Source organism: Brienomyrus brachyistius, chromosome 9 (assembly GCF_023856365.1).
Source record: "Brienomyrus brachyistius isolate T26 chromosome 9, BBRACH_0.4, whole genome shotgun sequence".
Classification (NCBI taxonomy): domain Eukaryota; kingdom Metazoa; phylum Chordata; class Actinopteri; order Osteoglossiformes; family Mormyridae; genus Brienomyrus; species Brienomyrus brachyistius.
The window spans coordinates 21,467,901-21,711,476 of NC_064541.1; the positions used below are offsets into that span (position 1 = coordinate 21,467,901).

Genomic DNA, 243,576 nt, shown 5'->3' on the forward strand with positions numbered 1-243,576 from the left:
CTTTTCCCTTGTCACGGCCACGTTTACACGCCGCCACTTGTACAGATACACTCGGCGCCACGCGTTTACACACCAGATTATTGTCATTATGGATTTTTAAATAGAAAAATCCATACGTTAAACATTGCAGTCAATAGGAGAAGAATCGATTACGCTGAGTCGGGTTTCTCACTACCTTTACCTCGGGTGGATATGTTCTGCGTGACGTGGCGTTTTACAAAAATAAGGTTATAAATAGATATTTTCTTCTAACAATTTTAAATATTTCAATTAGCAATGTTAAAACATATATGCCAATAGTAAAGACATAACTGTAACTTTAATGTTATCAGTATTAGACTCTGCATTTTACAGATTTTAATTACGAACAGTGTTTTTTTCCTTTTTCTTCTCTCCAAAGATACCACAATTGTATCACACGGTTTATTGTCCCTCTCCCTCCCTCCGTTCTCCATTTGACAGATGACATCCGCAAGTCGAACGAGAAAGGGAAAAAAGAAAAAGCGACTAGTTGTCCTTCACGAACCCCCCTTACTGCGCCCCGCACCCCCTACCCCCCTCCACACATATACACACACTCACACTCACACACACACACACACACACACTCCTTCCAGACAAAAGCAATTATTTCTTGTAGAATATAGTGTGGTTGTGCGCGTCTGTAGGAGAGAGGGATAGAGGGAGGGTGTGAGAGATTGAAGGAGAGGAAAATAAGATGGTGTTGGAAAAGAGGGGAGGGGGGTCTCACACCTTGCCCCCCTTTTTTGTGTGTTATCTTAGAACATATATGATTACTCATAGCACACTTATGAAGTAGGGCATACAAATATGCCCACACACAAGTGTCCTATAAGCGTTTGGTTCTAATTGATACAGGTGTTTATTGAGTTGCACACGCCCTTCACACGACAGACATGCTCACACAGGAAAGCCTCATGTGAAACAGACATACCCACGAACACATACCCGCTAAGCACAAGCAAACACACCCTCCAGCAATGGGCATTCACAAGCCGTGGCCATGGCCAGACAGGTCCCCTTTCAGCTGGCAGACATCCTGTTACAGAACGATATCGTCCCGGCCCGGATCACAGAGGGTGCGGACTGCTCCCGCAGACGCTTCCCCGGGCCTAGCCGAGCGTTCAGGACGACACTCTCGCCTTTTCACGGCAGGGGCCCGGAGCTAAGGGCTCCCTCCATGCGAAACTGCTGTGTTTGTGTGGCTGTCTCAGTCTGGCTGTCGCAGCGAATTCTCAGAGTGTAATAGGAAATAAGCACGGACCCTCTTAGGTGGTGTTGCAAGTCCACCTAGATGTGGTGACACTATACTCTGAAATGTATATATGTATAGGTGTGTGTGTGTGTGAGAGAGAGAGAGAGAGAGAGTATATATATATATATATATATATATATGGAGTTTTTCTGTTTTGTCTTGCCTCTCCTGAAGGCTGAATCAAGCCTTGATGTGACTGCTTATGAAATTATGAAATATTTAAAGAGCTGAACACAGTAATTGTTCTTTCGGCTTTTCTTTTGACGAGTTTGCAGGTAAGTAAAAGTAAGCAAACACCACCAGAGGTCTGAAATAAATTTTGCATAAAACAACAAATGGTATTTCCATACAGGATAGACCCAGTATGAGAAACGTACCATCTAGGCTGGACGGGGGTGCTTCTGGCACTCTAGGTGAGATTCTGTTAACCCCACAGACTAGCAGAAAACAAATTTTTGTTAGTTCATTTATATAAAACATATTTCAGTAGGATGGGATCACTGGCTGCTAAGTAGCCAACCCACATCTGTATCACAAGAACAGTACAGAAATTTTATAAGTAGTGTAAACAGCTATAATGTCACAGAATGCCACCAGAGGTAAGTATTCTGATTTTTTTCACTCGTTCTTCTGCGCCCGAGGTGATCGCTAGTATCGCCACCCATGCATGCCACTATCTACATTTAATTATGTCAGTACTTTTCCCCTGCTTTGTGAATTAGCATAGTTGTAGCAAATGATTTAATAAATTTCCTGTTGGTTAGCAGTAGGTTACACTGGATGGCTAAATTGTGGCTAAACTGAAGATGTGTCCATCCTCCCATCCATCCATCCTTCCCCTTATTTCTTATCCTGTTCACGGTTGGGGGGCCGGGCATTGGCGGGCCTGGAGCCTATCCCAGACATCACAGTATACAACGCTGAGGTGCGCACTGGATGGGATGCCAGCTGAATACGTTGTGAAATTAATCTGTTTCTGTGTAAATGCTGCAGACTTAAAAGCAATTACATTTTAACTTTAAGCCATTCTTACTAAACAAGAAGGATTAAATTCAAAAGTCATACTCGTTAAACGTTTACGGCATAATTTCAGGGTATTTTTTAAACAAACATGAATGTCCACTCTTATCTGGCAAAACACCGTCATAATAACCACGAAGGTGTAAATATTAGGGTAAACAACAGGTTGGTGGGTCAACAAAATGTCGTCATAATCAAAACGATTACAATGCTATTGTTTAGAAAAAACTTCCTTTGGCTTTAACATATTACGATTGACTGGACGTCAAAAATACGCAACTTTAAAATGGATGGGAAGTGCTTGAAGACCATTTAATATGGTGGCCATTTTGAATGTAGATTCATACCAATAATATTTTGCCTGATATGTGCGCGCATAATATTTGTTCTGACTTATGTTTGATTCGCATAAGGAAGGTTATTAAAAAAAACCTAACAGTGTTTTATCCCGTTATTCTTTCAAAATTGAAAACATTGTTGTTGCTGTTCATTTTGCTACTGATGACTCACAATAAACTTCGCATAATTAACACGACTAGGGGGAAATAATAATAGTCTTTTTGCAGGCCAAGCTATATGCACGGTGCCATTGCCAAACGAGGATGCGAGTGTTTGTGTTGCAGTTGCTGTTAAATGGTGATGTCACATTGACAAACGATCTGGTTGAATTAAATTCTCTTACATCAATAACGCCGCACACCAATCAATAGCAGCAAACAATTATATTACTGCTTCCTTCGCTGCTGTAACAGGCACCTATTATCGCGGACGACACTCTCTCACTGTCACGGAACTCTGTGTTTGAACGCACACGCGCACCTTGTAACACATCCTCATTAAAACCGGTCTGATTCGTTAAGATAACTGGGGGAGGCCAGCCTTAGTAGAATCCTATCAGTCACTGTAACCAGTGCTCATTAACAGATAGTTTGAGACAGATGTGTGTGTGTGTGTGTGTGTGTGTGTGCGTGCGTGCACGTGTGTATTGATCTGGCCAATAGTAGTCTCTCAGCTCCAGGCAGACTGAACTACATTCATGGTGTCAAACCCAGGGAGTCCCAGGTACGCTCCTAGCCAGTCTGTGTTCCCATTAGTATATATAACAAACAGATCAGACCAAACGGTCCTTTCTGGCGCATAAACACACAGGCATACACACATATACACAATTACCGATCTGTGTATCTCTCTCTCTCTTTTGCTCATTCCCCCCCTCCCTTCTCCATGTGCCTCTCTCCTTCTTTCCAATACTGAATCACAGTGAATCCATCTAAAGCCCTTGTTCTTTCCCTATTGGTAGTCTTTTTTATTAGTTTTTATTAACTTTTCCTCTCTCTCGCTCTGTCAGTGGTCTCAATAATCAATGCTGATATATTGCCAATATCCAGCCGTGTCTCCTGTGCCATATTTCACTGCTGCTCCTTTATGGTGGAAGATTGGGCCAATAATAATGATATTTATTAGATATATTTATTATCTGTATTGTGACAAGGATGCCGCACCCTCCTGCTGCCTAACATGGACGTTCCTCGGAATTCTTTCCCTGGTTTTCCAAACCCCAAAGTTCAGTAACATATATAGTGGCAGCCATCTTATCCTTGGGGTGTTATTATCACTGATAATGTGTTATGGTTAATAATAGGATTATAACATGCTTGCTTGATAGCTGTAAGCGATAGCGTTATTCTGGGCGCCTTACGAAGCCTTCATCTCAGGCACCCCCTCCAGCTGGTTCACGGTAGAGGGTCAGGTAAAGCACCTTGCTCGAGGAAGGAGCCGCGCTTACACGTCCGGAGACGCGAAGCGGGATCAGCCCCTCCTACGAAGCGCACCACTTCATCCAAGGCGCCACCACACTGGGCCACCTGCGGACGCCCAAACAGCTCCATACCCCCAACGAAATTCAGGGTGAAAATACAGTAGGCGCAGTGTCTCTAATTGGCCTGTTCAGTAAATAATGAGCGCTTGGAATCGCATGATTTTGTTTCTAATAGAGATCAAGAGAGGAAGGTCTGGTGGGAATGTAGCGCCAGTGCGTGCGTGTGTGTGTGTGTGTGTGTGCCACGGTAAAAGACCCTGGGAATTACTCACTCACCAGAGAGACATTAATGCTGAAAGATGATCAATTAAGAGCGCAAAGGAAGGAAAATTATAATCTGATTGTATTTATTACTGCATGGGCTATACGGGCTTAAGATACATGCGTAACAATCTACCAGCGCAAGGAGCCAATCGGACAGCAAAAAGCAGCCAGTCCCAGGGAGCGAGCAGCGCTACGCGGCACGGCGCCCCGAGCCAGACCGCACATCCTCCGGCAAACCACTCACCTCATTCCGTAAAGCAATTAAAACGCATGACACCGCGCGGTTTGTGCTCCAAGCCACAACAATGACCGATTGCTCGAGTAATCAAATGAAAAAATAAATGACACAGTGAATAAAATTAGTTATAACAATAATGACAGCAAGTAAATAAGGTATTTGTAGCCGAAGGATTAAATACTGCAATTGAAGAAGTCAGAAGTGCATTAAAAAAACGAGAAATAGAGAAAAGTCTGAAAAAAATATGCGTATGAAACGTAATTGAGGATAAACATGATTTATTTGGGGGGAATTAAGTGCATTTTTCAGATTGTACGATACAACTCAGGTGTGTGTGAGTTTTATACACACATCCCTAAAGTCACATGCTTGCTGTTGTCAGTGTATTTTCTTGAAGTCCACATTTTATCAATATATATCCGCGGTTTTTATTAGTCTATACGCTGTCAGGTAGGCTGTTTCAACAAGCGGGCTTTTAAGAGCCAAGCGTTTTATGTTTTTATTTTGTCCAATTTCTGTATAGTTCTTTGTTATGGCTACCAAAATAGGAAAAACGCACATTTTAAATACGGAGTCTGACTGTTTTAATGTTCATTTCCCTAATTATGATTTACTGTAACATACTTAAACATATAATTTATACTGGAACGAACCTTCAGGGCCGGGGCAGCTATTTTGTTGCCGGAATAAAACACGTGAGAGTAGAGCACGTGAATTGCCTTGTCAAATAAGTCTCATATTCGGCACTGCTCTCCTGCAAATTAACATGAAACGGCGGAAAACGTGATTGGGACTGCGCCGACACACAATACAGCACGAAAACACTTTCCGACACAACAAGGTGAAGCAAAACATGGATGAAACGGGTTTTAGATCGGTCTGGACCCCCCACATCACCTCTTTTTTCGGAGCCTCCATAACTGAGGTCAGCTGCTCAACAAATGAGAGCGTCTCTCGGCCAGGACCAAGCGCACCGACCCGGCGGCCTCTCCAGCCACCGCCGCCCATTTGCCTTCTGTTTCTGTGCTAGCGGCGGTGAGCGTTAACCCCATTTCCCCCTCTGTGTCTGCGCACGGTTAATGTACTGTAGTGCCCGGAGCACCGAGTATTTACCTAACCCCTCTTCTTTTCCCTTCTTCGTCGCTCCCTCTCTTTTTCTCCCTATCTGTGTGCAGTGGGACTTCGTGTGGGGAGATTTAGAGCCGAGATCAATAAGAAATTTAAAAATCAATGCACTTAGCGCCAGGAAATCAATGGGCCCTAATCGGGATGCCAATCGCACAAGTCAAAACAATTAAGAGAGAAGAAAAATGTTTAACAACCTCCTCTCTCTTGCTTACATAGAGAGCGGTGGGGGCTAAACGGTGGGGGGGTAGGGGCAGGTTGAGGAAGAGGGAATATGAGAGTCTAGAGAGAGTGAGAGTTCGAAAGGTATGGATGTGTGGATTGAGAAGGAGGAGGAGGAAGGAGGCATGGAAGGAGAGCGATACAGAGGAAGGATACAGGTGGCTTTTGGGGAAGGCAAATGTCCTGGTGACTTGATTCGAGAGGAATAACATTCCACGCTTAAGTGTTTAGCCAGTTATCGGTGCTGCTGGTCACCTGTCTGCACATGTAGCTGTCAGCACGTCAGTCTTTCCATTTTCCCATCAGTCTGCTGAGAAGTCAAAACCCTTTCTCTGGCATTTAGAAGCTGTGCTAATGATTCCTTTAGCTTGAATTCCATCTGGCCGTAATAAATTAACTGTTTTGGGACAGAAACAACGATTTTGAATCAATGTTTCCAATTGGCTGTGATTTTTGTCAGCTCTCGACATGCAATGGATGGTGGGTATTGAGTGAAAAGAAGCGATTGGGGGGGGGGGCTAATTTGAGGTCAATCAATATCGTGCCCCTCCTTGTGCCTTTACTTGCTAACGGTGCTAAAATCAATAGGAAAGCCAATACTTCCCCCGTTGTGTGTGGATTAGTGAACATACAACTAATCGGGGAGTCGCTGAAAGTGACACTGCCACGATTAACCTATCGATACCGTCGACACACGTGAGCATGCACGCCGGCGCATACGTGTGCTCACACATGCACACACACACACACACACACACACACAAACGGGGCCTTATAGGAATTTCATCACCGGCCATTTCGGTTTTATGCTGACGTTCAAAGGAAATGGCAAGGATGTAGAGAAATTGGCTAAAGGCCATTGGTGATCTACCTTAGAGCAGAGCCCGTGTGGATTGGGCTGGCCGGGCTCACAGACACCCAGCGCCCTGCGGCCCTGCGTCAGCTCATTCAGAAGCCTTTGGTCCCTCCCCTTGCCAGGCCGGGCAGCCTCAGGCCCGTCCTGCTACGTACGTTACAGATCCCATGAAACCCAATGAAATCGCTGCCCGTGATTCAAATACATTTGATGCTCACGCAGATTTAAATGCAATTTGAAAATAAATTGCAATAATTGTATTTACAAATCATCGTTTACTGTTTAAAATAATGGAGGGAAAAAAAACGTTTTAAAATCTTTTTAAAATACCATTAACGTGTTTCTTGAGCTGAAATGAATTTAGTGGGTGTTAATTTATAGAAACTGAATATTTCTTACAGTCTGACTGCGATGAGGAGATGAATTCGACTTTTCATTTCACAAGGGCATACAGGTCCTGTACTGTTGTTTCGGTCTCCTTCCCATTCAGGCCCTGTTCAGCTACTGCGGCTGCCTGAATCCGCCACAGCCCCCCGTTTGTGCGACTTTCTTGGGCATTAAATCACCCCAAGGGGTAAATCGGCTAAACCGGCAAAGAGGAACCCCAACATCCTGTGTGGTGTCAGCCCCGCCCCTGTGCTGATGCTGGGGCAGCATGTTGGCGAGATGGCTGCCCTCAAAGCCGAAAGGAGTGTTAAGTGTTATGCCGTCCGTGGCCAGACGGATACAGAGCTGATACATCATCTCTTACGTTAATATACTACCTCATTCTTTTCAAAAATATATTTAAGAATTCTTTTTTTAGTTATGAGCTATCTGCTTACTCCAGATGGACCTAGATGTCTACGGAACGGCAGACTGACGAACCAATTTTTCATTTTTTAAGCTACACACGCCCATGACTCCAGAATTTGTGTATATAATGTACAGCAGTAAGCACAATAAAGACAGTGCTGTTGATTAACTGGCAGTTAGCTAAATGTGTCATGTTTCCCTCCAGTGCTATACAGTAAAATAAGTGACTCCCCACTTTTTGATTGTGTAAAAAAATTAAAAAACCACTAAATCAGATTTTTTTGTTCTCGAACACGGAATAATACTTAGAACTCATTCTAAAGTGAACAAACCCAGAGCCTCATCACCCATATAGCAATTTAACGTTAGTTTTAAATGGCTGATGTCTGTTTTTTTTTGGTTGGCAATATGTGACAACAAGATAAAAATGTCAGCATAAACAAATGATTCCAATTTACTGCTTATTTTTCTCTTTACTTTAAATTACTTTTGCATGCGTTCCTCTCTTTTCCATTCATCATTTTTTCCCCTCTTGCGTGCTGCTGTGTTTTAATATGTTCATTGTGTTATTGATTTTTGCTCCTGTATAAAGTGGCAAAGAATATTATGGTGTAGAAAATTCATAACCGTGGAGGACATCACAGAAGATTTTCTCAAGAGTACTCCCTGATATTACAATGCCGTGTTAAAAGGATATTGATTATATAAAAATATAAAGATGTAAAGCACAAGAATCCATTTTGAATTTCATTCTTTATCTCATGAATATCTTGTCTTTTACTTGCATTGCAAGATGGAGTAGTGTGAATTTTTCAAGATGAATTGTCTATGCATGTACGCTAAAATAATATTATACACATTGTACACATTACACACATTGCACTGACAGTTATTTAATTCTTATGTATAATTGCAAACATATCTAAAAAAGTGCAGTGAGTTCTCCTTGTAGCTAAACAGCTAAATACAATGTGCATGCATGTGTGTGTGTGTGTGTGTGTGTATGTGCTATATATGTATGTATGATAAGAAATTGCTAAGTACACAGGAATTAAAATATTTATTCTCTACAGAAGTATGACAATATGACAACAATCCTGCACACAGTGTCTTGTTAAACAAAGAAATATACTATTTATTTTATAACCTATTCTTACAGCACTAAGTAGATATTTTTTTTGAGACATTTTTGCTGACGCTAACGCCAACCACTTCAAATAATCAGCCTTGTGATGTAAGAAAAATGGTGAACATTTGAAGGAAATGTCAGCTTTGCTGCTGGGAATTACAGCTTCCGAGGCAAACGGAATAAATAAATGCCGCAGAGAATATATTGCTATGAAAGTACAGGCTGGATAATAACACATAGACTCAAAAAATACATTTAATTTTGTTTGAATTTGCTTCCAATTGTTTTAATAGAATGGATCCCTCTTTATGGGAGGTAAAACGGGGAGCGTCGCAGAAGAATGGAAGAAGTGATGGATATAGATGGAGAACGAAAACACTTCAAAAGGAACCCCAGTGAGTTACCAAGAATGGAAAGAACTGAAAGAGAGAAATTCCAGTAACGGGAAAAAAAAAAAAAAAAACGTGATCGAAGGCAGCAGAGGGAACCCCGGACTGCGAGAAGGGACAGGATGAGAACAACAGGGTGGTGAGAAGGAGTGAAAATTTATTTAAAGGATCAGAGTTGGAGAGGGATGCTGATAGACCAAAGGAGTGTGTGGAGGGTGAATTATGGGGACAAAGAGGAGGGATGGAGAGGGTGAGAGATATTTAGGATTAAGGAGCATGTGCAGGAAAAAAAAGAGATAGATTAGGACTTGGGGAAGAGGAGGATGAAGTGTAAGGGAGAGAAAGTGGGGGCCTTTAAAGGCAGAGGACAGACAGAAAAATAAGATGTATTTTTCTGTTTTTCTCTCCACCCTGCAGCTCCCTGCTGTTTTCTCTTGCTCCTTCTCCCCTGCACCGTTCAACACGTAAGATTGGTACAAAATTTAACCAAGCCAGACAGCTGCTCTCTGCTGCCACTGACTGGTCACGGTCAGGTGCTGCATTTTAACCCACACACCCCAATCCCCCTTGCCTCCACCCCCCTTCAGCTAGCAGCCGGTCAGCACTGGTCCAGGTTTGTGTCTGCCGTATGTAGTTATACGCTTTTTGGAGCGAGTCTGATTCGCCATGGAGCTGCACGTCTCTCGCATGCGGAAATATAGACGCTAGCAGCGTTGATGTGTGCACCTGCGCCGAATAGTGACCGAAAACACGCATGTGTGCTGCAGGCGTGTGATGCATGTGTTTCTGTGCTTCTGAGAGCAAGCGCACGATTTTAATCTGGCCGGGGCTGGGGGGATGGGTAGAGAGGGGGTCACTGGCCAGGGTCAGGTGTTAATTCAGCAGATGAAGGGAGAGCAAGCCGGAGAGGCAGAGTTCGAAGGCACAGCCGAGAAGAGCAGCGTAACACCACATGCATGGAAAAAGCCCACCAACCATGCCATGCAGGAAGTCAAATGAGATGACCGTTCCTGTCTCGTTCCTTCCAGTCTGCCCTCTCCCCACTTCCTCCCTCTGGCCCTAGCCTTCCCCCCCCCCCCCCACCCCACACACCCCAAGGCAGTTTGACCACAAAGGTCATCTAGTCGAATGAGGTCGTCTGTCTGGGATGAATTTGAACTCTGACCTCCAAGCTTGATCACACTCTAACCACAAGGACCATGGACACACACATATAAAATGTGTGTGTGTGCAGTGCCAGTGCGGGACAGGGTGTGTATCAGCTTGGTCATTGTTGATCAATTTATGATTTAATGACCTACCATTTACTGCCCACTGTTTCTGTTTATGAGCAGTTAAGTGCATAAAGGTAAGTCCTCTACAAAATACCCTGCAAAGGAGCACTACCTACAACTAACTATTATTGTTTTTTTTTTTGTTTTTATATATATATATAAAAAAACATTCGTAACACCCTCGATATTATTTCCAGAGTGTTACAAAATCATGCGACCACTACAAATTTTTACAGCTAACACTTAAAATATGAATACATATTTTTAAACTCAACTACAATTCCTATTAAAATCGGGGTTCTGTATTAATGAGTCAAATTCCGATAATACCCAAAATGGCCTTTGCCCCTCTCTGCTCGCCTAAAAAAACCTTTAAGTCTGAGGAGACACGGGTGGTCCGCACAGAAACAGCTTCAGCTTTTTTCACAAGCCTATCTGCTCCCATGTTCACGGCGTCCTCACACGCACGTGTACGTGCGCATGTGGCACTATGTTCATACACAAGCGATTAAAAACTTGGCCAGGATTCATTGACGAGCTGACGCAATTATCAAAATTTACTAGTCGGTTATTTCATTTGTGTGTTTAAGGGGTATAGCTTATATTTGCACATACAACATGTATATACTGTCGGTTATGAATAATATCAATTACATATAACATGTTTATATATACAGCATACACAAAACTATCATCGTAAATTCGTTCAAAAAGGGATGCGATTATGCTCGTCGTTTCAGAGCAGGGCTGCGCTCTGCCGTTACAATATGTCTATTCTAATTGCGATACTGGCCAACTGCCCTTTGACACTGGGTCGTTTTACTGCACATTGTGCTTTCTCCCCAGAAGGAAGGTAAATCATCGCGTAAAAACCGCATTGAGAGGGCGCCTATAGTTAAAGCTAAGAACTACGTTTATTATTGATGCATACATCTTTTTAAAGTTGCGTGCATATTTCTGTATTTCTTCGCAGCAATTTAATTTTTAACACAAAATATAATCCAGGTCGATAAAGATTTTACTCAGTTTAAACACAAAGGAGAATCTGAGGTGTCTGTGCTTTATTGATAAGATGGACACAATGGGGATTTGGTCCGGAGCAACATGCGTGATCTGTCACTTTGGGTTTCAAACGCGTTCGTTTTAACCTCTGAAAATAGCGCAAAGGATCACTTAAATTACTTGAAATGTTAAAGAGGTTTTTTGTTTTTTGTTGTTGTTCATATTAATTCTTCTGCAGAAACTCCATTGCCACCTCTGAAAATATTTAGTTATGTGTTTTTCCTCAGAAGCGAACGTACGAATCTACTATTCTCAGAAGTAGGCTACATTACCGTCGCAAGTTATGCAGCAAATGTTATGCAGAAAAAAAATGCACCAAAATTTTCAGTCGTCAGAATCTTGAAGTATTTAAGTATCATTAAGTATTTTTGTTTCCGATTGTCCATAACATGAGCTAATACTGAAGCCAAATTGCCAATGTAAAGAAAATGTAAGGTCGATACTGAAAGCAACGAGGAAATTATAATATTCCAATTTAAACTGACAGTGAATCTACTAATTGTATTTTTTGGAATATTTTAGTAATCAATTTATTGGTTTTGAAAGAAAGTAAAGGTTTTAAGAATAGATCTCATGAAGGTGGGCATATGACTTTAATACTTAAAATATTGAACCAACTTAAATGTAATATTTTAAAAACGGCGACGTTTTACCAGTATTGTCAGTACCCTGCCAGTAGTTTAATACGAATAATTTGCAGGTATTAGCCATGTGTACAATATATATACATGTAGTCCATTCGCGTTCTAATAATCTTTTTAACTAAGTTTTCGATTTCCTGTGGTGCCGGATATTATGCTGCCTTATTTTTTCTTTTAAATTTCCGACGAGGCTGCGAAAAATAAAAGATGAACTTTGTATGCACCGGGAAAAGTATTCTGTGTTAACTTTGGGAGTTGGGAATGATTTAACTTCAAACGAATGAAATGCAAATGTTTTTGAGTAATACATTTGGTCGAATTCTTATTTGAATAATTTTCATTGTTCTAATTTTAGCCTATTTTGGCGTTTATCCAATGGAAATCCATGAGATTTTTAAAGGGAAATTTAACATTTGACAAATTTTGACTATATTAATAAAGCCCCCTTTCCCTTTCTTGAATTCATTATTTCCAACAATCTCCAGTGCATTCTGGAGTTTTCTTTTCTATATAGTAGTTCAACACTGTCATCCTGTTCGTTCTCGCTGCAGTACAATGTTCGATTTTTTTTTTGGAAAATAATTTTCATACTTCACAGTATTTCCGTTATGCATTCATTCCATTTGACGTCCCGACTTCTACGAAACGCACATAAGCGCGGGTTTTTAAGAACTTCAGGAAATCGATGACAAGTTTAGAAATTGTAACGCGATTTAAAATGGTTTAGAATAAAAATCCTTACAGAGAGGATAATTTCCAATAAACAAATATTACTACACTTGAATGTTTGATAAAGCGATTAGTAAACGCGTATAACATCATGCGTACTTTTGCCTTACAGGTATATTCACCTCATATTTAAAAATGCGTATTATGTAATATGCAAATGGTAATTATTCGTGAATGATGTGTCTCAGTAATCGATATCTCCTTGTTAAATGTTCCTGACTTCTTTTAGGCATGTTCAATATTTGTTAAGGATACGTCTGTGGTTTTCCATCGTTGGCTTCTCCACATGTATATATGCCTGTTTTCCTTGTTGTCTGACTGTCATAATCACATAAATAACAAAAAGACTTTCCAGTTATAGTATATTTACTTTACCGTTTATTGATTACTTTATTTCCTTTAAAATGTTTTTATTCTGCGTAACGGCACCGTGCATTTACAAACACGTAGCACTGCATAAGTCACCGATGTAATTTTTTATTTGTTTATGCAAAATGAATGATGAATTAACATGTTTGAATTATGTGAATGTTAACGCATGCCTATGCATCTTTTTCCCTTGAATTTTTGTCCATATTCACAAAATGGAAATACTGCGTCACTTTATAATCGGGAAAATGCGCATGGACGGTGATAAGTTTAATTACAGCCAAGCAATACCCTGAAGCTGTTAGTGCTTCTTCTTGGCGGGAAAACAAAATAATAAAATTAATACTTAATTTACAAATTGAAATATTTAAATTCGTGTGAATATTGTAATAATTTTGTTCCCTTCAGGGTTTTGTTGTCGGCGATCCGGATCCGGACCTTAAGTACGCCATGCATACTTACACGTACGTAATTTCACACCATATATAAAGTCGTTATATGCATTCTAGTAATATAATTTACGACTAAAATACAATTATAATGTGAGTGTAGATGTGAATTTATATTTAAAATATTTAATAGTAAAAATAACACAGTTCTGCTATTTTATAAAAAAAACGGATTTATGTAATTGCAGGAGGTGACATCCATAGAAAACTACACACGAGCAATTGATTGCATATAAATTATTATTATTATTATTATTATAACTTTTAACGTTATTATTATGCAGACATATAGGTTCATTTAATTTTTAAAAAGGGACAGGCAGAAACCGAACATTAGCAGTTACATACATATTCAAAGATAGCAAAATCAATGGACTAACAAATTTAAGTCAATATGTACAGCACCGCTGGGATATATAGGTAAAGACTGAACAGATAAAACCTTCATCCTTTATATACGTTAAAAATCAATATAGATAGTCCAGCAACCTAACAGTCTCTGTTCAAGCTACGCAAAAGTGCTGCACGAATTCACCATTTGAATTTGTTTGCATCATATTTACGCACTGTAAAATTATCCATCTGCGAGAGTGGCCATCAGCTGCACGCGGTAATGCAAAAATGTCCGTTATACTCTTTAAAATATGATTCAGACGGTTTCGCTTTGGTGGACAGTGTTTTATATGTAGGCATAAGTCTACGTGTCCTACTGGTCACCTATGCAGTCAAATAATCATCCAGAAGTTTTCTGGGTATAAACCTTCTCATATTCCTTGGTTTTATAAAAACAATATAAGCCTTTAAGTGCAGTTGGATGACCACGTAATAGCGGGTTCCTTAAATACCATAGGAATACAGAGAGTAAATAATAAGTAGGCCTAATAGATGCATAATGTAGTGTTTTTAAAATACATGAATAGAACGAAACCACATATATTTTCACTATCCTAAATCACAATTGTGATTTCTTTTTTTTAGCTATATGGGGGTGGTGTACCTTACAAGATAAACTGAATTTAAACAAATCTTTTAAAAAGAAATAAAAGAAACCCTCAGGTTTAAATCCTCTGACACGGAGCCCCATTGCAAATGTAGTCAGAGAGCGCGAAGGAGCGACTTGCAGGCCAGGAGGGAAGCCGGAGAAAGCTCCGAAGTCCGCGCGCCGCTCCGCTCCTCCTCTGCCTGTCCGCCCTGCTACATTGGCTTTTATACTCTCAATCCCCTCCTCTTAATTGATTTTCTCATAATTAACTCAGTCTATCCATCGATTTCCCTTCGGCGACGTATCAGGGTTGATAGCCGCTAACACTCCTTCCTCCCGCACAGGGCCCTATTATTATAATATTAAGCCTAGATGCTGCCGAAATAATATCGATCCCATTGAATTACAATTACACCATAACACTAAATACATTTACTCACCCACAAGAGGGTACGGTATACATAAGACGTAAGAACCAAACGCTACTTATTTAGCTCATTATAAAGGTCCCTTCTACAAATATATCCGACATATCAAACAAGACATATATCAAAATTAAACTGAACCGGGACAAACTGACTCACTGCGTTACGTTGGGTTATTTTTAACTGAACCACGAGTTAGTATTAATATCGTCTGTTAAGATCATTGCCCAGTTTCCCTTCGATAGTATGCTAATCATTCAATAGTATTAATATTTTACAATGTCACCCGTTATACGTATAATATACGCCACCAAGACGCTGACCATGAAAAGCGCTATTGTTATATTTTTAGCATCTCTGTCTCGTCATTCCTTCTAGAAATATCTCTTAAGACAATTTGGGTACATATACATTACTCCGTGAATAAAACCATGCAGAAAAAAAATCAAATCTCATATCAGACCCATCAGAACTCATCAGTTATTTTAATATTGCTTACATAAACCGTAGCAAAAAAATGATACGACAACGACAATAAAAACGAGCATGAAATATCACAGTTTTGCAGACGCTGCGATGTTGTGTGTGAGGATCTGGTTATAACAGTGAGCGCACCTGGCTGTAATGCGCAGCGCATGCATATTACGAGGTTCTATCCCACATTGCAAATCAAATATTCCCGCGATCCTCAGCCCCTAATACAGCATGCAGAGTATGCGGGAGACACAGCGCGATTCGCAGACACAGAGTGAGAGAAGAAGAAAGAGGGAGGGAGGGCTGTACAGGGTGAAAAGAGAATGGGTTGTCCCTTGAATTAATTTCTTTTCTAATCAATAGAAATTGGAAGAAAAAAAATCCGTGCGCATGCAAGAAATCACTGAAGCTAATATTTCTCTTTCCACCTCCCGCTCCCCTTTTCTTTCTCTCGTTTTTACATTGACAAGAGTGAAATAATGTCCCTTGCCGAGGCTGCTAAGTCATTGGGATCGGCATTTCTTTAGCTAATCAAAAGATAAATGATTTAAGAATATCAGCAACTACCCAAGGAAAATATGCAGCGTAAAGAGTAACAGAGAGGGCAGAAGGGAGGAGGGGACAAGCGAAGAGGGGAGGGTAGCATATGCAGAGATAAGTTATCAATATGCAAAGTTGTACAGATTGTTTTTCTGGTTTTGTTTTGTTGGGGAAAATATTACCAGCGCTTCCATCGGTGAATGCCGCTATCTCCGCCATACGCGCAGGCTGCCGGACACGAGAGATGGAAAGAGCAAGATGGGGAAGAAGGAGAGATGGGATGTATGGGGGGGCAGATGTGTTTGTAGGGGGGTAGTGAAAGAGCGAGGATGGACAGAGGGAAAAGCAGGTGTTGTATGGGGGCGATGGCTGAAATTAGAGACAGCGGGTTGGAGGTGAAGGGGGTTTGGTTAGGTTAGGGGAATACGTGCGCAAGTATGGCAACACCCTAACCTTTCATCTCTCCGTGTCCCTCATTGTCCCTTTTCCATCTCTCTCACTCTCCATCTCTCTCACACGCACGCTACGTGTGTCTCCGCTGTTTCCATGACGACATGTCGACTGGGCTGCTGCTGAGGAGAAAGGAGGCGCGTGCACGGGAAACTGGACGCGGGTGTGCAAAGGTGATTTAGTGGGGGGCAGCAGTGGACATTGATTAAAACACCCACTGCTACCTCGACTCTGTGCTCCTGCAGCTAATATATTCTGCTCCTACCCGCTCTGCAACATTTCAGAACTTCACAAGTCTTATCAAAATGCTTATGAAGCGATTGCATATACATATATCATCTTAGGCAATAATTAGCCTATCTAAAAGACAGGCGCACCCGCTATAATAAATTAGTAATAAATAAATTGCAAGTCCTCTCACGTAATTCGAGTGTCATATGGAAGCTGAACTTCACAAAATCACTTCACATTTTGATAAGCATATTCATGTACAGGTTAAAAATTGATATTCTGGAAAAAGAAACTTAATATAAGCAGTTGCATGTATTGATCAAAATGGTAATTAAAATTGCTGAATGCCATCTTATTTGCATAATTATAATATTATAAATATCCACAAAAAGCTTTGGGTCGCTCTGTAGGTCGCCCAGAATGGCAATTTGAAGCATTTTGAATATTACCATGAACAACCTAGTAAAGCTACCTGTGTCAAAAACACTTATTGTTTTAAAACAAACCGCAGCTTTATGCATAGACCTTATAACGTCCATTTACGACTCTAGTGTTTTTCTAGCGGGAGGTAAAGACACATCAGAGCTTCGATCCGCTTTGTCACGATCCCTTTTTATCTTCCTCAGCCCTAGCCTGTCTCGTGGCTAGGGGCAGTTGCCCGCTCGTTTGCTCTCCTTTGTTGGCTGGTTTTGGACTTTTCATTATGGCTCCGCTGGTCCTCTGGCCAAAACGGGAACGGGGTGGCAGACATACAAAAATGCGCTGTCATAGTCCTCTTACGGGAGAAAAGTAGTTCAGGCTTTATATTATTCTCTATTCAGAAACATGGATACTATAGTGTTAGGTGGTCATTTACTATGTAACTATGTGTTTGTAACGTAATCCGTTTGCAGTTCACTTTTGTATTGGTTTATAAGTGCTCTGTTATGTCTTGTTTATTGCTACGTAATGTTCAAACTTTGGGCACCGTTAAAGGAGATCATTTTAGATAGATACTGAAATATGGGACGAAACCCTGTGTTCTTTTATTATACGATGGCTCATTTCTCTGGATGTAACATAATATGGTTTACAATTAAAATATCAATAAGTAAACCGAACACAATCCGAAATAAATAGGCCCTACATAGAAAGGATCACCGCGTTATCCTTCAGTATGTACTGCTTTCAATACGGACTTAAGGACATAAACACACCAGTTAAAAAGAGCACTCTCGTGGAAAATGGAAAATAACACTTATTATTGTCATCCTTAACTATCGGGTTTTGAATCCAAGAAAAACGAGATTCACAGATGCACTGTTTGCATGACAACAACAATAACAATACCACCTTTAAATGCTGTATTGGATTCTTAATGGGACTATTCCTCCAATGACTTTCTCCAGCCTGTTTTGCTGTGCTGTGTATGCCTATGTTAAGCGTAGTTCCTTGATAATTAAATATTGATTCAGATCTGTGGATATTTAATGTTTAATTAAGGAAAATCAAACTTTGACAAAATAAACATTAATGAATCAATGAATCTTTTGGCTGGCCGACTAAAATAAATGCCACACTAAGCAAATGAGGAGAGGGTTTGACATTAGCGGCGTGCGGTTCTGTATAATGAGTCACCAGGGCTGCATTTCGGGGATAGTCTGAAGATGGCGCCACTCATAGGTAAGGGTATAATTCCAGCATAACTTGGGGTCTCACAGAGCACATATCATGCAGAGACCAGCGAGTGTAAGAAAGCAAATCAGTCTACGGTGCAGGTAGGCAACCACAGATTCGATGGCCAGGACTTGGGTTAAGGCGCAGATTTCATGGCAGCAGGCTGAAAACTAAGAGTAACAGGGAAGATAATGGAGCAAGGGGGGCAAGTAGCAGGCTTGGGGCTATCAGTTAGAAGGCCAGTGACTTTGGTGGCAGGAACCAAGCTAATGGCCAAATGGAAGATACAGAGCTGATGGGGTGACGCATTGCAGACTGCAAGCGAAAGCTGGGTGACAGCCTGCCTTTTATCCTCTCAAAAAGTGCAGACCAGAAATTAGCTAAAGGGCTAGCAGCCTTCGAGATTTAAGGGCTCTGCATTTCCACCGGGCGCATGGCCACACAAGAGCAGTAAGCCTGGTGGCTAAGGCTCAATGCCGGAATATACGGGCTGTGGACTCAGATCGTACTAAATCCGTCCTGCACAAAACATTAGTGACAGACACCCATGAAAAAGAGATATCTTAACATTTTGGGTGTTTCATTGATGAAATCAAATTACAGGACTCTATGTTTTGCGGCGCTAAGGGGATGTATGCCAGGTAGCAAGCCTCGTGAAAACACGGGAAAGTTCCAGTTAAATGTCGCCCTTCAGTAGATCCAATGCTCGATGGGTTAAACCGGTGTGAAATTCATCAGGGCGTCGAACGAATTGACAACCAGAGAGAATCAAAAGCACCTCTTTATAAATACATGGTTCCATCAATTTTCAGTAACATAAAAACATTGGAAAACGTGGCTCCCCTGTACGAAAAAAATCGATAATTTGAAGAAAAACAGATTGACATTTATGAACGTTAACGTGATACGATTAGTTGTCTGCAATGACTACAAGTCCTAATACATTTTGAGGGAATTCAATCAAATTATATATTTTGAGGTATATTTTCCAATGGTTGATATGTTCTTGTTTAAACCAAATACAAATTCATACGATTTGATTAGTTTCATACTATGATAAAAGATCGAGAAGAAAAGTGGCAGAAAAAGTTTTGCGTTCTAAGTTGCAATTTTTTCCATAGCCCATGGTTTGCTATTATTATTGATTATAAGGCATGAATCTGTAGATTTTGCCTGCCAATTAAACACATTTTTTTGCTTCAGTAATCAAAGGATTAATTTTTTTTTTCTAACGGTAAGAGGTGCAATAAAAAAGAAACATTTATCATGAAGAAATCGAGTTTATTTCGAAGATGACAATCCGTAGCGGATTACTGAATGTTTGGGAATAAAAAAAATTCTAATCGCACGTCTGTAGAAAACACAGTGATAGATCTCTTGCGCCCAGTAAAGGTCCGAATAAACTGTTAAACCAGTGTCTTACAATAACTGATGCCATCACACAGAAATCGCAATGTTCTCGGTTTACTGATAACAGCAACGGATGCGTAACTGAAAAACAGCGGGACCTAAACCGGAGGATCTCTCCGGTTTTTTGCTTGAACGCACAGAACACTGTAGACCCAAAAAGTCCAAATCATAGGCCTATAAGTGATCATAATAACAACAACAATAATAATAATAATAAAAATAATGCAATAGATAATAAAGTAGCAAAAATAAGATTTCACAGGTGGAGCCTGCCACTCAGAAAATAATTTAACAGCGCCAGAATAAAAAGTCATATGTAATTTATGAGAATGACAGCGACACCGCGTGGTCTACATGGGAATAGGTCTACGCCAGGAAACAGCGCAGTTTTACGCAGGTGGAAATGATCTAAAAAAACATGTCGGGCGAGGGATATATATATATATAAATTAGATTGAATAAGTTGTCAACATTTTAATCTTGACACAGTTAAACATATGTAAGTGTATTGCAAATGTGATGTGTCTAGTTAAGAGTAATTGTGAGGTCCGAATCAGGTCTTCCTTGGCCAATACCAATAAATTCAGGATGAGGTAAAATTTTATTTTAGCAGCACTAGTAAGGGACACGTATGTCGCGCAGCATCCGCGTGGTTCAAACACGTGACTGCTTGTAATACAGCACAAAATTGATGAAGCTGCTTTCCAAAGTGACAGAGCCACTTAGTTTTGGAAAGTAGATTCCTTGGCAACGGTTATGTGCTCTGAGGAAAATTGCACAAAAATGTCAGTTGTGAGTTGAGCTTTCTTCCAAGTGTTTAAAATGACCTTTATTATTATTATTATTATTATTATGAAAACTTATGATGAAATAGTGACTCAGTTTTTTAGGAACGAAGTGGCTCATTCAGTGCCAGTAAAATTCAACCCGGGTGAGTAAGCTGGGGGTGTAGTTAGCATATATTTTTGTGCTACGTCTGAAAGTTAGTCTTTGCCTTCGTGGAGTTATATCAGATACAAGGCTGCTCATATATATTACATACATTTTTAAATAGCTGGTCATTCTTTACTTCCACATAGCTGAGCTAGTAATAAAAACCCAACACAGAGAATGCATATTTGACTATGTATTTTATTTAGAAATTATTCTTGCTTTCAAACACATTAAATTAACTTTTCATTAAAAAAAAAAAAAAACACAAACCAAGGTCACCGTTGCCATGCCCAAATCTGCTGGTTTTTAACAAATGCTCACCCGTAATATCCTAGATATTAAACTATCATTGGTTATTCTTAATCTTTCTCAAACTATGGTTCATAAGACATCAGAAATATTTACACATGTAATGTACATATGTCTGTCCTGCACCTCACGATTCCCTGGTCCCAGGTAAATCAGAGCTCTGATCCAAATGATAATACCAACCTGCCCCTAAAATTACCCTAATATGCCAGGACTCAGAAGGAGAGTATTGATCCAATGCAGGTCGTGCCCTACAGGTGACAGTGATCCAGGGCAGCCAACGACACTCTGCTCACGTAATCTGGAAACACAGCCATAATGATGGATTTACTGTCCCCTCACATGTGCACACGGAGTGGACACCACCTCTCACAGGCTCTGTATAATCTTGGGAGTAAGTTTAAACTGCTTGACTTATGCAAGAACATTGAGGCAGACAGATCCTTAGTTCACCTGGCTCGGCAGTACGCCTTTGCTTGCCCGTGTGCCCAACCCGGCTACCTCGGTGAGAGGCACAGAGAAGGGTGCCAGAAAATCAGACCGGCCCAAGATCCGATTATCATCTGAACAGAGCTCACAAAAAGTGCAGGTGGAAAAAATCCCATTCTTCTCTTTCTAGTATTTTGGGCCAGAGCCAACCCCTCTCTGCCCCTGCTAGCAACATCAAAATGTCTCCATTGCCTTCTGCAATATTTATTTCTAGATCAAAATACTGATCCATCACCTCATCCTTCCTACTAATCCATGACAGCTAAAGACAAATACATCCTCCAAAATTATGGTAATTCATAGCAATGCATGGCAGATCAGATCATAAGTGACACACATACTCACACTACTCAATGCTATTTTGACAGGTCATACACACGTGTATAATTTATGCTGATTCAAATCTGCACATGCTGTCTCTTTATACCAGAGCATCATGGGAAAATCTGGCAGTGCGTGAGAGACCGTGTTAGGGGCAGACAGCTGCCTTCCCACTGGTTTTCAGTGCAGTTCAGCCAAGAAGAGCAGGCTGGTCTTAAAGAGAGAGGCTGCACTCTCTCATTCCCTCAATTGCATCATCATTTCAAAAAAGTCGCCGTTTGTTGGCTTCGGGGCAGTTGCCATGACGGAGGCTGTGCCTTGGGGAGGGGGGGGGGAGGAAGGAGTGACAAGCAGGTATCTGCCTTCCTGCCCCATCGTTCTGCACCGACGACGGCTCATCAAGACCTGGAAAAAGTGATGGAGGAACCGCGTCAGGTGGCTCTGATAACCATCAATGACCAGCAAACTTATGAACATAAACCTAAAAACTTTTTTCATTTAACTTGAATCAAAGACAACAGAAAAAGTTTAGATGCCATCTTGTTGAGCAGCACTTCTCAAGCATATGCCTGCAGCAGACTAACTGAACAAGAATTCAGCCCTTTTGTTTCAGACTGAGTCCAACAGCAGAGCTCTTCTAGAACAGAATCAAGAAGATGATGAGTTCATACTGAAACTCAGCCCTAACTGGGGGGCGGGGGGGGGGGGGAATCAGTCAACACATGACGTACTTCTGGTGTAAATCAGTAACTAGTCAAATTGTAACTAGGACTGCAAGATTCCAAGACTGACACGTCCCCTCTACAGGATGGCAGACAGTCCAGCTATAAAAGCATTTTAAATACTGTGTATGTGTATGTGTATGTGTATGTGTATGTGTATGTGTAGGTGTATGTGTAGGTGTATGTGTATGTGTATGTGTAGGTGTATGTGTAGGTGTAGGTGTATGTGTAGGTGTATGTGTAAAGCTTGCCCTCAGGTCACTGATGGAATTTCTTTTCAATAATATGTAATGTGTACACAAGCAGGATGGGGGGGACAAAAGTGCTGTAAAAACACTAGAGGAAAGCAGAGGTCATTCCTTCTTCCACAAGTATGGATCGCAAGTAACGCAGATCTGATTATATGTATCAAGGAGTCAAACCTGACAGCACCTACAGTGCTTTCTGCGAATGTACGTAAGTGAAAAACACCATCTAGGTGAATTTTAGCCTCTGACTTTCTTCAGACCCTGACATCCCAAAACTTTTACCACTGCATAAAAATTCAGCAGCTGACTGGGTTAAAGGGAAGCACTTAATGGAGGCATTTATGCCTGTGTAAGATATTACGCATCATTTAACTTACCCACAAAACAGACAGAAGTTTCAAGGATTACGCACAAAATCCACACGGACAAAGATAGTGTGTTAACACTGGTCTTCTACAAATACCAGCACACACACACAGGCGCTCGCAGCCAATTACCTGGTCCCAGTCCAGGAGGCCATCCAGCCCTGGCTCTCTAGAAGGAGCCTTCGGCCCTCTTCGTAATCATCCTGGTCCACGCTGACCAGTAGCCGCACACCCTCGTGGCCTGCGGCTCTCTTCAGAGAATCGGTGATGAAGACACCCTTGAGCGCTTCCAGAAGCGCCCCGCTCAGGTAGTCGGCCCAGAAGGCGTCGAGGTTGGCCAGCTCCGAGAACTTGATGTCACAGATGATGGAGCCGAGGTCGCGGGCGCGCAGCACTGAACTGGCCCTGCTGAAGAGCTCGAACTGGCGTTCGAGGGGCTGCTGCTTGTCCGAGGACACGCCGCCTCGCAGTGCCGACTCGTGCTCCGAGTACTCGGCCCGCACGCGCAGCCGGATGTCTGTTCGGGCAGAGAGGGGCAGGAGGAGGAGCAGGAAATACAGGTGGGGGGGAGGAGGGACAGAGGCGGGAAGAAGGGTTAGGGTTGGTGGCAGCAGAAAAGGGGAGGGTGAAGCACAGTAGAGGGTTACAGTACAGGAGAGTCAGTTGGGGGTGAGAGTTAAGGAAAAGGAAGTGATGAGAGAACAAAAGGGGAACAAACAAAAACAAACGACATGAATACCTGTACATCAAGATGACACTGGCAAAGCCCATCTGCGGCACATTAAAAGTACAACTGTGGACAAACAGGCATAAAATGTTCTGGGGGAAATTGGGGGACGTGTGGTGGGTGATGGAAAAGAGAGGGTCTGAGGAACACATAGACCGGAGCAGATGCACTGTAACGGCAGCAGATAGTGCCCTTATACAAGCTAACATCCTCTGAAAAATGCGGGGGGGCATCATATGAGCACAAGCTGCGACCTCACCCAACGACACCAGTGCTTCGCAAGCAGCTAGGGTCCATGAGCCTACCACCTTCCTTAAAGACAGTAGACACAAACATGAACAGGCACTCGGAGCAGCTACACGCCCATATAGATCACATCCGAGTGGTTATGGACAGAGGGAGGGAGTTTACATTCAATGAAAGGTCCCCACTGACTACAATTATTAAAACACCACTCCTGAACTCCCCCCAGATGGACATCGAACATGGTGCGTCCCTTCAAACAGGATGCGAGCACTTCCCCACAGGTGGACCGCGGCACCTGTCTTCATCTACTCGTGAGTGTGGGATCTCGTGCATGAGACACAGAAGCCCTACCATGGCTGAGGCACAAGAACAAACGGTTGGACTGGGGAAGAAAAGAAAACAAAAGATGAGAGAAGACTGATCGGATACTAAGCTCTGTTCACACTGAGGGCCAAGTTTCACACAGTGTGGTGACTTTCCCAGTAAATTAGCAAATGACTAAAACTTCCGTAATGAAAACCCCATCTGTAAAGATGCACTGGATGAAACTGACAGCTACACTGTAGGTGCACTCTATTCCTCAAAGGGCCCTTATGAGTGTCTTATCCATGCATAGCAAGCGAGGGTTGACGTTTCTTGGAGGATACATACTGGAGAGTGGACAGCAGCGCTCATCTTGTCATGTGGATGGGGTCTCTTCAGACTTCACTGAAACAAAGGTTCCCCTACATGGCACAGAGGCGTGCGCAAGGGGTTAAAAATAAAATAGGCGGGTTGGAGAGAGGGGGTTCAGAGAGGGTAGGAGTGCAGGGGGCAGAATACTTTAGAGTGAGAGGAGGAGGGTGAGGATAGGCAGGAGGCAGAGAGTAATGAGGACGTGGAAAACAGGCCCAAAGCCATGAATCGCAATTTCAGAGCCTTCAGTTGGAAAAGAAAAGCCCAAATTTTCCATCTTTACAGCCAAAGGGAGAGTGGCACTTATTTTATTCAGAGACAAGTCACAGACACAGGCATAAGGTGATGAGCATTTGCCCTCGGACATGGTCACTTTTCGAATGATTTGCAACAGGAAGAATTTTAATTGCATTACACCTAGTTGTAAAAGGCCTGGGACAAATTATTTAAAATAATTAAGGGGAATACATATTAAATTATCCAGGACATGGCAGTTTAAGAAATTAAACATAAAAATCAGAACTGTCAAAAGAAAATTAAAAACAGAACAGGATATACATAATCTTTGTCTTTAAAAATTGGAAAAAAAAAACACAAAACCTTTAAAACACAATTGACTCAGAGTCTGATTTTAGTGAAAGAGTCAAGTTCTTTGCCCCTAATTAACAAAAAAAATTCTTATGGGCAGCATTTTGTCAACAGATTCCATGACTGATATCCTAGGAGAATTATTTGTGTGTTACAGCCAATCATAACATTTTGGGGGAAGGGTAGCAAAAACCCACTGGGAGCTACATACAAAATACTTCTGCTGTGGAAATGTAAATGTTATATTTATAATTCAATTTTTACTCCCTACCATTTGGGAATGAGTGAAAGCCAAACACTGCCACTGTTCGCAGCTTCCCTGGCTTGAGAATTTAATACCAGGAGGGCTTTTTTGGCCCTTCTAAACATTCAGATCTTGTTTGATTTGCTTCTCAAGGCCGTCAGCTGGAACTGTGAAAATGCCCTCATGTTTGCCCTATCTCCATGTCGGTTTGCAGTTTTGCCCAGAGAAACATTAGCAGTTTTTTTTTTCAGCATTCAAGCCACCGCAGTGAAAAACCTGCTCCATGACTGAAGGACATGGGCTCCCTGTTTGTTTCTTTTATTTCTGTGGTGGAGGGTTACTTTTCCCAATCCACCGACACAAAACCAGCTCTCTTAAAGACAAGGGTGGGAGCGGACTCTCTGCACGCTGGTCAAGACAGCAGAGACCAGAAACATGATGGTGGCCCTGGGCAACAGCATGAGGAATGGTACCGAGGTAAGTAGGAGATGGGCGACACACCCTGCTGATTAGAAATTTCTCACAAAAAAAACAAAATTTAGTCTTTGGCACCATCAGCTTTGAATGCAACATTTTTTTCTGGAGACAGGTATGAACAAAATCCCAAAGTACAACCCAAAAGGTAACAAATTGCCACTGAAGGCCTTTTGCATTTAAAGCAACAAAGCGAGGTAACAGGCTAGTAACAAAAAGTTTGTACATCCCATTTCTTGCACACTTACATTGTCAGGCTGTACAATATCATACACATTTCTGTCCTGTTACAGCACCCTGAGTGGTTTGTTTTTTTCCCCTCAGTGTAAAAAGCCTGTAATCACTCCAATCCACCACAGTTTTTAAAGGTATTACAAAAAGGCCCAGGTAGGTCTTAAAAAATATTTCCAGTTCTCTAGGCAGGTTTAAAAGCTTTTTTTCCCCTCACTATTTTTACACTGACTGCTTTTAGTATAGGAAGGGCTTGTTCAAAATAATCTCACAAGTAGTAATTTCCTTTAAAGGTCAATTGTTAGCTTGCACACAGAAAATGGATGCAATAGAAGATTTTTCGAGCTCCCCCCCCACCCACCCACCCAAGACTTGACAGAACCAATGTCATTGCCGTTACTGTTTCTCTGACTCTTTTTGCAACCTTTAACATTCTCAAAGAGATAAAATGCACTGAATAATACCATTTCATTCTGAAAGGGGAGAGCTCTGGCGATTCCATCCAGCTTTCTTTGCTGCCCCTTAAAGACCACGGCAGATTAGGCGGGGTCTGGCGGGCGGATGGATGGGGTAAAGAGAAAGAGGAACCTGCATTTTGCTCTCAAAGGGAGTGGTTCATCATTCAGAGTAAAATTTGCTTCAGTGCTGGATCACAGCATGAATGAAATCAGACTGTAGTCCTCTCATCCTGAATGCAGTCAGGCTACAGGAGCCCCACAGAGCCATACAGACAGAACTCTGCTTGTTCAGCAGGCTTGGAGTGACAGAAAAAAACATTCACATCCAGAACTGTACATTTAGGGCACTGGTTTAGTAGAGTAGCTCTGCCCGTTTTATCATGCATTGAACATTTTAGCTACTTGTGCACAGAAATATTAAATAAATCCTGGCTGATGTGAAAATGCTTGCCCATTCACCAAATGGCCCTTCTAGTCACATGAGATTGGAGGGGACAGAGACTTTAGGTTTCATCCTAAACAGGTGTTATACATGAAATTTGACCAAGCCCAATTAAGTCAAAGTTGAACATGAACTTTAGTTAAAGGTGATTCATACTCACTGAAACCCATACATTACAGCATATTATACTGATCTGCACATAGATAGATATTGATCACACACAGCCTTGCCACAGCAGTTCTGACTCCAAAGGTAAATCAGCCGATCACTAGTTGTCAATCAAGTGTCCATTAAGACCCCAGCGAGAGACATTTGTTTAGGTTTGGGCTTTGGAGCTGATCTTTAGTGTCAGCAGAACAATGTAGAACCAAGGAGCGTTTGAGAAACACTGAAAGACTGGATGAGACCATGTCATTGTGGTACAGCTTCATCAAACAAGGACAGTGAGATGCAATAGACATGTAAAAAGGAACAACTCATTTTTCCTTTTATAAAAACAAGACCCAGTTTAGTTACTCCATCTGGCTTGACAGAATGCCAACAAAAGTACCGTTTGAGACGTCAGTTGATGTGGAGAGCTTCGACTCTATCGATCCGCTTTTCTGCCGAGCAGCAGAACGAGAGACTGAAAGAGCGAGACGGGCAGACAGACAACGGCACGCTGTCTGTTTGTCCGTCTCTCACTTTGTTCGGTTTGTTTGCTCAATTGTTTTTGTGTTCGTTCTCTCGCTCTCATTGTGTCTGTGAGGACGACCAACTTGTGTTTCCCTGACATGAGTCAGTCTGTTTTGAACTGCGAACACAGAGAAAGGAGAGAAAAAGAGAAAGACAAGAGATTGGCTTTGGTTTTCACTCCGGTAGCGGTTTGTCAACACAAGCAGGCATGGTACAGACATATCTCCCCTTCCGGCCCCTTGCTTTGCACTGATTCGTTGGTTTTTTCTAGAATGACCAATTTCCTTGAAAGTTGGCACATGCCATGAGGCAACCAATGAAAACGTCACATTTAAAGTCTTCCAGTTAATCCCTTAATGTTCATTTACATATTGGTTATCACTAAGGTATCTGAAGCTCAGAGATTGGAATAGTTATGGTGAGGAGCTTAAAAATCTGCGTGGCATGCTGATCAGCATAGATTGTTACCAAAAGTTATAGCAGGCAAAGTGCATTCCTTCTAATTCCATAACAGTAAGAATATTAAACTGCATCAGCATTGGAGACTGGGCTTAATTAATCATTATCTCTTTCTTAAATAAACCGACCTACCGTTAGTTAGTTAGCAATAGAAATTCCTACCAATTAAGCTGACACCATCCCCATCACACATACCAACTCTGGAGAAATACCACTCACATTGAAAATAAGTTAAATATGCCAAAGCATAAAGACGACAACATGCTTGAATCTGTATTGCGTCATGCATGTACGACATAGCAAAGCACAGATAGATATGACTACCGCCATTTACAAAGGCTTTCAGCTTACATGTTACCGTAATAGGGAAGAGACATGTACCAACTTTCAAAAAAATACAAAAGGTCATATAAAATTTCATGACCGTGGAGCTGCCTGAAAATTGCAATTGCATATAGTAAAGAGGCCAAAGTTTGTTTTCCTAGACTCTTCCAGTCCAGTCCAGTCACTCAGACGAAGGGTCAAATGCCCACCACACCCTGCGATGCAATGCCCTCTCATAATGCTTTGGCATTTAGTGAGGAGACAATGCAACAGATTATACAACCCAAAAAAACTAAAGTAAAAAAAATCTCCTATACATAAACAATGCGCGCGCACATGCACGCGCACACACAGTTAATGCAAACTGTGGAAACCTGAAGCTTAGACTATCTTAAATAACCCTGTACACTATGTTGCATTTATAACTGCAGAAATGAAATTTCACTGGCATTCAGAAAAAGTACTTCAAACAATTTTAAGAGTGACGGCACAGACTAATACATGAGCCAAGCAGACCATCCTAGGTGGTATTTCAGATGATAAAAAAAAAAAAAAAAAAAACTATGGCCCCTTTACTGCTTGCAATTTAATCAGACTGCTTTTATGTCATAGTTCGCTTCCTTAAATGATCTGTAAAATAAGTCTGTTCAGTGAATAACAAAACGAATGTGTGACAATTCTTTGGGAAAGTTTAATTTAATTACTAATAATTTTAGAAAGATTACAGAACACACATAGCCTTCTAGTTAAAATTACACTAAAGTGTTATTACAAAAGAAAACATCTTTTATCTCTGATCTCACATACACAGCTCACTATGAGCACGGAGATCAGGTATGTGGGTTTAAGAATAATTTATTTTACTTTGTTGGGGCATTTTCCTCAGAACTGTTCAAGCAAAGGTTCCAGAAAAGTTTCAAAGAAGTTTTAGAACACCATCAGCATTTGGGTCATTTCAAAAATGAGAACTGGCAGAATAATGGATCCAGTGTTAGGGAGGGTTTCCACTTCTAATACAGGTTCCAGAAGGGTTTTAGAGGACATGAGACATGTGGCATATTCAAATGCAATGTTTAAATTGCTGATAGCTTGATTTTCATGTTTTGGGACAGCACCAGAACCACATAGGTCAATTAAAAAATGTTCGGCACAATTCTGAAAGCAGTTTGGCATATTTTTGGAATTGAGTCAGGTACTGATTCTGAATGGTTCCGGCTCACGCTTGAAGCCTCTTATAAAAATGTTCTGAGAGCTATCTGAGCACATTCCTAGAACAGCTCTGGGAGGACAAGGTTACAGTGGACTCTTTGGTCAATTCTGCAAAATGTAGAGGCCCACACCACTGAGAGAAACAGTGAGGATGGGCTGGGCTCTCTGAGGATCACTCTTAGCCAGAGAGAAACAGCACAGAGAACACTCGAGCACACTTGTAGAGCATTAGAGGGTAGGGGAGGTTTGTTGGAGCACAGGCATTGAACACAGAGCATGTGACAGCCCCCACACGGGACTTCTTTACCTTAGGCATCGGGCCGACCGTGAGAGAGTGCGAGTGAGCACACGCTGACCATACGGACAGAGAGACAGGACTGACTCACTGCAGTCTCTCTCTCTGTTTCCTACCCGATCTGAGTTTCAATCCTCAGTCAACCTGGTGGAATCAAATGCGGAGTCAAGACAGCACATTTTCATTGGACAAGAAACAACACTGCAGGTCACTTTTGGTCTGTTTGGTCTGCTCTGTACTGGAGGGCTTTCTCAGTCTAATTTGTAAAATTATGTTTTACTTTTGTACTACTAGGGAGGCCCTTCTGCATGAGACAACATTTGTTGCGTAAGGCTATAGGCAGATGTATGTCCTTAAAAGTTTAGAGGCTGCTTATAGCCTGATGAACACAGTAGGCTGAACACGATCTTCTACAAATTGTTGTATATTTTTCTTTAGAAGTGACATGTTGTAAACTCATAATATTTGGATGTAGGAGGAACATTCTCAGCTACTTATAAGATGGTTTACCATTACAGACGTCTAAACAGTGCTCAAGCAGGTACAATTTAAATGGGGGTCAACAGAATTCAGACTTACTTGTCCCAGAGTTCCACAACTTTTGCTGGACCTAACCACTATGGATTGAAAATTCAGGCAGAACAGAACATCAGCACAGTCATGCTTTGCTTTGTCTAAATCAGTGACAGAAGACCTACCCAAGGAGGCATTGTGGTAAAGTGGCTGAAGAAATAGAAATGGAGGGGAGGATTAAAGTGAAAAAGAATGACAGGACCAGCTGAGTTATTGCCATCGCAATACATCGATGAAGTGGTGAAGCACACTCAGCACGGGTACACACACTCGCATACAGAGAGAAAGACAGAGAATGCGATCACAGGGTTTGTATGACAAGGCCCCGCTACAGACAAGACCCTTCTTCTGCCTTGATCTAAAACTCATCCGAGTGGTCTGTGGATGTAGATGGCTCACACTTCATGCACTAATAATTCTCTCATCAATTAAGGGATTTCTGACAGTTTACAAATTGATAGATGTTTGTCTAGGGAAGGTCTCTCACTCTCTCTCTTATAATAAATCACAACCAGGGCAATGCATGGGACACAAGTGAAGTTCTAATGGAGATGCAGTAGTGACACTACACAGGGGCGGGGTTCATGTTTGCACAGCGGTCACTCTCACAACAGAGCATTCAGCAGGTTTCTGTTGTATGCTGCTTTAAGGACACTCATGGCATTCTTTACTGTTATATGATGTAGTGACTGTTGGGTGTATGGGTACTTCACAGATCTCATAGAATTAACTTCAAGATTTTGATTAAATATGCACACTGTCATGGTATCCAAAGACATCAAACACAGTACAGACAGAGATACTGCCGACTGACTAAGGCTTTTCTCTAAAGAAAAGTATTAGGATGCATTGCATCCAGGTTTCACTATCAGTTCTGTAGATACGTAATGCTACAACTGAGAACCACTCTGGAGAGAGGAGAAATAAATGTCAAACTGCCATGAAATATATAGGAATTTCCTTTACAAATCAGACTACATCAGAGGCCTGCTGTAAGCTGTGTGAGACACAGACTGAATCATACTGCTGTGCAGCAAATGTTGCTATTGTTCCTAAAATATTTTTGCCAAATTCAGAAACAATTAACATTAAATAACAGCTGTGGCTTCTGTTTGTTTGAGGGATCCCTTTCCTTGATCATAAAATTCCATAGATCGGGGTTGATTTAAAAACTCCGTTGACAACTGACCCATTTAGTCCACTGGCCCTTTTTCCTGATGAGAAAACGCCACTGCTGATTCCTGAAAGCTCCATGAATCCAAAGCTCTCAACAAAAAAGACGGCAAACTGCATGATTAATGTGACTCACTATTAGATCTTAACTAGGCTTTTCTGCAAATTCTCCATATCGTATACATTAACAAAATAAAAGATTCCATCCGATCCATATCTTAATTAAAACAAGCCACAAGCGAACTGCAGACTGTCTTGCTGGATTCCATTACCCCCCCCCCCAAATATTAAGCACAAGAGAATGCAGCTTGTGCTTCTAATGCTCTGTAGCCTTAGTGAGGTCTTGCATAGAGCCAAAGCTTCACAATTATCTGAGGAGTTTCAGCACAGTTCATGTTAATGGAATCAGCTCTTGAAATCAAAGAGGGACACGCACTAACAAGCCTTTCAATTTTTAGTAGAATCCCATTGGTCAGTGAAAATGGCTTCATTTTCCACCTCCTAAACAAGCACGGATAGATGTTAACAGGCAGTTTATAGTTCTTCCTTCTCAGGCTTCTCAGAGAAATTAGATGCACAAAAAAAACCACAACACCTCACAGGCATAAAGCAGCTGACACACACTTTAATAAGAACCCACTATATGCTAAAATTGTGGTGGTGGTTCTTAAAATGTCACGTTAAACACAGCCAAACTGACTTAATGGCGCATACTGAAACATGCCTCCCTCAGTCGTTAAAACATGCGGGGGTGCGGGTGGGGAAGACAAAAGAAAGGAAGTAGCTGTCGCTAAATAAAATGCGTAGCAAAATCAAAAAAGGAAAAAAAGAAAAAAGGTCATCCCAAAACACTTGGAGACCAGAAGGAACAAAACGACACGCGTCTGTCCAAACATATCAAACAGGTTCAAAGATGATGCATCAAACAATAACGAGATTATTTTCACCCCCATCCCAATGCAAGGGCCTTGGCAGAGGAGTCTGAAAGCTGGATGATTCAGAACAGTGGAAAAGCTATGCACCAGCAAGTAAGTGTTTAAAAAAAATCTGTGCTGTTGATAGAGTGGATGGCACTTATGTGATTCACGGCATGGGAAGACGGACAGAGTACAGGTAAGAGGACTTCAAAGTCACAAATGCCGGGAGAGAGACCCATACTCACTCAGAGAAATGAGCAGTAAGAGAGAGAGAAGAATGGGGCGCTCTTACCGCAGGTGATTTTCTCTTGTACAGGCTGTGGTACAGGGAGGGCTTCTGACAATTCTGCCACCCTCTGTCGGGGAGTCAGACTTGCACGCCGGGTACCACGGCCACGCTTCCGGCGAGCAGAGGAGCGTGTCTGTCTGGATGGATCGACACCTAATACACACAAAATCAGACAAATTGACATTTCAGAAGGTGGGGATGCAGCGTGCTTTAATCTAAACCGAAACAAGACGTTCAGCACATATACGTAGAGAATGGAAACAAGCAAATCCTAGTAGGGTGAAGATTCTCAGTCATCCAGGTCATGGTTATCCCAAGAAAGGTTATCCAGTGACAAATGGACTTTATTTCCTTGAAAATGGAATGAAGGGTGAAACGTTTTCAAGGAACTAAACAAGTCCAGTTGCCACTTAATTACCTTTCTTGGGAAATCCTGGCATGATTTCCACAAACCACACGTGTGCCCCACGATGCTGACCTGCCCTCCACTGCTGCGATGAGTAGTCTTGGGAATAGTTTGTCTGTCTGTAGCTGTTGATCAGTTCGACACAACTAACTTCCCTTTGGTCTTCAGCCAAGTACTCCACATTATAACGTTCAGGTGACACTGGAAAACAGAACAGAATACTGCTAAGTGGTTTAAAGACCATTCCAGCAAATCCTACATATGACCCACACTTTGCTTATTCTGATTTCTTTGAATGCCAAGGTACATATGCTTTATGCAACTGTACTAATACAAATAGCATCATCACCCTTTCAGTTAGACAGGAACTAGATCTAAGAGGTACTAGATTCAAGAATCACGCAAATAAATATTAAATGAACTCTTCATGACGAAATTCTTCTTTTGTTCACTCCAGATAGGGCTGGGAGATGTCATATCGCTCTTATATTGCTCATGAGCAATAATCACCAGGGCTTCAAATAACAGGTAGATGATTTGGCCAGGCACCAGCTTTTCAGTACTATACAGATGTTTATTTACACCCACAATTTGTTAACCAGGTTAGAAGTACGGGTAATATATTGAGATACGTTTTAAGGCGACCAAAAGTTAGTAATGTGTATAAACTTGGCGTATCTTTATGTTTATTAAATTCAGCTAGCAGAGCACACCACATAATACTGTTCTGGTATACTATGGTTTAGTATGTGGTGAAGAAAGGAACAGCTCAGCAGCCACAACATCTTTTAAAAGAGGAGATCATGTGTATAAACAAGGTAAAAGACACTGGTGGCGTGGCAGTACTTTTTACAGTTTAAATTGTGACATTTATTAAACATAAGGATATGTTGAATTTTACATTTACAGCATTTGCCAGATACCCTTAGCTAGAGCAACTTACATATGTGCTTAGAAGTATCATCAATGAATGCATTCCGATACTCGTTCAATAGAATTCAGCTAAGAACACTACCACTCTAAAAAACTCTGTTGGCAAGTAAGACAATTTCTTTTTAAAATAATAAAAGAGTATAATCCTGGAAGTACTAATCCAAGGATATACGAAAGACATAGGTTTTTAATCATTGTTTGAAGGCACCCAATGACTCAACTGTCTGGACATATAGGGGGGTTCATTCCACCACACAGGTGCCAAAGCAGAGTAGAGTCTAGGTGCATGTCTTCCTTGCGCCTTGAGAGATGGTGGGACCAGTCAAGCGGTGCTGGAGGATCAAAGAGTGCATGGTGCAGTGCTGGGTGAGATAAGCACTGGTCCATTTTTGGCTTTGTAGGTGAGCATCAATGTTTTGAATCTGATGCGGGCAGCTATAGGAAGCCCATGGAGGGAGCATAACAATGGCGTGGTGTGGGAGAAATTGGGAAGGTTGAAAACGAGTCAGGCAGTTGCATTCTGGATCAGCTGCAGAGGACGAATGGCACTCAGAGGCAGACCTGCTAGGAGTGAGTTACAGTAATCTATTCTGGAAATGACAAGAGACTGGACAAGTACCTGAGTGGCCTGCGTGGAAGGAAATGGACGAACCCTTCTGATGTTGAAAGGAAGAAATTGACATGAGCAGCAAAGATTAGCCGATTACTAATTTTCGGGCATCATAAAATGCCTCATTAATATCTTAGCTGTACTACTAATCTGCTTAACAAATTGCGGCCCTAAACAAACATCATCATAATACCGAAAAGCTGGTGTCTGGCCAAATGTTTCGCCTGTCATCATAAATCCAAGTAATTATCGCATTTGTGATATAATATCGATGTGATATCGCTCAGCCCTAACTCCAGATGCTGCAAAAACAAACAAAAACACACTAAACGCTGCAATATATAATCATGCATTTCTTAACACACACATGTTCAAGAAATGCTATGTTAGGTGATTTTGTCATAGTGCAAGGATCAGAAAATAGGGCTATTCTAATCATAGTCCTCAGGGGCAAAGCAGTGCTGATTTTCCAGCCTTACTTTACCTGTGAGCCCAGTGTGAAGCCAATCAGAGCCAGTAATTATAAAGCTAACTACCTGAGAGAACTGAAAACAAGGCCGTGTTTTGTAATTGAAGGCCAGATTTGATTGATGGGGTTATAAAGTCTACTTATACAAATCTAGTTGGTACAGCATAAATAATTAAATATATTGCGTGCCGATATTATGTACCATACATAATTGCATGTGGTATACTTTACTTTTATTGGAGTAGCACCACAGTCGGTTTGTTTACAGCATCACCACAACAAACGTTAGGCGATAGGAATTGTTCAGCTCCATTATAACCTTGTGGGACCACCGTCGTAAATGCGTTCTGCCGTGGACTGAAACGACGTTTTGCGGCGCATAACCGTATACTACATTTAATAAAGACATAGCATAGACATTTGCCACACACTAAAATTGTTTATCTGTAAGAGCTGTATTAAGGTACAATTCCTCATGATCGAGCCCTTTAAAACGCATCTCACCTGTCCTCCTTTTCTTGCGGGATACAAACGGAAGAAGGTCGTGCCGCGTCAGGATTCGAAGCAGCTGCAAAAGAGGCTCCAAGTTCTCTTCGCTCACATACCCACGCCTCTCCAGCTCCAGGAGCAGCTCTAAGCCGCTTTTGGGTCTGTGTCGCGATTCTGAAGGACACGGGGCCGAGCGAGGCTCTATCCGACGCCAGGCCTCCAGAAGCCTGTGACGGGGCGACACCTTATCACCTGTATGGACATCTTCACCGGAAACATCGGGGGTCCAGCCCGCCGGGTCTAGGGGATGCTTTCCAGGGTACGTTTCTTCCAGCAAGAAGGACAGCACTTCGACGTCAGTCTCCGTCAACTGGGAACCAACAACTTCGAAGATTTCGTGAAGTGACAGCATTCCGTAATAACTCAGGCACTCGGTCTCTTCCCAATACAAAGAGTACCTCTGTCTCCCAATTGCGGCCATATTTGACTTCTCCTGACAAGTTGGCGAAAAGTGTGGGTGCTTCTAAATGTAGACCGAAACAAAGCAAAATTAGTGCACTGCAGTGTAAACGTGTGGACAAGAGCCGCTACCCAATACGGAAAGACTAATTCACCGAGCTATTTATACGGGTTTGTGTCCGAAGTACGAAATGTAACTTTTAGCAGCTAAGTCGGCTATTGGCGACATTAAATCAGAAAACAGTACATTTGCACGCCCTCGCCGTTTTCTAACAGAGAAGCAGTTCGTAAACATCACGTGATTCCGTTACGTAATGCCATGTTTTTTCTTCCCCCCAGTAGTTCCGCTCAGACAGTTAACCAATAATATTCCGGTACCTCACTCTACTAAGCTAACCGTTTCATGCAAGTATAATTAGATAAATATTATAGTTAACAGCAAACGAAGTATGCCGATAGCCTCTACTCTATCCCTCTAGGCCTAAGGCTAACAGTTAGCCACGTCACCGCTCGTCGGCTACACGCCCCGCAATATTCTCGAACATACCACAGACCCAGGCCCAACGACACTAACTTTCCGGAGGTCGTATTTAAAAAAACAAAATTATATCAGAAATTACATTAGTTTAACTGTGCCTCATCCGAAAACAGAAATGTCATCCCTTAAAACGTCTGCTTACATTACATAAGGTTTATTTGCCAGGATAATTTGGTATATGTTAGCAGCTTTTATAATTGTATATAAAATAAACAATCCGCAATATCTTTTAAAGTAAACGTATTAATAAAAATAATACAGTGGTATTTAAAATGTTATTACCCTGCGACAACTGAACGATCTAGCTAGCCAGGATAGCTAGCCGTTAAAATGTAAAGCACAAGTGTTTCTTCAGCATACAAGTGTAAACGGTAAAAGTGTAACATTTTTTCCGCTACTTCTGGTAATAGTTGTATATTTGACACAACAACGTGTTTAATACCAACCTTAGTTATCTAAGATGAACAAACGAGTACGAGCTCTGCAGCTGTAATCCTCCCTCAAGCTCCCCAAACGCAGAGATACCGACGGTGGCGACGATCCACCAATCAGGAAGCTCCGCTCTGCTGTCTCGAGTGTCTCCAGAGCTATACTGCAAGTATACCGCATTGAAGCTCACGGAGAAGAATTGATTTGGATGCGTTTATCTTATAGGGAAAATAATAGCTTCAAAGTTGGATCATTTAGGAAAAGTGTCGTTAAATACATAGGGGCTTACCAACTAAGTATTTTGTCGCTAGAAGCAGGTAGCCCCGTTTGGAATTGGCAGCATTTTCTTTAAACTTATTTTACTCAATTTGTACAATCAGTGTATTTTTTATAATTATTTGTTATATGAAATCGTCTTTGCCTGTACCGTGTGTTTTAGTTATGTTTTGTACTGGGTTGAAACACTTGTAATCGATTTGGCAAAATGAGAATAATATTTTACCGTTGAAACAGCTGAAACTGGGCAATAAATAGTTTCACAAGTTAACTTCAGTGAGAATTGCATTCATTGTAAGATGCATTGCTATTGTATGAAACCTCACACGGGCTAAATGTCCTTTGGGGACATCCATCCATCTATCCATCTATCCATCTATCTATCTATCTATCTATCTATCTATCTATCTATCTATCTATCTATCTATCAGATGGATAGATCATCCATCTAATCATCTAGAATGAATAATTCTAGCAATCCATAGATATTCAGATATTCACACGTATATGTGGTTTGAAGTACTCTGCGCTCCAAAAGGTAACAAAACTGCAAAAGAATCCATTTTAAATTAATTAATTTCTTGCCATGATCATTAATGCAAATACATGGATTTTCGCAAAATGCTACCTTACATGTCACCACTAGATGGAGGTATAATTACAAAATTAGATGTTTATTCAAATCACTGACACTATTACAGAAAAAGCGGATTTCTGATGAAAAAAAAAACGATTATGCGATTAAATTGTTTTACAGGATATACTCTTTATTTTAAAATACAATTTCATTATTACACAGCTTGTAAATGAACGTAAGTTTTTCAGAAGAATCTTAATAATGCATTTTTAACATAGCTACTTTCCTGTTCGTTAGCATAATACCAGTTTGCACTTAGATCAAGATCTAGTTAGTCAATTACTAGAGCTCTAACAATTGTATTGAAAAGAATTGTCAATTACATATTTATGCCATATAACTGCTGTATAAATCAAGTAATACATAGTAACATGTACCACAGCATCCAGACTTCCATCTACCTCTGGACTGTAGCAGTCTTGGAGCCACCATTGGTCACAATTCAGAGGTACCAATCCAAATGCCTTTGGGGTGAGATCCACATTAATACAGGGAGATACTCCACACTGAAGTAGTAATTATACCCACAGCACTGCTGGTATGAAGCCGCACAGTGTCCTACTGAGCCACCATGCCACTTCATCTGATTGAGTACTTTATACGGGCTTCTGATTATAGCATTCTGTGTCGTCTTCTTCTTGTGGGACTTTCAGTATCCCCCACAGATATGGGACAGGGTGAGGTGTCCTAGCAGCAGAAAAATGTGAGGTAGACAGAAAATGTATGAGAGTGTCACATAACAAGCCTGCATTTTTGTATAAAAAAGGTTAATATTGAGTTTTGCACACTCCTAATCCAAACTCCTAATCAGCTGCATGCACACTAAACTCAGCATACATAGCGGTTGCGCAATGAAAGTGAAACGCTAGCCAATATTGTTTATCATTTCACACCTACGTACAATCAACTCCAGAATCATTGATGCCCTTCATGAAAATGAAAATTAAGATATAAAAAGAACTACACATGCAATAGGTGATTTGTTGGGGTTAAACGAGTGGGTTAGCCTTTTTCTTTTTTCAAACAAATATTTGGAATAAAATAACGTTAAACCCCAAGACTAATTTTTATTCAAAATGCTGATTCCAAAAATATTGGCACCCCGAATGTATTTGGTGGAGCCTCCCCTGGTGAGAATGACAGCACTCTACCTCTTTCTCCAGTGTTTAACAAGGTTGGAGAGCACATATGCAGGGATCTTGGATCACTCTTCCATGCAGAACATTTCCAACTCATTGAGATTCCTGGGTTTTCTCTTGTTAACTGTCTTCTAAAATTGAGACCACAGGTTTTCAGTTAGGTTCAGGTCTGGAGACTGAGAGGTCCATTACAAAACCTTGATTTTGTGCTGCTGCAACCATCCATCCATCCATCCATTTTCCAAACCGCTTATCCTACTGGGTCGCGGGGGCTCCGGAGCCTATCCCGGAAGCAATGGGCACGAGGCAGGGAACAACCCAGGATGGGGGGGCCAGCCCATCGCAGGGCACACTCACACACCAGTCATTCACACACACATTCCTATGAGCAATTTAGCAACTCCAATTAGCCTCAGCATGTTTTTGGACTGTGGGGGGAAACCGGAGTACCCGGAGGAAAACCCACGATGACATGGGGAGAACATGCAAACTCCACACACAATGTGACCCAGGACCTCAGTTTCTGTCTCATCTGATCAAACACACAATTCCAAGTATAACCCTAATGCTGCTAGGCAAAGCTCAGAAACTGGGACTGGTATCTTGGTCTCAGAAAGGGCATCTTCCATGGAACTCATTCAAAAAGCTTCTGGTTGTGCAGGTGGTGGATCAGTGTTGATTTCTAAACAGTGAAACCCCAAAATTCAGTTAAACACTGCAGTCGTGAATCTGATCTTTGGGCTCCTCTTTGCCTCTTCGGATCCTCCTCACTGTACTTGGGGGTAATATACAGATGCACCCCCTTCCTCACAAGTTTTCAACAGCTCCATGCTTTACAGACGTCTTTACTATGGCTCTGATTATACTTAATGGTAATTTCAACTGACTACCAGTTTCTTTGTAGCAATTGCCCAATATATGCTGTTCAACAGCGTTTTTCCTTATTTGAGTTGAGTTCTTTTTGATTTTACCCATGTTGATGTATGGCAAAAAGATTTCAGCTGTGTATAACCTCATAATAATACCCAAGTGAAAGAGGAAATGGTCATAGACAACAATAAAGTTACTAGACACTAAACGTAATATCAAGAAACATTTTTTCCCCGAAAGATGCAAATTCCTTTGGTTTTACTTATAGTTTTCTTCAAGGGTGCCAATAATTTTACCACATAAGTTTTTGACAGAATAAACTATTCCGAAGATAAAACAACACTTTGGCAGGAATCATTTTTAAAGATAGGGTGAGCAGCTCGGACATTCGGGAGGGTCTCACAGTAGAGCCGCTGCTCCTCCGGATCAAAAGGAGCCAGTTGTGGTGGTTTGGGCATCTATCTAGGCTGCCTCCTGGACGGCTCCCTAGGGAGGTGTTTCGGGCATGTCCAACCGGGAGGGGGCCCCAGGGCAGACCCAGAACTTGCTGGAGAGATTATATCTCTCGGCTGGCCTGGAAATGCCTTGGTACTCCCCTGGGGGAGGTGGCTGGTCAGAGGGAGGTCTGGGCATCCCTGCTTAGACTGCTGCCCCTGCAACCCGACCCCAGATAAGCAGTGGAAAATGGATGGATGGATGGATGGTTGGATGGATGGAAGGATGAATAGTTAACAATATCTCCAAACATTTTATGAAAATTTGAATCATTATATGTATTATCGATATTACGTTCGTGTTTTTGCTCACTTTCGTGAGGGGTGGCAATATTTCTGCAGTTAACTATATGCATGTGTGGCCTGGTGGCTAATCTTCATGGATTTCACATTCCTTCAGTAAGAGCAAAGTGTGAAGGCTGAATTAGCAGAGCAGTAGCGCGGTTGAACGTAAAATACTACAATCCACACAACATAATGGGAGATGTATCAAAGGTCAAAAGAGGACAAATTGTTGGTATGCATCCTACTGGTGCATCTCTGACCAGGACAGCAAGTCTTTGTGGTGTATTGAGAGTCACAGTTTCAAGAAAATGTCTGCATACCACCACGAAGGACGAACCACATCCAAGAGCAGTAACTGTGAATGCAAGAGGAAGCTGTCCGAAAGGGACGTCCAGGTCTTAACCCAGATTGTATCCAAACAACATAAAACCACAGCTGCCCAACTCACTGCGGAATTAAATGCACACCTCAGCTCTCCTGTTTCTGCCAAAACTGTTTATCTGGAGCTCAACAGGGTCAATATTCATGGTCAGGCTGCTAAAGCCAATCCTTTGGTCACTCGTGCCCATGCCAAACGTTGGTTTCAGTGGTGCCAGCAGCACACATCTTGGGCTGTAGACAAAGTAAAACATGTATTGTTCTCTGATGGTCCGCCTTCACTGCCTTTCCCACATCCAGGAGAGTTACAGCGTGAAGAAGCCCCAAAGAGGCCTCCCACCCACACCATTGTGTACCCAGAGTGTAGCAGGGGCATGGATCAGCACAGATCTGGATCAGCACAGATCTGGATCAGCACAGATCTGGATCAGCACAGATCTTTCTCACCTGCAATCCACCTACCTCTCCCGCTGCCAGATGAGGGCTGAGTTTATCATTAGGGACACCAGTCACCCAGCTCACTTTCTCTTCATTCTCCGCCCGTTGGGAAAGTGCTCCACTTTATCGACACAGTTACTTCCACTATGCTTATTTGTGTATCCTTCTCCGTTGTACCACCTATGTGTTGCATATTTATTGTCACTTCTTATATTGCCATGCCTTTGTCTTGTTTATCATTGCACTGCTGTTTGTCCTATTCTCCCCTCATGCACATGTCTCCAGCCCTGCAACTGTGGCATAAGAACTTTCTCAGAACACACATGACAATTAAACTTGAAAACAAAATACTTAAGACATATTAAAAATGAAGGAATATGATTGGTTGTCTGTTATAGGCTCATCCATTCATTATTCATAAAACTGCAGCGCAATATACAGTGAACCTATATCCTATGCCAGCAAGCACAGGGAACAGATAACCTCTGACGGTGTGCTAGTGCGGGAGCTTCTTTTAGACGGGAGGGATGCTCTATTCGTGAATATACGGTATTATTCTAAACTTCCGCTTCGTTCTCATCTCTTCCACATCATACATCCGCCACAATACCGGACATTTTCGGCGTTTGGTAGAAGTGTAAGTATTTATTACAATAAACTTGTTTGCCATATGATGTATTTTTACATGATTTAAATTCGAGATTTGTTTTATTGAGGTATGTTTATACCGTACGCGATTGAGTGGATTTCCCTAATTTAAAAAGATGTTAAAATACTTAGGAAAAGGGGCAAGCGAGAGGCGTTAATGTCCTAGTAATATTTTTGTTGATTGTCATCCAGGATATTTTCACGATTTATCTCACCCCAAATCACCAGTTTCGGTCGCAAATAAAATAAAACAGCCGAGTAAGTTAAATCGGGTAATTAAAAAAAAAAATCTGTTTGTAACCGTTTCTGTTTAATGTTATTTTCGGCATAAACAGCTGGTTGTGTTTGTTTCCTCCACATCTGTTTGTAATAGTAGCATCTGAAAAAATGAACCGGTTACGTGATGTGCTCCAGGCTTCACTATAGCAACCTATAATATTAGTTGTACAAGTTAATTGCTGCAAAACACTACAATAAAACTTATTGTACTACGATTCGTAGTAATGCATTCTATTCCATCCAGTGGAAACGGAGACGGAGAGCTGCGGGTGGAGATGGACACGAAGGCAGGGGTTCCCTTTAGCATGGAGCCCGGAGAGCCGTCTGCGGCGGGACTGTTCGGGAAGTCAGTGATTTAAATGAATAATATCCGATTTTGCACGTTTTGCATTTGAGATTGCGCTGCTAACGGTTTGTCCATGTGGAGCAGGCTGTGGTTCACCAGAGGCATCTCCGGCGGTGTCGCCAAGGAGTGGCTGGAGCGGCGGCGCCTGGCCATGAGGCCCTGGGTGTCCTTCGTCGACCAGCGGAAGTTCTCCAAGCCTCGCAACTTCGGGGAGCTGTGCCAGCGAGTGGTGCGAAATCTTGACACCTACCATAGCAACTACATTTTCATCTTCCTGGGCCTCATCCTCTACTGCATGTAAGCACCCCATACCTAAGTGACATGCATGTTAACTTAACTGAAGTGAAAGCAGGGAGTTGGGTGAAGGGAAACGTGTAAATTGTGAGCCAAAATAATTTGGCTTTTGATTTTCTTATTTTTATTACAAAATGCTTGCCATTAAAAAAAAACCCAACAATCTAACTAATAATAATCCCTGATGTCTTGCTCACACACCTTACAAAATGTGTAACTTTAGCCCAGTTTTGATTTCATGATACAATCAGACTGATGTCTACACTGATTTGAAAACTTCAAAAATTCAAAACTTGTCCCTACCATTTTGAGCATCACTGACACTAGTGTTGCAAAACTCATTTATTGTATTTGTTTATAACCCAGAAATGAATGCAAGAAGGATGAGGACGGCATATACACTATATAGATAAAAGTATTGGGACATACCTCTTAATCATTGAATTCAGGTGTTTCATTCAAACCCATTGCCACAGGTGTATAAAATCAAGCACCGAACCATGTAGTCAGGTTTACAAATTTTTATGAAGGAATGACTCGTTCTGAAGAGTTCAGTGTGGTACAATCATATCAGATGGCATTATCATAGGATGCCGCCTTTGCAATAAGTCAGGTAGTGAAATTTCTTCCCTGTTAGATATTCCATGGTCATTTGTAAGTGGTGTTATTGCAACGTGGAAGCATTTAGGAACAATAGAAACTCAGGCACGAAGTCGAAGACGTAAAATAACAGAGCGGGACACGTAAAATAACAGAGCGGGGTCACCGAGTGTTAAGGCACATAGTGTGTAAAAGCTGGTAAAGTTCTGTCGACTTAGTAACTGCAGAGTTCCAGATTTCCTCTGGCATTAACTCCAGCACAAAAACTGTGCACCGGGAGCTTCATGGAATGGGCTTCCATGGCTGAGAAGCTGCATGCAAGCCTCACATCACGCTGCCCCATAACTCTGGAGCAGTGGAAACGTGTTCTGTGGAGTGATGGATCACGCTTTTCTGTCTGGGATGAGTTTGGGTTTGGCGGATGCCAGGAGAACGTTACCAGCCTGACTGCATTGTGCATATTGTAAAGTTTGGTGGAGGAGGGATCATGCTGTGGGGGTGTTTTTCAGGGGTTGGGCTTGGCCTCTTAGTTCCAGTAATGGGATCTCGTAATGCTTCAGCATGCCAAGACATTTTGGACAATTCTGACTTTGTGGGAACAGTTTGGGGAAGACCCTTTTCTGTTCCAGCATAACTGTGCCCCAGTGCACAAAGCAAGGTCCATAAAGACATGGATGGGTGAGTTTGGTGTGGAAGCACTTCACTGACCCACACAGAACTCTGACCTTAACCTCTTTGACCAACTTTGGAATGAACTAGAATGGAGATTGTGAGCCAGGCCTTCATGTCCAACATCTGTGCCTGACTACCCAAATGTTCTTTCAGATGAATGGGCAAAAATTCCCACAGACACACTCCGAAGTCTTGCGGAAAGCCTCCCCATAAGGGTGGCAGCTGTTATAGCTGCAAACGGGGAACCAACTCCATATTGATGCCTATGGATTTCGAATGGGATGTCATAAAAGGCCATTTGGTGTAAACCTTCGCTGCAGGTCCTTACTGATGCTGAAGTCAACTTTTTTTTATTTTTTTGGTTTGGTTTGGTTTGGTTTAAGTGCATCACAACCATGAGATGGAAACGAAGACAAGATCCCTTGAGTCTCATGGGTAAAATGTGAGACTTGACACCTGTCAGGTCCATTTCCTGGTGTTACTCTGCTTGCTCTTCATGCCTGCACTGCATTCATTTTTCTCATCTGCTGCACCCTTTGACAGGAGCACCAGTGGATCAACAACCTGCTTTTCCAGTATCTCCGCTTTAGAACTCCCAGTAGCGCTTGGATTAATTAGTTTCTATTAAAATTTAACGTGTGCTTTTATAGCAGCCTGGGAGACGGATGGAAGAATTCTTAGAAACTTTTAATTTTTCCAGTCATGTTTTAGTTTTAATTTGATGCTTTAAATCCACTAGGAATGTTTGGCAGGATAAATGTCTGAGTGATCTCTGTTTTTTGTTGTCATTATTAATACCCTGTTCTTGTTTGTATAAATCTATATCTGATTGACCGACTAATTATTATAATTACAATTGAATTATAGTTTTTGCTCATTCAAACTCTTTTTTTTTTGGTTGAGTATACCATCAGATTATGGTCAGTGTCTAACATTTCAGTTGTATGTTGCCATATGCCTAGTAGTATGGATGAAAACCTGTGTGGCATTAGGAAAACAAGTATGCCAAGAGGATTCATTTTATTTATGACTGTTGGAACTGAAGTATATGGTATTTTCGGTTATGATATAGAGAATGTGCCTTTAATGAAAACATTCATTTCTTGCCTCACCATTTGCCAGTCGTTTGTTGCGTTTTGGTGAGTCTGGAAAGAGGGTAACTCTGTTCCGCTCCCTCTTTCAGAATCAGCTCTCCCATGCTGCTCATCGCCCTGGCTGTGTTTCTCGGTGCCTTCTACATCATCCACCTTAAGTCACTCGAATCCAAGTTGGTTGTGTTCGGTGAGTGGAAGCTCTTGCCGCGTTCTTCCAAAAACCACATCGGACAGTGTGCCTCTCTGGGTGAAACCGCACGACGTGTGTTCATGGAGCCGAATAGTGTCTCTCACCACTCGGCTACTTTTCAAGTTGAAGTCTCTTAAGAATAAGTGTGGCGGATGAGTATGAATGTTGGCACATGGGTATTTCTGGTTTCCATGGTGCTGGAGGCGGTACACCGGCCCATTTGGCAAGGTTGTCAACTTCTGATTGGGTAGTGAAATTCAGCGAGGAGGCGGAATATTTTGAACAGCTGTGTGAATTCTCAAGATTTTGAGGGAACTGATTTCAATAGGCTAAAGCTACATCCACCCTTCTACGTTTTCATTTAAAAACGCAGACCGTAGTATCTTGCTGCCTTTCATCCACACTTCCCCAGAGTATTCAGTCCCCAAAAATGAAGACTTTTGTAAATCCCCTCCCTGCCGTATACTTCTGAAAACTCCATTTTGGAGTCGCAGTGTGAATGAGTGTTACATAGTTTTGTAAATGAAGACCTGGGGTCTCCAACTCGGGTCCTGGAGATCAGCTATCCAGCAGGTTTTCTATTCTGCCTGGCATTTTATGAGCCACACCTATTCCTGGTATTTACCTGAGGACAGGTGTGGCTCATCAGAAACCAGGTAGGATAAAAACCCTATTGTACTGGGGACCTAAGTTGGCGATCACTGAGGTAGACTCTAAAAGCGTCCTAATTGGTCCTTACTCATGTCGTAGCTCACTCCTGATTTGACCCCACTAGTTATACCTTCTCATTGTCTGATTGGTCACCTGGTGACCCTACACAGAAGTAAGCAGTGTTCCAAGATGGTGGATATGGAAGAGCTGCATCCAGTGGCGATTTTTCCTGTTGCTGACTAGTATGCATCTAAATGGCGATATTTGCCCAAAAATAAACAATTTTCTTTTTCTCAATTTGTCTTAAAAATGTACAGAGAAAAAAAAACGTGCACAATTGCAAAATTCAGCTTTACAAATAAGTGTATATGAAGGATTAACAAAAAAGGGACAGAAACTAAACATGACGAGAAAATCATAAAATATAAATAAATACAGAGGGTGATTCAGTGTGAACCCTTTTCTCAGGACGGGAAATAACTGGAGCTCACCAGTTGAGCCTGGCAGGAGCCGTCAGCTTCCCCGTGTTCTGGTTGGCCGGAGCTGGGGCCGCAGTCTTCTGGGTGTTGGGTAAGTTTGATCATCATTTTCATTTTGCTCCAGTTTTTTTTTTTTTAAATGGAATTTTCTGTATGTATTATGCATTTGCCAAAATTGTCGTCTTGCAGTAAAATTTGCAAATTACCCTATTTTTATACTTATGGGGATTCCTTTGTCTTTGAGAGTTTGGAGCAGAAACCGGTACTTACCGGAATTCTTGTAGTGACATTTCTTTCAAATACTAATAATGATATTTGTAGGTAAAACTTTATTATTTAGTGTTCATTTTGTGTTAGGACATTGTGGCTCTCAGTATCCTGTCTGGGCTGTTTAATAAGCAAGCAGTTGTACCTGCGTTCCTATCCTGTAGGGGGCACTGTGCTCACATTCTTCTGTCACACAGGGGCAACGCTTGCTGTGATTGGGTCGCATGCAGCTTTTCGCGAGCTGGACGGTGCTGACATGGAGGAGCTCATCATGGAACCAGTTTAACCTCTGACATGTTACCTATATCTTTTCACATCCCAGAAATGTCTTTTTATTGTCAATGTGACGGTTTCTCTTAAAGATCTTTTATAACGAGGACTTCAGCAATTAGGCTTGGAGACTGATGCTTATGTCCCTATGAAAAGAATGATTGACGTGTACCAAGCTGAGTGTTTTGGGGGATATAAATATATGTACTTTGTGTAAATCTGTACTCATAATCTGAGAATGTTCTTTCATTTTTTAAAATTGGATTATACGTCACCATTTTATTACGACGGACAACATACTCGAATTTTGCCCTGCATGTGAAATGTAACCAAGTGGAGTGAAAATGCTATTGAGACAAAATGGCATCATGTTAGAACTTCTCTAATGTGCGAATGTCGCCCTCCACTGGCAGTCTCTGAACGCACTCGGGCTTCCCGCTCTATGCTGGCTTTTCTTCAAACCTCGTATTGTTCTGATTGATATGAAGTGACCGATGTGTTTCTCCTAACACATATTAGCTACAGATCCTATACAGAGTGTTATAGGTGTTGTGCAATTTAAAGTGACAATGTCAGTTTGTCAGTTTAACTCTACCTGTAATTAGTATTTAGCTTTATTTAACTATAGTAAATATTTTCACCTTTGGAATACAATGTACTTTTAAAGAACAAAAAGAAATGTTAAAGCACAAATAAAACCTAAGAATTCTAAAGTGGGCATATTTATCAGATTAAATAAGTCTCCAAGGCTGAAATGAAAATAAACCCCCACAGAGGAAATGAAAGACAAGGGATGTGTGTGATTGCTGAGAGCAGAAAGATCATCTTTATAGTCATATTATGAACAAAAGATGAGTTAACAGAAGCATGTCAGGTGATATTCGCTTCGCTGGCTTCTACTTTCTCCTAGTAGGATTTAAACCTATTAAGCTTTGTAATCTGTCCTTAGACATCAGTCGTATCTGGGCTATTAAACATGTACGTTTTATGTATCGACTGTTTAATCTATTAATCACCCCTTTCATATATTTGGCATAACATTTAGTAATGTTCAGGTGGATTTTGTTAATGTATTGTCACCTTATATCTGTGGGCTGTTTATATGTTTATTGCTTTGTATTTTTATTTACAGTTCGGAAGTGCAATAAAATTTTGCCTGTGCAGCATTTCTTTGTAGTGAGCTGTGTGTATTTGTGTACGATTGTGTGTCACCTTGCAAGGCTATGTATTTTTAATTCCCTCTATGTTCCCCTTCGGTGTCTCCTATTTCTGACTTCCTGATCCCCTTGTCCCTTTCTTCACATGCTCAAAGAAGCATCTCTGTCATTAGTTCTGACCCCGTTGACCTCAGCGCCATGACAACGGCCAATTCATCCCCTTTTTCTGTTGCCTAGGAGACAACCTTGGAGGATAGGCACTCACACACGCGCATTGCGCGCTCCGTGGCGAGCGATCGATATTCTGTTGTTCAGGGGTAATGGAATGAGAGAGATGGGTGCATTGCAGGGAGATGCCGGGGAGCCTTGTGGCTGAGCTAATGAGTAGCAGAGAGGGTAGGCGGGTTGTGCTGTGTCAGAGTAATTGTTCCTCGCCGTCATATGTAAGTGATGGTATAGATGGTCTCTTTTCTCTTCTGTACTTTATGTGTGTCCAGTAATGAGAACTTGGGGGCCACGGTATTGGCATCTATCCATGTCGTCTGTAAGCTTTTTACGACGTGACTGGGTCAGGTGTGAGGTGTGAGCAGTGAGCGATGACCCTCCAGGGGGGTGCACTGCAGATATTGTAACTGAACCGAACAAGAGCACGCCGTCTGTAACTGGTCTAACATAAGGTTTATGCTCAGTAACTACTGAGCAGTGGTCAGTTTTGGTTGGTTGTATTACTAATAGGGTATTTCCGAAGTATGAGCAAGTAGTATCCTGTTTTACTGTTAAACTGCATTGATACATATGATCATTTATCTTACCATCTGCTGTTTTTTTTTTTAGAACTTAGTCCCGTGGCAGTCTGGGAATTGTAGTCATCAGTCTCTCGGAACCTGCTTGCGTTTAGCGCTTGCATTTGAGGTTACAGAAATGCTGTGACCATGTTTAATGCAGATCAGCCCTGAAAGCCAATTTAAAAAGGCTGCTGACTTGTTCTTTTTCTTGAAAGGGAGCTTGAGATGTGTGTGTGTGTGTGCCACATGCGGGGCACCTTAAAATGGACTTACTGTAGTGCAAAAAGGTGGCGGGGGGGTGTGTGACCTAGGGCCCTGTGGCTGTGCCGGGCTCCCTGATGGAGGCTACGCTCAGAAAGGAGGCTATTAAACACACACACAGTGATAGGTTGTATTAAATGTTCTAAATGTTTTATTGGTGTTGGTTTCATTTACTTCTGGCATCTTTATGCTGTTGTCATCCATACCTTCCATGTCTCACTCAGATACACACGGCATTAATGCTGCGGCCCTGGCTTCAGTGGTCTGGATTGGATCACCGTCATCGTCGTCATCGCTGTCATCACCAATAGCAGCAGTAGTAACAGTAACAATATTATAGGTTTATTCATTAATATTTCTTTTTTTAGCATCCTTTTGTGGTGGCTCTCTGATACCCAGCTAAAAATATATTGCAACCAAATAGACCAAAGAAAGATCCTCTTTTATTTTTATGAATTTTTTCCCTTTTTTTGTTTCTTAATGTTGTCACTTGTCTTTTTACCTTTAAATTAGAGAAGTTTTTCATTTCCTAGAACACACAGAAAGATTGATTTTATTTTCAACAGGGGGAGGAAGAAGTTAACGAGGACAATGGTTCACACAGTGCACACAAAACAGACAGGGATGGAGAGGGGGGGTGAGGAGGGAAAGAGAGAAGGAGAGCGAGGGGGGGGGTGTGCTTTGTCAATGTCTATATGAAGAAAGCCGCTCTCAAACACCCCTCCCCATTAAGATAATACATATTAAAATCATTCAGCTCTCTGTTAAAAAAAACAACCTCACTATGGCTGAATCAGGTGGGGTGAAATGGCAGAGATATGAGGTGGGAGGAGCCTAATTCAGCTCCCCCTACAGTGGAGGAGGGCTAGCAGGTGGACAGGTGTCAGAGAAGGGCCAATCCTGTGACTGGTGGTTGGCATGTTGATGGAGGTGGGGCAGGAACAAGGGAGAGAGGCAAAGGATTGGACATGATGAGGAAAGTGGGCGGGGTCAGAAGGGGTCACTGGAAAAAAAATGACATCACGGCTCACTCGCAACATGACCGACACGCAGCTGCCGTCTGTAATGATATATCAGTTGGTGTTCACAGCAGTGTGCTGACATAAAAACAATGATTGGAACAGGTGTGTGTATCAACACCACAACAGTCCTTACAGAAGGTGCGTTGATGTAGTCTTTGGGTGTAAACGGACAGAGGAGGAATCAGCTCTTTCTGTCACCGGTCCTCTCTCCTCTGACTCAAGCGAGGAATCGGGGGTTAGCCATGGGGGGGGGGGGTGGTATTCGGGACATCTGCCTATGTCCTGTTTTTTTCCCAATGGGAAGCTTGCAATGAGGGGAGTTGAATAACTTGGGGTGCAGCTGGACAAAGAAATGTAATTGGGGTGGAGGGGGGGGACGGGTGGGGTTAAGAAGGATCTCATCAATCAATAGTATGTTTCCTTTTCCACCCAACCTGCAGAACGAGAAGAAGGAGAGAAAGATACAATCAGGATTGTACTGTACATTCACCCTCATTCTCAAGTACAGAAGCTCTATCTCATGCCCATTACACAGTTTGACACAGTCAGCAGCTTAAATAATTTAATAATAATACACCCAGAAATCAATACTGAGTACGTGCCTAGTAACCCCCTGCTATGAATCATTATGTCCAATCACTAATGAATATTTAATGTTTATGACCATGCAGTTAATCGTTAATCTAAAATGAATTTAAATATGGAATTTCCTTAATAAGTGTGAAAACAAGCTCCATTATGTTCAAGTGCCAGAAAAATGAAAGAAAGTATAAATATTGAGCCCCGCAAAGCAGAAGGTTTGGAAAATGGATGGATGGATGGATAAATATTGAGTTAATTAAGCAGGGAGGCCATGTTTTGATTGGCACTCTACACTGATCCAGATTCAGGACTTAAATAAACTCAGTGGCAAAATTAACTAAATTAATTAAGCAGGTCTGTTCGGTGCATTAAGACTGATCATGTCCCAGCCGCTGCAGCTAACACCACGGTGACATGCATAAATAAAGCGGGATGCCGCGGGCTGGGGGCCACTCACCGCCTGGGTTTCTGCGTATGAGCAGTTTTCGGATCTCATCGTATACGAAGATGAGGAAACTGTAGGGGAATGCGCAGAACCACCAGCTGGGCCTGACCGTGAGAAAGGGAAGGAGAGAAAGAAGGAAAGAAAACACATTATGGATACTGAACCGGAACACTGACCCGGATCTTCCCTGTACTATGAAAAGGTTACATTCCTGCTAACTGACGCCCATGGGTTGTGGGTGAAACTAGGATTTCGTCTGTTTTGCTGCGTATGCTCCTGCACTTCAGAGCATGTTTGCTGTTTGGTAGGTGTTGTGTAGCTCCTGTTCCAGTACTGCTTACACTTGTACCTGGGCATTTATTGGAAGCTCAGCCTAGCTGCACGTATGCATAGTTGACTCCTTGACAGTCATTTGTTTATAATCTGTATAATCGTATGTCGCTTTGGGGAAAAGTGTCTGCTAAATAAAATAAATGTAAGTGTGAATGCTGTGCTAAATTTTGCCACTTCTGGGTCCTGTTGTAATATGTCTTCTAGAATTCTGAAATCTATCTGTCCCTATAGGCGCACAGTAGGAGGTGAGAACCATACTCTAAACTCTTAGCTCTTAGCTTTTAGCCCTTAGCTCTTAGCTATCAGCCCTTATCTTTTAGCTCAGCACTATAAACCATTATGTTTTAGCTTTTAGCTTCTAGCCCTTAGCTTTTAGCCATTAGCCCTTACTTTTTGACTCTTCACTATCTACCATTAGTTTTTTGCCCTTAGCTCTTAGCCATTAGCCCTTAGCTTTTAACTCTTCGCTGTCAGCCATTAGGTTTTAGCTTTTAGCTCAATTTGTTTCCCTCGAGTGACTCACTTCAATGGATACATCCTGAGTGCCACGTCCATGCCCGGGCAGTAGGACAAGAAGGCAGCCAGGGCCGTCTCCTCAAACAGTCCAAAGATCAGGATTTTATTCCTGTGAGGAGAACAGAATGTCACACTTTAAGCATCCTGGGATACCAAACATTGAGGATAAGGTTTTGGGCAGAGAAACAGTGGGGTATTGATACAGAACGGCAGGCCGGGGCACTTACTTCATGCCCTGCTGGAACACAGAGTTGCGTCTTGTCTTGCAGATGATGAGATCAGCCCACTGTACAACTACAATACTGACGAAGAAGGAAGTGTGACAGGTGAACTCCACGATCTTCCTCTGCTCATAGGTCTGAGGGTGACAGAAACAGACGAGGAAGCTGGCGTTTAGAAAAGGCACCGAGGGAGGGAGGATGGCAGGGTGGAGAGGAATCACACTGACCCACTGCTGGCCGTAGCTGTCCTCCAGGTCATTTACGGAGCGGTCATCCCATTTGAGACGTATCCCCACCAGCTGCGAGGGCAGGAAGCCGTTTTCCGCCAAAATGACAAAGTAGGCGAAGAAGCCTCCCAGTGCCTGGATCATACCTACAGAGAGTGAGATATGAGATCAAAAACGAGGTCAAACATAAACAAAGGGAAGGCGACAGAATATTCTCAAGGTAATAATACTCCCTGACCTATATGCGTGCTCATGCTAATGACGAGTCATGATTTTTAGTTAACTGACTAAAATACTGCACAGCGAGGATTTGTGTTCTGTAGAAATTTGAACTTGGTGTCGCTTCCTTCAGCTCCATCTGTTTAGCATTTGTCTGTATGTCGATCATTTCTTTATTTTATGGCATTAATTGCTGTTCCTCCAAAGTGCTCAGGTGCTGAAATGACAGATGAACGTAGCGTAGAGGCTGCGAGGCCAGTGGTGTAAGACAAACTGACACACCGATCTGGCCGTAGGCGATGCTGATCAACCTCTCGTTCACCAGCTTGTCCACTCTGGGGTTCCTGGGCTGCCTCTTCATGATGTCGCTTTCGGCGGCTTCATAGGCCAGGGAGATGGCCGGCACCTGGAGGAGGTGAGACAGGGCCATTCATGTCAGCATTAGAAATAGAGGAGTAACCAAAATGTCTCAATTTTCGGGAATGATGGGAGAATAGAGAGCCTGAAAACCCATGGGGGATGGGATTATTGCACACCAATCTGAAATTCCCATTTAAACCAGGAACATGAGGTTTTAAGTTCTCTTTTCTCAACTTGTGCTTTTGTAAGGTCACTTGTGGTCAAAGGCAGCGAATATTATAGAGGTTATGGCATATACATAAAATGTACCCTTTGTTATTAAGGGACGCTCCATGAGCTGAGCACTGCACTCACCATGTCAGTGCCCAGATCGATACACAAGATGGTGATGGTGCCCAAGGGCAGCGGAATGCTGACAATGATGAACAGGAGGAAAGGCGTGATCTCAGGGATGTTGCTGGTCAAAGTGTAAGCGATGGACTTCTTCAGATTGTCGAAGATCAGGCGACCTGCAATAGTGGAACCCGAGTGACCTCCAACACTGATCCTACTGAAGTCTCGGGACACATATACTAGCTACTTGTGATCTGCCTGTTGAATATGCCACCGGCTGTCTCTTTAGCTCACCTTCCTCCACGCCAGTTACGATGGATGCGAAGTTGTCATCTAACAAGATCATGTCAGCGGCTTGTTTGGAGACGTCAGAGCCAGAGATTCCCATGGCCACGCCGATGTCAGCCTTCTTCAGGGCGGGAGAGTCGTTTACTCCATCTCCTGTCACGGCCACAATGGCACCCTGAAAGATAATATTTAAGACTTATGAAGGGGTCTGGCGACAGAGGACTTGAGTGATATGGGAGCGGGCAGAGGGCCCACCTGTCTCTGACAGCCTTCTACAATGATGAGCTTCTGTTGCGGGGAAGTCCTGGCAAAGACTATCTCAGTGTGGTTTCTCAGCACCTCATCCATCTGTTCCTGGGACAGGTCCTTCAGGTCTGTCCCATGGATCACACAGGCCTTTGCATCCCTGACACAAACACACGGGTATGGAGGTGAACATACTCAGATCTTCAAAAACATGGAGTACTAGGCTAAGAAGTATTCCCCAGTCTTGATATTGACCTGGTATCCATTCAATTTGAGAAGGTGTCTTCCTTACACCTATGCTAACCTTGGGTTGACTTGGCTGACGGGGATGTTGAGCCTGGCAGCGATGTCCTCCACAGTCTCATTACCCTCGGAGATGATGCCCACACCCTTAGCAATCGCCTTTGCGGTGATGGGGTGGTCGCCTGTGACCATGATGACTTTGATGCCAGCGGACCGGCACTTGCCCACAGCATCGGGGACAGCAGCTCGGGGTGGATCGATCATGGACATGAGACCGAGAAAGCACAGGTTGTCTGTCTGGAAGTTGACGTCATCGGTGTCAAAAGCGAAGCCCTTGGGATACTTGTCCTCTGGCATAAACAGGTGGCAGAAACCTGGGGATCGGGGAGAAAGTTACAAGTCAGTATCACAAAGAAACGGAGGCAGGCTGAATACGAAATGATCGCTTTTTAAATGTATTATTTATTCATTAATTTATTAATTATGAATGTCTTCTTTGACCTTAAAAATTTGAGCGAGATGTTAGATTAATAGCTATAGACTCAAGCACAATTTCATGTAGGATCATTATTAAATAGTATTAAGTAATTAACTTAACAATACAGTCTTTCCTAAGATTGAACAGGTCCATGTCTTAAACAAGTATGCTGTACAATAAGCTCTTTCTGTACAAAAGTTTTACAATTTTCCAATCAGAGTGATCTTGATGATTATTGATGATATTATCACTGGACCAATCATTACCTGCTGATCACCCCAATTTGGTCTCTTCCCTCGTATTACTCGGCCCCACTCACCTAGCACCCTCTCACCAAGACCACCCAACTCCAGGTAGGCATTCTGGAAGGCTTCCTTCAACTCCTCGTCCATGGGCTGTTCTTTGCCCTGCAGCATAATGTTGGAGCACCGGTCCAGGATACGTTCAGGGGCACCCTTCATCACCAGCAGGTAGCGGTTATCGTTGGGGTCATGATTTTCATGTACAGAGAGCTAGTTGGACAGGAATGAGAATTGGAAAAGGGTTTACATGTATTCCATAACATCACTGCATCAAAAAGTTATTAAAGTAAGCAAATAGAATAAAGACATTTATTACTAATGAGTACTAGGTTTACTTATATGTCGTTCAGCCATTGCATTACATTTCATTGTTTCTCTTGCAAGTGAATTTGGACAGTCTGCCTACGGGTGCATTTGAATATGGGCAGCTCACTTACCTGGTACTTATTAGTGGAATTGAAGGGGATCTCAGCCACCTTCTTGTACTTTTCCCTCATGGCCTTGACGGAGCCACAGGAGAGCTCGATGCACTTGAGCAGGGCGGACTCGGAGGCGTCACCGGCTACATCCCGCTTCAGAATGGCAATGGAATCCTGGCCAGCCTTGAATACGGCCCGGTTGCAGAGCGCTGCCACTCGCGCCAGCGCCACCCATGTGATGGAGCTCTTATCAAAGGAGGCACCTGGAGGGGGAGGCCAACCCACGGAAGGAGGGCATGAGGAAGAACATTCTAGAATCTGCTGGTTTCTACTAACTAATGAACAATGCAGCCCTAGTTACATACCAAAGCTTCCTGACTCATTCTCCACAGAGTACATTGTTGTAGGTATTTTTAATACTCTCTATTGTCTATTATCAAAATGTCCTCTTTATACTGTAGCCCTTGGCAGACCCAAGCATCGCAGCAGCAGGAATAAGGTTAAGCGAGACGGTTTCAAAAAAGGTGGTACCTTAATCGAAGCCCTTAAAAGGACCACACAGGCAGCAACAACCACACTGACACACACTGCCCACCGTGCTGTCCATCCCGACCACTCAGTCGGGATGGACGGTGTGAACACAGACATGCTATTTACAACAATTTATATGAACCCTACCCATGATATTACATACAGCATAATAACACCACAATACATGACAAATGCAGGATACTATTTACATTATTTACAGCACAGCCACGCTGCCCAACGGCTGCCTCCAGTGCTGCAATACTCTTGTCTTCATTTGGTTCTACTCGCTCTTACCAGACTGGTCCTCGGTGGTGTCAGCCTCATGGATCTGGTTGTCAAACCACATGTGGGCCACGGTCATGCGGTTCTGCGTCAGGGTTCCTGTCTTGTCTGAGCAGATGGTGGAGGTGGATCCCAGGGTCTCTACAGCCTCCAGGTTCTTCACTAGGCAGTTCTTGCGGGCCATCCTCTTAGCAGTAAGGGTCAGACACACCTGTGAAAGGGTTAGGGTTAGGGTTAGGGTCAGGGACAGCAGAGGCCATGGCTTCTAGGCCCCACATGGAGTATCTCCACATCTGTTTTATATAGAAACAAAACATCTGACAAGCTGATTAGAAGAGAGTTTTTCAGAGACGGAAAGAGAGAGAGGGAGAGAGAACCAGACAGCACAAGCGAGAGCTAAAGACACCGACACTCACAGTAACCGTGGCCAGGAGCCCCTCAGGCACGTTGGCCACAATGATCCCGATGAGGAAGATGACGGCCTCCAGCCAGGTGTAGCCGAGCACAATGGACAAGATGAAGAAGCTGATGCCAAGGAAGACAGCTACGCCTGTGATCAGGTGGATGAAGTGCTCAATCTCTTTGGCGATGGGGGTCTTGCCCGTCTCCAGACCTGAGGTCAGCGTAGCGATCCTGCCCATGACCGTGCGGTCGCCGGTGCAGACCACGATGCCACGTGCTGTTCCTTTGGGGTTGGCACAAAAAAATTCACAGCGACGGGAGACTAATTAACATGGTAACAGAAGGTCAGTTAAGTAAAAATAGCAACACTGATTAAGGGAACTAGGGAGCAACATTCATAAAAGTAGAGCAACCAAGCATATGTGCCTTTAGAAGTGCTGTTCCATTCAATGGGGTGTATTTTCCATTGGATACTGACAACCATAATGCAAAAATGCTACATTGTGTTTCTTCACATTGCAACCCCACAAAATTGCTGAGAAAGCACCAGACAGAATGTGTGAATATGCTGCCACCTGCTGGACATTGATGGGATTTATTTTTATTTTTTTTTAAACAGGATCCCAAAAATATTTACTTTTCGTACTGTATTATTGCTGTAGCAATAATAAGTACAAATGATTTTTAATGGATCTCCTGAGGATGCCCAAGTCACCTGGAGTGTAATTAAAAGCCTTGGATTGGGTTCAGTGCATCTAGTTATATGCATTTCCATTATGGAATTTAAAGCTACTGTCTAGAATTCTTTATATTCCCTAGAAGACAGAATGCATGACTGGAAGTGATGCCCAAGCCACACAGGTATTTGTTACATAGCATGACAGTGACATAACTAACATACAGTCAACTCCAGAAAAACTGGCACCCTTCAAAAAAGTGAGCAAAAACGTTTCATATGACATAGATAAAACATACGATGATTAGGATTTCCTGAAATTGCTCATTTAATAATAACAATTACAAGATATTGTTTCATGTTTGAAATAGCTTATCTTGTCAGAAATAGATGTGGCTAAATTATTGGCACCCTTGAAAAACGCTATAAATGAAACCAAAGGAATTTGTGTCTTTTTCTTGATACTGCTTTTGGTGTCTAAGAATTTTATTTTTTTGCCTGTGACCATTTCTTGTTTCACTGGGGTATAAATATAAGGTAACACACTGGTAAAATCCTTCTGTCGTCCATCATCATGAGGAAAAAAGCTACTGAAAGCTATTGACTGGCATACATTGAGGAATGGCTACAAGAAAATGGCATTCGGTTGAAACCAGCAGCAGTAAGTACAATCAGGGCCATAGTATAGAAGCTTGAAAGTGTAGAAAATTTGCTAGGAAGAGGATACATCTGCAAATTACCCCCGTGCACAGAGAGGAAGATCCTGAGAGGCAAAGAGGAGCCCAAAGATCACAGTTTCTGCAGTGTTTAACTGAATATTGGGGTTTTTCCATTTAAAAATGAACAATGAGATGCCATCTCTGTGACCAGAAGCTTTTTTGGACGGGTTCCATGGAAAAATCCCTCCCTGGGACCAAGGCCCAACATCGGAATTTTACTAAGCAGCGTTTCAGTTATACCTGGAATCATATGTTATGGTCAGATGCGACAAAAAATTGGGCTTTTAGGCCACACGAACCTTCATCATGTTTGGCGAACAAAGGGAACGGCATACAAAGCAGGCATCTTCATACCCACAATAAAATATGTTGCTGGCTCTTTGATGCTTTGGAGCTATTTTGCCGCCCGTGTTACAAGGGCTCTTGTTAATTTCAGTAACATAATGAATTCCATTTTAGCCCAAAATCTGGCTGCATCTGTCAGAAGGCGGAAGGTGGTTGGGTATTCCAGCAAAACAATGACCCAAAGCACACATCAAATTTACAAAGAAATGGTCGCAACAACACAAAATGAAGGTTGTGTCATGGCCCTCTCAGTCTCCAGACTTCAGCTCAACTGAAAACCTGCAGTCTCGATTTTAGAAGACAATTCACAAGAGAAAACCCAAGAATCTCAATGAGTTGGAAATGTTCTGCATGGAAGAGTGATCCAAGATCCCTGCACATGTGTCCTCCAACCTTGTTAAACACTGGAGAAAGAGGTAGAGTGCTGTCATTCTCACCAGGGGAGGCTCCACCAAATACCGCGGAGCCATTTTTTTGCAATCTGCATTATGAAAATTTGTATTACTACAGAAAAACGTTAAAATCAAAATAAAAGCTTGGGGCTTACTCATTTATTTAAGCCCAAAATATCACTCACTGCATTTGTGGTTCCTTTTATATGTACATTTTTTCATGAAGGGTGTCAATAATTCTGGACTCATCTGTACCTGTAATCAGATTTACTATAACATGCAAGAGTATGTGACCATTTGGATGGAGATACAGACTGCAGGGAAGTAGCACCTGTGACGCGGCGTAACGAAGTGCATGTGACGCCTGAGGGACGCCGTGGGACAGCCTGCGGGGACGGCCGAGGGGGGAGAGGCGAGCCAGTGACTGCCGTGGCTCTCTTACCTTCCACACAGTTGGTGGAGAAAAAAGCAATGTTACGGGTCTCCAGGGGGTTGTCATGTGTGCAGTCAGGTGACCGAGTCTGCGGTTCTGATTCGCCAGTCAGAGAGGAGTTGTCCACCTGTTAAGAAAATAACACACAGACATATAGTGGTGAGTACAGGGTGTATTAGTCTGGGATGAATCAATAGGAAATGTAGCGTTTATTCCTGTTTCAATAGGAAATAGATTAGTGTAATGTGGACTAGGATAGGGTGCATTAATAAGAAGTATAGTATGCATTACCATAGGGAGTGGATTGTGCAGGGATCATTAACAGGAGAATGAGGGTCTATTAGTACACAAGCTGTATGTGTGAGTGATGGTGGTCCAGGCAGTGTGGGTACCTTGCAGCCATGAGACGAAATAATGCGCAGGTCAGCGGGGATCCTGTCCCCACCTTTCACCTCCACCAGGTCTCCAGCCACCACCTCCTCTGCATTGATCTGCATCTTCTCACCCTCCCGGATCACCAGGGCTTGCTGTGCGGAGAGTGAGATCACAGCGGTCACACACAGACACACACACAGACACAGACACACAGACATACACACTGACACACACACTGACACACAGACACACACACAGACACACACACTGACACACAGACACACAGACATACACACACACTGACACACAGACACAGACAGATGTTCACAGACATACATAGACACACAGACACAGACCGACAGAGACAGACAGACACACAGACACAGACAGACACAGACAGAGAGACACACACACACACAGACAGATACACAGACACGCAGACACAGACACATAGATACACAGACACGGACAGACAGACTGACTGACAGACAGACAGACACACACACATACAGACATATTCACAGACACACACACACACACAGATGCACATACACACACTTGTATTCATATATTGTGGGGATCGTCCACTAAACCCTATGGGAAAAACTCTAATCCCAGCAACAACAACCTTAACCCCTATCCAGCTCTAACCTTAATCAAAAGGAACCAAACAAAATATGAGACTTTTGATTGTTTTAGTTTTTACAGTTGCTACAGTTTTTTTAATGAAACTGAGGTTTTCATTTTGGGGAAAAAAATGCCCCACAGGGTAAAAATAACAGGTTCTGCCCCCATGCACTGCTCCCCAGGTGCTAAATAATAGCTACCCACTGTTAAGTCACATATAGGTTAAATGCAGAGGACACATTTCATTGTTGTACTGTAGTGTTTGAACAATGAAAAATAATTACTTTTACACAATTAATTACTTTCAATCTGCGCAAATTTTCCACACAGACATTTTCATTTAAAATATTTTTGACTGACACATTCAGCTCTCTTCTTGCCATTTTGCTATTAATTTCACTTGTACTCATTGGCTCCCAAAGTGATACAATACACAAACGTTTGGTGTTCTATGCTATCGCAAAGGAGTTACTCATTAAAAAGCTTCCAATGAGACTGCTTGTCAAAGAAATTTTTAACTCGGAACAGCTCATTTAGAGCTATAATTTGGGTTTCAATTTATTACTACTTGAAAGGAATGTTTTACGTAAAACTCCTGGGTTTATCTTATGGAAAATATATATTTTGTAAAGAAATTAATACTGTAAGGATTTTTGTTATAAATCCAATTAATTTGTGGTATTTTTACTGAATAAAGAAAGTGTCCCGAGCCTATCCACTGGATACACACACACACACACACACAAACTTACCCAGGTCTGAATATCAATATTCATCCCAGGCCTGTAGTAGTGCCTGGATATAGCATCTTAGGTTATTTTCTTTGCCACAATGTCCATCTTTTTATCACAATGTCGGGAAATCTGATCCCTCCAATGTAATAATTACGAAAACAGAAACACACAGATGCAGATGCTCCCACACGGGCAGCGATGGGGAGTAAAGGTGTGAGGTAGTGCTTTGGAGCAGAGGCCCCCTCCCCCGTACCTGGGGCACCATGTTCTTGAAGGATTCCATGATTTTAGAGCTCTTGGCCTCTTGAAAGTAGGAGAAGCAGCCGGTGATGATGACGACAGCAGACAGCACGATTCCCAGATACAACTGTGGGCCGGAGAGGCAGACAGAAAGATCGACCTGCGCTTTCCAGTTCATAGGAATAAATTGCTTTCTCAAAACATCCTGAAGATAGTAAGCTTACATGAAAATATGTATTAAATAAAAATGACAAAAAAATCTGACCTTAGCCTTTTGATATTAACTATCCACCCCTCCATTTTCCAAACTGTTTATCCTACTGGGTTGCGGGGGGTCTGGAGCCTATCCCGGACGCAATGGGCACGAGGCAGGGAAAATCCCAGGATGGGGGGCCAGCCCATCGCAGGGCACACTCACACACCATTCACTCACACATGCACACCTATGGGCAATTTAAAATAACCTTAGCATGTTTTTGGACTGTGGGGGGAAACCAGAGTACCTGGAGGAAAACCCACGACAACATGGGGAGAACATGCAAACTCCACACACATGTGACCCAAGAGGAGACTCGAACCCAGGTCCCAGAGGTGTGAGGCAACAGTGCTAACCACTGCACCACCATGCCACCCCCGATAGTAATTGAAAAATGTAAATTATTTATGTATTAGTACCATATACCAAATCATTTACTCATGCTGCTATATTTATTTCCATTATAGTTGTTTATTATTATAGTAACAATATGTTCCATTGATTAATTTTGTCATCTTCGCCTGCCAGGAGCTGTAATGATGTAATGTAATGTAGTGAACTATGTCTGGATAATGCATGACTGTGCTGGTGAATCCAATCAACACCACACACAGCAGGTATAAAATGTGCCCAGGCTTCACCAACAGATGGGCTAGGTGCAGATGGTCTGCCAGCCCAGCAGGGGTCACTGCAGCTGTTGAGGGGGGCTGAGGCACTCACGTTGTCTCCAGCTGGCTCGTCCTCCGTGGCCGCCTGGATAGCATAGGCCAGAAAGCAGAGGATGGCACCGATCCACAGCAGGATGGAAAAGCCCCCAAACAGCTGCCGACAGAACTTGACCCATTCGGGGGTGGTGGGGGGCGGGGTAAGAGCGTTGGGCCCGTCGCGAATCAGGTATTCTGCTGCCTTGGCATTGGTCAGGCCCTGAGATGAGCAAGGGGAGACGAACACAATGAACAACCCCATGGAAACCGCTGCCAGACTGAGGGGGAGAAACAATCTCTTCAAAAGCAGCAGCTTTGGCTCTGATCTATGCCTGTATTTCTCACAGCGATCCTTGGGGACCCCAAGTCAGCCAACAGTTTTTGCTCCCTCCTAGCTCGCGGAAAGGAGCAAAAATGTGGACGGGAGCTGGGAGAGAGCAAAAACATGGACCGTCTGAGGGTTCCCCGAGGACCAGGTTGAGAAATGTCCCCCTGCTGGCTAGCAAACAGCAGTGCGAGTCAGATTCACCTGGACGATGTCGGTGTTAAACTTGCGGCAGACTTCTTCCACAGACATCTTGTGTTCCGTCTGGGTGGAAAACAGGAAGTTTCACATCAGTCTGGGGAGGTGTCTATTTTATGGCCCCTGTTCCTGTATTGCTTCCATTAGCTAAATTTCTGACCTTGCTCTGTACTGCTTTAGCTAAGCATACTTGGAACAAATTACTCAATGAGTCAGTGATGTATAGTGCGGTATAGTAATATATAGCTTAATGACATGTCTGCAGGCATGAAACACAGAGTGAGTAGCAAACGCTTGGCTATGGAATGCACTCTTTACAACCTAGAATGGATGTCTGTACCTTGCTCCACACAATAGAGAAAGCAGATTTGACACAGAAAAGCAACACGGTGTTCTGTTAAGCCCCAAGCATTTGTAAGCGAGCATTTGCATGTACATGCCCCCGGTCAGGGCTGTCCCGCGGAGATGAGACGAGGACAGGGGGGGCGCTCACCAACGGAACTTCCTTCTTCAGGTCATCCAGATCCTTTCCCTTCTTCTTCTTAGGGGAGTCTTTGTCATCCTTGTCCTGCGTGGTGGCCACGCGGTAGCTGTCTGACCGCCCGTACTGATAGGAGGGAGGGAGGAGAGAGACAGAATCAGTCATGCTCTCGCTTGCTGTGGCGTTGGCCGAACGGGCAGATTTCCTTCTGGTCGGTCCCCCTTTCGGCCACCGAGATTACGGCTTCCTTTCTGGAAACGTCCCAGATAGTAAAATGTCGGAAGAACGAAGAAAAATACGCGTCACAGCAATGCATGTACTAGCATGTAACAATGTGCCACGCAAAATCCGAGGTAGCAGATGCAACACCCTGCATTTAAGCTGCGAGGGAGCAGCAGTAGGAATGTTTCTCATGAACATCGACCGTCAATCAATACCATTATCCTACCTCCATTGTCCTGCCCACAGTAATCCAGCCAACCCCAAGCAATCCAGGCAGGGGTGGCTGTTCCTGCCTCTTTCTTTAGGCTTCTGACACTGCCCTGCCTTTCCGGGGCTCAACCTTTGCTCTTGTATGATTCTGGGCTCACTCACATTGAGCCCATAATACTGAAGTTTAACTCACAGACTTCCCAGGATACTGTGAGCAAACGCCTGAGTCCCTCCTAAGTCCCCTGTCACTCTTTGCTTCATCAATGGCCGAGATCTCTCCCCTGAATCCCCACCTGGCTAAACCACACTGCCACGGCCATCTCTCGAAAGCAAGAGTGGAGACCAGAGACCACAATATCGGTGGATTTCAGACGTCACCATCTGAATCAACACGGAGGCTGACGAAGGTCTTAGATGAAGCGTCTCCTTTAAGAAGCCCCCGTGGCAGGAGGATGCCGAGGTCACACTACCTGGGCACATGGCTCACGTTCAGATGGGCGTGTGAGATCTCAGATACAGAGCGACATCACCGGGAGCTCTGTGGGGGACTAAATGCTTCCCTCCCTGGATTATCCAGGCTTATCCGAGCAGCAAAGGCCAGGTGCTGAGAGCGAGGCGGGTCACGCCACGAGCTCCTGCCCATTTCCTGGCAGACAGGGAGGAAGCCATTTGGGGCCTGGCCCTTTGGATGCTGGGAACTGAGCTGGAGTCCCTGAGGTTACCATCTCTGCCAGATGCTACAGAGAGGCCCAGGACTCGAGTGTTGGTTGAGTATGTGCCTAAAACTCTACAGTCTACTGTACAGTGACGCAGGCACACACACCTCCTAGAAATGTGTATTCAGGGAGGGATTTCGAAACACTTTCAGTCAGGACTCTGAAACCTGCCAGGCAGGTAGGCGGGTGCTGACTTGCCTCCGCTAGTCACCTGGCGTCCGTGGCCAGTCAAAACTCCAGTCTGGTGACATCATGTGTTTATCTCACCGCTGCATCCATGCCAGGAAGCAGATGGTGGTGAGGCCTCGTGAAAGCGAGCGCAGGTGTGCAGCTGCTGTCACAAGTGAAACTCAAGCCGGCGCCTCGTTCGTCGCCACCTGCTCGGCCGGTCCCCTCTAATACCTCGCATGACCCTCTTCCCTGAGCCCAGCCAAAATCACGCATCGCACAAAACTAAATTACGTTGCACGCTGAAAGGTAAGAGAGTGAGTCAGACTTCTGCAGCTTTCTCAGGATGTGGTGGGCTGGTCGCGGTCACACTGATTCGCCATGTCCTCAGCGTCAGGTAGTTGTCATGGAAAAGCACCATGGCAACCAGACAGACAAAACAAACTTGAGGACCGCAAACAGAGAACCATCCGTGGTCAAAGGCACAGCCGGCGGTAACAGCGTACCTGCTGAATTCCTAACACAAATGCTAATTCTCAATGATATATTTATAGGCAGCTCCTTCACTAAGAATGTTCAGCTTACAGACAACATATAAAGAGACTGCATAAAGCCTATTATACTAAGAATTCGGTTTGAATACAATGGGTCATAATAAGAAATGCATGCACTATTTTGTGACACTCGTGAAAACATTTCACAGCTTCAGGAATGTGTCAGCTTGAGATGTCATGTGTAGTTACTTATTATTACTATTATTATTGTTATTATTATGTACTGTATTAGTATTTTTCGACATACAATTTCAACTCAAAGAGCTTAGGGAATGGATCTCGTTCGTGATCAGTGGGCCCGCCTGTAATTGTCATTAATGGCTTCTCGGGAATCAGAACTAAGGTACAGGAATAATGTTATATACCCATAAATCATAAAAACGCTCTGTTCAGCCGCGTTTGGCTTGTGGTGGGGAGCAAAAACCTTTGGGAGTCAAATTTAAAAAATGTCATGAGTGAGAAGCTTGACAGGATAAGCTCTGCCAGAGAGCAGGCGGTGATACACCGCTGTGGCCTCACCCAAGGGGAGGAGCGAAGGAGAGAGGACCGGGACATTTGATAAAGTCATTAAAAGACAAAGGATGTGGTGAAAGGGTAGAGAAGAGGAGCAAAAAAGCAGCAACCCATGGAACAAGAGATGCCTGGCAGGAGCTGAGAGAGGTCAGCCATCGGCGGGATCGCTCTCTGATAATGAGACATCGACTGTTCCTTCCTTTGCCACCCAGGGCTGCCTGATTAACAGGAATTTAATTCAGGGCCTTGCTCATACCTAACTCCATCCACAAGGCCCAACCCAGAATGTTCCTGGAACCCAGAATCAAGTCTTCTTCTGAAGGCATTCCAGGTGCTTCCACTTTGCCCAAAACCAGTACAGTTTTTGACCTACTGCACAGAAACCCAAAGAGTGAAGGTAAAATGGACCTACACTGCATGGATGGTCTACACTGCATGGATAGTGTACAGTGCCTGAAGCTATGGACTATATGTAATGCAGTTTAATTGTATTGGCTATAGATCTCTCTTAGTTTGGTATAAACCACATGGGTCCATGGACCTCTCGCAGTGTGGTCTATACAACATAGAGCTGTAGACCTCTCCAAATGTGACCTAAAGCAGGTGATCGGGAAGTCTGACAGCCCGTTTTCACCACACACAGGCAGAGGTCCCTCATATGGGCCGGCTGCCCCTCAATAAATGATGAGGCAGCAGGGGACAGTCACTGTAGTGTACGGTGACAGGCCACCTTATCAGATGATACGTGGCCATGCTGACCAGCGACCTGCTCATGTGTGCTCTCCTGCACCTGCCTCTGCAGGTCTTTCGCTGCTGCCGTATGTCCCATGACATCAGTCCATCTGGCTTAATCTCAGAACACAAGGTACTTCACGAAGTAACCTTAAGCTCCCACGCTGGTTCATTTAGCACGTCATGTTCCCATCGACAGGTTCACCTTTCCAGGGTAATTTCAGCTTCACTGGAGAGAAGCCTTGTTGAACACGTTCTTTTGTATTCCCCGGGATCACCCACAGTGTCTACAGGAATCTTGTCAGAAACTCCTTAAGCTCTGATGTACACTTTATCTAATGTCAATCAATGACTCACAACACCAGTGTGCTACTGGTCTGCAAATACAGTCTAGACCATGTAACATGTCAACAGTGTTGAGAACGCTGTCCTCCAGTAGGTGGCGATATCTGTGTCAGAGCATACACAGCTCTACAGCATCTCAAAGGAGCTACAATCATTGGGAATGGTTGTGTTTGAGCATCAGAAAGGGTATGTCTGTGGGTGAGAGGTGGGGTGTGAGTGAGGGGGGGTGTGAGAGAAGGCACCCTCTGCTCAGGACTATCCAACTCAAGGACTAACCAGGTTGCCATGAAGCAACAGAATTCATTAGTGTGCTGTGATTGTCCAAACAGAGGAGGATAATCAGATCAGGACTGAATATAGGGTATGTTATTTTCTGACTGTATGTCATTATTTGCATGTATTTCTCAGCAGTGCCCTGTAGTTGCGTGTATCTGCATGCTCTTTTTCGAGAAGGTCATGGCACTCCGCTGTCGATGCTACCGAGGAACTGGGACGCCAGGCTGAAATTACAGACGCCAGAGATACCTGACCAGGGAAGATGGCGAAATGTCTCCCTAAGGTGCCATATCTAGGGGCCCTTACGACACTGCTGGGAAGTGGGATTCCTCACCAGGCATCATTGACTGGGAATAGGCCACCCAGCAAGGCACCGGCCAGCAGCGTCAGGGCCATCGCATGGCGCGTCAGTGGAAGGTCTGCGTTGTGGGGGGGGTGGGGGGGTGTGGCTGGGGTGGCGAAGGGGCATCTTGGTAAAGCCTTGCGCGACAGGAAATGCTTCATCATTGTCCTTTAGCTTACAGGCGCCGCTCAGACGGCACCCTTTATTCAGCTCTCAGCACTCAGTCGCAAATAATTGATGCGGCAGTAACTGAATGCTGAACCCAAAGAGTGAGCGCGTGCCTTGGATGGACTGAAGCTGTAAACACGCCTGATATCAGAGAGGCCCGTGCCATTAACTAAGATGGCTGCAGTGGTGCCAGGGTTGGTACTGAGAGAGTAGCAGAGAGGGGAGGGGAGCACTGAGAGATCTTCTTCTGCAGGGCAGGCAGGCTGAAAATAAGACCCTGTGCTTGCACAAAAGCTTGGAGGATGGCAGGTACCTGTCTGCGATTCACTTCTCTGACTGGCAGGGGGTGCTCTTGTAATGGTGTGGGAACAGCCCCCATTCAAATCCTTCTCTTTATAATGTGAAAATGTGATTAGGAGACTACAATGTGTCACTTTCTTCGCAGGTTATCACTTCCGATAAGTATCGTTGATTAATTTTTTAGGGCTGCAAGGAACCATCAAAGGATATGTGTTATGACCTGTACTAAATCTCACCAGCACATGACAGACAGAACCCCAGCAGCCGCTTCTTACGCACACGCTACAGTCCGGAACAATGTGCGTGTTATGCTTGTGTTAATTATTAATAATGAAAACGAATTTACTGTCTTATAATTCAAAGAACCATGGACAGACGATTTGTTAACACAATGTATAGAAAATTGTGCTGATCAAGTAAATGAGCAAATTAAGTGTCATTAAGGGCTTTGAAGCCTCATTTTTATGATTGATTGAAACAATGGGAACCAGTTTGGGTGTGGTATAAATGATGGTGGAAAAGTCCTTTTGAAATCAGGGGTGGTGGTAGTATTTTTAGATGAACACCAGGGGGCCCTAGCTAAAATGATACCAACTCGTGGTAAGCGGATATCCAATCAGCCTGAATGACCTCATGTAATTTGTACGGCTCCTTGCATCCTTTCATTACTGTGCGCTCATTAGAGGTGACAGGCACTGTGTTTCACTCAGCCCCTTTCTCGCTAATGAATAGGCTGCACGTGGCTTTGGCCCAGCACTTTCGGGTGTGGTGGCCCAGTCCCGCCTTGCCACACTGCCTGGATGTTACTCTGCTGCGGCACTGCTGGGGAATTTTGATGGGACCGAGGGCTTACGCGCAACTTTACTCGCTTCAGTGTCTCCCGGGACAATCTGCCTGGGTGGTGGTGGGGCGGGTTGGGAGGTCATGGGGTGGGACCACTGCGAATGGGGAGGGGCAGGCAGAAACAGGATGAATCGAGGGAATTAGCACTGCCAGATTATGGTGTAACCCGATTATCCCACTGTGTGCGGGTCACACACACACACCCAAATTATAGCAGAATCTGCAAAGACAGGCAGTACCCATCAATGCCAAACTGATTTGTATACACCACACACAGTGTGTGACTCTCTTAAGGGTTCTGGCATTGAGCCACAATGGCACTGCAGCACTAAGCAGATGCATTTCTGTCCTAAGCGAATTCGCATTACATCAGCATGGTGGAAGAGTCATTCCTAAAATCCACCTGCGCTACAGGCAGAGAAGCAGGATGACCAAGTCAGCTGAATCTGCCATCCTTTGCGTGAATAAAATGCTCCCTTACAGCATTACCCCTCCATCTGTCCTTCTTTCTCTCCTCTAATACCCTTGACCCCAGAGGCTGTAGCTGTCTGTGGCTCTGCTTTGCTTCCTACCTGGTCTTTGCACAGCATTCTGACACAGTCCTGCCTGTGCTTCCGGAGCTGGGTAGCACAGTCCAGTTTGCTTGAGCTTTGAGCTCAGCTTTGGTGGGGACGATCTGGGTAAGAATCTTGGGGAAAATTGTAAACGGTTTCTGTTAATCAGGCTTTGGGCCAACATAAAACAGCCTCAGTGTGTGTGTGTGTGGGGGGGGGGGGTGTGTAGTTTTTTGTGATCTTCCTTTCCGGTGGTCCACAGTCACAAATGTACGCATGCCTTTTATATTTAGTGTTTTTCATTAGGAAAAGAGTTCCCCAGTCTGTTTTGTGTGCTTGTTTTAAAAGCGGGGGGGCTGTTTCGTGAGCGTTTCATCTATGCCGCACTCCCCTTGTAAGCTGCAATGACCGGCACCTCATCTTTAATAAAGTGAAACATCTGTCCGTCTCCATAGTGACACCTAAAGACGGGCCGTGCAAATGCCGCGCTGAAGGGCACCTCTCCACGCAGCCCCGGCTCTCTCTCCCCTCCAGTGACTTTCACCAGCTTCCTGTCCGCCATTGATGAACCTTCTCTGCTCTGACCTTGAGAAGCCGCCCTCCCCCCCAGCTGCAGAGCAGTCTACCCCTATGCAGCAGACGTCCGAACATCCGAAAACACTCCTTGCTGCATCCCAGACACGCCAAACGATATCTTAGCTTCTATCTAACAGGACGCAGGAAGGGGAGGGGGTGTTTTCCAAAGCGTGTGATTCACGTGGCCGATTTTGCCGGCTCATGCTGTGGCAAACTGTACCGCTATGGTGAATGTAACGGTTTCATGCAAGGTCTGAGGCCCGTTGCCAAGCTCCTAATCCCACTGCTGCCCAGTGAAGCAGCATGTGACGAAAGACGTAGAAATGTGAGCACGACTAATTATCCCGTAACAGAATCCTCCCGGCTTCCCTGCCCCCCCCGCACCTGCTTATGATCCATTTCACAGCTCACCTGCAGATCAGCCTGTACCCCCCCCCACCCCCGCATCCACTCTCTCCCTCTCTGTCTGAGGGTGAACCTGAAGAGAACAAACTGTGCTCCCGGCCAGCTGCTCCTCTCTCCTCTCCTGCACTGCTACACTGCTGCCACATCTATCTATCACGTGTTCTATATGCTCAGTACATCATTTATAAGGTGTGTGGTGGGGGGGTGGTGGAATATATTTTGCCGATGTGCATATTATGCTATTTTTTATCGCAATATTAGACTCAGCGGTTCTTATTTCCCGCACTTTCATTCCAGCTGGCATCCCTCGCTGGGAAGCTCTTCGTGATGCTCCCTCTCAGCATGGCCCTATCACAAACTGCTCGGGAATTTCCACTCCTCAAGCCCCGCCCCTTAATTGACGCAGTAACCTAGTCGTGTGCGATCCCCCCTCGGTCATCTGCCTGAAAGCCGGTATAACAATCGGGCGCCGCTTCGGGAACCGGTGCAATCGCATGACACCTGAGACCCCGTCTTCCCGGAATGTTGCCCTTCGACCAAAGACATCGGGGGAACCAAGCGTTCATTTTGACGCAGTCAAACGATGGCGGAGGACAGCGAGCCCTTTCTCATTCCCAATCGATCGCTTCGCTCTCTGTTTTACAGTTCAGTGTGTCCTCGGGACGACCGTTCGTCAGGACAACTACGAAATTCCGTTACGGAGGCAAATATCACTCCTCCTCTGCTAACAGTCCACTGTCTCTCATACATCTCGATTAAGATGCACCAAATTGTACAGCTATTTTAAATCATTCTGATTAAACTACGTAAACAAAAGATATATTAATAAAAAAGCATCCCACGAATTGCAGTTAATGCAGACGTTTGGTGCAAACTTTTATTTCTTAATAACTAAAAAATCTTTGTTAAGTATTGGCCATGTATGTACTAACATGCGATAGTGCTATACTAAAACTTTACTGAAAAATACCGACATGTTACTGGACATTTTCTGTTTGATGCAGTGAAGTACATTTCTTTTGTGCATACCCTCTTCTGTAAAAAATCTCCGTATATATACATCTCCCTCATACTGAATATCATACGTGATGCATATGTTTCTCATAAAGACATTTTGAACAACACGAATTAATCAGACTGCAGGTGATGAGCAAGGCCGATTCTGTGGAAAGGAAGTGAGGGTAATAAATTGGTAGGTCGCATCATCCCCGTAACCGCATTATGACGCATCGGTCACTGTGATACGGCGCGCTGCCGTCACTTTAGAACTGTTCGTACATCAGGCCACAGCTGCATCTTCTGCTACAAGTAATTTTCCAGTGTCGGAACCGCATGATGTACAATTATAAAGCGAAGTAGACTGAGGGATGGGAAATGAGGGGTCGCTGACTACAGGGGAACTGGGGAAGGGGACAGCATACAACAGGTTACCGGCACTCACGCTCAGTGCATTTCGTGCCGACACGGCGCATTGTGCAGACTTGCAGAAAACACCGATAACCGCATTTTAAAAGCATGCACGAATACTTTATTTCCGCCCAAGTATATTCCGTTGCAGTCATATAGGATTAGAAGATCTGAGAGTTGAAATTCTGCCCCTAAAACTATCTTCGTATGAGTGGCTTTAATGGAAATTAATTATATTCTAATCATCTCTTTTAAATATACACGAAAGAACTGCTGCATTGAATAAAACATGATAAACTGCAATATAAGTAGAATCGGTTTTGTCGCAGACTGTAAGACTAAGGTAAAACCAAATCCGCATTAGAGTCAATGTCACTGTGACGCTCGGGATTTGCACAGTAAAAAATACATGACACTGCAGTTTGATGCCCGCCGCATATTCTCTGTTCTCAGCTATAAGTTTAACTGAGCTTTTTTAGCAGGGCATTGGCAGAAGCTGCGGTCTTACCCCCATGTTGCCGTAGTCTGCCGGTTCCTTTTAGATGATGAAGCGCTCGAGAGATGTCAGTCGCTGGAGGTTAAACTGTTTCGGAATTTGCCGATTTAAAAAAGTTTAGGAAGCAAACAAAAACAAAACGGTATTACTACTTTTGCTTATTATTCTCTATGAAATTTCAAATAGGTAGCAAAGCTTTTACCGTTAGTTCTGCTACATGAAAATAAATTAGGCTATAAATCTAGGCTATTAGATTGTCTGTGATAAATTTATATTTTAAAACAATGTCTTTAATTCTAACATCCAGAAGGTTATATAATATCTAAAACAAAAGGTTTATTACTCTTATGATCATAGGCAATACATCCAGCGAGGATGCAGACTTCTTTTGCTGATCTGTGATACTCGCAGTGAAGCCGGCAAAACTACGGAACCGCACAGCCCAGGTTCTTAGTATTTTGTCTCCCTCCGCTACGCCACCAGCTGCCGCAGTACTCCCCTCCTCTCTCCGCACCACTCCGCATGTGGAAGAAGCGCCGGTGGATGTAAGTGATCTCCCACCCCGAACCTGCGAAGCTCATAAACCGGCTGCCAGTAGGATCCTCCCACACACCACTCCCTTTGCCAATAAGAAGGATGGCCACTGCGTTTTCGACTGGTCAGCTGGCCAATCGCGTCAGAAAAATCTCTGACACAAGCCAATCAAGTGTAACACGTGCTCCGCCTTCTTTACTGCAGAATTCCGGGTCGTACAGACAGTAGAGACACGAACTTCAGCCGCAAACTTTGAATGGGCATATAATAATTATGCTTTTCCCCCCATAAATAGTTTTTATTTTGAGTTCTTTAAAAAAATCGGTTGATGTAGATTCAATACAGTGATAGTTTTAGGATTGCAATTGCAGCGTCGTCGTTCTTATTACATACGTGAAAGTTTACATATAACGAACATATTAAATATCTGTTAAGATATGACGTCTTTACATTTTTATTCGATTTTAGAGCTCGTTAGGTGTGGAGGTCAAATGCAGGATTTTGCAAGAAGTGTGGTTTGCTCTTGGTGCAAGGATGTGTGTGAGGGAAAGAGAGCAAGTCAAATTTAGAAAGCTCTGGGGGAAATGATATATGGAGAAATCAAGGGGGAGGGGGGCAGGAGCAGCGAGAAGCAGAAGTTAGAGAGACTCAAGTATTATTAATACTATTAGCCTTATTGTTCATCATTATGCATTGTATATTATGTATTGCTTGTCTGGATTTTGGTGTAGCCTGTACAAAAAACTGAAGTCTGTGCCAAAAAAGGGCCTTTATGAGCTTCTGAAACTGAGATCAGGGCAGCTGAGTTCCTCCCAGGAGCCGACATCCGACTGGGTTGCAGCTGTCCCGTCTCCACCCTCCCCTCAGGTGCACCTGCAGACCTGACTGAGCCCTGGAGGTGCTGAGGCAGAGGCCCCGTTCCGTGTCCTCCATGCGTGGCCGCTGCCTGTGTGCATTTCAGCCTCGGGCTGGAAAAGCCCCGAGTCATGGCTCCTTCTTAGCTTGGCCCGCGCGCTGACGTCTGTCCAAGGGCTTAAACAGCCTCTTAGCTTTTGGCCAGAGTACCGCAGCTTCACAGAACAGTATCTGAGGCCTGCTGGGTCTCCCAGAGGATATGTAGGCAGAATGGAAGCAGGAGAGAGGTAGGCGCCTAGAGAGACCTGAGACGAAGCCTGGGGCTGTTCTTGCCTAGGTGGGGGAGGACACTTCACAGCAGGGCAAGATTTAGAATTGTCTTTGATTAGATGATTGTGAAAGTCACATCAGGCAACAAGCTCTTTCTGACTGGTGAGCCTACAGGACTGAAACAACATGTGCTACCTATGAGGGCAGGATTCAACTGATATACAATATTTATGTTAACCTCACCTTTATTTTAAGCACCTGGTCTATTTCTCGCTCCACGTGGTCTGACCGACAGCATTTTGTAGATTTAAACTAAAACATTATACACTTCTGCTCATTATACTTAACATGTGTTTAAACTTACATATTGTCTTCACAGACACTAGTGATAAATCATCAATAGACAAAATAAAAATTCAGATTGAATAAAAACATTTGCAATGTTACTGCAGATACAATGTTACTGATAGAGTTAGGCATCTCTTTTCATATTATCACAAAATAATTAATAGTTGTAATTTTGAAATGATAATTTATGTAGTCTTCAGTTGTGTATGAAATGCTGTTTTTAAATAAAGTATCAGTTAGATTTAATTAAAGATGTGTATGTTTGGCTATGAGAATATGCTGTCAATAAAGTTTTTTGCCTCTGAACAAAATGGCTGACATTACTCGGTATCCTTCTTTAACCTCTGCCATCCCTTCCTGGTGTTGTGTCCTGCAGTACAGAGAGGAGAGGGAAAAAAATCCAAATTCCTGGTCTCTATGGAAACAGCAGTCAGGTGACCTTGCCTCCAAATCATCCTGCTGACTCTGTGAAACGTGGGGAATGATTAGAGAGAAGTACCGAGGGAGGATGGAAGTGGAGAAATGGGCTGCATGTGGGAGAATAGGTGGAGGGGGAGAGAGCGTGGCATTTGAACTTAGCGAGCTTTCACAGTATTCTGTGTCATTCTCTGGCAGCACAAATTTTCCCTCATTTCAAGGAAAGTCAAAATTTGTCAACTAAAAATAACTTGGATTTAAATGTATATATTTATGTTTGTGTGTTAAACTGATGCATCATGTCAATATTTTGTCAATATTTGTGTCAAGACCCCTCACAGGGGATATAATTTGCATAAACAACATCATAGTTTATAGACGGCAAGCTAGAAAAATACAGTCAATGTGACCCTTTTCATATGTGTTATGTGTTACTGTGAATTGTACCAGAAAATGTTTTGCATTAGAAATTCTGTGCACCTGCTGTCGTGTGAAGGTAATCCTCTGTAATCTGGTATGACATAATCTCTGTAGGACTCATGGGAGAGGTGGGGGGTGCAAGGGGAGTCATGAAAACAACTGGTGAGGTAGAAATATCAGGCGGGGGGGGGGGGGGGCAGCATATCCAATACCTGGATAGGAAAGGTGGGGAGATGAATGGGGCCGGTGGTAAACAGTGGACTGGGAGGAAAATAGTGGTGAGAGGGGAGAAGGCAGAAATATATGTAGGACAAGCGATGGGAGCAGGGAGTAATGGAGGTATGGAGAAGCTGAGCAAGGCTAAGGAGGAGAAGGGGAGAAGGACAGAGTCCTGTAAGGAGGAGTGAAGGATGTGTATTTAGAGAACAGATCTGATTAAAGTTATATGTCAAACACATCAGCCTGGGTTGCAAAATATTAGCACAGGGTTAGTTTCCTTTGGCCATTGTGAGCTATTAAGAGATGAAAAACGTTCAGGAAAATGATAAAAGTGGTTGAACAATGAGTGAACATTAATTTGTGGGGTTGAGTGTCTTTTTCAGCCCGGAATCATTAATATTACTGTGTATTTATGTCAATACAATAAGCGTAAACAGGCTGGCACCTTCCGCACTGCGATACTCTGAAGGCACTTAAGAGCTGCAGGCCTTGTACCGTAATAATTTACCTTTTAAAAGTATCTTTCAGTGTGTCAGCTTCATTCATTTCTTCTCCTTGTGTTCGTCTGCATCCTCCTGACAGCATGACCTAGCAATCTACTTTATTTTTGCAATCAAAAGAGACAGGAAACTTCCGTGAGCCCTTGGCAGAGCACGGCCTGCCGGGCTGATTTGTTTAGCTAATTTTCAGCTGCCGTGCAGAGGGTCACCACGGAAGTGGCGATATCTCTTTGTCGGCGAGTGCATGTAAGCAAATGTTTCCTGGCATCCCTTTTCCCGATGCCAGCATAGCGAGCTGGAGTTACGTCAGCCCCAATAGTAGATTCAGGGGGACTAATCCTCTTCTCATTTTCATTAAGTGGGGGCAGTTTCATCTGAAGGTGAAACCGACTGACTCCAGAACAAGTGGCCTCCTGCGATTGGCTCTTTGTAGACTTGACGTCGCTACCTTTCACAACCTGATATTCAATCTCCCAGCATGTAATAATGTTTCCATAATACATTATTTCAATTATATCAGATCGATAATAATTAATTTTCTCTACTCTTCCCTGACCCTGTGGCTTTGTGTTCTTTGCTCACTGCTAGTCACAAGCCCCTCGCCCTGCCCATTGTATGTACAGCTTATCCGTACACACGACATGCGAGACAAAGCAGTTTTCTCCTACAGCAACTCCAGTAAGCGATGGGTGAGGATTCGGGTATCACTGCCAATGCTAATAGCTGTTAGCTGCTCGCTACCCCCTGCTGATATTCATGTGCGCGCGAGATTGTAGTGAAATGCTGCCTGTTAGCCTTTTGTTACATAAATAAATGTAACCTGATATACGACTGACATTGCAAAAGTCGAGGGAGGCTTTCAATTTGTCTCACTGCAAGTTGGCTTGTCTCTCTTCCCACCTCACTCCCCCCCCCCCCCCTTCCTGGAGCTGTCCTTCCAGCACCACTGCACCAACAGACCCCCCCCCCCCCCATCCTTCACACACAGTGCTCCTCTACGCTGCAGTTTGTTCAGGAGGGGGCACAAGTTCATTCTGGCTGTTTCCACATGCGCCCTGGGCTACACCCTGCTGGGGGGGTCGTTCATGTTTAAAATAGCTCCTGTGACCCCCCCTGCTAGTCTGTCCTTACTCTCTTACCTCTGTTTTTTTATTAAATAACATTTTCCAGGAACCATGATTTTCACATTTCAGCAAAATGTTCTATAATTATTTAAGCATGTAAATCTGTTGAGAGTGCCGCCATTTCCGGGTCATATTTCCAGTGGTATTTATAATCAAGAGTTTTATGTTTGTGTAACAGGAACTAATGAAGAAATTAAGCAATGAACGCAGTCCCAGTATATGTAACAGAAGCATCCATTAGATAGGAGAAAAAAATAAGAAATAAGATTAAAATCCACAAATATAATAAGGAAAATGCAGTTGGAAACCGAGAGGGGAGTTCCTGTTACTCTCTTGTTTAGTCAATGTACACATCATTTTGTCATATATTCATGTTTTTTTTGGCAAGAAAAGCATGTTGACATAGTGATTATGGAGTCTCAGGTGGGGGACTTATGTTGTACCTTTGAATATTTTGCTTAACCCATCGGGCTCATTGCTAAAAACAGGATTTACTTTGAAAGAGGCACACAGTAACCTCAGACATCAATGGGTCATCTTGACTGTGTTCCTGGTTCGAGGTCACCTTGTTTGGCGCCCCCCGCCCCCCTGTCACCCCCACAAATAATCAAAAGCAGCAGCCTGGCATTCAAGCTTCCCCCTGATCCCTCTTCTAGCTCTCACTGTCACCTCCCTGTCTCCTCAGCCAATAGCCTTGCTCTGAAAGCCGGGCTGAGGCTGGAGGGGGCACCGTGTGTCAGGGGGTCCTGCTTTTCTCATGGCTGGCCAAGAAAGCCCCCCCCCCCCCCCCTCTCGTGTGTTCCCAGCTCAGTTGTTCCTTTGGGGTGGACAGCTTGATAATTCACTGTGTATGTGTATAGGTGTGTGTGTGGATTATGTTTAAATTACATTATGTGGACCAAATGACCCCACAATATGATACAAAATCTTTTATTTTGATGTTGCGGGGACACTTTTTTTGGTCCTCACATGACGGAACTCAGTTTTATAAAAATCTGTGACGGCAATCAAATAACTATAAATGAAAAACTTTTGACCTTGTGGGGACAGTTTTTCCGGTCCCCAAAAGGTTAACCTCAGCAATTGAAAAATTAAATTAGTCAAAAAGACTTGTATTTTGTTTGATTACTCATGGTAAAAGTTAGGGCGGGGTGCAGTGTTAATTTGAAGATGAACAATTATCGTTAACAACATTTTTTCTGTGATGAAAACGGAACAGAAACTGAATTTTAAAAAGCACCTTTAAAAACGAAAACTAAAACGAATGCTTTAAAAATTATTGGTGATGAAACATAAGCAAAACGAAAATGTTACAAACAAACAACTGGAAAATGAGCAATTAGAAGCTCTTTGCAGATCTTTATTACACATGATACGGTTCGCCAACAAATAAAGAGTATGAATACAGTGGTGCAATTTTAAAAGACTTGTATGCACACTTGTAATTGGATAACTATGGAGTCACACAGTACAATAAAAAAGAATACATCTGTAAAAGAATAAGAAAATAAACACTGAATAAGAAAGTAAAATAAATACAAATAAAATAAAAGAATAACAAAATTAATTCTTTTCTTTATTGTTTTTGCTTTTTCCCTATTGACTTTACTTTTAGCGTATTGCTTTGAATGTTGCCGTATTGCTTTAAATTTTACCATATTGCTTTTAGCTTCGCCATTTTGTTTTTAATTGTAATTGGACAGACATGCTGTCAATCAACTGGCTTTGGGTCGGCCTTCCTGCCTAGTCTGATAGCTCAATTGGGGGTATGCTCGTGACGTCACAGTAGGCGGAATATACTCTGGTTACATCTACTGAGTGGTAAAAATACTGTGGCATCATTAGCGTTCAGCTTGTATGCTGCGAAAGCACATCTAAAAAAGGAAAGAGCTGTTATGCGATTGATTGAACAGAATGATTTAACAAGAAATTGGAGCTATCTTTTTACAGACTGCTGAAAGTTAAAGAAAAGAAGTAAATGGATTGCTGCAGCAACAACATGAATCCAAGCTTATCATCTTGGATGCTTTTTTTAAAATGCTGACAAAAACTTTACAGTTACACAAAGTATGAGTAGTCAATATATTATATAACTTGAGGTATAATTTTACCTAAAAATCCAACATAATTGACACAAAATGACAATATGGTAGATTAATCTGTGTGGCTGCATGTGTTAGTTTAGTTTGACTGCATGTGCTGTAGATTTAGTTGACTATATCCTGTAATTTTTGTTGACTAAAACTAGACTAAAACAAAACAAAAACAAGATGACAAAAATACAACTAAAACTAACTTGCTAATAGTAAAAGAAAATCAAAATATGGTGTCAAAATTAATACTGGTTGTGTAGGGCTGAAGGTTGTTTGTCTGGATTAGGGTTTTTCCCCATAAAAATAAGGAAAACGTCCTCCACATTTTCAGGTCCCCACAAAGACCTGTGAATGCAATCAAAAAACTAAAAATGCCAAAAGTTTAGTATTTTGTTTGGTTACTTTGGTTAGGGCTGGGTAGGGATTAAGGTTGCCATGTTGGGATTAGAGTTTTCCCCATAGAAATGAATGGAGAGTCCCCACAAAGATATAATTACAAACCTGTACGTGTGTGTGTGCATACATTTCTGTGCCCTCCCACCCCTGATTTACGGAGCAAAAGTTCCCAGTTGACGCATTGTCATAAAACTAATTATAATGAAATCAGTTTACCACATGATCCAGAAGATGTGGTGTTAACTTATAGCCTAATAATATCGTCGTTCTGGACAAAGACCGTAGGGGTTATGCAGACAGGCACTGGAATGGCTGCCTGCTCGCTGTTTGACAGTGTTCTCTGTATTGTCCTCGCATTTGGGTGCGGCACATGCTAAGATGCAGGAACATTTTGTCTCATCAAGGTCTCTCTCTCTCTCTCTCTCCTTTCCACTTGGATCCCTTTTACCCTGTCCCCGGTCTTTCCGTTTTTACAGGGTATATTTTGACTTACAACCCAGGTCTGGCATGTAAGCGACCAGATCATCCATTGACTACAAGTTTCTCTGTCAGTTTATTAAAAGAATATTTGTCCTCACTTAATCTGGCTCCCCGGTGCTGCGGCAGTGGAGTCCGCTGTGTTCCATGTGACGTCCAGCGCTGTGCGACTCGGATGTGTCTGCCCGCTTTAAAAAAACAAAAAAGCAGCCTGTGTCTTTAAGACTCAGGGACCAATGGGAGAATAGATGCTGGGAGGCTGTCCTTGGAGCGACCTTGTGGGGGGCTGACAGCCCAGGAGTGGGAGCCGGACAGGCCCAGATGCAGGGAATAAGGTCAAGATGGGGGGGTGAGACTTTTGGTCACAGTGAAAAGAAATTCAGCCCAGCTGCTAAGAGGATGAGAGGTCAGCGTGCTCTTCGTCGACAGATCCCAACTCCATCGATGCCGATTTCATTGATAACCTTCCGCTTGCAGTGGTTTGCGTCCTTATCCTCTTCCTGCTCCCCAGTCAATCCCCACACTTCCCCTCGAGAGGCTCCGTCCTGCATCCCAGGTGACCAGGTCTCATTCCCGATGAGTCAGTCTGACATGTGGGGGCCTCCCACACCCTCCCCACTGACACGGCCAGCCCCCTCAGCCCAGCCTGGAATAGCACGGGTGCTGATCACCGCACGGCACACGTGGCTAAGGCGCTTTTGTAAAGGGGAGGCCCTCCTTTGTGTCCCCACAGCGTGATGAATACCCGATTTTCCCTTTTAATAAAAATCTGTGACTGCAATGAAAAAAACTAAACATGCAAAAACTCTTGTATTTTGCTTGGTTACTTGTGGTTATGATTCGGATTGGGTAGGGGTTAAGGTTGTCATACTTAGCATTAGTTGAAATGAATGAGCAGTCCCAATAAAGATATGTTTACCTGACGTGTGTGTGTGTGTGTGAGAGAGAGAGAAATTTATATTACATTGTGGGGACCATTTTTATGGAGACCATTTTTCTTTCATGGTTAGGGCTGGATAGGGGTTAAGGTCGTCATGTTCAGATTAGTGTTTTCCCCATAGCAATGAATGACGAGTCCCCACAAAGATATATAATTACAAACCTGTGTGTGTGTGGGGAGCAGGTCCCTCACCCTCTCATCTTCCATGTTCAGTTATTTAAGACCGTTCTTGCTGGCTTAATGGAAGACTTGGGACGTGGGTGGGGCACTTACTCTGAAAATTAACACCCTGATTTTTTTTCTTGCATCAGAGTAACCAGAACATCGACATAAAGGGCTAAGAGAAGAATCGGCCAGCCGGATTGATCAGCACGTGTGAAACTGCACTGACCATCATAAGGTTCTGAGATGAACTGCAATGCAAATGCAAAAAAAGTGGAGGGGAAGGGTATATGACGACATGGCTGCATTTATCCTCCTCTGCCCGCCTCCCCCCCCCCCCCCCCAGTCTTCTGATTCTTTCGTCACACACATGAATGAACTTATGGTAACCAGGAGAGTTTAATTTTAGCATCACCACGTCATGCCTCTGTAATCAGCCCTGCTATTTGTGTCTCACACTCCCACTCTCTTCCTCTCTCTCCCTTTCCATGCTGTGTGAATAAGGCTAAGGGGGAGGGGATCTGTTGCTAGGCGACCTCACCCTGCCTATCATGTCATGTGATTGGAGGTGACCCTGACAGCTTCCTGGCTGATGCGCCCAACTCCCGCCCCTCAACACGCTTGACAGCGAATGGCAGCACTCCGGCGAGGAGCCCATCGTGACACCTCCCGCCCCCCCCCCACCCCCCAACCCACCACCACCATAAACTCAAGCCAGTTTTAATTGCCTCATCCTGTCACACAAATTATCACTCTAAGGGTCGGATACGCACGTGGATGAGAAAAGCCACAGTTACTCTGATGGAAGTGATTCGGCTCTGGTGCGAGCCCCCCCCCCCCCCCCCCCCGACGTGCATCATAGAGTGTCGGAAAATGTGCTGATGCAGGTGGTTGACGCAGCAGGCAGCATGCCCGAGAAGCCGAGCGTGATGCGAAAGCCTCTGAAATTCCCGAAACACTCTGCGATCCCGGAAGAGGAATCGACACGTGCTCTGCGGGGAAAACAGGCTCGGGGTTCCGGCTGATTTTGATCCGCCGTTGTCTGTGCATCCTGCCGTCGACGCCCGGAAGCCCCGGTGCGGCTGAGCCGCGGTGAAGCAGTGGCACCTTCCTGCTCCTCAGAGACCGTACTGCTGCATCCGTGGCGCAGTGAAAAGCTGACTGGGGAGGATAGAGGCTCATTCCCGTGCTGCCGGCCGTTCGGCCCCCCGCTCATTTATCTAGTCAGCTTTATGCTGACTGCTTCTGCAAGGTCATGCGGCAGCTTACACTAAAGGGAAAAAATAACATTATTTATTATTTAAAGAAATATGCTGAGGATTCATGCATTCATTCCATTATACACTTCATTACCGTTATGTATAAAAAATATTGGCAATGTAGTTATAATTCGGGATGTGACTGAGTTTAGATACAGCTCTGGAATTCCCATAAACTTAATTTGGGACTATTTCATTATTACTAGTGTTATTTTTATTGCTATTGCATATGTAATGCAAGATTGAGCGAATTGTTGACATCTACCCTTTTGTCACGATCGGGGTGCAGCGAGCGCGGCGATCGTGCGGGTAAGGAGCAATGAGCAGGCAGACAGGCGAATACGGGGCAAAACGGGAGTTTACTGGGGAAACAGGGACCAGGAAACAGCTCACGCTTACCAACATTAGGAAACACCAATGACGGACAACGCTAACAGGTAAGACCAGGACTTAAAACCAGACAAGACTAATCAAAGTAATCAGATACAGCGGGGTACAATCAGGGAAATACACGTGGGAAGGCAGGGGGCGTGGCACACACGAGGAGCGGACGAGCCGGGCATGACAGAGCCCCCCCCCAAAGGCGCGCTTCACCGGGCGCGCCCAGGAGGAGGCGACGAACGGGACGAGGGGACCAAGACCTGAAAAAACAAAACCCAAAGCCAAGAACAAGAGACCGGGAATTAAACAGAGAGACAGAACAGGCACAAAGACAGGACCAGGGACAAAACTTGACAGAGGACGGGGAACACGGACCGACAGAGAAAGAGAGGGGACACAGAAGGAACCGGCGGGACACAAGGGCCAGGAGTGAACAGAGGGCACAGAGGAGGACGGGTAGCAAAGACAGGAGGAATACGAGGAGCAGAGACGGGCGGAACGAAGGGACGAGCAGAAAACGAAGGGACAGAGACAGGCGGGACAAAGGCAGGGGCACAGGGAGACAAGGAAGGGGAACAAAGGGGAGCCCGAGGGAGACCCAGCGGGCGACGGGCGGCAGCCGGAGGGGCCGCAGGCGGCCGGGAGGCCGGAGCCGGAGGGGACCTCGGAGGGGCCGAGGAGGCAGGGCGAGGGACCCGCGGAGGGGCCAGGGAGGGAGCAGGAGGGAGCACCGGGGAAGGGGACGAGGGAGCAGGAGGGACCCACGGCGAAGGCCCGGAGGAGGGGGGAGCTGCAGCAGGCGACGACGTCCGGGGGAGGGCCGGAGGTAGGGGCCCCGCCGGCGACCGAGGAGCCGCCGTCGGGGAGTCCGCAGGCGACCGACCAGGCTCTGGAGAGGGGAGCGAGGCGGGGCGACGAGGCACTGGAGAGGGACCCGCAGGCGACAGCCGACCCGGAGAGCCAGGACCCGCAGGCGCCAGCCGAGCCAGAGCGCAGGCGAGGGAGGGCGAGCCAGGGGGCAGGGCGGGCGGGACCCCAGCCCTGCGTCTGTGTCCCCTTCCCCTGCGGGACACAGACAGGCCGACCCTAGTTCGGGGTCGAAGTCGCCGGGGCGAGGGACAAGGGGTTACAAGTTCTGTCCCCGAGGGGTCCCATTCCAGCTCCTCCACCTCCGAAGAGGGAGGAGCCAAGATGGAGTTGTCCAGGACCACCTCGGGGACTAGGACAGGGACTGGAGCTGCAGCAGTCGGAGGGGGCGCCTCTGGAGCTGCTGCAGTCGGAGGGGGCGCCTCTGGAGCTGCTGCAGTCGGAGGGGGCGCCTCTGGAGCTGCTGCAGTCGGAGGGGGCGCCTCTGGAGCTGCTGCATTCGGAGGGGGCGCCTCTGGAGCTGCTGCAGTCGGAGGGGGCGCCTCTGGAGCTGCTGCAGTCGGAGGGGGCGCCTCTGGAGCTGCTGCAGTCGGAGGGGGCGCCGGGACAGGAACACGGTCAGGCGGCCGGGGCATCAGCCCGGAAACTGCAGGACGCTGCAGTGGGGACCTCGGCCCAGGTGCTGCAAGCCGCTGCCGTGGGGGCGCCCGCCCGGGAACTGCAGGACGCTGCAGAGGGGGTGCCGGCACGGGCGCTGCAAGCCGCTGCCGTGGGGGCGCCCGCCCGGGAACTGCAGGACGCTGCAGAGGGGGCGCCGGCACGGGCGTTGCAAGCCGCTGTCGTGGGGGCGCCCGCCCGGGAACTGCAGGACGCTGCAGTGGGGGCGCCGGCCCAGGCGCTGCAAGCCGCCGTCGTGGGGGCGCTCGCCCGGGAACTGCAGGGGACTGCAGCGGGGGCACCTCAGGAGCGGCTGCAGCAGGGCGGTCAGGGACAGGAGCGCAGTCAGGGACAGGAGCTGCAGCAGGCGGCTGCAGTGGGGGCGCCTGCCCGGGAGCTGCAGGTTGCTGCAGTGGGGGCGCCGGCCCGGGAGCTGCAGGTTGCTGCAGTGGGGGCGCCGGCCCGGGAGCTGCAGGTTGCTGCAGTGGGGGCGCCTGGACAGGAACAGGAGCGCGGTCAGGAACAGGAGCGCGGTCAGGAACAGGAGCTGGCTGCAGTGGGGGCGCCTGCCCGGGAGCTGCAGCAGGCGGCTGCAGAGGGGGCGCCTGCCCGGGAGCTGCAGCAGGCGGCTGCAGAGGGGGCGCCTGCCCGGGAGCTGCAGCAGGCGGCTGCAGAGGGGGCGCCTGCCCGGGAGCTGCAGCAGGCGGCTGCAGAGGGGGTGCCTCTGCAGGAACTGGAGCGCGGTCAGGAACTGGAACACGGTCAGGAACAGGAGCTGGCTGCAGTGGGGGCGCCTGCCTGGGAGCTGCAGCAGGCGGCTGCAGAGGGGGCGCCTGCCCGGGAGCTGCAGCAGGCGGCTGCAGAGGGGGTGCCTCTGCAGGAACTGGAGCGCGGTCAGGAACTGGAACACGGTCAGGAACAGGAGCTGGCTGCAGTGGGGGCGCCTGCCCGGGAGCTGCAGCAGGCGGCTGCAGAGGGGGCGCCTCTGCAGGAACTGGAGCGCAGTCAGGAACAGGAGCTGGCTGCAGTGGGGGCGCCTGCCCGGGAGCTGCAGGTTGCTGCAGTGGGGGCGCCTGCCCGGGAGCTGCAGCAGGCAGCGAAGGCGGCTGCGCAGGCGGCGGCTGCGCAGGTGGCGGCAGCGGCGAAGGCGGCTGCGCAGGCGGCGGCAGCGGCGAAGGCGGCAATGGCGGCTGCACGGGAGCGGGGTCCGCCGGCAATGGCGGCTGCACGGGAGCGGGGTCCGCCGGCAATGGCGGCTGCACGGGAGCGGGGTCCGCCGGCGGCAGGAGCGGAGGGAGCTCCTCGGGTCCGGCCGTTGCAGCGAGCAACGGAGGGAGGTCCTCTGTACCGGCGATCGCCGGTCTCCTTCTCCCTCGCTGGCGCCTAGCGGTGGCGGGAGGCGGCGCGACGTCCGTAAAAACGGACGGCGAAAGAAAGGCCTCCGGCTCCGGGTAAGGGTAGAGGAAGGGCTCCTCGTCCTCGTCCTCACTGGAGAACCAGTATTTCCACACGGGATCGGGGTCGCGTGTGGTCAGCCTCCGGGCTGGAGGTAGGGCGGGTACTTCCCTTTCGTCCCCTGTCGGGAGCCAAAGCCTGGAGAGCGAGCAGGCGCCGAGACGGATCGTCTCCTGCGGGACTCTCCTCCTCCCTGTCCGCTTCTTTTTGTGGTCCGTCATTCTGTCACGATCGGGGTGCAGCGAGCGCGGCGATCGTGCGGGTAAGGAGCAATGAGCAGGCAGACAGGCGAATACGGGGCAAAACGGGAGTTTACTGGGGAAACAGGGACCAGGAAACAGCTCACGCTTACCAACATTAGGAAACACCAATGACGGACAACGCTAACAGGTAAGACCAGGACTTAAAACCAGACAAGACTAATCAAAGTAATCAGATACAGCGGGGTACAATCAGGGAAATACACGTGGGAAGGCAGGGGGCGTGGCACACACGAGGAGCGGACGAGCCGGGCATGACACCTTTAGCATTCGATTTTTGCGTCTGCGGTGAAGGGGCAAGGGGTCATGTGATGTGATTGGAGGTACCAATCGGACAGACCATGTTACCATGGCGATCGTCATCGTAGCTCTTAGGGGAAACAACATACAGGGTGGTGGTGGACAGACTGGGAGGAAACGAAAAAGAAGAACTTAAAAATGAGGAAACTGCTACAATTTTTCTCAGTGGCTTTGGTGCATTTCTCTGAAATACTTGTACAACCCCTCCCTAACTACTTGTACAACCTCCACATCATCGAGTCAGTTTTGCACATCATAAATGCAATGTCTCATTCTTCTGGTCAAATCGCAAATGCTATGGCACAGTCATGCAAATGATAATGTACAATTGCCTGCCGATTGCTACATTTTCAATTGTTTATAACATGTTGGTCAAAATGTATTATACTTGTACTCTGTTTATTAGTCATACCCCCCAAAACATCATTATGCAAAATGGTTGAACTAGTTGTCATAATTTGTCAAGAATATTACGTATACATCGCCATTTGGTATTGTCATGTGTCCTGAATTGACCAATTGCTCTCCGTTGAATCTTGATTTTCACCAATAGAAGGGGATGTTTAAATTAGATCAACCAGTGATCAACCAGTTCTCTAAAATAGCTCAGAGGTGCATCTCATGAATCTTCAGTCGGCAAGCATGTAGTGACAGAGCACAACAGTGTTACGATCTGGCGATGGAGGATCAACAAGGAGATGAACGGAGTTAACAGCTGATAAGAAGAAGAGGAGTAAGAGGTGGATGGGGAGGAAAGGCAGAGGAGGAGGTAAAAGAGGGAGACGCAGGGACACACTCCTGATTAAATAAGGGTCACAATTGTGGACCATGTCCTCAGTCATGGCCTTACGATGGCCGAGGCTGGTCAAAGGGGGCAGACGAATGTTGGGAGAACAACCATGTCCTCCGTCATTCAAACATTTCATAGAGACAGCAGGTATACAGTCTAACAATGTGCACTGTACTGTAATACTGTACACTTTCTCTAATGGTTTATATTACAGTATTCCACTTGCATTTTATAATTTACAGTAGATATACTTTATACAGTTACACACTGTACATATAACGTAGCACACATTTGTATACATATTTGTAGTGTGTACATATGTATACATATGTGTGTGTTGGTGTGTTACAGTATATGTACGGTATGTGTAAGTTTATACTGTTGAAATTGTGATATATGCCATGCAGAAGAAGTGCATCCTTGTGCATTTCTGATCATTGTCATTAATACCTTATATATACCTGATATAGTTTACATCAGAAAATACATACAGGGTGCAGTGTTCTATTGAGAACATGGCTCAGCATTTTGACCATCTTGTTCATGAACAATTACACAAGGACTTGTCATACTGGCGGCTCTGACAAGTTCCTTGACATGAATATTTTCTTTTGAGGGATAAACTAAGTTACAGGCTTTTGCAGGTGATCCATTTGTGTGGTGTTGTTTGTGCGAATTGTTTCACAAAATGCACTTACTGCTTTGCAAATGTTAAGGATGATTCAAAAAACCGAGAAATACTGTAAGAAGAAGGGGAAGATGTGGCTTTTCCGTGGGCAGCACTGTGACCTCACATCTCCAGAACTGTGTGCTCAGTTCCTGCCTCCCAGCTGTGTAGAATTTCTCCAGTCCGGAGACATGCAGTTGGCCGAACTGGTGCCTGTAAATTGCCTATAGAGTGTGTGCATGTGCGTTTGTGTGTGTGTATGTCTGTGTGTGTGTGTGTGTATATATTTTGCCAAATATAATAAAAAAAGAACTGTTTGTGGAGACATTTTTCAGGTCCTCACAAAGGAAAACTCAATTTTTTTTAAATAGCAAAAGTCTTGTATTTTGCCTGGTTACATATGTTGAAGGTTAGGGCTGGGTAGGGGTTAAGGGATTAGTGAGTCTCCACAAAGATATAGACACCTAATCTGCACGTGTGTGTGTGTTTGTGTGTGTGACCCCCGTCATGCTCCTCTCTATGTGAGCAGTGCCCTAGGTGTCTGTGTATGTGTGTGTTTGTGTGTGTGACCCCCGTCATGCTCCTCTCTATATGAGCAGTGCCCTAGGTGTCTGTGTATGTGTGTGTGTGTGTGTGGGACTAATGGCACAGACAGGAGCATCTATCTTGGTGTTTATAACCTTTGGACAAACAGACAGAGAGGCTGCGGGGGGGTCAGGCTTTGACATTAGCCAAACCACTTAATGAGATTAATGAGATTAAAGCTTGGGGGCCACTGCCTCCCTAGGGCCCAGCACAGGCATGGCTCTCACCCACCCCCACCCCTCCGACTACCTAAATACAAAGAGGACCCGCTTCGAAAGAGGAAGATGAAAGGAGACGGACAGAGAATACTGCAAGGGAATGAGAGACGGCGGGGTGTCAGGTAGACGGAGATGGTTTAGGGCTGCTGCCGGAGTGACCTTCCTTCCTTTCTGGGAAAGCCCAAACTGCTCAGCACTTGTGCTAGGGTTACATCCCAGGCAGCATCTGTACACAGTGGCATGCTTCGTTTAATAAACAGCTAAGCGAGAAGGTGACCAGTGCGGGTCAACCCCTGCCCGAATTTTTAAGGACAGTGGAGCCTGTCACCGTCTGGCCCTGAGGTCGCGACCTTTACAGCGGGCCCCATCTGGCTCTCATCAGTCACGCCCTAGTAAGGCTGAGTCAATTCACTTCTGGATCAGGCTAAATTTCATTGTTATGTACAGAAAAGAGTTAACTGGTTTCTATATGTCACTCCAGGGCTGCAGTGATGTAATTTCTCCATATTTAACGACCGATCACACAATGGACCAACCCAGCAAACACACTCAGGTGATCGGCTCCACCCTCGCCGAGTAATAAATAGAAAATTTGCAGAGATTAATAAAGCTGTGGTATGTTGACTCTTTTGCCGGAAACATTTGTATCCGGCCATCGCCTACTGGCCACGTGCTGAGCATGGAGAGGCACATCAGGTCAGCAGGCTATTGAATCAGTCTGTCACGATGGACACACCCATAAGAGCCATTCAAAAGGAAGGAAGGTCCCTGTTGTTGCTGTTATTGTCTCATTTCCTCAGAAGGTAGCACACTTTCCATCCTAACTGCCTCACTCTTCAGCAAAGCCTTCCCTCGATGACCCTAACCCTGTCTAGTTCCTCCTTTCAAACTCATTTCCTGTCAGGTGATTGTGGGGCGGATGGAAAATGGCCACCTGTCACCTCTGCCTTTAGGGGACAGTAAAGTTCACAACACTCCCACCCAGCAGATCTGTACGTATATGTATGTGCGTAGAGCAAGCGCGCTCCACAGCGAACACAGTTACATTCGTTTATTTGGCAGGTGCTTTTGTCCAAAGCAACCAACGAGCGCCACAGTATGTTATAGTCATATAGCTAATCAGAAGCCAATGTAGGCAAAAGTGCAGCATCTGCGCAAAAGCTACACAATGCAAGACACTGTAAGAACCCATGAAAAGAGCTATTCAGGTCAGGATACCATGATGACTAGGTTCCTACTAAACAAGCGTAAATGGCAAGGTTCCCCAGGAACACTACAGGAGCATTCGTACTACAAGCAAGGAGGCAGTGGAAGATGGGGCAGCTCCGTGGTAAGATGGGTTAGTTGAGGGGGTCTTAGAAAAGACGGAACCTGAAACATTTCCTGAAGGTTGAAAGGAATTCTGCTAACCATATTGGGATGTTGTAACTTGTTCCATGGAGGAAACAGAAGTGAGAAATATCCACAGTTTTCACATGGCAAGGGGCTCCCCAGCTGGGGCTGGCTTCCTGCAAGGAAGGCATTCCACTGACAGACCAAAACAACATGGCTAATTGCATAAATAAAGTCATTAGCAGCGTGCTTAGTAACAAATATTTTGACAGATATCCCATCCTCGGCCCTTCAAGAATTCAAAATAGAATACACAGGGATCATCTGATAATACATCGAAAACATATCAAAGTAAGTACGTAAGTGACAGATGATGGATGTAAAAGAATAACAGGCTGCAGGGAAAGCAATAAAGAGACTGATGGACAGAGAGTCAGACAGAGAGTCAGACAGAGAGTCAGTCAGACAGACAGACAGACAGACAGACAGATAGATAGATAGATAAGCAGTGACTTGGAACATTTTATGTGGTTTCAAATCCTTCAAAAAAAGAGCATCCAGTTGCTAAGGGCACTGAGCTGTCAGCCGCAGTCCTCTCTGGCCTCTCTGCGCACCTGAGGCCTTCTGCTCACAGACTATTTGTCCCCACACTGACGTATATGTCATTGCTGCCCCAGACAACAAACAAGTTTCGATCGGGTTCAGGCTGCATACGGTGGCTGACGACCCTCGAGGAGATGGGTCCGTTTCAGAAAGTGCTCATGTCCTTGAAGGATAGCTGTCGTTACTGGGGCGACAATAGATTGGTGTCTGGTAAGTGCTGGTGTGGCGAGTGTGCCTGATGCACACTGTCATCACCTTGCTGTCACGTTGTTATCACCTTGTCATCACAGTTGGATGGAGGATCGTAGTATAGCTAGAACACTGACGCTGAGGCGGTAGGATTTCCGGAGGACGTCAGATAATCCTGAATTTGGAAGCGGATGTTTGCTTGGGGTTGAAGACCCGCTCCCCGTCCCCACTGTCACTATGGTAGTGATGTTGTTAGTCTCCGAGCAACCATACAGGGGGGGGGGCAGCTGTAATTATTTTAGTATTGTTAAAATTATCACAAATAATTCAATGCACAGCAAAAAAAAATTTATTGAAAAAAGCCTGATTTATATATGCTTTTTAAAATAAAAGAAAGCAGACAAGCGCACATGACTTTGCACCCCCCTCATAACACCCCCAGAATCCATGCATTCAACAATCACCCCCCATAACGTATGACTAACTTGCTTGAGGCGTGTTAGTCACTGTGTGTGCGTGACTGTGGCTGTTTCCCCGTTTCTCGTCATCTGCCCTTTGTGCAGATGTGTGTAGATTTGTGACAGCTACGCACTGTGCTCACGTCCCATCACTAAAGATAACGATCGAAATCCACATCGAGATCGCGACTCCCTGGAGTCTCTCTTTGTGACGTTCTGACTCAAAAACATGTGCAGATTTCCAGAACGCTGCTAATCAAAGTATGCAACCAGCTCACTGTCCTCCTTTGATGTTCCCAGAGCTCCGTCGAAGCCTGTTTTTACTCAACGCTTTGGTGAGCTCTGGGCTCCTCCGCTGTCACTCATCCATCCATCATCCATCCATCCAGTTTGGGGAGGCTGGGAAGCATGGAGCCTACGCCAAGGGGCACAGGACGCAAGCCAGGGGACGTCCCGGATGCAATGGGCAGTGTCAGGACTGCAGGAGGAAATCACTGTACAAAATGGGGAGGACAGGAGTGGGACTCGAACCCTCCCTAAACTGGCAAGAGTGCCACCCACTGCACCAGTACAAAATAAAATGCGACTTAATTGTGTACCTATGATCATACTGCAATACTACAAAAGACGTCTCCAGTGCCCCCCACTGGAACATGCCACAGTTCGCAGAGATAAGACTCTTTGTGTGTGTGACTGTGCCTTGCATGTCTATGAATGCATGTGGAAAGGTGAAGGAGGGATGCAGGATGAGTTTAATGGTGTCTTGTTCACTCATTCATCTTTTATGTATTATCCCAGTCCTACAAGTGACAGTAAGACCAGCTGGAAGCCCCCATGTCACTCACTTCTGGAGTGTGGGTTTGAACCTCACCCCTACTGTTCTCCCTGTGTCGCATGGGTTCCCTCTCAGTGCTCCTTTCTCTGCCCACAGCCCAAAGATGAGCAGTCAGCCTAACTGGTATCTCTGAGTTTATGTGCCTTCTGAGGAAATGCCACCCTGTGCCAGGCATATCTCAGCCTTGTGCCCAGAGATGCCAAGCATAGGCCCTCAACCCCCCTATGACCTGGGTAAGCGGGTAAAACATGGATATATTATCTGCTTCCTTAGCCAACACTCATAGCGCATTTCTGTCCAATTATACAACCAAAATCTTTTGTGGAACAATCAGGGTTAAATGCCTTGTCCAATCACAGTATTGTGTCCTCTCCTGGGGCAGCTGTCATTGGCCTCTTATATGTCCAGTCCTGAAGCAAGAAAAGAGGGGTTGTAATGGCTGAATATATGGGCACTTTTCCAGTGCACCAGATACCGTACTTTCAGTACTTCAACAATGTACCAAAAGTACCATACTTCAAGGTGTCGGTTTTCTACTACCATAAAAACTAGCATGGCGTTGAATAACATGACAAGGCGGGGTGGGGTATTTAGTACTGAATTCTAAAAACGGCTGTAGTATATTATAGGACTGGACGATATGTGATATTAATAATAACATTGCATGTTATGCACATGCAATTCTCAAGCTGCTAGTCAAATTAAGATCAGGCTTATAATTAACTTCAATTCTGTATGGACCTTATAGGGCAGGAAGTTTAAGTGTTGCTAAAACTTCCCAGGTCTTGGATTTTTAATGATTATGTCTTCTCAAGATTGTGTTAGTGCGGTATATGTTAAAAAATCTGTTTAAAGTTTCCCCCACTGCTTCCGCAGAAGCGCCGCATGCATTCTCCATGACAATCATAATCATTTTCATCCTTGCTGTGTACTTAAATTACTCCTGGACGGGTTCATGAGAAACCTTTTTGCTTTATAAATACCTTAGCATTTATTAAAACAAAATCACGTTGTGATATTTGAAAAAAATATCTAATACCATACTGCCCTAGTATATAATACAAAATACTTTATTTCCTGTCATGCCATCCTGATCGCGCTGTATCTAGTCTTCCAACCAGATCGCAGTTAGTTTGGGTATCTTCATTTGTCCAGGCATCCATTACTATTATTATTATTATTATTATTATTATTATTATTATTATTACTGTTGTTGTTGTTATTTTTTACTTCGTTTTTCATTATTTTCTGAATATGCAACTTTTTTCAAGACAGCATTTGTATTGTGTTTCAGAGGTGAGCTATTTGCATAACCAGTTAATAGAGAAAGCGCTTCAAGTCAAACCCCAAAGTACCGAAGTACTAAAAGAAGTATCCAGTCGGTTTGGCACTTTTGGTCCTGGTACTCATCTGGAAGTCAAAGGAAAAGGTAAAGTATTGAAATGACTACACCGAAAGTACAGTACCTGGCACGCTGCAAAAGCGCCCTATAAGTACCGGACATGTGAGCGTCCATGCATTTCGGAGGTTGCTCTGTTCATAGTCAAAAAGATGAGGGTATATAGAACACGGTGTGAGTACGCTATTTGCACGACTGACCCACCACCATCCGGTGCTCTGTACCAGGCCTGAGCATGCCTGCCCTCTGCTGGCCGTTACTGCCTTCTCTTGTAGCTTTCCAGAATTGTTTCACTTGAAATTCACCATTCAATGCAATACGTTTTATACTTGAAACTTGGATGGTGAGAGATCGCCCCCTTGAGGCTGAGTCTTTGAATTACATTCTTTGGGTTATTGCATTTTTTCCAGACTATCTCCAAACCATAACGTTATTCATATTAATTGAATTGAATTTAATTTATACTTCATCGCCAATAAATGTGAATATTATTAAAATACTCAATGTAAAAAATAATTACATTCTGGAAGTCCGCTTTGAAACGTCTAAAATAATAATCAAACACTCAACATCATAATTTCCCTAGTGTCGTGAAGCAATATGTTTTTTAAAGGTCACGTTTTTGTATCAGGTCCCCTACTCCATGATATTCCCCCGCCATCAGAACCACCGCTCGTTTGGGGAGTGACAATTCATCTGAATGCTCTAGCTTAACAACAACCCCGTCGCAGTGCTGAATATAACAAGCCAGCCCTGCACACAGCTTAACAGTTATCTTTTGATTTCAACGAGGTTTCAGTTAAGTGCCATTAAAAGGCTGAAAAACACAGGCAGTTTTTGAGGACGCGGCTTATTAGAGAAGGCGAGCGGTTCCTACTTTCTTTGATGTTCGCGGCTAGAGCCCCTTCAAAGCCTGTCTCTGCTCACCGATGCCCCTATGATGATTTTAGGCTGTCAATCAGGACAAAAAAAGATGCAATTTAATCGTTTGTGTATGACACATAGCAACACTGCAGCGAAAAGTAAGGCCTCCAATGGTCCAGGATCCAGCTTTCGATTATTAATCCCTCTAAGAATGTTTTTATGTGCAATTTTTATGTTTTATGTGCAATTAAGTAGCCAATAACATAGGTCATAAAACATAGAATTCGTCTAAGCAATCTAATTATTTATTTCATCTGTAGCATTGGTAGCCCAAGCATAAATTAGTACCCCTTTACTTGCTGATTACAGGAATACACAATTCATTTGAATATTAAGGAGGCCAAAGTCCGTTTAGAGTCTGATTCTGATTAACATTCATACATGCAATCAAACAGAATTTCATTAAAAGCCGATTTAATATTTATTTGGAAATACAGGCAGCTAAACTCCCACCAACAATGACTTAAAAAACATGTATTTTAGTACCTATCTGGTCAGAGGGTAGCAACCTTCAAATCGTTTTCAATTTGACTTGCTTTAAAGGACAGCCGATTCTGGTGTTTTTGAGATCAAAAACTCCCCGTTCTGAATTATCTGCAGCCGAAAAGGCTGTTTAGATATACGTGAGAATCAGTATCACCTATGGCTTGACCATAATGCATCACCCTACTTCATTTTGAACACGTGATGTTGAAGGTGCTCTTTTGTTTACATCACGCTAGGGGGCGCCATTTTCCCATTTTCATGTTACAGTTTTTCTCAATCGCTTAAGCACAATTGTGACAACATGGCTCAATACGTCAAATCACTAAACACAATTCACAAAATCACACACCCAAAGAACAAAACGCCTCACCTATCCTGTAAAATGAAGCTCTTATGATTTCATAAAATGCTGGATATTGTTAAACCAATCGCGTATTCTTGGACCACGGTGAAAGGTCACATTGTCCCAAATGATAATACAAATATGATGTTCTGCCTGCTCGTGACCTCTCTCCTCATGTCCGAGCAAAGCATCCAGGAACGTTAGAAGAAGGTCAGTGTTGTATGGGCCGACAGTAACATGGCAGTGGACAACCCCATAGCTGCTGATGGCAGCTAATATGGTCACATTTCCACCACCCTGGCCAGGTACTTCTATAATCGCACGTTGACCAATTATGCTGCGACCTCTCTTTCTCCTTTTTGCCAGATTGAATCCAGCTTCATCCATGAAGATGTATTCATGAGGCCTCTCCACTGAGTCAAAAAGTCTCTATACACAATAAAAATAGAGTGCACTCCGTTCTGTGAATGACATATATAGTACAGTATACTGTACATGCTAGTGCTGAGTGTACTGTAACAGTTTGCTTACTTGCACATATTGATATCATTGCTCTTTTATTCTTTCAGAGTTTCGCTCAAATGGTAAGGACCAAGTGTTGTAAGGACCAAGACTGGCATGGTGGTGGAGAACGCCATTATTTGTGATGGCAGCACAAATATACTGAACAAAAATATAAACGCAACACTCTTGTTTCTGCTCCCATTTTTCATGAGATGGACTTAAAGACCTACAATTCATTCCAGATACACAATATTACCATTTCTCTCAAACATTTCTCACAAATCAGTCTAAATGTGTGATAGTGAGCACTTCTGCTTTGCTGAGATAATCCATCCCACCTCACAGGTGTGCCACATCAAGATGCTGATCTGACATCATGGGTAGTGCACAGGTGTACCTTATACTGCCCACAATAAAAGGCCACCCTGGAATGTGCAGTTTTTTGCTTTATTGGGGGTCTGGGGACTCAGAACCGGTCAGTATCTGGTGTGACCACCATTTGCCTCATGCAATGCAACACATCTTCTTCGCATAGAGTTTATCAGATTGTCAATTGTGGCCTGTGGAATGTTGGTCCACTCCTCTTCAATGGCTGTGCGAAGTTGTTGGATATTAGTGGGAACTGGTACACGCTGTCGTATACGCCGGTCAAGCACATCCCAAACATGCTCAACGGGTGACATGTCCGGTGAGTATGCTGGCCATGCAAGAACTGGGACATTTTCAGCTTCCAAGAACTGTGTACAGATCCTTGCAACATGGGGCCGTGCATTATCTGTCTGAGTGGCTGGTCTCAGACGATCTTGGAGGTGAACCTGCTGGATGTGGAGGTCCTGGGCTGGTGTGGTTACACGTGGTCTGCGGTTGTGAGGCCGGTTGGATGTACTGCCATATTCTCTGAAACGCCTTTGGAGACGGCTTATGGTTGAGAAATGAACATTCAATGCACGAGCAACAGATCTGGTTGACATTCCTGCTGTCAGCATGCCAATTGCACGCTCCCTCAATGCTTGTGGCATTTTGCTGTGAGACAAAACTGCACATTCCAGGGTGGCCTTTTATTGTGGGCAGTATAAGGTACACCTGTGCACTACCCATGATGTCAGATCAGCATCTTGATGTGGCACACCTGTGAGGTGGGATGGATTATCTCAGCAAAGCAGAAGTGCTCACTATCACACATTTAGACTGATTTGTGAGAAATGTTTGAGAGAAATGGTAATATTGTGTATCTGGAATGAATTGTAGATCTTTAAGTCCATCTCATGAAAAATGGGAGCAAAAACAAAAGTGTTGCGTTTATATTTTTGTTCAGTGTAGTTATGTTTCCCCCACATAGGCCAGGAAGGTCCACAACAGCTCTGTGACCAATGATGTTTCTTCCCCTTCTGCTGTGGCCTGTGCTAAGGAAGGGAGGTTAACCAAATCAGATTTAACCTGGAGTTAATTTGCGAACGCGGAGTTGACAAAATCGGGTTTTCTCAATCGGTGCTAATTAGTACTACGACGCCAGTTGAGAAGTTGATTTGTTACATCAATGCCTTGGAGTTTGTGCGCGTTCACATAAAAGAAGCACGTACGTTCGGCAGCGCAAGTCACCGTTTGACTCATGGCGCGATCTCCATATTTCACGGAGGAAGACTGCATGATAATTATACAGGGTTATGAGGAGTTTAAATCAACGCTGCAAGGAAGGTCCAATACCACTGCAGCCAAGAAAAGCAGGCAGGCTTGTTGGTAACGTATTGCCGACCGAGTAAATGCATAAGTACATTTTTATGGTCATAAAACGTGGTCTAAAATATATCACGACCGAGTATTAGACTAGTGTTATCTGAAAATAGAAATACTGTTAATAAATACAGAGGCTCACAGATGCGATACAATTCAGAAGTAAGCCTGTTATTAGTTAAGTAATGTAATGCTCCCTTTAGTTCCATTACTTTGATGTTACTCACAATGTAGACCTGATGTTAACAAAAACTTAACTGATCCGATTTCAAATGGAATAGTAGTGGAAAGCGAACGTGGCAGCAAGTCAAAATGAAATATAAAAAATCATGTCAAGTGGCAAGTGACTCATTATGAAAGATTTGTCGTGTCTAGCCTCCACTTAAGTGTGTTTCTAAGTTTACAGCTAATAAGAAAAAGGCGTCTGTTCATATTACACATAATAGAAGGTGAGCAATTGTTTAACAAACAAATGATTTACAAGAGGACAAAACGGCAGCATACGTGCAGTGAGGAAAAGGACTAGGAGCCTGTCACCGCGGTTAGGTTAGCATCATATTAAATATTCAGTTTTCTGGCTTTAATAACTTTGAACAGAAGGTGGGGCGTTTTAAATGACAGAATTGTGATGTCTAGTACACAGACAACGATGCACAGCGATTATTTTTGCGCTTCAAACCATTTCGTTCGTGTCAACCCAGCTAACATTTAACGTTGGCCCAACGTTGGTAGAACGTCAGACATAACGTCGGCCCAACGTCATTAGCAGACGTTGGCCGGACGTGCATCTGCACATCGGGTTTACGTCAACTCAACGTCTGCAACGAACGTCAGATGCACGTTGTCCCAACGTGCAGTAAACCAAGTAGTGATAAGCAAATGTGTGCAATTCCCTGTGGCCAACGTAAAACCAACGTCGATCTTGGACTTAGAGTAAAGGTCTATGAGACGTCTGCCAGACGTTCCGCCGACGAAAAATTTGGACGACATCAAGTGTATTTCATCGATTCAGAAAGAAAGGAAATTAGCCTATTAAAAGGCAGTTAGTGTATCTAACAAACAATAATATCCAAAAATCTTATTTTCATTATGTAGACCATTATGTTGGCCAGACGTTGTGTCGACGTCCGCTTTTGACCATCGACATAACGACCAACAGCCGACGTCGGCCCAACGAACCAATGCTAGCTGGGAAATCGTGTTAATAGCTAATATATAATAGGTCCTTTCAACCGTAATTACATGACGGGTTAGCATTTTGGGCTCATGTCGACTGTTGCACACCCCTTTGTTTCCCCGATTGCTTTACGTACGATTTATTATTATTTTTTTAATGTTCAAATGTGTCCGTATAATGTGCAATGGAACAATACATGAATGGGTTAATAACTTTAAAACCAGACAAATCTGGTCTATAGTGACGTGTGCTTTGATCTGTGGACAACAGGGAACAATGCACACCCCTTCGGTTTTCAGAATAACTTTCTCTCTAACCGTTATTGTCACGATCAACGGTGAACAGTGCGGCGATCGTGCGGGTAGGCGGGCAAGGAACAGGCAAACGGGTCGAAGTCGGGGCAAACCAGGGGTTTATTTCGGGAACTGGGAGCAGGGAACATAGATCCACAACGACGGACAAGGGAGACAAGCAAGACTAAGACTTAAATAGGACAAGACTGAGCAAAGTAATCGGACACAGCTGGCGACGATCAGGGAAGCACACGCGGGTAATCAGGGGGCCTGGCACACACGAGGAGCGGACGAGCCGGGCATGACAGTTATTAATTAATACATTATATGCCATTGCTCCATTTCATACATATTGACAGAGATGGCTCCTCACGATTCGCGCGCTAAAGTAGTATGGATCATCCAGGTACGCTTGCATTGCCTTCGGAGAAATTATAGTTGGAGCGGTGGTGCTCATATCGGGCTGGCTTTCGCAGAAACCTCGATTTAACCAAGAACAAAAACTGCTCGGAGCAGGTTTGAGACTTAGCGTAAATTGCCATCGCAGCATGCCTCGAGTAAAATCTACCCGCCTTTTGTAGTACGGGTTAATCACGAACTTACACGATACGGCATCAAATTACTCGCAAAGTTACCCCGATAAGCCGCGGTAACCCCGCTTCGTAGTACAGGCCACTGGTTTTGGTGAGGTTGAAGCCAGCCTCATTCATGAAAATAAACTCATGGGAGATTGTATCCGCGTCCATTTCCAGCACTCTTTCTCTCTAAAAAAAGGTCAATATGGCATATTTTAGTATTATGAAAATGATGTATGTCATCAGTCGTGTACTTACTGTCACATACTCGTGCCTCTGATCTTTGATTCTTTCTGCATTTCTCTGAAAGGGAACCCTGTAAGGCTGCTTCATGTTTACTTGGTGTCATTGAAGTACACAGGTTAGCATGCTCAGGCTGACTTGCCTGATGTGGCTAAAAATTATACGATCATTTATGAAGCGGCTTTGAATTTCTCTTAGCCTTATTTCATTATTTGCTAAAACCAAATTTACAGTTTTTCTTCAATAGTGTTCTTTAATGCAGCAGGCAACTCAAACTCCACATTTTCCAAAGGCCCTAACCGTGACAAAACATTTAGAATATGAAACAAAGGCAAATTTTGCCTTCAAACAACACAGCTTGCAAACAAGTGTATGAGCTCTTCCAATCAATCATTACACAATGGACAACAAAATACAGCACTCAGTGTGAATCAGTGCACCATTTCTTGTCATTGTAGCCTATTACATAGCTTTCATGCCAGTGCCATTTGTTACCTTTCTACACAGGCTGTGTCAAATTCGGCTTCTTGCAAAGAACTGGATCCAGAATCAGAAATGCGTTGATGCAAATTTTATTGATTCCATGACATTCTTTTTTCAAACTGTGGCTGAAAACCGAAATACTGTAAATATTACAGAAAATACATGTAAACCAAAATAACATCTATCAGAGTGTAAGAAATTACAGTTTTTTTCAATTGCTTAAGCACAATTTTGAAAATTGGGCCCATATTTTCAAAATACTTCACACAATTAGCACAACACTACAGCCAAGTAGAAGAACATCTCAGATTTTTTTCACTATTGTAAAATTCTTTCAGATTGAACTTTGTACAGTTGTTTCATCTGGACGTGATTTTTTTTTTTAGGGTACGAGCCAGTGTGGAAGGAGATACCTGTTGCCAAAAACTGTTTGGTCACTGACAATGTTTTTTTTAAATTTCCCTGAGTCTTATTGCATTATTAGCCAAAACCATATTTTTAATGGCTCCTTCTTGGTCTTCTGTGAACATGGGGCCCTTTCCTCCTTGGCGTTCCTGACCCTCAATCCTATGTTGACAGAACAAAATACATGTAGCTTGTACAGTAAAATCACATGATTAGGCATGGATACCAAGCTACCAATTTACTGTAAAAAGGGGAGATGTTTTTCACCTATGCTGTTAACAAAATGTCTGGATTACAGATGCCACTGTATATCTGCTGAAGCTTGGCTGGACTCTCCAGTCCAGCCTCGCTTAATGTCAACTCATGATTTTCTACATGATCAATAAGGGTTGAAAGAATGTCGTTGGAAAAATTTGGTCTTCTATATCCTCTCCCTCCACCAGGTCTACCTCTAACTTGACCTCTTCCTTGGCCTCTACCTTGACCTCTGCCTTCACCTGCTTCTCCACCATGGATACCTCCTTTCATTCTCACTCTTCTCCTTCATCTCATGTCCTCCATGTATGTTGACGACAGGTTAACTCATCTGTTCCCTTATAGTGCCTAAGCCTGATTAGTGTGTCTATTAATAAGCACCTAAATATTTTTGCACCTGGTGCTTGTGTTTAACCAAATGGTTCATGGGTGTGAGTGTTTTAAAGCCAGTGCTTTGAAATGGACAAGTGTGTTTAATGATTTGCCAATCGCTGTGTGTTGAGTTTTGCAAGAAGTGTGAAACTGACAATGAGCTTAATGTTGTGCAAATCTGGGCCGATTGTTTGCTAACTAAGTGTAAAGTTACGCCAAATGTGGGAGACTTTCTTTTAGTGTGTAAGCAATCAGAAAAAAACTGTAATGTGCTACAGTATTGTGTAGACCCTTTTGAAATATATTGTAAAACTGATATGATATAAAATAAATAAAAATAAGACCAACACAGTAGGCATCCATTCCAGGTGATTCCCTATATTGCCAAGAGGTACTACCGTAGATGATCGCTAGAGAGGACATCAGATGTGGTGCAGATAAGAACTTGTGACCAGCTCCAGAGGAGAGGAGGGATTAGCAGTATTGGCAGGTCCACCACTTGTGCTCTGTGCTTTTCACAGATGAGAGCAAGTTCACCCTGAGCACATGTGACAGACATGAAAGGGTCTGGAGAAGCCGTGGAGAACATTATGCTGCCTGTAACATTGTTCAGCATGACCGGTTTGGTGGCGGATCAGTGATGGTCAGGGGAGGCATATCCATGGAGACCACAGACCTCTACAGGCTAGACAAGGGCACCTCAACTGCCATTAGGTATCAGGATGAAATCCTTGGACCCATTGACAGACCCTATGCTGGTGCAGTGGGTCCTGGGTTCCTCCTGGTGCATGACAATGCCCGGCCTCATGTGGCGAGAGTATGCAGGCAGTTCCTGGAGGATGAAGGAATTGATAAAATTGACTGGCCCCCACGCTCGCCTGACCTAAATCCAATAGAACACCTCTGGGACATTATGTTTCAGTCCATTCGACGCCACCATGTTGCACCTCAGACTGTCCAGGAGCTCAGTGATGCCCTGGTCCAGATCTGAGAGGAGATTCCCCAGGACACCATCCGTCATCTTATTAGGAACGTGCCCAGACGTTGTCAGGCATGCATATAAGCACGTGAGGGCCATACAAACTACTGAGTACAATTTTAGTTGCTGCAATGAAATTTTGGCAAAATGGACTAGCCTGCCGCATCATTTTTTCACTTTGATTTTTGGGGTCTTTCATTTCAGCCCTCTGTAGGTTGCTAATTTATTTTCCATCAAACGATGTGGTTCTTTCATTCCTAACACATTACCCAGTCTACATCAGTATAGATATCAGCATGGTTTTTTCCCATTGAGATCTGATGTTTTCAAAGTGTTCCTTTCATTTTTTTGAGCAGTGTATATATACATACATACATACATACATACATACATACATACATACATACATACATACATATACATATAAACACACACATAAACACTACAAAAGGTTTTGCACAACCAATTTTTTTACCACTTTTCCATGTATTTCAGAGTTTTGTTCTTGCTAAGCACTGCAAAGTTGAGTGAACAACTGCAAATGAAAATATGTCAAATAAAACACGTTTCCTTAATAACATGGAATGTATTAAGTATGTAACAGTGCATGTCTGACATCCTGTTAACTGGGTGTGTGGTGATGGCATAATTAAATTCTAGTCTGTCCTTTTACTTTAAACGCACTAGTTTTCATCCCAGAAAACAAAGCAGTATTTAATGCCCCTTTTAGAAAGAATGCCTCGAATTTTCCCTGCTGCTAGTGGAGGTGACTTTGATTATTCAAAGATATGACGTTTTCTTGCTAATAAAGGTATTCAAATGGTGAATATGCGGTAAAATTATGTTAGCGACGATTGTTGATTGCATTTTTATTAAATGTCAAGTAAGTAACATGTAAATGTAGAAAATCTCAGTTTGTGCAAAACTTTTGACCGCTAGTGTATGTGTGTGTGTGCACAGTGTATTTTGTTTCGGTAGTATTTTCCCGAAATAATGTGTAACCTCCCCCCAAGATACTTTAGCTGTGCGGCAACTTGTTGCTTTCGCCGGATGTAAGAAACGGAGAAACGCATCGGATGGTGACATTGCCAAGTGGATAGCTAATTACAATTTTTATGGGCTTAAAGTAATTCATGGGGGGAAATGGTTATACTGTTGACCATTTTTTAGGGGTTAAGGATTAAGAGACATCTTCGGTTGTTTTTTTGTCGTCCGATCTCCTGTTCGACACCAGTGGACGTTGACGGTGGCCATGGGCGTAAATTACGGGGTGGGGGTTGTAGCCCCCCAATAAATCAAAACCAACTAATACAAACCCCCCCCCTCCCCAATAATTATGTTTCGATCCGTAATGGGTGGAGACCTCAACCCCCCTAATGTTCCAGCCAAAGTTACGCCCTTGACTGTGTACGGCACCTTGCCGGGATTTGGACCGGAGCTGATCGTCTACCGTTGAATCTGAGGAAAAAGAGACAAGAGCCAAGCGAAAGCAAAGCATTGTTGACCTACTACACTGAAATGACTAACCTAGCATTGCAGCGTGCTTTTATATATGCATATAGTATATTGGTTGACTAAGATCATGCGAATTAATGAGCGAGGTTATCTTTTGCCAAATATTTTTCTACTACGGTCATATTGGTTATAGCAGTTATTCATTATGTCCTGTTTTTATTTGTATGATCTTTAACAGTATGAATATGTATATTTTTCTGTTGTCGAAATCCAAACCGTGAAACCAAAGGGAATGGAAATAATTATATAGAGAATGAGCCAGGCCCAAACTTAGAGGGAAATAGTTTTATTTGTTTTATGTGTAAACGTTTACAGCCCAAAATAAATAAATTATCTTGGTGTGATTTTGTTTTACTTACTTTCCTCCCTCCAGAGTTTAGAAAGAAAGGTTACAAATGCATTTTTGTGCTTTTTTCATTTTTGGAAAATTAGCGATGATTATTTTGGAATTACATTACAGAATGAAAAGTCATTGAAATACATGGTTCTGTTTTGTAATGCTATGGTTATGACAAATGACATTAGAGTTACTTTACTGATGACCCATATTATATTTTATGTAATGCTGTCTGTGGTTAGTGTTTTGTAGGCTGTTCATTTATGTGTGTTTATAGGGTTCTTCCAGAAATATATTAGGTGCTAATGTTTTGGTGGTATGAGTCTCTTTTGAATCGAATATCTTTATTGCCATTCCACATGTGCAACAAAATTGGATGTCAACCAATTAGTGCAAAACGGCAAGGAATTATAAAGTTATAAAGAAATATGCAAAGTTATAAAGACATATAAATAACGCTATATTTTTGAGACATGGATTATCTGTTTTGGTGTCTGTAGTACATTTGGAGGTGAGCTATTTTGACCAGTTTTGAGAAAGTGACTCAGTATTGCACAATGTATCATAGCTATTGGAAAAAAAAATTTAACTCCGTTATCAAAAGCAAATAATTCCACCAATGAATTAGTCAGCGGCATTAAGATAAAAAAGTACAATCAGCATTGTTTTAACTATGAGAGACAACATGCTTAGGTATATTGTCAGTATGTCTGTGTAAGTATGCTCCTGAGCTACAAAATTCTGAATGATGGTCACTTCCCACTTTCTCACTGACTGTCACTGACTGATCATAACAGTTTTTCTCGATTGATGTGGACCATTACTCTAATGATGATTAACATGCAAAATAACAAGTGTAATGCTCATATTTCTGCATAGCGGAATGTGATTTCTCATTACTTGACACAAACTTTTTAGTACATTTATGCAAATATGTGTGTGTTTGTCATAATTTGTGATGATTTTCAGTTGTTTTAGTCTTGTTGGTCAAAATAAATTATGTAGTTTGCCATTGAAATACTTTTATACTCAAAACTATGTAAGTGATCATTGTGTTAGCCACCACATGCAAAACAGTTCACCAAATTTTCAAAAATATATTCATCAAATTTCAGTGATACACCACTGTCGTATTTTTTGTTTCTACAATGCATGATTTTGTTGCCATTTTGTTGTTTTTGTGTTATACAGTGCTGTGTGACTTTTTTGTTTGTTAGTGCACAGGGCCTTAAGATCATAAAAATGCATGCGAGTGCTTTCTTTCAACAGTGAACTTTACGCACTGTAATATGGAGCTTAGTAAAGTTGAAATGTGTGTTCGACATGAATAAGTATCAGTTTGCTAAAGCAGAACAATCGGTCAGTGATAATAAGAAAGTGGGAACCGACTATCATTCAGAATTATGGAGCTCAGGAGCAGACTTACACTGACATACTGACCATATTTTGTAGTGATGAGAATGTTAAATATGTTTCATGAAATGTGCCAAAGTAACTGAGAAAATATCACCACATGCATTCCCTGTACCTCCACTTGTTTCAGTGTCACTGGTGTTCAGGCCAGTGCAGGCAAGTTGACTAAAATAGTGTAACATTGTCTAATAACCTACTTCAGAGGAAAAAACTCAAAAGAATCAAATTTGACAAAAAAAGCACGGCATGGTTCATAACACTCTACACACCCAATTTAGAAACATGAGACAGCTGTAAAACTATTATGACAACCCTCATTTCAAATGACCAGCAAATGATGGGAACTGCAATTTAAACTTGTATTTTTATGGTTCTATCACAGTGACGTAGGAAAGCGATATCTACTTGCCACTCAAAAAAATCTCAAAGATCTTTTGTTCTTCATACTTTGTTGATCACACCATCATGGGAATGGGATGAAATCAATGAATCGCATAAGGTTTGGATAAAAAGAATACCTACTCTAAAGAAAACATTATACAGTATCCAAGGACAAATATATTTATTGTAATATGTTTTTCGGTTGCTACCTGTAGATAGTTGTCAAACCAGACAAAATTCTCAAATCGTTTTTCAAATGCTCTTACCATGACTTATATCAGTTATATGATCTAGAACGTGCCATGTGAAAGTTTCTGTGATGCCTGGCAGTACGAGTAAGTGGAAACCCCAGGTCTTGGCCAAGACCTTGTCATTCATGTCTCCCTTGATAATCCAGCCATTGATACTTCCACAAAAGCACCATTGTGGGCCACATCTCCATGTACAGCGAATTGTGCTCTTCTGCATGCAGTCCAGGCCTGTCTTTCGTCTTTGTGCCCGGGTAGGACCTATAATATTGTCGTAATTAAGCCATTGTATCTCTAGCACTAGACGTGCCAATATCTAGATTATGCTAAGCAGCTGTGTAAGGAGATAACCAAGACAAACACATTTCCCATACCAATTAATATCTGTCGAGAATTTGTCAGAGTACATATTAGTCATTACTCTATAATAATCTCTTGTGCATAAGCTGTTTTTCTCCTACTGGGCCCACTGTTCGTGGCAGCTTGATGACCACACACCTACTGACAGCTGGCCGGCAGAGGACTTCCTATTCCAGGAAAAGGGTTCTGTTTGAAGCACAGGTTAGATCTTAAAGCCCCACAAGTTGCCTCTCTGTTGCAGCTGTCCACAAGGAATGTGTACATTTAGGATGACTCCTGAAAAGCATGCTGTCTTACCCTTTGGAAGAAGAAAAATGCACTCAACATAAGGGAAATTAGTTGTTATATGTTGTATGAAAGAGACAATTCTGGTAATTGTGATTACTGTTAATTAGATTATTGTAAAAGCATCCGGGGTGTAGCTCAGCTTGTGCTAACCTGCTACTTGGGATTGGCTCCAAGCAAGCCCTGACCAGGATAAGTGCCTTATGACTGGGTTGGTGGGTGAGGTGACAGACAGGCCACTGACAACTTAGATAATCCATATGCTCACTCTTATGATGCTAAGGGCCTAATCAGCTTTTAGGGTGGAATCGTGGATCTCAACCATGGACGGTGTTTCTGATATTTTAAAGCATAAGCATCGACGTTCCTGAAGAACATTACCTTTAGCATCATCATGAGCCCTGAAGTGGACCAAATTTGAAGAATAATCTGTACTATACTGTGGTACAGAATGTGTAGTGAAACCTTCTGGTGTCCACCTGCAAGGATCTGGGGATTAACTTGGGATCAGCCTGGGCCTGAATTAAATGTGGTCAATCTCTCCCCTGCCTACATCCCTCCTTCTCTCCATGGCAACACCAGCCTGGGGATTAGTGCCTAATGGAGAAACAGATACCCTGCCTCACACTCTCACCTGGTCAGACCACAATGCACCTACGGCAGTCTACGTTTAGACGATCAGAAGCTTGAATGGACTGGACTTTCCCAGACTCTGTCATTGAAAATGGGAATACCGTAACCGTGACTTCCGAAAGCAGAAGTAAAGGGCTAAAGATGGCCTCAGTGTTTCCAGCCTATCCCTAGAGAGAAATTCCAATCTGGTGCTTTCATGCTTCTCCCGGAAGCGTTTTTTTTTCCAACTCCAACCTCTAAAGCACATGAGCACTTAGGACTAAAGCCAGCAGAGGATATCCTAATACCATAGGGCAAGGAGTCATATAAACAGCAAGGCCATGTCTGATTGCACATAAGAGGGCCTCAACGAAAAGAAGACACTAAGAGATAAGATATAAGATAAAGCTTCATTCATCCCAAGGGAAATCATTAAACTTAGTGAGTCCCACTCAGTAGCAGGAGAATTAATCAGAGCTGAATGACAAGAACGGAATATCTAAACAAGACATGACAAGAAGCACCTTCAGAACAGTTTCAAGGGCAAATCCGATGAAATGGAGATCATACAGTTACAGTGGTATAAGTTCTGTTTATTTTTGCATTTGTGGGAAATATCACGCGGCATACTCTTCAGGAGCTCTGCACGGCTTGGTAAATCCCCAGGGTCTGACTAATATGCTGTTAAATCCATGTAAACTCCACGTTGTTAAGGTGTTTCCATGGCAATGCGGTTTTCGCCTTATATCACAAGGACACACAATCAGATACCGTATATGCACACTCACGTTTAACAATGCTGCGTGCTTTGATAGCCGGGCACTTGATGTTGCGCGGCAGGGAATTTGGTGTTCTAAACGTTCACTTTGAAGGAGACCAAAGAGAACGCTGCTTGACCGGAGGTATCTGTTGTTCTTCTGGAGCACCAGAAATTTCAGGCCAGAGGTCACCTGGCATTCCCATGAATTAGTCAGGAAGCCACCGACTACAGATGCCAACTTCTACAGAGCTCTCGCAGCGTTCCAAAAAAGAGAAATTGCCAAGGACATGATTTTTAAACTGTTGTTTAGTATTAATCATCAGCTCTGAGGAACTGGTCACTGCCTGCTGACAGAAATGCGCCATTTAATTAAGTCAGCCTTGTTCGCATGCCACTGCTGTCCAAGTTAATGTGTCCTGACACCAAATGATCATGCGAATCGCAACGCATTTTATTGCAGGGGTGCCTAGCGGCTGGTGTCATTAATTAAATGCAGGGTTAATGAGTCAGGGGTGACAGGTGTCAGGCTGGGCGATACCACTGTGACTCAAGACGGGAGGGTGTAACGGGAACGTCGCCGACATGAGCCTCAAACGCCGCAGGAAAAGAAAGGCATCTTCAGAAGAATCAGCCAGGGTGTGAGCATGAACAGACTGATTTTATTGGATTTGAAAGATCGTACACAAAAAATATACTGGCTCTTAAAGGCATTAAAAAAAAAATTCAATTATACATTACAAACATAAAAAGCACAATTCATAAGCCACAGAACACGTCAGCAAACACAGTAACAACCTTTTTTTTTTCCATCGTCCAAGCTTGAGTAAAACAAACAGAGGCACGGCCTTAGCGACAGCGAGAGGATGAGAAGATTTTCATGGATGGCTATAAATGAGCCTTTAAATCACAGAGGAAAAGAGCTTCACGGCGTTTCCAAATGTGGGGGAAAACACATCTGTAAGGAAACCCCCCCCAAGAGAATTTTTTCTGGATAGGGTGTGCACTATCTTTGGTTGCTTTCCAGTGACTCATACCAGGTTCAGTTGCATCTGATGTGTGATTGTCACAGACAGGTGGCTTTCTGGGAATGGGAGTATTCTCATGCGGCATGCAGATATACATCTCTGAAACATCCTTTTTTTTTATTAAAAAACAATGGACGAAACAGTTTTTGTACAGAGAAAAAAAAAAACAATCACAAACTTTATAATCAGAATGTTTTCATGCCTTTCCCAACAACAGAAGTAGGGATTCACCCTGCAAGAAAATGAAAAATCCTACCTATCTGCCCTCTTTTTAAAACAACCTCCTCTCTTCCAGTACCCAGTCTGAGAATCTAGGACCCATATTCATTTACAGTCCCTGCCTTACTGGAAAGAGATTTAAAACAGTTTAGTGGTGTTCCCATGTATGTGACGCTCAGGACATGGTGACCCCTTACTTGTAATGATACGGACGCTTGGGAACACCGATACAATCAGTAGACGGACAATACTGCCACCGCAGAGGGGTGCAGGAGAGAGAGCGCTAAAATAGGATACTGGCCATCAACTCATCCTGCAGGAGAAACCCCACGCTTATTTACAGAATATCTCAGTCAATTACAGGTAGCTTATACTTACTCAAAGAAGTAGAATACTCATAGTACTTCAATTAATACCAAGAGGTGTCAATAAATTAATGAGACAGCAATTGGACAGGGTGGAACTTTCTTGGAGATTACGTCACTTTCCAGGAAGTGCATTAGCAGTATCTGGGCTAATTGGCCTGGCTGTTCGTGGTCACATCCAAGAAGCCAGACATGGCCCATTTCAAGGCTTCAGCCCAGGTGATGTTCTATCACTGATTTGTTCTGAGGCAAATACAGCAGTGGTTACTTTCATTTTGTGTTTGACGGAGCCACAGCATACCTTCCGGAGGGTTTTGATAACTGTCACCCCCCCCCCTCCCCGCCCCCCCCCCATCTATACATACATAGGAGGAGAAATAAAGCCACCCTCACGACTGGCAGAATAGTGCAATCTTGGTTCAATCCCGTACAGTTCTCTGTTATCTTGGTAGCGTCCATGTGCTGGGTCCTCCGAGCCAGAGAGGGCGCTGTCTTCGCCATGTCCATTTTTTTGGTAATCAGCATCATCAAGGTTCTGAGTATGACAAAAAAAAAACAAACACTTCAGTTAGCAGGAAATGTTCGAACGCTGGTGTGTGCATTTGTGCACGGAGAGGCGGTGGACTCACCGTCACGGGCTCTGTGTGGCTATTGTATGTCAGTCCCAGTGGTTGGGTCTCTGAGGCTTGACCTGCATTTGGCTGCAAAAAAAACAGGAATTTCCAGTCAGCAGTGTAAATGAGGATATATCACGGGCAAATCGCACTTTTTATAATAGCCCCTTTACACACAGCCGTTAAACACCTTTAATGGTTTTTTTTTTTTTTTTTGCAAGGTCAACATCTGTTTTGTTAAACCATCACATGAATGTTGCATTTATAACCAATATGTGGGAGGAGGGGGTTTGCTTTGTATGATCCTGCTGCTATACACATAGACACACAGCAAGGGCCATCTGTGGAAGATTCACAGGGACCTGTAGGTTATTTATCGAGCCAGGTTACTGCGGTGCAGCCTAGCTGTCAATGCAGAGTGCCGAGTGTGGGCATCAATTAACCCACGTTAACATGCTCCTACGTGACACGGTTGCCATGGCGACGCCATAAAAACATAACAACAACTGGACCCCTGGGAGCTGGCCCACCCCTGGTGTCCACGGTGACAGCACCCAAGGGGTCTATAAACACACGGAAGGGGACGGACCTCTAGCCCTGGCTGCTGACATGTGAGAAACACATTAACGAGGAACCGTTAAGCAGAGCTAATGCCTGGCTAGCACTGCGGCCAAGATCACATGCTCTGTCTACCATACATTTAGGTCACACGTTGTTTGTGTTTTCTGACCGTGCTGCTAACCTAACATAAATATAGCGTCAATGCCAAACAGCATACGAGCTTCGGTTTTGTTTCGGCTCTCTTTAGCAGACTCCTCAGAGCCGGTGTCTCTTCCACAGCATGACACCTTTTGTCTCTATTTCACTTCTTCCCTTGTGCTGGATGGTTATCTTTTGGTTTTCGCTCCTCCTCACTCCCAAGCCCAGAGCGGGACTTAAAGTATGCAGAATACCTCAGGGAACAAACGTCTGCAGTTCTTACACCTGTATGCTGGAATTAATTACATGTTATTTGATTTAGAAGACCTACTGCTGTAGAGATTCATAACAACATCAAGCAAAACTAACATTTAAATTAACCCTCTATGGCATGGTGTAACCCTCAGGCAACAAACCACTTTTTTGGCCCACACACTGCCCCTTTAAATTTTTTCCAAAAAAACATCACAGTAAAAGTCTGATGACAAGTCTGTAACCAATAAAATTTGAGGTGGGCGTGGGTTTGACCTTTCGTCTGGGGGTGGAACAGTCCTTTTTGCAACCATAGCCGGCTTGGACACACTGCTAGCAAAAGGTAAGATACATTTCACTTTTTAACATGTTAAAATGTAAATAATTTTGTATAAATAATATCTGTGATGTGCATGAATATGTGAAGAAGCCTATTTAATTGATTAAAGGCACTTTTTGTCTTTATTTATATACTAAAACGGTAGTCTTTCATTTGTTGCCACAGGGCAACATTGCGCAGTTAGACCACTTTCGTTTTAACAATAACATGCTCATGGATGGAGATGTGTAGGGATGCATAGTTATCACCATAATCAATTTTTTTGATGTACTATCTACTATTATTCACAGGAAATGGATGCAAGGACATTTTATGGGTGTAAGGAACATGATCGAATCCCAATGTCTGAGAAGCTGGCTGTAGATGAGCAGATGGTCCCCTTCAAGGGAAGAAATAGACTCAAGCAATACCTGCCATCAAAACCAAAGAAATGGGGCTACAAGATACTCATCTTAGCTGGCTCTGATGGTGTCCCACACAATTTTGAGATTTATACAGGGAGAGCTGTGCAACCCCCTGAGCTGCCAGATGTAGGAGCAAGTAGTACGTGGGTGGGATGTAGGACGTGGATCTTTTATACAGAAGACGGCTAAGGTTGGAGAAACCACCTTGCATGTTGTGAAGTGGTATGATAACCGTTCAGTCAGTCTTCTCAGTAATTACATTGGAGCACACCCAGTCACCAAGGTTGATAGGTGGGATGGCAAGCAAAAAAAAATCATTCAAGTCCCCTGTCCTGCTGTGGTGAGAGAGTACAATAAGAATATGGGTGGGGTGGATCTGCTGGACTCTCTCATTGCACTGTACCGCAACAAAATCAGATCGAAGAAGTGGTACCACCGGCTGATGTTCCACCTTATCGACATGACCATCGTGACTGCCTGGCTGCTCTACAAGAGAGACTGCAGCAGTGCTGGGATGAGAAAAGACGAACAGATGAAGCTTTACACGTTTAAGTCATATATTGCAGAAAGCTTGTGCAAAAGTGGCAAGAATCTGGAACGTAAGAGAGGTCGTCCCAGTTCCACAATTGCTGGGGAGTATGAAGAAAAGAGGAGAAGAGGACCCGCTACACCTATTCCAGTCCCTGATGTGAGTCTGGATGCCACAGCCCACTGGATGGTCATGGATGAAAAGAAAGGGAGATGCAAGGTACCCGGATGCAAAGGTAGACCTAAAGCCAAGTGCCAAAAATGTGGCGTGCATCTGTGTTTCACATCCACCAGCAACTGCTTCCTGAGGTTCCATACAGAATAATATAGACTGTGCTTTGTAGGGTTGGAGAAACACTGATTCAGTCTTTACCCCACAGGAACATACATTCAGAAACACAAACATACACTGTAGCTAATCTCCAACACACAGATTGATAAACCATCCACTGATGATTGTTGAAATAAAACTTGTTGAAATTGTTGTTGTCGTTGAAATAAAACTTTTTAAATTAATTTATTGCTTGTTTGCTTCTCATTCAACTTATTATATAATATACAAAACCTTGGCGTTTTAGTACCCTTGAAGCATCTTGTTGCCCTGAGACAACAGACCAAAATCTGGTGGGGGGGGCTGGGGGGGACACATTTTATGATTAATATTTTATCAAGGACCCCCAAGCTCCCTAAAACTAGAGTCAAATATTTTTTTCCTCCTAAAATAAAAATTCATGCCATAGAGGGTTAACAAAAAAAAAAAAAACTCAGGCCTGAGCAGGTACAGTGACCCCCACCTTTTCCGCAGAGCCGCTAGTCTTCATGGGAGGCGGGGGCTTGTGTTTTGGAGGGGTGCTACAAGAGAGGAAGGGAGGGTGGCAAAAATTTCAGCTCCTCGCAAAGTGTCTCCTGGTCAGTATTTTCAATAGAGCAACATTCTGACGTCGCGGCGGCTCATTGAACAACAGCAAGGGGGGGGGGGGGCACTCACTCCTCCTTCCTGCGACGTTTGAGAATCATCACAACTGTAGCTATAACAGCCACCAGTATGATGCAGGCAATAACCCCGCCGATGACAGCTCCTGTTGTGGATCCCTTAACTGGCAACTGGGTCTCTAGGGTAGACGGAAGGACAGACAGACAGACATTAGACAACATCAGAATTAAAAGCAGATCAAGGAGAATTTGAGGCATTAAATAAAATATTCAGCTTTTGCTAAACAAAATGAGAGAATTATCCAGAACTGAGTTTTTATCACAATACGTATCAATCATGCCACAGTCTGCAAAAATGTAAGTATTCATTATGCAGGGATTAAAAATTTAATGACTGGAATGTGCAGATTATGAAGAATCCAAGTTAAATTATTATTGCCTTCACTGAATCCGTTACTGCAGTATATATTTGTAGTTCAGAATGAGGCACAGATGAGTGCACAAAGGGGGTGACGTCGTCGCGAAGACCAGGCAGTACCGTCTTTATCCACAAGGGGGAACTCCGACTTCAAACTTCCATAGAACACAAAACATTCGCTAATGAAGTACCCAAGGCCTGCTGTTCCTTTTTCAGCCAGGAGCCCTTAGCCTGGGATGGCTCATTTACCGCGATGCTAAATAGGCAAACAGGGGGCTGGCAGGATACCATCATCTGTGGCGCCAATGCAGAGCCACTGGAGGACGTACACCCCCTCCCATCAAAATGTGGCATTTCGCAGTCAGTCATACACAGCGCAGTCATTAATACTAATATTTAAGTCTCTCTTGATGATCGCTAGCGTGTTCAGTCCTGAACGGAACTGGCCCTTGGGACAGGACAGGAGGAAGCATTCCAGCGATTTGGAACAGGTGCTGGGCACATTTTGGCAGGCTTCTGTTGATGATTGGCGGCAAGGCAATCAGATGCGCACGCACACGTCTGCCTCCGCTCTGCCCGTTCATCTGGAGCATTCCGGCACCTCCCCCGCACGCGCCTTTAGATATGTGCGCCCTGCGGCTTCAGTTCCGTGGTTTGGACCGTGCCGCCTTTCTGCTGTTGACTAGCAAAGACCTAGCAGTTTTGGGCCGCAGGCCGGAGAAGGGATGTGAGGGAAGGGGAGCGTACAGTGATGATGAACGGGGCCAGAAAGAGAGACAGACTCCCGATCTTAAAGGTCCCCTCTGTCTGGAAGGTACAGCCTAGTCTCAGCGACAAAAAAAAAAATGAATAAATTACAAACTCCACCTTGCAGCGACATTTCTACCCCCCAAATTCCTTCACCCTACCGCCCAGCACACATCTTTATCCCTTTCTGCCCCCCCCCCCCCCATCATCCCCCCAACTCCATCAAGCAAAGCAGAACAGAAGATGGACTAAGAGAGTGGGAAGATGGGAGAGAGAGAAGGAGAGAGAGAGAGAGCCTGAAAGGGACAGAGAGAGTGGGCAGTGTGAAAATACAAGAGCTGGCTACAAGAGATAATTACCGCCAATACGATCACTGCTCTGGAACGAGCAACCAGCCAGCTGCACATTCCTACCTCTGAGCGTTTCGTGCCCCAAAGAGGATTAACGGACTCCAACACCCGTCACTGTTTCGTTTGTCTCCCCAAATGACCCATAAGTCACCTAGTGAACCTGGCTCCTCCACCAATCCCCTTTGACAACTGCCCAGCCCCTCCCACAGGCGCATAAACCTCCAAATCTCCCTGCATAGATCCCGGGAGCACTGAGTACCCCATAGCTCCTGCTGTTAGCTAACAGATAAAAATTCATTGTCTCATTTTGATGAACCCCCCAGTTGAAACAAAAACCACATCAAGAGGGTTTTTATCTGTAATTTTATCAAGGGGCAGGTAAATGTGCAGGGTTGTATTTCTTCATAAATACTAATGCATTTTGACATGTAACATTATGAGCTATCAAGAAATATTAAAATACTTTTTTTGCTGAAGGCAACTGAAGAGCCAGGATTTGTATTAAAAGTTTTAAAAAAGGTAAGACATGAAAGACAATCGACAAGGACTACAATCAAACGTGTCTCTTCATATTGTGAGAAGACCACTGAGGGTCGGCTTTCTCCTCTCCGTTCACGAGGCTCAATATCTGAAAGTGCTGTTTACGGTGCCCGCGTCTCAGGTGAGCCTGTATCCTGGTAACCGGCTAAATAAGTGATGAGGGGAGGGGTGGAGACATGCACAGGAGAGCAGGTGGTCAGGGGCACCGGCGTGCAGCCCGGCACGACAGCTAGGAGGCGACCAGCCTGCCGGCAAGGCGGTGTGTGATTGGAGAGCATAATGAGCGCGAGCAGCAGCTGTGACTGACAGCCGTTAAAACACGGAGGCGAGACCAAAGACGGCCTAGAGATGGTTAACCCTGAGACAGGCCCGACGCCCCCCCCCCCCCAACAATCAGTCTTAGGCCTGTCCCTAACACTGCGTCCCCCGGCAGCCATGTTAACGCGCTTCGACAGCGCTGGGCGTTTACACCATCTGCGGATTACGCGCTGCATGTGTCCGTGGGTGCAACATGGGGGAAACAGTGTGCTCCCTGCCACAGCACGTTAAGTTCTTGACGGGGAGCAGCAGGGCCCTGGAGGAGGGTGTGCAGCAGGCGGCCTGTCTCTCCTCAGCTCGTCGGCACCCCCTAGGGCCACCCGCCCATCACTAGGTGGCACCCTCGACAGCACGCATGGTGCCTGCTGCCACAAGGGAGCCACAGCAGGGTAACTAAAAACACACGGGGGGGCGCATGGTTTTCCCAGTGCCAAGTTCTGATTAGTTGTGGTGGCACTCGTTCCGATTCGGGAACATCTCCTGTCCTGTTCACTGTTGTAGCTGCTGGAACTGTGGAATTCGTGGAATGGCCTTCATTGAACCTCCGCCCCCCACCCTCCCCCAGGCCTGACCCCCTTCTCTGGCTTGAGGTCAATGTGGGAATCTCTGTTTCTTTTAGCCTCCTGTCTTCCTGGAAAGGTAACCCACTGAGAACATGCTGCCACCAGATAGTGTATGATAACACTTAAAGAATCCTGCATGTTTTTTTTAACCCCAAAAAGTTTCATTAGTTTTTTTTGGTATTTCCCATGACCGACTTACTTACCGGAAACCCCTGACTTATTTAGTATCAGGGTTTGAACATGGGCTGAGTCCAAGACGACCGACAGAACCACGTCGCATGAGGATGTGAGATTGAACTAATGACAGGGAACCAAAAATCTAAAAAGTGGACAACAGCTGCCATTGTTGGACAAACGGGGCGATGAGGGCATCAGTCACACAACCTGAGGAAACAGAAACCACCTATATACAGAACATGCTAATGATGAACGTGCAAATTCCCCCTGGGTCACATGACCTACACCATCTCAGCGGACAAAGCAACACGCAAAGGGATGAGGACGGAAGTTCACTGCAGTCACTGACCGCAGGGCTGGCTCCTCCGCCTCATGACCAACATGTAGTCCTTCTAGGTTCGAAAAGCCAGCAAACTCCCCTTCAGTTCTGGGAAGTCCATTAAAACTGGTGACGCAGCAGTCAAGACAGAACCACGACAGCCCGTTTTCCGCGGCCCCTGTAAGCTGTCCCCTAATCCAGATATCATGACTGTTGAGGAAGTCATGTAGAGAAATGCCCCTATGCAGTGGATGCCGGGAAGTGCGGCACCAGGAAATTTTGTTGCCTGAACGCTGATCGCCCACGTGTCCCTGCCTTTTCAGAGTAAAAACCCTAGTGCAGCCATACTAGTGGTTGGCAGCTATGAGGCATGGGCTCCAGTCCTGTGAGCTTCTCCAATTTCGGGCCAGATCCCACTTGTGAGTGACGTCCGTCAGGATCGCTCACAGGCTGACACCTAGGGCGGTTCCCTGCACTATTCTTCTGAGGAGCAAATGATGGCCATTTCCTCTCAATTACCTCTTCACCACAACCCTGCGCCTCAGGCGGCCCGGCGTCCCGTCCAGGGCGGTCCCCTTCTGGAGTCGCGCGTGGCCAAGGAGAGACTCCCAGGCTCCCAAATTTGCCGGAATTGCGGTTGGAAGATGGATGGACGGAAGGAAGGATGGACGTTACTCAGAGAAATTTAAAGCATTTAAAGGGTAGGCCTCGTGGTCATCCTCATCGTACGATACGAACTGAGGCCACGTATAAACACAGTGTAGATGCCTTGAGATAGGTCAGCCACATACAGCAGACAGAAAGGTGCGGGGGGCAGACCTGATTTTTCTCAGCGACCCGGTTTGCAGACCCTGCATCTGCATTGCCCCTCCTCACTTCCTTACTTCCAAATGGCCTTCGTTCTCATCCATTCCTCCTGCTCAGTGCATTAAACTCCCAAAACCCTCACGAAATCCTTGTTCTGTCCTCTTGTCTCCTTGGCACACGGAATGTGCTCTCAGTTCTGAAGCAGACTTCTCACACACACACACACACACACACACACACGCACTCTCCGCCCGAGTGGTTTGTGTGACGACTAACACCCCAAATTGAACGTCAGCCATCGAGGCCAGATGCAAACGTGCCTCAGTGGCTGCAGAGTCATTTAAATTCCTCTCCAGAGGAAGCTTAAAAGCGTCCTTCACTCCTCCCCCTACCCCTCTGGCGAAACAAAACTCTCTCATCATGTTAAAAAGGTCCTCAGTCATTTTGGAAATACTCTGCATTTTAATGTTTTTATGGAGAGACGAGGAGGTGAAAGGAACGCAATCATCACTGCGTCGGTGCGGGGGTCGGCAGGCGGGGGGAGGGGCCCACACCGTCCTGCTCAGCGCTTACGTGGCTGGGGGAAGTGGACACCTGTACGAACACCAGGCTGGGATCTGCAAGCCCGGCTTGTATGGGCGTGTCCGGTTCCTGGAAGCTGTGGAGGGGGCAGCCGAAACTGGCAACCTGAATGTGCACAGTGACATCATCGCCCTCCGCGTGATAAACCAATCAGCCACGCAAACAAAGGCATAGTTTACTTCCTCGTGTGGCGAATCGCCGGCAGGCTCTCATCGACACTCTCTCTCTCTCCCTATTCAGAAGGGTGAGTGACGCTCCCAGAAAGCCCACACTGTGTCACGTTTACCTGCACCGAAACTCGCCTGCAGATCACCCCTATCATAAGTGCGCTGGCCTCCTTGGGCAGGATTTCGCTGGATGAGAGCAACTGCTGGTTGCAATCAATGTAATGTATCTAAGAATGTATATAACTGCATTCAGCAGCAGTCAGGACCATAACATAGAATAAAAAAGGGGGAAAAAAGCTGTTGACTGGCAGAAGGAGAGGAAGTATGACAGAGGTGGGAGTAAAAAGTGAAGGAGAAAGGAAGCAGCGGATTGGTGATGTCAGGAAAATCGTGAAAAAAGCAGCGAAACGTCATTTTTGTTTAAAAGCATCATTTTCACACCCACTAACAACGAAGGGTAGGCATATGGGAGAGTGTGTCGCAAAGAGCAAGTGAAACCAGACGCAAAAATGTTGGCAAACAGCAGAGTTTGTTTTCACCCAGAGCTGCCAGAGTATCTGTCGGGGGGGGGGGGGGGGGTTCAGTGATCACTGGTGACATCACGTTGCTCTTGGAGAGTGAGGCGCCATCACCCAGCCAGAATGGGAGGATCTTCCCCAGGCCCGGGGGGCAAATCACACAATCGATATTCGTCTGAGTGCCTAGCAGGAGGGGGGCGGGGGTTCGATGGCACAGCGGTGTTGCTGAAAGTGTATTCCGACAGTGACTATTAAATAAACCATTCGCGTTAAAAAAAACACACAGAGGGTGTGACATTTAAAGGTGAGCAACTGCATAGAGGGGGCGACGAGACAAGCAGAGGTTGTCATCTTTGCTCCCGCTGGCTCGCGCCGCTAATGTCGTCCTCGTCCTTGTTCCCATCTCATCCCCTCCCACCCATCCATTCTACTGCAGCCCCCCCCCCACGAATCAGTGAAGCAGGTCAAGTGAAGAAAGCAGAAGGCTGGGGATACCCACACACACAGACACAGACACACAGACACACAGACACACACAGACGCCTAACTGTAAATAGCAACCCCCACCAGCCAGGCCCTGGGCCTCATAAAACCCCCTCAGCCCCCCCACAGCTCTCATATGCGATAGAGGATATGCTAAATATAAGCCGGCCAGTAAGGACAGGGGGAAAACAGAGTTATGCCGTGTTATGCCACGGGCGGCCAGGCAGAAACCATGGGACACAGTAAGAGGTCGTCGGCTGGGGCACACTGCCCCCTGCAGGACGGGAACCCTTCTCACACCACCATGATTCTGACCAGGACGCCGAGGGCGTCTGCCGAGAACCGGGCAGAGCTGCTGGGCGATATTCTTGTTTTTAATTCCTGTTGTTAATCCCGTTACTTCCCATTTCTTTCTTTCTTGCTCATCTCTGCCATCATCTTCATGTGCGGTCACCTCCAGAGGCACAGCTGGGGGCTCATGACGTTGCCGTGGCAGCAAACAGGGCAGGAGCGACGGTCTGTCAGACCGATGGATGCAGGATGGCTGAAACAATCTCCCTTAATCTTCACAGATACAGGCCAGGGGTCGGGGGTGGGGACTGGGGATGAAGATAGCAGGGGCAGGGAGGGGCAGATAGAGACCCTGTGGAAGGATGAAACAGCCCATAGGAGGAACAGCAGAGGGGAAGGTGTGCAGGAGAGCTAGAAGAGAGAAGGCAGATCTACGGAGGATCTGAAGACCAAAAGGGGAGGATGGAAGCAGAGGGCATCCAGGAGAGCAGGTTTAGCCGGTCTGGGTGGAAAGAGGATTCTGGTCAAGAGGGTGGTGAAAGTCACGCGGCCAATCGGACGGCCTGACCGGAACACCCCCCCCCCCCCCCCCCCGCCGGCCCCCAGCCTCCGCAGGCATGACGCAGCCCACTGAACCAATAAATCAGCCTAACCCCAAAAAAGGTCCTTTTTCATCTGGTTGTCAGTTTGAGGATGACGCGTGGGTGTGTGTGTGTGTGTGTGTGTGTGTGTGTGTGTGGGGGGGGGTAGGCAAATGCCTGATGGTGAATAAAACAGAATGATTCGCAGAGTCGCAGAGACCTGAACGCTTCTGCACGAGCACACACACACACACACACACACACACACACACACACACACACACACACACACGGTCCTCCCCCACCGACACCAACCAGCTGCAGCAGGACACACCGACCTGCAATCACTGTTGAATAACAGCATCAGTGTTCATCACCCCCCAGCCCTGTCGGAGGAGTCAGTGAAAGGCAGGTCCCGGCAGGTTCTGTCAGCCAGTCAACTGTTTTGGGGGGGGAGGGTATGGTAAGACGGGCTCTCCCAAGCGAGTGGGAATCCAGCACGGGGTCCCCTATTTTCCGTAGGAGTCGCCGGTGCCCAGAACGATATCCCACAGTCCCCGCTTTATTCATCAGGTTGAGTGCCAGCTCTGGCCTCAAACACCGACCGGATTCTGGCGGCGCTGCGGAGAACCAGCAGCTCCCCTGCCTTTCTATCTAGTCAGACATTGCGTTTGTTTATCCCACTTTGACCTGCTGGATCTCTCCCACCCACGTCTCCCGGCACAGGTCTGTCACACGTATTACCGCCATTACGGAGGCCGGAGCCGTCGCCGCCTGCCGGAACATCTCAGACGCGTTTAAGGGGTGTGGAGATGGTGAGCCTGAAATGGGCGAGGAGGCACACGACTGCCGCTCAACCTGACAGGCCACCGGCGGGATCTCTGAGGGAAGAGGCGGGCCTTCGGGGTCTGCAGTGTACGGAGTGCAGGAGTCTCTCACGTGGAGGGTAAGCCTGACAAGGCCCTCGGGGCTCTGCAGTGCCACTGCAAGCGAGCGAGGGAGGCGATTATCATCTGAGAAATAAATAGAGATGTTAAGCAGAACCGTACTGAAGCTACTGGGAAGCGTGTGAAACAGAGGGGGTGGGCGGGGGCCAGATCTGTGTCATACATACAGCTCTGAAAAAAATTAAGAAACAACAAATTGTGCTGTGGTCTCAATTTTTGTCCAGAGCTGTACATATCATACACACAAGTTGTGGCCCGGTATGACCACGTTCTACATGTAACCAGCTTCCATCTTCATTCGCTGTGTGCTGCCTTGAACCAGGAAGCAGCTTTCTCTATGTAAACACCACCTCCCGGACTGGTTAAAGTACTACCTGCTGTGAGCTTTGCTGGATGTTTAAACAATGCGCCCTTTGATTAAGAACACCACCCCCCCCCCCCACTCCCCAACCCCCCGGTTCAAATTAGGCTTTGAGTTACCTCTGCTGATAACACTGACTCACCAAAAAACAGATCCACATTCCAGAGGTCCCAGTCTTCGCCCCCCCCCTTGCCCTCCAGGGGGTGCCTGGTGGGGGGCAGTGAAAGGGGTACCACAATGCCTGTAACTCTTCACTAAATTAGTCTTTCGTGTTTACAAGGCATGTTTGTAACTTATTTTTACCCAGCTGCACTGTAACATTTTTTTTTTCCTTATGGGGGGGATATGACATTTATTTGTACAATGCTGCCATGCAACAGAAATGCACCAGCCCAAGTGTGCAGGAATTTTATCACTCTCATATGAGGAGTGTGTTGGGGTCTTCATCGGAGGCTCGATAAGCCCTTGGTGCAGCTCCAGCATGATCTGATCATGACTCTCAGGCAGCTTGGCTTCTACATGCCTCCCACCTAAGCAGACATTTTACTGTATTATATCTGAAATGCTGTTTGACTCTGGCAGAGCACTCAATTAAGATAAGAAGTCAGGCAGAGGAGAATATTTAGCCTTACTATGCACCGAAATACATGTGATTATTATTTGTTACAAGTCTTAGTTTCACTAGCAGGAGATTTTATCTTTGGCGCCAGTTGCATGTGTGAAGCGCTTTTAAAAATGCAGTCATTTCTGAAAGAGCTGCGCTGGTGGACTGGCAGCCTCTGGAGCACAGCTTTCGAAAGCAGTTAAAGATGCAGGCTGCCTACTTTGGCAGTCAAGTAATTATTAAACCGTATATCTAAACTGAAACACACCAGCTTGTTATCTAACCCTTGATACTTTCAGGCTTTACTTTCAGATTTAACACCCGTGTCGGGGCAGTGGGCTGATCAGGGAGTCGTTTTTAAAATCACTAATCAAGGCAATTAAGGAAAGTCCCCCCCCCTCCCTACCCCCACAACCACACAAACACCCACTGGAAGCGTTCACAGCAAAACTCGGGGCGGGGACATTTTTAAAATTCCAAAAAGACTTTAATTGCAACAAAATACAAAGAAACACGAGGAACAGGAATCGCAAGTCTACGACGGAGAAAGAAACGAAGGAATCAAAAAAACAAGGTTGCACAGTGATATACATACCAGTAAGAACACAACTTGATATTTAACTGGAAAATAACAGCAGACCAGCAGTTGATAAATCACTGTCATAAATTATAAAAACACTTAAAAACTAAGAGAAAATAAGCACTGACAGAACAGAAAGGATCCTTCATGCCTGCTCAGAATCGCGACACCATAAATTAGTGATATCGTCTGATACTTATGTACAATATTTATAGATATATATATATACAGGGCGTGCAGCTTGTCTGGAAAGATCGCGGGGTTAAGGCTTGTTTACTCCGCTGAAGCCGCAGCCTGGCAATCGATGCCAAGGCCCCGTGCTGAAGGTGATGGGAGGGGCCGGGGCCAAGCCTACTGTGCTCGCTCTGCGTCACCCCCCCGGCTATCTCCTTCCACACAACAGAGCGAAAGGATTATACCCCATCTCTGTCATTTCTTTTAGAGCTCTGAAAAATTGCATGTTTTTTTTTGGTCAGTGCATCGAGACGGAGGGTGGGGTTTGGCAAGTCACATGACTTCTCGGAGAGATGTCACACAATAAACTACTGCGATGATAGGACTGGTTGACCGGGGGGGGGGGGGGGGGGGAGGGGGTTGAGGAATGACGACGCACCGTTTAGTTACACAGAGAGCTGGACTGAGCCAAAACAGCAGGAGGATGGAGCGTGGAGCCAGCCAGCCGAAATGGGCTGTTCATTTGGGGGGGGGGGGGGGGGTTGAACGGCACAATTACTGGGAACAACTCCAGCTGTTTTCAAGGCAAACAATTACCATAAATTCTAAGTATTTCTCCTTGTTTATTTACTGTTTATTTATTTGATGGGGTCTTTAAAAGGACAACAGCTGGAACATTCACTGCAGCTTCAAACCTACAATATTGACTCTTTAAATCTTATTTACATGTGATAATAAACTTCGAGTAGTTCTGAGACACATACTCTGTAATTACTCTAAGTACACTGTATATGAATACCTTACACTAAGATATACATATAACTCTCACGGATGAATAGAATTACCATTTCTTCAAAAAATAAATCATTCACACGAACATAAAACATAAAAAAAATATATATATATATTTCTTGTGACAGAACGGTGACGTGCAAACAACTGTGATATGTTAGGGTGGCAACGGCAGCAGGGTCACTGGGTGCACGCAGGCGTGAGAGTGCCAGGATACATCCGTGCCGGTCCATGCTGTCACATAAAATGTTTATCGCAGGCGTGTCCACCCGCAGACATTCCCCTACACACATATCACCCCATTCTTCACAAGCACCCTTCATACTGAGGTATCATCCCTTCCCAACCACCCCCAGGACCTCTAATGCACATGGTATGACCCAAAATTTCAGCATACGTCTCTCTCATTGGGATCCCCACAACGACAAACCACGTGCCCCTTGTCCTTTCGAACAAACGAGGACTGATGTACCACTGACCCCACAGCATCACTGTAACGCCTATATATATATATATATATATATATATATATATATATATATATATATATATATATATATAACTCCAAGCGAAATCCTTCTACTTGAAAGAAAACTGAGACAATAAACGCCATCTCGACAATGGTAAAGAACTCGTTCCCCCTACGCCGACACGTCCCTTACGCGTCCCTTCTGCACCAGAGCGTTTTCTGGCACCACTATAAATACTTGAACACGAGGGCCGCGAGCTCACACGCCTCCATACATCGGCAGAACGCAGTGGACCGAAATAAATCACAGCGATAAACAGATCCAGCATGTTGGGGGCTATCGGCGGAGACGATCTGTCCATCCCTGAAAACCGGAACGAATTTCACGCCTCATTACAGATCAAATTCCGTGTTACGTCGTCTGGGGAGAAAGTGACTGGAGCCGAGACTGGAATCACCCTTATCCAGTTGAAGTTATTACTACCAGTCTCCCTAACCTTTGTGGTATTTCCCAACTTGGAAGTGTACACCAAGATGGAGAATATCTGCACCTTACAGCTGTATAAATAACACACCTTACACAAGAGCGTGAATGTGTGCACATATAGGCCAAAAATCATAGTGAAACTAGCCATATATCCACCCATATATGTGCAACCCGAAACGTGTTTTGTAGTGTCTTCAGAGCCTTACAGTTACATCAGCCACAGATTCCTTTTTGATGGTGTGAATATCAGCGTGTAATAGAATCTATAGGGCAAAATGAGCAGCCTGAGGGGAAAAATGGTCTTGAATGTTTGGTTTTTGGATCCAAACTATTCACTTTCCAGTCCACAGTCCGTCAATCCATCCCTCCATTTCTGGGGTGCATCTGGTTATCTCAATGTGAAAAACTATTAAAAATAAAACTAACATTTATTCTTCTAAGAGAACAGAAGAGTCTGCAAGTCAAGATTCCTTCGGAAGAATGTTGGATGGATTCTTCCATGTGTTTTTCATCTTCTTCCTCCTCCTCCTCTTCCTTCTTCCTCTCTTCATCCTCTGCACCTCGTTCCCTAGACGTAGACGGCAGTCCGGGAGATGACTGAACCATCTCTTTGGGACTCCATGTCGTCGTCTAGGTAGCCACCCACCTCCTCATGGGGCCGGATCTGAAGGATGGACTCCTCACCGCCAAAATGAACGTACCTCTCCTCCTCAGTGTCTTCCAGGTCATCGAACTTCCGCCTCTCCACCTCATCCATCTCACCACTTAGCAGGATGTCTTGGGCAGTGGGGGTGGTTACCACGACGCCCTCCGTCCTGTTGATGTGGTTGGATTTCTCCGTCATGGCCTCGGGGTCACCGTCCCGGTAAGTGTAGATGGGGCCATTGTTGTTGCCCCCTGTACCATTCTTGCTGGTCTTCTTGCCCCCAAAGATGCGGCTCTCGTACGTCCCTTGGTTGCCATTGCCACGGTAGCCCTGCCCATGCTGCCGATGGCGGGTCACCAGCACGGCGACCAGGGCTCCCACGACCAGGACGGCCAGAAGACTGCCAATCACGGCACCTGCCACCACGCCAGCATTGGACGAGTTCACTGGGCCGTCTGTAACGGGGAGGGGAGATCATAGGTGGGGGGAGGGGGGAGGGAGAGACAGAGACAGGAGGGATTGGTTGATTGCTACGCAGTGTCAGATTCCTTAGCGTGTCTGGCTGCGCGCTGGGAGCCGACGGCAACCTGAAGAGTCGCATCGCTGGGAACTGCAACTTCTGGCACTATGTCCTGCAGATATCAACTTCCCCCATACCCCCACCTCCCTGATTCCACAGCATGAGCTCAGTCTCAGGTTTTAGTTCACACAGAAGACTAAAAGCTGATATATACTTTGGCGTATTTATTTACACACACGTACGTTTTACTTATCGGTAAAGCATAGCTGTGCACGCTGTACCACACCTCCCCAGAACAGAGAACGTAGCTATGTGGCTACCGACGGTGTAGATTCCACGCGGAAATATAAATCAGCCTTAAGAGCTTCGGGGTCTGGAGGGCTTGACAATAGGGAGCATGTTGGGCAACGGGGGTGGAGGTGAGGGGAGACAGGAAAATGGCAGGAAGGCAACTTATCCTTGAAGCCATAAATACAGTCGAGAGCAGAGAACGGCCCCCCGCCTTTCAGCCCCGGGTAGCTGATGACAGGTGAGCTGTACCCGCCTTTGCCGAACAACAATCTGATACGGAGACGCCCAAAGCCTTGAAACCCCCCTATTGGTCACTTTGATCCGTTTCAGGTTCTACACCACCCACCCCCCCACCAATTGCCACAGGAGCCATGGGGGACAGCCTGACACAGCGGAGCACTCTGAGGACTGTGCCTGACATCTAAATCAAGGCTGGAAATGCACCCCCCACCGTCAGAGTGGCTGTCTGCCCCCGCCCTGCCTTCCGTCTCCCCTCTCTACAAGCGGAGATCTCCATTTTCCAAACGCGGAGCCCTTAAGTCCCCCTCACAAGCTAATTACGCCCGTTTCCATGACGATTCCAGTTGTAGAACCTTCTGGTGGCGTGCAAGAGGCCCCCACCCTTCCTTTCTCTCTGTCGCTCTCTCTCTCGCCGAGATGAGGTATTTTTCACAGCTGTCTCCCTCCCATCACCATTTTCAATCTCTCTCCCCAATAGACAGGGAGGAGGAACCACAGAGCTAAAGAATGGTACACATGGTGCTTCCCAGCAGCACATTACCCCTCATTGCCAAAGTCACCAGATGCAGAATGCGATTTCCTCAGTCCCCCCACCCGCACCCTAGCAGAAAAACAAAATAAAATTCTACAAAAAGCAGCCAGGCCCCCCAGAGATTTTTCAGGTCAGGCTGGTTCTCACTGAGCTTTAAGGTCAGCAAACGCTGTTCAGATAATGGCCAAGAGGGAAAACTGGGCTTATCTGCTAATATAGACACATGGACCCACACACACACACACACACACACACACACACACACACACACACACACACACACACACACACGCACACATTATAGTTCGACACACACACAAAAAAATCCCTTTCCATATAATCAATCAGACTACTGAAATGCATTATGGGCTGATTCCAGTCAGGCATCCAGTTCATTTTCAAGTGAAGGTCAACACAGACCAGAAGACTGAGTTCACATTTTACTCAATGAGAGGAAAGGCTTTGCTCTGGCGTATGCTAAGGGCCTCCCTGCAGGAAACCAGGCCGGATGCAGCAGAAGCCAGGAGGCGGGGTTATATGGAGCCACGGCCAATCAGAATAAACCGAGACTGAACCATCCTGACATTCAGGGAGCAGATGCAATGTCAGTGGACCAGGACAGACGGCAGCCCCACAGGCCAAAACGCCTCCCGGGTGAGCAACTCGTCTCCTAGCAGGAGGTGGTTCTGGAGACCCCTCTCTCCATTTATGAACAGCAGGAATGACGGTGGGGAAGGTTGGAGGGGGGGTTGGAACGAGCTACCTATTAGTGGGCCGCAGTGGCTGACAGCGTCGCCTTGACCGGAGGCGCTGGCTTTACCCTGCGTGGCCGCAGCTTTACCGCGGTCATCCGCATCTTTGCTTCGGGTCCCTGAGGAACGGCCCATGAGCGCTTTCATCCCAGAGAGCTTCTGCTGTGACAGTCCGAGGCACTGATGCGGAACAGAGTGAGCCAGTGTGTTTGCGGGGGGGGGGGGGGGGGGGGGGGGGAGGGGGGGGGGACTGTAAATGCAGAAGGCCCATTCGGAAGGAGCTTGTGAAATGCGGCTTCTATCACCGTGATGGATTTCCAGCTCGGCAGAAAATGACTTTCGATGAGGGTGGTGGACGTGCCTCGTGTGCCGGGAAGAACGCACCGCTTCCGAGATTCCCCGGTCGCTTAGGAGCCATCGGGGACCAGTTCGTGCCCCCCAATGGCCTTACAGAGAGCCACTTTTCAAATCCAATGTGCCTGATTTGCAAACAGACCCTAGTGATAAAGCGCTGAATGTAGAAACACACTCAGACACGCCTACATTTCCCACACTTACGACAATTTTAGAATGAATCACATAAGATAGCAAATCTTTGCTTTGATCAACTTAGGCGGCTTGACACCAGACCAAAAAGCACAAACATCTGTGTGACAAAGCCACACAAAAAAGAAGGAATTTTCAAGCGAGAGGTAAGATGGTGGACATTGCGACTTGAGATTTGCATAGGAACGTGTCCGAACAGACTCACACCAACTAGGCTGACATAAAAATGTCTTCTCAGGACAAGTGAAAAATGACTCAAACCGGGAATAAAATTAGCTAGCTGGTATGAAATTTCATTTTGAGAAGAGATGCCACTTGTGTATGTATTAAGTCTGTGTGTGTGTCCAACATAACAGGCAAGAAGATTTGAGGGGAATGAAGCTCAGGCCTCAGTATGACTCACCTCTGACCATAACCGTGAGGTGGTGGCTGGCTGTCCCCCGCTGGTTTGTCGCTTCACACACAAAGGTAGTGTTCACGGTGTCATCCACCTTTGGCACGGTCAGGTAGGCCTCCTGGACCTGCACGTTTGCTGGCAATGGCCCTGAGGTGCTGTGGAAAGAGAATGGGGGTCACCGCTGTGTCTACAACATGAACAAAAAAAACAATCCTCTACAACGCTGCTGGCTGAAAGAAAAACAGAGGGGGGGGAAGCTAATTTGCTGACGGTAATCTGAAATCTACAGGCACTCACGTTTTCCAGGAGATGGAGGGTGGAGGGTTCCCAAAGGCCTGACACATCAGTGTGGCAGAACTCCGGCCCATGTACCAGTTTTCATCGTAGCCTGTTATGCTCACTTTTGGGAGATCTGATAGGTACAGGAAGAAACAAGTCACCCAGGGGGGGAAATGCCATCATCTCTCACCAGACCTTTCCCTTTTACAGGAATGGAAAATGTTCTTACACTCGATGGCCAGTTTGATGCCGATTTCCTCATTTTTGCTCTGCGTCCGGTGCTCGATGACACATCTGATTTCCTTGCCATCATCTGCTGCTGTTGGGACAAGCCTATACTCGCTGATCACGGTCACAGTGTTGCTCGTGCCCGGAATGGTCACCATGGTGTCATTGCCATTGAAGGGACTTATCCAGGTGATCTTTGCTGGTGGCCTGCCGTTGGCCGACTGACAGCGCGCAACAACAACCGAAGCGTTTCCTGCCACGGCTGTGATGGCGGAGCCATTGTTCTCTGGCTTGGCTGTGAGGATAGGAAATCAATGTTAATACTTACTAGTTAATACTACCAGGGTGGGGACTGCAATGGATACACTGGGATTTGAAGGAACCAGGACACAAAAACCAATAGAAACAAGGGGGATGGGCAAGAGGTAATGAAGCACTGCTGGATTCCAATGAGGGGTGAACCTCCTCAAAAGGATTAACGAGGTATGACTGACCCGGTCGCCCTACTTATCATGCCAATAAGACAGCTTTCATGTTGAATGATTCAATAGGGAGAGAAGCCTGCTTAGCAGTTAGCTACTGACCGAGCATGATGAGGGTGGTAGTGCCCTGCTCATTGCCACTGGGGTAGGTGGCATACTCGCAGATGTAGCGGCCCTCATCCGTCATCTTCACATCCGAGATGGTGATGGAGGGGTTCGTAAGGGAGGGTTTCACAAATGTGACCCTTCCCATCAAAGGCGAAGTGGGATAACTGGGCCCAAAATCAGGGTGGTAGACAGCTATGTTGTCCCTCTTGCCGTCAGCTGTTTCCCAGATCCATGACACCTACGAAAGAAGGCACCTTCCCAGTCATGAAAGGAAGAAGCCATCGGACCTTCTGGTTATCTGCTGTTGGGGGTTTCTATAACGTCTTACCTGCGTGAGTGCCGTCCCTGACTGGTTGGGGTATTCACACTGCAGGCTGACGGTCTGGCCCGGATAGGAGACCACTTCTGACTGCACCTTCACCCTCTGACTAAGCGCATCTGGAAAAACATACAAAATGGGCCCTTTAAAAAAAAAAAAACAAGACGACAGACAGTACCCATCAGCCCACACAGACCCAGATATCCTGAGTCCTTGGCCACCTCGTTGTGGGAAACTCTCCGGGTTTAGCCCAGAATGACAAACAGGCCTCGCAGGAAAATTCCTCGTAGGGCAGGATACTAGTGTAAGTAGGCCAGGCTTCTGAAGTCTGCAGGAACCGAGCATTTTTTGGATGAGTCTCGGAATTGGGGACATGTCAGATGGAGGAAAAAAAAAAAATCCAACTGCCACCGGAAAGGGTCGCTTATCTATTTCAGAAGGCACATGGGCATCTGACCCCTCACTTTGGGGGTTCAGAGAGGGCTGGGAGCAATACGCACCATGAAACACACACATCGTTAATGTTGGGACGCCGTGAGGTTGAACATCCATTTCGAACGTAGTCAGCTTTTTAAAAGGTCACTGTGAACACATCCCCATTCCCCATGACAACAAACACGTGCACACTAACCCGCTAATCCATGCGTGCTAAAATGGTAGCGTGTCTGTGAGAATGACGCCAGCACTCCCGAACAAAAACTCCCCGTCAAACCGGTTTGAATGGTTGAATAGACAGGAAATCCGCCGCTGTTTCAATAACTCCCCCCCTCCACCCCCTCCCTGCCCAATGCAGACGGATGACTAAACTCATTACGCTTCAACCATTATCGCGATCAATGAAATTCATCACCGCGCCACACCGTCTGTCAGAGAGCACGGTGAGGGGAGGCTGGGCACGGGGGCACGTTTCTCGTGTGGGGGCTGCAAACTAAGCCCTCCTGGCATCTCGTTAAATTGTCAGAAAGCCCAGTGCAACCTGATACTCAGGAAGTGGTCGAGAAAAACATTATAGCTTGTGGTGGAAAATAAGGGCTGGAAGCATAGAGTTAATGACAACCATTAATATGTGTGGCATAGTATAGAATACACCGGGGTTTATAAGGTAGTCGGTAAACTACATTAAAAATATGTGGGAAAGGAGAGAGGAAACTGCAGACTGTTCAGGACAACTATATTAACTTGTGTAAGTATATTAAACACACAGAGGTTTATAACATACTGAGTAGCTATTAAATGTGTGTGGTGTAGCATCACCCATCACTAAGAGCTCTACCGGCCAGACAGAGCCTTTATTCAATGCATGTGCAGTTTGGAGAACTGTAAAATCAATATGACATATAAACGGCATGAAACTGGTTAATTCAGGAATGTAGGGTTCTGTTTTTTTGGGAAGGGGGTGAGGTAGAAGGTTTGACTCTCCTTCCAGTATATTTATGACAGGTCACTACCGATTACTGCAGTACCCTGTTAACACTGTCCAATGGACAGAGGAAATGTAAATTGCAGCGTTGGGAAGCTGGTGGCGGCCGGCGAGACGAAAGAGGTCAGGTTCTGTCCCGCTTTGCAAGGGTGCTCAAGCGGGACCAGGAAAAGTGCCCGAAAATTAATAAATAAATAACTGAAAGCTCAAGGCAAATTGAAGTTCCTTGCTGGGCTCCCAGCCTTTGCCGAGACTCTGGACGCTCGCCACGGGCGAGAGCGATGCTCCCTGATGAGCAGAGTGGAGAGGAAGAGACAGATACAGAGGAACACTTCATATATGCGGAGGCCAGGATAGAGGCCGCAGGGAGGGAGGAACAGCAATGCTGTGGGCAGGAGCAGTGACTAATAAAGGTGCATTATTATTACCTCACATACACATACAGAGCGAGAGTGTGATGAACAGATAAGTCTGAATGCAAAGTGGTCACCACACATACGCACGCACACATACACATGCACCATCTGCACAACACACTGTGCTCTGCCATCCCCAATAATCTTCTGGCACTAAAGGTGTTACTGTTCCAGAACTAGGCAGCAAGGGCCATCAATGCCACACTGAACCCTGGCCCCACTCAGATATGGTCACCTGTGCCATACTACTTCCCACCCCCATAAAGAGATAGCCACCTGTGTCCAACTAAACCCCTCCCCCATCCAGATATGGTCACCTGTGTCCTACTAAACCCCTCCCCCATACAGAGATGGCCACCTGTGTCCTACTAAACCCCTCCCCCATACAGAGATGGTCACCTGTGTCCTACTAAACCCATCCCCCATTCAGAGATGGTCACCTGTGTCCTACTAAACCCATCCCCCATTCAGAGATGGTCACCTGTGTCCTACTAAACCCGTCCCCCATCCAGATATGGTCACCTGTGTCCTACTAAACCCCTCCCCCATCCAGATATGGTCACCTGTGTCCTACTAAACCCCTCCTCATACAGAGATGGTCACCTGTGTCCTACAAAACCCCTCCCCCGTCCAGATATGGTCACCTGTGTCCTACTAAACCCCTCCCCCATACAGAGATGGTCACCTGAACCCCTCCCCCAATGGGGCACAGCCTGACAGTCTGGGTTTCCTCCCATCTACTGTCACCAAGACACAGAAAAAACTGACCTGGAATCCAAATCATGTGAAGATTACAAAATTTATAGCATACATACAGTGGCTCACTAGAGACCGAAGGTGTTTCCTTCAGCCCTTAATATTATTAATTATTATTATTTATTATTATTTATTATTATTTATTATTATAAATGCCAAAAGTCTCTTTTGAGCAGTACTGCTGAGAAACCATCTGGTACATTTGGCCCAGTGGAGCCGTCATGGCAACCAGTAAAAAAAAATAAAAATCAGTTAGGCTCTGGACCATGACACACTTCCATCCTTTTAATTTGTTTAATTATTCATAATTATATCCCAAGAAACACAGAGAGATTAAAGCAATAACAATTCAGAAAAAAAATAAAAGTTTTAACAGTACATACTGAGGTCGAGAAGGGAATGCACTCTCACGTCCCCCCCCCCCCCCCCCCGCACTCTACCCTGCTGTCTGCCCACCTCCAAAAGCATCTGTCAAATGTGGGGATTTCAGAGGGAGGTTAAAATGTATAAATATGTCATAGACTGTCAAACTGAATGAGAGACAGAGAGCAGGCAGGCAGGAAAGGGTTAATAATAAATAAGGTTTGAGGAAGACAGCTGAGGGGCAGGAGAGAGAGAGGGGGGGAGAGAGAGAGATGGGTAAACACCTGACCTTGGAGAAATACAGGAATGGTCAGCAGGAAGTAAACATAAGACTTGGGTGGCTCAGATAAGAACACTGTGACAAAACAAGGATACAGTACAATCAGGAATGCTGGCAGGGACGCTTATTGGCATACAAAGCCTAATTTGTAAATGACTTAGACCTTTGGAAAAGCAAGACGTGTCGCCGCCCCCCTGTGGGTAGGAGTCTGCGTTATGTAAGTCTGCAAGCCCCCAGCGCCCAGATTTACAAAGAAACAGGCTACTTAAAATGTGCATGTATATCATCTCACAGAGAGATATCACAGGCCCTGATTTTCTCCACCTCCACAAGCTTTTAGGAATGCAGGGAGACCTGTGGAATGATCATGGTTTTCCATGGGTCAGATGCTGCCATAGGGGATGGAGGGAAATGAGCAGGTAATATGGAGGGTGGGATGATTTAAGGAGGGAGGCTGCTGTCAGATGCAGTCAGAGCTGAGGGGGACCAGTCAGTCCTGCTCCTGTCAGAGGTGCTGGAGAGGCACAGGGAACAGCTGCAGGTGATCCGCAGGGAGGAGGAGGCTCTGAACGCATGTCAGCGAGTGAGAGAGCGAGAGAACATTCCGGCCGGCCTCCATTTTGGCATCATGCACAGATCAATCGTTCACCTTCAAATGCTTCATGGAATATTTGACACTTGCTGCTGGCTCTTCTCAAAAATTCCTTCACTAATTTTTTGGTGCTACGATACAGATTAATATTTCAGCAACAGCCCAAAATGACTATTAAAATCCTCTAAACAAATCGAGAGCATTTTACAATGAAGATAAAACTTCTCATGTTAGGCTTTTTTTGGGTGTAAATTGTGTTTGATTTTTTATCCTGATTTATTTTGTGACTCAAGCCCAGATGAACAATTACCCACAACAAAACGTTATTATACAGAGCTATCAATTCCATTTGAATTAGCTGGCAACTGAAGGTCGTTTTATTCATCTGAACCATAAATAGCTGATGAATCAGCAATTGTGCATGTTCCTTTGAGGTCAAATACAGGTATGAACCTGTAGGAAATCCTCAAAAGGAAAAATAATAGGAAGTGAAAAACTTTTTTTTTTTTGGGTTGTGGTTTTCAGGTTCTTTGCTTTGCCGTTCCCCTCTTTCAATAAACGGAACTAGGGAATTTAAAACGTCAGTCTTCTGCAACCTCGCGTCACCTGGGAAAGTGGCTGACATGTAGAACAACAGAAGCAACTCCCTCTCATTGTATTACCCAACACCACCATTGAGACTTTTTTGTTTAGTAGACAAATTAATAATTTCTATATATAAAGATCAATGTGACTCTGACCAGAAGCATTTAGGAGGGTGTATGGATGGATGGATGGATGTACAATGGTCACTGAAAATATAAAAATGAGTGGTTCATACAAGTTATGGTAATTCGTTAGATTCATACAAGTTCTGCCAATCCTACCCAGGCCCGGACACATCATTTATTGATGGAATTTCACTTCAAGGGTAGATTACAATCAAGAATAAGAGAGGTTATGTAGGATCTGATGCCTGATGGTTGCTGAGCATGATGGAGGCGGACCAAAGAGGCTTAAACTGTGGTTACCATCCTCATCGTATTCTGTCAGGGGATTCTGGCTTAACCGGTGCGCCAACTTGAGCTAGCCACACGCTGCGTTACCGGTCTGTACCATCAACAGGGTTAGTCGAGGGGCTGGACATCATGGTACAGTAAACACAGGCGGGCAAGGCTGGACGGCACAGCAGAGTGAATGGGGGCTGGGCAGAGCGGATATGATACTACCGTAAGAAAGATGATGAATCAAACTACGCTAGCTAGATGGAGAAACACAGCCAGGCACGGCAGCCAAAGACCACTGGGAGGTTTTAAATCGCATCGGATCCTGCCGATATGCGACTAGCCTCGGGATGTTTTAACGTGCGAGTACGGCAGCACAACCGGCAGCCGATGTTCAGAGGTCACACACACGTCACGGACTGAACTATCGGTGTTCCCTTAGCCGTCCGTCCAATGAGAGGAGAGTACAAACGTCACAGCCATCAAACATGATCACTGAAAGGAGAGCGCGTCGTCAAGTTGACTTGCACAGCAGAGCACCTCTCCTGATGGAGAGGAACCCACAAAAAGAGGCCTGGAGTCGCTGAGGCCGTATCCTTGGAAACGTGGAGATTTAGTGGTTATTAATCGTTTGAAGGCTCCGGAGGGTGCGAGCGCTCACACACTGCACTCAGAGCGGTGAATAATTCATCCCCCCCATTAGACAGAGCACTCTCTTTCTCACTCCATTATTGATAAAGAGTACCATCCAAACAGCTCATGAGACAGGGGGCAGAGATGGAAGGAGGGCCAAGTGGATATGTAGCTTTGAAGAGGGTCAGTGTAGGGAAGCTCCAGGAAGTCAGGACTGCTCCATTATTCGCGCACTCAGGGCATGGTGACGTCATGAACAAACGAGGGTGAGGCGGCAACGTGCCGCGCATGAAGGATCCGGCGCCTGGATCGGGCCAGAAACACCAGCCAGCCAACTCTGGCAGCTAAAATGGACTGGTACACCTTTAATGTGCCACCCCCTGCTATCTCAGAGGACACAAACAAACTCCCAGATAGGCCAGAACTAGGCTCGAGCTACCACAAACATGAGGGACGTCGAGCAGCAGTGTGGCCATTATGTGATGATGTAGGTCTGAACCAATGCGAATGTCGTGGAATTATGGACCATAGCGAACATTATCCCTCTGAAGCGAGGCACTTAAAGCCTCAAACCAGGCCATTAAATCCAATTACTGGCCTGTTATATTCCTCTATTCATCATCCATTAGGAAAGGGACTTACTTAACCAGCAAGGGGAATCAGAACAGGCCAGTATGGGATGAGAAACAACGGACTGATCGCTTTCCCCTCAATCTGAGGGTCATCCCATTATTTGTAGGAATCCGGCAGAAGGCGGGACATAGGGGCCCAGGTTCAAGCAATCAGGACGAACGCGGCAGCCTCTCATGTTCACACCAGCCGTGGGAAGCAGCCCGCTCAGAGCCTATTTTGTCAAGCTTCGCACTAGGCTGGTGGAAGCTGTGAAATGGGCTAACAAGGAGGGGCGGTGGGGCAGATAAGGAAGTACGAAGAAAAATAAATATACACACACACACACACAATATCTCACTTGGTATTTCTACTCAAAGGCTCATCTATAATCCATGTGCATCAGTGATCTCGCAGGGGCGCGGGACGCTTGGCACCTCTGTCACACCTTCAGCAGGGTGGGGGTCCCCCTGAGGGCCCGTTCACCTCTTTCTGACTGCCTCTCCACGTAGGGAGCAAGAGACGCCGCACAGAATCAGCGAGACGAGGGGGAACCCCGTGGCTGGGTCCCGGATTATCCATCCAACCACAATCATAAAGAGGGAGCAGAAACAGACTGAGAACTTTCTAGAAAAAAAGAAAACTTACATAGCAGTTCTACTTCTCCAAAATACATTTTTTTTTCAATAAACATGCTATTTTCAATATTTGGGACAGGGTCTTTGGTTGGCAATTATGTGGGTACAGAGCAAGCCTTCTGATTTCAAACACAATCCCTCACAAGCACCTGGAAATAGAACACACCTCTAAATGGTTCAGAGCAAGTTTAGGGCATGGGGAGCGCAGTCCTGAAGGAAACAGGAATGACGCTGTGACAGTAGCGAGGAACAGTGACTTCTTATCCATTGTGCCATGAGGCCGTATGTAAACAAGTTACCCCAGCCTGTACGCCACAGCCCAAGCTGGAAAGTGGCCCTTGGAAATTCCCACTCCGTACTTCCGCGGTTCTGTGTCCTTCACAGAACATATTTCAGGATTTTTGCTCACAGAAAGCCATTAAAGGGACCCAGAAAACGGAATGCTTATTGTATTAAACTCCAGGGAAGTATGTGGGTACACACAAACACGTGTGTGTGTGTGTGTGTGTGTGGGGGGGGGGGGGGGGGGGGGGGAGGGGAAATGTTGAGGGGGGGTGACCCACCGACCCAGAAAGAGCACATCTGACCACTAAGCGCACACTGTTCTCATGGATTTACATAGAGAACCGTAGATTTCTGGACCTCTCCACACACATATGTGACCCCACAGCTAAATAAAACGTACTGTTTAAATTAGAGGGGCTCGGTACGAGGCATGACTCATTAACATAACGAATGAAGCCACTCAGCGGCTCCAAGTGGCTCCACTCTGACTAATTACGCTCCGTTATTCTTTGGGTGATTTCGTGCTCGGCTGGGAGAGCCTGGGGGTGGGGGGGGGGGGGGGTGGGGGGTCACCCACATCCCATTTGCTTATCCACCCAACCCCTCGCAAGGCACCCTCAGCATCCCGGTTCTCGTTTCCACGGTTGCCTTGATTCTTGGGAAGCCTTGAGCATGACAATTCACTGCAGACATGCTAAAGAAGGGAAGCAGGTCAAAACCGCAGACCATGGAGCCCCAGGGGCCCCTTCCAGCCCGGCACACAACACAGAGGCCCCAAGACACATGCCAGACATGCAAAAACATATGCTGAACGGAACACCGGCTCCGCTCCTAAACCCCCAAATTAGGCGGCATGCCACGTTTCCGCCATTAAAGGATCTGTGGCGATTAAGTCCCAGCTCTCGTGCAAAGCCCAGGCTTAAAAGCACAGGCGGGCGACGGGCGCCGACACACACGCTACCAGGAACCCAGGTGAGACTTGCCTGATCCCCACCCTGCGGGGAGCCATCAGAACCGCTAAATCTGAACCCTGAAAGTTACCCCGACCTCCAAAACCAAGCCCATGGGGAGGGAATGCGCAGGGAATGCGCAGGGATCCGGCGTCTTATCACGGGCGGAGCAGGTACTCATGTCCCGGCTGAGGGGAACGCGAGTGGACCGAACCATCAGAGCCTGGCAGAAGCTGGTGAATTTCACATCTGAATGGAGATTCATCAGCAGGCAGGAGCTTTCACACAAGGGGGGGGAGATGACGGGGCGGCAGACTGCTCAGGACATGCTCTCTGTGCCATTAACCGAGCTCGTCTCCCTACTCCTCCCTGCATTCTCCACTCCCCCACATTCCGAGAGATGGGAGGCGCATGACGAGGCCCCATTAACCTCCACCCTAACCCTGATACAACATCCCCGAGTCTTCCCAGGCCACAGCATGGAGATAACCACAGTGCTCAAAGGTCATTAGGACACAATGTAGGCTCTGCCTACAGTCCCCAAAGCTCCACCCTCACGCTCCCGTGGGTTTGGCTGCAGTAATCGAACATGGAAACCACGTGTTCAAGAGTTTCACTGATTTGCCAAACCAGCCCTGGGCAAATCACAACACAGAGCTCTCTCAGGTTACAGATCTCTCCCAGCTCTGATGTTCACCATCTTATGTTCACTTCTACTGTTTGCGTTTCATTACACATTATGCATAAAAAAATTTAACTTTCCATTTGTCATGATCTAATCTTATCCCTGTTCTCACAACAATGGAAGTGTTTAATCACACAGGACATCACTAAAGTATTCACGACAGCTCCTGGATGGAATAGGCTGTTCTCCCAGTAACCCCGTCCCGATTCTCCAGGTTCTGGCTTCCCACTGGATTGCTTCAATCTAACCAGTCACACCTACTTACTACCCCATAATTTCCCCTTTGTGGTCTCCATTCACAACAATGTCTCAAACACGGTAGGGGGTGAGGCCTACAACCTGTCAATCAAACTCAAAGTATATTTCACAGTTCCAGGTCACACAGCTTCCTGTCCTCTCTGGCCCGTCCCCCTCCACCTTATAGTCCTACATGACCAGATACCTCCAGCCCTTACCCAGCAAAACCTTCCTGCCCACCGGACTATTGTCCGGACTGACAGCCCGGACACCAAATCACGCAGCGCGGCACCTTGCTCACACCCCGACTGCCCCGGCAATCGCAGACAGGGTCATCAGCCCTGGAAGTCCATCGTTAACGTAAAGTGACGCTAATGAATTTAGCACGTCAGTGTCCTGCCTCATATTTCTGATTCATGATTCATGCTTCATCCCCCATCAGTGTTGTTGCTTTCCTTTATGTGCGACTGCCTGATTCCACAACCCCACCCACCCACCCACCCACCCTCCAACTCCTCCACAACCCCCCCCACCTGCTGGTAAATAGGATTGTTTTGTGCTACAGGTAAAAAAAAATAATAATAATAAAAATCCACTACACCTACGGAAAAGCCCCCAACCCGGCTTCAAACAGGATAGTCTGACCTAGTACACACAATGCCTCAGCGGCACAAAGACAGAGAGGAAGAGGGGTTAAGAGAGGAAGAGAATGGCAGGATAGAGCTGGAGAACTGAGGCAAAGGGTGGGGGGAGGGGGCACCAGGGTGGAGGCAGGAAGGAAACCGACTTTACTGTATGAGATCAATTTGCAGATAAGAAGAAAGCTGCTGCTGGTGGTGGGGGGTGTTTAAGTGGAGGAAACACTCCTGTAGGTTGAGAGTGAACCCGCTTTTCCCAACACCCACCCTCCCGACTCCACAGGCAGCGTCTATATAAACGTTACATCTCTAATCATGGCTGACGTCTGAAATCTCTAGTTCCGCAGCCCATAGAGCTCAGCGGGTCCTGATAGTCATTACTTAACAATGCCCCCCCCCCAATCCCCAAATGTACTAAGGATGAAAGTAGCACTCGCTGAGGCCCAAAGAGCCGGGCACGGTCACGGCTCAGGAGGGAGGGGGACAGCTTCATTTCAGCTGGGAGGAGTTGAACGCTGCCCGCCCATGGCAGGTTGGGTCCACAGGTGGGGTCACACGGGCGACACGTGCCATGAGACAGACAGCCATGCCGCCTACGCGGGCCGAGCCCATGGGAGACACGAAGAGCGGCGACGCGCATAATCCACTCCCCGCGGGACAGGGTCGCACTGATAAAGGGTGCATCTGTTTCTCATTTTTAATCAGCAATTTAAACGCCCCCTCCCTCTCTCCCACCCACACCCACACACACACACAAACACACACACACACACGCGCACTTCACGTACACACAGCCACACACCCATCACTCACTCATTTGGGTGCTACACACTACAGCAAACAGCTGTGGTCCCCCTTCTACTTTCTAGTGTGTGTGAGGGAGGGGTGTAACCTTCACACAGGGGCCTGCTGAGGATGGGGGTGATGACACAAATGCTGGAGATCTACTGGTCAGCGGGACAATGGCTGTGGAGTCGAATTACAGCGAGCGGCTCGGCAGAGGGAGGCAGACGAAGGCAGGGGGAGAACAGGCAGTTACGATGGGGGGGGGGGGGGGACCACAGGCAGGATTGGAAAGGCAGGGAAAGGCGGAGAGACGCGGGGAAGATGGATGGGAGGATGCAGACGAAGGGAGACTGCAAATGCGACGGCTTAACCTTCACGCCAGAGAGTGTGACGGGTGTGGGGGGGCGGGGGGAGTGGTGACGGACAAACAGACCCCACAGAGGGGGGCAGCCCCAAACCTCACATCTTTCAAGGGGGAGGGGGCATGATTCTTAAATAAAGAACAGGGTGGGGTGACTTTCCCGGGGCCAGCAAAGCACAAGGATACCACCAAGGAGGGATTCATTTTTAAAAGTTAACGAGTTGAAACAGGCTGGTACGTCGGCTCCCTAACGATCGATACGGGCGTCGATGAGGCAGGCAGGCAGGCAGAGGCACAGCCCACGCGGGGTGCATTTAAAACAAGCCTACAAGGATCATGAAGGGTCAGCCAGGGAACAGAGGCGCCCCCCCCACCCCCACAGACCACGAGTAGGACTTAACACCCAGGCAAGTGCAGAGAGAGAGAGCGAGTGAGCCAGAGAAAGAAGCCTGAGGAGAGACACGCTGGGGAGGAATAAAAAACGGGCGAGATTATGCTAAGCGCACATGGACGTGCAGTGAAATTTCAGCATCCTGTGCCGTTGCCCATATATGGTGAAGGAATGCAGGACAGAATGAGGTCACTCAGCCACGGAAACCGTGAGTGAGAACAGGGAGACCGGCAGACTTTTACAAGCCCTGTGCCCCAGACACACCTGATGAGACAAGCATCCCTTGGACCAGTGAGCGCAGAACCGGAACAGGCCAAAGGTGTGGGCCCCCGAGAACAGCGGCGCCCTGTCTCCAGGGAGCAAAACTGACTTGGCAAATCAACGCGAGGCCTTTGAAAGTGAGTATCCAGAGCCTGGCATCATTTCGGGCTTTGATACCCACCCCGAGGTGGGGGGGGTTAGGCGCAGCTGTGAGACCAAATGGCCATGTGACAAGTGCAAAAATGAACCTTTCTTAGCTATGGGCCAGGAAACAGGAGGACCGTCATTGGAGGATTCGGGTGCCACAACCCCCATACCGACACACACCTTCCGGCTGCAGTAATGATCAGACCAGGAGCAGCTTAGAATACGACTGTGCTCAACCACCGCTGTCTTTAAAAGGGCTGGATCGCCTCCCTGTTCCTGGCTTGCAAGGTGCCATTAATGGTTGCCTGGGCCCATTGCTCATCCCACAATTATGTGGGAGTATTCTATTACAGCCTGTGACACAGCAACGAAGCAGGAAGCATAATCTTACTCTGTGACACGTGCTTGTTATAACAGATGAATCAAACCTCCCCCATCGGGAGTGCAATCTTTTTTTTTGATCGAACATTCACAGGAAGAGTGCCGACAAGGGTCCTACTTATTCACAGAATAAAGGCCTGTTGACACAAGCAGCTTTGAGACGGACTCCCGGAGAGCCAGTCAGCCGGATCCGTCTTCGTATGTCCGAATGCGAAGGCGGAACAAGCAGGTTCAGAGAAAAGAGACTTTGTCGAGCCAGACTCTTTGTAGTGAAGTGCAGATTTCTTACTCATGATTCACAGTATCAGGGGGCAATAAACGCTGAGTAATAACTCATTTGCCATACACACCCCATTCTTGATAAGAAGCTATTTTTAAGGATATCTCCTAAAAGAATGCCTGTCCACATTCCAGTGCCCCCACTGGTTCCCTCATTATGATAAGCACCCCCCCCCCCAATGACACTTCCTCCATTGGTTTCCTCATTATGACCCCCACCCCCATAGATCAGCCAACCCAGCAGCACCCGTGTGGGAAGATGACTGCAGTTCGTTCGCCAATATCTGACAATTAAAAGAGGGTGAACAATTTACATACTCAGAGGGTCACAATCTCCCATCTGCCGTACTTGGAGATGTTAAGGACACCAGCCAGTGATGGACTCATGCATACCGAATCATGTGTTTTTATCTACACATCAGTACTGATGCATCAACACGAAGGCTTAATTGAGCCGAAGGAGGAGCTGATGTGAACATTGACGACCTTTTCAAACAGAGATAGCACTGCCAGTTGCTTCCAGCCAAATGATTTTGACGGATCTCCATAAAAAGGCAATTACTGCTACATTTCAGCATGCAAAACAGAGCAACTTCATTGAAAGACAATAAAGGAAGAGCACGTTTGAGTTTTCAGGTTTGTCTCGTTCCAGTCTTTCACACGGACACTTGTAAACAGCATGGCCTTGAGCTGAAAGGGCCGGGGGAGGGGGGCAGTGTCTGAATTCACTAACCGCTAACTCCACTCAGACAAAAGAGCAGGACAGCAGCTGAAAACCCCCAGCACATGAAAGAGTCAGAGAACAAGGATCTTATAGTTGCTGGGTGTGTCGTGAGAGGAGGAGGGTTCCATTGAGGTTTCTGGGAGGGGGAATTCTTGTTTGAAAGATGCCTGTCCCATCACAATCCAGATAATGCAGTTACTTTCAAACAGCCATATTTCTATGACAGAACCAGAGGTGGCTGGTCCATAGAGGTAGAAGAGGTAGTACATCCTTTATTTTTGAGATTAAAATTATTAAACAAGTAACTGAATTAGCTCATTATTATAATTTTAATTATATTTTTTCTCTCTTTTTTGGAAAAATTCACTATTGTATTATTGTAAAATGTAGTATTTTCTTACCTCATTTTTTTTTTTTAGATATCAGCTGCCACTGATAAGAAACTACTACCTGAATACTCTGCCTAAAGGATTCAGGAGTTCATTTAAACTTCTGGGAGACAATGATCAAATTAACAATAAAATGAAAGGAAGTTCACACCCAAGAACAAAACTAGTTCCTCATTCCATAAATTGCCTATAATTCACCAATCACAATCCAAGAATTTCAGTTCTAAGCAGCTGAAAACAGATCAATATGGTGAAGAACAATCTCATTTTGGGGTGTGGACAAGGACACAAACCCAAGTTTTTAAAAGTGTCTCCATGACAACAGATTCAAGCACCTTAGACCTTAAAATGTTTCCTTTTCCCCCAAACTCAGGTCACTCAAAGATAGAATCATGAATCAATACGAATGAATTATCAAGACGGATGTGTACATATTTCATTTGAAATGCAAAATAATCGCAAATCATAAAAAAACGGCCATCATTACGTGATTCTGCCATCTATCCCATTGACGGAATAAACGATAACTTTAACACTTTAAAACGCAAAATGGCAGTTTCTCCCCCTTTGGGGTCATTAATAAAACACGATCATTTGTTTAGCTTTTATTAGGTTTGTCGCACTGTAAAATGGGGTAACGCAGAAACTTCATGAATAAATAAAGGCAGGAAACGCGTTTCTGTATTGTTACGAAAGGGACTGTGACGCAATATCATTTAACCTTCAACATTCGAAACTTTAGAGGTTCTTCATTTAATTAACCGCATGTAATGTATTAAGGGGAATAAACTAGGGAAATCCGTGAGACTTACAAGTCAGCTCAAGTAAGCTTTATAGCAGACATTAAGCCAAAGTTAAAGCGGTTAATATAATTTTGAAATGTACTCCGAAACCATCTGTTTTTTTTCCGGCACCGCAGTTTATCAGGTGTCTGTATCTGCTGGACTGCGACTATGACGCAACCTTATTGAATAATTCGTATACAACTGATTAGCCCTCTTGAGCGAGGACGTAAATTAACATAAAGAGGGCGTAGCTGGGTTTACATAAAAAAAAACAGAAAAATGTTTCGTTAAGGTTTACAACGAAATCTTATATTGGTATTCACTGCGAAAGGTGGAGGGAAACTGACAGAAAATAAGTCCTTAAAAATGCTAATAACAATATTATGGTCAATAAAAAAGTGCTCGCCATCACGAAAATCGCATCAAATAAGTGACCCTTCTTCAGTTTAGACCCTTCTACAGACGTCTAGACATGGTCACCACGTTAAAGACACTGATCAAATCACTTAGCGGCTTTACATGTAAAACGCAGTTAATCTGGTTCAAAAGACAATAACGGAGAGAATGACACCCTGTTGCTTTTTGTTCGTGTCTACACTTATAATACATTTGTACATTTTACCAGACGTCACATAAGACGTTCCCCAGAGAAACAGCGGTAGATGTAGCTATTATGGGGCACGGAAATTGAAGTAACAGAGGTGACATGCACCTTTTAAGAATAAAGTATTTTTTGCGATCACACACCTGCGGACAACCAGAAAAAAATATCAAGAGGCCACACCTTGACTAACATGGCGTATAGAACTATCCATACAGACCGGGATACGGGGCACAGAAGTCGACAATAACAGGTACCACCTACCGTCGTATTTAAATAAATACCGTAATATATATATATATATATATATATATATATATAGAGAGAGAGAGAGAGAGAGAGAGACCTTAGATTTAAGTATTTTTGGAATTTGACATTGACTGCTATGTGGCCGTAGTGTCGCAGAGATATCTTCAGTCAGTAATCAGACATTACAATGAAATGGCAAATGAGGGTTTGCAGAATGAATGCATAAAACCCGAAAATTACTCTTACCTTGGATCGCTAGCCCAAACATAATCAGTACGAAGGCAAAACTGGGCGAATTTCTAGCGTTGTGTTTCCCCATGGTCGATGTTCCTCGGAAAATTAAAAAACAAAAACTAAGACGCGCGACGGATTTTACAGAGTACTTAAGAATAAACACTCCTGGCAGTTATGCAGCACAGAAACCTTTAAAAGGGGGAAAAAACTTTAGAGAACAAAACGGACGTCTGTGGTTGCGCTATTTGTATCCGGAATCTTTTATTCCTCGGCAGCGTACCCTAAGCGATAACAGGAAAATAATATTACAATCTTGGAAGAGACAGGTAACTACGAGCAGGCAGAAAGTATGAACTGTTATCTAGAGCGTCAAGCAATTCCCCTGCCTTACAGCGTTTGCCTAGATCGACTGTGATAGGCTGGAATTCGTAGCGTCATCCAAGCGTCACTCATTTACGACGCTAGATTGTAAGGTGGAAAGTTTCGAAGTTACAGGGATGTTTCGATGCTTGACAGTCACGTATAACGAAATTGTCGTGCCAATATAATCATTCTTCATTCATTGCCAGTCGTTTGTCGTTGATTTGACAAACGAGTACTCGAGCCAGTGGGCCTAATACAACCTATATTTAAATCGCAGTAATGTAATACCAACTGCTGTTACCTAGAAGTGAAAGTAACCACGGAGTAGTGGTTTTAGATAATTACCAATATGCTTCGAGGGATTTTCCCCCAGGGATTTTTTTAAATCTCGTACAAACTGTATCCCACACTAAAATCTTTTACATGTCGGCAATTTTTCAAAGGCATAGAAGGAATATTTACTGAATGCTTAAATAAAATGTTCAAACACCCCTACAGAAAGTTAAATTTGAACATGGAAAAATCTTTCCACCATCTCAGGTTATAACGTGTTAACGTAGTATGAGATTATTATACAAGTAGAATGGAATTTCCAATATTTATAAAGTTATATATTGAAATGTAAACGTAAATTTGTTCCTAACAAATTACTCCAACTTTAAAAAAATCTATAAAAGGCAGGGTCTATGCCATTGTCAGTGAACAATTAGGCCTATTATTGGCTAAATAAGCAAACAAAATTGAAGTCTTCTTGATACCAGGTCTGTTCTGAATAAATCCGATAAACAATGTGCGTTGTTGTACACATGTAATATTATGTAGTCATATATACAATCTCAAAACAGGCTAACCGGAGGACTTTACCCAGTCGACATATATTATGCCTTGATAAGAAGCCATTTTAATTATTATATTGATAATATTTATATGTAGCCATTTATTTTATAAAGTATGCCCAGCCATCTTCCTTACAGGTTATCCAGTCCCCAGTGGCATTTAATTTAGAACCCATTCCAGGAAACAGATTGTAGGGGGCAGCCATGATGATTTGAGGCATTCAAGCACTTTGCTCCCCAGCACTGGAAATCCGAAGACATAACGCTTAACCACTGAGACACCGTGCCATCTGATTAAAGCATATTAGCATTGTAAATTGGTATCTCCGGAGGCCTATATGTTGCATGACAGCACCGTGCGTTAGTGTTTTTGTCAGGTGACTGGCACTTTGGACTACCTGCTAGTTTGAGTGAAATTTTCCACAAAATGAATGATGTCAGATTGGCTAAGTCTATGTAGAAATGCTATTATTCATATTGTACAGACGAACAATACAACTGGCGACATTGGACTATAATTTACTTTATTGCGCCACCTCTTGTTGCTTTGATGTTACTACTTTCAGCATATCAGATACTTTATGTCAAACAGTTCGGCAAATATAGTTCTTGCGCCTAAGAAAAGCTAATCTACGCCTAATTCCAGTTCATCTGTGACTACAGACTAATGCCTCTAAACCCCACTATTTTGCATTTAATGTACATCAAATTACTTTCCTCATTCGGGTTTCTCAGGTCGTCTCCATGATCGTTCTCACCGTCGCTTAGCTGCCTCGTTTAACCTATGCGGAATTAATCAGTGACCTTAATCTTTTCACACATTATGACCAATTTCTTTTTCTTATTTTTTATTTTTTGTAATAACGCTTTTGCTCTTATTCACTGATTTCAGCTGAAATAAATCTGTCAGGACGCTTTGACCACTCAGATGAAGGTATGGAACATCTATCGCTCTTTTAAGCGATATCTGCGGTCGTGTCAGTCCTTGGTGGGGATTCGATAAATTCAAGGAGCAATGTGACGATTTTAAAAGCTGACACATTCCGTGGCGTAATTCTTCCTGACAGAGATGACCCGCTTGTTTTGTGGCAGTAGACCTATTGCTTTCAGTCTTGATTCCCACTCACTCATTTCTCTCCCAAATGCTCTTTCTCCTCCCTCCATTATCGCAGCATTAATTAACGCTGATCTGGTAATGGCACTCCGAGGGGCTGATATTACCGTTAGTCTTAATTAAAGACACTGAAGGGAACTAAAGACTGACAGCACAGGCAATGTGTAAGTTCAAGCTATGTTTTTTAAAAGTACAGTATAAGCACACAGATTCTTTCTTAAAAAGATGAATTTATAGAATCCAGTTTTGTAGCAGAAAACAATGACGCGCCTATTTATTTTGGCATAAGCTGTCGTTTATCTGAAGTGTGTGTGTGTGTGTGTGTGTGTGTGTGTGTGTGTGTTTGTGTTTGCGTGCATTTGCCATTTCGCTGTTGGGAGTAAATGGAACAGAGAGCGTATTTACGCAAACGTCCATGTTTTTTGTTCCTGTTTGTCCTTGTTATGATTTATCAGCAGGCAGCCGCATGGGCGCTCAGTGTCAAGGTCTTCCTGACGGGTGTCCGCTTCTGGTTTTGGTGACATCTCATAAAAATAGTTCCTGTGTATTTTAGTCTAAATTAGACAATGACACTGTGGTTTCTGGATAGTTATACAGACAATTTTATGTCACGCAGTTATAAGAAGTAGGAAGCAACCGGTTGTGAGCTTTTGTACGATGGACCTGCGTTTTGCATTCCCCTTGGCTGTACTCCTGCTGTGCTCTGGTCCAGTTATAGCGAAAGGTACAGTGAAAATACAGTTAAGTCAGTCTTGTTTTACTTAATCTTCTTTCTTTCTTTCTTTCTTTCTTTCTTTCTTTCTTTCTTTCTTTCTTTCTTCTGTATGCCTTATTATTAATATTATTATTATTATTAATAATAATAATAATAATAATAATAATAATAATAGCTTTGTGTCCCTTGGCAATATATTAGATAATTACATTTGTTAAGTCAACTGAAACAGGTCAAATAACTTTAAATATATGCCTGAGGGTGCTGGGTGGCCAGCCCTAGTCCATGAGAGCCTCAGTCCCATGACGCATTTTAATTTGCACCTGATTAACTGCAATATATGAATAAAAAGCTGCAGGAGCGACGCGCCCTGCAGTGCTCAAGGTGCAGGCTGTCACCCCTGCGGTAGAGCTGTACGTGCAATTCATGATCTTCATCTTAAGGAGGAAGTGCAATTATTATTAATCATTTTCTAATAATAATAAAATAATAATAATAAAATGATGGTAATAATAAGAGTAACATAACCATGTATCTAATTTGTTTGTACTTGCCAGATCAAGACGTGAATGTTATTGTGGCTATGGCAGACACCGCCATCACATTACCTTGCTCTAATATGCCACTTAAGGAGAAAATGGCAATAAACTGGCAGTGGTTGCCCCACGGTGCGGACAGCACCAGACTGATCCTCTCTGCTGACCGAAGGCAGGAGTTTCTGGGCAGGCTGTCCAAGAGGGACGCCCGTCTGGCCGACTCAGGCTTCTGGAAGTCGGGAAACTTCTCGTTGTCTTTTAGGGCCAGTTCCGAGGATGGCGGCCATTACACATGCCTCATTAACCAGGCCCAGAAGACGCTGAAAGAGCACGTCATGCTCCTGGTCGTTCTCACAGGTGCTTGCAGGTTTTTTTGCTGGCCTTTTGCTGGCCTCTCTGTTTGCCCTGATATTTTACTTTCTGAATTAAGGCTGCTGTCTCTTCTTCCAATGCGTGTCCCTTGTGGTGTTAATGGCGGTCTCGCTTGCTGGCACAGTGTCTGCAGATCCCCCCCTCCCTGTTCCAGAGCAGAGCACGCTGCGCCTGCAGGCAAAAGTGTCCGGGTCGAGCTCGGTCCTCGACATTTCCTGGCTTTCCCCCCACGGGCTGCCACTGCACTATGAGGTGCTCCCTGAAGGGGGCGTGATCACTAAACTACCCAAAATCACACTTGCTGATAAGGGAGACTACATCTGCAAAGTTAGGCCACAGGGGAACCGTGGAAGACCAGCTTCCCTCTTTTTGTATCCAGTGACAGTTGATGGTAAGTGGGGAAAATAGCTGCAGGGAGTTTGAAGAGTAGAGTTTGGGGGGGGGGGGGGTGGTTGAGGTGGAAGGATGGCAGGAAAGCTGGGGTGCTGAGGGGGTGCAGAGCGCAGGAAATACTCAATAGGCGTTGGCTAATTCAATAAATCACAAAATGCTATTAAGCTCTCCCTTGTACATGTAGGGAATGACGACGACACCATTTCAGACAAAATTACATGGGGCTGACTCATATTATAGTGCTCCTCTCCTAACTGTACAAATCACTACTGTTATAATCCAGGGTATAATTCTGGTGTCACTGAGACAGCAGACAGATCATTTCGTTTCACTTCCTAACAGTCGCCTTTATTTCCAGTCCACCGTAATTACCTTTTTGTCCTCAATTTTTGTCTTGCAGGTCGCCGGGCAGCTAACTTCAACCACAATACCTACAGTAAGCGAATCTACATAATTTAACTGAATACAGTTTCTGTGGAGTCCGAATGTAATTATCTCTCTGTCCTCCTAAGCCTCCTGCTTTCTGGCTCCTTCCCAGGTGCACAGATCTCAAAGGCGTGTCTTTCGAACACTCCTGTCTCCCTCCCCTGTTCCCCCATCTCTGGAGACTATGTCCTCCTGTACTGGCAGCACCCTGACAAGCGGAAAGAGATAGAGCTCATCTTTTCCTACGACCGCTGGAGGCGAAGAGTCCGGAACGTCACCAAATCCAACCTCAGGGTCTCGCTCTGTGACTCGGCCAGGCAGGGCACGTTTGGCTTCGTGCTGACACCTCGGCCCGAGCACGGGGGCGTGTTCATCTGCGAGGTCTTCCAGGATGACAACGTCTACAGCCAGAGCCTGAGGCTCAGTGTGCTGCATGGTGAGGGGGGGGGGTGGGGGCTCATGCGTCGAGCCGCTGCCTGCCACTGCCTACAGTTTAGAAACCACGTTCTCCTGAGGGATGTGTCACTGTCATACTCACTGTGCCATGTCATCTGTCACTGTCATCTAACACCCTATTCAACATTCCACTGACATGCTGACCGCTCATAGTATATATAGCTACACTGCTATTCAAGTCTTAGGTGGCCAAATTATGTTGAAATTATTTTTATGTTGGTGTAAAACCTATAATGTTATATCTGTCACAGTGAGTAAGCTTAGCCATTTCAGAAACCCTCCAAAAGTTACCCCAGTGTATGCAGTAACCATCCAATATACCCATGTATTTGTTGCCTCGATCAATAACATATCACCGTTTGGCTAATCTTAACGTCATCAGATCACTTAACAAGTTCTGTTAATTCATTGAGTGAGGTGGTGGTGAAATTTAAAGAATATGTGGATTGGCTAGGGTGCCTCTGAGGAGATTAATGGGAATTGAAGAAGCGTTGTTCTAGCTAACCAGCAAGATGTCAGCAACTTTATAAAGAATGAATTCTTGTTATTTTTTATCGTGTTACAGTTCAGTTGTATATATTCTAGTGTTAAATTGTTTTTTTCCCGAACAATAATATGCTTTCACTCAGAGAAATAGCTTTAAAAATTTTTTTTTCTCTATTTTCATGTGTGTGTGTGTGTGTGTGTGTGTGTGTATATATATATATATATATATCGGCGTTCTTAAAACTCACACCTAAGGAATGTGTTTATGTGAAGTGACACATAGTACCTATGATTACAAGCTGGTATGGTGGCTGACTTGTTTGCACTGCTGCCTCACGCCTCCGCGGTTGGGGTTTGAAATACCACTGCATGCTTTGAGAAGTGTCTGATCCTTGTTTCGGCTTCCTGTACATAATCTAGTTTCCTTCCAGAGCCGAAATATATGCGGTTAGGCAGAACGGTGTCTGTAAAATATGAACGTGACCATGATGTGTGCGAGAATGCATGATATGAATTTGCATCCCATTCAGGGTGTCCCCTGTCTCATTTTGCCTGGCATAGGCGCTGGGCTCCCCGTGATGGATTGATTGATGGATGCATTTGTTGTAGCTTAAGATCCCTCCCTGAAAAGAATTGTAAGATGTAGCCTAACTTGCTCTGCTTGGAGCCTGGCTCTTGGCTGTGTTGTGTGACTGCTGTGTGCTTTGATCAGCAGATGAGCATAAGTGACTTCTTTCTCACAGTTGCGGCACAAACCCGCCTCTCGGTAGCATATCTCACCTGCCGGTACTCGGAGCGCCCGCAGGTGCGAGTGGTCACCTGGACTCACCAGTACGCCAACCCCTCGCTGAAGTGGTACTCCAAAATGCCGGGTGTCATCACTACTGAGGTCCAGTTACCACCCCGACCTGAGACCGCTGGCAATTACACCTGCACTCTGGAGCTGAACAACGGGGAGAAGATCGACACTGTGCACGTGGTGAGGCTGCCCAGTGATGGTGAGAGTGCCGAACGGCGCTGCCGGCTAATACCCTTGTTGCTTTCCTGGCTGTTTCTTGATGCCTTCCTGACATCGTCTTCTTTGGAGCTGCATACTGAGCTACCCCTGTCCATTCCGTGACGAAGGGGTGGCATCGTGATTCTCACTATGTACCTCCAAGCAGATGAGCTCATGGCACATGTCTGTGTGTTTTACAGGTGCCTTTCTTATGAACTTCCATTGGTTGCTCTCATTTTCTCCCACAGTCCAAATTACTTGGAGCTGGCTGGACTGGTATCTTTAAATTGCCCTTTGTTTGCTTGTATATGTGTCCCCTGTGATAGACTGGCTTCCCATTTGGAACATAGCCTACCTATACTGTAGCTTCAGGCTTGCTGGATAAGGGATCATGGATGGACTAATGACTGAGTAGATCGATGGAGTTTCTTTCATCAGTAGATGTGATACAGGAAGGTCATCAAAGAGAACAAAGAGAAGTTCGATACATGTCTGTTTTTCAGCAGTCGATTGAGTTCAGAAGACGCCATTGTCAAGCTATTCGCTTTAAGCAGGGGTTTTCAAAGTGAGGTCCATGACCAGCCCCCCCCCCAGGTCTGTAAAGCAGTTTCAGGGGGGTGCACAGAGACATTTCATGCTTTGAGGAAATACCAGTATTATCATCTGGTTGATACATGGTGAAAAATACTGAAGTAGCATGAAGAACATTTAATGCTGGCCTTTATCATGTATGGTGGGGTGGAGTGGTGGCTCTGAGGCTGGGGATCTGTGCCGGAAATCAGAAGGTTGCCAGTTCGAATCCCCTGAATGCTAGGAGTGATTGTACTCCATTGGGCCCTTGCGCAAGGCCCTTCACCTGCGGTTGCTTCATCCTGGGTATGACGCTAACCTACATCCAGCCCTGTAAGGAGGTCCTCCAACCTCCAGGGACAATTTAGGGGTTGGCGGCAGGATTGGCACTGTTCCATTCCATCCAAACTAGCGTGGTGCTGCGGTATCACCCACTGCACAGCTGCACTCGGGCTCTCACCCCAGAGGTGGTTCCTTGTGTGGTGGGTGCAGCAACGTGCTCTATCCTCCTTACCTGTACCTCACCTCTTTATCATTTTGTATTATACACCCCTGCTCTTTAAATGCAATTATGAAATGGTACATTTGCTAGGGCTAATGGGTCCAAAGCACCTTGTTTCTAGATCCTACATGTATAGGAAAGGTTGAAAACCCCTAGTTTAAACCAAGTGTTAAGACTCTTGTATGGCTGGATATACGCAGTGTAGTCTGAGTAGCGAATGGGGCATGTCTAGGCTTTTCTTGGTCTCATGAGCACATCGAGTCCCCATCAGACTCTTTAGTTGGAGCATAAGCTGACAAGCTATATTCCTGTGCAAGGTAATGGTGCCCCCCCCCCCCCCCAACCAAGGCTTCCCCACACTTCACGGTGAGTCGCCCATGTTCTCTCCTTGTTCTCTGGGAATCGGGAGGTTGGTGCCGGTCCATGTGAAACATATGGTTAATTCAGAAGAGTGTAAATGGTCAAATTGGCTGCAGTAAGGCAGAGCATTTAAAGAAAAGACAAGAGTGAGTGGTCTTAACGAGGATCCCCGGGGGACACCAGTGCTGATGTCAGGAGCAGCGGGCGGCTGACCTTTAAGCACAACAGAAATATGATGTAAGGGAATGCAGGATAATGGCAAACAGAAAGCTAGAAATGTCATAAACCCTCAGTTATCCGCCGCCCATTCGCTGGATGTCATACTTCACCGGGCACATTGGAAACATCTCGGGAAGCCCGTCTTTGCAGCTTGGGTCAGCACCCAATTAATTCTCAAGAATAACAGGCAGCCCACCCTCATAAGCAAAGCCTGACTCTCCTGTGGCTCTCCACATGGTTATTCAGCTGGTAGTTTGCTAAAAATACAACCCTGGATTACAGCAACAACAAAGTTTGACGATAATAATGTACTTATCCTGTGACGAGGGCTTAGTCTTCCTTTCTAAGGATGGATTTGCTGTTTCAAATCTGAAGGATATATAAGTGAAAGCTAACGTGCGATTCTCACCCTTCCCACCCGCCGTTCGTTATGTAAGAAACGCCTAATCAAAGCAGGATGAAAATAGGACGTGGTACTTTCATAATCTATTTTTAAATGGTTGGAACTCGCCAAGCTTGTAGAAAAATGAAACCTCTCAGCCATTTTAGCTAGCTAGACCTTAGTGTGAAGGCTGTTGTTTTTGTACATTTCTTGATGTTTAAGATAACATTGTAATTGTTGCCGTTTTTGTGTCCGTTTCCATGGTTACCTGTTCCAAGACAAGGTGAGCTTCGTGATATGGGAAATATGAAATGGAGACCACTAATGCCCGCAGTAAATCTGTCAATAGCGAGCAGTAATCCTGACTTCAACACTGTTGGACTTTTCATTTCATGTTCAGATAATAATAATGTTTAAAGCCGAGTGGTTCGTTTGGGTGTTTTCATGTGTGTCCATATCCTGCTTTAGCATGTATCGCGTTGCTACCTATTGCACTGGCTTATTTAGCATCAAGTTTATGAATTCTGTCCAGTAGGTTTGGCATGAGGAGCTGGGGAAAGGGTTAAAGGTCACTGCACGTTTGCCACGCTCCAGTGCGTTTGGAATTCAACACCCACCCGTGTGAGTCTGGCAAACCGACAACGGGCCAGAACAGGGACGCAGTCTTCCAGTTGGAGGCTAGTCAGCCAGACTACCCCCCCCCCCCCCCCCCCATGAGCCCCATCACGAGCTGTGAGCCGTGAGGGGACAAAGGGTGGAGAAAAAACGAGTCATAGCGGCCTCAAAAAGACTATTAAAAGAGGTTTATTCTTATCGAGATCTTGACAGTTCCAGGAGGTGAGAGAGAAATCGGGGTTCTCCGGTGATGGTCTTCGCGCCCTTCCTCTCTTTGCCACCTCCGCACCTCTGGTGTTTTCGCGAAGCCATGAGTGCAAAACCAGCTCAGCTTCTCACTGCTGAATCTCGAGAAGATCAGTCTATTCACACTTTAACTGATTAACCTTTGAGGCTCCACACATACAATGGGAAATTCTGATAACTCCAAAGGCCTTAAATTTGCCCTGTTAGGACTCACCCTGTTTCCTCATGTGTCTTCTGAGTAAAAGGCACTTACCCGCAATTCTTAAATACCCCAAGGTGACAAGAGGACGGAGTGTTTCTTAGCCTATCATTAGATTAGGTGTGACACAAAAGACAGTTTGATTATATTAAATCCATGGAAAACATAAATAGTTTGTAGAACAGCTTACAGATAAGATACTGATAGGCATATTGTATCTGTTTGTTTAAAGGGTGTCATTTCACTCAAGCCCTTGGAGGCCTGATTTAAAGAGTGACGGTGCCCTCTATTGGCTGGAATCGGGCACTGAAAATCTGCTGTTGCACCTATTAGACCACATATGTCAATTAACCTGTTTTTCTTCCTCTCTCGTTTGTTCCCAACTAGAATCACCCACTCCATCCTCTTCTCCTTCTTTGCCTTCTTCCCATTCTTCTCCTTTCCCCTATCTCTCTATCCTGGGGGTCCTGCTTCCGGTGGTCGCCGTGGCTATTGGCGTGTTGCTATGGAAACTCAGAGCACACAAAGCTTGCCCCGGTGAGTCTGCCAGCATTCTTATTTGTCGTCTATCTTTGCCTGTCGGCCTGCATTGGTAATTGAACTGACATAAATGTAGTGGGACTGGGAGTCAGACATAATGAATGTGGAGCGCGATCTGGAAGCTCTGTCACCGAGTGCCAATGCAGCTCTCTCTTCCTTAAGGTATCGAGCAATCATTGTCTCACCACTCAGGAGAGGTGGAAAATATTTATGAAAACCCTGAAGATCTGAGGCAGGTGAGGAGAGGCACGTTTTATCCATATTTGCACACCTGACATTGCACCCCCAATCTTGTGCAACAATAACCCCCCTTCTTTGTTTCCCCCACTCGCTGAAGGCACAGAGCTCGATCTACATGGTGAGTTGTCTGATTCCTTGCGGCAGACTGACAGGAACACGGCCACTCATGCTGTCACATGACGCAGCCCTGTCAGACCATTCACCGCTGCATTATTCAGTCGACTCCTGGGTGGCCCCATCAAGTTCCCGATCGTAGCTCACCTTTGTCACCCCCCCCTTCCACCTTGTTTCCTTCCCCCAGGACCTGAAGCCCACCAGCCAGGATGATGTGTACAAGGAGCTGGACAGGTGAGCGTTAACTGGATCACAGGTCACGAGATGGACAGGGTCCGCGCCTCTTTGTCACCATCCCTTATCACGTCGTCCCGGTGATGTGACAGTGTATAACCCAGTTACAGCTCACGCGTTGTTGTTGCATGCCCTAAATGTGACATGTGTGTCCTTCTCTCAGATATGAACACCGTCCATACTGACGCCTGACACATCGCCATTGTTGTCGCAGCCCTTCTGCAAACACAGAGAACTTCTGTGTTTCCGGAGCCAAAGTACATTTCGCTGTGTGGCTTGTGGGATGTCGCAGGGGCTCGCTGGGTACCGCTGTGGCCTCACACCTCCAGAATACCGGGTTCGAGTTGTAGTTCATGTTTTTTTGCCCCTACAGTCCCAAAGACCTTTAGATCGCTATCTCTAAATTTCATTCTTTGCCTGTTTATTTGTGCCACATCGCATCCAGGATGCTTCCTGGGATAGGCTCCAGGATGGAGGGATAGATAGGGGGATGGATGGATGAACATATTTTCACTTGTATATTTACATATACAAGTATTTTTAGATTCTGAATTATGCAAAGTTGTATTGGGTTTAAAAGCATAAAAGCCGGTCTGTGCTCCTAAAACAGCCACTGGGTCTGTTATTCAGAAACCAGGTTTTTCTCACTTCCTGTAATTGAGCTCTTTCTCACCATCTCATGTGACACTGCTTCGTACGTTCTCTGCAAATTAAGTTTCATAAGAAATATATATTTTTTTGCTTTGTATTGTTTTCTGTTCAGTTATCTTGTTTATATATGAAAAAACATTGTCTATAGCACATAAAATTATTAAAATTATAAAATAACCTTTCCTTCCGTGTCAGCTGTTTCTTTTTTTTTTTTTATCTAGGATTTAAATTTGTGAATGGTTACCCAATAGAATGTTGAAAAATACTCCCAAGCAAAAATATGCTTCTGTGTTAAACCATAATGAAATATATACCTAAATATTATTTAAATTAAGTCTTTTAACATTCAATAAAATGAATTAATGGGTTAACATAACGATTATATTATACAATGTAATGCCCTTCTAAACCCTGCAGCAGAAAAATATTCTAAGGACTTAAATTGTGACGCGGGGAAATAAAAAAACGTGTTTTCTTTATTAAAAGCAATAAAATCCTGAAACCAAAGGTGTATAAACCTGCAGATACTTTTAATAAAATTAAAAACATTCAGCTATAATTATAGCTTCATCTTATTGATAAGAACTGAACTGACCGACGTCCTCTTCTATTAAAATTATATGTGAAAGAAAAAAAGAAGATTGGTCAAGCTTCGCTTTCCTCCATGACAACTTATTCCCCTAACGGGCTTCCGTAGTTGAACATACAAGAAGAATGGCTATTTGGCTGTGGTTTCGTTGTCTTTTCGGGCCTCATCTACAGCGAATTCATCGCTCGCCGGAGTCTGACAGACTAGAAGCCCGAACAGGGAGGAGGGTGAGCACAGGGGCAATGAATACCAGGGTTTTTAAAAATATGTGACGGTGCTGTTTATGAACAAGGATAAGTTGCTTGTTACTGCGGAAGTGTCAGTGTGTTATTGAAAGTGAAATGGACCGTCATGCTGAATGACAGAGGTGATCGAAAGATGCACTGATGGTCCAGATCACTTGTGGGGCTTTTTTAAAACAAGAACTTATTAGATTGTTAGCGAAACCCACAAATATATTCTTGCGCATTAAGGCGAATTACTGCGGGCTTATTCTATAATTAATGAAGCCCTCTTGCTCATCGGTGTCTTATGAACTCCCCGCGTCTCCCATTCGTAGGGATGGACGTACCAGCCCAGGAGTCTTGAGAAACACACCGACAGCATCCTCGGATGGGTCAGTAATGCTGCAGCTTGACGAAACTACGCAAGAAAGTGCAGTAACATTTACCATGCAGTATCCTCTGGGTGCTTAAAGTGAAAATAAATATGCAGTATTGTTTCTTTTGCATGGAGGGTGGTGTTTGTTCAGTCATTTTGTGGTTATATATTGATGTATGTTTAACATAAATTGACGCTTTCCTGTCGTTCGCACTTCCTTATAAATTAAATGCCTATATGCATTTTGGATTAAATGTGTAAAATGTGTTTTTTGGTTCCCGCTTAGGCTTCGGCTATATGGTCGCTCTCCTACTACAGTTCCCCCCTGCTTCTGTGCTATCTCTACAGAAAAGGTATGATTAGTAAAAGTAGGGGCATGGCTGACGAAATCGGTTTACATCATACTGTACAACAGGCACTGGTGCGGATTTGTCTCTCAGTGTAATTGCATGTTTAACATCCCGTGCATGTTTAATTTTCAGATATATACATGTTCTTTGTTGCGGACAGTAATAATGTAGTATAACTGTTACTGGTGTTAAAGACTGTGAATGTGAACCTGCAGCTGTTGTTTGATATTGATACTGAGTCTCTACTCTTCAGGATACCTGTGCACCACCAAACTGGTCCCAGTTGGTCAGTACCTAGGCACCATTCTGGTGTGCCTGTTTGGAGTAGCGTGTCTGAGAGGTGAGGGTGATTTGCAGCACTGCATGGGAAAGTGGTAGTGCTTTAAACTCCCCAAAAGGCAGCGTGTCACTGTTCACTGAGCTGGTCCTGCGTGTGTTGTCATGAACAGGCCTTGGGCGCTGGCGTAACCCGGAGTACCTGCAGTTTATCAGTATACTGGTTGAGGCCAGGAGGAATTACAGCCCTGCCAACAAGGTAGCGTCAATAGGGGCCCCGCCCCCAGTACCAGGCCCTTGTCCAGCCTGCTCGTAATCGTGACTGGCCCACATTTATTTTTCTGCAGAAAAAACTGTCAAGCTATGATTTTGACTTCAGCCACTGGCCCGTGGACTTCAGCTGGAGAGAAGCCAGTAACCCGTGAGTCTGAGCATCGCGGGTGTGTGTGCGTGTGTGTGTGTGTGTGTGTGGCATGCGTGTCAGATACCCCTCCAGTGTACGACCCCCCCCCTGCTGTGACCAACAGGAAGGCAACCAAGGCTGGTGTTTCCTTGCTGAAACCGGAGCCCAGGCACAGAGGGTCGACGGACAACATCCTGAGCTCGTTCCGCACGCTGCCGTGTCACGTCGTCAGGTGCATCCCTGTTGTCCTGCCCCTTCGTCGCCATTCGCTCGTTCTGCAGACATGGTACCCAATCACCTTCTCTCCACTTCCCCTTTTTTTCCAGCTGCCTGATTGCCCATTCGTTCGGCCGCAGAATGCTGTACCCCGGATCTGTGGGCCTGCTACAGAAGGCCATGAGGCCCATGTTACAGCAGGGCCAGGCCCGGCTCATCGAGGAGGTGAGTGCCAGGCACTTCACCGTGGCTGCATGGCCAGGCTGCTGACGCACTGTAGTGGAGCCTCGCAGATGATCGCTCGACTCGGTCGTCGTCCCATCTGGGTTATTCTTAATAAAGCACAGCAAATTAAGCCCCTTTCACGCCAAAATGTCGAAACTGCTGCCAGAGGGTCCTGAGCACTTTGTCATCTCTCTGTGGCCACAAATGGGATTTGCTGTTGTCGTGTGAATGTCTGCCCCCCCCCCCCCCAACAACAACATGCTCAAGCATTTTTGCAGCTATTCTGTGTCAGTTTAAGCTCTGATTTTCATACAGTAAAATGATCCCCCCCCCTCCCTGGCTACAGAATGACTTGGAGATGTTTGTTTAGATTAAACGGAAAGAAGTTGCTGTTGCTGCTAGTTTTTGGCTGACCATGTGCAGAGTGACCATGTGCTGGGAGGTTTGCTGACCAGTCAGGAGTTATTTCAATATGCTGTTTATTTATCATGTTTCCTGTTTGGTTCGTCATTCTGTTGGGTGGGCATCTGGGTGGCCGGGCGGTTGAGGGCCGTGTGCTGCATTCCTGTCCCCAGCAGGAGTGTGTCTTCACCCTGTGTGCATGTGGGTGTCCTCAGGGTATTCCGGTTTCCAAGAACATGCATTGGCAGAGGGGGTCTCAAGTCCAATAATATGCAATTTTGTGTGTGTGTTCTGAAATGGACTGACTTCCTGTCCTGAAATGGACTGACTTCCTGTCCAGGTTTAGACTAACCATGACCTGTTATGGGATAGGTGGTTGGAAGGTTTCAGCAGAGGTAGATAATTCATGTACGGAAAGTAACAATTCAGACCAAGATTTTTTTTCAGCCAACCGAGTACTCTGACTGTGACTCTTTTTATACTTGGTTGGGTGAAACAAAATCTTGGTCTGAACTGCACTTATGGATTTCAGTCAGTCAGGGAGGGGGCACCCACTGCTTTGCTGGCTGTGACTGAGCTTAGCTGCCCTTCTTCCTCCGCCATAGTTTGACGGGCAGAGAAACAAACTGCTGGCCTGCGACGGCAACGAGATCGACACCATGTTTGTGGACCGGAGGAAGGAGCAGGGCAGCAGGGGGAAAACCCTGGTGAGGGGGGGGGGGACGGGGTGGAATCCCCTGAAAGATGGAATTCCCATGTTTCATGGTGTACTGTGTATCTGTTAATAATGGCCTATTTATAATTACAATTATTACAGTAAAACTTTTAGCATGTGTGTCAGTATTTGTACTGCAGGGCTGGTGCCTGATCTGTGTGTGTGTGTGTGTGGCAGGTGATTTGCTGTGAAGGCAATGCCGGCTTCTACGAGGTGGGCTGCATGAACACCCCCCTGGAAGGTGAGCGGGTACACGCTTCTTCATTCACGCCTCTGTGCTCGCTGTCATGCACAGCTCACACGCTCTGACATGCACTGGCACTCAGACATGGCGCCCTAAAGCGGACACACATGTACTTCTCTGCGTTCCATCTGCAGGGGGATACTCCGTCCTGGGCTGGAACCATCCCGGCTTCGCAGGAAGTACTGTAAGCAGCAGTCCAGCCTTGTTCCCCTCTTTCCATCTGACATTTCACTATCACTCTCTCTCTGTCTCTCTCTCTCTCTCTCTGATTCTTGTTATTAGTGATACAAAATGTCGCAGTGGCTAGATATATCCTGTGTGACTCCAATACATATCACAGTAGTAGAGAGTAGAGTCATTATTTATTACTAGCTCATCTGTCTGGGATGTCTCCTGTTGAGTGCCTCTGCGGCCTGTGATTTGCTCGGGGCTCCCCCATGACCTCGTCTGATTGGATGGGTGATTATTATGTGTCACGTGTGGAAGAACATGGCAGAGAACCATTTACAAACCTTGAGGCCCCTGAACATGAATTCAGTCCTGAGTGTTCCGTTACAGCCAGATAGTGACGTCACCTATATCTCTGCGGAGCACCGCATTGTGATTGAGCCGCTGACCTCGGCCTCACTTCCCGTCTGTGCCTGTCCACCCTCTGAGGAGTTCCCTTCCTTGGTCGTCCTGACTGCCAGCATGCTCTCCTGATTTATGGCTCTGCTCCTTTTCACTCTCGCTCCCACAGGGAGTACCTTTCCCCCAGAACGAGGCCAACGCCATGGATGTGGTCATCCAGTTTTCCATTCACCAGCTGGGCTTTAAGCTCTCTGACATCATCGTCTACGCCTGGTCCATAGGGGGATTCACCGGTAACTATGGCGCTGTGCGGACTGAGGGTCCATGTTGAGCCCGGCTCCTGACCTCCCTCCCACTCTGCTCTGCTCTCCCAGCCAGCTGGGCCGCCATGTCCTATCCGGAGATCAAGGCCCTTGTCCTGGACGCCTCCTTCGACGACCTGCTTCCCCTGGCGCTGAAGGTCATGCCTGACAGTTGGAGTGAGTCTGGGGGGTAGAGGATGACTCCTGGTGCCAGCTCTGGTTCTGGGATTGTTCTGAAATGTGGGGCTAATTTCTAGCCTTGTTCCTGTAGGTATTGATGGAAGAAGTGAGGCTGAAAAAAATGCTGATTCGTTTAACTTGATGATGACTGGTTGCAGACCAAAGGGAATGGGTTAATCTGACAGATGATTAACAAAACATTATAGTCCCGCTCACAGTGGTTCTACAAAACCTCCTGTTTGCCATTTGCTTTGCTTTAAAGATTAGGGTAGTGTCGGTATGTTTGGAGTCGTAGTTCAGGTCTCTTCAGATAGGGGGCGACACTAACTCGGGGATGGCCCTTCTCTCCCAGGGCCGCTGGTGACGCACACGGTCAGGCAGTACATGAACCTCAACAATGCAGAGCAGATTTGCAGGTGAGTGCCTGGTACAAGATGGCGTCAACCCACAACAGACTGTCCTGTCACACATATAACCTGCTGTCTTTTCCGTCCATGCTTAAGGTACCAAGGACCGGTATTATTGATCAGGAGAACCAAAGATGAGATTATCACCACTACGTGAGTCTCGTGCCCTTTCATCCATCACATGACATTGATATTGAACCCACGGGTCAATAGAAACGCTGTCATGATGTTCACCTTATAGAGGCCCAGAAGACATCGTGTCTAACAGAGGCAACGACCTGCTGCTCAGACTACTCCAATTTCGGTATGACCCCCCCCCCCCCCCCCCCCCCCGTTCAATGTGACATTCCTGCAGGGGGAACCCTGAGCCGTGTGTGAGTCTGTCTCCCACCCCACCCAGGTACCCCAAGGTCATGACAGAGGAGGGTGTGAAGGCTGTGAGGCAATGGCTAGCAGCTGCAAGCCCCCTGGACGAGGGTCGGGGATATTTATAGTGTCACGTGTTGATTATCAGTGTCATGTATTGGTCAGAGAGGGGTGGTTCAGTGTGTTTAGGACTGACACGCCATCTGCCCTCCTCCAGCCACGGTGTACAGCCGTAACGAGGTGGATGACGACTGGTGTGTGTCTGTACTGCAGTCCTACCAGACGGACAAGGAGACCCCTTTTCCCTGGAGCGTGGGTGAGACCCCTGTTTGCCGGTCTGCTGCTAGCTGTGGCCAGGCCCCGGCTGCAGATTAACCCCTCCATCTCTGTCCTCCCCAGGCGATGAGATGGCCCCGGAAGGTAGACGGCAGCTAGCTCTCTTCCTGGTGAGTGCAGACTCCCATCACGTGTGCGTTAGCTGTGAAATGCGGAGCCTAAGTGCAGTACCATCCTTCTCTCAGGCCCGGAAATACATGCGCAACTTCGAGTCGACACACTGCACTCCCTTGCCATGTTCCGAGTTCCAGCTCCCCTGGAAACTGTAGGGAGAGGAAGAGGAGATGGAGTGGGAGGTGGGTGTGGAGCAAGGGGGAATGCTGTTGGAACCGGAGTTGTTTATGAGGTCTGTGCCGTAAGACAGGAATTGCGTAAAACCTCCATGTTATTTTCTCTCCGAGTCGTTGTGGCTCGTACTTCCCCCCCCCCCCCCCCGGAACACTCAATCTTTCATTGAGCAAAATGTTTATTACATCTGAGCCTAAACTTAGAAATGTTATATGTGTACATTAAAGTAGGAAGTGCGTAAGTAGGAATCTTTCGGGCTAATCTCCTCACAGGAGGCAGATATCTGTGCACCTGAAAAGTTAGTGCTCAGAGTAATTAAACTGGCCATTTACATTAGATGATATTGATGACAAGCTCTTGGGCTGTGAGTGGCCCATTCTCAAAGCATAACAGAACAGCGGCAATGGTGACGCCTACCTTCGCTCACTCCCAGGTTTCCCTCCATCTGTTAGGGTTTGTGTTGTTTTTTTTTGGTCTGTTATGAACAAAGTTTATTCTGTAATTAAGCTATAAATGTTAAGTGTAATGCTCAATAAAAATGTGATTGGACACCAAGTGCATCTGTCATCTGTTTTAAAAGAATGTTTGAGACTTCCAGGGATTGCGAAGGTAAAATCCTGCTACTGATTTTTAGCTAGATTTTTGTGATATATATATATATATATTTTTTTTTTGGTAGGCTGCCTAGAGTAGGATTACTACTACTAGTAATGGGCCATGGAACAGTGGCAGGGAAACACAGCTGAATTCATTTATACGTGAACCGAAGCCCAAAATTTGCAGACGGTATATGGCTGGGCTGTATAAATGACAATTCACTTAATGTCATATGAAATGTCAAACTTCACAAGAAAATGAGAAACTTTGATAAAATGTCACTTAGGAACAGTGCTTGATGACACACTTCAGCCTATCGCATCACAGAAACACAATTCCAGCCAATCATGATACTCTAAAGGATGGACAAACATGCACAGCAAGGTTGAGATAGAGGAACACGGATGCTGCTTTGGTAATATGGAAGAATAAGACCTTCAGATGAAGCTTCACCTGTCTGGGAAGGCGACAGCTCAGAAGCCGCACCAGCCGTTATTTTTGAGATATTGTAGATAAACACGGTAAGATGTGAGCTTTGCAACGGTGTTTTTTGCAGTATAAAGTCTGGCACGCAACAGCTTATTCTACGTGTGAATTAAAATTGGATGTCAACTTGCAGTGCATTCAGGATGTCAGCTATTTAAATGCTATAAAATGTCTGGCAATGGCAAGGGAACCGAAGTAAAAAGGTGAACTAGGGGGAAAAAAACTAGGCAAAAATATTGCAGATATAAATAAAACTTTAGCCTGGGCTGTCGACATGATGAATGGGCGACCTGCATTCTGGGAAAGGCTGCGAACAGGAGAGCTAGGTCAACCGTTTCAGTGTTCAGTAAAGGTATGAACAATGGGGCTGAAATAGCCAGTGAGACGATAGGAAATAAACGGCAAAATCACGACTCGGAGGCCCTCTAAGCTATATTTTCAGTTTTCCTGTAAAACTGTGAAATCCATATGCACATAATTTCATCTGGGAATTTATTTGCCCAAATGCCTGGCTCCCCCTGGAGGACCATCACAGACAAATATCTCACACTGCTGATGGCAAAGAAGAAGAGCTTCTAAACGCATTTAAAATTAATCGGATAGAATATGGACGTCGATAAGTAAACGAGCACTGGGTGATTTAAATAAGTCTCCAAAGCAAAATTATATAATTTTCAAGGAAAGGTGTAAACAGGTGAATCAACACAGGAGAGCAAAGGAATCCATGGGCCATAGTAGATGGTGGTTACATCATTCTCCTGAAGTTCTCTATGGCTTCCTTCACCTTCTGGAATTCAGTCTGGCTCTGACGCAACTGCGGGAGACAAGCGATGATAAGGCTTAGCTGGGCTTCAAGATGACGGCATGTAAAAGTGATCAAAGGCACCAGGAGAGTTCAAACATGAACAGGGCTGGGGGGGAGGGGCGGGATTCCCCTACGTCCTCCTCACCTTCTCGTTGTCCTGCTCTTGAACTTTAGCCGGCACTTTTTCCTTGTAATCGCTCTTCTCCATTTTCTCCTTCAGCTTGCACATCTGCTTCTCCAGCTCTCCCTGCTTCACAGCGAGCTTGGCCAGCTCCTTCTCCGTGTCGATCAGCCCCTGATGTGGGTCAGCATGGGTGAGCGTGGGAGGGCCAGTCTCTCAAAATGCATCCTGACAGCCGGGCATGGGGGGGGGGGGGGGGGGGGGGGGGGGGGGACTCACCTTGAGCAGGAGGTGGACGGTACAGCGGTCGGAGGCGATGGCGATGGCACACCCCCCCGGGACTGCACCCCCGGGCCCCGCCACAGCGTGCACGGACTGCGAGTAGGACAACGTCTGGATCTGCAACCTGTACTGCTCCACCAGTGCTACGGTGTCAGAGTCGATACACTGAAGGTAACCTGGGAACGGCAAACGGAACCATGCGATCAGCGGGACTCTCATTCTCCAGCAACATTGCAAACGGCCTTTTGATCTTCAGAACTTAATAATTACTGGGTTAATTAAGGTCAAGTTCATCTCTGTCTTGGGCAGCATGAATGGTGATGGACTGGCTACATACATTTTGAACCACATTTAAAAAGCCTAGAAATGTAAATTTAGACAGACAGACAATCCCCAAGTTACGATGGTCCGTGTTAGAATACCCATCGTGAAGTCCTAATTCCATTCTGTTTTTCCAATTCCAGTACATTATCAAATTACATGAGACATTCAACACATAAAAATAGGCTTTGTTTTAATGATTTTGCCCAACTGCAGATTAATACAACTGTTCCAAGAATGTTTAAGGTAGACTTGGCTAGGCTACAATCCAAGGCAAAAAAAATAAATAAATGGTTTATTGGAACGTAACCCCACCCTATCCTGGGAGAGACTATTCACATTATAGCATAGCACCTACCAGTAGCCATTTATTACTTATTATTATTAGGCAGATTATTCTGTAAATTGAGCTTTGTCCAGACTGAGACAAACCATATCCGAGTCACGTCACAACGCCTGATCGAGACTCACACTCCGCCCGGATCTTGGTCAGGTTGTAGTCGGCTCGCAGGGAGCGGATGGTTCTGACCACGGTCATCACGAACTCCATCTGCTGGTCCACCTCCTCGCTGTGCCAGCAGAACTGAAACCACAAAAGTGACCAGGTCCATAAATCCAACACGGTCACCGGGTGGGACACGATCACCCGGAGTAAGGGTTACAAGAACTGGAGTCAAGCCAGAAAACACTACAAGAATCAGATTAGAACACACGACACTCTTAACCCTAGAACTAACAGCCTTTTTCAACGCCATCATGTTAGCACAACCTTCACCCATCAAAAAAGCAATAGAACAGTCGTTACACGTTGGAGAATTGCCGTCACCAAAAAAAAGCCGTAAAAACCCATAATACAGTTGTGTTCATCATGTTTTTGTGCTCATTGATTTAAGTATTGGGTTTGATAGATTAATCTTGTAAAATTAATCTTAATCCCATGCTGTTAATAAGTGAAATGAAAGGGATTGGTTGTCACTGCTGACGCGCCACAGCACAACAATGAAATGTGTCCTCTGCATTTAATCCATATGTGACACAGGAGTGGGGGAGCGATTATTTAGCCCCTGGGGAGCAGTGCCTGGCTTAAGGTACCTCAGTGGTATCTTGCTGGTCTGGGATTCGAACCAGCGATCTTTCGATCAAACCTCGCTTTAACATAAAAACCGAAAGAACTGATCACACACACGTAGGCGATATGTCCAGAGAGGCAGGTAGAGCACAGCAGGAACAGAGACGGCACATCGATCAGACTGATGAGTCATCCTTGTCCATGATGCTGATGCAGTCCAGCTTTAAGTTGCTATTACAGCTGGGAATAGACGGCCTTAGTTTTTCAAAAACATGAAAAACTACGTCCAATTATCCAACATCTTCTAAAATACACACTGCACTTGAAAATTTTTCTGCTGTACGACTTCAGGACAGAGCAGCCACTCTCTTAGGAACATTACGGCTTTTTGATGTTAGATTTGCTGTCGTTATTAACATTAATGGCATATTAGTGCAAACAAAAGGGCCACATACACTGAAATTGGTCTTGCTTGGCCGCTAAAGGTGTTTTGATGTTCATTGGTGTGGGAACGAGGTTCTAGTGTTGAGTTAAAAAAATAAATAAATAACACAAAGAAAATATATAATCTGCAAGAAAGCCACCCAACATGTGAAGAACGTGAAATCCCCCACTCAGAGAGCACATCCAAACCTCCAACCTTGGAGATGTGAAGCTACAGTGTCGCCCATTAACCCCCACGCACTGCCCCCCCCTCCCTACCTCTGAGGTCTCTGGGTAGGACATGACACAGATACTGGGTGGGCTGTCCTGCTGTCGCCGGGGGAGACGCTGGAAGAGTTCCTCGGTGACGAAGGGCATTATGGGAGACAAGAGGCGGAGCCCCACCTCCAGGCACGTGTACAGCGTCTGTCTACAGACGTCAGCCTCCGTCTGTAAGGCTGCATCCTGGTCAGCCTGGCTCAGCACAGGCTTCACGCTCTCCTATCAGGGGGGGCAAGAGGGCGAGGCCGTTAGGAAAATTATTCTGAGCCCAGCGCTGTCCCCTGACAATAAGAAGCTGACAATTTCAAAAGCCAGATTTGCTAATATTTCCCAACGTTGCTCTTAGCTGATGACCACCTGTTTGCAGATTTACAATTAACCCGACTTAACATTAATGACCAAAACGTAGAAACTACCAGGTAGACGTCACACAGCTCATAGAGCCAGAAGTTGTAGATCGCTGTGGTGATGCCAGGGAAATCGTAGCCCTGGAACCCGACCCCACACAGTCCGACGGCCGCACACAGCCTGGAGAGAATCCAGCGATCCGACACGCTCTCCTGGCCCGATAGCTGGGCCTTTGCAGCCGGCACAAACTTCTCGCCGAGCGCCTTCATGGCGAACTTCACAGCGTTCCACAGCTTGTTGCAGAAATGTCGGTAGCCGAGGATCCGGTTCACATCCAGGTTGATATCCCTACCTGAATGTGCGGCAGGCGGGTGGGTCAGTAACGCTACACCGCTAAGCTATATCACGCCAAGAATCACAGGGTTCACCGGGGGTCACCTTGACTGGTGTAGGCACACAGTGCAAACCGGAGGGCATCAGTCCCGCATTCTGGGATGCCACTGGGGTAGTCAGACTTCTGCAAGAACATCACAGTACAGAGGGTCAGGGTCTGAGCGTGTAAGGGGTCTCATTACCAGGCCAAGCCAGAAGGGCGGCAGTGCAGTACCTGCCCCTGTTTGGCTTTCTCAATCTCCACTGGGTCCAGATTACTGTCCAGGAGCTGTGCGTGGAGGCCCTGGGAACAAAAGAGCAGAGGCTGGGATTCAGCAAGACGCCTTTTCTATACATGCATGCATACACACGTTGCAGTGTGTAATGAGCAAACACGCAGGCATAAGCCATACCTCCAGTGAAATGCCGGTGATAACGTCCAGGGGGTCGATGACATTACCCAGGGATTTGCTCATCTTCCTCCCGTGGGCATCCCTCACCACGGCATGCAGGTACACCTGGGCCGAGAGTGAGCCCCTTAATGCGGCACGCATGCACACCCAGACACACCAACGCGGCTGGCGGCTCCTTTGATGGGGCAAATCCAATAAATGATGCAACATGCGCCATCGCCCTGGCAACGGCTCGAACCAGGTTAAGGGTCTCGGCACCACACATGATCTGATGATGAAGTTCTGTGCAACACTCTCACAGAGCCTGAACATCAATCAGTATCACAAGGCGCCGCTTTCGCTTCTCAGCTGTCATTTATAGCCCCTTGTCCGTCTGCATTCGACAGGCGTTTCCCTCGCTCTCCTGTGGGGGTCCCCGGACTCTCACCTCTTTGAAGGGCAGTTTCCCCAGCAATTTGATCCCCAGCATGACCATCCGGGCCACCCAGAAGAAGAGGATGTCATGGCCCGTCTCCAGTAGAGTCCCGGGATAGAACACGCTCAAGTCCTCCGACTGGGGGTGGGGCGGAGAGATGGACCATCATTTTCAGGGCAATCATCTCGGCATTTCAGAGTCCTGCACTTTCACCGCATGAGGAACTAATAAAACTTCAAATGAGATGAGTTCCATGAAATAGAAGAGATTACAAAAAAATGCAAAGGTTTTTAATTAAATATGTCCAAGTGTCACTATAAATTTAACCATGACTCAACCTCGTTGGGCCAGCCGAAAATGGAGAAGGGGAAGATTCCAGAGGAGAACCAGGTATCTAGCACGTCCTCGTCTGAGCAAGAGAGTCACAGGATAGTCAGACAGGGGGAAAAAAAACAGATCATTAAACAAGAGGGTGGAGCGACTGGAGAGGTACTGACCCTGCCGGAGGGTGATCCTCTCAGGCGGGACCCCAAAGCGCTCGGCGGCCTTCGACTTGGCCTCATCCTCAGTCCTGCCGCTGACCCAGTAGCGGCCATCCGTGTCCTGGAGGCAGAGGTCAGGAACAGTGCTCTGAGCTCCGGTGTAATGACACGGGGGTGGATTTACAAAGTGCACGTAGGCACCAATACAAGAGTGGTAACGCAGCCTGACAGGTAGGGGGCGCTCTGGCATCCATACCTCGCCAAGCTGGACAGAAGGGTCGTCGACTGTGATGAAGTAAGCGGGGATCCTGTGACCCCACCAAAGCTGCCGGGAAATGCACCAGTCCCTGGGGGGGAGGGGGGGGGGGGTGTTATTAGTGTATATCTTTGAGCATCCATTTCTTTCTCTTGAGAAGAATGAGGGGCCACCTGATGTTGTCCATCCAGTTGAACCAAGTCTTGAGGTGATGGTCAGGGATGATCTTGAGCCTGCCCTCCCGGACCGCATCCGCCGCCTGCCGGCCCATGTCTGTGCAGCTGACGTACCACTGGGGCTTCAGCAGGGGCTCCACGATGTCCTTGGAGCGGCTGAAGCGGACAGCAGGGGCAGCAAGGGTGAGGCAGAAAGACAGCAACAACTTCATATTACTGAAACATGCAACCAACCATCCATCCATGCCGCAATAGGCATGGTGAGCCAAGAGGCCACCAAAGGGGGATAAGGCTGGGACAATCAGCCAATCAGCAAGCGGCATGCATTAGGACTACAGGAAGAGGAAAGCAGAGCAACCCATACAGAGCCAGGGCAGGGGTACAAACCCAATAAGCCATTATGCTGCCCTTACTTAAAAGATTTGGGGGGCTTGGTGAAAGATTTTATAGCATCCAGGACACCACATATGACAAAGTACGTAGCAGCGGACAGATCCACAAGATCAGCATGGCTAAACGGTGTCCTAATCTAAGGGCAGTGGCTTCACCTGCAAACCGGCACCACCATGGGGTTGTCTTTGATCTCCTTGAACTGTCCCTTGTCTTTCAGGGCCTGAAGCACAGCCTTCCTGGCAGCAAACCTCTTCATTCCCTGGGAGACGGAGAGAGAGATGGAGGCTAAGGACTCAGGCAACATTACACACACACACACACACACACACACACACACACACACACACACACACACACACACACACACACACACACACACACACACACACACACACACACACACACAGGTGCCGGAGCGTACCAGGAACGGAGCTGGCACGTTGATGAGATAGCCATTCTCATCCAAGATGTTAATGAAGTCCAGCTTGTGCCTCACTCCGACATCATAGTCATTGTGGTCATGGGCTGGAGTGATCTTCACGGCACCTATTGCACGGATCCGGGACATAGAGGGCCGGATTAAACCAGTGTACCAGAGAGTATTAGGCAAAACATGATCCGACGTCACACTGGGTACCTGTCCCGAAGCTCATGTCTACAAATTCGTCGAAGACGATGGGCATCTTCCGGTCACAGAAAGGATGAATGACCATCTTCCCTTTAAGATGCTTCGGGGCAGATAGGACACAATTTAAAGGAACGGTACACAGCCAAAAGTGTGAGAATGTGAGCGTGCAAAGGGGAGAGATTCAAAACCTGGTATCTGGCATCAGAGGGGTGGACAGCGACAGCAGTATCTCCTAACATAGTCTCAATACGGGTAGTTGCCACAATGACTTCTTCATCTAAGTGAGAGGAAAAAGGAAAAAATATTAGTCACTGATCTTACAAAGACCAGCTGAAGCTCTATTCACTTCCAACTCATTACTCACCTGATCCTTCAATTTTGTAAGCAAAGGTCACCAAGACCCCAAACTCCACTTTCTCTTTGTATCCTGGAACTGGCAGCAGCGTCCTCCCAGTCAGCTCCTTCTTGTCCACCTGCAAGACGGCCAGCGGCCAGTAGATGGCGACAGACCTTCAGATGTCCATTCAGCTACAACGTTTAATGCTGCACTCCGTTTGAAGTCAACATTTCCAAATTCCTAGTCAGAAATTTTAACTGCAACGTCCCCTGAGGAAAAACTTCCAACGTGAAAAGTCTGAGGAACCTCTACAATACCAACTTCAAAATTTAAGATGGGTGCTCCATGCATCAACAGTAGTAAAAGGTGCAGTAATATACGGTTTAAGAGAACTTAGATCTTATTCATCTCATTGCATTGGTCGTACGTACAGTATTATCCAACCTCCATCTGTGTACATGCTGCTATGGTGTTTGTATGTGCAAAATACCATGTAATGTGTTGTTATCAACTGGTAGTAACAACAATGGCTAACAATGAACCTGGCTAGAACTGGTACTGCTACATAGCTTTCCGACTCGTTATAGTGGAGCATAGTTCGCTCGGGCGTGATTCCCAGCTCTGACTTCCGAGATAAACTGGACGCAGCATAAATCCGGGCTGCCCAGTGGGCTCCCTACCTCTATGTCGGAGATGGCAGAGTTGAGGGTGCAGGACCAGTTCACCAGCCTCTTGCTCCTGTAGATGACGCCATCATCGTGTAGCCGGATGAAGGCCTCCTGGACTGCATAGGATAGTTTCTGCACAAATTAACATGCTTGTGAGTTACAGTTGACATGCCTGCAGTATTTGGCTCTTTAAGAATAAAGACTTGAATAAAGTTGAAATACCCAAGTTCACATATGCAGTGAATGCAAATGGTGACTGACCGGATCCATGGTAAAACACGCTCTATCCCAGTCCAGAGAGGAGCCCAGCTTCTTCAGCTGATGATAGATCCGATCTCCCTTCCTGTAGAGTTAAGGAATCGAGAGACTGAGACATTCCACCGCCATAAAGAATTACCCTCCCCCCAGTCCTTGATCCCTGCACTCACTCATTCTTCCACTTCCACACCTCCCGGATGAAGTTCTCCCTCCCTAGATCGTGTCGGCTCAGGCCACGCTCTCTCATCAGCTTCTTCTCCACGACCACCTGTGTGGCGATGCCGGCGTGGTCGCAGCCCGGGTTCCACAAGGTCATCTCCCCCATCATCCTGTGCCTGGCAACACCCAGAGCGGTCAAGAAGTCAGCACCCATGTGACCAAAACCACCAACTGATTTTACTGTGTCTACAGGCCAGAAATGTTCATGACTCCAAGTCACATCTAAAGTCCCCATCCTGGCTCCAAGTTGATATTAATATTTATCAAAATTTTAACTGCCAATTTGTTTTTTTTCTATGAGTAACTGATGTGACAAGAAGGGAATCACCACTTGAATAGTTCAAAACCTGCATGTCTTATAGTTCCTTAGGCTTATATACATTTTTCAAAGTCATTTCAAACACCTTTGAAGAAATTAAACTTTTGTACGAACCTAAGCACTTTTCTAATGTAAATTTTAAAATGAATACTTTCTCAAAAATAACATGAAGACATCCTAAAAAAAATAAATAAAACAAATAACATGACCATCTAATCCATGTCAGAGGGGACACTGAGTTATTTTAAAACTGAAACCTTTCACAATATAACTAACAAGCGTGCAAGTACAAATTGCTGTGCTGAAGCATGTCAGAGTGGCCCTGCTCTGGAGCCAGATCAAACCTTGTCGGACTCCGCCCTCAACTACATTAAAGTGATGCGATTGGCTGATGAACCGAGACCCCGTTTGTCATGCTGAGAAACTAAATGCATTTTACAAGTAAATCACAATTTAAAATTTTTACACATCGTTCTAAAGCCAAAACTAATGGATAAATTAATGGATAAAATCATTTTGTCTCAGCTCGTGTGTGTGCAAGTAAATAAATGATTATGCAAGTAACACCATGAAATCCATGGTAAAAAGTTAAATTAATGTGTGCAGTCGGGCTGCTCTTTTAGTTACAGAAGAGCGGTCAGTGATATTACTGTTCAGTCTAATTAGTTGTTGCCGTTATATTTTTGCTTTATTAAAAACTGTTACATTTGAATGCGTGCTTAATCCAAATAATGTAAGACATAACACAAAAGGGCACCTTTTACGCTGTAAGGAATATATTTTATGGCACAGATAAAGCAACATCTATTTCTAAGCGGTGCCTTCTAATATAAAATAAAATTTGGAATATCCCGCGCTTTGTCAGATAGGGTCCGCAGTTTGTACTACTGACAAATTAGAAAAAGCATGTTGCTTGTCGATATCGGTTGACGTCACACTTCTCCAACTCCGGTTCCTATGCTCTGCGCACAGTCACACATCATGAAGTGTTTCACACCTTTATGTTCGGGGGATAACTGTACACTCCATGCTTTGCATGTGTAGAATGTTCAACAGAGCCTTAAAGCCTATTATTGTTGGCAAGTCGCTATCAACAAGTAGAAGTCGAGTCTGGGTTACAAAATAATGACTTGCAAGTCGAGTCGGAAGTCAATTTATGAGCAACTTGAGTCTGAGTCGAAAACTCGAGTCCCCATCTCTGCTTCATGCAGGTCTAAATAGCAACAAAGACTCCCACAGTCTGGAGAAAACTGTTAATAAGCTAAGGCACATAATCAGAGTTAATAAATCATGAGCTGTTGCACTCACAAAATTCAACACATCAAGCAAACACATGATAGGGAGAGTCCACACCTTACAAACGGATTCTAGTGTCTTAAGCCAGGATTCCCCAATTCTGGTCCTGAAGGGCCAGAATCCAAAACAATCTGCAAACCTTTTTGGATTCTGGCACTCCAAGACCAGAATTTGGGAACCCTGTCTCAGAAGTACAGTGGACAGCCCATTACCATCGCGTCAGGCAGTCCTGGATGGCGTTGGTAAGGGCATGACCCAGGTGGAGAGATCCTGTCACATTTGGCGGAGGGATACACATCATGAACATCCCTCGGGGGTTGGGTTCGCTGATTCTCTTGCGCTATAAGAACCGACAAAACCAACCAACCAATCTCAAAACAAAAAGCAGAGACAATATTGACACGTGGATAATTTTCACGCAATAAAATTTTTGTTCTAAATTAAAATTAGATCCAGAAATAATTCAGAAGCATTTCCGAGACTCAAAGTTTTACAACTGATTACATCCTAGTAACTCCTTGTCTGATAAAACAAAGCATTTTCCTCACCCCATATTCAGGCTTGAAGAATCCCTGCTTCTCCCACCAAGGGTACCAGGCAGCCTCCACATACTGGGGGCTGTACGAGTCTGGCAGGGGGCTCAGGACATCTGCAGAAGAGGCCAGAAAAATGAATGCCCTCTGTGACACATGGCTGTGGACTCACTACTGAAAGCACACATGAAATATTGACTTATTAGAAACCTCAGGTCTCTTCAAAGGAGAAGGAGCCAAAGCAGCAGCGTTACCTTTCTTCTCGCCAGCAGGGGTAGAGATGTTGTAAGTGATCACTCCCAACTCCTTTTTCTCAGGCTTGGCCTTTTTCTAAGAAAGATGAGAGGATGCACACGGACTGTCACTCGCAGAACTTACAGCCCTCTGACTCATTTCCTAGATGAAAGTTAAAGTACAGCTAGATCCCCGTACTTCAGAGGATGACGAGAAAGGCAAAAGCACGAAACATCAAACTCTCCCTCAGGCCAAGTCCTGCACCCCCCCCCCCCACACACACACCTCCGTCTGAGGCTGCTGTTTCTTCTTTTCCTCCAGTTCCTTCTTCTGCTGGAACTTCTCCATTTTCTCCTTCTTTTTTGCCTCTTTCTTGAGCTGGGCTTCTGTCTTGGGTTTATCTGGAGATAAGTATCCGTATGACGAAGACAGGCCGATAGACCACTTGTTATTCCTGTTCTCAGTGTGCATGGAATTTTGTGGAACAGTCTTTCATTCTAGAAACAGATACGCTGACAACAGCATCGCTACTTTAAATATTAACAAAGCAAAGAAGATTAAATACAAAAAAAAATGTACAATGAGTACAATCAAAATCAAATTATATTTCACTTACTGAGTGCGGGCTCCCACCCAAAACTAACAGAATCTCCCCAGTCTCAACTATCCCAATGCAAGGAATGAAGACAACTATAGGCTTACCGCTGGCAGCCGTGCCATTGGCCAGTGTGCTGCTGGCAGCCGTGCCATTGGCCAGTGTGCTGCTGGCAGCCGTGCCATTGGCCAGTGTGCTGCTGGCAGCCGTGCCATTGGCCAGCGGGGCATGGGCAGGACCACTGCTGGCGGGGCTGGTTTTGGACAACACAGGAACCATTTTCTCGCAGAATCTGATTTCACCAAGGACTTTTGCAAACTGGGGCTGGTTAATGCAGGTGACAAACCACCTGGTTAAATTAATTAGGGACTGTCTATCTGAGGGCTCCAATGCCTGTTGAATGGAGAAGGAAAAAAAAGATACGATAAAAAATCCTGTTACATGTAAATTCACTCTTATGCAACACAAACATAGTTAATAAGGTTTATAAATATATGACACATTGTAACATAACTGAATATAGACTAATATTTCTTATACAGTGGTGCCTGCGATTCACCAACACAATCCGTTCCAGGAAAGTGGTCGTGAACCAATTTGTACGCGAACCAAGGCAATTTTTCCCATAAGAAAGCAGTGAAATTAAATTAATTCATTCACAAGCCTAGCAAATAATTTTTGTTAATCTTATGGTTTTTATAGTAAAAACCTTAAAGAAAAACACAATATAGTGTAGCGATGGGCGGACCGAGGCATCGCAGGAGCAGAGAGAGACATGGAGACTTGCTTGCGGGGGAAATCACGCTCTTTATTAACAGTCCTTAACCCTAGTATTGTTGTTGTTAATGTTAATGGTTGAATTTCCCTATTGTCACGCATGTGTTTGCCCGTGTCTTGTGTGTACCCGGTCCGATTCTATGATCCGATGTATTTAATGTGAGTAAATCTTACACTGTGTGTGCATCTTGCAATTTAGTGTCCGACAACCTTGTGTTTCCCATCTGTGTATTTGGGTTCGGTGCTCGTTGGGTGCCTGTTGTGGTCCTTCTATTTACAGTTGCACGCAGGGCATGCTGGGAAATGTGCCCCACTGGTGCTACACTAGTATAAAAAAAGAATCTGGTCAAGGAATCTGTTCGTCAACCAAATTTTGTACGTGAACCAATGCATTTTTTTTACGTAATTTTTGTCCGGGAACCACATTGTTCGTAGACCATAGCATTCGTGAACCACAGGCACTACTGCAATAAATTGTTTGTTGATGGAATGTCAAATTATGTGAAGTTTCACTGGTCAGGCTCTAGAGAATAAGGGAGATTGAGTCTCACGTATTTAAAGGGCAGCAGAACAGCCATGGACAGTGCGATGTCGGCCAAGGAGATCGTCTCCCCGACCAGGAATGTTCTGGGTTGCAAGGTCTGATCCAGTATTCCCAGAATTCGCTTCAGTTCTAATCGTGAGTTCTGCTGGACCTTCAACGAACCACAAGCGCACAAATAAATGCCAGCCCCACCCCCTTTAAACATCCACATCACCAGAACATGCATTCACTGCTCCAGTGCTTTTAAAATCCATAACATGGAGAAACTGCATTACAGACAGAAGCACTATTGCACAAAGGCACTAATAAAAACAATAACAGGAGCAAAAATCAAGCAGCAAAACAAATGGCAAAACCAAAACACCACAAAATGCTCAAAAAGCAGGTAAAGGTGCTTTCAGGCTAACACACCTGCTTGCCCACTCCAGTCACCCCCAGGAGCGGAAAGACAACGGCACAGGACACAGGAGCCAGCTCGTTCTCGGCAAAGCTCAACCACTGCCAAAGCTGGCTGACCGTCTTTGCGTCTCTCTTCCCCACCAAAGAGGACAGGTACCAGCTGACCGCACTGGCCCCAGTCAGGAGCGTGCCATTGCTGCCTAAGAGGAGAGCAGGTCGTGTCCTGCTGTGGCCTTCTGGTGGCTCACTGGTGAGGATGCGTGGGCATGAAGGGCAGTACTCAGCAGCAATCAGGACCAGGAGGCTCCGGAAGTCATCAGGGTGAGGGGAGACGTATAGCGTGTCCATCTCTACCTAGAAAGGCATTGAGTTCAAAACGATACAGAAATGATGCATCAATTAAGCATCAAGAGTCATTTCAGTCACTAAAGCAGACACTTTCGGATTACTAGCTTCTGTTTCCCGATGCGTGATCTGCACCATATAGCCGTGAACCACAGTCACTTAAGTTTGCGAAAAAAGCAGCACCTTAGATTTCGCAGGTGCGAGTAGTAACTGATGCAAAAAGAAAATAATTACGCAAAGCATATTTTCAAAACTATGACAAGTGGCGATATGTATTAGAAACTAGATAATCCAGTTATATTGGTTTCACATTTAGACGAAAATGCATCTACGTGCAATGAGTTACTACTCTGTTATTATGATAGCTGGTTACCATTCTCTAAATAAACGCTGGAACAGTGGATAAACACCGTAATGAAGTGTAATCTAAGATAGTTAAGGATTACTACTTTTATTTATTTTTTAAATCCACCGCAAATTAATCAGTCTAATTCGATTATGTCAAGGATCTCTTTTGGATGGGTTATAACAACACTAAATTTTACCAAATGCTGTAGATCACTAAACATCGACACCAACTCACCTTAGTTTTCCAAGTATGAGACGTCAGTTAAAAAGTCAAAGCTCATGCTACCTCACTCGCCACTAAGCACAACTCGCTGTCGTACCGAAACTAATCTGATGCAACGCGCTGCACATGTTCCTGAAGCGGCGTAAGGACCCCGCCTCTCAGCAGCTCTTCCGCCTGCACTGTGGTGGCCGACTAGCTGCCGGTTCAGAATACTGTTATCTTGGACCTGTTTTGATCGTTAGCTTAGTCGCAAACGATTTTACATCTTTGACCGTCATGTTAATCCCAAAGATTCAATGATCCCCACTGAATACACGAACGCTAATACTCATTCGTTCTGTCATTTAATTATTTATTAAGGGACGGAGAAGACGATGCCGGAGAGATAGAACATATGAACAATTTTGTCCATCTGCTTCCGGGGGTGGTATTTAGGAGCACTTTTAACCACCAGCCCATTCCACCACAATGTACTAAGGAGTCCTACTAGGGACCCTACCATGCCTCCTTCCGATCTGCCCCCCAGCCCACCAACTATAACACATCAGGATGCAACTAGGATGCAAAACTGCCACTGTTTTGACCTTTTTTGTATATTTATATCCTTAATTTTCTTTTTTAGTGTGTTCTGCCTGTGTATTGTGTACTTGATTTTATATATATATAGTTCTAATTTAATTTTCAGTGGTTTTAACGTTCAGTAATTTAAGTAACTTGGCTACAGCTTGGACACCTGTCACCTGCATAGGTCTTCTGATGACTACTGTGGTGGGTAACAATGAACAGGAGTTGGAGTACAGGGCTGTGGGGAGCATCTTTGTTGAGTGGCGTGAGCTGAACCACTTGCAGCTCAACTTCTCAAAGAACAAGGAAATGGTGATGGATTTCTGGGAATGGAAATGGAAATCCCAGGCTATATCAAGGGAACAGAAGTGGCGAGAATGCAGGACTACAAATAGCTGGGAGTGTACCTGGACAGCGAGCTGGACTGAATTAGGAACATCTGGGCGTACAGGAGTTAACCATTTAATGTCTGTCACAAGATGCTACAGAAGTTCTACCACTCGTTAGCAGCCATTTTCTACGCTGTAGTGTGTTGGGGCAGCAGGGGGACGGCAGCAGCTGCCAGCAGCCTTAGGAAGCTCATCAGGAGGGCTGGCTCAGTGCTGGGAACAGAGGTGGACTCCCAGGTGACTGTGGCTGAGGAGAGGATGCTGTGCAAACTCACTGGCATCCTGGACAAAGTCTCTCCCCCTCTGTGCTGCACCCTTAAGAGCTACCGGAGCTCCTTCAGCAGGAGAACACCATGGAGCTCCACCGAATGCCGCAGAAGATCCTTCCTCCTTCTGGCTATTAGACTGTACAACTCCTCTCACTCTTATCAGATGTTGGTTGTTATGAATTGTCCGATTAATTTTTTTTGCACGATTCTGTATTTTTGCACATGATGATACACTTAAACACTCACTTTAATTACATACTTCATCTTCTTATACTTTTTTCCAACTTGAATTTTTCCTACTTGGATTCCTTATTGTATTCTTGCATGCTGACAGCAAGACCTTGGCATAACTACTCATATATATATAAAAAACTTTATCTTAACTTAAAAGGGCAAATTACACTGGTGAAATAATACGTTCAGTGTAATGGTGAAAACTGAAAGTTCATGCCAATGTACTGTAAATGGTATGAAGGACTGACAGGTAAACACTGTGTGAAAATGCATTGAATAATGTGCATCAATTTCTTTTATTTTCCCATTGATAATCCAAAGTTATATGATACCAAGAGATGATACCAAGAGGTTTAACTGTCAAATGAAAAGCAAACTCCATTATGTTCCCGGCTTTAACGCATGTAGAGAAATGCAGACATTGTTAGAAAGGCTGAGAAATTATAGGTTAGTTAATACATAAAGCTGAACCACATACAATATGAAGATCTGTTTAAGAATTAAATAACTGGAGATGAATCATTCCAGACCACCAAAAAGCTTGATTCTGCTCAAACAAACTATACTGTGAGATTTCTGTATCATGGCAGCAGTTGGTTGCAACTGTCAGAAATCTGTACTTTTACAAAATGTTACTGAACTAGTAATTGCAGTGCTCCTAAAAGAAAAATCTCTTTTAAAATGGAAATATAAATATCTAAACAGTTGTATCTTTCTTAAAACCCAATCATCAGACGTGTCATCCTGTACAATGTATAAACATACCCACCAATTTACCTCTTAAGCTGGTTACACTTATTATGATGCGTAAATGAAAGGCTATACAATATTGCAATGAACTGTATCACATACATGGTATAATAGCAAACTGAACAATAAATTGCATAGAATGCATCCTTACACAGCAAACAAAGAATGCTCTATGCAGTGGTCTTCCTCTCCTGGTCCCTTGCTACAGCATCCCAGCTCTGGAATCTCTTCGGTTCCCATGCCCCCAACCCCTGAGGTCTCACTGGCAGCCGCAGTGAAAGTCTGCACTGGTATCCAGTGCGGATGTGCCAGTATCCCGCTGAACGCAGTCAATGTGGTACCACGCGTCGCAGTCGTCACACTGGATCCACTGCACAGTGTCCTGCTGCGGCATGCGACAGCGGCCCGAGGCACAGGGCTCCTCTGTTCGGGTTCGCTCACTTTCCGCCGTTTCAGGGGAGAAGTGGAATGACGAGTGTGAAGACAGAGGAGGGGCCAGGGGATGTTTCCTGGGTCGACCCCGGCGTTTCCTACAGAAGATGACAGGGTGTGGTTAAAAAAAAAGTGCTGTTTGAAAACTCAAATGATGCAATTCGGATGAGGTATGATCAAAACAGAGAACTCACCCTGTATTTGTATGTAGCCTCACAAATTCCCCTGCGTCTCCTCGGTCTGATTCGTACTGTTTCGACGAAGGAGAGATGATGGTGTAACTCTGCCCTCTGACCACCAGAGGGGAGTAAGCCGGAGAGCTGAGGGCTCTCCTCCTTCCCCGGGCAGAGGGGGACAACGGCGAATATTCTTTCCACAGACCAGGGGATGAGTTGCCATCTTCGGAATCCATTTTTATTTTCAAACTGAAGCTATGCTTTTGCCCAGATATTGAAAACAAATGGCTAAGCTTAGCTTTGGACTGCAAAGGAAGATCGAGCCTGCTTGCATTCTTGGATTCCGACCTGAACTCGAAACGTTCATTCCCATACGACTCCACTTCAGACTGAGGAGGATGGAAAACTTCGCATTCAGACTTGCACAGTCTTCGCCTCTTGCCGACACTCTTCTTTCTTCCCTCCAGTGTCCTCCCACTGTTTCTCATTTCATCTGAGCTGTCATCCTCCAGCAGCACTGTGTGGGCAGACTTCCGCCTGCTTTTGGAGGAGGCGGGAACAGACCTCGACACAGAGATAGCGGCAGTTGAGGGAAGCGGTGGTGGAGTGGAGGGAGAGACCAAGGAAGGAGGGGACAGAGGACCTGGATTAGTGTTTCCATTGTTATCAGTCCTATTAAATGTCCAGCAACTTCCGTTCATTTTGCTTATACTTCCAATGGAGTTCAGGATTACCGTTGCCCTCTTCAAGGACAATGGTGAGAGATCTAAGTTTGGCTCAGTTTTAGGCTCCAGGCTGGTTCTAATCCTGTCTTGGAGATCAGAGGTGAAGGATCCAGCCTTAGGGACAGTAATGGCATCAAATTCAGAGGGTCGAACCAAAACTTTCTGAAAAAGGAAGTAGAATTCGGGGTTTCCAGAATCTGACTGCCCCCCAAACGTGAGTGTGTCCCCATCCGATAGTTCCCACTGAACACCCGGTTGGAGCCGAATGTCATTCACCCAGGTGCCTAGGAGATGGGAGGGTGAGTGTTAAATGACTGCAACAGATAGTTTTACAGAAAATAAATTCATGCTCTTGCTCAGCCGAAAATCTTGTCGGTTTTAAGGTCCTCCGGGTTAAATGGACTTCATCTTTCCTCACTTACATTGGCCCCAGACTACCTTAAGCCTGACAAGTTACCTGGCCACGCAATAACTCTGGCTTTGATACAACCACCGAGCACACAGCTGCCGCCTGATGACAGTGACAGCACAATACCCACAGACAAGACAAGAGTCAGACGTGATTCTCACCGCTGCTGCTGCGATCTTTGACGTGGACCCTCCATCCCTCCTCATCATCGCAGTCCAGCTCTCGCTGCGCAAACAATTCAGCGTGGATCCTGGAGATGGTTGCCGACTGCAGCGTCACATCACAGAGCTCCGCCTTGCGGCCCAGACGGAACACGGAGTTGCTGAGAACGGGCCGGAATGTGTAGAGATCGCGGGCCACCTCGGATATGGTAGAGCCCGGCGAGGAAGATGAGCCTATTCTGAGAAGCTGGAAGCAGGGCTGAACTTTTGACAGCATGATGCCTGATCTTTCACTTAATTGGGGAGGGCCAGGTAAATGGAATTTAATAGACAAGTATCAGCTATTTAACCTGTCTGTATATCAGAAGACTCGCTAAAATTGACTACTATGCAACCGTATACAGTATTACACTGTACTTTTTTAATGCATTACAAAAGCCTTAATTTGTACTGCATTATGATAATATATGGTGCACCAGTCCAATCAGACCAGACTAACTACTCAGAATCGTTCTACACCATATATAACAATGTACAGTTTTGGGTAGGTTTGCGTTCAGCTAGCCAGGGTAGAACTTTTATGCTTCCTGAAAAACAGAAAAAAAATACAATTAGGGCTATGTATATATTCTTAAAACATTCTAAAAATTTTCTATTCTAAAAAATATAACTATGCTGTTCGTTTATGAATTCAGTTATTCTAAAAATAAGACACTGGTTACGTGTTCAGATGATGAATGAAAAATCAGTGTGTACTGTTGAATGTACTGTCATAGAACAGCTTTCTACTTACGTTAAGTATGAGCAATTCTAAGGAGATCCAATTGCAAATGAAAAACATTGAAAAACAGGCACGAAAAACACATCTACAGTAATCACGATCGTAATATGTAAATATGTAAATAAAGGATCAACGTTTTCATAAATATACGTGCTAAGAAAACGGCATAATGCGACTCTATTTTGAACCACTATCAAAGAAAGGCAGTTATTTAGCACTCTAAGGTGCATTCTTCAGTAATCGGCGGTGCACGATGCACAGCCGGGGTGATGTTATTCTGTCAGTGCCACTGGCCGTCACTCCCGTGAACTCAATTTCAAAGGCGCCCCGGGGGGAAACAACAGAGGACAACAAAAGCGGAGCTCGTCGCGTTACATGCGATCGCTTAATCCAGAGCTAACACCGCTCGTCCGGTAACATATCGATATAGATACTTAACCAACTAAAGAGACACTGGAGAGATACCTACTAACTAACGAAATACGCATTCTATTGAAAACAACAGCGACCCACTGTTAATGTGGCGTATCTCAGGCGAACGCAATTGTAGCCAATACGTTATTTTGAATTGCTGTTATTTGCATCCTAATGCTCGCGACGGGAGTGCACATTTAGGCTTTTTAGCCGAGGGAAATCGGATTTTCTTACTATTTGTGCGAACTAGTTGAGAGTGACGGTCTTCTTTTCCCAGGAAGTGCTTTGAAATTTGGCGCGCCGCGCGAGCTTCCTTGCGCGAGACCTAATTCCACTTCCTGTGCGAAAATGAGAGCCGCGGCAGAGGCGCCGGCAAGCTGCCATCCGTCAAGCAGCGTAGGTGGTGGAGCGCTATTGTTTTATTCCTTTCATTTTTGTTGCGCGCACAGTTACTGACCGAAGTTATCAAAGGTCATTGTTACTTGAAACATTTGAATTTTTTGTATTAAAAAATGACGGGGCACTTAATTGCTATAATGATTCAGTTTCATTTTTAGGTTCCAGTTTAGCTGTCCTGTACCGGGTAAACCTACAGCATACGCTAAAGGAGGACCCTTTCATATGTAAAGTGGGGTGACCATATTTAGCTTTGCAAAAACAAGACACTTGGAACAGGACACAAAGAGAGGCAACGCCAATATGCACACAGAAAGTATTATGACTGTAGAAAGCAAATGTCAACACGAAATCCGTGACATTTATGGTCCCAATAAAAGAGGACATAGGGTTATACTAATTTTTGCATAATTAAGTTTGTTATCATGCTACACTCAATGTTTTTGTCAGGATAGAATTGCTGATTAAATAGTTAATTAAAATTACTACATACTGCGGTGAACTTTCGGGTCATTATCAAGAAGTAGCTGTACGTGTCCCCATCCGATTTAACAGTTGTGTAATATGTATGAGTTTCAGTCTCTAGGCCAGTACAACCATGACATGATTGAAGATGGGTGAATGGATTGTTAGTATGAGTTTTACTTAACCTTCTACTTTATCCAGTTTAATACCACAGGTAAATGACAGACATTTCTCTGCAGATCATCTGTTTAGGCTGTCTGTCAGTCCAGTGGGCTGTGAACCTTATAAAACTGCATCTCCTACACAACCAACAGTCAGTGGTTGTAGTAATGTGCTCTGCTTTACCTATTTCCTCTAGCAGATTTTTCTTCATGTGTTGGGCAGCCTCAGCGATCCTTGTCCTTAGAGGGAACTTTGAAATGATGGTGGAATTTAGCTATAGTCAGCGGTGAGGGGGACCAGGACATGCCGGTCTCAGTGAGGGAAGCAGGTCAGGTTCAGGTTCTGGGGAATGGAAAGGGAGCGGGTAAGGAGAACACACTAGCCAGGCAGACCCGGCGAGGGGAAAAGGGTAGACACAAGCCACAGAAACGCTCGGTACGTCTCAAAGTCATTTGGCTCATTGTGCCTGGGCTTCTTGGTTCCTTTTGAAGGTCCAGTAATCAGCAGTGATGCTGCTCACCAGGTGGGTCCTGCCTGCATGGGCGTGACAAGTGCTACATGACTGCACTTTATGAACCAGACAATGATCTTTGTTAGACTTTGTTACTGGACCCTTGTTAGTGGAAAGCACACTCGTGCCTATGAGAATCTCTTATACACAAGTCGCCTAAAACAACTGACTGAGTGTCATATTAGATGTCTGTAGGAAATGCTGAAAGCGATATTGATATAATGTGGATAAATATATTTCCATGTTGTATCAAACAATTAGCACATCATAAGAATATGAAAATCAGGGGCTTATCAACTGGATATCATTCTTCCATGGATGCAAATAAAATCGTCGAAAAAAAGTCGAAAAATCTGGGAGGGGGGGGACACACACTTTTTGCACACAAATTAGGTTTACTCCTTCTATTTTACCAAATATTGGCCGATATCTGAAGTTTACTAATAAATCATGCATTTGTAGTATGTGTGTCATGCCCGGCTCGTCCGATCCTCGTGTGTGCCACTCCCCCTGATTATCCACATGTGCTTCCCTGATCTTGCCCAGCTGTGTCCTATTATTAGTCTTCTCTATTTCAGTCCATGTCTTGCCTTAGTTTTGGTCCGTCATTGATGTTAGGTTATGTTAGTCTATGTCTGACGTTTCCTGGTCCCCGTAATAAATCCCCGCGTTTCGCCTGCTTCCTGCCCGTTCGCCTTAACCGCGCACCTTGACAATGTGGGTATTCATTTACATCTGTGTACATGGGGCATCGAATAATTGTGCTAATGTGTTAAAATCTGTATGTAATTTCTGCTTACCTGACATACCACTTATGCTGCTTCTTTTGAAACTAGACCTGCTAGTTTCCCTTTGGAGTGTCATGACCCGTCTCCCTCTATGGCTCATTCACAGGGGACCCCCGAAAGCTTGACCATGCACCTCCATGTAGGAGCATTCGGTGGTATACCCCACATTTGCAGAGGACTTCCTGTTGATGTACAGGACCTTCCTCAGCAGCCCCCTGATTGTGGCAGAGAAGTTGTTGGGATGGTTTAATGATCCCAGGCTCAAGGACAGGGTATGTGGCCGCTCTTCCTCCCCAGGAATGGGTGACATTTTTCACTGCATGCTTCAAAGATCTGATATTCATTCAAAAAGGAATATTAGCAGGTTGGTTTCCAGTATCTTTTTTTTTTTTTTTTTCTTGGTTTGGCGCTGCTTTTCTTATTTTTAAAGTCATAGCTATTTGGAAGAATTAAAACACAAGAAGGCATCCAGTATGAGCTTGAAACCAAAAATGTTGATATTTGGCAGTTTGACCTTCCGCCTTCTAATTTTTCCAACCTAAGGTTACCTGGATAGTGTTGCTCTGGGTAAATAATCATGTCAGTGACTTTGATGGAGACCCTGAAATGATTTAGTTCCTGGAAGAATTTGAGTAACCTGGAAAGAGCAGTTAGTGCAATCTTATCGCTTTTTTTAATTATAGGGAGACTTGGTCCTACTGTGTCCTCACTGGTATTGTTTGAAGGATTGTAGAGATAAGATGTGTTTTTAAACAGAAAATGAACAGGCATTTGAAACTCCTAAATATAGCCCGTTCTGTCAAAGTCAGACTGAGGGTGGTGACTCTCACCAAACCCTTGAGGGGCACCCTGCTGCCCTTCATACTACTGGGTGACTGAGAAAGGCTTCGGCATCTTCATTGACCACACTGAGGCCGGCTTAGTAGGATGCACTGTGACTTTGTTGTTAACTGGGGAGAAGGAGTGAATCTCTTAACTCCTCTACAGAATTGCAACAAACAACGTTCCCCCATTGATGCAAAAATCTTGCTCCTCTTCCAGATGTTGAAGGTGAACGGCCAGAACTTCCAGAATTTTATGCTTCTGAAGCTGTATTTTGTGGTTATTTTATCCCATTTTATGCTTTCTCACAAAGAAAATCTTCATTTTAAATGACCAGGTTCTTCCTATTTACCTCCTTTCAGATATCATCATCCTCTTGTCGCATCATGTGACTTAAAAATTCTGTTCTTCCACAGTGTTCAAGGAGCTTCTCTTCCAGTGGATGGAGGAGAAAACAAACAGGGTCATCCAAGACTTGGCTGTGGACAAGACCAAAAATTCAACCGTGGCCACTCTTACCGTCAGCGACCTGGATCTTCTGCAGTCTCTTCGCCATATCCAGGCCCTCATCAGCGTGCTTGGTAGGACCAAGCATGTCCAGTTGTGCTTGCACATGAGCAAACACAAACGTACAGCATGCATTGGTTGCAGTATGTTACCACGAATAATCATTGCATCTCCTCAGACATTACTGTGTATTAGTTGGCATACACCCCATTTATTAGTATATATGTAAGGGAATCAAGTTCTCCCTCTTACAGTTCAGCGCAGAGGAGGTGGCCATGCAGCTCTCCATGAGAAACTTTGACGGCCTGTTCAAGATCACATCCAAGACGTGATCTACGAACCTGAAGAAGTCTGAAGAGCTGGTTAACCAGGAGACCTTCTGGGTGGCATCAGAGATCTTGTGTGAAACCAACCAGTTAAGGAGGATGAAGATGCCAAAACAGAATATTGTCCTTCTAGGCAGGCTACCTTCTTGACTGAGAAGGTTGGCCATTTAAATTTATTTTAATATTTAATACATTTGGAGCCTGAAGTTATGCAAGTGTTTTTCCTCTACAGAAAAACAAACAGCTGTTTCCCTAAACTTGCCTTGGATCCACTTTTTTTATTAATGTTTTCTTCCAGTATTTAAATATGAATTTAACACAGAACACAGCAATACTACATTTAAATTCATTTCTCTTTCCAAGGCAATTTACATATGAATACATATAAAGAATTTAGTTGTGTTTTTTTGTCTTTTGACAGGTTCACTCCTGCTGAGATTGCCTTTCTCAAAGAGCATGTGAAGATGATGAGCCCACTTGCGAAGGCAGTTGATGTTCTTCAGGGAGAGGCCAGTGTGATGATGGGATGGGTAGTATCCACAATAACACTACTGAAGTCTAAGATCCAGCACACTTCGGTGGGTCTTTGATGGATGCTCTTCAAGGAGGACTTGATAATAATGACACATTTTATTTATAAGTGCCTTTCTAGACACTCAAGGACACTGTACAGTGAATGCAAAAGTACAATATAAATAATAAAACCATAATAACACAAAAAATACAAGAATATAAAGCAAGTTAAAAATATACAATGCAACCGAATTCCATCCATTTTCCAAACCACTTATCCTACTGGGTCACAGGGGGTCTGGAGCCTATTCTGGAAGCAATGGGCACGAGGCAGGGAACAACCCTGGACGGGGGGCCAGCCCATTGCAGGGCACACTCACACACCATTCACTCACACATGCACACGTATGGGCAATCTTTAGTAAACCCAATTAGCCTCAGCATGTTTTTGGCCTGTGGGAGGAAACCAGAGTACCCGGAAGAAACCCCACAAAACATGGGGAGAACATGCAAACTCCACACACGTGACCCGGGCGGAGACTCGAACCCGGGTCCCAGAGGTGTGAGGCAACAGTGCGAACCACTGCACCACCATGCCACCCGCAATAGTATTCAACCCCCTTGAAAGTCATGACAATTGTCTGGAGCATAAAATATATTACTAGCAATTTTCTCAAACATCATTCATGTTGAGAACTCTTACTCCATTATATTTTCAAATGCCACAATAGGTCATCTGTCCGCAGTCCTTCTGGAAATGACAAATTAATGACACAAAACACAAAAGTGACAGTTACTGTATTAGATGATAATGAAACATAATGATGTACTACTTAGTCTTGATGTTTTACTCTGGACATAAAAATGCCTTTGGAAGCACCATTGTCTTTTTTGGACAATCACTGCAAAAATGAAGACAAAGGTGCATTCTGCTAAAAAAAACATGGATATAATTCAGGGTTCGTGAATTAAGTTTTATCTCTTGGCATTAAATTATTTGTAAGTTTTTTATACCATAATTGCTCGTCACGGAATTCTAAATCGCGCTCTGAAATATATCTGGGTACAAACCCGAGTGCCCCACCCAGTTCCACAGACCAAGAGATAGACTACGAAGAATTAATAAGACAAGAGCAGCTCAGCATCTGGAAAGCTACTAATCACATCACTAATTGTAAAACACGTTATTACCGAACTCAAAATCTGTTAAACTGATGAAATATCTAAACCTAACAAAGAGTGATTCCTCCAGGATCCTTCTGTAATTCAGCTTGTTAAAACACCATACAACTATTCATACAGAGAAACAAACACCATGATAACTCACATAAATGACACATTCAAAACTATTTATTTTTTATTTTAAATTCAAAAAGTCACAGTTTTACACATCTTATCTATAACAAATACACAAATCAATCAACAATCTTGTACTGGTCAAAACGATGCCATGACAAAATCCATTATACAAAGGACCCATTTTTATGTCACGGAATTCAGAATTCTAGAACTGCTGATGACATCAACCATTATCTGATGGCACTATATAATGCGTGAGTTCCCCTTTACATTTCACTTTGAGCAAGGATTTTGAAGGAGACACCAGTGAAAATGGCAATCGGCTTTTTCAATAAAATTAGATCCACAAAGGTGGAGAAAGAGGCAACATGCGACAAGGGTTCCAGCTGCACAAAGAAGCAGGGACCCAAAGAAAAAAATGTTCAGGGACCAACCAAGAAAGAAGCTCTTCTCCATTTCTGGAGGAAACTGGGCAAAAAAGTAACGTCTGAAGTACCAGAGCAAAATCAGAAAGACAAAATTAATAAGGATGAGGTGAACGGTGACTTGGATAATGACTGTTCGGCAGAGAGTAAACCAAAGAAAAAGGTTTACAAGAAGAGAAGCAGGCTGCACTGGAGAAAGACCAAGTTGGAGTCAGATTGGGAAAAAATCAATGCAGAGACGAGGTCAAGACTAATTAGACAACTGAAGAGAAGGAGACATGTTGCCACAAACACCAAGTTGGATACCGACCTGATGAGACACATGCCAGGTCAAAGACTGGCCTGCCAAGAGGGGGCCGGAGGAGGGCAGGGGCCACCAAGTCGCCAGCCATCTTCCTGGCGACGTATTTTCAGGCTTCCACAATTAATATTTAATGCTGTTCTCCGAAGGTCCCGGAGAATTTTATTTTGTTTGATTCCCTTGGTTAAGTTTATACTTGGCCTAATATTTGTCTTTTTGGTGCTTCTACTGCTCGTTGCTGTGTAGTCCCTGGTGTTTGGTTAACGAGTTATGGTTACTTAATGAAAGAGTAACTTGCATTTAAATGCCATATGTATATCCACTGGTGAATTTAAGGGCATAATTGGAATATGCTGAAGGAGACATGTTGTTCTTCTTCTTGAGAGGCCAGTGTGTTTAAATAGCTGTTTAATGTGTGGATCTTTTTTTGTATTTCATACTGTCTGCATTGTCTTTTAACATGTCGTAAGCATGTACGGCTTTTACTTTGTCCAGGTCTCTCTTGTAAAAGAGATTATAAGCTCAATGGCACTTCCTGGTAAAATAAAGGTAAATAAATAAAATGTTCTGTGTTGACGTGTTTTCATTTTAAAATGTGTGCAGTTGGCAACTTTGATTTAAGGTTATTAAATACATTTTATGTAATTGATTTTAAAAAAGAGTTTAAGTACACACTCGTAATTTTGAGTTTAATTCAAGTTTTTAATTATAGGGGAGTTTGTATATCGTCGCTGAATTATAAACTTCAATGTTGACAAAGTCAACAATATTTTACAGAGAAAATAAATACTTTATGACAAAAGTAAAAATATCTATACTTGATTTTACTGCTTACAGTGAAAGCAAAATACCCAGTAAAATTATTAATTAGAAATTTTAAATTATGCAGTAAAAGCGACTCAGTATCCATGAGGTCATGCGTTGCGAAAGGCAGGATGGGGGCATAAAGTCATGCCTACTTTTTTGTTCGTGTTTTGAAAAATTCAGATATACTATATACCCTTCTGCCTATTTTTCTAAATTGTTAAAGCTTCCTCAACTTATGATACACTTTTTTGCCTCCTGGTACATGTTGAGATTTGGATAATTCTGCTGATGAAGTAGCATTACATATACAGCATTAAACTACAACTGATTGATAGATGTCATATCGCAATATATGTAAATAACCAATATCATTTGCCTGTTATGGTTTAAAAAAAAAACAGATATAATTCAGGCTTCGTGAATTAAGTTTTATCTCTTGGCATTAAATTATTTGTAAGTTTTTTATACCATAATTGGTCATCACGAAATTCTAAATCACGCTCTGAAATATATCTGGGTACAAACCCGAGTGCCCCTCCCAGTTCCACAGACCAAGAGATAGACTACAAAGAATTAATAAGACAAGAGCAGCTCAGCATCTGGAAAGCTACTAATCACACCACTAATTGCAAAACACGTTATTACCGAACTCAAAATCTGTTAAACTGATGAAATATCTAAACCTAACTGTATTGGAACTGTTGGTATGGTTATTTCTCCAGGCCTATAGGGGGCGCAGGTTTGCACAGTTTGCTATGTTGAGCCAATTAGTTACTAGAAGAAGTGTGATAGGAAGTGTTGCTCATGGGTGAAGCAAGACATGGTGTGTTTCTTCCGATCCAAAGCCATCCACTCCGTTAAATCCCTTTGAGTGGCAATATGAGTAAGTTTATTAATTATATTTACTTTTAAGACAAGGTATATGACATTTTTTGAAGTGATTTGGAAACGTTTGATGTGTTTTATATGTCCACATAAGTTCAACCAAAGCTAATGTTTATGTGACATTGCTGTATTCTGTATCATTTCAGTTTCACACTTTTTTGCATTAAATCCTGTCCAAATACAACACGTGCCTGTTCCTTGGAGGAAGTGATGCAAGAGAGAGTTTAGCTGGCTGTGAATCTCAATATAGGACACTGGGTCACATTGGGTGCAACAGTACAGTGAAATCATAGCACTCTGCGAGGGACGTCGAGTGACAGCTCTACTCTAACATGGAGAAATCAGAGGCTGAAGGTCAAAACGACGAGGAAACAAGGTCCACTCGCTCAAGAAGGTCCTCAAAGTCTTCAGGAAGACTGACTGTTAGATCATCTGCAGCATGTTCAAGCAGGTCATCAGCATCAACCCGAGCCAGTATGGCAGCAGCGCGGGCACAAGCAGAAGCTCAAGCAGCAAAAGCCAGATTAGCTTACGCTGAGAAGGAGATGAACATTAAAGTAGAAAAGGCTCGCCTAGAAGCAACTCTGGATGTAATCAACCTCCAAAAGGAAGCGGATGCAGCCTTGGCTAAAGCAGAGGTAATGGAGTCAGCAGCAGCTCAATTTGACAAAGCTGAATCAGGGGAAGAGTGGCCATTGTCACCTCTACAAGTAACCCCAGAACAAAAAGTGAGTGAATACATAAATAAATACAGCCACACTGACCTGACTCCAGACATTACATCCCACCATGACGACAGTAAATATCAGAATGAACAATCCAAACAATCAGTAATGTACACACCTCTTTACCCTAAAATAGAACCAGTGCAGTACTCATTCACGCCACAAGATGGAGCAGAGAGACGACTACAAAGAGATGTAAGTCCGCAGACTCTCCACGATGCATTACAACAGCAGCACGGATTAAGCTCAAATAATAATGCAGACACCATAGCAAGTGACCTCGCCAGATTCTTAGCCAAGAGTCAGCTAATAACTGGAGCGCTGTCTAAATTTGACAAGCCAGAAAATTACCTTAGTTGGAAGGCCACATTTCAGAGCACCATTAGGGACCTTTGTCTAACAGCCACTGAAGAAATCAACCTACTCATTAAGTGGCTATGCCCAGAGTCTTCTGAACATGCCAAGAGATTAAAAGCAGTCAACATAAAGCATCCACCTGCCGGTCTGAACATGATATGGTTGAGACTAGAGGAATGTTACGGCTCACCAGAAGCAATAGAAAACTCCCTGTTTGCCCGAATACGAGACTTTCCAAAGCTTTCCAGCAAAGAACCACACAAGCTTCGCGACCTATCAGATCTGCTGTGTGAACTCCAAGCTGCAAAGCTAGATGGTTATTTGCCTGGTTTAAGTTACCTCGACACAGCTAGGGGAGTACATCCAATTGTGGAGAAGCTGCCCTTCCATCTTCAAGAGAAGTGGACAATGGTAGGGTCAAAGTTTAAAGAAGACCACAATGTTAGCTTCCCACCATTCTCATTCTTTGTTGAATTTGTGAAACGTCAAGCAAAAGCAAGGAATGATCCAAGCTTCACCACACCTTTCAACACAACTCTTTCCTATGTCAGCCACATGTCCAGCTACAGAAAAGAAAAACCGTTAAGCAACCACAACCAAAGGTCATCAGTTACAGTGCACAAGACGGACATATCATCAGAGGGATCAAAAGCAAAAAAAGCAGACGAAGACATTGAAAGACAGTGCCCCATACATCACAAACCCCACCCACTCAAAAGATGCAGGGGCTTTAGAGCTATGCTGCTTGAACAGAGGAAGAGGTTCCTCAGAGACAATAGCATTTGCTATCGCTGCCTTGCTTCCACCGGCCACCAAGCCAAAGACTGTACAGTCACGATTAAGTGTGAAGAGTGTAATAGTGAGAAACACTTGGCAGCTCTTCATCCTGCCCCAACACTGCAAATGCCCAAGCCTCCTTCATCTCCTGAAGTTCACGGCGGGGAGCAAGCAAATCCACAAGACCCGGATGTTACTGCCACATGTACAGAGGTATGTGGAAATGAAACCACAGGGAGATCCTGTTCTAAGGTTTGCTTAGTACAAGTCTATCCCAAAGGTCAGCGAGACAACGGCAGAAGGATGTATGCAATAATTGACGATCAAAGCAACCAGTCACTTGCAAAGACAGAGTTTTTTGACATATTTAACATACAAACCACACCTGAACCATACATGCTGAAAACCTGTAGTGGTGTAACACACACGACTGGTAGAAGAGCATTTGGCTACATGGTTGAGTCATTACATGGAAAAATGGGTTTCCCTCTCCCCACGCTCGTAGAGTGCAATGCCATCCCTAACAACAGGGAAGAGGTGCCAACAGCAGAAGCTGCTTTGCACCACCCACACCTGAAAGCAATAGCTGCTGAAATACCACCTCTCGACCCAAGTGCATACATTCTGTTGCTGATAGGACGCAACCTTCTGAGAGTTCACAAAGTGAGGGAGCAAATCAACGGCAGAGATAATGACCCGTTTGCACAGAAGCTTGACCTGGGCTGGGAGATGTAGATGGAGATGTGTGTCTTGGCAATGCCCACAAGCCAAGTAAAGTGAATGTTCTGAAAACCTATGTATTGGACAATGGACGCCCAAGCTATCTCTCTCCCTGCGACAGTCACCTTAGTGTAAAGGAGGACTTCAGTCTGAGCCAAACCAAACCCATCTCCAGTCAACTGCCATCTGCTCACTCACACCAAAGGTCCACAGCTGAGAATTTGGGAGACTCTGTGTTTTGTCACACCAGTAATGACAACCACCTTGCTCATTCAGCTGAAGATGTAATCTTTTTGAAAAAGATGGCAGGCTTCTTCAAGGACAATACAAACAGCTGGGTTGCACCACTCCCGTTCCGAACCCCCAGACGCAAACTCCCGGATAACCGGTCCTACGCCTACCAACGGCTCATGTCGTTACGATGTACGCTCGACAAGAAACCAGAAATGAAAACACATTTTGTGGAATTCATGCAGAAAATGCTAGATAACCAACATGCAGAACTTGCACCACCTCCCAATAAAGACAAAGAGTACTGGTATCTCCCGATATTTGGCGTGTACCATCCTCAAAAGCCAGGGAAGATACGTGTGGTGTTTGATTCGAGTGCGCAGTTTGATGGAGTGTCCCTCCTCCCAAAGGCTTAGGTTCTCATCAAACTCTGGAGAAAGGGTGAGCAGACGACTGCTAGGGGGTACTGGCTTGCCGGCCTTTAAGAATTGGAATTCTTCCGGGAAACTCTCCTGTTGAGCTCTACTGTATAAGAGGTGCTCCGCCTCTATGTAGGTCTCTGCTGTAAAGGAGCGCTCAGGGGAGGCTGTCTTAATTAAATGCTGGGCTGTAGCCTCCACCAGGCCTTGCCATGAATCAAACTGCTCCGGGTTAGGTACAGGTGGATTAGACGTGGCACCAGTAATTCCACAGAAGACGACCCGCCGCAGCTCTTCAGTGACCTCAGGTGGGTTTGTGATAGGCGCTACTGGCCACTTATCTGGATGCTGGAGTAGGAAGGGTGGTCCGTTGCTCCATCTAGTGGATGTAGTCAATTCAGAGAGTCGCTTACCCCTCGTGATGTCATCTGCAGGGTTCAAAGCTGTGTCAACGTACCTCCAGGACTTATCATCTATCTCCAGGATCTCAGAGATACTAGTCCCTACAAAGACTTTAAACCGACAAGACTCTGATTGCAACCAACTCAGCACTGTTGTTGAGTCTGTCCACAGGGTTTTATCCTGGATGTGCAGAGTGAGCTCATTCTCCAGTACTCTGAGGAGCTGTGCTCCCGTGAGTGCAGCACATAGCTCCAGCCTCGGCATGGACTGCTGTTTCTTTGGTGCAACCCGGGATCTGGCCATAAGGAAAGCTACTTCTACATGGCCACAGTTATCCTCTGATCTCAGGTATGCCACTGATCCATATGCACGCTCTGATGCATCACAAAAGATATGAAGACTTCTCTTCACTTCAGGATGATTCAGGCTCTGGGATGTGTAACATCTTGGGATAGAGACCTCAGGTATCTGCTTAAGTTCTTCCTCCCATTTCCGCCATGCACACAGGAGATCTTCTGGGAGGAGTGGGTCATCCCATTGTCTGGGTTTAGCCCACAGTTGCTGTACTAGCACCTTAGCCCTAGTGGTAAACGGAACCAGGAAGCCCAGAGGGTCATACTGACTAGCTAATATCCGGTAGATATTCCTCATAGTGGGCTCTGTGTACTTCACTAAGCGATGCTTATACCTTAAGGTGTCTGAAGAGCAGTGCCAATGAAGGCCTAATGCTGGTTCAGGGGTGTCAACTTTATCGTATGACAACCAAAGCTCTGTGCTTTCTGCGCGTGCCTCCTTCGGGAGATGACTAACCGCTGCAGCCACATTGCTTGCCCATTGACGGATGTCAAATCCTCCTGTTGAGAAGAGTATGCGTAGCTGCTCGACCAGGTCCTTGGCTTCTTCTGGTGAGGATACACTCTGTATGCAGTTATCTACGTAGAAACTCTTCATCACTGCTACACGGACACTGTCACCAGGCTCACTATGGTCCAGAACATGCTTTTGCAGCGCATAACTAGCACAGCATGGACTGCATGTGGTTCCAAATGGAAGCACTTGCCATTCATAGATGTCAGGAGCTCGCTCGCTTTCTAGATCTCGCCATGCGAAACGAAGGATTGGCTTATCTTCTGATAGAAGTCGGATCTGGTGAAACATGCTGCGGATGTCACCACTGACTGCGACAGCATGCTCTCTAAACCGGAGCAGCACTCCAAGCAATGACGAACTCAACTGAGGACCAGGTAACAGAGCTTTGTTTAAATTCAGGCCCTTGTACAGGAATGAGCAGTTAAAAACTACCCTGTACTTTCCATTGTGTTGTACCATGTGGTGCGGTAAGTACCAGCTCTCTTCCTTGCTTCTCACTGCCTCAGGTGGTAACTTTGCTATGTAGCCTGCTTCCACTAGCTTGGTTATTTCAGCACGATAGACTGCTGCTTGGTTAGGATTCTTAGCAAGACGCCTTTCTGTAGTTCTCAGGAGTGGTAGAACGGCTTCTGCAGGAGCTTGGAATAAGGGCATACCCTTGCGGCGTAAGAGTGGGGTAGCATATCTGTATGTGCCATCAACCTCAACACGGGTGGTCCTAGATTCCAGGAGATAAACTGCTTCCTGGTCTTCCTTAGAACGGGTTAACAGCTTTTCATTCCGATAAGGTAATGTATCCATTTCCCATAACTTCTCCACATTACGAAGCAGCTCAGCTGTGTCTGAACTCAAGCTGGTGAAGAGACATTCTTGCGAATGGGACTCCAAATCTAAGGCTTTAGCTGGGCCTTGCAGTGTCCATCCTAGCCTCGTCTTGACTGCTGCTGGCCCTCCTCGTGGCCCAAGACGCACTGGCTCTATAGGAGTGACTAAATGGGGATGGTCAGCTCCAATAAGCAAAAGTGGATTTGCCTTGTGGAAGGGTTGCAGTGGCAAACCTTTCAGGTACCTGTACCTTTCCTGAAGAGTGGTGATGGGGTAGGAATGTTGAGCTAGGCCAAGTTGTGCTGCAGTAAAGGCGTTATGAATTTGGAAGCGTTTCTGGGGTAGCACAGCGGAAGCAACCTGGAATGAAACTGCCGCCCCATGCAGGACTTGGATGTCTTGGCGGATGGTACGTAGGCTTAAGTCCTCTGGATGACCCTTCAACCGTAACTGGTGGGCGGCTGCTGGAAGCAACATCGTGCGTTCTGATCCATCATCCAGCACAGCGAAGGTATCCAGTTTCTTGTTCCCGTTACTCAGAATAACTCTGATAACCTTTAGTAGGACTTTACTCCCTTCTGGAGGTCGATTCAGGTAAAGAGTGTCTCCGGCAGAGCTTACAAGGCAGGATCCCTCCCTAGCGGTTCTGTCGTTCACATCATGAAGGATCTGTAGATGTGTCCTCTGACAGATGCTGCAGGGCTTCTTGAGGGTACACTGAGCTGCCTGGTGAGTTCTGCCACACCGCCAACAGCGTTTATTGCTCTGCAGCCAGTTAAATTTCTGCTCTTTGGTGAACGTCATGAATGTGGAACACTGGCTGAGGAAATGCTCGGGACTGTCACAGTATGGGCAGTAGGACCTTGAGCTAGGTTTCTTTGGTTTGGGTGGCCGAGTGTGCACCAGCTCTGCGGCTTTATCCATGACCTCTTCAGTTCCATGTAAAATGGTGGCTGTTCTTTTCGGCGGTTTATCTTCTCTGCGTCGATCTCTCCTGTCCCGAGATGATTCGACCACCGTCCCTTTAGTCAGCCCGTCATAACCCTGACAGTGACACTCATATTGCAGCCACTCTGCAAGGTCGCCTAAAGTGTGTACAGCTCCTAGTGGCTTGTACGCATGCCGGCGAAAATTAGCTCGCATGTCTGGGGGTAACTTAGTCAGCAGGCGAGCTACATTTGACCCACACCTCAGCTCAGCTTCACCTTCTGGACCAAGGGTTTTGAGCATATTCACAAGAGCATTGATCTGGAGGGCAAACCTCTCAAATGTACTTGTGTCACCACGGCGTACGTCTGGTAGGTCCATCACTGTCGCTATCTTCTTCAGCGCTAATTGGTGTGGCTTGCCGAAGCGCTCATCTAAGGCTGCCATAGTGTCTGAAAAAGGGGTAGGGGAGTTAATGAATGAATCGGCCTCTAGGCGGGCTTCCTCTAACTTTAGGTGATCCACTAAAATCTGATAGTTGCACAGCTCAGTGCTATCAGCAGGCAGGAGGTTCTCTAAAGCTATCTTCAGTCGTGCGAATTCACTTGGGTCATTGTTAGTGAAATCAGGAATAGTTGGTATAGGGCCTCGGTAGGTCCTTTCCTTCACCATTGCTGGTCGAGCAGGCATGTAACATCTGGTGTTGGCAGCAGGGGGCATCAATCCTTCAAAGATTGGTTGTGAACGCTTGCGTGGGGGCACGGACAAAGGCTCATGCTGTTGATAGTAATAGGTGGTGCCTTCCGGTGGGTACTGCTCTGCTGAATAATGAGGGACAGACCTGCCATGTCGTTGGTCTACTGTACCTCTTACAGGAATGTGATGTGGCCCCAGGTGACTGTATCTAGTGGGGTCATTGCACTCTAGGAGGGCACTGTAGGGACTTCGGTTGGTGGGTTTGGTTTGTACCCACTGGTGCTGCTTGATGGAGGTACTCCGTTGATCAGGAAGGACTCTCTGCCTCACCTCTGTAGTGACTTCTTCCATGTCTGCTCCAATATACGGATCATGCTCCCAGTTTGGATCTGTTGGGCTGTGGAAGATATGTGGAATGGACTGGGGTGGATAAGGTAAAGGGTGAGGAGTAGGTGGCTGACATGGTGAACGTGGAGCTGGAGTAGACGATTCTGAAGAAGGTGTCAGGGTAATTCTCCGTCGGAAGATGGTGCGTGGTAAAGATACTGGTGGCACGGAGTGAGGATGCTCCGCAGGTGTCGCCATATTTAGTAATAGTGGCTCTGCACGCTGGCGGACTGATGAGTGACAGAGTGTAGCTGAGGGTTCGTCCCTGGACCTCTGTCTCAGTTCAGCTCTCAACTGCCGTATCTCATCCTGGAGGCTCTGAAGGGTCTCTAGGTATGCACCATCACGGGCGTGTGTCTCCCTGGCTCCTCCATAGTATCTGCTCCAATCTTCTATGGGTGTATCTCCACTAACATTACTCATTGCATCACATGCTGGTGAGTAGGATTGAGCTGCTCTATTCTGCCTTCCACTCTCCATGCCTACTCTGAGCCCCTCGGCTTCGCCATCCTTGCAATGGGAAACTTCTAGAGGTAGGGAGGATCTATGCGGTAGGCAATTTCCTACCTCATAATCATCGAGGTATAATGGCCGATGGGTAGCACGTCGAGGTCGCATAATCTGAGTAGCGTCATCATCCTTAGGTCGCTGGTTCGAATCCGGCTCGAAGGACCAACAAATGTGGAAAAGGGGGGCCACACTCCCCTGGGAAAACTGTATGAGTTGCTGCAGGAGGGTAGTACTCGCTGCGGGATATCAATTACGATGCAGGGTAGACAAGATGGAGGGAGGTTGTTATGAGTTTTATTTCCTGTACGTATGAATGGATGTATGTATGGTTCTATAACAGATAAACGGAAAACCAATTACTACAATGCTTACAAAAGCCATTACCATAACACACCAACACAATACATAATCGAAGTAAAGGGAATGATTGGATAGGAAATCAACGTAAATACCTTCCTAAGGTATAACAAAACACTCGTCAGCGATAATTACAACTTATTCAATAAACTCAATACTTACGTTCATCAGTGACGCATACATAACCCACGGAGTTTATTACTTTCAGGAACAACTAAGTTAACTAATTATAAGCTACCGCTCGCTGACATGCTACCTATCTCTCCGGCTCTCCCGCGCTCTAGTCCTGCGTGCACCCATAGTCCTTTGCACGCACCGCCGTTTCTTAAAGACACAAGAGCCTTTCTAACACACCCTAAACATTTCGACAACAAGAATCAAGGAAAAACGCGGCCAGTTCTTGTTAAAATTAGCATATGGCATTAACCCAGAAGCGGTGTCACTAATGTTTTAAACTACAAATAATTCTCTTTAACATAAATGTAGTTTTTAAAACACTGTTTAATACAATGTCTGTGAATAAACTAGACAATAAGTTTTAGGGTTGAACTCATGTGTCTCAACATAATGTAGCGTCGACGAGCCAGGGGCTGTCTGGCCTATTTGTATTTGAATAATGATTGAAAAAGCAGATGTCACAAGCTAGGTCCTGTGTCAGGAGATTGTCCACGGCCATGTCCCGCTGGCTCTGGAAAGTAGGGTCGCATAGGAACTAGTGAACAGCATTCAGCATCAAAAACATATTTGAAAACTTTGAACAGAATAAAGCATTCGTTATTTTAATAAACAAGCCTTTTCATTAAATGTTTTTTCATTAAAACGCGCGCACGCACACACACACACAGTTTGATAACTGATGTCTGCGAATCAGTTGTAATTCAGTTGTGAAGTTTAGTGATGAAAGACTAAAGATACTCATTTCACCGTGCATGTGGTAAAACTAGCTTTGAATGTACTGACCATCCTTATTTGTTGGAAAAAACGGTATGCAAAGTACAGTAATAGTTGTATAAACACCAAATGCAATAAGTGCATATATATATATATATATATAAATTTTTTTAATAACTTACTGCTTTCATAAATCGGCAATAGATGCATTTATTTTACCCAATTCATCAGCGTAACTGCATTGCAGCAATAAACGCCGCAATGGCTCTTGGGATCAGTTCACAAATCGTTCGTTTGATTCACCGACCGAGTGTCCTATTCTTTCATCGACCAGGCCCTCGGTTTTTTTGGAGTCAGCCAGGTACTCGGCCGTTCGGGTGTTCTCGGCACCAAACGGAAGTCTACGAAGTGACGAATGTAAGTGACGAACATAAGAATAAACCTAAAAGTGATGATAAGCGCAGACGGAACACGAAAAATAAATCTGAAATTGTGGGGGATGCTTTTGGATGTTGAATAGCCAAAGATCAGTTTTAATAACGTTTTAAAATAATTTCAAAAATCGATTCGTTTGTTGTGTGTGATTAATTTGTCAATTCCAAAAGGACTGCGGTTAAATATATTTCTGGAAACATATGCTTTTATTTTTATGTTTTTCGTGTTAGTGGACAGATGACCTATTTTGGCATTTGAAAATAAAAAGAGTAAAAGAGTTCTCAACATAAATGATGTCTGAGAAAATTGCAAATATATATTTTATGCTCCAGACAATTGTCATGACTTTCAAGGGGGTTGAATACTATTGCGGGTGGCATGGTGGTGCAGTGGATCGCACTGTTGCCTCACACCTCTGGGACCCGGGTTCGAGTCTCCGCCTGGGTCACATGTGTGTGGAGTTTGCATGTTCTCTCCATGTCGTCGTGGGATTTCCTCCGGGTACTCCGGTTTCCCCCCACAGTCCAAAAACATGCTGAGGCTAATTGGACTTGCTAAATTGCCCGTAGGTGTGCATGTATGAGTGAATGGTGTGTGAGTGTGCCCTGTGATGGGCTGGCCCCCCATCCTGGGTTGTTCCCTGCCTCGTGCCCATTGTTTCTGGGATAGGCTCTGGTTTGGAAAATTGATGGATGGATGGAATATACAACACAAGAATGTACCTCATTTACAGTGTCCAGATAGGGAACCAATAGCTCCTCCTTTGGCATAAATCAGCTGCAGAAGACGTGTGTCGAGTTTCAGCATGGACATTCCGGGGAAATTGTTGTGATGCGATGGAACTCTTTTTTGATCTAGTAAATGAATAAAGGAACAACAGAGAAAACTTTCAATGACAGACATCGATTCCCAGGCTTAAATAGACAAATGAGATGAACAGCTGTTCTTGGTGCAAAAAAATACTTCTCAAATATTCTTACCTGAACCTCAGTGAATAATGCAGGCCACCTCTCTTTGAAGACACTGTCAGCCGGACTGAGGGTCACTACCTCCATTCTTTGGCTTGAAAAGGTTGTGGACATTTTTTCTGCGATTATCTTTGCGTTATTCTTCCTTTTCCTTTCATTGACTAACACAAGCCTTACCTTCTCCAGTGTGTCCTGATTGTCTCCAACAGGAGAAATGTTCAATGTATGTTTGACCACAATTGACTTGGTGTAAATGGTCTAAGTTTTAAAGAATTACAAATAATCAATCCAGCTTTGCAGATGTAAGAAGAAATTTCCAGTTATGTTAACTGGAATATGAAGATTTCAACATTTCAAAACTGGAGATTCTGTACTCAGGAGTAATGTCAGGAGTCAACAAAGAAAAGGAGGGAAAATGGAAAAAGTTCATAGAGATAGAAGGGAATAATGTAGATTAAATAAATCGATCATCTTATTCTCTATGTGGAAAATGTACCACGGATTCCATAAAAACTTTTGCCAGGCAAAGTTTTCTCTGTGCTTCTTTCACCTCTGCAACTTAATTTTCTTCCAATAGCACACCTCCCCCAGAAACAGTACAGAGCACACCTTGCCCTTCACCATCCCTTCAGACTCTACCCTCTCCAAAGGCAGGTGTGGGGGATTATCACATCACACTCAACAATAAGGTGACTACAGGATGGCCAGCACCCTCTGCTGGCCAAACAGGAACATAACAAAGGAATATCATGACAGCTTGTGAGTGCTTATCAATTTTAATGAACTTTGCCCCTAACAAAATATACTTTCCTATGGTAACCTGCTTGTGGTTAACAAAGGTGGTGGCAGCCTTAATTTATTCTTAATAATAAATACAAGAAAACCTTTCATTATAAACGTTAGCTAATTATTGAAAAAGCATCGCTGGATACCAAGGAAAAAGGATTTTCAGTTCAGTAACTTCATCTTCTACATTTTTATCCAACATGGCAAAATGACCACTGTTTAAATCTGCATGTCATGATTACTGGGCCATCTATGAAAGAGAAAAAATGTTACCTAAAGAATGGAATATTCTCCACGTCTTATAATGTAAATTTGGATACTGAGGACTATATTTAGTCAAATCTGACCAGACTGATTATCTTGCTGACTACTGTACTTATTGTGGAAACTGAAAGACAATGGAGCCTGGTTCATAAGCAGCATGGTTTTATTGCAATCAAAGAACAAGGCTATTCAGTCAATGAGTTCTTCTTCAAACAATAAACCAACTCTTCTTTATATAATGAAATTAAAATGAGTTATGGATGGGACACTAGGCTTGTCCAAATTGCCTTCGGTTACATGTTTGTTCTTGTCATAAGATTTTCAGTTCAGTAACTTCATCTTCTACATTTTTATCCAACATGGCAAAATGACCACTGTTTAAATCTGCATGTCATGATTACTGGGCCATCTATGAAAGAGAAAAAATGTTACCTAAAGAATGGAATATTCTCCACGTCTTATAATGTAAATTTGGATACTGAGGACTATATTTAGTCAAATCTGACCAGACTGATTATCTTGCTGACTACTGTACTTATTGTGGAAACTGAAAGACAATGGAGCCTGGTTCATAAGCAGCATGGTTTTATTGCAATCAAAGAACAAGGCTATTCAGTCAATGAGTTCTTCTTCAAACAATAAACCAACTCTTCTTTATATAATGAAATTAAAATGAGTTATGGATGGGACACTAGGCTTGTCCAAATTGCCTTCGGTTACATGTTTGTTCTTGTCATAAGCTAATCAAACATGTAGGAATGCAAGATATTATTTTCTGGTTTCCTAGTATAAACAGAATAGCGATACTTTATTCCTCTTATTCCTCAGCCTGGGTGAGAGGCAGCTTGGAGATCACAGGGCAGGCTTGGCCAGCATGCTGTTTCGCTCAATGGACATGTGACTTGATTTGGTGACCTTCTGTCACAGGCACACAGGCCTTAACCCCCTGAGCCACATACCGCCCCCCCCCCCAAACCTAACTTGCCCTTTAGCTTTTGTGCAGTGGCCCTAGTTTTAAATGAATTTACCCCGTTGTTGATGTTTGTTGTTTTTATTCACTGTAGCAGTTTAAAATAACACATTTAATTATGGATGCAAAGAATAACATTCATTTCCAGTGCTGCACAAAACAATATGTACACTTAGATGATATTTCATGTGAATGGAAGTCAAAACTCAAAAAAGAGAGATCAGAGGCAAAAATCAACATTTTAGACAATAATAAAGTGGATATGTTATAATATATCCATTGTGAATAAAATTGTGAGAATGACCCACACCGTGTTTAAGAACAAATCTATGTACTACTCAGGATAGATATAGATGTACATTAACAGGTGCAGCTACCTCTTATCAAGAAAGTGCCACTGGAGCAGTTCCAACAGTAAAGGGTAGCTGAGGGACACACTTTAAGCTTCTATAGTGGTTACCATGCACTTGTTAAAGACAAGACCTTGATGCAAAAATGGTGGACTCTGGTCGTCACATAACAGAGCATTCCACCTCACTCCCAAGAAAAGAGACTTTAGAACGTGGTCCTAAATTAATCCCAGTTCCCAGTACCTTCACCTCTGCTCCGTCTAGTCCTATTTTCACTCCGGTATCGACAGCCAGCCCTATCTTTGCCGTGATTGGACCAGCAGAAGCTGAGGCACTTGCGATCTCTGCATTGGCCATTGCTGAAACTCCCGTCAGAGAGGCTGAAGCCCCAGCTGAAGCATTTGGCCCCTTGGCTTCTGCCTCAAACACACTGAAGGCAGCCTTGGCACGCCCCACTCCAGCAGCTGCATACGCTCCAGCCTTGGGAAGATACAGGCCTGATTTGTCGATGAATCCGGGAGTCTCGTATGTCACTGCCTCAGCGTAGGTGCTATCAGCGGAAGCTCGCCATTTTCTGTCATATGCATCAATCATACTTGCAGCTCCTCCCTGGGATGATCGTCCTGCAAAAGATGCACACAACATTTTCACAAAATTTCTAAATGAAACTTAAGTATTAAAAATATTTTTTATTTTTAAGGATTTTTAATAACCTTTATGGTTTAACATTATTGAGTCTTGTTTACGTCTTGAAGATTCTAGCTGTAGTGAATGTAGTTTGTATATATTTCTGGAGGGGGTTTGAGTGGTGTGGGCGGAGTTAGTTAGAGTGCAGGGGTGTTTATCAGTACCAAGAACGCAAAGATTGTATTTGTGTTCTTGGAAAGAGCTTTCTTACTAACTTGATTTCCAAGAATTAACTCGGGACGCCATGAATCATGGGATTTTTCTCATTGGAAAGGATGCAACTGATGCATCCTCGATGTCTGTGACAGGGCAAGAATGACATCCAGGGATTTTTACCATCCTCCATATTTCTGCTTGAGTATTGGAACTGTATTTCAGCAATAGAAGATGATGTCAAACAGGTACATTAGAACAGAAGAACAGTCAGGTACAAAATTTGCCAAAGTATGCAAAAGTTCCGGCTCCCTGATAATTTTCATGCGCTTCCTTTATGAATCACTGCTTGTTTGGATCAGCAATTTCTGCTTATACTTCAACTGGATACTTCAACAAGACAACGACCCTAAACACTGCTCAAAATCTACTAAGGCATTCATGCAGAGGAACAAGTACAACGTTCTGGAATGGCCATCTCAGTCCCCAGACCTGAATATTATTGAAAATCTGTGGTGTTATTTAAAGTGGACTGTCCATGCTCGGAAACCATCAAACCTGACTGAACTGGAAATGTTTTGTAAGGAAGAATCACCAAAAATACCTTCAACCAGAATCCAGACTCTCACTGGAAGCTATAGGGAGCGTTTAGAGGCTGTTATTTCTGCAAAAGAAGGATCTACTAAATATTAATGTAATTTTTCTGTTGGGTTGCCCAAATTTATGCACCTGCCTAATTTTGTTTAAATAATTATTGCACATTTCTGTAAATCCTATAAACTCCATTTCACTTTTCAAATATCACTGTATTCGTCTGCTATATGATATATTTAACTGAAATTGCAGATCCAAACAACCAGTGATTCATAAAGGAAAAGCATGAAAATTATCAGGAGTGCCCAAACTTTTGCTTAACACTGCATGTATATTGATAAACATCACAAGTTCACTGGCCAGAAAAATTCCCCACTATATATGTAAGTATCAGTTTGGTTTCCTGTTGCCAGTAGTAAAGAGACACCACATTCTTTCAGCAAGAACGTCCACAGATACCAACATGGAAATATTAAACGGGAAATGTATTTTATTATTCGAAATGTTCAGAAATCGTATTTAAATTTTTATTTTCAGTATAAATGAAAATGTCTATTTCCTTCACAGTATCTGTACTAGGGCTCGGGCTGAGACAAAAATCATCTCACATCTACATTGTTTGGTGCCCCGTTTTCAATAACATTTAATATGGAATTCTGTCAAATACTTTCTGTCATTCTTTTCACTGTTGCTTTTTATAGTAGTGTATTATATATTACTGTTTAAATCATGGCATAATCATACATTCTTTGGGGGGTGTACCCCCCCTCCCCAATACTGAGAAAACACCAGTCTGCCCTCCCAATATATAGTAGGAAATATGTTAAATATGTCGTCCTTTTATGAGACCTGTCAATGGATGTGTCGCTTATTTCCTGTTTATTTTCAATTCCATTCCATTTATTAGGGAAAAGAGAAGTGTGTCACTCACCCCTGAACTGTACAGTTGGTTTAAAAAAAACCCATCGGATTACCATTACGGCACAGAATGTCAACATTGTCTACTGTCAGAGTTCGCGGTGGACGAATAAGGCGAAAGGGCAGGCGGGCAGGAAGGATCAGGCAGGAAGGCGGAATACGGAACAAAACGGGGATTTAATGGAGGGTTACGGGAATCAGGAAACAAAGACGCTAACATCAATGACAGACACTGAACTCTGGTAAGACATGGACTCAAATAGATAGGACTGGTTGAAAATAACTAGACACAGCTGGGTACAATCAGGGAAGCACATGTGGATAATCAGGGGGGCGTGGCACACACGAGGATCGTACGGGCCGGGTATGACAGTCTACAACATTGTCAAAATGACATTCTGTGCCGTAATGGTAATCCGATGGGTTTTTTAATTTAGACAGTTAAATTTCAGACAGACAAAAAATGAGATGCAGATATCGTAGGGTAGGAGAAATTTATTTTGTCTTTGCAAACAGAGGGTCCCCGCAAACACGGGAAAGACGCCCCCGCATTACAAATGAATGTATTCTTTATTCCCTGCTGGTTTCTTGCTAATTCATCTCCAGCTCCCATCTTCCAAGGCCAGTCACTCCCTATCCCTTCTACACCGTGTGCATAATTATTATGGCATTACATTTTGGTATTACAACACCTTTATACATTATACCAGTCAGTATAAGAACTAAGGATGCTGTGTACTGCATTATGAAAGTATTTATAGTGCATTATAGCGGACAGCTTCATAGAGCATTCATAATGCATAATAAACATGGGTATTATGTATATTCTCTAATCCAACAAAACATGAGTTAATCTTACATTCACTGTTCTGTTTTGCACAAACTAGGAGCTGTGTTCCCTATTAGTCGGCAGAGTAACTCAGGGTCATGCTGGCACACTAAGATAAGCTCTGAGCCCATCTGTGCCGCACATATCTCTTAGTCACACTGTGAGTAAATAGTCACATTCACAGTGGACAAGGCCTAAGGCATTGATAGCAATCCCAGCAGCCCTCAGCTCTCTTGCTTAATAATTTCAAAGGGGTACCAATTTCAGTTTTGCCACAAAGTGATGGTGAGCAAATAGAGGAAGTAATAGCTAAAATGCAGAGACATACATGTATTTTGTCAAGGCAGTAAGTAACTAGATTCCTAAATAGGTAACAATAACTTGGTCTATAAGGCAATAGTTAATGTTTCAGGTAACTTTTCGTGATGCAGGTATTTGTAGTGAAGCACAGTAAAATCCCACACTATCGCCAATATTGAACCCACGGTCTGTTAGGAAAATATCTCCAGGTAACCGTTTTTTTAGGAGGCCACTCAAGTTTAAGCAGAGGTGGAAAGGTCAGGTCTAGAAAGTACAAATCCAGAAATCCAGACCAAGGTTTTGTTTCAACCAACCAGCTGAGTACACTGTAACCGTGCCTCTTTATACTGGATGGTTAAAACAAAACCTTAGCCCGGATTTGTACTTTCTGGACCTGAACATACCACCTCTGCTTAAAACGATCTGAACTTTAAGTAATAAATAACCTATAAGGTATCCACACAATAAAAATTCAGCAAATAATCTTACCCTCTAGGATGTCCAGGGTGCCACACCATCTGTAAGCAAAGCCGAGTTAATAATGATATTCTTTATAAGTGATCTCTTTGATGCCAACAGTTTTATTACTGATTTCTTTTTCTTAAGTCCTTTCCTGTAACTCGACTGTGCTATTGGACATCACGTGCGCCCTGACTTGATTTCACAGCTGTGCAGATGGACAGTATATGTGACCAGACGTGATAGTGCAGTTGTGAATAGCAAAGGGCAGCTGAATAGGTGATGTCAATCTTGGCCAGGCTACAAATTATTTGACCTGCCAAACCTGTCGGGTGCCCCTAACCTCGTGTATATATGTCCGAAAATTGAAGAGGATACAGCCAGGGCTGCTCTTGTCATCTGAAATACTGGGTGGGCATTTGCCATTTATAGTAGGACATCAGTGTTTGCTAAAATGAGCTGCTGACGAAAGTGAAAGAGTAACTGTACAGTATTTCTGTCACGTCAGAGATCGCGGAAGCAGGAACAGGGAGACAAGGGATCAGAAAAGAGGGGTTTATTAGGAGTCAAACCTAACACAAAACGCAGAAGCACGCAACATCAATGACTAGACTGGGGAAACATACTCGAATGCGGACTGAAATACACAGGACTAATGGCAGGAAACGTAGAACAGCTGGTAAATGTAGGGATTCCACACAAGGTTAACAGGGGATGTGGCACAGAGGAGGATCAGACGAGCCGGGTGTGACAATTTCTATAACTGACTCACCCTCTCCATTCAAGGTTCAGGAAGTGGGCAGGATCCCTGGCTGGAAAATCCCCTTGCTCAGTGCATAAATATCAGTTTGGTATCCAGTTGCTATTAGCAGAGAGAAACCACATATATACAGCAAAAGAAAAATTGGAAAGCCCAAGATGGAATTAATTAATGCAGGTTTTTATTTTATTTTTATTTTTTTTTCAGGAACTGCATTTTAACTTTTAGTTTGAATATATCTAATTGAAAATGTCTATTTTCTTCAAGGCAGGTGAATTAGGGGAACAACTTCTATAAGTTCTAGACCAAAATAACTATGACAGACCATTTACAATCTCCGCTGACCTCTTCCCCGCAGAGAAAAAGGCTTATTTTACTCCAGGATTCATCAACAAAGCAGGCCTGTATCTTCCCAAGGCTGGAGCGTATGCAGCTGCTGGAGTGGGCCGTGCCAAGGCTGCCTTCAGGGTGTTTGAGACCGAAGCCAAGCGGCCAAATGCTTCAGCCTCTCCGATGAAATTTGAAGCAACAGCCGGTGCAGAGACAGAATCTCTAAATTACTAAGTTCTTGTGTCCAAAGTGTTACCAAAAGAAATTACAAAAATATATAGAATTTATAGATATAGTTGTTGTAAAGAATGAAATCCATTTTCAGCATTGCTCAGTCATACGTTTTCTTTACATTTATTTATTTTGCAGCTGCTTTTATGAAAGTGAGGATCTGAGTGCAATTCCACCAGTAAACAGTAGCTGAAGGACACACTTTAAGCTTCTACAACGGTGATCTTGCACTTTTTAAAGAGGAAAATCTCTTTCTTCTGGCTGTCACATCACAGGGCACTCCAGCTCATTTCCAAGTGCAGAAACTGAAGTATGTGGTTCCCAGTTCCCAGTACCTGCAGCTCCATTTCACTTCTGTCAAACCAATAACCAAAAGCAATGAGCAGAGTTCCTGATGTACACCAGCTGTGGCCTTTTCTTTCCAGGAACAGGAAGTAGCATCGAAGACAGGGGGCGTGGCCAGGTCCAGGAGGCGGAGCCGAAGGGAGCAACCGGCGAATGGCGACGAGCAGGACGTCCGGAGGCCCTGCAGGGCAACCCCCCAAACTTTAACGGCACATAAACCCCCCACAAGAATGAACCCATTCAGGTGTTCACAATCACAAGCATGAGCAATTCAATCAAGGGCCCTGAAAAACAAAGGAACAGAAAACCAGGAACAACAAATGAGTTGCGAGTAACCGGGGGTGTCAGGTTCTGGAGAAGGTGTCTGCCACAAGGTTACTGACCCCTTTCTTATGTTTAATCTCCAGGTTAAATGACTGGACGATTAGAGCCCAGCGCATTAAATGCTGGTTAGTATTACACATTCAGGCCAGGAAAACCAAAGGGTTATGGTCGGTATATACGACCACTGGACCAGCACAATCCCCTACATACACTTCAAAGTGTTGCAAGACTAAAAGAAGGGCTAGGGCTTCCTTCTCGATCGCACTGTATGCTAGATGGTGTTTCAAAAGCTTCTTGGAGAAGTGGACAGGCTGGGGACCATACAAATGACACGCCCTTACGAAGCAGTTACTGGTGTAATCTGTTAACTGCACTGTCTAATTAGCAATACAAACTGAGGAAACTGCTACATGAAAACGCTTCGTTATCTTCTTGTAGCTGTCTCATGCTTTGAGAGCATAAATTATTTTATTTTTCAGAGTGTTAGGCAGCTGCTTACCCATGGCTGCTGATTGTTGGGACAAGGCTTGTGGAGTCAGAGGATTTATACAGATTTGCAATTTGCATCACCTAGGGTTTCTGAATGATGATTGTGAACAAGCCAATTTCCGAATTTCCCAGAGGAATCTACCCGAGGGATTAATAAAGTTTCTATCTATCTATCTATCTATCTATCTATCTATCTATCTATCTATCTATCTATCTATCTATCTATCTATCTATCCATCTATCTATCTATCTATCTATCTATCTATCTATCTATCTATCTATCTATCTATCTATCTATCTATCTATCATCCTAACGAGCTAATTAATATCTGGGACCTTGGTAAACATTATGTGACACTTCAAGTATCTTGGGGCACTCAAACTAGCTTTAAGCTCTTTTAATTTTTTGGTATTTTGTCAATTCTTCTTCTGCTCACTATTCACAGTAACAGATATTTTAAGCAAGGGTGCCCAAACTTTTGCATGTTTTTTACTTGCTTGCTTACATCTTGCAACATTGTCATCCTGCCCTGGCATGCAGTAAGACTGGTAATGCTTAATATCATCCTCGAGGTCTCAAAGTGGGATGTCTTTGTCATTATGTCCACTAACACTCCCAAAATCTGTTCCATTAGGGAACATAACCCCTCCCTCTGCCGGTTTTAACTCCACTGGCTTTGGGTTTGCAGGAACTGAAGGAGACAAGAGCCCACAAGGCAATACCAAGTCCCTGTGTAACACCCTTTCTGGACCATCAGTGGTACATGGAACTACTACATAAGCTGAAAGATCTTTTACCTGTTTTACCACCCGGTGAATTGTCAGACTCCATTTATTAGCCAATTTATGGCTGCCACGGACTTCTCACTAAAATACGATCTCCAGCCTCAGTCTTGGATTCCCTTACTTTTTTTTGTCAAAATAGTGTTTATTTTGAAGAGCACTTCTTGAACTATGTCCGGCAGCTTTGTTGTAGCTTTGAAAGGCTTTCCTTGCGATTCCTCACATACTGCACGTGCGCCTGCTTCTTTCTCTCCCCAAAATTGAGACCAAAAGCAACGTCAACTGGAAGGTTTGGCTGCTTTCCAAACATAGGTTGATATGGAGAAAACAAAGTTCCGCCTGTCGATTTCCCATTCCGTCGTTCCCTCACTCATGAACAAGACCAAGACCAGATACTTAAACTCCTCCACTTGGGGGAGGACCCCCTCCCCAACGCAGAGAAAGCATTCTACCCTTTTCCGGCTGAGGACCATGGTCTCGAATTTGGAGGTGCTGATTCTCATATCAGCTGCTTCACACTTGGCTGCAAACTGCTCTAGTGAGAGCCGAAGGTCACAATCCGATGAGGCCAACAGAACCACATCATCTGCAAAAAACAGAGACCTAATCCTGAGGTCACCGAACCGGACACCCTCAACGCCCTGGCTGCGCCTAGAAATTCTGTCCATAAAAGCTTTGAACAGTATTGGTGACAAAGGGCAGCCCTGATGGAGTCCAACCCTCACTGGAAACGAGTCCAAGTCCGAGTCCGCCACCCATGCGGTCCAAGCTCTGACACCAGTCATATAGGGACCGAGCAGCCCTTATAAGGAAGCCCGGCACCCCATACTCCTAGAGCACTCGCCACAGGACTCTCAGAGGGACACGGTCGAATGCCTTCTCCAAGTCCATAAAACACATGTAGACTGGTTGGGCAAACTCCCATGAACCCTCCAAGACCCTGCTGAGAGTATAGAGCTGGTCCACTGTTCCACGGCCAGGGCGAAAACCACACTGCTCCTCCTGAATCCGAGGTTCGACAATCTGACGGACCCTCCTCTCCAGACCCCCCGAATAGACCTTACCAGGGAGGTTGAGAAGTGTGATCCCCCTATAGTTTGAGCACACCTTCACGTCCCCCTTCTTAAAGAGGGGGACCACCACCCCGGTCTGCCAGTCCAGAGGCACTGCCCCAGATGTCCACGCAATCCTGCAGATGCGTGTCAACCAGGACAGTCCCACAGCATACAGAGCCTTAAGGAACTCCGGGCGGATCTCATCCACCCCTGGGGCCCGGCCACCGAGGAGCTTTTTAACCACCTCAGCGATCTCCGCCCCAGAGATAGGGGAGTCCACCCCCAAGTCCCCAGACTCTGCCTCCTCACTGGAAGGCGTGTCGGTGGGATTGAGGAGGTCTTCGAAGTATTCCCTCCACCAACCCAAAACTTCATGGTGAGTTGAGGTCACCAGTGCCCCATCCCCACCATAAACAGTGAAAATCTCCTCGAAGCCATCCGGAAGTCGTTTTCCATGGCCTTGCCAAACTCCTCCCACACCTTTTTGCCTCAGCGACCACCAATGGAGCATTCCGCTTACCTGTACCGATACCTATCAGCTGCCTCTGGAGTCCCACAGACCAAAAAGGCCCAATAGGACTCCTCCTTCAGCTTGACGGCATCCCTTACCACCGCTGTCCACCAGCGGGTTCGGGGATTGCCACCACGACAGGCACCGACCACCTTACGGCCGCAGCTCCGGTCTGCCACCTCCACAATGGAGGCACGGAACATGGCCCATTCGGACTCAATGTCCCCCACCTCCCCTGGGACATGGGAGAAGCTCTGCCCTCACTATATGCTTGGAACTGCCAGGCCTGCCCGGCTTCCTCCCCCACCAGCGGAGCCAACCGACCACCAGGTAGTGATTAGTTGACAGCTCCGCCCCTCTCTTCACCCGAGTGTTTAAGACATGTGGCCGCAAGTCCGATGACAGGACCACAACCTGTAACCTATTCATTAGAAATTGTGATCAGTTGTGTTGAAATCTGCAATACTGTTTAAAATACTTTGAAGAAAATACATAACTGGACAATTTTACTAATAGTATGTGTGTACTTTATTAGAAAACGAAACACATATGTATGCACTCCCAGTTTTAAATTCTCTCTCTCTCTCTTTCTCTCTCATGCACACACACAGACACCATAGACCATTTTGTAGAAGTGTTTTGGTCATTATATACATTTTATTATGTTCATTTCTATATTACATATGAAATGAATATGACGTCTTTTGATGCATGACCCAAAATCCATGGAACAACGGACTTAAATGCTCTAATGTGAACACTAGGTAGAAGCCAACAGAAATAAAATACTGTGAGCAAATGGAAATTCACTTAAGCATGATAGAAAATGACATCTGAAAATGACTTAATTCTATTTATTTGTAACAATTAAAAGGTATTTGCATTGGTTTTTCATTGTTTGACCTTATCCAAATAAAATACATAATGAAAGGACACATGTCATCATCTCTAGGGACACCAATCTGAGGCAGGAGGGACCAGCGGGAACCACTTACAGATCCATAGAAATCTCAAAGCCTTATCATAATGGAGGCACCTTGTGCTCTTTGTTTGACTATCTGGTGCCACCTAGTGGTATCAGAAGAGAATAATCCCACCATCCCCAAGGGCTTGAGGCTACAGATCTGGCCTCTTCAGTTCTTCGTGTTTCTGTGTGTCTAGCTGCAGATGTGCATTACAGTTTGTCATTAATACTGAACATGGGTTCAGGAGCAAAGCCAGGACATTGGGGGTATTTCCTATCTTCAGCTCTGAGGACTTGCATCGCTTTTATTTTTTCACTCAGAGAAATCATTTGTAAGCCACAAGATTCAAAATCTTTGCCTGCATTTCTATTATAACCTGAATCCTAATACAACGTTCTCTCGTCTCACCTCTTGAGCTTTTTAGAAATAATGATTAAGTGTAGTGAACAATTTATATTTCAACTCCTAACTATCATTTATGTTGTAGTTACACTCCATTCAAAGAATTTTAACTACGGGGATTTGTACATATCAGATTTCTTTAACAAAATACATTACTCATTCCCAAATGCTTCCAGAAAATGGTCTACAGCCCCTCCCAACAGCACTCCCACAAAACTTACCACATTGCTAACACCCCTACCCCCCTTTACTAACAGTTTTCCCAGCCCGGTTCCCATACTCATCACCTGGGAGCCCAGCTCTGAGGAGAGAGCCCAAACGTATCCTTCACCCTGCTCCAGCACCGTCCCACCAATAAGCGTGGATGCCGACCACGTCGTGTTCACAAGCCCACCAAAGATGCCAACTCCATCCCCAGCCAGGACACCCATCCCAGTGACCCCCTCCATGAAGCTGGTGATGAGTGTTTCCACTAGAGGGGAGGTGCATGAGTAAACCAGTGAGCCACAGCCCCCCACCACCCTCCCCAGCAGGCTCCCCACGGACGAGACTCCGCCCGCCGCGTCGGAGATAATGTTGTAGGAAACCAGGAACGTGTCATAGGGCACAGCTGAGAGTATACCCAGCTCCTCCTGGAGCACATAGGACACCTGCTCAGGAAGCTGCACCAGTTTGGAGGCGGCCGGCCAGAACGGGACAGAGACCAGGTACAAGGCTGACGAGAGCAGGAACCGAAACGGGCCGTCGGAGTCATTCTCTGTTTCAGCAGCAGCTGAGTCATGAACTGGACCTTCCTCCATCTTCACCTGTGAGTGTGCGGCGAACCTCTCTGCCACCTTCTCCAGCATGTCCTCCCACTCCTGAGCCCCATCAGCATCTCCACAGCCACCAGGGAACAGACTGGCAGCCTTGAGCTCCTCCTGCAGCGCTCCGACGCCCAGCACCCTGGCCCCCTCTTCCCTCTTGTCCAGCACCCCAAAACTGAAACTTCTCTCCTCGTCCAGGGCAGCACAGCACAAAGCCAACCAGTAAAGGGCGACTGTGCCGCCCTTTTCAAAGGGATCCATGGGGCGTGGGCCAGTTAACACATACAGATCACCTCCAATGGACTGGCACCGAGGAAAAGCATTTGTTTGGACTAACTCCAACACAGTGGCATCCCACGACTGGGCGTGAGTGTCTGATGAGGCTACAGTTCCCTCTTGTGGTCTTAGAAAGGAAAGTGGCAAGGCTGGCTGATCCTCCTCATCCTCAAAAGTAAACATGACAAAAGAAGAGAGGATAAATCATTACCATTGTTATTATTGACACTGATTTAAATAAAATAAAATCTGGAAAAAAAAAACATTTCATTTTTTCAGAAATGAAAAATAAACCAAAATCTCAAAAAAAGATCCATTTTCAGCACTGCTGTACAGAAACGTTTGCAGTGACTCAGTCTTTCCCCTTTCCTACCCTTGAACGTCGTCTTCCTTCAGCCACCTGACAAAACTTTTTGAATGTAATCATCTCACACGCTGCCATTGTTGGATAACCTTTTCAGACAAGAAATCGAGCAATCACTTGAGTCAGTCTAATTTATCATTTTACTAATTAGATGGCTGCGTTATCAATTAATGAGTTCTATTCATTATACAGCCTTCACAGAACTTTATCCTTTAGTTGCACATGCTAACCTCCATTTTTTTCTTATTGACTATTTTTGAATACAGAGCCATAATAATAACAATTGGTTCTTGACAATAGCTACATTTGACTTATTTAGCAGATGCTTTTACCCAAAGAAAATGGTTAGACGGTTCCTGGAGCAATCGGGGGGGGGGAGGGGGGGGGGGGGTTAAGGGTCTTGATGAAAAGGACCCTAGTGGTGAAATTACACTGCTGACTCCAGGATTTGAGCCAACAACCATCCAATCATAGGTATAGCATCCTAACCCACTGTACCACACACCATCACTCAAAGGCACTACTGGGATTCAAACACAAGACCTCCTGTTTACTAGAAAGGCAACCTAACCAACTAAGCTGTTGTTGTGATAGCAGCAATTCCTACTCTGATTTACATACAATGCAGACATAGAACTCAAAGTAAACTTATATTTCCTTGCCTCTCTAAAGTTTTATTTGTTCACCTGTGTGTTTCTGATGTGGTCCATACATGGAGAGGCTCTGAATCCTGAGGTACTCTGCCAGTTAAACCTGCACCCGTTCTTTCACATGCGAACTTTTGTGAACTTCCTATTTGCTGGACGTATTTGACTTTCATCATTAAACCAGTATATTTCAGATACCTTTGGTTTTAAAATCAACTTTTAGGCATTTGGCAATGAAATGATATTGAAGCTCTTTTCTAAAAGCACAGTATAAATAAATTAGTTTATTTCCTAATTCCCTAATAACCCTTCAAATGTTGCTTGTCAACCAGTCTTCCTTACTACCCCTAATTGCAGTGACAAGAATGCTCACTATGGTAACTAGCCACAGATTAATGTTTGGAACAGTTTTGAAATACTTTCTCAAAAACACTAAAGAAAACTGTCTGTCTGTAAGTCACCTTGAGAGTCACGTCCACATTTTATCGCAGCGAGCACAAACTAAACAACAAAAACTTGTTGAGACGTGTCTGTCCCTTATAAGAACCAGCACTGGCAGCAAAACTACAAGCCCAGCAAAGCCAAGCAGGGTGACAGAAAGCCCTGTTGAGGCACATACCTGTCCGTCTCCCTCGCTGTCCACGCGCTCCGGACCCCCAGCAACGTTAAACGCCAAGTAGACCGTAACATCGCTAGAAGCATCGTAGAGGGTGGCGAACGGCAGCGCACCGTCAGGGCTGTGACAGAGGAGCTGCAGCTGTTCCCCCCCAAAGCCTGCGGGGGGCGCCCCTTTATGGAAGCTCTGTGTACATTCAGAGGCTGCCACGTCTTCTCCCGCTCGCACTGACATGCCAAAACAAAGCCCGGCCAGAATCCAGCTTCGAACGCCGGCAGCTGAAAGAGACATGGTCACCTGAGCAGACCTTCTGGCTACGATTTGAAGGGCTCCTCAGATCAACCGACTGTTTCATAGCCGAGGTGCAGGAGCAGTGCACACCCTTGCTTTCCCTGCATCACCTTTGCACCACACCCAGAAGCCCAATCTCTTCCGCGTATCTCTACCCCTCCCTACCAACCTGCCCCTCCCAGCTACACCCCAGCATGCCATACATAGGCTCTAACAACACCTAATACCTAAACGAGTCCATCTCCACACCTTCCACCAGTACCTGTAAATCTGCATTCCGGGACAGCGCCTTCTCCTCATTGGCTTTTGCTTTGGGCAAGTGAAAGACTGACAAGCACAACTGTTCCCAGCCCACAGACACACTCAGCCTAACAGATCATTAGAGCAAAGCACACAGCACTAATGCTCTCGATCGTGCTGAGCTGTAAACAGAATAATCACCAGTAATACGATAGCATGCACATTGCAGGAGGAAGCTTTGTGCCGCAGCAGGTACTGCGACATCACAGAGAGGAGCCATGTGGCTCCGAAGCCCCTTTGAAAGGCATACAAGGCGTGCATACCTGACCCTCTGACACCATAAGTATGTTTGGATTTCAACCTGAATAAGATGCCAGAACCCTCACAAGAAACAGAATAAGCACCTGGAATTCCTGCCGACCAATGAGCTGCGTCTGAAGATCAGAATGTGAGCAACACAGACCACTGATTTGAAATAGTGGGTTTATTTGACCTTTTCGGTGTTAAATTCAATTACAATAAAAAGGAATGAAATAAAAAATAATCCAATCTTGTGCTCTCTGCAAAAAGAACAAAAAAAAAGAATCAGTACAGCTTTGAAACATGTCCCCCAAATGCCTAAACTTACTTTAACGTTTAATCGGAAAGATTTCAACAGAAGACAGGGAGATATCAAAACTCTGGTGGATCCACGGGGAAACGTCTTCAGCAGGAGGAGAACCGAAACGTCTCTCGTTACGTTTCTAACGACCTTCAGCCGTTTACGCACGGCATATCTGTCATATGAACTTCAACGCAGCTGTTGTGAAATGTCACACTTGCAGAGCATCTTTATATGCGTGAGAGATAAGCCCTAGAGGGGGCAGCGATGTTGCCCCTTTTGCGACGTGGTTCATTTTCATATAAACACAAGCTCTGCAGTGGTTTGTCTTGTTTATATGCCAGCTGCTCAACCGACGATAGTATGAGTGAAGCCCTGGGAGGCGTGAGGCGACTGACATGGGTCGTCACTCGTTGGGAATGTCGATGACCAGCTCGGCCTCCTCTCCCTCGCCCCTCTCCTCCTCAGCCCTGTCGCTGTCTCCCTCACTCTCCCCCTCGTCCTCTGGTGCGTCTCCACTCAGCATCTGCCTGGGCACCCAGCTGAAGGGGGCGCCAGAGGGGGCCGGGGAAGCCGCAGAAGAGGGGTAGTTAGAAGTTGCAGCGCCCACAGCCTGGAGAGCAGAGAAGGAAGGACAAGAAGAGGGGTAGCATGAGCAAAGGATGAAATGAAAGATCAAAGGGGAAAAACACGCAGGACAAAAAGTGGAGTATAACATTCTGGACATGCAATAAAACCAATTTTCGGTATTAATACAACAGGGCTGCAGTTTTTACAGGTCTAATGAAAACAGAAGCAATGGAAATATCTATGCTATTCTTACTCTGTAAAATACCCATGTCCAGGTGCTTCAGTTTGTAGAATATTATTACCCCTTATCCACCACTTGGGGGCAATGTAGCACCTAAAAACATTGTCAGAACACAATAACAACGGCTGAAGCTGCGTGACAGCAGCAAGACCTGCACCTGTCAGGGACCAGAGCCAGCTTTAGAGAGCCTTGTGATGATAATGCCTGATGAACTCCTGTGTGTCATGTAGGCCTCTCCATCTCGCCCCTCTCTCTCTCTCTCTCCCTCCCTTTCTCTCTCGCTCTCTCTCTCTCACCTTCCCCGCAGAGTCTTTCTTGTGTTTGGTCGTCTTTGCCTTTCTCTCTTTCTTCCCTCGTTCAGCGGAGGGGGCCAAATACTCTGGGGGGAAGGGCAGCTACCCACCACACGCACAGAATACGTGCAGGTGTCATTTTTTTTTTTTTTTTTTGCGCAAACCAAAAACACACCAGGCAGACAGACACCCACACATACCAGGAAAATGTTCCAGTAAGGGGGGAAAGTGAAGTCATGGAGAGAGGGGGGGAGGGAAAAAAAACTTACATGAATAAAATGGCCAAAATTAAACACAACATTTAGACATCACGACTAACTCAATGAAAATGAGAAAAAGAGTAACACTGGTGCAAACAAACAATGGATCAATAGAAAGAACCAACGGCCTCAATGACCCTGCCTGGCCTGAAGACATCCCAGTGACAATAACCCCATGAACTCACAGTACTGAGGTAGGGTGTGGATGCTGCAGGCTGGAGAGGATTCATCCCAGGGCGAGAAAGAAGGGAGAGATGAGGCGATGAAGACGAGGCGAGGGGGGGAATGCCAGGGCTGCCTCTCCTCCTGAGGGGGACACAATATAATCATCAAAACAAGAAAATAACAGCATGGAGCTCTGGGAGTAGCAGCAGTCACCGAGGCCTTGTCTCACATGCTCACTTTTTAACACCTTCCCGCTCTCTGTCCTTCAGTCCTTCCCCCTCACTGTTATCTGAGGAAGCTGTGGCCTCAGAATCTGCAAAGAGACCCACAAATAATGTCATAACAATGGCACTATCAGCAGCACTGCTGTAGATTAAACATTACTATAAAAAAATCAGACAATAATAAAAGAAAGTTAATATAGAGAACACTGGAGCAGGTGCTTACCAGATGAATCTTCGTCGACTCTCTCATACTGCAACAGTCTATCTAACAGAAAGCTGACATAAAGCATAAAACACCGGTCAGTACTGCATTAGACTTTTACATGAGACCCATTTCACTGCCTGAAAATCGCTTCACCTCTTATCTCTGGACACCTTGAGCAGTTTCCTTTGCGCCCTCCTCAACTCCTCCTGGAAACATTCCTGCTCCTGAAAAGCACATGGTGAAATCTGAATAAGAAGTTACTGCCGATTACCTAGGAAATTGACATAATTACAGGGTAACATAAAAACAAAAACTTACGTAAACGAGAAATTTCAGTTTCCGCTTCAGGTTTTTGTATTTTCGCTTGTAATCCACGTCCATATCAGCCTGGCCGTTCATTTTCTCTGAAAGAAGTGAGTTATAAATATGATATACCATAACCGAAAATCTAATAAATATTACTATTTTTAAGAAATTAGAAAATGGCACAAATGTTTATTCCATATAGTATCCATCGCAATAAAGAAGTTAGCGTATATTTTAGCTAATGTGCTACAACAACAAAAACGGTTAAATCCACGGTAAAATAATATATATTATTCATATGAACAAATTACTAACACAAAATACTCACAACAATTCCATAAATTGGCGAAAACGGTCTCACTAGTGTTTTTGTTTATCTTTATTATTACACATTTCCTGCAAAAGAAAACGGTTGTAATCTTTTTCTTCTGTGTTTTTTTGTATCCCTGATATTTAGATAGCGCCACCTTCCGTCTTGGGGACTAAACTGCCCGATCTAACATTATCTTACAAAACCAATCGCAATAAGCAAAAAAATTGAGGTCTCTAAGAATTAACCATAATCTGACGTTCAGAATGAAAACGAATGCCTTTTATATCTTATTTTCGGAAAAGACAGTCAGTGAGGGGCCGGCTATTTAGTGCTGAGCTTCAGGCTACTTTCTATTCTATGTTTAATGCAAATGAGCTTCTTAATATTATTCATTATTTATCTACATCTAAATTGTGGCATATAAGCGATCCTAATAACTTAGAGGTTGGTTCTTTCGTTGTGATGTGAACAACGATTTGATGAGAATAACTTCATTAACGGATATAATCATTTAAAAAGCAGCCTAAATGGAGCTAGCATATAGTTTTGTTTTTTATAGTTATAAATCTTGGAGGGAAAATAAAACAAGCGCCCTACAAGCCATCGTTTCGTGATGATCTGAAGTGATGCTTTAGAAAATGTTTTTTGCACTTCATTCTTCCTAAGTCAGGCATGTCTGTAGGTTATGCAGTACGTAGCCTATCGTTTCAACGAAGCTGGATGCATATTAGTCTGACATAGTGCTGCGCAGAAATTCGACTGCGCGTGGTACGCAGTAGGTGAACGGAATTATCTGTCAAGACATTTTGGAGTACAGAATATTGCTGAAGCAACAACAAAAAAAAAATACAATAATTCGCCACAACGTTCAGCCTGTGTAAATAAATCCCCGCACCGGTTTATGTGCTGAGCTACTCCCCAACCATCCTCTTCTCTCCGTTTCTAGAAACACTCAGACGGAAATAGAAGCTTTCCCAACTGCCAGATCTCTGCTATGCCCTGGACTCTGCCCACTGCCTAGTGCTATGGCCAGTGAAAGAAATACATGCCAAAGCAGCATAACTCATTTCATTGTCCTTTAAGGTAGTTGTTTTTTTATGTTTGTATACTTTAATAGGAGGCACGATTTTTATAGTTGTCTTCGGTGTATTTTATCCTTATTGTTTCCGCTTGTCTGACTCCCACGTCTATAGCCTATATATTGCACATATTTTCTATGCCTTTTTCTGTCCTTCAGTCAGCCCCCGATTATTTCTGTCACAATAACCCCCACCTCTCCCCTCTTTAATTTCCCCAGTCCTGCCGTCCCGTTCATTCAGAGTACACCCTATATAGCTCTGACTACGGACACCTGGGATGTCACGGAATCACACCAAAGACAACTGCTTTAACAAAAATCTCCTAGCTGAACATAAGGTAAGGGCTGGGGGTTTGTGTGTTGACGTCAGTGAGACCACTGTCACTGAAATTTGACATTTTTTTTTTTTTACTTTAACTGATCTTATTAACAGAAGGCTGGAATTGTAATTTAATTCCTTATTTACACAATCACGTATGTGCTTAAATATATAGAACGTAGCCTATATAAACCAAAATAAATATATTGTATTGCACAAACAGTTCTATGATTTTAATTCTCACATGGAATTTCTCTGTATTTTTGTTCCAGCAAAAGCTGATACAGGCCATTAAACGAATAAAACATGAAATAGACGAATGCTGGGATGCAGAAAGAGAAACGTACGCACAGGCTCTGTCAGTGGAGGTACCAGTAAAGGCGGTGTCAGCCTAATCTGCACTGCTTTTAAGACGAATTCCGAACGATTCCTCTCCATGCAATTTTTTAGTTCAGTTGTGAAGAATGAGGCAATGTGTCCCGTCCATTTCTGATAATTATTGTTATACTTTACTTATCCCGGGGGGTTATTCGTTATGCAGTAACAAAGGAACATGAAGTGCAAAGATTCAAACACACAAGACGAAGTCCAAAAAACAATACATATTGTGCAATATGACTAAAATAGGACAATACAGGGGCGTCAGAAGCATTTTGAATGTGTGGGGGGGGGGACACACTGGCATAAACTAATATTTTATGTTAAATGTGGGGGGGGGGGGTCCAAACGAATAATTATGAAATGTGATTTAATGACAGCGACGCCCATGGGACAACATAAATTTGGGTACGGGGTGCGTATGTGGAACCTATATATTAAAAGTCCGGTGCTATATGTTTTCAAAACAAATTCTCCTGACGTGAGGGTGGTGAAGGCTGGCTAATTGGTAGGTTAGCCAATTGTTCAAGTTGCGACACAGTAAAAGACAAACGAAGTCCTGCAAGACAATTTGAAAGAGTTAACTAAGCTAACTTGTCCTTCTGCAGAACACGTTTGATGACTTGGAAAGGGAAATCAGAAGCGAGTATCGGAACCTGCATCGCTTTCTGGACTTGGAGGAAGAGATGGATATAGAAAGGTTAACGAAGGAGAAAGAGAAGAGGGTGAAATTGCTCAGGGAGAGAGAGAAAAAGATCTCAGAGCAAGGGAAGGACCTTGAAAGAGCGATCGAGACGCTGAACAGCAAACTAAAGGAAGAGGACAGTGCAAAACTCTTAAATGTAAGAGAGAGAGGTACAAAGGGACTTTATGTAAACATCAGCGATATGTATAACGTTTACATAATTCATGCTGTGTTGATTTATTTCAAACTACCGCTTAAATTTTAATTCCATTTATGGTTAATCAACGGTATATGCATGTCCATAGTTGTTTGTGTTTAGGAATGTTGACATAAACACTTTTTTTTCCCATGTAGGATATCAAGGACCTTTTGAAAAGGTAATTGCTGGACATTTATGCACAACTTGGCTCTCGTAGCCTCGCCATCCCTGCCCTCTCTCCTCTTAGACACACATGCATCCTTGCTATTATCTTGTCGCTTTTAACTATCTCCCACTAACTCAGCCATCTGCACACCCGCCCCCCCGCCAAACCCCCCCCATCCCCCACTGCTGTTGGCAGGTGCCAGGTGAATTTCGTTCCTCCCTCAGCCGTGAATGCCGAAATCCAGGCTGGACAGTTCATTGGCCCGTTGCAGTACAAGATTTGGAAACATATGAAAAGCTCCCTCTATCCAAGTAGCTATTGTGCTCTATTCGTATCACATATCTGGTTCCTTCTTGCCAATAATCCTGTTTTTATTTTATACTATTCACACTTACAGTGCCGCTTCTGTGTCATGGATTGATCTGCACTCTTTCAATGCTCCCGCAGATATTGCCACCTTCACTTTCGATGCAGACACCGCTCACCCCTTGCTCCGCCTCTCGCCCTGTTCCACATCAGTCTGGTTTGAGGACAAAGAGGACACACCCCCTGAGCCCGAGTCGGACAATCCCCGACGCTTCCATTATTACTACTGCCTGCTGGGGCAGGAGGGATTTACCCATGGGAGGCACTACTGGGAAGTAGAGGTAGGCCTCAAGACTGCCTGGAGGGTAGGTGTGGCCAGGGAGGACGTGTACAGGGGTGAGATGGACTCCTGCACCACAGCCAATGGGCTCTGGACATTGGCTCTGAAGGGAGGTATCATACAGGCATGCACTGAGCCATGCCCCACCCCTGTCAAAGCTGCTGTGCGTCCCACCCGGATAGGGGTCTTCTTAGACTGTGAGAGAGAAGAGGTGTCCTTCTACAACGCCATAACCATGACCTCACTCTTCTCCTTCTCCATGGGCACAATTTTTCAGCCCATCTTCCCCTTCTTCAACCCCTGTGACACAGATGAGGGGAAGAACACTGCTCCCCTCACCCTCTTCAGCCCCTCGCTGTGAAGCCGGACTGAATTCTCCAGGCTGGCCAGCAGGGGGAGACTGTGGGCTGGAAAATTTCATTATCTCACTCGCTGGGATGGGAATGCTGAGGAGGCCCACGTGCTTCTGCAGGGAATGGCATTAACAGTGCACAGCTCAGTGTTTGCGACCTCCTCTCATCATCTGTTTCATTTGTTGCTCTGTTACTATTATTGATTGTTATTCTTTAACTTAAATATTCAGCTTAAATATACCTAATTTCCCTAAAGGTTGTATCTACTGCATCTATACCGGCAAATTTGTAACCTGGCATGAGAGTGACTCCAGTGTGAAGTCTGGGGGCTTCTTTAAATGACCGTTTGTCTTCAGGCTACTGTAAATAATGTCAGAAATGTTAGCTGTGCTGATCTCACATTACATGAATTGGCACGAGTCCCTCATCGCACCCAGAAACACCCTCATCTACCGTTACCTTTTTATCTCTGTATTTTCTTAATGCATTTAATAAAGTATTTGTAAAAACAATACTGTCTGCATGCTTTCCTCTAAGCACTGTGCTATCGGTTGCTAATGTGCCAACTTGTGTCCACACTCAGGTATATTTACAGGGTAAAGGTTTACATCATGCTAGTTTAAATGAACCTATGGCAGAAATAACTGTGAAGGGTAGGTGAAGGAATGAGGTGGTAGAATGGAGAGGCTCACCTTTGACCTGCATAAAAATATCCTAGTGGGTGTTTGCATGAGATCTCTCTGGTATGAATATTGCACAGAAGGGGGGCTGGTGGGGGGGAGCAGGTGGGTTATACTGGCATTAGCACGTCTGGGATTAAACGCTGATTTTCAATAGGTCCATCATTTTCCTGACATGCAGCATACTACACTAGGGGGCGCTGTGTTGCTCACTGCATTAGGTCCCTGTGCCAGTGACTGGAAGGTCAACGCTGCAAGGCCCAGGGTCTCCAGGGTCACATCACCACTGAGCTCTTGAACAAGGCCTTTAACCCCAGATTCCCCCAGACACTGACTGACCCTGCTTTCTCAACTGTACACTGCTTTGGGGGAAGAGCAACTGCTAAATAAATCAAATGTAAATGAAAAATTCATAGGAAATATTCCCATTTCATTCCACTAACAACTTTTTCTTTTAGTGCTTAAATACATTTAGTGTTCATTTTATTGGGTACACCTGCTTGTTAAGGCAAACAGCCCCCAAACAGAGAGTCCTGTGTTTGAAACTGAGTACATACAGCACACAGACAGGATCTCGAGGCTCAGCTATGGTTTGGCTAAGCTCCAGAACAGTTAAGACCTAAGTGATTTTAAATGTGCTGCCAAGGTAGATCCCAAGATCTCAGAAACAGCCACCCTCTTACTACTTCCATCGCAGAGAATTTACAGAGAATCGTGCAATTACAAAAACCTTCCAGTCAGCAGCAGCTCCGTGTGTGAGAATCTTGATAATAAGCAAGATCAGAGGAGAAAGACTGACTGGCTTCTCATGCTTTGCAGTGGATTGAGCTGGTAGGACCTGCACTCATTTGCCACTTTATTAGGTTATAACAACTAACTGGCTGCTGCCAGCTAGATGCTGTTCTGCACACCACTGTGCTACTGAGCTGGAAATGTTTGCACTTGTGGCTTTTCTGCAGAGGTGTAGAGTTCAGGTCCAGAAAGTAAAAATCCAGACCAGGATTTTATTTCAACCAACTAATTGAGTACTTTGTGACAGTGACTCTTTATACTCAACTAATTGGTTGAATCAAAATTCTGGTCTCAGTAACACAGTGGTGTGCAGAATGGCATCTAGCTGGCTTTGTTATAACCTAATAAAGTGGCAAATGAGTGCAGGTTCTACCAGCTCAATCCACTGCAGAGCATGAGAAGCCAGTCAGTCCACAGAGGTCAGGGATGTGCATGTGACCAGGGTGATTGTGGGGGCGGGATCTCCCATCCACCCTGGTCTTCTGCATCTGCTGTAACCGGCTTTGGGAGTGCAGTGCTGTCCGCAGACTGTAATCCGCAGAGCAGGTGTAAGCTGCCCACTGGAAAAAAAAAACTGTACTTTCCACGCATGCATCCAAATGCACTGACATTTTGGATGGAAAACACATGTCACACGCTGCTACTTCTTTTTCAAAATCATTCTTTATTATTTTCAGCCATTCAACAGAGGGAAAAAAAGACTTTTCTTTACAGAAGTCTGTGAACAGTGCAAAAAAGTATTAAGATTAGTAAACTTTGAGATATAGTGCACAGCAAAAAAGTACCAAGAAGGAATGTACCCCAGCGAAGTTCAGCAGGTCAATGATAATACAGCTATGTTAGCAGTGTGCTAAAGCGGCAAACTGCAGGCTCCAACCTCACAGCACATGTCAGGAATGAAGAAGGATGAGCAGAAACCGAACAGTAACAAGAAGCCAAACCTAATGGAAACCAAGGAGCAAAGTGACCCCAGATTGGCCCGAGGGATGGGGGGGGGGGGGGGGGGGGCAGTTCGGGAATAGTTCACTAGGCGTCTGAAGACTGACGTGCAGGAGGAAGGTGACTGTTATTGTCACAAGCGCGACACCGCGTGCCAAGCCAGGCTTCCCAGGCCTGCTGCTGCCTGGCACCAGGGGGCACCTCCTGCTGCTGAGTGAAGCACATGTAGTACACGCTCCCTGATTACATCACAGATAAGGAAACCCAGAGCAACGACCCCTAGAGTGACCCTCGCTTGCCTGAAACGCCCAACAGATACTCAGTGGGCATTTTCCAAGCAGGGAGGCTGGCTTAGTGCTGACCACACACATAAGAAATGGGGGAATGAGGAGAGGGGCCAGCGTGTCATGAAAACATGGCTAAAGTATAACGGTTGGGGTCAGCAGATCAGCGCATCTGTAAACAAGCTTCAGGGAAACCACTGCAAAAAGATAGCGGTTCCACCTTAGTACGCTCAGTATGCTAAGAAATATTTGCAGACTTTTGAATATATCTTCATAGCTGTATTAATACTGACACTGAACGCTTCCCTGAGTCCATTGACAGACACTGGTTTTAAAGAGGAATGCAAACTTGGGTAACAATACTGTTTTCTAGGCATGCTGCTATATATAATATGCATATAATTTATTACTGTGTGCATGAAGTTAACATGTCAGTAAATATAAGTAATTACATAATACCAGTAATATTAGCAATAATAATAGCATTAGTAAAACATTATTAGTTCTACCATTGTCTAAGGTTAGCATTATCAAAATAATTCTCCTGCGAGTCAGAATTCCTGGACGAGAAGTCAGAGAAACAGAGATCAGTAAAGGGGAGAGTTAGAGAGAATGAGAGAGAGTGCAAAGGGACTTTGTCTTTTTTCTGCACATCACTCTTTGCCAGTTAAGAAACGGAAGTAAAGTGCATATCAACAATCCACTATAGCTAATCCTTTTATACGACATGGCATCTCACGACAGACTAATAACATTCAGCCTTCTAGGAGGGGCTGGCATCAGCCAATTGCATGCAATATATACAGGGGGGGCTATGTCGGGCCGTTGGTGACTGGGGGGGCAGGGGGGCGCATGCAACATGTGGGCCCCCATGTAAAAACCACGGCCTGTATTGCTTTGTTGGGTCAAACCTGATCCCAGAGGAATGAGGGCAGGGATGAAGGTCTCGGATGTAAATATAGATAACAGGGGTCAGAGTCAAGGGAGGTCAGAAAGATTATTCTATAAGCAAGGGGAACCTTTAAAGGGACTCCAACAAATTAGCAAATCAGACCAATCAATGACAGACACCTTACCTGAGTAGATAAATACTGAAATATTTTTGTTTGCGGCAGATCATTTAGATCATTTCCTGTATAAATATTGTATCTTTTGGGAGTTTTACTTACACAAAAATGCTTTGAGGGCAGAATGAAATATGATTGGTTATCGCTCTGAACCAATCAGACTGAAGATGTGATGGGTCGATGTAACTAGGGGAGGAGGGAGCAACCAATCAGATGTCTGGGTCCTGCCTTCTCTAATTGCTTGGGCCCACCTCTTCTACAATCTGATTGGTTAGCTCTCTGTACCGATCATTTTTCATTCTGCCCTCAAAAGCATTTTTGTGTAAGTAAAACTCCCATGAGCAATTTTACAGCATACTGGTAGATCTCCATTTGACTCTGATGTTAGAACTGCTTGAGAATGATTGCAGAAATCAGTCATGGCATGTGATTACAGGACAAATGCTCACAAAAGGTGTTCATTTTCAGGTGTCACAAATATTTATCATCTCAAAAAAGTGTCAAGGTTACATATTGTGCTTTTATTAGAAACCTTAGATTAACCCTATTTGTTTCAGTACAGTAAGTTGAATGTACTAGCGGTTTGCTAACACATGAGGTAGATGCATTACATTTATTTAGCACAATCTACCAGCAAACCTTCTCCTGCACAATTAACTAAAGTTCAGGAACTTAAACTTCACCTTCAGCCCTACTTTATTTCAGTAACCGTTTCTGTCAGAGATCCCAGCATGAAGAGGGATGAGAGGCAGCACAAGGGCTATAACTCCATGACTGTGAACTTCCCTGCTTGCTTTCTAATAGACCAGAGCTGCTGATCTTTGCTAGGTTTACAAAGGCAATAACGATGCAAGCAGGATCAGAACATTCCTCAAAATTTCCCCCCATTAATAATTATCTGATTATCCCACAATCAAAACACAGCTCATAGGATTGCATACAATCTTGCCTACGATCAAAACTGATCGTTTTCGTATTAATCTATCCATGTGAAAATGGTGTGATTGTAAAATATTAGATCAAACAAAGTCATAAGTGTATTTCCCTGCACATATAGTAATGTGCTAGTAAGATGTGTGTTAGTGAGATCTACTACGAAAGTTACTTAGAAACATCACATGATCCTTAGCAGGCAAATGAAAATGAGAACTAGATGAGTAACTATGAGCATTTCAAGCAGATCTCCGCTGGTCTGGTTGCCTGAACTGACCCTATGATTATTTGCTACACGAAATACACTGACATTTAAAAAATAAAATAAAATTGGCTGTGGATGACAGTCATAATAAGGTGCAGGGATTCAGTCTTGGGTGAAGTTCTCCAAAGGTTGGACACCACCCAATTTACGGAATACTTATTGTTCAGTTGTCCATACAGCATTTTAAATAACTGAAGAAGGATGTGTAATCTAGAGAAGGGGAGGGAACTTCAAGAGGATAAGGGGTACATCTCACTTACAGTGAATCTAGGAGGGGACACCAAGAACACAAGTGATAAGTCTCACACTTATGGTGAATCTGGGAGGGGTCACCAGGTGGACAAGGTGTATGTCTCACACTTATGGTGAATATGGGAAGGGTAGTGAGGGCACAAGAGGGCGTGTCTCACACTTAGGGTGAATATGGGAGGGGTAGTGAGGGCATAAGGGGATGTGTCTCGCACTTAGGGTGAATATGGGAGGGGTAGTAAGGGGACAAGGGAGTGTGTCTCACACTTAGGGTGAATATGGGAGGGGTAGTAAGGGCACAAGGGAGTGTGTCTCACACATGGTGAATATGGGAGGAGTAGTAAGGAGACAAGGGAGTGTGTCTCACACTTATGGTGAATATGGGAGGGGTAGTAAGGGAACAAGGGAGTGTGTCTCACACATGGTGAATATGGGAGGGGTAGTGAGGGCATAAGGGGATGTGTCTCACACTTAGGGTGAATATGGGAGGGGTAGTAAAGGGACAAGGTAGTGTGTCTCATACTTAAGGTGAATTAGGGAGAGGTTACAAAGAGGACAAGGGGTATGTTTCACATTTAGAGGCCTTGCCAGGCATTCCATCTGAGAAGATTAAAAATATCGGTCAAACAATAATAAAATCCAAGTCCTTTCATTTCATCCTGTTCATCACCCTGTATAGAGAACAACGTGAGTATAGGTGCTACAAAGACCTGCATCAAATACCTGCACTGGGTATCAAATACCTCAAAGTGTCAAAAATAGATAAGTCAATGTGCTAACCATATAAGGGATGCTTAGGTATTCAAGACTCAAGTCTTAATTGTTGGCTTTGGGAAATCTGAGATGTTCAGGCAATGGGAATCGATATGCTCAGATACTCCCAGTATCAATGAGGGATGTTTCAGCAGTTTTTGCCTGAATGTTAAGGTGTCTAACGGGTGTGTTCCTCCCACGTTTCTGATCACACAGCAACTTATGCAGTCTTTTCTAAATATATACATGCAAAAAATACACAATTTTTAAGAATGTAATTCATATTAGTTTGGCAAAAGACCAATCAGGGAGCATGCAGTCATATTCGCGACCGGAGTACAAGGTAAACAGTTGACGCAAGAGTCCAACCCTGCGTCTCATTTATTACTGTGTGTTGAGATTAACCAGACAGGTTGTTTATCATTTATTCCAGGCATCAGTCATGTATAAATATTTAACATTTTGAGTAAATCCTCGCTTTTTTTCCAGATGAATGGTAAGAGTGTTTAAGGAGCAAGCAGAGTAAATGACAGCAATTAAGGTAAGGATGCGCAGAAGTGGAGTGACGAGAGATAAGTGACAGTGACTGATGGACTGTGAGTGTGTGTGTTTTTCAGGGGGTCTGGGGAGATGGTTGGAGGGGGGGGGGGGGGGGGACAGTGCTCAGGTGCTGGAGCTGCCCCCTGCAGTGCCCTGGTCGGGTGTTGGTGAAATCGCATCTTTGCTAACCTCGGGGTCAGGACCGGTGCCAGGGGGAGCTTCTGGGGGGGGAGTGGGGGCCGTGTTTGACATGGCAGTGGGCATAGAGCCTGGGCTGGGTTCATTGGATCTCGGAGCCGGCTCGGGAACTGTGTGACTCATCAGGTCGGCATCTGGGGTGGCACCCGTTGGGGGGTCGGGGGTCAGACTTCCGCTCATTTTGGAGTCGGGAGTTTGACTGGCACTCAGTTTTACCTGAGGAACCGCGGTGCCATTCAACAAGTCGGAATCCAGGAGGAGCTTCTGTGACGTGTACGTCTGCAGGCCGTCGGTGTCGCTATCCAGGGGCAAGGCCGCCGTGTTGAACTCCACTCCCGAGTCGCTGGTCTCCATGTTGTTCTTGTCTGGAGAGAGGGGCTTGTACTGGCCTGGCTTGGAGACCTCCAAGCCCTGAAAAAAACAACAATAACCACTTAATAACAATAACTGGAAGTCATGGAGCAAGCCAGAGGGGGAAGCAGGTGTGTCAATGGCGTGACGTAACAAACAAAAAGCCACATTCTTGGGACACAGTCCCTGCGGTCGGGAGGGGGCTTGGTGTCCTGTGTACCTTGATGTCCACCTCAGTTTTGTCTGTGTTGCTGTCCCACTGAGACTGCAGGGATGATTCCTCTGTGAAGCGGGCGTAGGCATCATGGACCACCTGCAGGGGGCAGTCAGGCACAGCGTACTGATCCGCTGAACACGATAGACAGGCACTCGGCACAGGGGTAATAAAAGCACAGCCATAAACGACAACGCGAAGCATATATATCGATGTGGGAGATGATGTGGGGATGGGAGTAAGACATATTCACACGTTCACAGCTACAGACAGACAGATAGAGGATATGTACTGTAACACCACAAAGGACTACAGGTGCATAATGCGGTTAATGCAGAATCTACTGAGTTCTACAAAATGCTATGGTGGCTTTTTGGCCGGGACAGTAATTTGTGTCAAAGCTAAGAGAGGAAGAGGATTAATGGAGTGCTTTACAGGTCTTCAGGGGAAGGTTCCAGAAGAGCTGAGTAAAGCAAATAAGCCAATCAGACTCTGATTCCAGCGACAGTTGCTATCCAGAAAAACACATTCACATACACATAGGGACATAAAACAGGCAACTGCCAACAGAAGCCAGAGATGGGCATTCTAATAAAGAAAACTGCACTGATCAAGTCATCGATTTTATTTCACAGCATAAGAATAGAGCAAGAATATATTATCTTTGACTTACTGGGGTAGTCCTAGTAGATATATGGCAATGATAAATAAAACATGAATTACAGAGGATAATACATGAGAAAGCTGATTTGGGATGTAGTCACTGGAAATGGCCTGGTGAGATCAAAGCCTTTTTACAAGACCTGTCTTCTCAAACAGTCATTTACCCATAGCAGAAGCTTCGGAGAATGAATACACATGCCACTAATATATATACACACACACACACACACACACACACACACACACAGCCTAAAGTCTACAAGGACACACAAACAGCTTTGGCATGTGTGGGTGATCCATGAGGTGGGGGCGTGTAACACCGATCACCAACACATTTATTCACTGCCAAGGTAGAATTCAATACTGTCATGTTTGCCGTTCAGGCAACAAGAGGAGTTACCTGAAATTCACAAAGAATATGAAAAGTAACGAGCTGCAAAGCCGAAGCACTGACTCAGACCTTCAGTCCAGAAATATTTATGATTATTCTAGGAGGAAACCTTTGAAGAACAGACTTGCTGTATTTCCAATTAAGACACACTGATTCAGCCCAGTGTGGCTTCACTGGTGCACCATGGTGCTATACTTATTGATTTCACTAAGACGATTAGTTTTCTTTGTGGTCGTGCAACACTGTCATGGGAGACAGCAGAGCTCATCTATGGTTCCTGTAAAAGACTCTTGAGTCTAATGGAATCCAGCAAACTTTACAGAATGGTTACAGAAGCAGTGGACTTGATGAAGTGGTCTTCACTAATCACCAGGCGATGTTCTTATTAGGTCCTGCTGTTCCTGAGATGATCTGACGGATCTACTGGTGAGAAATGGAGACCAGATCTGCTATATGGATAAAATATTTACTAAAATAAAACATCTGAATGACTCATCACCTTGGTGGTGGTGTGACTCTTCAGTGTTTTTTTTTCTTAAAACAATGGAAAATCATAATCTTACAGATACTGTTCTGGGTTTATTTTTGGTCTCTCAAATGACAACATTAATGTTGCACAACCTGCATACCGTGCTCAAAAATATGTCTGGACTTTGGTTGGAAAGGTGTAAAAATAAACACAGATACCACCATACAAATTCATGGAGAAAAGGATTATGTACTTACACATGCGCGTAACACGCGTGTGTAAGTAAACTGGGATGTGGAGATAAATGCATATATTTCAATAGCTACTCCACCTTCAACTAGCGATAACAACAGCTCCTACAATTGAAATCCCAATTAAGAGACTTGCAGGAGGTGCGTCACCTCACAGCACAGACAAATCTACCAGACCACCAAAGACAATGGGAAAAACAATAAAACGTTATACAGGAACTTCCTCTCTTTCTTTGTCAAAGCAAAGCTGTTTGACGTCGAAGAATCGAGGCTTAACTCTACAGCCGTCCTACAGTGTTAGTACAAATGCCAGTACACAGAACCTTATCACTAGTGAATAAGGACTGAATCACAGTGTCTCACCAAGCAGAGGCTCCTTCAGAGGCTCCTTTCAGAGGAAGAAATGCAATGCAGATCAATCGTTATCTAGCTTCCCTCGGACAGACAATCTAACATTGCGCAGAATCCATTCTAATTACCACCTGCATAATGAATAATAGGGGTGCAGAGACTACTGAGTACTGCCATACAGCACCCTGTGCTAAGAACCGCTTCAAAAACAGAAAGAAAACGAACAAAGGGGGGGGGCACATTTCTCAGCGGTCTGTAAATGTGTTTTTTAGACCAGTGTTTCTGAACTGGACCTCCCAGACAATCCATGTTTTTGTTGTACAGGGAGCTGAGAGGGAGCAAAAACATGGACTCTCTGGGGTCCCTGAGGACCTGGTGGAGAAGCACCAGTCTAAAAGCATACTATGCATTAGGGAAGCTTAGAATTTAGCATATTTCTGCACGTGACAAGTTCCCAAAATGAGAGATCTCATTAATATTACTTTGAGGAACTGCAATGGTACTTGTTAGGGACAGATAGAGAGATAGGGAGACGCAAGACACAAAGCACACAGACAGACTACAAAGGCCGCAAATTCATCTCAGGTTCTCTTAATGTTTTAGCACTACTTGACAAACTGGTTTATGAGTTAATTGGTGGGCTCATTTTCCAGCCTATGACTTGCCCTCTCATGTCTGCGTTCAGTCAGGTTGTAATGCACAGGGCCCACCTGGCGGAAGGCCTCGCCCTCCTCCTTGCCGGCGTGCTGGGCGATCTTGGCGATGGCCTTGGCCTTCTCAGCCCGACGATGCACTTTCAGCATGCAGGAGAATAAGCAAACGCACAGCAGGAAGGCCAGCAAGGAGAGCAGCGAAATGATGGCCACGTAAAGGGTCGGCAGCTTGTAGGCTGTAGGAGAGTGGGCATGGAGAGTGGGAGGAGGAGTAGGCAGGCCACAGGAAGGGAACCGGCGGAGCAGAGAAGCAGGTGGAACGAGATACGTAGGTAGGAACCAAGCATGGGTAGGGAGGGAAGAGAATGGAGAGGGAAAAATAAGAGGGAAACAGGGAGATTAGTAGTAGAAACATCCACTTAGTCAATCAATCTTCAGTCTTGCTTCATTCACTCCTTTGTTGCTTACGGTCGACGGTCAGGTACACGTTGGACACGGGGAAGTCCTCCAGGTCAGTCACTTGGAAGAGTCCTTTATCTGTGACGCGGACGCGCTCAAGAACGCACAGAGAGCCCTCAACAAAGAAGCGACCATCCAGACTGGGGTCCATGGACGCCACCAGCTCCCCCTGATCCAGCACAAGTCGCCGCTTGGAGTCAGAGTCCGGAGTGTAGAACACTTTGACTAGGGATCGGTTCAGGTACAGGTGTATCTTCAAGGTCCCGGCGTACGGCAGGTGAGCAAAGTGCTGGTGCTCTGTGAGGAACGTGGCCAGGAGTTCAAAATGCACACAAAGCAAGTTGGCGCGAGTCAAAGATCGAGGTCTGTCACCTTGGCCACTTACCTTTCACATTCAAGCACATCTTCTTCTTGACTTTCATCTCAGAATCCAGGATAGTGTAACTTCCCTCGTCTGCCCGGGTGACCCCATGCAAGCTCACCCTCTGCTCCGACGCCCTAAGACGGGTCTTGTAGTCCTCCGTAGGAGTCAAGGATTGGTTCAATAGCACTGTCACTGGGCCGACACTATCATTAATCTCATTGGGACTGTGCCTGAACTCCAATATGATTGGTAGAGAGACGTCATGCATGGGGATGTTGTAAATGTCGCCGTATTTAACATTCTGTTCATTGGAACAATCTGCAGTTTGTGAAAGAAAAAAATGAGTTTTCAATTAATTACCCTTACTTAATAAATTACCCGGATCCTCATCCGATTGTTCTATTTTAATAAATGAACCAAGAGACAGTCAAGTGTGAGGTTCCCGTCGTACCTCAGGAGTGATTCTAATCTATTCATAGCATCAGCTTTAAAATATTAAACATGTTAAATGGGCCCTAACAGGTGATAGTTATGAGAATTTGACTAATATCATTACTGCCGAAATACTCATAATTACTCAGAAAGTTTCGATTTTTCAGGCCGGGGGGGAGGTGTCAGTACCTCTGACAATGAGCTTGATGCGTTTCACAGAATGTGGGTCATCATCGTTCTTGATCACATATTCTCCCTCGTCATCCTCCCCCACGTTCTCCAGGACGAGGTGGTTCAGGTGGTTCAACGTGACCCTGTTCTCTGTGATGATCCCGTCTTTCATCAGAACCTTTTCAGAACCCCCCAGGGCCGGAGTGCTGGGCTTAAAGCGGACCTCCGTGCTCTTTGTCACAGAGGTGAGGATCTCGACATCCTCCCCAAAGAAGGCTATCCTGGGTATGTCTTTAGCTGTCACAGGGAAGCAAGGGCAGGAGCCGAGCAGAAGAGAAAATATGTTAGTCACCGAGTCACCCGATATGGTGTCACTGCTGCAAATCAGAACAGAAACATTTAAACAGATACAGACCTTTCAACTTTGAAGAGAAAACTGAAAAAGAAGAATAAAAGTTCTGTAAGTCAAATTTCAATGCGTATTTTCTTAACCTGTAGCAGCCAACATCCAGTTTTAAATAAAGAAAACAAAATCAACATCCCTACCGAGAGCATTCAACGTCACGATTTTAAACAAGTCAGAACCTCAGATGCCTAAAGAAAATCTGAACTGTTAAAAAACGGAAAAAAACTGTTGTTTAGCCAGAAGGAAACGTGCATTTATATATACATAAAAAAATTGAATTAGCCGAATTGTTTTCAGAATGTCCCAAATTCAAGCACTCAAGTTCACTGCCATTTTCAAAAAGTAGCCGACCCAGGCGTTAACTAATGATAATAACCCAGTATGGTACGTAGCCTTTCCTAACCACGACAACCCTTAAAATAACCTCTCACAGGTAACTACAGAAAACTCTGTTTATCATTTTCTGGTTCTTATTATGGTACCTTCAGTTTGGTGGGAAAAAAAACATTTTATTGTGCTTATATAACACTAACCAGTAATAAACTTACTCACACACAGCACAGTGCGAAACTATGAAAACGAACACTTACACTGAAGCGTCATTTTTGACAGCTTACCAGCTGGACCTCTTACCTGAACACAACAGAACCGACATTGTAATTGCTCTCAGGATCGTCATTTTGGCTTTGTCTCTGAAATAAAAGTGGAAAAAAATGCAATTTCGTAGAAACGCACATATAAATGAGACCATGGGTGGGTTTCTTAACGCGTTAGTTCTATCTTTCAGCACAAGGCTTCCAAGAGGGTCCAGTTGCAGAAGACTGTACAGTGGAGATCCACAAGAAATATGTCAGCTCCACGGGAAACACGTGATCTTTAAGAACGTAAAGTGGGGCTAATCGTCTGCAGCTGGACCCTTCTCCAAGGCTTGGGGAAACTCACCCCATGTGAGCAAAGGACATCGCTGCAAGGAGGCAGAGCGGAGGGACAGCTTCTGTGCCATGCGGCTCGGGCTCAGTGTCCCCGCGTAACCCAAACGCGATGCTTCCAGTTACTGACTAATTCCTGCAAGCTTTTGGTTACTGATTGTTTTACATGCAGCTAAAATTCGTAAGTGAATTCATTTGCGCAGAATGACTGCGTTCACAGGTGTGGTGCTGCAATGGTGCTTTTGTCTTTGAAACACGAGGGAAAAATCTCTCTTTGTCTTGCAGGTAAACTTGAAAAATTAATGAAAACTAAATCCAAAAGGAAAATTGCACATCAAATACAATCCAAAACATTGCCCCAAGAGAACACATTGCATTTCAGATTTTAAGAATTATTAAGAAAAGCTAAAGAATTTCTAATGTTTTACAAATTATTTAGATGCGGCTTTTAAAAGATGCAATCATAGTAAAATTAATATAGCTTAGTTCTAGCTTGTTTTAAAGACACTATTTATGACGATATATATATATATATAATATATATATATTTTTTTTTATTTTATCACAATATGTAGAATAGTATTGAAAACGTTAGGAATTATAGGAATAATCATTTGCAATTATAATTTTGGTTGGTTTTCTTAAAACGCATATCTCGTAGACTATTTGGACAATCCATATCTTTGCACCAGTTTCGTGTCTAATGGACGAGGCACGAACATTGCACTACTTTGGACAGTTTGAGGCAGACTGTCAGAAATGCACACAGTGCCTAGACAGCTTTGTAATTCCGGACAAACCCATTCCCCTTTAATACTTCACTCGAGAATAATGTGCCAGTTTTTACCTCCTGCGTGTTAATCGGGCACCGCTACGCTGACAGAAGGGCCACATTTCTTTTCCGAGCCACATTCCCCATAGTGGCATTAAAAATGAAACAAACTGCAATAAACAGACGGCCCCGCCCTCTATGTCTAGATGTAGATAAAACCATCTCTATTAGCCAAGCAGTAATTCTCTACATGCACATTAGGGGAAATATCTCTTTTTTGTACCCTTAATTTTGAAATAAGATTTTGTCGTTCTTCCCCTTACTGGGCAGATTAATTCAAAATGTCATTTCATGGCTTTCTGACAAAGTGAAAGACTTCAGGAGGTGAATGGCCATCTGGTCCGACTCTCACACTGGCATTTAATTTTTCCTGCATATCCGTACTGCATTTTTACGGTGGTGTCACTGAATGTGTCAAATAAAAGACCATAATCTAAATTGCACCAAGAGACAAACCCACACCCCCGTACTGCTCGGCTCTTTCACGATAGCCATTAAAAAACCATGAGGCAGGGAAATAAACAACATTGGACCTAGACAAGTACATTATGTAACAATACAACGTATGGCCGGTTATTTGTCCGCATAATTTATAGATTTCATAGAGTACGACGTGATAATAATATAAACACATCAACTGCTTCACATCCCCGGATAGCCCACAGTGTTACTTGCGTGGTGTTACTCGCGGAAACGTGTATCTAATAGTCGGCTAAATATAATCGATATCTTTTTAGCAGCATACCGAATAAAAAGCTAATATTTTATAGGCTATCAAAAAAACAACGCACAAAAATTAGCAAAGAACGTTTTTTCATTTTACCAAGGCGCTGAAAAATCAAACCAAATGCATGTAACCAAGGCTATATATTTTTTTTTCTTGTAATATGTAACTATAATTAATTTTCAAAAGTACGCACTATTGCTGCAGTATCTAGCGTAACACGTCCCAGTATTCATATTTAAGAACGAGTTACTAAGACGCTAAAACAAAAAAGAAATACAAAAAGCTGCAGAATTTAACCCATCATATCCCAGTTCATTATGCTGAGCCGACCCCCTATATATTCTAAATTAACAGCAGATGAAATTACATGAAAGAACAGTGTGGTTACCTTGAGAAGCTTTCTTCAAAATGTTGGAATAATGCAGTGGGATAGAGAGAGGACGTGTATACCAAGATAAACGCTTCTTCTCCCGGTCTCTCTGTACCTCGCCCCCCTATCCAGAGCTTAAAGACCGGGGGGTTTAGACGTCGGGAAAATGTGGGAAGATGTTCGGAGATTTTCGGTGCGCCGGACCGATCGGAAATGATCGGCTAATTTCGGTCGACACCGGATTTGTGGATCGTTTCCTGCATTATCGACACTATATAATTCTTTTTGCGGATCCGTTTTGATAATTTAGTTCGAGTTAAATTAAATAGGTTGATCGTATACATTGCCATTTTAAGTGTCATCACTGCACGTTTATCAGCTATAATAAATTCTACTTGCCATTTTAAAGTCTCTGCGTGGTTTTCCTGCAGTATCACCTATCTACCTCAAATCTACTTTACTAAATATAATACATGGACGAAAGTATTGGGACATCTGATCATTACACCCACAGGTACTTTTATGACATCCCATTCTAAATCTATAGGCATTAATTTGGAGTTGGTCCCCCATTTGCAATGACAGCTGCCACTCTTTGGGAAAGGCTTCGGAGTGTGTCTGTGGGAATTCTTGCCCATTCATCCATACTAGATTTGTGAGGTCAGACAGAGTTGTTCTGTTTCCATTCTAGTTCCTTCCAATTGTGTTTGATGAAGTCAGGCCTCTGTGTGAGCCTCTCAAGTTCTTCCACACCAAATTCACACAACCATGTCTGTATGGACCTTGCTTTGTGCATTGGGGCACAGTAATGCTGGAATGCAGAAAAGGGTCTTCCTCACATTGATCCCACAAAGTTAGAAGCATTGAATTGTCCAAAATGTCTTGGTATGCTGAAGCATTAAGAGTTCCCTTCTCCAGAACTAAGGGGCCTAGCCCAATCCCTGAAAAACAACCCCATACCATTATCCCTCCTCAACTAAACTTTATATTTAGCACAATGCAGTTTGGCAGGTAACGTTCTCCTGGCATCCACCAAACCCAAACTCGTCCATCAGACTGAGAGACAGAGAAGCGTGATTCGTCACTTCACGGAACATGTTTCCACTGCTCCAGAGCTCAGTGTCAACGTGCTTTACACCACTCCATCCAGTGCCTGCCATTGTGCTTGGTGATATGAGGCTTGCATGCAGCTGTTTGGCCATAGAAGCCCATTCCATGAAGCTCCCGGTGCCCAGTTTTTGTGCTGGAGTTAATGCCAGAGGAAGTTTGGAACTCTGCAGTTACTGAGTCAACAGAGCGTTGGTGACTTTTACACCCTATGCACCTCAGCACTCGGAGATCCCGCTCTATTACTTTCTATTACTCTTTACTTAACCAAAACATTACGACATAGGGACAGTTTCTTCCCCACCGCAGCCTGCCTCATCAAAAAGGCCAGGGACACTCGCTCAAATACTATTTCCCCATCTTAGTATAAGCATGCACTCTCTTAAATATGTATCATATTTCACATTCTCTGACTATTTATATCAGTACCTGTACATACGCTTATATATATATATATATATATATATATAAAATATATATATAAAACCCCACCTTCTCTCTCGATATCTGGCACCAACCACCAAAGCAAATTCCTTGTATGTGTGAACTTACTTGGCAATTAACTCTGTTCTGATTATATGGTCTCCCACTTCGTTACTTGTTATACCTAAATGCTTACACTCTGCAAACGGTACCACTTACAGTTGACTATCAAATATCTGACAGAGAAGTAATTTCACTAAGTCCAAAGGTGGCATCTTATTGCCATGCTTGAATTCACGGAGCTCTTCAGAAGGACCCCTTTCTTTCACAAATGTTCGTAAACCTGACCTTAATGGCTGGGTGTTTGATTTTATACACCTGTGGCAATGGGTGTGAATGTAACAGTTGAATTCAATTAAGAGGTGTATCCCAGTACTTTGGTCCAATTATTGCAAATCACTTATTAGGAATTAAGATCAAAGGGCATACATACAGGTGAAACTCGAAAAATTTGAATATTTAAAACTTAATTTCAGCAATTCAACTTAAAAGGTGAAAGTAATTTATATGGACTCATTACATGCAAAGCAAGATATTTCAAGCCTTTATCTGTCATAATTTTGTTGATTATGGCTTTCAGATTATGAAAACCCCAAACTCATAAGCTCAGAAAATTAGAATATTGTGAAAAGGTTCAATATTGTAGGTTCAAAGTGTCACACTCCAATCAGCTAATTAATCCAAAACACCTGCAATGGGTTCCTGAGCCTTTAAATGGTCTCAGTCTGGTTCAGTAGAATTCACAGTCATGGGGAAGACTGCTGACCTGACAGTTGTGCAGAAAACCATCATTGACACCCTCCACGAGGAGGGAAAGCCTCAGAAGATAATTGCAGAAGAAGTTGGATGTTCTCACAGTGCTGTATCAAAGCACATTGATAGAAAGTTAAGTGGAAGGGAAAAGTGTGGAGGAAAGAGAGGCAGAAGCAGCTGGGATGAACGTAGCCTGGAGAGGATTGTCAGGAAAAGGCCATTCAGAAGTGTGGAGGACCTTCACGGGGAGTGGACTGAGGCTGGAGTTAGTGCACCGAGAGCCTCCACACACAGACGGATCCCGGAGATGGGCTTCAAATGTCATATTCCTCTTGTCAAGCCGCCCCTGAACAACAAACAACGTCAGAAGTGTCTTACCTGGGCTAAAGAAAAAAGGAGCTGGTCCAAAGTCCTCCTTTCTGATGAGAGCAAGTTTTGCATCTCGTTTGGAAACCCATGGTCTCAGTCTGGAGGAAGAATGGAGAGACACACAATCCAAGATGCTTGAAGTCCAGTGTGAAGTTTCCACAGTCTGTGTTGATTTGGGGAGCCATGTCATCTGCTGGTGTTGGTCCACTGTGCTTTAAGTCCAAAGCCAAAGCAGCCGTCTACCAGGACATTTTCGAGCACCTCATGCTTCCTTCCGCACACTTGCTCTATGGAGGTGCTGACTTCATTTTTCAGCAAGACGTGGCACCTGCCCACACCGCCAAAAGTACCAAACCCTGGTTCAATGACCAGCAAACTCGCCTGACCTGAACCCCATAGAGAATCTATGGGGCATTGCCAAGAGACAGATGAGTCGTAAGACCAAACAATGCTGAAGGCCACTATTGAAGCATCCCGGTCTTCCATAACACCTCAGCAGTGCCACAGGCTGATAGCATCCATGCCACGCCACACTGAGGCAGTAATTCATACAAAAGGAGTCCTAACCAAGTACTGAGTACATTTGCATGATTATACTTTTCAGAGGTCTGACATTTCTCTCTTTAAAATCCTTTTTTTATTGATTTCATGTGATATTCTAATTTTCTGAGCGTTTGAATTTGGGGTTTTCATAATCTATAAGCTGTAATAATCAATATAACAAAGGCTTGAAATATCTCACTTTGCATGTAATGAATCCATATCATATATTTAGTTTCACCT

The 243,576-nt window shown here is 44.8% G+C and overlaps 15 protein-coding genes and 5 long non-coding RNA genes across 35 annotated transcripts; 10 read left to right on the plus strand and 10 right to left on the minus strand.

The window, feature by feature from the left end:
- Positions 1-20,938: 20,938 nt before the first annotated feature.
- dedd1 (death effector domain-containing 1) lies at positions 20,939-37,689 on the minus strand. Of its 2 annotated transcripts, XM_049024157.1 has the most exons (6): positions 37,562-37,689; positions 36,134-36,641; positions 33,690-33,818; positions 33,215-33,364; positions 23,345-23,729; positions 20,939-22,282 (listed from the first exon to the last, which is right to left on the minus strand). In XM_049024157.1, exons 2-6 carry the CDS (start codon positions 36,597-36,599, stop codon positions 22,276-22,278), a joined length of 1,137 nt encoding a protein of 378 aa, XP_048880114.1. In that variant the 5' UTR covers positions 36,600-36,641; positions 37,562-37,689; the 3' UTR covers positions 20,939-22,275. The 2 variants fall into 2 exon arrangements, with proteins under 2 accessions (XP_048880114.1, XP_048880113.1); XM_049024156.1 differs by lacking the exon at positions 37,562-37,689 and having other exon boundaries at positions 36,134-37,037.
- Positions 37,690-42,545: 4,856 nt separating this feature from the next.
- On the plus strand, positions 42,546-49,017 carry rabac1 (Rab acceptor 1 (prenylated)). The gene is made up of 6 exons (XM_049026215.1): positions 42,546-42,698; positions 43,233-43,334; positions 43,419-43,631; positions 46,084-46,181; positions 47,304-47,405; positions 47,779-49,017. Exons 2-6 carry the CDS (start codon positions 43,264-43,266, stop codon positions 47,865-47,867), a joined length of 573 nt encoding a protein of 190 aa, XP_048882172.1. The 5' UTR covers positions 42,546-42,698; positions 43,233-43,263; the 3' UTR covers positions 47,868-49,017.
- Positions 49,018-50,182: 1,165 nt separating this feature from the next.
- On the minus strand, positions 50,183-73,403 carry atp1a3b (ATPase Na+/K+ transporting subunit alpha 3b). Of its 2 annotated transcripts, XM_049025826.1 has the most exons (22): positions 73,180-73,403; positions 72,849-72,923; positions 64,021-64,134; positions 63,534-63,593; positions 63,021-63,224; positions 62,058-62,171; positions 60,461-60,595; positions 60,078-60,195; positions 57,518-57,786; positions 57,114-57,312; positions 56,307-56,551; positions 55,887-56,079; positions 55,151-55,463; positions 54,856-55,006; positions 54,607-54,775; positions 54,334-54,488; positions 53,902-54,025; positions 53,401-53,546; positions 53,180-53,310; positions 52,960-53,061; positions 52,116-52,207; positions 50,183-51,510 (listed from the first exon to the last, which is right to left on the minus strand). In XM_049025826.1, the coding sequence occupies exons 2-22, from the start codon at positions 72,852-72,854 to the stop codon at positions 51,482-51,484; spliced, it is 3,069 nt and encodes a 1,022-aa protein (XP_048881783.1). In that variant the 5' UTR covers positions 72,855-72,923; positions 73,180-73,403; the 3' UTR covers positions 50,183-51,481. The 2 variants fall into 2 exon arrangements, with proteins under 2 accessions (XP_048881783.1, XP_048881782.1); XM_049025825.1 differs by lacking the exons at positions 72,849-72,923; positions 73,180-73,403 and having other exon boundaries at positions 64,021-64,405.
- A 13,869-nt stretch (positions 73,404-87,272) lies between these two features.
- LOC125749551 (uncharacterized) lies at positions 87,273-94,405 on the plus strand. Its single transcript, XR_007399952.1, has 3 exons — positions 87,273-87,539; positions 91,913-92,680; positions 93,742-94,405. It is a non-coding gene; the product is annotated as an uncharacterized LOC125749551 (long non-coding RNA).
- Positions 94,406-109,166: 14,761 nt separating this feature from the next.
- LOC125748633 (nectin-2-like) lies at positions 109,167-146,003 on the minus strand. 2 transcript variants are annotated; one of them, XM_049025034.1, is made up of 10 exons: positions 145,607-146,003; positions 130,531-130,640; positions 130,197-130,440; positions 129,614-129,907; positions 129,403-129,517; positions 129,112-129,260; positions 113,962-114,085; positions 113,768-113,825; positions 110,766-110,837; positions 109,167-110,671 (listed from the first exon to the last, which is right to left on the minus strand). In XM_049025034.1, exons 1-10 carry the CDS (start codon positions 145,677-145,679, stop codon positions 110,492-110,494), a joined length of 1,419 nt encoding a protein of 472 aa, XP_048880991.1. In that variant the 5' UTR covers positions 145,680-146,003; the 3' UTR covers positions 109,167-110,491. The 2 variants fall into 2 exon arrangements, with proteins under 2 accessions (XP_048880991.1, XP_048880990.1); XM_049025033.1 differs by lacking the exons at positions 109,167-110,671; positions 110,766-110,837; positions 113,768-113,825; positions 113,962-114,085 and adding an exon at positions 123,145-126,282 and having other exon boundaries at positions 145,607-145,998.
- Positions 111,928-113,489, plus strand: LOC125748635 (uncharacterized). Its single transcript, XR_007399636.1, has 2 exons — positions 111,928-112,044; positions 112,332-113,489. It is a non-coding gene; the product is annotated as an uncharacterized LOC125748635 (long non-coding RNA).
- LOC125748634 (basement membrane-specific heparan sulfate proteoglycan core protein-like) lies at positions 144,803-149,954 on the plus strand. Of its 4 annotated transcripts, XM_049025035.1 has the most exons (6): positions 144,803-145,364; positions 147,686-147,727; positions 147,966-148,071; positions 148,363-148,631; positions 149,180-149,515; positions 149,655-149,954. In XM_049025035.1, exons 4-6 carry the CDS (start codon positions 148,565-148,567, stop codon positions 149,936-149,938), a joined length of 687 nt encoding a protein of 228 aa, XP_048880992.1. In that variant the 5' UTR covers positions 144,803-145,364; positions 147,686-147,727; positions 147,966-148,071; positions 148,363-148,564; the 3' UTR covers positions 149,939-149,954. The 4 variants fall into 4 exon arrangements, with proteins under 4 accessions (XP_048880992.1, XP_048880993.1, XP_048880994.1 ...); XM_049025036.1 differs by lacking the exon at positions 147,966-148,071; XM_049025037.1 differs by lacking the exon at positions 147,966-148,071 and having other exon boundaries at positions 148,524-148,631.
- Positions 149,955-150,141: 187 nt separating this feature from the next.
- Positions 150,142-157,343, plus strand: LOC125748875 (uncharacterized). Its single transcript, XM_049025538.1, has 9 exons — positions 150,142-150,162; positions 150,266-150,359; positions 150,462-150,785; positions 152,035-152,289; positions 155,769-155,918; positions 156,084-156,157; positions 156,259-156,279; positions 156,463-156,509; positions 156,673-157,343. The coding sequence occupies exons 1-9, from the start codon at positions 150,142-150,144 to the stop codon at positions 156,692-156,694; spliced, it is 1,008 nt and encodes a 335-aa protein (XP_048881495.1). The 3' UTR covers positions 156,695-157,343.
- A 483-nt stretch (positions 157,344-157,826) lies between these two features.
- abhd16a (abhydrolase domain containing 16A, phospholipase) lies at positions 157,827-164,178 on the plus strand. Its single transcript, XM_049025608.1, has 20 exons — positions 157,827-157,976; positions 158,309-158,365; positions 158,636-158,702; positions 158,953-159,039; positions 159,149-159,234; positions 159,323-159,396; positions 159,503-159,610; positions 159,705-159,819; positions 160,827-160,928; positions 161,114-161,177; positions 161,315-161,364; positions 161,920-162,043; positions 162,125-162,229; positions 162,585-162,648; positions 162,736-162,792; positions 162,881-162,943; positions 163,040-163,116; positions 163,223-163,321; positions 163,405-163,451; positions 163,527-164,178. Exons 1-20 carry the CDS (start codon positions 157,875-157,877, stop codon positions 163,608-163,610), a joined length of 1,632 nt encoding a protein of 543 aa, XP_048881565.1. The 5' UTR covers positions 157,827-157,874; the 3' UTR covers positions 163,611-164,178.
- A 1,008-nt stretch (positions 164,179-165,186) lies between these two features.
- On the minus strand, positions 165,187-178,741 carry vars1 (valyl-tRNA synthetase 1). Of its 3 annotated transcripts, none has more exons than XM_049025607.1 (31): positions 178,606-178,741; positions 177,690-178,031; positions 177,286-177,429; positions 176,189-176,350; positions 176,065-176,128; positions 175,648-175,763; positions 175,383-175,458; positions 175,144-175,244; positions 174,808-174,935; positions 172,932-173,096; positions 172,765-172,846; positions 172,516-172,635; positions 171,863-171,971; positions 171,687-171,775; positions 171,508-171,598; positions 171,292-171,416; positions 171,026-171,129; positions 170,475-170,633; positions 170,302-170,392; positions 170,061-170,166; positions 169,902-169,972; positions 169,576-169,701; positions 169,149-169,253; positions 168,971-169,039; positions 168,802-168,880; positions 168,432-168,715; positions 168,013-168,234; positions 166,713-166,824; positions 165,918-166,096; positions 165,663-165,812; positions 165,187-165,526 (listed from the first exon to the last, which is right to left on the minus strand). In XM_049025607.1, the coding sequence occupies exons 2-31, from the start codon at positions 178,023-178,025 to the stop codon at positions 165,458-165,460; spliced, it is 3,834 nt and encodes a 1,277-aa protein (XP_048881564.1). In that variant the 5' UTR covers positions 178,026-178,031; positions 178,606-178,741; the 3' UTR covers positions 165,187-165,457. The 3 variants fall into 3 exon arrangements, with proteins under 3 accessions (XP_048881564.1, XP_048881563.1, XP_048881562.1); XM_049025606.1 differs by having other exon boundaries at positions 176,065-176,158; XM_049025605.1 differs by having other exon boundaries at positions 176,065-176,350.
- A 1,585-nt stretch (positions 178,742-180,326) lies between these two features.
- tcf19l (transcription factor 19 (SC1), like) lies at positions 180,327-184,268 on the minus strand. Of its 2 annotated transcripts, none has more exons than XM_049024866.1 (4): positions 184,132-184,268; positions 182,703-183,289; positions 181,426-182,416; positions 180,327-181,329 (listed from the first exon to the last, which is right to left on the minus strand). In XM_049024866.1, the coding sequence occupies exons 2-4, from the start codon at positions 182,977-182,979 to the stop codon at positions 181,059-181,061; spliced, it is 1,539 nt and encodes a 512-aa protein (XP_048880823.1). In that variant the 5' UTR covers positions 182,980-183,289; positions 184,132-184,268; the 3' UTR covers positions 180,327-181,058. The 2 variants fall into 2 exon arrangements, with proteins under 2 accessions (XP_048880823.1, XP_048880824.1); XM_049024867.1 differs by lacking the exon at positions 184,132-184,268 and adding an exon at positions 183,496-184,099.
- On the plus strand, positions 184,238-188,431 carry LOC125748579 (uncharacterized). Of its 2 annotated transcripts, XR_007399597.1 has the most exons (4): positions 184,238-184,293; positions 186,326-187,622; positions 187,803-188,032; positions 188,296-188,431. It is a non-coding gene; the product is annotated as an uncharacterized LOC125748579 (long non-coding RNA). The 2 variants fall into 2 exon arrangements; XR_007399596.1 differs by having other exon boundaries at positions 184,250-187,622.
- Positions 188,432-191,909: 3,478 nt separating this feature from the next.
- On the plus strand, positions 191,910-194,698 carry LOC125748574 (uncharacterized). Its single transcript, XM_049024865.1, has 2 exons — positions 191,910-192,102; positions 192,251-194,698. Exon 2 carries the CDS (start codon positions 192,437-192,439, stop codon positions 194,696-194,698), a length of 2,262 nt encoding a protein of 753 aa, XP_048880822.1. The 5' UTR covers positions 191,910-192,102; positions 192,251-192,436.
- Positions 194,699-195,165: 467 nt separating this feature from the next.
- Positions 195,166-200,487, minus strand: LOC125748572 (uncharacterized). 2 transcript variants are annotated; one of them, XM_049024864.1, is made up of 2 exons: positions 200,470-200,487; positions 195,166-198,809 (listed from the first exon to the last, which is right to left on the minus strand). In XM_049024864.1, exon 2 carries the CDS (start codon positions 198,802-198,804, stop codon positions 195,166-195,168), a length of 3,639 nt encoding a protein of 1,212 aa, XP_048880821.1. In that variant the 5' UTR covers positions 198,805-198,809; positions 200,470-200,487. The 2 variants fall into 2 exon arrangements, with proteins under 2 accessions (XP_048880821.1, XP_048880820.1); XM_049024863.1 differs by lacking the exon at positions 200,470-200,487 and adding an exon at positions 200,008-200,073.
- A 7,313-nt stretch (positions 200,488-207,800) lies between these two features.
- Positions 207,801-210,373, minus strand: LOC125748580 (uncharacterized). Its single transcript, XR_007399598.1, has 2 exons — positions 209,684-210,373; positions 207,801-208,970 (listed from the first exon to the last, which is right to left on the minus strand). It is a non-coding gene; the product is annotated as an uncharacterized LOC125748580 (long non-coding RNA).
- Positions 210,374-211,507: 1,134 nt separating this feature from the next.
- On the plus strand, positions 211,508-214,640 carry LOC125748582 (uncharacterized). The gene is made up of 2 exons (XR_007399599.1): positions 211,508-214,069; positions 214,351-214,640. It is a non-coding gene; the product is annotated as an uncharacterized LOC125748582 (long non-coding RNA).
- Positions 214,377-218,682, minus strand: LOC125748576 (endonuclease domain-containing 1 protein). Its single transcript, XM_049024869.1, has 2 exons — positions 217,819-218,682; positions 214,377-216,356 (listed from the first exon to the last, which is right to left on the minus strand). The coding sequence occupies exons 1-2, from the start codon at positions 218,104-218,106 to the stop codon at positions 215,259-215,261; spliced, it is 1,386 nt and encodes a 461-aa protein (XP_048880826.1). The 5' UTR covers positions 218,107-218,682; the 3' UTR covers positions 214,377-215,258.
- Positions 218,683-218,812: 130 nt separating this feature from the next.
- Positions 218,813-221,689, minus strand: ino80e (INO80 complex subunit E). 2 transcript variants are annotated; one of them, XM_049024873.1, is made up of 9 exons: positions 221,540-221,688; positions 221,224-221,309; positions 221,059-221,129; positions 220,924-220,976; positions 220,714-220,789; positions 220,497-220,617; positions 220,055-220,153; positions 219,346-219,560; positions 218,813-218,906 (listed from the first exon to the last, which is right to left on the minus strand). In XM_049024873.1, the coding sequence occupies exons 2-8, from the start codon at positions 221,302-221,304 to the stop codon at positions 219,354-219,356; spliced, it is 708 nt and encodes a 235-aa protein (XP_048880830.1). In that variant the 5' UTR covers positions 221,305-221,309; positions 221,540-221,688; the 3' UTR covers positions 218,813-218,906; positions 219,346-219,353. The 2 variants fall into 2 exon arrangements, with proteins under 2 accessions (XP_048880830.1, XP_048880831.1); XM_049024874.1 differs by lacking the exon at positions 220,055-220,153 and having other exon boundaries at positions 221,540-221,689.
- Positions 221,084-225,860, plus strand: si:ch73-54f23.4 (zinc-binding protein A33). 3 transcript variants are annotated; one of them, XM_049024872.1, is made up of 9 exons: positions 221,084-221,200; positions 222,471-222,607; positions 222,822-222,940; positions 223,194-223,289; positions 223,908-224,141; positions 224,339-224,361; positions 224,545-224,660; positions 224,797-224,996; positions 225,273-225,860. In XM_049024872.1, exons 3-9 carry the CDS (start codon positions 222,881-222,883, stop codon positions 225,354-225,356), a joined length of 813 nt encoding a protein of 270 aa, XP_048880829.1. In that variant the 5' UTR covers positions 221,084-221,200; positions 222,471-222,607; positions 222,822-222,880; the 3' UTR covers positions 225,357-225,860. The 3 variants fall into 3 exon arrangements, with proteins under 3 accessions (XP_048880829.1, XP_048880828.1, XP_048880827.1); XM_049024871.1 differs by lacking the exons at positions 221,084-221,200; positions 222,471-222,607 and having other exon boundaries at positions 223,194-223,264; positions 224,797-225,860; XM_049024870.1 differs by lacking the exons at positions 221,084-221,200; positions 222,471-222,607 and having other exon boundaries at positions 222,822-223,289; positions 224,797-225,860.
- A 6,092-nt stretch (positions 225,861-231,952) lies between these two features.
- On the minus strand, positions 231,953-241,916 carry LOC125749424 (uncharacterized). Of its 2 annotated transcripts, none has more exons than XM_049026684.1 (9): positions 241,741-241,916; positions 237,857-237,915; positions 237,233-237,253; positions 236,836-237,114; positions 236,236-236,532; positions 235,860-236,147; positions 235,449-235,627; positions 232,620-232,712; positions 231,953-232,459 (listed from the first exon to the last, which is right to left on the minus strand). In XM_049026684.1, exons 2-9 carry the CDS (start codon positions 237,900-237,902, stop codon positions 231,974-231,976), a joined length of 1,689 nt encoding a protein of 562 aa, XP_048882641.1. In that variant the 5' UTR covers positions 237,903-237,915; positions 241,741-241,916; the 3' UTR covers positions 231,953-231,973. The 2 variants fall into 2 exon arrangements, with proteins under 2 accessions (XP_048882641.1, XP_048882640.1); XM_049026683.1 differs by lacking the exon at positions 241,741-241,916 and adding an exon at positions 240,100-240,262.
- Between the last annotated feature and the right edge of the window lie 1,660 nt (positions 241,917-243,576).

What these genes read in the sequence shown, in the direction of transcription:
- dedd1 (XM_049024157.1), bottom strand. Translation starts at nt 36,599, where the DNA reads ATGGCCGCAATTGGGAGACAGAGGTACTCTTTGTATTGGGAAGAGACC. An exon ending in CCGCAAGAAAAGGAGGACAG is followed by an intron (nt 33,819 to 36,133) that starts GTGAGATGCGTT and finishes TCTGTTTTCCAG; the next exon opens with TGTCACCTGAACGTTATAAT. An exon ending in ACAAGAGAAAATCACCTGCG is followed by an intron (nt 23,730 to 33,214) that starts GTAAGAGCGCCC and finishes CTGCCCGAACAG; the next exon opens with ACATCCGGCTGCGCGTGCGG.
- rabac1 (XM_049026215.1), top strand. Translation starts at nt 43,264, where the DNA reads ATGGACACGAAGGCAGGGGTTCCCTTTAGCATGGAGCCCGGAGAGCCG. An exon ending in GGCCTCATCCTCTACTGCAT is followed by an intron (nt 43,632 to 46,083) that starts GTAAGCACCCCA and finishes TCCCTCTTTCAG; the next exon opens with AATCAGCTCTCCCATGCTGC. An exon ending in CGCAGTCTTCTGGGTGTTGG is followed by an intron (nt 47,406 to 47,778) that starts GTAAGTTTGATC and finishes TCTGTCACACAG; the next exon opens with GGGCAACGCTTGCTGTGATT.
- atp1a3b (XM_049025825.1), bottom strand. Translation starts at nt 64,173, where the DNA reads ATGACTGATTCTGTCTCTCTCCTCCCTCCCTCCTATCAGTACGGGCGG. An exon ending in GGCTCCTGGCCACGGTTACT is followed by an intron (nt 57,313 to 57,517) that starts GTGAGTGTCGGT and finishes ACCCTTTCACAG; the next exon opens with GTGTGTCTGACCCTTACTGC. An exon ending in GTGTTCCAGCAGGGCATGAA is followed by an intron (nt 53,062 to 53,179) that starts GTAAGTGCCCCG and finishes TTCTCCTCACAG; the next exon opens with GAATAAAATCCTGATCTTTG.
- LOC125748633 (XM_049025033.1), bottom strand. Translation starts at nt 145,679, where the DNA reads ATGGGGAAACACAACGCTAGAAATTCGCCCAGTTTTGCCTTCGTACTG. An exon ending in GTTTGGGCTAGCGATCCAAG is followed by an intron (nt 130,641 to 145,606) that starts GTAAGAGTAATT and finishes ATGTTTTTCCAG; the next exon opens with ATGCGCTTAGTCAGAGGGTG. An exon ending in CCTCACGGTTATGGTCAGAG is followed by an intron (nt 126,283 to 129,111) that starts GTGAGTCATACT and finishes TCCCCGTTACAG; the next exon opens with ACGGCCCAGTGAACTCGTCC.
- LOC125748634 (XM_049025035.1), top strand. Translation starts at nt 148,565, where the DNA reads ATGGACCTGCGTTTTGCATTCCCCTTGGCTGTACTCCTGCTGTGCTCT. An exon ending in TGGTCCAGTTATAGCGAAAG is followed by an intron (nt 148,632 to 149,179) that starts GTACAGTGAAAA and finishes TGTACTTGCCAG; the next exon opens with ATCAAGACGTGAATGTTATT. An exon ending in GCTCCTGGTCGTTCTCACAG is followed by an intron (nt 149,516 to 149,654) that starts GTGCTTGCAGGT and finishes TTGCTGGCACAG; the next exon opens with TGTCTGCAGATCCCCCCCTC.
- LOC125748875 (XM_049025538.1), top strand. Translation starts at nt 150,142, where the DNA reads ATGGGGCTGACTCATATTATA. An exon ending in AGCACACAAAGCTTGCCCCG is followed by an intron (nt 155,919 to 156,083) that starts GTGAGTCTGCCA and finishes CTCTTCCTTAAG; the next exon opens with GTATCGAGCAATCATTGTCT. An exon ending in ACCCTGAAGATCTGAGGCAG is followed by an intron (nt 156,158 to 156,258) that starts GTGAGGAGAGGC and finishes CACTCGCTGAAG; the next exon opens with GCACAGAGCTCGATCTACAT.
- abhd16a (XM_049025608.1), top strand. Translation starts at nt 157,875, where the DNA reads ATGGCTATTTGGCTGTGGTTTCGTTGTCTTTTCGGGCCTCATCTACAG. An exon ending in CCGGCTTCGCAGGAAGTACT is followed by an intron (nt 161,365 to 161,919) that starts GTAAGCAGCAGT and finishes TCGCTCCCACAG; the next exon opens with GGAGTACCTTTCCCCCAGAA. An exon ending in GTCCATAGGGGGATTCACCG is followed by an intron (nt 162,044 to 162,124) that starts GTAACTATGGCG and finishes CTGCTCTCCCAG; the next exon opens with CCAGCTGGGCCGCCATGTCC.
- vars1 (XM_049025605.1), bottom strand. Translation starts at nt 178,025, where the DNA reads ATGGACACGCTATACGTCTCCCCTCACCCTGATGACTTCCGGAGCCTC. An exon ending in TCTTCAAGCCTGAATATGGG is followed by an intron (nt 174,936 to 175,143) that starts GTGAGGAAAATG and finishes CGGTTCTTATAG; the next exon opens with CGCAAGAGAATCAGCGAACC. An exon ending in AGACATGAGCTTCGGGACAG is followed by an intron (nt 171,417 to 171,507) that starts GTACCCAGTGTG and finishes TCCGTGCAATAG; the next exon opens with GTGCCGTGAAGATCACTCCA.
- tcf19l (XM_049024866.1), bottom strand. Translation starts at nt 182,979, where the DNA reads ATGCTGTCAAAAGTTCAGCCCTGCTTCCAGCTTCTCAGAATAGGCTCA. An exon ending in CAAAGATCGCAGCAGCAGCG is followed by an intron (nt 182,417 to 182,702) that starts GTGAGAATCACG and finishes CCCATCTCCTAG; the next exon opens with GCACCTGGGTGAATGACATT. An exon ending in AGGCTACATACAAATACAGG is followed by an intron (nt 181,330 to 181,425) that starts GTGAGTTCTCTG and finishes CATCTTCTGTAG; the next exon opens with GAAACGCCGGGGTCGACCCA.
- LOC125748574 (XM_049024865.1), top strand. Translation starts at nt 192,437, where the DNA reads ATGGAGAAATCAGAGGCTGAAGGTCAAAACGACGAGGAAACAAGGTCC.
- LOC125748572 (XM_049024864.1), bottom strand. Translation starts at nt 198,804, where the DNA reads ATGGCAGCCTTAGATGAGCGCTTCGGCAAGCCACACCAATTAGCGCTG.
- LOC125748576 (XM_049024869.1), bottom strand. Translation starts at nt 218,106, where the DNA reads ATGTCTCTTTCAGCTGCCGGCGTTCGAAGCTGGATTCTGGCCGGGCTT. An exon ending in ACAGCGAGGGAGACGGACAG is followed by an intron (nt 216,357 to 217,818) that starts GTATGTGCCTCA and finishes TTTACTTTTGAG; the next exon opens with GATGAGGAGGATCAGCCAGC.
- ino80e (XM_049024873.1), bottom strand. Translation starts at nt 221,304, where the DNA reads ATGAACGGCCAGGCTGATATGGACGTGGATTACAAGCGAAAATACAAA. An exon ending in AAGGTGTCCAGAGATAAGAG is followed by an intron (nt 220,977 to 221,058) that starts GTGAAGCGATTT and finishes GCTTTATGTCAG; the next exon opens with CTTTCTGTTAGATAGACTGT. An exon ending in AGAAAGACTCTGCGGGGAAG is followed by an intron (nt 219,561 to 220,054) that starts GTGAGAGAGAGA and finishes TCTGCTCTCCAG; the next exon opens with GCTGTGGGCGCTGCAACTTC.
- si:ch73-54f23.4 (XM_049024870.1), top strand. Translation starts at nt 223,149, where the DNA reads ATGATTTTAATTCTCACATGGAATTTCTCTGTATTTTTGTTCCAGCAA. An exon ending in ATCAAGGACCTTTTGAAAAG is followed by an intron (nt 224,362 to 224,544) that starts GTAATTGCTGGA and finishes TGCTGTTGGCAG; the next exon opens with GTGCCAGGTGAATTTCGTTC. An exon ending in GAAAAGCTCCCTCTATCCAA is followed by an intron (nt 224,661 to 224,796) that starts GTAGCTATTGTG and finishes ATGCTCCCGCAG; the next exon opens with ATATTGCCACCTTCACTTTC.
- LOC125749424 (XM_049026684.1), bottom strand. Translation starts at nt 237,902, where the DNA reads ATGACGATCCTGAGAGCAATTACAATGTCGGTTCTGTTGTGTTCAG. An exon ending in GATGTGCTTGAATGTGAAAG is followed by an intron (nt 236,148 to 236,235) that starts GTAAGTGGCCAA and finishes CGTTCCTCACAG; the next exon opens with AGCACCAGCACTTTGCTCAC. An exon ending in AGGGCGAGGCCTTCCGCCAG is followed by an intron (nt 232,713 to 235,448) that starts GTGGGCCCTGTG and finishes TGCCCCCTGCAG; the next exon opens with GTGGTCCATGATGCCTACGC.